The 288,358-nt window shown below is 40.6% G+C and overlaps 7 protein-coding genes across 23 annotated transcripts; 3 read left to right on the top strand and 4 right to left on the bottom strand.

The window, feature by feature from the left end:
- The first annotated feature begins 60,946 nt into the window (after window positions 1-60,946).
- unc5a (unc-5 netrin receptor A) lies at window positions 60,947-194,271 on the top strand. Of its 4 annotated transcripts, none has more exons than XM_038699996.1 (16): window positions 60,947-61,522; window positions 129,327-129,542; window positions 152,289-152,432; window positions 154,030-154,133; window positions 155,407-155,587; window positions 158,727-158,894; window positions 165,462-165,626; window positions 172,087-172,317; window positions 173,030-173,329; window positions 176,036-176,123; window positions 176,593-176,761; window positions 178,864-179,097; window positions 185,912-186,061; window positions 187,892-188,056; window positions 188,181-188,359; window positions 190,510-194,271. In XM_038699996.1, exons 1-16 carry the CDS (start codon window positions 61,432-61,434, stop codon window positions 190,673-190,675), a joined length of 2,751 nt encoding a protein of 916 aa, XP_038555924.1. In that variant the 5' UTR covers window positions 60,947-61,431; the 3' UTR covers window positions 190,676-194,271. The 4 variants fall into 4 exon arrangements, with proteins under 4 accessions (XP_038555924.1, XP_038555925.1, XP_038555926.1 ...); XM_038699997.1 differs by having other exon boundaries at window positions 60,949-61,522; window positions 172,087-172,275; XM_038699998.1 differs by lacking the exon at window positions 158,727-158,894 and having other exon boundaries at window positions 60,951-61,522.
- Window positions 194,272-194,780: 509 nt separating this feature from the next.
- Window positions 194,781-226,074, bottom strand: pdlim7 (PDZ and LIM domain 7). Of its 5 annotated transcripts, XM_038700004.1 has the most exons (14): window positions 225,773-226,064; window positions 223,271-223,369; window positions 215,988-216,139; window positions 210,565-210,592; window positions 206,986-207,002; window positions 206,508-206,549; window positions 205,736-205,890; window positions 205,285-205,321; window positions 200,111-200,163; window positions 199,604-199,847; window positions 198,959-199,139; window positions 198,660-198,780; window positions 196,396-196,511; window positions 194,781-196,020 (listed from the first exon to the last, which is right to left on the bottom strand). In XM_038700004.1, the coding sequence occupies exons 1-14, from the start codon at window positions 225,797-225,799 to the stop codon at window positions 195,934-195,936; spliced, it is 1,359 nt and encodes a 452-aa protein (XP_038555932.1). In that variant the 5' UTR covers window positions 225,800-226,064; the 3' UTR covers window positions 194,781-195,933. The 5 variants fall into 5 exon arrangements, with proteins under 5 accessions (XP_038555932.1, XP_038555930.1, XP_038555931.1 ...); XM_038700002.1 differs by lacking the exons at window positions 206,508-206,549; window positions 206,986-207,002 and adding an exon at window positions 209,462-209,658 and having other exon boundaries at window positions 225,773-226,074; XM_038700003.1 differs by lacking the exons at window positions 206,508-206,549; window positions 206,986-207,002; window positions 225,773-226,064 and adding exons at window positions 209,462-209,658; window positions 224,219-224,370.
- A 2,557-nt stretch (window positions 226,075-228,631) lies between these two features.
- Window positions 228,632-232,835, top strand: cltb (clathrin, light chain B). 3 transcript variants are annotated; one of them, XM_038699353.1, is made up of 7 exons: window positions 228,632-229,067; window positions 229,713-229,759; window positions 229,979-230,096; window positions 230,343-230,454; window positions 230,887-230,907; window positions 231,357-231,410; window positions 231,751-232,835. In XM_038699353.1, the coding sequence occupies exons 1-7, from the start codon at window positions 228,905-228,907 to the stop codon at window positions 231,920-231,922; spliced, it is 687 nt and encodes a 228-aa protein (XP_038555281.1). In that variant the 5' UTR covers window positions 228,632-228,904; the 3' UTR covers window positions 231,923-232,835. The 3 variants fall into 3 exon arrangements, with proteins under 3 accessions (XP_038555281.1, XP_038555282.1, XP_038555283.1); XM_038699354.1 differs by lacking the exon at window positions 230,887-230,907; XM_038699355.1 differs by lacking the exons at window positions 230,887-230,907; window positions 231,357-231,410 and having other exon boundaries at window positions 228,637-229,067.
- A 391-nt stretch (window positions 232,836-233,226) lies between these two features.
- higd2a (HIG1 hypoxia inducible domain family, member 2A) lies at window positions 233,227-234,823 on the bottom strand. Its single transcript, XM_038699356.1, has 2 exons — window positions 234,603-234,823; window positions 233,227-233,891 (listed from the first exon to the last, which is right to left on the bottom strand). The coding sequence occupies exons 1-2, from the start codon at window positions 234,787-234,789 to the stop codon at window positions 233,725-233,727; spliced, it is 354 nt and encodes a 117-aa protein (XP_038555284.1). The 5' UTR covers window positions 234,790-234,823; the 3' UTR covers window positions 233,227-233,724.
- A 700-nt stretch (window positions 234,824-235,523) lies between these two features.
- On the bottom strand, window positions 235,524-265,174 carry ankhd1 (ankyrin repeat and KH domain containing 1). Of its 6 annotated transcripts, none has more exons than XM_038699485.1 (39): window positions 264,720-265,174; window positions 261,708-261,861; window positions 253,924-254,080; window positions 253,533-253,695; window positions 252,294-252,441; window positions 251,968-252,201; window positions 251,742-251,836; window positions 250,819-250,980; window positions 250,108-250,189; window positions 249,646-249,837; window positions 249,404-249,513; window positions 249,101-249,188; window positions 248,145-248,272; window positions 247,900-248,043; window positions 247,679-247,781; window positions 247,284-247,546; window positions 246,825-247,112; window positions 246,293-246,716; window positions 246,048-246,187; window positions 245,827-245,938; window positions 245,522-245,667; window positions 245,277-245,419; window positions 244,590-244,803; window positions 244,287-244,462; window positions 243,861-244,023; window positions 243,674-243,769; window positions 243,443-243,559; window positions 243,171-243,339; window positions 242,837-243,036; window positions 242,360-242,718; window positions 241,912-242,064; window positions 241,555-241,704; window positions 238,502-240,077; window positions 238,085-238,274; window positions 237,701-237,826; window positions 236,916-237,167; window positions 236,565-236,749; window positions 236,304-236,471; window positions 235,524-236,157 (listed from the first exon to the last, which is right to left on the bottom strand). In XM_038699485.1, exons 1-39 carry the CDS (start codon window positions 264,996-264,998, stop codon window positions 236,098-236,100), a joined length of 8,109 nt encoding a protein of 2,702 aa, XP_038555413.1. In that variant the 5' UTR covers window positions 264,999-265,174; the 3' UTR covers window positions 235,524-236,097. The 6 variants fall into 6 exon arrangements, with proteins under 6 accessions (XP_038555413.1, XP_038555414.1, XP_038555415.1 ...); XM_038699486.1 differs by having other exon boundaries at window positions 247,284-247,543; XM_038699487.1 differs by having other exon boundaries at window positions 250,819-250,974.
- A 2,530-nt stretch (window positions 265,175-267,704) lies between these two features.
- Window positions 267,705-273,461, top strand: hnrnph1 (heterogeneous nuclear ribonucleoprotein H1). Of its 2 annotated transcripts, none has more exons than XM_038699483.1 (11): window positions 267,705-267,855; window positions 268,855-268,951; window positions 269,041-269,196; window positions 269,289-269,432; window positions 270,336-270,474; window positions 271,218-271,396; window positions 271,558-271,670; window positions 271,806-271,941; window positions 272,033-272,116; window positions 272,331-272,423; window positions 272,652-273,461. In XM_038699483.1, exons 2-11 carry the CDS (start codon window positions 268,870-268,872, stop codon window positions 272,747-272,749), a joined length of 1,224 nt encoding a protein of 407 aa, XP_038555411.1. In that variant the 5' UTR covers window positions 267,705-267,855; window positions 268,855-268,869; the 3' UTR covers window positions 272,750-273,461. The 2 variants fall into 2 exon arrangements, with proteins under 2 accessions (XP_038555411.1, XP_038555412.1); XM_038699484.1 differs by having other exon boundaries at window positions 272,648-273,461.
- Window positions 273,462-273,465: 4 nt separating this feature from the next.
- On the bottom strand, window positions 273,466-279,191 carry rufy1 (RUN and FYVE domain containing 1). Of its 2 annotated transcripts, XM_038699480.1 has the most exons (17): window positions 278,816-279,190; window positions 278,329-278,508; window positions 278,125-278,242; window positions 277,933-278,034; window positions 277,647-277,770; window positions 277,472-277,533; window positions 277,210-277,345; window positions 276,955-277,056; window positions 276,751-276,867; window positions 276,456-276,623; window positions 276,273-276,370; window positions 276,070-276,189; window positions 275,161-275,290; window positions 274,658-274,752; window positions 274,506-274,554; window positions 274,324-274,401; window positions 273,466-274,233 (listed from the first exon to the last, which is right to left on the bottom strand). In XM_038699480.1, exons 1-17 carry the CDS (start codon window positions 279,150-279,152, stop codon window positions 274,090-274,092), a joined length of 2,160 nt encoding a protein of 719 aa, XP_038555408.1. In that variant the 5' UTR covers window positions 279,153-279,190; the 3' UTR covers window positions 273,466-274,089. The 2 variants fall into 2 exon arrangements, with proteins under 2 accessions (XP_038555408.1, XP_038555409.1); XM_038699481.1 differs by lacking the exons at window positions 273,466-274,233; window positions 274,324-274,401; window positions 274,506-274,554 and having other exon boundaries at window positions 274,679-274,820; window positions 278,816-279,191.
- Window positions 279,192-288,358: the final 9,167 nt, after the last annotated feature.

The following is a 288,358-nucleotide window of genomic DNA, read 5'->3' as shown; positions in this document are numbered from 1 at the left end:
CATAAAACCTCGCATCAGATAAATAAGCGGAGCCACATACCCAGGTGAAATTTTTATGAAATCCCTTCATAAGATATGTATTTGAGTATGTAGTGTGCCAGGGAGACACACTCACTCATGGCTGTTTGAGTAATGTATGCCCAAGGGACATGTGAGTACACTTCATGTGTATTCAAGGATTTAGTAAGAGCAGAATGTGATTAATCCCAGTCTGGGAAATGTCCTTATCTGAGAAACATCACAAGCAATGCAAGACGCACAATACCAAACAAATATGCCAGAAACCAATCAGCACTGTACAGCCAGCCATGTTTGTCTTCATTGTCCTGGGAACAAATGACACTTTGAACCTCTCTGTAGACATTTTTGGAAGAATAAACCCATTTCTGAAACAGTACATTGTAGTCTGATTTGTTCAAAATCCAAAATTGGTTGATGTTTTATGCAGAACATGTAATGACTCAAGATTATATCCAGTAATTGAACAGGTTGTCTACATAGTGTTTCCCAGTTGACTGTCACGCTTTTGGTTGATTTGAGAGCATAAGTAACAAGAACTCTGTAAGACAAAAACAAAAAGCATGTTGTCAGTTACATGAAAAGATCTGTTTCTTAAGGAGCCTTGATTCTGCTTTCTTCTAAGGTGTTATGAGTTCTCTCTACAGCTTAGCTTACTGTTATTAGTTGGAGAATTTTCTTAGAGAGGCTGAGACATGTGAAGGTTTTTGTCAAGGACCTACATCGTTTTATCAATAAATTTATAGTCGTCATTTGAAGGCAGCCGTTGTGTGGGATAATAAGAAGTTGGAATGCATTATATAGTTTTACTCAAGTACAGAACCGAAAATAAATATTTGTAAGAACAAGTTTCAAAAACCTTACTTCTGATAGGATCTACAGTTATTTTTTACTGATAAGGGTTCACCTTGTGTAATCACTTCATTAAAATGTTGAACTTTCCAACTTTAACATAAATTTCAGTCAGAGTACTAATATAATAATAGAGACGGACCTTATTTATATATATGTTCAAAAGTGCAGTTTTTCAAATACTGAACCAAACTAGCAGAAGAATAATTTTTTTCACTTTTGATAGTTGAAAACATTTAACATCAAAAGACTTCAATATGCAGTGTCAGGATCCTCGTTAGAGTATCTGTGCATGCTGTGTTCCTCTGGAAAGTCCTTCACCAACCCTCTTTGTGTCATATTTACACAAGACAAACGGTCTTTAACTTTTAGTGGTTTACCAAAGTGCCCTTACCAATGATACTGTTTTTGACCCAAAAAGTCCTCCAACCTACAACATAGGTCATAATATCCATCCATCCATCCATCCATCGTCAACTGCTTATCCTGTGTACAGGGTCGCGGGGAGGACGTAATATTCAACCTTTAAATACAACTTATGAGGGTATCATACAATAGTGCCCCTACCAGAGGCGTTTAACAAACCTCCAAAAATGACTCATATGAATGTATCCTACAATAGCACCTCTACCGGTGGCGTATGTCCGTGCCACCTAACACGGCAATTTCGAACTTTCCCAACCGGACCCACGTTTCAGAAATCACCTGACCTACATCACATGACATAAACACATAGATCACAGTAGTTGGGTTCAACACGCATACAATCACTAGCTAAGGTTTTGGGCACACCCTGTGAAGGTTAGGGTTAGAGACTACGTGGGGGCTGTCAACGCATTAAAGACTTGCATAGCAGCCAGCTAGATAACATACATACTAAGAGAACATGCTACATAGCTAATACGTAACTTACATTGCTTACGCAACCTACACAACCCATGTACCTTCCTGTTATGATGTGGGGACAGAGTGTACCCAAACGCAACACTCGGGATGAACTGGTTTTATTGAAGAGGAAAAGGGGTTGAGGAGACTGAGACAAGGGAGCCGGGGGCAACGGGGACCGAGGAAGTAAGGAGGCACTGGGAGGAGCCCTGAGGACGCCGTGGAAGAGGTCTGAGGGGAGAGGGCAGGGTGGCGAGCCCAGCTGACGGAACGGAGGACGGAGGTGAGTGAACCTGGAGGGGAGACAGACAGACAGACAGGGTTAGACACTGGGGAAACAGAGTACAGGGAAACAGAAATTACACCAAATACTCAGAGCTTGAGTGGTGAAGTGGCACGACGCTCAAGCAGGGGTTGACTGGAGAACCGGGGTAGAAGTACTGTCGGAGATGAGGCTGATTGCTGGCAGGTGTGGCAGGCAGAGGATATATAATTGATTATTATAATTTTTTAATTATTTATAAATTATTATAATAGCAAAATGCCAGGGCTACATTATTCCCTACCCTATGCCAATTTACAATCAAATCATAATCTTTCAAATACTCATTTCATATAGCATCCCTATAGTTTTATATAATTTGTCAGAATTTCAAACTGTTATTTTACATAAATAAAGCTGCTGAAAAGAATTTGAAAATTCATTAATTGCCATTGGATCGTGCAGCAAAACCTAATTTTTTGTTTTTATAGAACAAATATGTGACTTTTGGTCATTACTATGAATGTTTTTGTGAGTAAATAACTAGGATTAAAATTTAGCTATTCAGTTTGTTTTGCTGTGTGCACCAAATACTCTGCCCTTTGTGCTCACATAGAATGTAATTCAGCTTAATGAATATTGCTTGCTTAATTGAGTTTTAATTGTGGGCGAAGGCAAAAGCTTTAGTATTATAACAAGTAAAATCTTTCACCGCATCCTTGTGTTTATTCCAAAGAATTCAGTAAGACTAGATTTAAATTGAGTAATAAAATGTGCTATCTGCAATAACGTTAGATTAAAACACCATCTTGAACTACAAACTGTCTAAATTCACATAAGTTAGCATGGTGGTGACCTGATAGACATATAAACAATTTCAGCTTTTCTCAGCATGATGCCACATTGGCAGATGCAAAAATATAATCCATCATTGTATATGATTTATGCCTTGCTGAGTGAAAAATATACTGCTTCCAACGGTGGTAAATTTTCCTGACATCAGTCAGGGAATAATTGATTCTTCAGTCCTGAGGTGGCTGAGTCACTGGTTTGGGTTGACCTATCCATACATGGATCAAGAGCAGAGTTCATTTCCCCCTTCAACAATCATACAATCCGCAAACCCTTTGACCAAATTAACCAAACCGCAGTGCGGAATGAAAGAAGTATTTGGGGTATATATAGATATCATGGACATATTTTGCAACAAAAAACACCTTGAACACACACCATTCTTCCAGTCATGTCATTCCCTGTATTTAAAATATTAAACTTCTGCGTGTTAATCCCCCTTTTTGCTTTATTTACTGCAGAAAATTTATGATTGGCCAATTTGATATCTTGTGACATTATGAGTTTCTTCTGCAATCAAGATTTGGTAAGCAGCTGATGAGAAAAAAAAGAGAAAACGTCTCAGGTTTAGACCTTGTAAAGTCCCTGAAAAGAATATTTAGTTATTAGTCCTACACTGTATGCATTGAAGGGACTTTGTATCAGCTACCTGAAAACAATATTAAGGTAGCACAAGGGACTTCTTGTCCTGAGTTGAGCTCACCAGGCAGCGCTTCCTTTCAGACTGAATTTAAATTCTGCCTGATTCGCCTGGAGTTGATGAATACACTGACTGTATTGAATTGACTGGACAAATCCTCCCATTTCTCAACATGTGAAATCATAACATTTTTTCCAACAAGGTAGGAAGTTAACTTCGAGTGTTTCAGTGCCAATTTTGAGAATGTTTGCTCCTGATATAAAGGCTTATGCTTGAACTTGGGTTTGTGTTGCTTTATCAGGGTGTTGTCGAGAGCCGGAGATCCTAAACTCTATGGACCAAAGATCCAAATCAGTAGACTAGACTCTGTAAAGAGGTGCAGTATGAGGGACCTTAGCATATGTAGTATTAGTACATAAGATCCAATGTGTCAAACTGAAACATAAACAAACAAAAAATGCTGTTTCATAAAGCTTCTTATAGTCGCTGTATGAGTCTTTACAGAGATTTTTTTATTTACATTATAGTGAGAATGGTCAAGGAGTTGATGGATTTATCCTGCTTTAAGATTCTCTGTGAAGTGAGTGGTTGAAGACTACACACAGAAATCATCACACAGAAACTGTACATGCATGATGTCTCATATGTAGGCCGGTTGGTTTTCCACACATGACAATATAGTCTGCAGCATAAAGAAGGTCAGCGCTTGAGCTGCACTGTAAAAAAATTTCATTTTTATATCCCTGCTACGGATTGACCAACAATGGACAAACACCAAATATCTTAATAATAATAATAATAATCTTTAATTGTTTATATAATGGCAGCAGACCTGCCTTGACATTAATTAATTTTACAGCAATGTCACAGAATAGAGTACCAAATGAGTCTGTTATTCACACAGACCATATGGTACACATGATTAAAAAATCATGTGTATATCGATATATGTTTTGGTTCGGGCATGATATTTCTATAAATGCATGACAGAGACAAAGAGAGACAAGGTTACAGAGTGGGCATAATAGTGAAACGAAACTGAAACTTAATATGGTTCTTGTCTCAGATCAAGCACCTGTGACAGACACTCCTGAAATTTCACTGGTAAGATTGACTCAATCTACAAGGCTTCACTAAGATGTAAGCTGTTGTCCTACATGGTGGAAAGGACAATTTGCCAAGTCTTCATTGTGAGCCCCAGAACCAGACAGAGATTAAAGGCTCAGGAAACCTTTGCAGGTGTTCTGAGTTAAGTAGCTGATTAGAGCTCTTCTTGGGCAGACATTTTAGTATGATAGTTTATTCTAAAATTCTAGTACATGTTGAGATCCTGGAGTTCTGTAAGCCGTAATCATCAAGATTAAAACAAAAACCTTTTGAAGATATATTTTTTATTACCTGAACTTTATCATGTCCATCACAATCTCCAGGAGGCAGTCCTCTTCTGTCTGCTTTCAGTTTTGTGACTCACCCACATAACATTTTACATCTAAGATTACCTGTTATGCTGTGCTCCTATCCAACTAGACGGGGTGTAACAAACATGTACGTATCAACTTTACACTTGATTCTTGGTTGAGAAATGAGTTTTGTTTCTAACAGTAAAAAACATTTTACCCACATATGGCTTGATATTATAGGTTGTGCATCCTTCCTTAAGGCTGCCATCCTTTGCCAGAAGTTGTTTAATAAACCACATTTTGCCCAAAATGTCCATATTATGTTCATCCATATACGGACATGTAGATGAAGAGCAGAGAAGTGGATTATGTTTCAGGAGTTGTTTGAGAGGTTTAACTGAGCTCATGTCAAGTTACAAACTATTTGTGTGCAGTTTTGCAGTTACATCTAAAAGAAGATTTACTGATTACTCTGATTGCAACGTAAATAGTTTTTGAAGAGTTGAAATTATTGTTAAAATATTTAGATCAAAAGTGCTAACCTAATTAACAAAGCCAGTCTGACTGAAGTGGCTGTGGTGCACACTCTGGTCCTGGAGGTGAGTACATTTCAGAGGTTTGTCTCTCCGTCAGCTCTTCTTACACACTGCCCCGGCAGAGGGGTCCTCTATGACCCTCTTTGTCATCACCTGACACCTGACTCCACTCGCTCCGTGTCTGTCTGTCGGTCCAGCAGGTACAGTGCGACAGATTAGTATGATCAAGGTCAGACTGGGTACATTGACCTGAGTGAGTCACAGCAAAGGTGAATGGATGCACATGTTGGCCCCCTGCAGATTGATTTAATTAAGGAAATGGGTGCACATTTGCTCCTGGGGTATTATAAAGCCCAAAGGGAGCTCCAACAGGAGAGGGGAAAGGAGAACAGAAGAGAAGCCACAGGTAATCATAAGCAGAGTGTAGGGGAATTGATGAATGAGCTTTTAATCTGCATAGAAATAGCTAGGTTACAAAATTGAGCTGTGGTCTTCACGGCCCAGCCCTGATGTACGAGAGTGCTGTGGGATCCTCGTGCAACACACACCCACACTTTATTAGAATATTTTTGTCCTTCCAACACTGGCCTTATTCCCGGCCTTAATTAAATGCTCCGTTAATGACTTCCCTGTCTAAGCATTGCTTTGCTGACTTGTTTGTGCATGCATGTATGTGTGTGTGTGTGTGTGTGTGTGTGTGTGTGTTGGTTTGTAAGTAGAAAAGCCACACATTAGCTTGTTCTACACCTTTATTTCATTAACCTGCGTGTCTGTAATTGCATTGCAGATGAGTTAAGGCTGCTGAAGTCACTGTGGAGACTGTTTATATGAACCACCCAAACCATGTGATTAAAAGGAGGTGTGCAAACCTGGGAGTGCAGGGCAGAGGGAGGCTACATAATGAGATTTTTAACCCGCTAATTCAATAGTCAAAAGTAAACAGTAAGGATCTGGGGAGAGAGAAAAACGCTGGGGGCAAGGCCAGCTAGCATGGGAACATGCACACAATTACTCTTACATTAGCTATGTGCCATTATATTGCACAGCCAAAACCAACTGAGGATTAGTGCACACCACACGTTTCATTTCTTTCTGTTCCTCACAGGCCCCTCCTTTCCCTCCCACCTTGCTTTAATCCATCAACCTGACGACTAATCCTTTTGAACATTCAAAGCAAGAGCCAGGAAGGCTGCAACATGATCAATTACAGAATTTCAGCTGCTGTCTCAGTCCAATACGTCATGCAAACATTAGCAGAAACACACATTCATTTTGTTGATGCTTCTTTCCAATTTTTTCTTGCTGTCTCTTTTCAATTCATGCCAACCTCTTTCTCAGCATCAATTGCACCTTACAATTCTGCATCACAAAAACAGTCACCTGCTTAGTTTGCCAGTGGAAAAAAAATTTACTCTACAGATTCAAAGTTTACCTTGGTTTTCTGAAAACCCAATCCCAATCAAGACTGGAGTAATAACGACTCACCATGTGTTTGCCGTGATGCCGTATCTACTTGTACAAAAGGTGCTGATATATTGATTTGTCAAACACTCTGACTCTTTGCACATTCTCTCATTATGCTATCTGGTGAAGATGGGGGAGTAGGGAGGAATGCAGAGGGTGTGGGGCTCCAGAGTTAATTCCTCTGCTGTATTACCACAGTCAGACTTTTTTTCTTGCATTGTTTCTCTGTGGCCTACATAATGGCCACTGTTCTGTTGAAAAGGATCCTGAGGGGGGACTCTAATAACCCAGATAGATAGTGCTGTTACATTTCTATCTCAAGGCACTCTGTCTTTGCCTGCCAGCGCCCAGGTGCCTTACTCATAGCATTCACAGCGCTTCCTCTGCCATGTAAATAGTATCTATCACCTGGAGAACAGGTTGAAGTGTGGAGTGGAGGGGGAGGGGCTGAAAGAGCCAGACTTTTGTCAGATTGCACACAAAGATTGCACTTACGTGTTTTGTCAAATGTTAGCTGATGTGATTATTCATGTTTTGCATTGTGCAGTATGAAAATGATCCTTTAAAGATTGTGTGTGGTTGTGTGTCTGTGTGAGTGAGCGGGCTTTTGTCTGAGATCAAATGTCACACTCATCATGAAATATCATATTGATAAAAAATGGTTTGGTGTTGTCAATGGATGTACTCAAGGAGGTGAAATGGACCATGAAATGCATTAGGCCTCTGTCACTCTCCGCACTGGTCACCCATTAAATCCTTTATTTTCTCAAGAACGAAAACAGCTTACTAGATACATGCAATATCTGCTGTTCAGCCATCTTGTCCAACCACAACTGCAACCACAAAAAACAAAAATAATAAGGCCAAAACTTGGGATGGAGGTTTTCCAGTGAGAAAAATCACTCATTTGCTGGTTTTCATGGAATGTATTGCCACACATTTTTATACACAAAAAGGAAGGAAAATCATTGAAAAATTACCATTTCTCCAAACGCTTTGACATTCTTTTAGATTTGGTAAATTATGTAATATTTTAGAATAGTTCAAATTACATGATCTCATCTTATTATTAGATTAAAACTCCTCCACACATCGTTTGGCGCTGTTCCAGCACTGAAAAAAGATCTGGCTGGACCCGTTATCATTCTAGTATGGGGGGGAAATGCTGGCTTGTTTGTATTCTTTTAAACTAATCACAATCATCTTGGGTGGCACTAAGCCCAGGATGCAGCGATGGTGCCCTTGCAAAATAGTGTTGAAGATAGTGGAAGAGGAGGGGAATTCTAGCTGAAATAGTCGGTCAATGGCAGGCTTATACCCATAGCCTACTTCCTGTGAGCCAGACTAGGGTAAAAATAACACAATGCCATTCATTCAGAATGATTCAGTCCTGTTCTGCATATTTTCCTACCAGTTTTACATCCAAGTGGTTGTGAGGGGACATCTGGGCATTTTTACATTGCTGACCTGAGATTATTACTACGCTGCCAGTACAGTTATTAGCCAAATTGTATTCTTCAGGATATATTTTATCATTGATCAAACAAAATGCTCTCAGTCAACCCAAAACATAATTGAATCCCAAACCTGAATGTTTAACAAAGATATATTGTGCAGAATTAGGCAACTAAATTACCTTCAAAATTACAATCAAATTACTTGTTTATTCTCAGTTTTTAAAGTGTAACAACTCAAAATGACAATTAAATAAAATGTTTGGCCTTTCAAAAATATTCCATGGCGTCTGTCAGTTTCTTGATCTGTTCAGTATCAACTTTCGTTGAAGCAGCAACCACAGGCTCTCAAATGCTGTTCAAAGAGGTGTATTGTCTTCCCTGACTGTAAATCTCACGTTTGAGAAGGGCCCACAAGTTCTCTATAGGATTCAAGCCAGGTGAGGAAAGGGGATAGGTCATTATTTGGGCATCTTTGAGGCCCTTGCTGGCAAGCCAAGCAGTGGAGTACTTGGATGCATGTGATGGAGCATTGTCCTGCTTGAAGAAAGTATCTTCCAGAAACTGGCAGTAGGTAGGACCCCTCCTCCACGTTGCTGGAGCCTGAGTTGAAGTGGTGCCCTGTGTCCATCAGTGATCCCACCACGGGCCCGTCCATCTGGTCAATCAAGTGTCACTCTCATTTCATTTGTCCATAAAACCTTTCAAAAATCTGTCTTCAGCTATTTATTTTCCCAATTTTGACTCTTCAACTTGTGAATCTTATTCAGTGGTGGTCGTGTTTCAGCTTTCCTGACCTTGAGCATGTCTCTGAGCACTTGGCAGGTAGGTTGCAGTTCTGTAATATGGTGGCACCAGAGGATAATGGGTTCCTGGTAGCTTCACATTTATTTCTCCTCAAGTCTTTTGCAGTTATATTGGACCTTATCTTCTCCATGTGCAAAAGTTTAGCTATTTCAAGAGTGTTGCATCCGTCTGAATGGCATTTTACAATTTTTGACTTGTCAGTGTCAGTTAAATCTCTTTTTTGGCCCATTTTACCTGAAGTAATGAAGCTGCCTTATAATCACGCACACCTTGAAATAAGTTGTCATTTACTCACCCTCATTACACAAATACATGATTAACTCCAATGAGCATTCATGTTTATATAGTTTGGAGTTGGAAAATGTGCATAGAGATAATTATTCATTCAGAATACTTAATTGCCTAAAAATTGTGCACACAGTGTACATGCAGTGGCAGACAAGGAATCTATTGCATACATTCATTTTAGCGTGTTTTTGGGTGTAAGTATTTGTAAGAAATCACAGCAGGTGAAAAGTTGATCCAGTTGATTGCTATAGTAATGACAATTTAAGGTCTGACGCATGCCAGGTGCATGCAAGGATTAATTAAACTAGAGAAGGGTCTTTGTTTCAGTATGGAAGATATTCTTCAGTATATGAATGTACAGGTGCACACAAGCTGCAAATTCCCGGATCCCGTAGGTATTCTTCCTGTAAAACGGGACCAGATTTTAGCAAGAATTTATGGGGGAAAAAAAACCTTTGATAGATAAGCATCCAGATGTATGATAGAGACAGATAAGCCACCACAAACTGATTTTTCAAATAGATTATTCACACACGTCTAAATCTAAAATAGTTTTTATTGACCGTTCCTGTCATGTTGCTTGACACAGCTTGGAAAGAAAAGAGAAGAGTCAAGTCAAGCTCCTAGTTTGATGAACTGCTGCTTTTTCTGATCTAATCCTATTATAAAGTCCCATTAAAGAAATGTAACTATACCATATATGGGCAGAGATGAGATGGGTTTCAGCCGCAATCTGTCGAGGCTGCCTCTGGTGTACAATTACAACCAAAGGACCTCTGCTGCTTTGGCAGATGATAGAAGGTGACCTGATTAACCTGCAAATTGACATGAAGCATCAGGAGTCTGCCTTAGCATGCCCCCTTATATAATCTAGGGGTTAATTAAGCACTTAACACATTAAATTGAATGTGGAACCAGTGTAAAAGGATATTGACCAGGAGGGGAGACAAATAGCTCCTCACAAAGGAAAAATAGAAAACTGATGGTTGCATCAAATTCATTAAATTAGACTGATCTTCAAAGCAGATTGTATCTCAAACTCCAGGTGGACCCCAAAAGACACAATGCTTTTGATTTTGTCGATACCTTTAAACAGGTTTTCAAGGCCTCCCATAGCCATTACTGAGCAGATGAGGGTTTCTTTTCTGTTACTTTGGTGTGAGTAATAGTTGAAAATGATGAAACTCTGGGGGCTTTGTCTGGCCTGGCATGACGGATGACTCTGCTGTGAAAATAGGGCATTGTCCCCTACTATCATTTATTATGAGTGTTGGCCAGGTTTGATGGAGGGAGCCAGGCAGTTGGGAGCGTAGATCATTCATCCAGAATGAGGGGCTGTACCAGGTGGAGATCTGCTCTTACGCCAACAGCAAAGGAACTCCTGCAAACTTGGTTCGAGCACAACTCGAGTAACATGCACAGTGACGTTCATCTGGGCAGACTGTAAGAAAGCAACAGTCATGCTGGGCTGGACAAAAATAACTCACTATTGAATTCAATACAAGGAAAAGCTCATGAGAGCTGCATATGCATTTTATTTGGTGTTTTACTGTTGAAAAATGTCTCTGCCAGTGTGGCAGAATGTCGCACCTCCACAGAGCAGGAAACAAAAAGCTGCAACCATAAACTGCAGATTTGTGACGCTCATGTGCTGTTAGCTTCAAATTGTGAAGCTAACATATGAGCTAGAGCATGGATTTATAGTTAGGCACACTGATCTGCCATGGGAACATGTTAGCTGACTGATTGAGTGAAAGAGGGCAAGGTACTCTGTCTCGGATGTCACTCGAGGGTACATTCTGCTAATGTATCCAGCTGTCTATCTCTTAACATATCTCAGAGGAAGAATGGTACTCGGTTAGAGCAATTGCACTGTACCTATCATCAATCAGATTTTCCACAGCTGACACTGGCCACATATTCACAAATATTAACAAATCCACAATAAAGTTCCTCAACCACATAAGCAAACAAAAGAAGGAAACCAACCACAAGGTACTTTTATAGCTCATGCCAGTGTTCAGGTACGCAGCAAGGAAAAAGAGAAAAAATCTGAATCTATTTTTTAGGTTCAGACAGTATGCCATCTGCAGTGCACCTTAATATTTTATTAGGCTGCATGTTTAATGCACAAATCTTGAAATCTGAGCATTTCTGTCAGTAAAACAATAACCCAGCCATTTGTGATTACATGGAGCCACTCAAGCTGCCTGAACAATGCTGAAACTTTCGAAAGCCTTTGCACATAACCTGCTGAAGGAGCACAATCCCTGGCAAGCTACAGTAACTTCAGAAAACTCTTTGAATCTGGTTACAAACAAATAACCGGTAATGATGGATCGACTGAGCGAGGCAGCCAATTAATTGTAATTAACGCAATCAAAGTGCTCAAAATAGCTAATGATAACTGTGTGAGGTCTGCATATTTGCATGAAAGTCTGATCGTGCACGTGTGAACATGCACAGATATTTGTATGCATGCATTTTGCATGTGCGTGTGAGGAGAGGGCACTTAAAGTTCCCAAACACCTTTTCTAATAAATCCCTTTTTATCCACAGACTATCTATTGCCTCTCATTTATATGCCTCTCCCAGCCAGACGAGCTTGTTTACTTTAATTCAGCAATGGTGCAGTAAGCACTTTGTTACTGGGTAGTGGTGATGGATAGCCACAGTGACGGACATTTATTAGCATGGCTTTTAGATAGGCCCATGAGTGCTGCTCTTGACAGAAATAATCCTTGTCAATAGGAAAGATGCTGCCCTCGTTGTGCCAACACCGCTGCTCTACGCTCAAACATCTCCCCGACCTTACACTCTGCACCCAGTAGTGACAGTTTGGCTCACGCACATCTACTCCAAGACAAAAACAAAATGCTGCTTTTCATTGATGAGGCTGTCATCAACAGAGAACAACACATTCATTATTCAAACCAGGCATGGGCAGAAGTGAGATGGGAACAAACTTGTCAAAAAGAAGGTTGCTTAGACATGAAAAGCCTTTTAGAAACAATTTCCAATCAAAAGATATGTAGATTTTTACCCAAAAGAAGATATTTTGGAAGATCTTAAAAAAAATACAAAAAAATAACAATTAAAAAAAAATTAATTTACTTACTCAATAATAAAGTTACACCAAAATTTTTTTGATAACTCTGTTTCTCTCTCCCCACAAAAATACAAATCACTAGTTACCTCCTCTGTAACCAGGCCAAGACTGACCTCACAGGCCCAAAGCTGCCACTTTTAAAGACAGTAGCTCCTCCCACTAGGCTTAACCATTATTTATACAATATAATAAACAGATTTTACTAACTCCAGAAAAGGATTCATATCTATTACACTTCAACATATTTTCAACAATAATTATATCCTTCTCCACAAACATTTTCCTTCCACTGAAACAGTTATTTACATCACAAATTATTACAACCAAAAACCATAATTTTGCAGTTCACATGACCATGAAAGCACACGAGAACATGCTATTTAAAAGACGGAAATGTGAGTATGTGCGTGTGTGTGCGCGCGTGTGTATGTGTGTGGCCCGCACTCACTGACGGAGCCGCTCCGTCACATCATCCCCCTCCTCCTGGATTTTGGCGATGTGCGGCAACCGTTAAGGTAATCTGCTACCACATTGGCCTGGCCTGACCTATGTCGGATGGTGAACCTGAATGGCTGGAGTGAAAGGTACCATCGAGTAAGGCGGCTATTGTGGTCCTTCACTAAGTTGATCCAAGTGAGAGCTCGGTGGTCCGTTTCCAGGTCAAAATCCCGTCCTAGCAGGTAGTAACGTAGGCTCTCCAGTGCCCACTTAATGGCCAAGCCCTCTTTTTCCACCGTAGAATACCGAGTCTCACGTGGCTGCAGTTTTCGGCTCAGGTACAGAATGGGATGTTCATTGCCAGGGTCTCCGTGGGCTAAAACTGCTCCAAGGCCGACTGCGGATGCATCCACCTGTACCAGAAATCTTCTGTTGAAATTTGGGCTCTTGAGGACAGGGGAAGAGCACAGGCAGGCTTTCAGTGTGCTGAAGGCGGTTTCACAGTCATCTGTCCAGGTCACTGGGTTCCTCTGGTCCTTTCTGGTAAAGGCAGTGAGGGTGCGGCAATAGTTGCAAACTGAGGCACAAATCGCCTGTACCAGCCCACCAAACCCATGAAGGACCGTACCTCCTTCTTGGTGCGGGGACGAGGGCAGTTCTGGATAACTTCTACTTTATCCACTTGTGGACGCACCTCACCTCACCCTAGTTGGTAACCCAGGTACCATGTCTCCTGCCGTGCCCACTTACATTTGGAGGGGTTAAGCATCAACCCCGCCGTCTTTCCATTACTAGTGACAGATGTTGGACATCAGATCACCACGTCATCGAGGTAAGCTGTGCTACAGTAGTCACAACCCTGAAGGACCCTGTCCATCAACCTCTGGAAGGTGGCTGGTGCTCTGTGCAGTCCAAATGGCATCACAGTGAATTGGAAAAGTCCAGCCGGTGTTTGGAACGCATCGATTCTTGGCATCGGGTAGGCGTCAAACTCTGAGATGGCATTGAGCTTCCTGAAATCAATGCAGATGCGGAGAGAGCCATCCTTCTTGAAGACGATGACCACTGGGCTGCACCACTCTGAGTTAGAAGACTCACTCACTCCAAGCTTCAACATCTCCTCTACCTCCTGCTGTAGTTTTTCCACTAGATGTTGTGGCACACGATAGGGACGTTGGCGGGTCATCCATCCTTTAGGCGAACAACATGCTCAACCAGGGTGGTTCTCCCAGGACTGGCAGCAAAGAGGGAAGGAGTCTTCTGGAAGACTTGGAGGAGCTGTGCGGCTTGCTCTGGTGCCAGATGAGCGAGAAGGGGAGGAGCAGTTGCAGTGACAGGTTCCAGTCCAAACTCCTCTTCCACTTCCATGTCCACCTCCCTCACCATCAGAGATTGCTCTGGAATTGGACACTCTTTCCACTCTTTCAGTAAGTTTACATGGTAGGTCTGTTTGGGTTTCTTCTTATCGGGGTGATGGACCTCTTAAGTGACCAGACCCATCTTGCGGAGGATGATGTATGGCCCTTGCCATTTTGCCAAGAGTTTGCTGTTGGAAGAAGGGAGAAGCAACAGGACTTTTTGGCCAGGCTGGAACTCACATTGCCGCGCCTGTTGGTCATACCAGATCTTCTGGCTTTTCTGGGCCGCACGCAGGTTGACCTCTGCCTCCTCGCGGTATCTTGCTAGCCGATCCCTCATCTCTAACACAAACTGCACCACCCCTCTGTCACTTGAAGTGGTGGATGGGGCCTCCCAGCCCTTGCGGAGCAGATCCAATGGTCCCTGCACATCCCAGCCATATAGCAGCTCAAATGGGGAGAACCCTGTAGACGCCTGGGGAACTTCACGGTAGGCAAAGAGCAGAAACGGCAACCAATGGTCCCAATCCTTGCCAGTGTCATCCACAAACTTCTGCAGCATCCTCACCTATACACATCTTTCAAACATAGCTCTGTTAAACACTTTTTGATGTTAAATGAAACAGAAATTACATATATTAAATAATCAAAAACATGCAAGTCTGTAAATCAGACTGCTTTACTTTATCTTTTCTTATCTATAGAATTATTCTGTCCACTTTTATCAACAATCACATTATTTTATCTGTTAAGCTCTATAGAATTTTGATGATAACCCTGCACACAATCCATTAAGCTGTGAGAATAACAAATGCCGATAAGGCAGTTTTCATTGTTGGATTATCTCCAAGTTTTGTTCTCATGCAAGAACCAGCTTTTTTTAACCAAATCAAGTGGGTGAGTTCGATTTTAAAAAGCGGCAATCAGCTCAAAGGAAACATTTATTCATCAGATGATTCTATTCCACATGTCCTCACTTCAAAATCAACTTTATTTTGCACAGTCTCCCTCAGTGTTCCTTGAATCTTAAAGAGAAAAAGTCTCACGCAAGTGTTAATGCCTTTGAGAAATGAGTCTCATTGTCAGATAACAGCTTTATTTCATGCCTTCATGCTCTCTGATAAGATGTACTGTGGGTCACACAATATGCATTTATAGCTGCAAGCCATCAGGGTTGAGTGCATGGCATGTATCTGTCCATAAAAGAGGTCAGCTCCCAGTGTGTCATGTTACATTGATCTTCACCCATGTCATTAGCTGAAAACAATAGATCATCCAAAAGATCAAAAGACTGATGGAATCAATTTATCTGGTGATGAGACTTTAAAGAACATAGTAATGTCATTCCATTTTGCCATACCTCTTATGTTGTTCTAATAGAAATATTAGCAATGCATGGCTAAATGAATCTAAAATTGGGTAAACATTTCTCCCAAGCACCAAAATCCTCTTGGACCACCAGTGCCACTCATGGACTAATTAGTCTTCTTCCAGGCCATCTTCAGGGTTTGGCGTACGAGAGCTCAGAGGAGAAGCAGCCAGAAACAGCCGGGCAAGATTGCCGCTGGGCATGTGGGGAGGCACACACTGAAAGCACATTGTTAAAAAGTAATTATCTTCTCATATAAACCCAAAGTATGAAATTATGAGGAGATCCCAAATCAAGGAGAGTGTGTAATGCAGGAAAAACATGCTAAATATAAGACATTATGCTAAAATCAGCCTAATAATACACAAAATTTGCAACAAACTGAGATGTTGTGCAAATTTCATTTGATGCAAAGGGGACTTGTAGGGGTGCTATGCGGTATTAAAGGTTAAAGGGCAATTAAAATGAATTTACCTTGACAAAAAGTAATTTAGACATCAGGTTGATAAATGAGCGCAGACTGATTAAGGTAATTAACCAGATATGTTAATTTTCAGTTATCTCTGGGTTGGTTTAAGGAATCAATGATTCCCACGAGCGAAGCTGCAGGTCTTGTCTGCCAATCTAGATGTCCAGAGACCTTGTGTAACCAAAGGTGCTGCACCACCATTAGAATAGGAATGTACTACATTAAATTACACATACCTTCGCCTTTTGCAACCTGGGGTATTGGCTGAGGATTTCAACAGACTGCTAACAACACCATTAAAGAAGAAGGGTTATCCTTAGGGTCTCATATGCCAGATTATTAAGGTGCTTCTAAAACTGGGCAGTAACCATATTTTTTTTTATTCACATAACATTTTTAAGGGACCAATCAAACAATGCAGGATAATGATCATCTCTGGTTGACAGGGCATTGTGTATTCACTCCAAGACCTTTATTTTTCAAATTTAGAGGTGTTTAAATGACATGAACCTGCACTGCACTTTTACATATTAACAAAAAGGATGTTCTAACTGTTGATTGCAGATGAGTACAAAGCCGCAATGATCTGCGTTGTATGTATTTTATCCTTCATCCACTGATTTATAAGCTTTAGCATGAGTAAAACTAGCTGGGAGAAAGGCTAATAAAGCAAGGAGACAGTATGCAGGGCAGTTTCAGGAGCGATGGGAGTCCATTATAATGCCTCTGCAGAGCTCTAACAGGTAACACTAGCAGCCATGTGTCAGGTGCTACTGAATCAAAGTTTCTGGATACCCTAATTATAACATTTTTCCTGACATAAGGGCCACATACCATTGCCATGGTGTTGCTATGGATGCAACACCATGGCAATGGTATCCTTAGCTGCCATAGAAGCTTGAAAAGCACAAGTCCAGGAGCTGCAGTGCACAACTGACATTTCATGATGCACTAAAGCCATACACTAAAGTCACAATGGCCACAGCCTAATTGAAAATCTATGACACAAGCCTGGACACAGAACTGCTGAAATCCTGAAATCCCAATCTATTGGATTTTTTTTCCTGCCGTGGATCAGTCACAACCCTATAATTTTAAAACTCCATCCTTCCTGCCTGCTTAGAATGTTTGAGGACCCGTGATTGATCGTATTTGATGGAGTGTGTGCTAAAAGCAACCTTGTGCGTGCATAACCACTTGGATTCTTTGAGCCACGAGATCCAAGGACAGTTAACATCACAATCACCAATGAAAGCAAGAAGAGAAATCTAAACAATGCGTCACTCCTTTATCACTCTATAGATTTCTGTCTCTTCTGATGTAATCCAGTCTGTGTGGATGTTCCCTGAACTCTTCTTTCATCTCACTCAAACACACACTGTCACACCTTGAAAGGGCAGAATGGAGCACTGAAAGAATCAAACATGACTGGCTAGTAAAATAGTGAAACCTTGTTCCATAAATAAATTTTTTGTATCTTTTTTGATTTGTTTTAGATTTTGTGGTTTTGTTTTATTCATAATGTTTACTCATAGAATAGTTCTCCACTCAGCTTTTGACCATAACCTCACAAGACTTTGTCTCATTATGCGTGACATTTATTTATCTTCTTAGAGGCAAAATGACAGGAAAGAAAACTGGTAAATGTGTTAAATATGATGTGGGAGAGAAAGGAAGTTAAAGTAATTCTACCCTGAGGTTAGTTTTGTAAGGACATGTTTACAAAAATTTTCACTCACAAACTCCTTTATGAACACCTATATGTACATATCAGCCAAATTATCTAAAATGTAATAGGCTATACAAATTTTATTTACTATGTCATAATGTATATTATGATACAGACGCTTAGTTTGCATAGAAAGCCACAGCACGAGGAGCAAGGATTTATTTGTTACGTGTGGGTGGTGTGGTGTGGGGACAGAGAGGACCCAAACACAGCACTCAGAGGGAAGGAGGTTTATTGAGAGGAAAAAGGGGTAGAGGGACTGGAGTGGAGGGAGAGGTGGATGCCGGGGAAACACAGGCACGAGGAACCAAGGAGACTGGGGACCAGGGAGCCAGGGAACACTGGGGCCGAGGAAGCGAGAGGCGAGGGAGAACAGGGAGGACGCCGTGGGGGAAGCCCGAGGAGGAGAGGACCGGTGGATGAGCCCAGCCGACTGAACGGAGGACGAGGGTGAGTGTACCTGGGAGGGAAACAGACAGAGAGACAGGGTTAGAGATCACGGAGACAAAGCACAGGGAAAATGTAAGAAAACAAGAAACACGAGAGCCTGAACGTGGAGGTGGCACCGAGTATGGAGCAACGACAATCAAGCAAGAGTGGTGTGGAGAACCGGGGTTGAAATACAGGCAGGGATGAGGTTGACTACTGGCAGGTGTGGCAGGCTGACGAGGTGGCTGATGAGGTGCAGGTGCGGGTCGTTGGCTGGGCTCAGGAGCAGAGGGAGAGAGAGCACACAGGGGAGAAAACACAGGGAGGCAGGCAGGGAACAGAAAACCAAGGAAAAAGCAGAATAACTGATAAAAAGGAGAGAAAAAAACAGGACACTCACTGTCAGCCAGGCTGCTACCACAACATTATTAAAAAATAGAAATGTATATGTAGGATTAAATATGTAATGTAAAGATATATGCAGGTACTGCACATAATGTGATGCATATTTGAAATTAAAATTCTCAATAGGTACTCAAGTTATTATTCTTGTTACCCATGTTAGCGGTGTAGCCCAGGGGATGGCCATGTCAGTCACTCAGTCCACCACTTTTGTCAAGATTGAACTATCAATTATTGAAATTTTGCACAGACCAAGCGGGAAGCTTCCGGTCAGCAAACTGATGCGAACGCGGAAGTCCCTTAAACCTGCATTCTATTGAACGGCCAGCAGGAGGCGTCTCTTGTGGTTGCAAAAAGAAGTCTGGCTCCAATAGAAATAATTGCAAAATGACCCTACTTCTCACCTGATTTATTACCTCAGTAAACACATTCATAATGAGTTAATGGTATCAATCGCTAATTTCAAGTCTTCTTCAATACAACATGATGTTCATTTAGTAAATTATGGTCCCATTTAGAGGAAAATAGACCATATAGCAGAGTATGCTTCATGGCTCGATTATCTATGATTGTAAATTTATTAGGAGTCGGCTGTTCACTTTCTCAGGTGAGTACATTTAGTTTTAAGACTTTTGTTCGCTAGACAACATTTTCAGCGCTGTTAAAATTACAGTTAAACGTGAATTACAGACCTAGCTAAGCAAGCTAGCTAGCTCCACACACGGCCATTAGCTCCACCATCTCATCCAATTGTAGTCACATTTGGTTGCTGGTTGCAAAAATTCAACATGGTGGTTGGTTTATATTCATTCCTTTAGCTGATGTTTTTTTCCAAAGCAACCTACAATTGTTATATAAGTCAGAAGGACACATTGGCAGATGTGTCACACTGGGGAATTGAACCTGGGGCTCTCACACCAACACCACTGTTCCATCACCAGCCCCAAGCTACTGACTTTTGTGATTTCTTGACTTTTCCTCTCATGCCACCCGCAGGTCAACGATAGTCCCATAAACCATAACTATGTAGAGCCTATTAGAAAAATTTAACATGCTAACACGCTAAACTAAGACAGTGAACATGGTAAACATGATACTTAACGCTTTTTTCTCATTCTTAGGGGCTGAGGATGGCCAGACGGACCTCTCTGCTAACTTGCTACAATCTGTTTCCCGGCACAGGTTCCACCCTTGCCTTGCTTTGGGGAGCGGTGAAGGTGCAGTAGATGAGGCACATGCCTTTGGTGTGAGAGAACTGGGTTCAATCCCCCACTGTGATCTATCTACCAATGTGTCCCTGAGCAAGACACTTAACTCCTGGTTGCTCCAGAGGTGTGTGACCTCTGACATGAATAGCAAGTCACTTTGGATAAATGCGTCAGCTAAATGAATAAATGTTTCTGGACATGCTGTTTTAGTTGATAGTTATTATTTCTTGCACATTACATCGCCCTCACACACATTTTCCATGCATCCATCATCCTGACCTGACTGAAACCACTGATGTTCATACCCCATACTTGTTCACCTTTACTTTGGCACCAGCCTTAATTTGGTTAATTTTGGTTTAAATAAACATATTTTAACTTCTACCATGGTTTGTCTCCCTTTGGTTGTGGCCTTTTGAGCCAGGTCATAACAACTCTTGTTAGCGGCAAGATTAAATATACGGTAAATGGAAATATGTAAGTGGGTAGTGAGTCTAGACTCGAGACTCGTCTGCATGAAAACCATGACGAAAAAATTTCAACTTGATTTTCAATCTGCTCTCACATACACAGTCCGTTTGTACTGCTAACGGTCAGTCAGTAAGTACATTGGCTGTTCAGGGCAAATAAACAGACTGTCCAAACAGACCAGCTGTCAAATTTATGTGAATGATGCAAGTCAAAAGTGCTCTGCTAATATTTTTAACAAATATTCATCTTGTGAAAAATGTGTACTGTTATGTTTTTCCCAAAACTACTTTTCATAACAGCTGCTGTTTTGGCTCCTAAAATACCACTAATGATACAAGAAATGTAAATCACAAATCCCATGGTACAAAAATGCAATTAACCTTTGTAAAAAGAAATAGTATGAGTAAGAAAAGATGCAGATGTTTTAAAAGAAAAAACACTCAAATAATATGTCTGTTCAAAAAAAACTGTTAAAAAAAGTTGTTAATTAATGGTAAGGTAAATTATATTCCACCTCTGATAAATAATTTTTTATTACCAAGTTATTACAGTTCCTTATCACTACTTCACATCAGGCTTTGAAGCAGTGGCCCCACAGAGCTTGTTTTAATCTTATTAATCTTGTTTTGTATTTGAAATGAACAGATCGATGCAGCTGCCCTCATTGAGAGATACTGTATCTCAACATGTTCAAGAGCATCTTTATCTTGCCGTTCCTCTCAGGCATGAAACCGCACAGTTACAATATAAGATCAAATGTTAACATGTACACCTACACAGGTCTAAAACTTCGATGCTTACAAATCCTGAAAGGAAAGTGAAATTATCTCCGTGCACAGAGAGACGGAGCAGGGGATCAAATGCGCTGCTCTCCTGTGCTGTGTACAGATAACAGAGCAGGCCTACAGCATCTGCAACACACAGCACTCTGATAAGATTTCAGTGTGATTACCTCCTATCAGTCACTGATGATCAGCTGTTTGGACTGTCCAAGCAGACAAAACACATATCATAATCATTTCTGAATTCCCTGGCTCCTCACAACATCTTACATTTTGCAGAACAACTTGCTGCTTTATGGGCGATGAAATTGCTGCTGTTGCATCAGTTATGTTGACTTGCTTGGCTAGCAAAGACACTTGCAGGTTTATAATACTGCACTTATTCAGCTGAGTAGATTAATTTATACATGGATTCCTGTGAAGAAATGCTGAATGGTGAAAAATAACAGATTTAATACAGCATGAGGTGGTTACCTTGCAGAGGTGCATTTGCCACTTTCTTTCAATCAATAGTAATGCAAAAGGGGTATTCAAACATTGATCATAACAAGTGCATTGTTAAACATAAATGGTCGCACATACATGCACAGCATTTCTAGGAGGAATCTTATCCAGAAGCACATTATCATTTGACCCAATTGGAGTGTTTTTCTGACCTACTTATTGGGTTGATCCTCCAGGGTTTGGCCTTTTTGCACTTGTTAAGTGTGTACAATGGCATATTCCTTTGATGTGCAAGTATCGATTGTACTGATACAAGACTCTCGGCTGACCTATAGCATATTGATTTGAAAAAGCTGTCTGCATTCTGCCTCGTCTCCAAGTTGATAAAAACTCAATTTGCAATGAGCTCGCAGAATAAAACTGACGCTCAGAGATGCATATGGAAAATAATCATCGGAAACATTGAACATCAGACATGACCAGAATGTTTAGACTCTTAATGGACTGTCATCTGTTATTTTCAGTATGGCATCACTGCTGTTGATTACCCCCTCCACCCCCAGTTTGAAGGCCATTCCTGATAGGGTTTATAGTAATATGTTGGGTTTAAACCTGCCTGTTCATTCAGAGGTCATTAGGTCGTTTCACATCAGCAGGTAATGGAGTTCACAGGGTTCATCTGAGCTGTGTTCTCACAGCCTGAGGGGCCCTGAGTGAGTCTGTACCGTCTGCAACCAGCAGCCAAAAACATCCTCACAGCTTGGTGGTTTGACAATAAGTAGGACAAGTGCTGGGTGAAACTCAATTGTTTATGCACATGTGGAAGGACCACGTGGGCCTGGGCACGCTGTTTGCTGGTGCCAAAGTTCAGCATATGCTTAAAATCTGCTTCTCCTGAAAGCTGGTGTGACAAAATGATTAGATTCAAAAGGCACATTTATGGACACTGTAAAGCATGTTTGACCTGTTAGAATAACATTCATTTCAATTCAATATTATTTATATAGCGCCAAATCAATAACAATGGTTACGTCATTGCACTTGTCATACAGAACAAGACCATACTCACTGGTATTATTTACACAGGCAAAAAATTATCATTTACACAGGCAAAGAAAAAAAAAACTTTTAGCAGGTAGAAACCTTGAACAGAACTATGGCTCAAGGTGGGCGGCCATCTGCCTCGACCAGTTGAGAAGGGGGGGGGCTCAATCGAATACAATATCCACACAGAAATATAAAAAACAGTAAAGGTAGTAGTGGTATAGTAAGAAAATCATAGTAGTACTAATAATGATAACAATATTAATGATAATAAATATTGGACTAATAATAATTGGGTGTCAAGCAGGAACATGGGGGGCAGCAGTCGGCCCTCAACCACAAATCCAGACCCCATAGCTCCGGAGCCAGACACACCTTCAGAAAGATGTTTTGTGAAAAGAAATCTGTGCAGACTGCATTAGGAATGATCATTTAAATATGAGCTATCCTCAAAAACTCAGTTTTACTACTATCTTTAAAAATAAAGTAAAATAGATTTAAGCAGACGGCATGCACTTTCAAGTGTATGGAGCACAGTGGGGAGTGGGCATTCAGGGTCCAAATTAGAACCTGATGAGAGATTATAATGATGCCGCTCCATGGTTCAGTCCCCATCCAGAGGGGCCAAATATCCAATTAAAACAGTCTATCACTTGGTCTCTCTCTCTCTCTCTCTATCTCTCTCTCTCTCTCTCTCCCGGAACCCTGCATCTAAATTCAATTCAAGATAATACCTCTGGAGAAACGTCTAACAACAACCCACCAAATGTCAACTCTGCTCTATAATTGTCATTTTACTAGATGTGATCCATCATACTGCGCGTTTGATATCACAAATAACACCTTTAACTTTACACTATACCGTATGGTCATTCAGGGACAGGGTGGTGTTTAATCACAGGTAATTCCAATTTTTGTTGCGCTCCATTAACTCAACTCAAACAGCGATTGTAATTTGATGCTAATTGCTACTCCATCGGCCATTACCAAATGTGTGTATGTAATTCACGACATGAAAGGTTGCAGTATCAAACAAAGGCTGAATCTACAACTGACAGGCGGGAAAGGGCAGCTGAGCTAAGCTGATTGGTGGTACAATAAGAGTGAGAGCTATACTTTATTACCTGACCTTTTGCAGCTTGCTTTCATGCCCTCTCTCCTCTGTCAGTATCACTGATCAGCTGCACAGCTGTGTACAGGCCAGGTCCTGCAGCCAGTTCCAAATGATCTCAACACACTATCTGTCTCTATAATATTCCCAACCCCACGTCCTGCCTTTTCATCTTCACACTAAGATAATGCGTTAGATGTGGCAGAGCAGTCGATCAGTGGACACTTCCTTTCATGAATATACTGTAGCTTTCACTGTATGTGCTGCAGCAGCAAAACAGGGAAGGGCAGTGTTGCACTTGCAGTATTTTGCTAGCTCATGATCATGGACAGGTGTGTCACAGTGGAAAGAATCCAAGTTTTAATATTTATCGAAATCAATATGATTAGGTCGCCACTCATGATGTCTAATGTGAATGATTCTTGAATGAGTAATTGGCTTCAGCTATTCTATATGAGCCACATTCACATGTTATTTGCCCTCACATTAATCATTCTACTCCTCTGTCCTGTGGGTTAAGATCAGTTTAACCCATGTTTTACACGCTTTAACTATACCTGACATGGTATTGTTTGATGATTAGTCTGCAAAATTTGAAATTAAATTGCATAGCCTTGCCCTTTAATGATGCACTGTGCCTTCAAGTTGGATGAAACCATCTTCAAGCAGATTTACTTCTGAGCTGGAAGAAAAACCTGAGGAACCTAAAAGAGAAACCCGATAGAACGGAAAGCTGAAAGTCTGTTTTTTTCCCCCATCTGAAAATGGCACAAAATCACCTGCTGAAGTCAATTAACATAACCCTGACATGCACCAACACAACACAGCGATACAAACAGCAAATTTAAATTTAGGGAACCTGCAGGCATTCAGATAAAGCTGGTGTCAGAAGCAGCACAATTTACCTGCAAATAGAAAAAGTATGGATAAAGACATCCATGTGAGACTTTTTCTTACTTTTGGTAAGGGAGAGGCTGATCTTTATTCAAAATAATTTGAAATATGTCTTCTAGAGAATAACTTCAGCAATACATTTCTCCAAAACTTTTTGGGTACATCATATTTTGTGTGGTTGGAAGAAGATAGATATAAAAGTAGTGTTGATAAAATGACACCAAATAACATCATGACATGGCAATATTCACTGTAAATATACCAAATATTTGAATGATGTCTGATGATAATTAGGCTCTCTTTTTTCTATAAATAATTGCCCAGTCTGAGCAATTCATCTCTCCTCTTGGTAAGACCTGTAATGGCTGCCATCACACTTAAATGGCTAGCTGGACAGCAGAAGAGGCCACCTTTCAAGACTCGATGGCAGCCGTACGGCCCTCTCTGTGTTTTCATTGTGTGCACCCACTGTTATAACACCAGAGTGCAGGTAATAGGGAGCCATTGTGTCCTTGGGAGGTCCGTGGAATTCGAGTTGCCGCAGCTCTTATTCGATTGTGGGCACCAAACTGGCTCTTGTTGGGTTGCAGAAATTAACAGATATTTGTGATTTTATCTATCCTCTCTGACAAGGAAATTAGCCTGTGCGGTAGTCTTGATTTACACTTTTGACCAACCTCTTTGAGCCTAATTTGTCTTCAAAAGTATTCATATCCCTGATCTGTTCAGAGCGCTGCCTCTAGGACTTGTCAGATCATCTAACCTAATTGATTCATACCATGTTGGAGGGAAGGAGAAATGTAGCTATAGTCAAACGTCAAACAACATTAGCCTTTAGTGTAGTCAGCCAAATGTACTTAGGGCCTCTTTATCTATTTATTCTCTTTAAAATGTGTGAATAGAGGATTTGGATATAGAACCTCCTGAACCCTCTTGTCACAAAAGCAAAAGATTAAACGCTGTCTAAACAAATTAAGATGCCCTGCTGTATAATTGCAATTTAAGGGGGAAGGTCCACAGTATAGCGCATCTGGGCAGTGATGTTAAAATCCTCTGGCCAGTTTTCTGCTCATATAAAAAGGAGCCAAACATTGCCTTGTCACTGTAAAAAAGACCCTAAATGAGGCACTCTAGAAAGGTCACAAAATCATAGGCGCATGGCCTTGCGGGGCTGAGTTTTCTTACATTATCCTCTTTGACAAGTGTTGCTGTCCCATGGGTAACACTTCATGGCATGATAAAGTAACTAAGCAGATTTGCTGTGTGCCTGACTGTCCTGTCCAGCAGACTGTGTGAAAAGCCTCTATGTGACATGTGCTCCCTGTTGGGGCCAAGAGGGAAGGCTGTGGATTCACCATGAATTCATGTTTGCACACATGAGCAATGTCAGGAACAGAGGCGGGATCCTATATAACCGCTGCGGCTGCTGCTGCTGCTTCCTTTGTTGTCAGAAAGCACTTGATTGCTGGTGGTTGTTCCTCTCCGTTTCATATTGTACTGCTAATCATGAAGACATGGGCTGGGTTGTTAACATTAAGAATAACAGAGATACAAACGCACACAAGCAGACACACATCACACTTCACTCCGAACCTGCAGACTGACTGAACCTGTTAAATCTGTAATGCTGCTGTAGTGTGAAATCCTTAAAGCTCCTCTTCTGGTGATTTTCTATATCATCAGTTGAAGTGAAGGGGAGAGCTTTCTCTTGCATTAATAAAACCATCTCAAAACCTCAAACTGAAAAGGGCATTGTATGATGCAAAGGTTGTTTTTCTTACCCTAAACTGGTGATAAACTATTCTAGTCGGGCATTATTGTGCTCGTGCTTTACATTTCTATTATCATTGTAATATTGCTACCAAAAGTGTAGATTTTTATTATTTCTTATATTTACATACATTGCTATCAAATGTATGACAAAATATGGTGACAATGGTAATCCATAATAATGGTAGTCTGACACGAAAATTTTAAATCCTATGTAAATTACTGTATCATTGATCCTCTAACCATATTTAGACTGATTGGAACCATGACGACCTGTCATCACAATAGTACCTGATACATCATCGTAATACTGTTTTAAACCATTATTACTAAAAAAAACAACAACACTGCTTTATTGCCTTTTTCTTTACTGTTTTGACTGACGAATTACACATTGTCACATGCAAATTCACATGTATAATTCATATTTTCTTAAAAATATGCAGAGGAAATGACACCCTTGTTTGCAACAAACTGTCTGCCATTCTCCTCTGCATCTCTTTCAATTAACCCCACAAAAGATCCTTGTGCAACTGTTGCAATTGATTATCATGTAATTTATCTGATTAATTAAATTACATGATAAAAGTTTGTCTGTAATATAAATAAAGTACAATAAAAATTGTACTGCTTCATCGGTATCACATCTAAATTATTGTGAAGAGATAGATTTAAAGCAAATGCATCACAACCTTGTTACTGAAGGACAAACTGTGTAAACGCTACAGAGCATAAGGTTAAAGTGAAGTGTGTTCGGTGCTTTTTGCACCTTTTTTGTGTTGTGAACACAACTTTAGTGCCTGAAAACCCGCTCATATAGACTTTAAATGTTGGGACCTTTATCAAACCTGAAGGGTAATGCTGATGTTATCCAGGTTTGGATGCACTGGATGGAAAAGGAAGGTGACTAAAGTGGTGGAAGAGCAGTAGCAGCAGCAGCTGAGCAGGGGAAGAAGTGACCTGAACTTTAACAGGATGGAGCCAATTCCCTGAGGAGTAAACATTCAGTAAAAGCTGAGCAGCCCATATCTGTGGAGTAAATGGGCAGTAGAGTGGAGCATGTTCCTCCCTAACAGGGCCAAGGTACACTGCCAGGGGAGCTAAACTCATAATTCCCTTTCGCTGTTGCTTGACTCATCAGCGAGTACACTGGCAACTTTTTGCCAGAAAATAAGGCCACGACTTGGACAGGGATATCTATTATCAAGAATGTAACATCACATTAACATGAGAATAGAGAGTACTTTAGCTCTGGCAACCAGGTTCAGTGAAATTACCAAAGTGTACAAGTGAAAATTGACTTAAATAATGTTATATCCATTTCATGTCACTTGTGTGTTGCAGCTAGAGCCCATTCACTGGTAAGTTATATACTTACATTCATTACTAACTTGGTATAGCTTTTATTGTTTACACTTTCTGATGTTACAAATGCATTTGCTCCGCTGAAGCTAAAATAAACTTTTTATTGAGCAACTTTTATATTCAATATTAAACCCCTTTCTTAGGTGCGCACTGGGGAGCTGCCGTATTGTTGCTGTTGTTGTTATCTGACATATGCTTGCGTTATTGCCTTGTGTTAATTCTTCTAAAGAGTGTGAATATAAAGCTATACACCTCTTGATAATTGCAGTCCTCTCAGGGAAGCTGAGGGCAGCCATCTGTGAATGGATGAAGAAATAATAGCATGGTTAAGAGCTGCTTGGGGGAACCAAACACATTTATTTGTGTGAAGTGCCATGTTTTGAAAGCCAGAAATGAATCAGGGACCCTTTCTTATGTGTGCATCTATTTGACTTTCTGGCAACAAGATGAAGCAGGTGCGACGTTTTCTTTAAAAATAGCAGTTCATCTATTTCAGAGGATTAAATACAGTCAGTGAGAGCAGCAGGATTTGATGCTCTCTGTGTGTAATGACGAAACTGTCCACAGTTGCAGGGTGCGGGGGTGTCTCTGTTTTGGAGCAGAATATCAACCTGCCTTCTACGTGACACTCTGACAGTACCAATCCCACCTTATCTGTCCTCTTTTCCTTTGCCTCTCCCCCCACTTACCCTTTTTTTGTCCACATACCTTCCCCTTCCATCACCCTTGTCTGTGCTGTTTCAAAACCCTGCTGCGATAAGCGTGCTGAATTAAAATGATTTCTTTTTAATTACTTTCCGTATTAAATGCAATCCGAAGCGCATGCATTATATATGTATATTTCACTCCACTCTGTATGAGGATTAAACCGTTGTGGGTGAACCTTGCCTGAGGGCAAAATACACAAATGCAATTAAATTCATTTCAATGGGAAAAAAAAATACTTTTTTCTCACACTAGACAGTTTTGGAGAAAGTTTTTTTTTTCCAATGAAAACAATCCTGTCCTCTACGTGAGGATGTGAAGTTCATTATTTTACAAATAATGAGTAGAAAAACAGTATTCGATTTAATTAGGGTGAAGCTTGTTTTGTACCTGTGCTTATAAGTGTCCTAAAAAGGATATCAGGCAGCTGAGAATAGCTATAAACTGTACTGTGATTGCTTCAGTTACTGCAGCAGCATATGGAAACATTTGGCCATCTTGTTGCATATTTCATTTTATGACAAATTAGCATGCAGGTCTGTTTCTCTGTTTCCTCTGAGGAATGAGCCGACTGTGGTACTTAACAAGAATCACCTGTATGGCTTACAGTGTTCACTACACTGTATCGAGCTCATTCTGTGTGCTGAATGTCTGTTGCTGAATTACATGTCCTTAATATCCCTAAAGCACAGATCAATAATTTCCCTTTGGCTGTCAAGAGACTGGCAGACAAATAGATGTGAAAGTAAATGGAACAGAGATCAATTACAGCCGGCAGATCTTATATCTGTTGAGAGGTCAGTAAGCTAGCCTACACACACCTGCCACTCCAGGCCCACGCTACCTTGCTGGAGCTGGAGCTGCACATCAAAGGCGCTCTACTTGAACCTCAACCCAAGAGACATTTGTGTCTTTCAAAACCTGAAGGGAAGAGAGTCAATCCACACATGGGGACCTTGATGACCCACACAGCATAACATGAATTTATCCTCCCCTCTCTGTCATGCTCTGTTTAGAGTGCAAAGACACAAAGAGAACCTGATGTATATGGATTTTCTTTTAACGGTAATAAGACTGTCAGGGGGGCTGTACAGCTTGTGTGAGGATTTGGAGCTGCAGACAGCGGTAATTGAAAGTGACAACGGGTTGAGCACAATGAATGTGGATGACGGCAATCATAACCCCAATAATCATCACAGCAGCACTGCATGCGCACAAAGTTGTTAGGTAAACAAAATTACCCGGCTGACACCTACCATCTTATTTCCCCATCCTCATTCATTGTCTGAGCTTTCCTGGCATCGGGGCCCTGAGCCCTTGGTGGCACCCCGGTGGCACCCAAAGAGCTAGGTGCAGGGATCTTGCATGTTTTGGAGCCCCTTTGTCTTCAAACCCATCTGGCCAGCCGTGCCTCTCAGGTCTATGGTACAGTAGTTACAGTAGGGTTCGTTCAGTAAACATTATGCATATTTACTTAAACTGGGAAAAAAAGTTTCACTTGTTTTCAAAGTGAGTGAAAGATGATAAACAGAGCACCTGTCTAAAGGCAGCATCACATGTCAAAAAAGGTGACAGAAATTGGCATTTATTATAAGTGCAGTAATTATGTCTGCCATTTGTTTTACCGGTTTGAAGAAATCCTGGATAACGTGCTTTGTGCTTTCCAGAGGAGCTACTTTATTATGTTTACATTTTTTGTTTGATTTCTTTTTGTTTGTGCTGTTTTGTTTGACCTTGGAATTATTGGGTTATATTTGTGATCTGAGAGGTTTTGAGATTTATACCAGGTGGGTTTAACTTTCTAATTCTGAAAGCTCATTTTCCAGTATATTTACAAGCCTCTATCTGCTAAGGCTTTGTGAAATCAATAATTTTCTTGAAAAGAAAAAAAACAGTCACACACACAAAATGATTTTGGGCGATGTCTTTTGGGGGAAGACAAGACATTTGGTCAGTGGTCACTGACTTGAACTTGATCTTGAGCTGATAATACAGTATTAACACATTTTAACACATTTTAATCACAATGTAATTCTAAACAATAAAAAGAACTTTAAAAACGTTCTCTCTTCTTCCCTTTGCCGATGTCTCTCTGTCTGTTGATCTTCTTTTCAGTGCTCTTCTAGTCTTGTTTCTATTTTTTTGCTTGGGAAAGGTGGATCATAACTGGGTCTGAGCTATGAATGTACTCACTATCATCAGTGTATGTCAGCTGCAGAACACAGGTTACAAGTTCATTTTTTGCATAACAAACGTTAGCATGAGCTGTGTATCTTAATTAACATGAGCAAGTCAGCTGTCTAGCATGGTAGCATGGTAAAAATCAGCTTTTCAACACATTCAAACTAAATCAATCAGATTTAAAAACTTAAGGCTGGGCCACTTTCCATGATCTTTTCATAACCTTCAAGCCCAGTCACAGAGCAGAAAGGCCGCACATTAATGAGGCAGAATTTGATTGGTTCTCTTGTGAGCGTTGTGAACCCTGACCGGCACATTATAGAGCCATGTGTGCGAATTACACCTTTTCTCTTGTAAATTTAACACTCTTTGTTTCAAATCTTAAGATCATAATTTCAAGTCTAAATAAACCTACACAAAATGTAACATTTAGAAGATCATGAATGTATGTTTGTTATGCATTGTCATCTGGTTGCATTAATGTTTGTAATTATAGTTGTTACATATTGGTTCACTTGAAGCAAATGCAGTACCATTTCTAAAGAGACTTTTTACACCAATTAATTCATGTGAAGAGGTGTCAGTCACGCCTGCCTACCATTATGTCAAATATACACACTGCGCTTAGAAGAAGAAAACAATCTTTTTTTTCTGTATTTCACTTTCAATTAATTTCTCGTTTTCATGAAGTCACAACCTAATTGCATGTGAGTCAGAGCAAACATCTGTCCTCATCATTTTCAATAAGTGCAAGCTGTCAGGCATGTAATCAGAAAATCATGTGCTGTCAGTCATATTCCATTACAGTCAGTGCAGCTCAATTTTTGTCAAGATGTGGGTTTTTGAACGTTTGATGCTGATTTCCTTGTTTGAGCAGATGGAAAAACTTCCTGACTTCTGTGTCTAATATCACCAGCTGCTAATGTCTTTGTATCAATGTCAAGAAAAGGTACCAAGTAAATATATTTTTTTTACTGCTATCTCTGTTTTGGATTTCTTTTTATTCGGTCTTTAGTTTTTGTTTTTCTAAAAGTCCACAAGAAACAGTTGTTAATTTTACTCTGATTAGCAACAGTGCTCAGCAGGAAACAAAGTTAGCAGCCTCACAGCTTGGTGCTGGTAGATGAAAGAGGTGGTCAAGTGTTATTATGGCTGCAGTGTACTCAAAGGGATGCAATGGATGGCCACTCTAGGGTCAGCTCTGCTCACTCTGCCCTGGGGGAGAAATCTCCTGCTGAAGGATCATCTGCTTTCATATTGGGATGGTTGTAGAGATTCTGCCTTTTGCTTCACACGCACACCAAAAACATGGAGGACGGCGTGCACAGACACGTGTAAACACTGCACAGCTTTGCACAAGCATTCATGTAATTATTATATGTGCATGTGCGTACGCATGAAGTCTTTACAGTGGAAATTCTTGACATAGTGAAGACATTACTCTGTTTTTTCAGTGCACCCAGATGTAAATGAATGCATAGAAAAACCTATACAAACATTTATATTCAACAAATCATACTGCAATGCATTTAAACCACATCATGGCTGAAGTGCATTATGCAGAGAAAGTAAAATTCTGAAGAAATGTGTCAGTTTTCAAATTTCCATTCAGCAAAGTTGACCGCAGGGCAAATATCAAGCCATTTAGTAATCCCAGGTTATTCTAGTTTCTTACCTCTGTGGTAGGTGACAAGCTTCCAGCCCCCAAACACCCCCTCTCCGGTTCTTTCTGGCTCTCATTAGCCGGAGCAGGGGTGTAGACAAATGGTGAGAAATGAAATGGATATGCTTTAAAGTCTCCGTAATGGGTTCATGCAATGCCATGAACACAGCTAATTAAGGTCAGGGGAGTTCTCATCACAGGCAGTCCTACGGTTGTGTATGTTTTTATCAAGGGCATTTATTATGCAGCTCTGATGAGGGCTGGGCTGCAACGCTTCACCAGAGTGAAGAGAAGGGTGTCGCCCCCTGTATGTCCAAAATAATTATCTGCCTACAGTTTTACCAATTTTCTCCAAATGTTGATTAGGCTTTCCTAGGTCAGTCAAACACCAACAATGCATGATTAAATGTCTGCATTGTCACATGTATTTTCTACAATAAGTCCAGGTTGATTATGCAAATCAGGACCTGGACAAGGATGCAGATTGTACAGAATGGCAGCAATTGTCCCCAGATAACCTGGGAGCTCATCTGTAATGTGTGTTTGTACAGGCAAAGTCATTGGCTGTAATTAGTTTAACAAATGGCTCACTGGTCATTTAGGAAAATGCTCCCTTAAAATGCTTAATAGTGTGGTGACTAACAGCCCACACTGGCAAATATTAGACCGCACATCTATAATTTCTGCCTTAATCACAGATAGATGAGACCTAGGACATTACTGCACAGGCATTAAAAAATTGGACTCATCTCAACATTGCCGTCATATAATAAATGTTCCAAAAGTTTGCACTTAAAAAACAGGAGAGGTTAATGTCGTTGCTATAGATATTATTATTGAAATAATAATAAATACTTGCTGACGGCACAATAACCACACTGAACTGCATCTCTTAAAAGTTGCAGTTAACGGTAGTGGTGTGTCCAAATGAAATGCAGTAAAGAAATCCTTTGCACATAATTTGCACATAAACCATAATAATTGTACATTCACACCTAACTGAAGATTGGTACACACTTGGCCGCAGGTCAGATGTACTAAATGTTTTTACATCAAATCACAAATCTTTACATTTGTGGAATGAATCTTTGTGAATACAGTTTACTGTAATCCGTTGTCATCTTTATTTCAGAGATGACTGGAGAAAGTGGGATGTTTGATGGGGTTTTTGATTATTTTTTTAATGGCCATGCAGTTGTGTTCTAAGTAGGAAGTTCTGTTAACCATTTACATAATTTAAGCAACCCACCTGTGAGTTGGCATAAGGTCTTTACAACTAAGTAAGGTGTGAATTGATACAAAGCGTGAAAGGAATGTACTTTTACCCACTTTCATGGTGAGAGCTGGATGAGAAGATCAATACCACACATCTTTGTGGGCAAATATGTTGTTGGAGCTTGTCGTCAGTCAGTTGGCTAAGTTTTACACTACGCAATTTTTGTACCGATTAAATGAGCATGAAATAATGTGTTGATTAGTGAGCTTTAGACTGTGTTACTTTTGGACAAAGCCAGGCTAGCTGTCTCCAGTCTTTGTATTAAGCTAACTAGCTGCTGACTGCTTCACGCTTACCTTGCAGCTGGGAAACCGGTTTCAATCTTCTAATCTAACACTGCATGTGGAAAATGAAATTACACATTTTCCAAAATGTCGAACTAACTTTAACTTTGATGCTATTTTGATTGCATTATACATAATTAGTCATCTTATCTATTTATACTAACACTAACTCTATGTAAATAGGTAGCCGAAGTACAAAGGGAGGCCACTGAGCAGGATAGAGCGTTTCATTAATCACATCACTAAGTATTCTTAATTATTTCATGGTTTGTTGTTTAAAAGCAGATAAAAATAAAACAAAACATCACATCCTCCTTCTAGATTTGGTCTAAAACTTCACTTCTGTTATTACCCATGTCATGTTTAACATTCTGATTATCACAGATATAAATTTTTGATAGCTTTCAGTCTCCTGGTGATAAGTATCAGAGTGACTTATTTTCATGCTCACAATCAACGATCCTATTACTGTCTAATCTCACGCTCTAAGAAGCAAAGCTAGATGAAGATCTGGGAGATTTTCACTTCCAGACTGTTTTCAAATCAACCATTAAGATCTGCGTCTTCGGCAATCCTTTGAATGTCATTCACTTGTGATTTTTAACGATCTCCTCAGAGGTAGCACAGCAGGAAGAGCATGGGCTCTGTGTGTGCATTAGGTAATTCTGAGTCAGTCATGTGCAGTGCTTAAAGAAGTGATAATAAGGGAAATACAGTCAGCACTCATATGTCAGGCAGTATGGTAACTGGTGTTTAGTAGATTCACATACCAGGAAGTAGCTTAGTTTTTTTCTTTCTGAACCGACTGAGTCAACACATGAATTAAATATTTTGCTTAGCAATTCTCTTGGTTACAACACTCTGCTGCCACAGCATTTTAAGGCCCCTCTTTTTGTTAGAAAGGTGAGGTTCTTAAAGTCAGCAGAGATTCACACACTCTGAGCACTTAGAAAGCACATTTGCTCTCCAATGGGATTTGAATTAATCTGACAAGTGTCCATTGATGCAAGGTTATTTTTTTTTAATGAATCATTTGCTCACATCACAGTCAGCTGCTGGCTTTTTCATTTTTGTAAAAATAGAAATCCAGTATATTATTCAACATCTTTAGCAGCACATTTTACTATTTTTCCCCACCAAATGTCCATCTAAGGCAGTGGTTCTCACCGTTTTTCTGCCACGCCCACCTTTAGAAGCCAAAAAAAGTTCTAGCCCCCCAACTCGACTGAAAACAAAAGATTCAGGTTAGCAAAATAGCCTTGCTTGCATCAGAGAGCTTTTCTGTTGTTTATGCCACCACAGGAATCACATTCATGCAACTTTAGGTCTGCTCTGTCCATGCCTCCCCCTGTGGCCCTGTGTTACAACCTGAGAGACAGCGAGTGACTCAGCCAGCTGATGCACTTAACGTTGGCTGCATGGTAGGTTAAATCTTGTTCATTTTTATTTGTAGTTTATGTTCCATCTGTATTTGTTATTTTTGTTTGTGTAATTTATAACTGATAACATCGTAAGATCTTGATTGGATTAATCCTGTTATGTCATATTTAAACGTTTTTGGTTTTGTTAGAAACTGCTTTGGCCACATTATTTAAACTAAACATTCATGCCAATAAAGCATACTGTACTGAACTGAACTGAACTGATAATTAGTGAAACCAACATTTCTGTCTAAAATTCATATTTTTGAGATGTGCATGGAAACTGTGCCTAAGAATGTTCACGAGTTTACAAATATCTGTTTGCAAATGTCATCCTGCTTGATAAGTGACCTAATACTGAATGGTTGATACATAGCTGAAAGTGTGGTAGCAGGAGAAGGAACATAACCTGATGTATCAGAAGGAGCACACATTTGATGAAGTGGGCACCCTGTATCTCTAGGATCCACAAAAAATGCTTTAGACAAAAATTTGGGATTCCCTCTTTATTAAAATATTAAACCACAAATCAGCCTTTAGTTCATTTTCAGCGGAGGAGTGAAGTAACAGTAAGGTCCTGGGATCTGTAGGGTTCAGCTATGCCACACAGCTGTTCATGTTTGCAATACTGTATGATATAACACGATTAATAAGGAGTTCAATTTGTGATTTGTGCTTTGACAGACCTGCTGTGCTTTGAAGCCTTTGTGGCGATAAAAAGGTGAACAGACAGGGTGGAATCAGTTCTTGAAAATGTACAGGAACCCAGCAGTACGAGATTAAATAGATGGAGGCCCACACAGATAATGCAAAAATAAACTTTATTCTAACAGCATATGGTAGAAAATAGCCAAAAGGAAAAGAGCAGGAGAGTAAACAAAAGATAAGAAACAAGCTAGTATCCCTCTTAAAATCATTTCCATCCACAGTGGGTGTGTAAAGAAACATTTTTGCATCAATTTGAGGTTTTAACCAACAGCATTGATCTGAGACAATGGGGGAACATTTAAAATCAATCAATACCAAATTAAGCAAATAAAGGTGTTTCTTTTAATTGAAAAACTGGTATAGACTGCTTTAGAAAAAAACGTCAAGTCTTCTAACAAATGTTGCCTCCCCTTTCTAAAAACAAAGACTCAAAATAGAAGGAGAGTGGATTGGTTTGGACATCATGGCCCAACAACTAGTAACAGTTGTTTCACAATAAATCATGAATATATAGTGACTGGGCTACAGCATAACATCAGTGTAAAGAGACCTTGGATAAATAATTCCACATGCAACATGCGTGTGAGTAGGATCACAGGAATCATGTGAACAAGAGTTACAGTTCTCATTCAAGTATAACAAAGGCAGTGTCTTGATTTGGATTGAAGTGTGGATTTTGAATATTGTATTAAACTTGTTGGTTGTCTTTACCAATTCATATCTACTGCTCCAGATCACAACTCTAATAACGTTTCAAAGTAAATGACAACAGAACAGGATGGATTTGTTTTAATGATCCCCGTATGTAAATGACCCTTTTCACATCTTCGCGTCTCATCTCTTTGTATTTCCCGCACACCCGGTGCTCGTCAGTGGCAATGACCATGAGACTTCCTGTAGTGAGGAAAATTCTGGGCATGTTTAGGAACTCCACTGTCAGTGTTGAAAGGTGTCTTACCAGGGGGGCTTTCTAATTAAACTGGTGCCTAAACCAAGGCTGTGGGACACAGTGCATCTGCTATGCAAAGTGGTTAGAAATCCTCCAGCTGCCCATCTGTAAAACTTTTCATCTGGCCTCCATCGAAAGGAGGAGGTTTGGGAAAATGCCTTTATTTTTCATAATCCCACCCCACTCTCTCTCTCTCTCTCTCCCCCACCTTATCCATATTTCATGAAGAGCTCTGGAGGTATGAAATTGTCTGAAACTAATCCACTACTGGATATTTAGTCCCAGATTAAAATCACTCGCTTCACTGACTCATAATTCTGTTCCTATTGATTGCCTGGGTCCAAATATAAGTCAAGGATGTACAGAACATTTTTCCCGGGACTCTGAAATTGTATCAGCGCTGCTTCTCTGCACTGAATCCAAACTGCACGTGGTTTTTTAGGCTCATGTTTATAGTGGCAAGACATTATAAACATGTTGTAACCCCTGAAAGCACAAAAGCCACATCTGCACACCAAAGCATGCTTTAAACATAATTCAAACAAACCTGAAAACAACCCCTGATGATCTACATAGACAGCTAGAGATACTTTAGAGAGTCTTCACTGTTGTGTAAAGATGGCAAGGGGATCTGTGACATGTCAGCGACACTTAGGGGCAGATCAATCCATTGTTGCCTGAGGTAAAAGTGCAGGCTTTATCCCGCTAGTCTGAAAAAGGGGCCCAGCTGTCAACAATGCAAAATAACACAAAGGGCCTCAGATCCTTCATTAATTGTAATATATATTTATATAAAAGGCACACATAATGATATATTGTAGTGAATAAATACCACATATGCTCACAATGCAGTATGTGCAGTATTGTAGTTTAAAATTCATCATCAGGCATTTCTCATGTGTTGCAATACAAGCTGACAACAGCATCAGTGTCAGCAAAGTGTCTGTCTAGTTCTGACATCCCTGCCCTGTCTGTGGCATTCAGCCCGAAGCCCTTAATACAGGTCAGATCATGATCACAGAACATGTCACACAGGGAAGCAGTGTGGTCAGTGATGTGTTTTGAATAGTTTTTGGACAACCATGGATGTTTAGAGGAATTAGCTATTTCAGTCTTTGGATTGATAGACATCACTTATTAGCTGGAGCAATTCATAGTTGGTTTGGGTCTTTTCATGGGATTTGTTGACAATAAGAACAATAAAGAACATCGTCAGCCATGAGGATTGCAAAGGCTACCATGGCAAAACTGTTAGCTTAATAGCTAGTACCATGATATTTTAGATTAGTAAAGGTTTCAGTTGACCATAGCATTGTTGTGGTCAAGAAACCTTTAAAGTCAAATTCATAAGGGAAGAACTCCTGCTGAGGAAAAAAAAAAAATTCATATCAATAATAAGCAAACAGCTTTCCAACAGCTGAAATGTGTTTATTGACTGTCGTGTGTTTGTAGTCTGTTTAAACCAGTTTCATTTCATTGTGGGTTAGTGATAATTGATCATTATAATTTACGGTAAAATTCCTTTTGTTATGGTGTGAAAGTGGCTGTAAAGTGATGCACACAGGTGTGAATATGATAGAGGTGGGATTATTATATTATAGCATTCATAGTAATATTCAAGTCATAGTTCAGCCTATACTCCCCATGCATGCTGGTGTTACTGAGATGTCATTGATAAACATCTCTCTTCAGTTTTGAATGTTTTCATGATGTTTGAGTGGAGCTGGCTGGAGAAATAACAGGAGGGCCCACTCAAGGCAAGTTGTGGGGGTGGGGGCCTCTTCAGATTCGCCTTGGTGCTGTTTTCCTGCAGGGTGCTCTCCAACATGCCATCCATGAGACTTAGTTGTCACAAAGCTAAGGATGGAGATGTGTTGATGCATGCCTGCCAGAAAATCACAGCCCAAATACTCAGTGCCAAAAGCCACACAGGCATGGCAGGTGAGAAACTGAATGAAACTCCAAAACTCTGCAGGAGAGAGAGGGGGTGAGGGAGTAATAAGCACCAGTCTGAGTCACTGTTTGGTGTCGGAGGGATGTTAAAAAAAAAAAGTCTGATTTATAAAAACTAGATGTTGCAAGGAAACACAGGAATAATCATTTAAAAAGCTATATGTAATAAATACAATATTAGACATTCTGGATAACATTTAAATGTAACGAGTGCAATTAATGTACTTCAAGAGACAAGCCAACAACAACTAGCAGCTTATCTTTGTCTTCAAGGAAAAAGGGAAGCACTTCCATGTGCACTTGATTAATTATGGAAATAAGGATTTGTTTGTTGTCTCTGACTCTTTGGTACAATAATCTAGCTGCAAATTGATTTTCAGCAGACGCTAGCTAGAGTATCATGTCTGGTATAGTACAAGCCCTCTTGTCTCCAAAGAATATTCCATCTATGAAGAGTCAGGCAAGTAAACAAAGGAACAGGTGGTTGGCTGCAAAAGAGGCAAAGGAATAATACCACGTCCACAGTACATGGACCCTTGTCTGTTTGTTGTTCTGAGCTTCCAAGCTGCTTCTGACTGCGAGCATGGGCCTAATGATGGTGTTTAGTCATCTCCTGAACTTCAAAAACATCCGGAAACTGTGCTTTTACTGTGGTCACAAATTGTGTTTTAGCTTTCCTGTTTTCCATCATCACCACAATCAGCTTCATGGTCACTCTGCAGCTGCAGATCTAAAACCCTCTCACAGAGGACAACACCCATCTAAAATGTTTAAAGGAATAGTTTTGAGAAATACCAGCGTTCTTGCCTTGAGTCAGATGAGAAGATCAATACCACTCTCACATCTGTCTGTAAGATATAAAGTTAGAGCTGGAAGACAGTTAGCTTAGCTCAAAGACTGGAGTAAACTACTAAACTATAAAACAATAACTTGTTGTTTTTACAGTTTGGTTTTTGTTTGAACTAAACAAATCATATAAAACTTTGGTTTGGCTGATAGGGGGGGGGGGGTTGTTTTTTACCTTCAGAAAGGGAAAGAACATAAAACTTTTTCCTTCCCACTGTCGCCAAGTGCTTGCTCATAGTGGGAATTGTTGGGTCTCTCTAAATAATATAACAAAGAGTACAATTTTTTTTATGAATTGGCATTATATGAATACAATTGAACTAAACTGAATGCTAACAGGTTCACCATATCAACTGAAATGGCGATAATATCAATGCTGCTTTCACAGCTTGTATCAGTTGCCCCGAAGTGTCCAAACAATTAGTTAATGCATTAAAACACAATGTGAAGCCATAGTGTATTGATATCCTCTGTGGTAATCTATCATAATTCAAACTTCACCTCAGTCACAAGCCAATGAGGATCCATTTACTGTAGATACATACTCTGAGTGTGCTGCTGCTGTAATGATGATACTTAAGCAACACAACAACTGTAAATCAAGACAGAAACGTAACTTGCTTCTTATATTGGGTCAGGTTTGTGGGTCAACCATTTTATAACTCACAGCAAAACACATCTGAGCCAAAACTCATCTTATTTTCTGGCAAGCCCCTTCACTTTATGTTCAATCATTGCAAATATAAAGCATAGCACACTTGATTAGCCTGAGAAGCATTACAGTGTATTTCTTGGCTGAAGTCATCTAGCAATGACCAGGCCCGGCTGTAAAATCCCAAAGATTCCAGAGGCTCCAAGCTGCTGCAGCACACACATTCAGATTAGAAAGCAAATACCTTGCTGTATGTTCTTGTTGATTCCTTAAAGAAGGATGATTTTAATGAGCCCCCCAGTGATGGTTTCCAGTCCCAAGGCCCTACTGAAAAGGGATCTGGATATTTTTGAGGCCAATCATTTTACCATTATATTGGAAATTCCCCAGACGGTTGTGACTCTTCCTGAACCCATACTTCGCTGAAAACATAACACTTCCCTTGCCACCAGATTTCTAGGGGAAACGCTCATCTGAATTTGAAAAATTGCGTCTTTTGAGAACAGAATTCCCATGTGGGGGGAGCTTGCCCTGGAATTCAGATTTATCAGGACAGGTTCTACTCCGAATCCAGCTCGTATCAAAGAGGGAGCGAGAATCATTTGCGAAAGAGAGAGAAGATGAGACGATACCATGGAGTTGTGAAATACCTCTAAAGTCTCACAAAATGTAAAACAGATAGAAGACTGAAACAAGGTCAAAAACCTCTCAGAAAAATCTATTTAGCCTTCAAAGACTTGACGAAAATGGCAATATGCTGTTCTATTCATGAAGTACTTCAACAACACAGAGTAAACAATTGTTTTTGACATTGACTTTGCCACACTTTTGTTTCTTTTACACATTGTCAGCCACATTAAAAACAGAAAAATACACAATAAACCATTGTTACCTAGGAGCTAACCAGAAAATTTTGGTTGTCTTTGCTGATTTACATATCTTTCACATTCCTTTGATCAGCGTTTCTTTGGATGCAAAAAATAATGCATGACCATGGAAATTTACCAAGACAGGACTTACAAGGAGTTAGGTTGAAGTTTTTTTAAAAGGTCATCCTGACTTATGTTGCCTCAGGTTTGTGTGAATTTGAATTTTAGACAGACCTGATGTTCATATTTTTACCAAGTGTGTATGCATAGGGAATCCCCCGATGGCAGCAGTTTAAAGTCTAAAGTACTTTTACACAGTAGCGTTTTCTCCCAGAAGCCAAGGGAAGCCAGGCCTCCTCTGTTTTACCAGACTCTATTTATCATTTCAATAAAAACACAATTTTTATAGTTTTGATAGCTGTTGCTGTCATCTCTGATCTCAATTCGCCATTTCTCAGTATTTTAGTGAAACAGCGCCCTCTAAAAGTAATGGGTTGGATGTGTGGTGAAACACTATATTGCACCATCGTAGTCTGACTACGCGGGGAGGCCAGGCAGAGTTGGCATCACTTTGTGAAAAAAAAAAAAAATAGATGAGCCGCTGTCTGGCTTCACACCAATCAAATCACAGTATGTGATCAATGTCATTCGGGTGAAATAACGGGAGCTGTTAGCAACTTCAGGTGGTGCAGTGGAGGTTGAGATTTGGAGTTTTTAGTTATAATAAATACTACCACTACAGCAGCAATTTAAGATTAAATCTGACAGAAGACCAACGCCAAAACTGGAGCTGCGCCTGGAGAGGAAAAAGGGGTTTCGGACGTTCAATGAGGAAAACTATATCCGTAAAGAGTGGCTAAAGTTGGCTGGTAGCGCCAAACTTCGACTGATGTTGCGGAGGGACGTAAAAGCCAATGGGAAATTCTGTAACTTGGTTATTGACCACTTTGCCACCATGAACGACAGGAGAATGGCCTTCCTTTTCAAATAGTGTGAGTGAAATGTCACCTCCTTCTCTCTCTGAACTTAACTGAACTGCAGCTATTTGTGCAATTTTTGATGTGGTTATATTGTTTGTTTTGCTTTGCCTGCCTGGATTTAACTGCTGAATGAATAGTCAGTTGAAGTAACCTTATTGTTTTTTACTGCGTTTGTGTACGCATAGATAATGAGCTCCACAGACAGCACCTGCCACAGGGCACTGGGCCAGGTTAGGCTACCTCAATAATTGTTTTTACTCTGTTGGTCTGCTACTCGGTTTTTAGTCTTAAGTGATGTTGTGTTATGAACATTTGGCCAAGCATTAAGAAGTATGTAGGCCTATTTGATACATGCACCACTGCTACTATGCAAATGTCTTCAGTCATCTTCTGATTGAGCTTGTGAATGCTTCTTTTATTCTTAACCTGCGCAAAAAGCAGCCAGCTATGTATGCTATTTGGGGTGGGAGAGAGTGACTGAGTGAGTGAGAGAGAGAGAGCGTACGTCTCTTAAATGCGACTTTCAGCATGTGTACTGATAACAGATAGTGCTGCATCTTTAAAGTATTATTCAATTTTGTGTAAAATTATACCCTGCACTGTACTAGCACAATGCATTAGATAACTGTCCTCCAAAAAGGACATCCCCTCTCACTTGGCTTCCCTAAATATTTAACCCCCCCCACGCCACTGCTTTTACATATAACTACAGGGCTGGCCCTGGCCAGTTTGCTGCCCTAGGCAAGATTTCACCTGATGCCCCTGGATTTTTGTTCATAAACTTACACATAAACAAACTGCACAGGTTTGTCTTGTTTTTTTTTGAAAATATTTTGGAAACACAAACACACAACGTATTATAGATACAATATAAATATGTATTATATTATATTATGTTATTGCAGAAAAACTATATTACAGAAACCTTGCTTTCAGCATATGTAACATTCCAAAAATTATAAATAAGACCATTGCACAAAAAATAAATAACTATACACAAACTTGAATGCACTATGCAAAATGTTTAGCAAATGTTCTACAGCCTTACTCGCCTTGCCTTTCTAGCCGCAGCCGACAGCTGTTGTGAGACCACATGATTTATGCTAATGACTGAAAGTCCACTGAGACGTTCTTGAGCCATTGTAGATCTCAGGTAGTTTTTAATCAGTTTGAGCTTAGAGAAGCTCCTTTCAGCAGCAGCGACTGTCACAGGTAGAGTGGCAGAGATTCTCAGAGCGACCCACATATTGGGGAAAATTTCCATCAGCTTCTTCTCCTGCAGGAAAGTCTGGAGCTCAATGTTTGTCATAACTTTTGATGTCAGCTGTGGAAAGTTTTGCATTTCTAATACAAGTTTCAATTCAATTTAGCGAACGTTACAGGCATCGTGATCGTCGAACTAACTTAATGCAACACAGATAAACTGATCACACATCATTACCTACCTCGGTCTTTTTCGCGTTTTTCTTCCTCTTCTCTTCTTTTTTTCTTCCCTGGGCACCAGATGGTTTCGGTCTTTTTGACATAATGACAACTTATCAGTGTCAGTGAATTCGGCCATCCGTCACTCACACACACAGGTAAAGGGTTTTTTTTCAGCAGGGCGGGGGCGATGGAGATTGGTGCGTCACTCAGTCGGACCGGGGGATTCAGGATTCCCCCCGGATTCACGATCGCTTTTTTTAATCCATAATATTTAAGTTGTATTAGTAATAAAAAAATTATAAAAAAATTAATTTGGGCGCTCGGGCGCCCCAAGGGGTGGGCGGCGCCCTTAGCATTTGCCTATTCCGCCTATGCCCAGGGCCGGCCCTGTATAACTACTTTAATATGTACAGTTCAACAGTTTGTGTTATGATTTTAAATGAATTCTAATGAGTTTGACTATGGGCAGAAAACATGTGAAACGTTTGAAGCTAAAAAAATCCTCTTCCTGTTTTGCGTGAGGAACAGTGAAAGTGCCTGATGTTTTTGAGTTGAAAGGACTCATTTTCATTGCTTTTGCATTGTGTTCAGCTATTGGTTGTGCTGGCCCCTGTTGATGTGTATAAGCTGTGCTCAACAGTTTAGCAATTGTTGAGCACAATTCCTTTATATGATGGTGAAACCTAGGAGTGAAAACAGTGGAATGAAAAGATTTGTTTTATGCTTAAGCACCTAAAGCACTGTTCCATTTGCCTTAAGTTTATTTTGAGTGTTGATGGTGCAGTTTCCTTGTTTGCCAACTGACCTAGGATAGCAGCCTGTATAAGCATTGAATTTATGCTTGTGTTAAAGCCAATGTGTGTTTTCATTATGATTGCATTGGATCTGCAGCTCACTCACCTAGGCCAGTTGTCAGACACAAACCCACTCACGTCTTTGTTTGTCTGATTTGTGTGTTCGTCACGATTGGCCAGGCAGTGGAAAGCAGATATCACAGAATGTTGTGGAATCTTTCGTCCAGATGGCCAATCCAACCCTGGCTGAAATATTTTCTAGTACAGCAAGAGTGCATTTAATAGCAGAAACATTAAACCGCAGGACATCAACATAATTATTTTCTATTTTTCTATGATGTTTGATCATAAAGAGAAAGGAACTTTTGATAGTTAACACCCCTGTTAGCCCAGAATTTAAATCTTAGCTTGAGGCTTACTAAAGCCATGGATAAAAGCAATGGATGAATGTTTGATGTCCAAAAACAATCTTAACAATTCATGTGCTGTAAGAGAGACAATGTTAACCTTGAGATGCGAACCTTCAGTTCTTTAATGTAAGCCCAGGGTTAACTCTGGGCTTTCTAGAGCCAAGGTTTGGGTTAGCCCATGGCTAAGAGATGCAAGAGTCAAGAGCCTCAGACCTAGAGATCAATCTAATGGACATATGAGCTTTCTGAGATTTTGCTGTGGATTTGTTGCTTGTCTCTCGTACTTAAACTAGAAGTCAGAGAAGAGAAGATCCGGCCCTCCACCAAAATTATTGATGTCTGCAATAATCCCTAATAGGGTTACATCAGAACAAAATATATTTCATAAATCCATCATTGCTAACTGTATAAATATAAGGTCCAAGTAAAGTTTTAATTTGTCATCTGATTTCGGTTATCAGTACCTTTTATTGTGGAGAAATTCATGCAAATCCAACCTTAGCTTCATTCTTCACTGTTTAACAGATCAGACTGTGGACAGCTCCTGGTGCTTACTAGATGAGTACCACCTGAATAATTTAACAACTTTATTAAATAAAACAATACACACACAAACACAGTTTTAATTATATGGCATTATTTCACCATAGAGACACCTGCAACAATACTGTGCTTTTCTAACAGTCACAGAAACCTGGCTTTGTCAAACACAGATAAGACAGGCATATACTTTACTGTTCATTCTTCTTTAAAACTTCTGTTTTCATGTTCTACTTCTCACTTTTCAGAAGGACATGCTGTTTTATTTTCAATGCTGGCTTTGACTGTAGCCAAGCTTAACATTAGACCTGATGAATCGATCACAGAGATCATGTCTGATCCCTCCACATCTGCCAGAGCGTCAATGTGATGGCTATATTACAGTGATGGCTATATCTAAGCTGGACAGGTGCAGAACCCAGGACTGCTGAAGCCTTAATGTCAAGAATTGTTTTTTAAATTAATTAAAAGAATATTAAGTAAAAATAAAGAATTATGTGGAAATATAATATAAAGACATGCCAATATCAATAGTCTTAGAACAGCAACAGCATTATATAGAAAGACTGGTATTTGTCTTAATACATTTAATAATAATAATAATAATAATAATAATAATATAATATCTTTATGTGTATAGCACTTAAGCACCCCTTGCCACAATATAGGTAACAAAGTGCTTTACAGCATTCAATGTAAAATATAAACAAGATGAATAAAAATGTGTATTACAGACAGTGGTGTTCAAACAAGTCAATGTACAACTAAAGGAAAAATACATTACACATTACATGGTGGTTTGAATTCAATGTATAAAACATTAACAAGTCAATATAAAATAATGGAAAACAAAATACACTTTAGAGGCCTTGTTGTATAAATAAACAAAGGCTCTGTCTCCGTTGGTTTTTAGCCTAGACCTTGGAATAGTTAGAAAAGCCCTACCAGAGGATCTCAGTCTGCGTCCTGGCTCATAGGGGGATAAAAGCTCAGAGATACATGAATGTGCCAACCCATGTCTGGCCACATTTAAGAATTTTAAAATCAATCCTAAAAGGTAGGCTAAAAGTCGAGGTAGGAGGAGATAAAAGCATGGGTGAGTTTCTCCAGATCTGTGGCTGAAATAAAAGACTGCATCATAGGAATGTATACTGAACTTTTATTTTAAAGTGGTCATCTTATGCTCATTTATCAGGTTCATAATTTTATTTTGGGGTTGTACCAGAACAGGTTTACATAGTTTCAAAAAACACCATATTTTTGTCATACTGCACATTGCTGCAGCAACTCTTTTCATGCTGTGTGTTGAAGGTTCAGTTTTAGCTGCCGAGTGAGGCATCTCACTTCTATTAGATCTTTGTTGGGAGTTGCACATGCACAGTACCTAGGTAAGGACAGTGGTGATCCAAAAGGTAGCGGGCAGACGTCTTGACATTAATGTGTGTACAGATAGGTTACGTAAGTAAAGGCTGGACTACAATCGAGCTGTTTTCAGGCAGTTCAGGAGCAGTGTTTACTGTGGGAGATGGTAACTCCTTTTGGGGTGGACTTTGGGCTTTTTCACTTTGCAAACATATTACATGCACAAAAAAGAGACAAAAAAGGAAAGGGAAAAAGCCAAAAAGCCAAAAAGCACAATATTACCTTATGAAGACATGCTACGAGATTAGCTGGACTGCAATAAGAATGAATAACCTAAAACAGAAAATGTGCACCTAACTTCTTCTAATTGATGATATCCCTTTATTAATTTATTTATGTTATAATAAACAGGTTAGAAAAAACGTGATTACAGCAGGTTATTTAAAAACCAGGCGAACACTGACAGATTACTAGCAAACACCCAACTGTGCTAAGCCACAATATGAGTGGAGATGTCCCCTAAAACAGCCTGTCTAGCTTAATGGAGTTTTTTTTGTTTGTTTTATTAGGGACCGTAGTGCTTGTATGTTGGTATTTTACACAGCAATAAAGCTAATGTTTTGTTTAATTTAGCAAAATACCTAAATGTAAAATGGTGATGTGTAGTTATACAATTAAAATAATTAAATGTTAACTAGCAATAACCTGCAGGCCTTGAACAGTAGCTAAACAAGGTGGTTGCTAAGTGACACACTGTAAGTAATGCTCAGACTCTTTCAGGCAGTGCAGCACTATTTAAATTAGCTGCTGCGTGATGTATGACAGGTGCTAAAACAGAACTATCCTATTATACACACTGTGTGGCACTGCTATTCCTGGCTGCTTTGGGGTTAACAAGGTTAATGCAGGACGTGGTGTCTTGTGTCTTGAAGGGAAAATTAGTTTTTCTGCTGAAATATCACACAAAGAGCTGAAAGATCGAGCAATACTCCTCTGACCAGCTTTACCTGATTCTGAATACCAAGATTAGCATAATAAGGTTATTTATTGTAAAGTTGTCTCACTTGCAATGAGTAAAACAAATCCTTTAATGTGAGACATCATATTGTGAATTAAAAAAAGCAGTTTACCTCGGGAACTCAGTGAGGTGTGCATAACAACCAGCTGATGGATGCCTGCCTTTACAGATGTCCTTAAAAAGCTAACCTGAGTTTGTACTAATGGCACCACGGTCTGATGAATACATATCCTATAATAGAATGTGTGTGTGCGTGTGTTTGTGTGTGTGTGTGTATGTGAGAGATCACATGGCTCATGAGAAATCCTCCATAGGGATAGGTTCCAGCAGATCGGGCTGCCGTTAGGGAAAGCGCTGCCACATCCAAGAATTTAGTTCTGAGCCTCGATTTCCTCTCCGGGCTTGCGGTGGTGTTTGTTTTTCCTAAACATTGTTTACTTTCTGGGGTGTGTGTGTGTGTGTGCACTTGTGTTTATATTAGTTTTTCACAGATCTGACACTAAAACCGGGTGCCTGGCAGTAATAAAAATTAAATCCCTGTCGGCTCCCATTCCATAAAAAATTGATTATCCTCACAGTGGCTAACTGACAAGGTCTGTGTCGGGTCTTTTTATTTCAGGTAATGTTTGCAATGACATAACTGACAGTACCTACTATAAACAGTATGAATACCAATGCCAATACCACTACAATAATTTATGACATACAGCACAGTAATTAATGCAATTTAAAATCATACTATTTCAGTCAAATCCATGCTGTCGGCCAATCAGTTAAAGCCAATTAAGCCGAGGTCAAAAGGCCATTTAAGGTTAATTATGTATGCAGCTGCCAAGCAAGTCGTGCCCAGCTCTGTTTATTCACTTTTTTAAATATTTGTTTTTCAAAGACTAGCCTCCTTCCCTGCACTTAATGTGACTTTCTTCTTTGGCCTCATCAGCAAATATGAAAAAAATCAGCCCCGCTGGGTATGAAGTAGGTCAAACTCTTAGTAGTTAATTTGGGCTTGGCTCCGACGGGCTTGAAACAGCACTTATTTTTCTGTTCACTTAACTCCCCCTCTCTGGATAATAGATGACGCTGTCCAAAGCCCTTAATCTTATAAGTTTGCAATATTCCAAACTTATATTTTCTGAAAGCTATAATTTCATGCTCTTGGTTAATGTGAAGAGCAATTATTTGTACTGTGTTATATGATAAAAACACTTTATTCTATGCGTCATTAACTCTAGATGGTGTAATCTGGGATATAAAATGGTGTGTCAGACACTGAGGGTATCCAGTGTTGTCACTGCCATTACACATGCGGTGTTGATGTTGTTTCCAACCCGTCCTGCTGCGTGTGCAGCACATGTCACTCACTTGTCACGGCATTTCAGACTCAATATCCAATCACCTCCACCACAAGGATACTTCAATCATATCTGGCTGTCTGACACTCTACCAACTTCATTCAGTGTATGCTATTTGCAATGCATGATAAGGGAGAGTAAGACACTGGACTTGCACTATGCAAATGTTAAGGGACAAGTTAAATCGTTTTTTAAAAGCTTACAACGACCCACTCCACTCCTGCTGCATACTGCTCTCTGCCTATTACAGGACTTGATACTCCATCAACATGGCTGGTTGATAATGGTAAGAGAAGGAAAAATTCAATTTTTTTGTGTCACGATATACTTGACAAAAACATTGTATGTCTTTCAAAGTCAGATTTTTAATGATTCCCATGTGGTGCTCCAACAGGAACAACAAATCTTTCTATGTATATCGTGCCCAACATGCAAACTTAATAAGAAAATACATTAAATAACATTTCCTCAAAATGTGCTTTAATTTAAACTAAGCTGCTAATTTATCCCAATACCGAACTGTCTGCACATGTTTACTTTAGCTGTAATTTTAACATACAAGTTGTGTGGGGTTGCATATTTAAACATTTTGAACCAAAGAGTTGTTTTGTAAATGACTATCTGTATATCTGCACATGGCATGAAACAGTAAAGTATGTCTACTACCTAACTTCTAATCAAGTTAGGTGATAACACAACACTAAGTTTACTTTTCATTTAAATAGAGCACATCAAAATAATTTGATTTATTTGGGTTAAATAAGGAACTTTAATTTGATTGTTGTAAAGGTAATTACAGTTATAGGATACTGTTCAGTAAAACTAATTTGACTTAAGAGGAAAGATTATTTGCTTCATAAATATAATTTTTTATTGGGCATTCATACATTTCATTGTGTAGTTGCCATCTGTATAGTCACTCACAGAACAGTCTGAAAATTCAGAAGCTAATATAGTTCATGTTTTTTAATGCTTTTTCTCCAAAACATATTTCTTGATAAAATATGAAAAATAGAATCACTGTGAGTCCCAAAAATTAAAAGTCTCACAGGCGACAGCCTTTAAGGTGATAGATTATCTCACTCAAAGATGAATCAGAGATAAGAAAAAGGCTAGAACCTGAGATGAGCCTGAGGCTATGAACAAAAATAATGATATTACAGACCAAACATACTATTTCTGACAGTCATGTTGGGTTTTCTACTGTGAGCGGTTGACTGACAATTTGTGTAACACTATTTTGATTGTCTAATATTGCTATTATGCGTTTAAGTAAACATTAAACCCCAGATGTATGTTTTTCTGCTGATTATGTAACTATAAAGCTGAACATAAAAACCCTGTTTTTGAGTGTTACCACAACTTAACCCTGATTTTTAGTACCAGTTATTAAAAATGAACACATTACACATTTTAATGTATTAATATTCACACTGTGATAACACAACATAACACAGGATGTGTCAATCAGTGATTACGCATATAATGCACATAGTACCTTTTCACACAAGATGCAAACTTTTGTACCAAATAGTGTTTTCAGTATCATCCATAGTAATCATTGTCAAATGCAGCATGCACAATAAAGATTGAATCAACTCTAAAATGTGTCACTTACTTTAAAGTCTGAACAGCATTGATGTGATTTATGAGATCCAAAGTTAATGCAGGCAACTGGAATGCCACACAGATGGGCTGTAACTTAGACACTAAGTGGCATGCATTGGTTTTAATAGACTGAGAACTGTCTCTGACAGTTGAATACTTTGATTTAGAGCCTATTACTGCTCCAGGTCTCAGGTGTTGCTTTGCTCACAGTCAACATTACTGGGGACGAATTAGACCTTTATTTCTTTTTTTACTGTGACATCAAGGATGATGCGTACAAACATCTATCTGGTGAAGGTGAAGTATTTCCTCTGCCTATTTTCCATAGTGGAACACCCTGTGTGTATTGTAATGCCCATACCATGGAACAATGGGAAACAGCCTCTGGTAAGATTAATTAACCAGTGAGTTAACTAGTGTAACACATAAGTGACATGTAAAAACTGTGCTGTTGCTATGGTTATCTGCAGTTTGATATTACTTGCGTACTGATTTAGATCAGTGGTTACACAACTTAATTTACATATCTGGAAGAGAAACAATATTAGAAACATGAATATTAGGTTAGTGTTTGCTACTGCTTTAGAGATCAGTTGTAATGCATAAAGCCATTAACAGTAATCAGAAAAGGGTAATAAAAATGTCCAAATATCTATTTACAATTACTTTATAGTGTGTTAGAAACCATTTATTTCTTGTTTAAATGATGAGTAAACTGGTAAGTTAGTTAAAGCATTACCAACAAATCAAGTGTCACGCTGGAGGAGGATAAGCAGCACCATCCACAAAATGGCAACCCAAAGGTCATTCTTATAAATGGCTTATGTAACATTAGTAAATGATTTAAGCTCAAAGCTACAGGTTATTTCTTACAAAGGGTCAGAAAGCAGTACAGAAGCACAATGTATCCCATTATTACAATTTCAAGTTCAAGAACAATTTCAAGATAAGTTTTCATTTGCACCAAGAATTCTGGCAATGAAATTGCTGCAGCACCGTGCTTTTTAAAATGTGAAGAAAAAAAACATATAGATGAAATGTAAATTATGTAAATAAATTGGTGTGGATACACACCAAGTGAAGCTTTATAAAGCTGTTTTTTTGCATTGTATTTCACTGTACAGGGATTTCTATTCTTCTGTCTTTCTTGTGTACATGTTTGCATACACAGTTCTTCTTAATTAGCTTCACATTGTGGCTGGATGTCCTCATAACACTGCACCACCATGTAGACTTTAAACACACTCACACAGACACATACTCTTTTTTTGTCTTTGTCTTGCCCACATTTGCTCATACGCAGAATAAAATGCCACTGTAGCTTTTGTCCTGATATGTCATCCCCTCATAAATTCCCCAGTCCTATAAAGGGGTGCAGAGCAGAGGCATGAGGGAGAAAAATGAACTCCATCAGGGAACTGGATAAAATTTCTCTGACACATACAACCTTGGTACAGTAAGAAAATCTCTGTATCCTGCTGACATGTGATCTTCTGAATCTATTCAGGACAGGTTGTCTCACTGAACTCTAAACAAGTCCTTTCAAGCTGCATCATTCATCAATTTCAACCCTGTTTGTGGGCTACAGATGATACCCCACAAGCTCAATAGCTGGCAGACGTTTAACAATATGTCACACGGGCATTCTCAGACAACCCACACTTAAGGCTTTTACTAATCCAACGCTTCAGGTGTTGACAACATGAAATGCTTAAGGCGTTGAGCAAAGCTCATCACATACTATTGTTAGCATGACAGCCCTTTATCATTATCTATTGCAGGTGAGCTTTGCAGTCATTATCATTCCTGGCTAGAATGTAACTCTGCCAGCAAAGGCACACATTTTATTTATTTATTTTATTTTTTTTAGCTAAATCTGTCTTTGTTTGTGATGATGGTACAGTACCGCCAAAGCACTTTCTGCTGATGGAGAGGTTCAGCAGATAAATGATGAAAGGGATTTTCTGAGAACCGCTGTTATGGTTCTTTGAACTATTTTTACTGCCTTATTTTCCCTGATTGCTGGGAGGTCCAACTCTTCTAAGACAACCTCTCTGCACAGCCTTATGAAAATTGTGAGGTTTGTTTACTTTTGGATGTTGATGTAGTACCGTGTAGTAATTGAAGGGCCGAATTACTTGTCCACAATTTTCAGATTCTCCGCTGTAAAACATATTTACCCTGAAACCCTGTTCTCAAAGGCATACTAAATGATTCTGATGAATGGTTCCAGTTTTATGAACAAAATGACTTGTTACAAGAACTTATGAGGCAGCAAGTGAAACAATGATTTGAGGGGGTAAGCTGTTCAGGACGTTTACCTACCCTTGGAAAAAGCAAGTAAATTTATTTTGCGTTGCATGAGAACTTGAACAATGACAAAAATATAGAATTTGCACTAAATAAAGAAAGATTTCAAGTTGTATATGTGCTGTGCATGAACAAATGTACTGTATATTGCTTTTGTTTGCCAAAATGTGCTGATCGTTATCCCACATAGGGACATTGGGGTCACTTGCTGACTGTTATGAACAATTTTAAAACTCCAATAAGAGAATTTTAAAATACATATGTGGGATTTTGGAGGGGTATAGCTACACAATGACTACTGTGAACACTAATCATATAGAAATGCATTGTATTTAACCATGCCACGTTTTATCATTTCGAAACCATGCAATTCTCATTAAATAAGGAAAAGTTATAATGAAGTGTGTTAAGTATGATTTTGAGCTGTATCATTAGGGTAAATTTTGCTGGCATTCCAGTTTCCCATCTACATTTACAAAATGTTTTATTTAGTGTCTCATTGCACTCAGCAGCAAGGAGGGGTTTGATCAATTTTATGTCTTCTATAAAACAACAATAAAAGCATCTTGGTTTCTTTCATTTCCAGTCCAAATTGACAAATTCAATTTGGACTGCAAATGAAAGATCACTTTGTCTTAATGGAGTAACTTACTTTATGAGGACATGTAAAAGATCACAAAATATTATCCATCAGCCAACTCAAGAATGTGCTTTTGAAATGACTTAATCAGTAGAACTGCCATATGTGACATGCACAGGACTCAAATGTTCAACACTGGCAGAGACTCAAGTATTTCCTTTACAGAATGAGGCCTGTAACATTGATGGCTGTTGACCTGGACCATGCAGGTAATCTCTTAAGCTGGGGTCAATGTTTCCAAATTCCATTAATATTCTAATGTGATATATTCAGTTTAAGAGTTGTGAGTGCTGCATTCAGTTTGTAACAGCTCCCAGAAACTCATTATCTCAGCTAGAAATCCACCGATGTCAATATTAAGTGGGATGTGAATTTTCAACTGGCATCTGAGTTCCCCTTCTGTGATAATACTAGGAACAGTTTCAGTGGTGTGTATATTCACATCTGGGAGCTGAGGACACAAAATGTATAAATATCTTCTTCATAATATACCCTTGTTAAAGACATGTTTTGTGTATAGATAATAGAAGAAGAAGAAGTGAGGTAAGCTCTCGTCTACCCTTCATCACTATCCTGAATCAAACTCAAGGCTGCATTTTTTGTTTTGGCTTGATCGGTAATGCAGCCATCTGTCATTTTGGCAGGTACAGAACAGGACTCATGAGTGGGGCACTCAAAAGGAATCTGTACAGAGTTAATAGCACCTGTAAAACTTGCCACATAGGACCAAAATAATCACATGGCCTCGAAAACATCCTCCATGCTGTTCTTTTTTGAAAACATGTGGTTTGTGTGTGAAAAGAGGCAATGGAGATCATTTTGTTAGGGTTGAAGAGATCATATTACTTTAATCTTTACCCTGCAGAGAGCTAAGCTAACTAAAAGATGAACATTTAATTCTCCACTGATATAAATGTAATGTTTATTTTATGTAGAGGCTTTTTTTTACATTTTCATTTAAGTCTTTCAATTATGTTACATTCATCATATTAGGGGCAATATTTTGGTACCTCCAAGTCTTTTTCTTGAGTTAAAAACATGACTTCATATTTTCTCTGTGGCGTTTCTTTTAGCCGGTGAGGTTATTTGCTGTAAATGTCACCTGGGACGCTGAGTGACAAAATAATGACAACCTTTTTTTTTTTATTTTGAGGCAGAGCAATTTCCCAGAATTGAATGAGCAGGATGTGTGCAGAGTGAACAATATGTGCACTCGCCTCCCGATTGGTCTCTGTCAATACCATTCTGACATCTCGCCGAGAATGTGTTCAGACAAATAGATTGAACGTCTCACAAACAGACGCTGAGAGGCAAAATAAAGATTTAAACGCATTCTGTACATGCGTTGTCCACTGCCCTCTGTTTATTTTGAAACTCCCTTTGGAGGAATGCAGTTTGAGGCAGAAATGGATCACACTGAGGCGATGCCAAAACATGTTGAACGGGTTTCCAAGAAATGCTGGAATATACTGTAATTACAGCATAAATCTAACTGAGAGCTTGCTCATACCTACACGCTCAGAAAGTATTAGTTAATTAAAGAGTAATTGGACTGTGTGGGTTGTGTGACAGAAAAATCCATTAACATAGTAACTGTATCTATTTACATATCAAATGTCAAAGAGAGTATTGAGTTGTGATGTGACAAATACATGTGTAGCGAAGGGCGAAAGCAGTCACCCTACCTGGATTCAAACCCGGGTCTAGAAAGTATTAAACATGCAACTTGACCACAACGCCAAAGAGCCAGGCTCACTGGCATGGCAGTCATAGCGCATATTCAACTGTAGTGACGGTACACTGTCACAACATGTCTCATTTATTTTTGTTATATGACACCTTCACCCAAGTAAAGTGGAGAGAATGATCACTGAAGGTCATTAATGTGAACCAACGTTATTTATATTTACACCATCTGTTTTCATCTGTTCGCACCATTCATTTTTTTACAAGTGTTATTTTTAGTAGTGTAATCTATCTATCTGTCTTGTATAAAATGACATTCTCCCCAGATATATTTTGAGAGTGGAACATGAAGGAAGGCGTGTTTGTGCATCTCTGGTGTTAATTAAATGGTTCACTGGATTTGAAAATGAATTTAAAAAGTGACACCCTGGATTTTTAGAAATGTGTAAAATGTTACAAAATGATTACTGGTGTGAACAGAGAATACATTACCAGATGGTTATCAGCAATCTTAAGATTTCTCTGTAAAACTGACATATTTGCAATACCTAAAGACATCTAGCATTTATGTTTATCAGTCTACTCCAGGGTAAGTTACTAATTTTCATAGCATCATAGCATGTTTTATATAGAAAATTTTAATGTTTAAGGCAACAAGCAACTGTGGGTGTAATGTAGTGGGGTAAAAAGTAAATGTTTTGCCTCTGGAATGTGGTAAAGTATAAAGTAGTTTAAAATTAAAGTACAAGTACATCAAAAATATGCTTAAGTACTGTAGATAAGTTAATGTACTTTGTTACTTACTTTCCATTGCTGGTAATGGCAGATAGTACATCTCTCTAGGTAATAAAAAATATCTATACAATGGTTGCTGATTGGATGGTTGATTGGAAATTAGTAAAATGCATGTTATGATTATTAAACAATAAGAAATTATTATGGGACTTTCTATGGAACAGTCCTGGAAATGCTTAGTTTTCAGCCAAGAATCCATGTGCAGCATTGTGATTGATTGATTTTTTTTTTTTTTTTAAAGATTGATCTTTAGTTTTACATTTCAGGTAACATTTTCCCTGGGCTGATATATGGTATTTTGAAATGAAGCTCCTCAAATGGTAAGTGTGGCTAGCCTAAAGTATGTGTTACTCCTACGCTGTCAGATCCTGCAGTGGTAGACTCCTATCGCAGTCTCAGAGCAGCACTGGGAAAGACTGACACAAAAGCAGGGAGTCATAAAACATTCAACATCATTCAAAGTCTCCTCTCCCATGCACGCTTAGACAATGTGACATTCAAAACAACAAGAGAACGTCAGTCCAGGAAGCATATTTCAGGAAACCTTTTTTTGTTGAGAATAATGAAATGTAGAGGCTGGAAAAAAAACTTGTGGGAACAAATCTTTCAGCTTGGCACGTTTTACTGTCAACCATTCTCTGGTATCAAATGGCATATTCATGTTTTGAAGTTGGTTCCAATAAAGTCATAATATTATTCTTTGTCTGGCCTACAGGATGTTGAATTAATAAGAAATCATTCAAAGAGGGCAAAGAATGCAGATTCTGATTTTATACTGAGCAAATCACACCCAATTTAGATGTGATTTGATACCTAAAGAGTTCTTCATTCTTTGAGCTTCCTTTACATTCAAAATGGTAAACAAAATGTATTCCTTGTGCAAATGCATCTTTTCATCATTAAAGCCCGCATGGAAACGTGTCATTCGTGGAGTTCATTTCTCTTCTTTATTTTATTGTTTTATGAGGTCTTTAAAATGTAAGTGCCCCTTTTTCTTCCCCCTCACCTATTAGAGCACACAGCTGTGAGGCAATTCTGTGAGAGAGAAAAAAAAATCAGGTTACCATGTGTTGAACTCTTTAAGCACTAAGCAGCGGGTTTGATGAATTACAAGTCAGTTAGTCCATTTTGCTGACAGAATGCAAATTTATTTATGATCCTGAGACTGGAAGAAAATGAAATCATCATATATTCCCGAACACTCAAGCAGTGCTTTAGATTAGGGGAATGTATTTGGGATGGAAACACATTCCATGAATAAATTGTTTGAATTCCCTTTTGGAAAAAAAAATAAAAAATTCTTGGAGGACTACACTCAAATATTGCCTGGGCTTCTTTCAACAATCAAGCTCTTGAGCTTACAAAGAATGTGAGGAATCTGCATGAAATAAAATCTTAATTTAAGGGTACGACAGGACACCCTTTCTTGCTCCAAGTCAGGAGAGTTGTACTTTGAATCAAACACACGAAATCAACTTTAATTTTTAGAGTGTCTGCTTTTGATTTATAGTCATGGAATAAAATGCTGCCCATTTCATATGATTTGGTGGTTATCCCATTTTACATTTTCATCAAATCACATTCTCGGGCCATATCTGTAAAATTGAGAAATCATCAGAGCTGAAGCAGTGGGATATTGGAAGTTCAGCTTCATCAGCAGTCTGTGCTGCTAAAATGAGAGACCTTCAGTGGGATCCCCCACCCCCACCCTCAGCGTGCGTGCGCGTGCGCGCACACACACACACCACGCGCACACACACACTCAGCTATTTGTCTTACTATGTTTGTGGGGACATCTAATTGACATAGACATAATGCATTCCCTAGCTCTTACCCTAACCTTAACCACCACAACTACATGCCAAACCTTAAGCCTTTCCCTAACCCCAGTCCTAACCTAATTCTAACCTGAGCCCTTAAACCCTCAAACAGCCCTTTAAACTTGTGGGATCCAGCATTTTGGTCCCCACAAAGCTGGTCAGTCCCCATTGTTATAGTATATTAAAAAAACAAACACACACACATGCACACCCCTTAACTTTATACCTCTCTATTTTTTAAACTCTCCATCTCTCACTCTGACTGATTTGGTTTTGCTCCTCACTCAACTGCATAAGATGTGGTGAGATCACACCAGGACTATTTTATCTCCACTCGTGTGACATCATTTAATTAAACAAAGTCACAGCTACGCATAGCATTTCCAGATCATAACATTTTTACTAGTGAGAGCTATGGGTACAATGATCTGGAGTAAAACCCCATGTGTATTAATAATGTAATGATGATGATTTTATAGTTGGCTTTTATAGTACTTACAGGGCAGTCCAGTCCAGTACTGTATAAAAAAATATATATGTGTATATATGTACGTATATATATATGTATGTATATTCAGTGTCATTTCACAGAGAGTGGATGACATAGGTTCCCTATCCATCATAATCTATAATAGAGAGTGGAGGACCCACTGGAGATGTAAAGTAATACCCACTCTTCCAACATTACAGTGATTTCGTTTTTGCTTCTAATTAATTTTCTAACTCCATATCAATAATATTTAATTAAATTGATATACTATTGATCATCATAAAGTAAATTTGCATAGCAATTAATGGCTAAAATGCTGTGGCATGCAAATCTGAACCTCAATTTCAATCTCATTGGACTGCATCCTTATAAGTGGTTTGCATTGTAATATGCAATCCGCTGATGGCTTATTAAGATCTTTACAGTCATTTAATCTGAGACTTTGGTCAATTATATCTCTCTGGAGTAGCATTGCAGTTTAATTTGATATAAACAAAACAGTAGCCTGTGAAGCTGTGGTCATGATGGAAGTTGATACACCCACTTTCTCGCTCTCACTCTCTCTCTCTCTCTCTCCACAAGTCTGTGCTGGAACACAGACAGTCAGGGCCTGCACTGCATCCTCCTCAAGGGACCTTGTGTGTTGTTTGTAAACAATAAATAATATTAATTTCATGCTGGACACCTTTGTTGGATCGATGCTTATCGACCAGGCGAATCAGTTGTCTTTATAGGTTGCACATGTCGCAAGCATAATTGCGCAGTTTATGGAAGGACTCAGGAACAACAAACACAGTAACAATCTGTAACATACAAATGAGTCTCCTGTTTTCTTAATACTTAACAGTCACTGAGGCTTGTCTCTTTGGATCAAAGCTGCTGTGAATAATTTAAGATGATACAAGAGAAATGGTGGTTCTGTCTTGGGTTCGTGATTGATTGCAGGAGAACAAGCTGCTTCAAGTCTCAGGATATTGTAACTCAAGCCAATGACGGAGAGAAAATTAATTACAACACCACAAATCAATGAACAACTGAATGTGTCAGCTCCCCAAAGAGCTGTGATTGTTCATTGTAGTCTGATTGAGGGAGCAAAAGGGGGCCGGATGCTGGACCCCGAGAAATCAGTGGAAGAAGAGGTTGTGCCCTACTTTGACTCAGCAGACACATCACAGCAAGAAAAAACAACAATAATTCCTTTAAAACTTCCCTCCCTGTAAGAGGATAATATAAGTGACTATGTATACATATTCTCAGATCCTCATTAGAAATGCATGTAGCTAGAGCTGTTTTCAGAAAACAAAAAAAGAAAAGAAATGCACATACTGTGACTGGAAGAGACACGCTCCGGCTTGCACTGCCTGATAGGACACAGAGCAGATTAGCAGAATGAGGGAGATCATTACGTGCAACCTCACAAGTGACCAGGGCTGAGTCATTCTCTTGCATTTAGCTGCTGTGCATCCGCCCTTTTTTTCTTACCCCCTCACATTCACAGTGCCCATCAGGATTTGATCGTAAAACTGTATGGCTGTGGGGATGAACGTTTCTGCATGTATGCGTGTGTCTGTGCTTTGTACTGTCATTCTGACTGTGACTATGACCTTTAGCAAGGGATGCTGGATGGAGAGAAGGCTTAATGAGTTTGTATAATAGCTGAGCTCTATCTGAGGAATCATCCATCTACATGAGCCCCATAATTAGCTGGTAAGAGAGTGGTCCAGTTCTGTGCTTCCACTTATTATTCTGCTGACTAGTATGTGGGAGTGGAGAAATGGATAAACAAAGACACAACCCCCCCCTCTGAAGTGTATTAATAATCTGCTGTCAATTGTAAAAAGGCATGGCTGAACAGTCTGAAAATCACCCCACTGACACCTCCAGAAAATGAGGAAGAGCTATCTGGAACATAAGTCACATCCTGGTCTGGGTTTGCTGACAGGTGTACACTCTCATGGGAGCGCTAATCCTCATGCTTCTTCATCTGTGCTCTGGCCGTCACTGGTGTACTGCAGTAGACACACAAAACCTCAAGACAAAGCAGAGGCACATTTAACTGAAACTCAATGACATGCAGATGTGATCTGTGTGGATTTGTATGCAAAGCAGGGATCCTCTCATACAGGACTGAATGTCATATCCATCATTTTCATGTGAGGCAGAAAATATGAAATACACACTTGCAAGAATACGATGGAATAATTTCCATTCTGTTGTGCATGGCCAATATGAGCTTAGTTATGCTTATTCAGTATGTAAATGTTTGCCTAAGAAAAAGATATAACAGTAGGGAGCGCTGAGGACGCTCCATTCCCGGCGAGCACGCAGAATCCGTTCCTGGTTTTGCTGCTCCGCTCATCGCAGCGTATACCTTCCCAGACTCTCTCAACACTCCAGCATTGCTGTGCAAGCAGATGTTTCCTCTCCGGTGCCAATTCTTACAATTTTCGCATTTGGAGAAGGTGTTCTTTCGCGCGAAAGGCTGCAAAGTGACAAGAAGCAAGAGAAACTGCCCCCCTCCTCGGCTTACTGAGAGGGCAGAGTTGTGAGCGGAGTGCGGCTTTGGAGTAATACAGTAGCCTACAGAGAACCCGCGGCGGCGAGCAAGGGAGCAGCTTATTCACCACACCTGTGATGCGTTGTTCAGAGCAACGAGGACGCACGACCGGGATGCTGATGGCCACAGTACGGCAGAAGGATATGTGTTGAGGAAAAGACTTGGGCGTTGTGAAAAAGGCGTTAAGTGCTACAGAGGACACTCTTCGGACCTTAAAAAGCCCAGCGTGCCAGTGTTTCTCCTCTGCTCCCTGCCTTTTGAAACTTAGGCGATAAAAAAACACGAAGATGCCCTTACTTCGGGGCCCCTTTGTCCGCTGTTGGTTCAGCGCTACGCTCCTTGTGCTCTGGCTCGTCTTCGCTGGCTTTACCTGCACTGGTGAGTTTCAGTATATCATTTGTGCTTTTGAGCAATTGTAGCCTACTCGTAAACATTTTTTTGCCAGGGGAAAGCACTGTAAGTGCTTTGAAAAGGGGCTGCACGTGCAAGTTTGCTGGCGTTTTTTCTTTGACGAAATGTAGCCGCGCATGACACGAGCACGTTATTGTTCCACAATTTGCTAGCACTAACGCTCACCAATTAGCCTGCACCTTCAAGGTTACACAGGAGAGAGTATGTTGGCTCAGACATGTCTACCAAGGTTAAAACTTGACACAAATGTCAACTATCATTGTCCAGCTTTCTGATATTGCTAATATATCTATCTCAAGCAGCGCCGTGATGTATATTATCCCCAACGTCATGAGTGTAAGGGGAAGTTCGGGCTTCACCTGCTTGAATGGACTGCGAACAAACATGCACTTCAAGAGATGTTTTAACAGACGGGCCGTGGACAATAAAAAGGCAGTGCTCAGTAACACTGCGCTCCTTTCATTCTGTCACATAAACAACCATGACTGCGAGTCTAATTCCAATATAAGAAGAACATCACCTCGCTAATCATTTTGTTATTAAATCTTTGAGCTGCACAAGAGCGGAGTGGGCAAACCGTATATTCAGAGGCTGTATTCATCCATCTAACCGGGTGCTCTGCTGGCTGCAAACAGGATCATTCAACTCCACGTTTCTCTCCGGCCAGGACTCATTCCTGCTGCATTTGCAGTATGGTGACAGCTTTACGGAGTTGGTAGACGACCTACTCGCACTGATGAGTTACATTTTATGATGTAGCCTCTTGGCTAGACACTGCCGATTGCATGCAAATGTGCTTTGATGTGCTAAACAATCATCAACAGTGGGGTGAACTGAAGTGCCCTGACCGGAGAAACGTTTCCCTCAGCAGCTACAAATAAGCCATTTGTGAGATAGATTGTCAGATTTCCTTTTAACTCAATTAGATTTTTCATTTCAAAGATCAAATAGCCTTATAATAAGAGTATGTAACAACTAGCCTACTTGTGCAGATGACATTTTAATTTTCATGACAGTCAACATAACAAATCGAGTGCAGCTGGCCGCTGACCCTTAATATTACAGGTTACTGCATAGTGCACAATCAAGCCAGTTGTATCTGTGATCTGACCAATGCATGTTGCCCATAATGCACCAGTGCAGTTGATGGCCTGTTTTCTTTACTACTACTTTTTTTTTAAATACTCATTCTCCCTGATGTTAAATATCATCTTCGCAATGCCACACAGCTGGAAGCTGCTGGTGAGTATCCAAAACACAAGAATTACACACATCATTTGCCTTGTGCTTGTTTCCAAACTGTTAACCTTGCTTTGGACAGAAGGCAAACATGTTAAAGTTGGTGTAATTGTGTCTCTTGCTTCAGGATACTGTGATGATGAATTGAGAGGGCTTTTCTCTTGCATTAATTAGTGTATAATTATGAATATATTAGGATTAAATAAACAATCATGCTCCAGGGACCTCATATATCAAGCTACATAAGTAGCAGTGCGGTGGTATTTACAAGTCATTTTATGATGCATGTTGAAACTGATGTATTTTGATTGGGTTGCTGGGTTATATGGGTATAGTGGTAGTTCAGTGATTACCTAAATTCCCATAGGTGTGATACTGTTTCGTTTTGTTTTGTTTGCTCTGTGATAGACTGAAGCTCTGTCCGGGGTGTTTCACTGCCTTTCACTCAATGCATGCTGGGATAGGTTCCCAGCCCTTCTGTGACCCTGAATAGCAATGAGCCAGTTCTTAAAAATAGATGAATTTAGGGGTATAGGTAAAATCGTTTTATTATTTTCTGTCTTATTTATCATATTTCTAGGCAGACCCCACTCCCTGTTTCAGTCTGTCACTCAGTATCATATATTAGGTCAATACAAGCATCCTTATAAGCTCTCATCACAGTTTACAGGCTACTTTTATAGGACAGAGTGAGTTCCAGAAATGGATCGGAAGGTAATTTGGTAGCCAATTCTTTCTACATCAGGGCTGGGACAGTCTCTGCTGAGATCAGTCGAGCTATCCTCTGTAGAAAGGCAAGGTGCTGACTTGGCATTCGTCTGTATCAAAAGCCGACTTGTCTTTTTTGCAGGGAAACATAACTCAGTCAGTAATAAAGGTAGGCCTGTCAATCTAGATTTGTGCTAGCCAAGCACTTTCCCTTTCACTGTGTTGTGAATGATCTGACGGGCCGGACAGAGGTATCCTTTCAGCCTCAGGAACAAAGAACTGTACTGCTTTGCCTGTATGTCCACACCACTTGATGTTTTCAGTATGCGAAGTGTGTGCCTGCCTGTGTGTGTGTGTGTGTGTGTGTGTGTGTGTGTGTGTGTGTGAGATAGAAAGAGGATGTTTCCACAAGGATTTGCATACATGCATTTCTGCTGCGTGTGTTAGGTGTATGTCTGCAGATTATTTCAACTCCTGTTGCCTCTGTTGTTTCCCGTTTATTTAAGCTTGCCTTTTAGTCTATTGCCAGTTGTTAGTCCCTTGTGACTTCCTCAAGGAAAGATTATCAAAAGCCAGCAATCCATGCAGAGAGAATAAAAATCCTGGATTTGTCTTTGTTTTTCCCTCTGCCCAATGAGAGCGTTGCCAAGCAATTGTTGTCTGGTTCAGCGAGGGAGCATGGGATTTGGTATCCGGCACCTTGTACTTGTGTGAGCAGTCACCTCAGAGCAATTTCCACGGGGTGTAAACCTTGTGATGATGCAAGGAGATGGCCATTAAATGACAACAAGCAGAAATCTATTGCATAATACAGTAATTTGCGAGTTCCCATTTCTTAGTACAGTAATATAAGAGATTCTTTTGCCAGACTTCTCATCATTCTAATGTGACTCATCCCAGAGTTGTCTTTCTCACAGCCAGTTTTGTCTCTCCTCATTGACTCACTAAAGAATGAGATAAGGAGAGTAAAAACTGAAATTAACATAATTTATTGGGGGAAATTGCCTTCTGGTCAAAGGAATTTAAAACCACTTCGTTTCTGTCCCATAGCTAATGCATGGCAAATGATCATCTCTATGTATTTGCAGGGATATGGTCTTTTACAGGGAAGGGATAATTTGCAACCAGAAAGAGTTTTTGTTCCCGCTAGTCATGGGAGATGTATTCAAATGACACAGACAACGGGAAGACTTGTGCACTGGGGGAGGGAAATTTTATATAAAATTATTTATTTTCTCAACTGCTGATACTCACCCAGTAAATTAGCATGATGTAAAAATGCGGAATATATCATGCAAGGAGGCAATTACACTTTAGAAAAAAAAACCTTTAAATGATTTCACTCCTCAGGAGTACAAATGCTTGTTATGAATTTTATGCTGCCTAGTGAATTTGAATTGGACAAAATCACAGTGAAAAAGTGAGTTGGAATTGCGTATTTGCAGGACAGAGCTGATCAAATGTATTGCATTTCCATCATGTTAATTTGTCTGAAAGGAAGAATGCAGACGGAATGAATGACTCTTCTGCCTGTCCAGGTCTTGCAAAATTTCTTCAGTTTGAGTTACTGTGATTAATGGAGGCAGAGATAATAGTTCAGCATAAATGAATAAAAGGTAAACAGTGCATGTCAACACAGGTCAGCTTTAAACAATGGAGCAGCACGCTCCATTTGGTGACAAATGCCCAGGCACCTTATCTTTCAGAACGCTATGTCCCTGTGCTTATCATTTGCAAACGGCAATCTTGAGGAGCAAAGGAAGGACACAGCCTTAGCCGAGGACACGTGGAGGATGAACCTTGCAGAGGGAGGAGTTAGGTGTTATTTTCTGCAGTCTGTGCACAGTCCCTGCAAAGGCACTACATCTCTGTCAAACTCTGCCCTTTTGTTTCAATTACCCCATTTCTATGATTCAGGTCTATGTGAGAGCGCTTAGGGGTTGAAGTTGGGCTGTTTCCCTCCTGAAATGCAGTCCACCCTAGTCACTATCTGTGTTCTATCTAGGTAGCATAAAATTGACCTTTCACCTCTGATATGTGGGATGAGAATACCCTATATTTCAATGGGAACCTTTACCGTACTTCATGGAAAGCCACAGTATGTAGCATTGCATCAGCAGTTGGGAGATTGCTCTCAGTCTAGGCTGTTGTGTTTCTGTTGCTGCTAACAATCCAGTGCCCGCACTCACCCCCACATATCCAAGGGCCACCAATGGGAAGTCGGCTTGTTGAGTTGAGCAGTGAGTCTTTCCCTGGAGGGTCTAATCAAATGTTCTTTTCCCAGGTTAATCTCTCTCCTACACTCTCATGGAGATAAAGAACATGCCATTTTGACCTTGAACCTTGGATGCCACTGTATTCTCTTGCTGGGAGAACACAGCGGCATCACCTCAGCAAATATAGGGACACGTGAAGGTTGATGTTAGTCACAATAGAAGATACTAATGCTGTCAGAAGGAACTTGGCTGTAGATTCCTTCCCCAGAATCTTTTGGCCAACATTTGTTTATGAGAAAACGGATATGGTTTGACAGTGTTGGTGTGTGCTAGCCTTTAGATGTAGTATTTGCGTGAAAAGGCTATACATTTATTTTGGAGAGGGTAATGTTTGTTTTTTTGTACACATGATGTGCGGTGTGACTGCTCACTTTGTACAGTGAGAATAGTAGTGTGTTAAGAGACATTTCCACATACTCCCTGTTCTCCAAGTGATCAATACTCTTCTGCAAATGGTTAATTGGCCATCAGTCACTGTCAGAGGAAGCGCTTAGAAACCCAGAGGTGTCTTGGTGCAGCTCATAATAAGAGAGTGTCCAGTCCTCTGGGTCCTCTTCTGGCCTTTACTTCAGGCCAGGTGGTGGCTGGGGAAAGCAGATCTGAATGCAATATGGAGAGCCATAGATTAATAGTTCTTTAAGGCCACCAGGGAGCGATGTGAAAGCCACTTCCAGTTCATCATACAGTGGACTAGATTGAAAGTCTGCACAGGGTGTGGTGGGAAAGAAACTTTGAAACGGTGTGAGGGCCAATTGATGTGATTTGATTGTACTGGTTTACGGTCATTATGTAAAATTTTTATTTTTTTGTTCATTAAAAATCTTTTGGCTGCACAAATCTAATTGCAATGTCGCCGTGCGATTACATAACCGCAAAAAGTGTGTGATTTAATAAAACAGAAAAAGTGTTTAAGACACTCTCTTCTGTTTGTGCGCTGCAGTCTGCTCGTTATCTCCGCCCACACCGGGCTCTCGCCTGTGCCCCTAAAAACAGATAAGCCTACATGCAATGAGAAAAATGATTTATGTGCAGTGTGCCAGTAACTTTTAAGACAACAACCTACCATAACCCCCCTCCCCGTCCCGACGCTAATCGTTCAAAACATATTCGGACTCGCCGCCGGTGCTCCGGTCACTCTGTGACAGAGACAGAGAGACATAGTCAGCAGCTGAAGCGGTCAGACAGAAGAAAACTGGGAGAAGATAAGGAAGATTTAGGTTTGGCTCGCTGGCCATTTAACGTTGGCTGTATCGGTTCTTTTGTTGTTCAACATGTTCAACTTTTCACTTCATCAACCGACCAATCACAGCCTGGAAGGGGCATGACATTAAAAAAAGTTTGTGCTACAGCAAATCATTAAATGTTGAACTATTGACAAGTTAGGACTTTGCATTAACAAATTAGAAACCTATGTAGAGCATTTTTCTTGCACAAGGCTTAAAAAAATAAAAACAACCCACAGAAATGAAACTGCTGTAACTGGATTTAATATTCAACTAGTGGTAAAGAATACTATTATATGATATTCTAATGAATGCAGTAAATTATTGTTATACTATGAACTACACATTATGCTCTTTATTTAATACACTTGTGTACAGTTTTATCTCCAGGTTGTGGATAGAAAACTCTGCATTAGACAGATGTATATTGAGTCGGTGCCAGTGTCCCAATATGTGCTGCTTCTAGCCGCCTCCTCCTGAGAGCAACACGCTCCCCTTGTTCTGTTTTACATCTGTTTTACTAATTATTGATTAATTTTGTTCAAGTTCAGAAATACACAATTCAAAATGTCAGTATTTCGTGCATTCCTTGATAATTAAGCAAGTAGACTCATAGCCATTATAATTGCAATCGCAATATTGTTCACAGTAATCGCAAGATGACTTTTCTCTAAATCGTGCAGCCCTATTGTATACATTCAACATTTTCTTGTAATATAACTTTATATTACAAGAAAATGTTGAATGTATACAATAGGGCTGCGCTGCACGTTAGAATTCATTAGAATTTTCACAGAAAAACCCTTTTCAGCCTGTTGTCAAAGTTACAAGATAATGACACTTTTGTCCGCTTCTTCAACCTTGACAAGAAAACACACCTCCAACCAAATGTATGGCTCATTGTTATGCTTACCCCTATTTAGCAGGCATCCAAAATACATAATTAGAAATCACCTAAGGCTACCCAGACAGCCCTGCTGGCGCTTGATTGGCAAGGGTATCTGAGAGAGGTCTGGCTCTGCCTGAGCCAAAATTTGTCATCTTGAAGTGATTTTGTTGACAAGACAGGAGGCACAGTGACCTTTCCTAATTATGTGTATGTGTCCAGGCACTGACGCCTTAGGCAAGCAATTCAACTGAGTCAACAGAGCGCTGACTCCCAGAGCACATTCAAGCCCATGCAGCATGTTGTGTGATGTAAGGTTAGAGTATGCTGTGTTTAGCAGCAAGCTTGTTAATAATTCAGTATTGATATAACATTACTAATGTCATTTGTGTAACCTTTTGCTTTAAGATATGTAAAGAAACACACTGAAAGAGCTGGTCAGATCAGGCGCCTTTATTTCGTTGGCTTGTTCTTCCACTTCTACCTGAAATCATCACCAAAAATCATTCTGTTATGCTATGTAAGTTGATTCCCACAAAATATGAACCATTTATCATCCAACCTAAATGTGTAGCAGCGAGAGAACAGCTTCTCTGATCTATGTAGGTCCCTCTGTTATTGTTTTTCCCAAACAAACCATTTCCCGATGTGAAATGAGGTCTGAACATTACAGATTCAAAGCTTAAAGCTAAGCAGCAGATTTTCTTGGCAAGGCCATCAGGAACACGAGGCTCACGGAAAACACATTCAAGTCCTTACTCGAATCGAATTAATCATGACAACACAGCTACCAGTGAGGCTAGACACTCCCTTTTTTTTTTTTTTTTTACAGCATGCCTTGCACTTGATTATGTCTTCTATGGATTTAAATGTCCACTGACGATGCATTCATGTTGAATCAAAGTGTTTTCATACCTGCAGTTTCTTGTCACCAGTGCTTGAATTTCAAAAGACGATTACAGAGCAGCTCTGCTCTGGCATTGTTTTTGTTAATTACCCACTGATTTAAAATCCTGTGTCACAGGCTGTGTGTGTGTGTGTGTGTGTGTGTATATATATATATATAAATGTCAATATGTGTCAATGATTACAATATAACCTCTGTAAGTTGTAATCTTTTAGATGCCACGCTGTCACAAATGGTGAATCTGAGCACTCTCATCTGTGCCATCAAAACATAACAAGCAAAAAGAGGTTGGTGGAGGAGGACCCGACAATGATTGCCTGGCCAATCGAGCCATTTAAAGCAGCTTTTTCGTGTTTTGTTCAAAAACCTTAGACCATACAGCCCTCGTAAACATGTCTTCCTCCTTCTGGTTTTCAGTGGGCTGCATTTGTTGTGTGAAGTGTTGGTCTACTGTAAGAACTATTTACTGTATTATTAAGATACCCAGATTGGATTTGTTCAGTTAAAAGTTGGAAGGCAGCTAGATCCAATATGTACCATTCTTTTGGACAAAACATCTTGCCATAATCCACTTTAAAAATTGACAGTAGTGAATGTTTGATCAAGCCTAGGGGAGTAACTGTTGGAATAAAAAAAGATGAAACTAAGTGCGTCTCTGTGAATTGCTGGTATGTTCAGTTGTCCAGTGGCCTGTGATTATGTGATGCTGTAGCAATGTAGCAACATTTTCTGATAAATCAACACTGGTTTCACTAACCAAACACAGTTTAAGATCTTAAATATGATTTTTTTTAAAAATCAACCTGGGGGAAAATGACAAAGTGAACTAACTAATTTAAAAAAACCCTGCAGGCTATTTTAGGCAGTCAACTCGAGTAAACAAGAAAACAAACAGGACAGTGCCACTCCCACTGATCTATCTTTAGTGTATATTTGTTTGTGTACAGTAAGTATTACTATGTGTGTATAGTTTTTTACTAGTCCACTTAGCTTTTACCCAGAACTTTCATCTGTGTCTCATGGTCTTCAACAGTGGATGGAGATGGCTCTATTTTTATTAGGTGACCCAACTGTGTAATTTTTTGTCACATTATAACAGTTAATCTTATTTGGGTGGGTGATTGTAATTGTGTCTCAAGGGTGGTTTTTGGCCGCTGGATGTGAATAATTTATATCTTGTGTGTGTAACTTCCAAAATGCAAGGTTGTAACTGTCAGCATTACAGGCTGATCTTGTGGTGATGGCAGACATGAAGCATTGCTCATTAAGAAAGACGTTCACATGGAAACTTGGAAACTCGGTTATTTTTAATTAAACATCTACAGTCTTGTACACAGAATTTTTATATACCTTTCATTAGTTCACAACAGGTCCTGGGTTAAGTCTGCTGGGTGCAGCCAGTTGACGGATATATACTGACATCAGCATGAAATTTGGTGTGGGTGGATAGAAGATATATTGCAGTTCTTGTTAGTGTTCAAGCTTCCTCTGTCAAAAAGACAGTATGATGTCATCATACTGCAGTGCTTCCACTCTGGCCTACCAGATGCTACTTGCTTAATTGGGCACTGAATAATGTGTATTTGCTGGTATGCTCTTTATAGACTTGAAAGTGCTTTTACAGATTATTGATTGTAATTTTGCCGTTGCTTCTTTTGGGAGTTGGCACCAGTCAGCTCATTCAGTAAAAACAACAAAGCTCAGTTCAATTTGTTCATTTAATTAATTTGCCTAACATGCAGTTAGGGCGGGCAGACATCTGGTGACCAATAAACAACAATATAAGGAGTTATTTGGTCGATGTGGCTGTCATTTAATGAATGTTGAGTTGGTGTCCAATTTCAAGCAGTGATTGAATGTACGCTGGCCTCTGACTGTGCTCTGTTCATACAATATTGTACAATATTGCTCCTCTAATGATTCAATCCATCCCTTTTCAGTTACTCTAGAAAAGTTTTACTACCAATTCAAAACATCCCATCAATAATTAACTGAAGACATTATAGAGGATTATTCATCTCAATTATTCCATATTTGACAATATAATTGGAGGTGGAAAGTGAATTGGGATGTACCAGGTGTGACTCAAGATACAAGGGCCCATAGATTTGGTTTTAAATATCCTGATAAATCCGTAGACTTATCTTAGCCTACAATTAGACATTTCTGATGTGCGCAGCATGTCTGGGCATGTGCACATGCCTTGAACAAGTCCTGTTGTATGTGGGGATCACAGCTTCATTCCAAGAGTGGTCACAAATGTCACCAACTGTCCATCTTCACCTGATCGGATGGTGTTGTTTGTAATCATGAATACTGAGCAGCATTGAAAGTCACTCTAGGTAAGCGTGTCTGCCAAATGTTGTAACTGTAATTGTGATGACAATAGCCAATGGAGTTTACAGGGATTGGTGTCAAGATGTGAAATCTGTGCTCCTGATGTTAGTGACATGTCAAGAGTCAGCAGCATACAGTAGGTTTTTCCATTTTATCACATGCAGCTACATGAAACTGCATAAGACGCTGTCCTTGCTTATAAAAATGTTATGTAAACATGTATAACTGACAGTTTGGATTATAGAGTTTCAATATCAAAGGTCTTCTATTGTGTCCCCAGCTGTACTGTAATCAAACAGGAAAATACCAGCCTTATTCTGTGTAGTCAGAAACCTTAAACCAGATCACATCTTTGTTATCATAAAATCCTGTGGTTGGTTCATTTGCTTTCACACTACAAGCGAACCACAACAGAGTTCGTTTGAAAGCATACCAAGACCTCCTTGAAGAGGTGGTCTCGGTATGCCTTCAAATGAAGTCCATAAAACTTTTGTGAAAGCAATACTACAGTATACTATATGCTAATAAGCCCAGAATTATTACTATACATGTCCTGTTTATACGTTATAATAGGCTATGCAGTCGATCTGTGGTCTAACACTAATCACGCTTTTAATAAATTATTACTTCATGAGCTCTCTGCGATACAGATCAGAAGCATTAAAGTGCTGCATAAACGCTTGTTTGGTCCGCTTTTGGTCCGCTTTTGGTGCGCATCAGAGTGTGATTGCTGCATTCACACCTGCCCAAACGAACTGCACCAAGGGGGAAAACAAACTCTAGTGCGATTTAACCGAACTAAATGAGGCAGGTGTGAAAGCACCCTAAGAAATACCAGATGTTGACTTTTGTGTGGATAATTATCCGCCTTAAGAATTAATATAAGTGTGTTCTCTTCTGGATGTTAAATCCTTTTGTCTGCACTATTATCATATATTGTTTTTGTTGCTTCTAATATGACAATTGGATTTCCAGCTTGACTCTCACTGAGATTGTTGGTGACCTGCGTCTCTAGTCCAGTCTTTGTGGCACCAGGGGGCTCCACTGGGCCAGACTTATGTGGTGGCATGGGGAGGGAGGGAGGGAGGACCGGGTCCCCTTAATCTCTACCAGACATGACAACTTTATAAAGGCACATTAATCCACAATGAACAGGCTCTCTCTGGAGGGTTTGGGGGGAGCGGAGCAAGCAATGTCTGACTTACATTTTGCTGCACCCTCCTGAGGGTGTGAGGAAGGTGATCCCTCTGCTTATTTCAATATTAGTATTTAATGAGAAACGGTGAAGCAAATAAATAACAACGCAAGAGAAAATAGTTAAAGAAGGAGGGGGGAGTGTGTGAAAAATGTGTGTTTTTCCTTTTCACTTTATTTTGGTCGATCCGAATAGGCCAACCTTGCTGGTCCGTTCTAGGATCACCCACTCCCACTCGGCTATCAACACATCCACCTACTCTTACCTGTAATTATAACACATAAACGGTACTCTACATCTCTCACTGTTTACATTTATTTAAACCACTGATGCCCTGAATGTATGTATAACTCATGTCTGCACTGTTTATATTTCACTGATTCAGTAAATATGCACAATATATCTTGTGTGTGTATTTGTGTGTACAAAATCACCTCACACTTGGCACTAAACAAAAACAACGATACTATGTGTTAGACTTTGTCTATGACTGAGTAACCTTTTCAATTGTTGCGGCTGTTCTCAAGTGTGGTTATGAATCATCATATTTTCTATCTTTCACAAGTTCCCAGAGTCAGACATCAGACCTTGTCCCTGATTTACCCCCGTAACGTGTGATGGAAGTACTGTGAGCATTGCGAGATTGGACAGTCCGTACTTAGCTATTTAAATTCATATTTCTGGTTTTCAAATTACCCGACTGAAAACTTGGACAGATTGGTTTCAGGCTGAATCATCACAAAGCCAAATGCAGTTTGGCTTATTTTCTAATTTCTTGGTCTGCAACATACACTGCATATGGCTTTGCTCTGCCATTTTCGCGAAAGTAATGATTAAATAATAACTTAACTCTGGCTGAGTCAGATTGTTGTTGAAAATGTCATTGTTAAACTTTTTCCCTTAGATATTTTTTATTTATTTTCCTGTAAAAATGCTACACTGTGAAATCCTAAGCTTCTACACACAAGTAATCATTTTAAGAAGATAATTTGCTACACGAAAAAGGTATTTTATCTTTGTGCACTCTGCTACAGAAGTCTTCATGTCCCTGTCCAGATTTGAAAGAATGGATTTGTCCCACTCCTGTTCAAAGGATCAAGATAAAATTGTGAAACAAACCAATCCCATGTATTTAAAAACAAAAACAAAAAACAAACACAAAAACGAAAAAGGACTTCCTTACTTGGATAACATTTCTAAGATCTCACAAAGGCACTTTTTTCTTTCGTTGGCAGCCTTCAGCATTACTTTTATCAAGATTGTCTTACCTTTCAGATTCTATTGTATTAATCAACGGAATACCTTAGCTCTCTTCACTCATTAGAGGAGGCTGCGAAGCTGACAGAAGATCAGTTGGAAATATGATTTTTGTCTACTCTTCCATTTCAGCTTTATCCCTGTAAAGTTACAACTCATACTTGAAATAGTCAGTAAACCACCATTTCCAGCATTGAGCTAAGTAGACACACATTGGTTGATTCATGTGTTGACTTTTTTTCCCAACGTAAACTCAAGCATTATCTGTGCCCATCCTCTGTAACAGGCTGCCATTTTGTGTTAAGCCAGCACTGATGCATAGAGCCTCCACAGCCTGGTGGAAATGGCCAGTGCCTAAAGCAAACAGCAGGGCCCAAGGTCCCACAAGTATGAAGCAGCCAAGTAAACCCATTAACTGCCTATAGAGTCGTTTGTGGTGTTCTCTCCACACGACATTGTCCACAAATGAACCACAAGCTGATTTACTGTTTGTTTGGCCATGTGAGATAACCACACTTCACTCAATCTATGTCTACGGGAAATAAAATTTGTTCACATGATTTAACATTTGTGATGGAAGCAGCAGAAAAAAGTTGAAGACTCTGCAGTTGTACTTAATTGATAGTGTAAAATGTGTTGTATATTATAAAGTAATGCTGGTAAATCACAGCATAAGCATTTCACTTGGAAGATATAATTTGACAAGTCTGCAGCATTTCATTTTGGGGCACTGAGGCATGATACTTTCTTACTCTGAATTCTTCTATCCCCTCTTAACATATGATGCCCAACTGTACAAATTATTTGAATCGCCAGAAGGTGTTTGATTTATGCTGAGTCTAAGTTATCAGCTCCAAACAGGCCATGTAGCTTCTCTCTTATCATCCTACCCAGCCGCTTGCAGAATTTCTGCATGTTTTTTGAGCTCAGCCCTAAATGTGATGACAATAGTCATGAACAGAACACAAAGACAAAAACTGCCACTTGCAGCAAAATGAGAGCCTCCCACTCTCGCCTGATTTTTGTGTCGGATTCTCCTGCAGTATGTTTGACAAGAAGGGCTGGCAGCTTTACTCGGTGGCACAACTCAGGCTGTCGTGGGTGCTGCCCACCCCGACCCCTGTCATACAATTAGCTTTCTGCTTTTCAGATAGCTAGAACAAAGGTGAACTTGGGGAAGCTGAGGCTGTGTGCAGTCAGTGGAGGGGTGTGTGTGACACGCTGATCACTCTAGGGCACTTTCTTGACCAGAGGAGTCATTGGCTGTCACTAAACATCACTGTCTCCCTCCCCACTAATGGCATCTCCAGATTGCGCTGTGAGGAACAAAGGCTGGTTGTATGAGATACTGAAGGGAAAAAAATAGAGCGACCCCATTTGGGCTGCAGGCTGGTTTGTGACAGTGGCTTTAGACCTATAGAAGTGTCATGACAGATATGAACCAAGGAACAATTATAGGGTGATGTGCTTGAAGCTAAGCTGGCGGTTTCTCTAACATTGAGGAAAAAAGTGTCAAATGAATAGCACAGCAAACACACACACACTCTCACACAGTATATTCACATGCATAGCACTTTTCAATGTATTAGGGTGTTATATCTATTAACAATAAAGGCGGATATCAAAAGTTACGCTTTCCCTTTTCTGTGTTATATTCACAAGGTTAAATCTGAAAGGTGAGCATGTTAACAAAACAAAACCGTATGCAGAGTAGAAACAAAATTGTTATGAAGAATAATTTGTAATTTTCCTGTGGCTATGGAAATCAATACATTCATTTGGGTGAGCTGAATAGTTTTCCTGATAATCACTTTGTTCAGAATACATTTTTATTATATGCAAATTTGCATTATCCTGCCAGTAATCAATCTAAAATGCCAATTTTTTGTATTGCTGCCAACAGTAAAATATGAGTTAAACAGCAGGAGTGTATTGGCTTGATCTTAATTCAATCTTAGTTGCTGTCACAGAGTCACTGGGAGGCAAACTAAATGTGTTTAACAACAGATAGCGTATTTTTCTGGTATGGGCACTAAATACGTCAAGACAGTGATGAAGCATAGTGGCGTTTTGTACATCTGCAGTTGCTAATTATGAATTAACAAACTAAAACGTAATCAAAAAAGGCTTTATGTTATCTCTGTGGACCCCTGTCTTTTTGCTAGCAATACTAAGAATTATTATTGGCTGGTGGATCCAAAGCTAATTGAATTAAAAGTTTATTTGCCAAAATTGTTTCATTAGTGTTCATTCTGAGAATTATAAACACAACATATAGCCCCAAACCAACAGGAGAAAAGTGATTGACAGTAATGCAGCGTTTCAGCTGTCAGTCTCTGCAGAAAGTTGTCAAACTCTGTGTTCTACTGCCTTGAGTAAAGTATCACTGTTTTTTGGGGGTTTTATTCCAAAAGGCGTTCTTTGGTGTAGTTCCTCTATTATTATTTTTATTCCTTTATTATGCCTCTGATTTTGAGTGGTAATGTAATTTTTCCACATTGGCAATTCAAGTCTTTAGGAATATTGTGTGCAAGGTCAGAATGTTGAATGTGCCATGTTTCTGCAAAGCATTGCAGGAGTACAACACTTGGCATCAGCATTGTCACACTAAATCTCACTAAATGTTTCCATGACACTCTGCATCAAAACATGGATCTGGATAAGCAAGCCCTCCCAGTGTCAAGAAATGGTTATGTTTTCTGGGCTCATGCTGACAGAATTAAAAGTAATTTAATGATTTCATTATATCTTAACAAAGAAAAGTACTGCAAGATATGAAACCCAAGCCCTTTTATTTTATTTTTTGTTTTAAAGGTGTAGTATTATCCCTGTTTCCTAGGTCACAGCATGTATACTGGTCCATGTGTTTAAGTTTCCCTACGGAAGCTACAGAGTCCCTCAGGTTTAGCTGTAATACCCTGGTTAATTCCCCTGCATGTCAGGTTATTGCCATCAAAGCTCCTGTGTCAGTTTATCCTCAATTCTGGCTTATTTTTCTTTCATTTTTACTGATGGCTTTATTGCTCTGGGTTACCATCATAGGTCTCATCTGCACTGTGTCTTGCAAGTGTCCATTTATTGTTCCATCATGGGTTTGTGTGTATACAGTCTCAGTTAAGATGTAAATGCCTCCGCCAAAACAAAAAAGTTTTCATTCCTCTCTGTATTTGTCAGTTCAAAGTTGTGTTCATGATATGTTCATAGAAACAGAAGTGTTCACACAGTCCCCACCCACACACCCACACATTTTATTATTCACCATGAACAGTTGGTAGCGCAGCGGTAGAAATTGAGGTTTCTGAGTTAAGATTTTCACCCCAGTTGGCAGAGTTTGTCATGGAGTTTGTGGGTTTAAATGGCAACTGATGCTCAGTTAAACATCTCCATTTATATTTTCCACAATGCGAAGACTGAAATCCCTGAGAAATGTGTGTTTCTTTAAAAAACATTAGGAATTAATAATTTGTCAAAGGTTATGATACATGACTCAAATAATTTAACTTTGATCTTGATTAGTGGCAACTGGAACAAAATAACAGCACAGTGGTTATTTACACTAACTTCTTAACTGCCCTCTATATAGACGCTGGTGATAACAGAAAGGAGCAGGCATCACTGATATGACTTCATTAAATAAACCCCTGACCCTTGAGATGCTGGGTTGATCTTTTTTCTAAAGTCCCTTTACTTCACCAGAGAATGAGATCCAATGCAGAGATTGGGGCTCTGCTATCTCCCTATCTTTAATTTAGAAATGCAGGAAGACTGCACTTGGGTAAGATGGTTATCCACGCTCACTGTCTGTCCTGTCACTTCATGCATGTTAGCTCTCCAAAAGCCTCCTTTGGGACCACATTACTGGATGTGTTCCAGTATTTTAAAATAGTTTTCTTTGTCTGTCTTTCCCAAATGACTACAGATAGGAGTGATGATGTCAGAGATAATTTCTAAAGATTTCCATCTTGATGCATCTGAGGCCTCTGAGACCAGAAATTGGAAGGCTAACTAACCACGAGAACAGTTTCAGGATTGTGTGGGGGGGGGGGGGGGGGGCTTTTTCTCAGAGAGCTGCATGTTTGCATTGCAGCAAAGGGGCAGCCAGTAGCAGCTCCCCTGTAGCTGCATCTTGATCAAGGACACTTCTGCAGGGGTGTTGGTAGATCAAAGCAGAGATGGTCTCTCTAAACACAAGGCCTCGCCTGCCTCCAGAATTATGTAGGTGGATTAAGAGGGGGAGGTGCTCCTCATTCTGGGTGACAGTTAATGTTAGTTTGAACAGATTAAAATGCTGTAGGTCAGAGCAAAAATGCATTTCACGACATATTTGACATCTGCCGGAAATCCCACATTATCTTATCAAGGCATGAAATTACTCATTTAATAATGATTCATTAGCCTTTTCTTAATGAGGATGAATATGTTTTTTAAAAAGTTGTTTTTTTCTGTTTCTGCAGAAGGCTCTGTCTGTAGCTTTAGTTAATACAAGGTCCTCCTGTCATGATGGATCACTGACGATGATGTCTCCAGGGGTTTCATCTTTGCTCTTTACATTTGCCTGCCAAACAATTGAAAGGCAGAGAAAACAGTGCAATTTGTCTGAAAGGAAGCGACTCGGATCGATAGGATTTTCATTACAGTTATGTTTTCATACCGCGGTAGAGGCAGGGTGCGGAGCTCTGATGAATGATACATTAACGTTCCCATCCTCTCTCCCTCCTGTGTCAGTCCTCGGCTCCTGAGTCCTGTCACTACGATGATGCGGGAGCGCCGGGATGAGTTTGTGCGCCGGGACCTGATTCTCCTCAATGCCACGTCCCCAGTCAACAGCTGTCAGTTTTGTCATTTTAGATTTCAGGCAGTGTCGTGGCTTTGCAGGGGGGAAATACCAGAAGGCACGATCTTTCTCAGAGCTGCACTTTCTTGAATTATCCCTCACTTTGTTGTCCCAGTTTGAGAGGTGGAGTTAAGCAGCGTACCTGTGGCATATGTGACTGTAGTGTTCAAATAAAGCGAGTTGCCCTCTTGCCACTAAAAGTATTCATATTCATTATACACTTTGTAAGCTATAAGGATATGGCCAGAAGAATGTGGACATTCCTCTCCATATATGTGTACATATTTTTCGCTTGGGGTCTGTTTTTTCTCAGTTTTGTCCATGCCCCTTAGTTCCAACTAAGTAAATATTAATGCTACAGCATACTGTAATACTTTAGACCAATGGTCCCCAACCTTTTTGTATTGGACCTAGTAAATACAGTAAAGCAATGCGCAAAAAAATCATTTTGTGGAGCAGAATTATTATTTTTTCTTTCTTCATGTTCTTAATGCTCTTGCGACCCCTGAGATTTACGTGGCAACCGTTTGTAAGGTCTCAGCCCCCAGGTTGGGAATCAATGCATTATAACAACTTTGCTGCAACAGTTTGGATTGGCCCTTTCCTGTTTTGTGACATGCATGAAGCGAAGTGAGAAGAAATGGTTTTCTGAGTTTGTTTGAAGAACTTTACTGGCCTGCAGTCCTGCACAGAACCTAGAACCTTGTTCACCTTTAGGATGACCTGGAATACCAACTGCGAGTCAGTGTTGGACGTCACCAATGCTCTTATGGCTGAATCCTTGCAGCCAGGTTCCAAAATATTGATATGATTTTGGTATGATATGTTCAGCAAACACTCTTGGCCATGTGTTGTGTTTGACTCTGTCTATTAGTACTAAGGGGAGAGGCCGTGGCAGGCTGCAGTTTGTCCTTGTTGGGTCCCCACTCATTACCTACATTCATTTGCTAACTACTACATCATCACATTAATATGAGCATACAGTCTCTGTCACAGCAGACAGGCTTTAAAATGAGACACTGGAGAGGATATCGTGGTAACTCGCACACCACACAGGAAATGTTGATCAGCACCCATGACAGCTGAAGGTGTAGGTGTAAACTGCGACAGCTCTGTTTCTGAATCCAATAAACCTCCCTGTGATACAGCTGTGACAGGTCAGCCAGATAATGCAACATAAAGGGCAAAACAAATCGGGCTTACTCACCGGGTGCCTATTGCTCATTATGCCCTTGGCAATCACAAAACAAATGACCACAGGCCTGCAGGTGCAACCGATTCACTCTCTTGGCATATAGTCATTGACATTATCATCATTTATCATGTGTGGTGTGGCAACCTAATATATCGGTTAGTGTTTGGTGTTTGTGTTATGTATGCACATCTCAAAACATGGGGAAATTGCACTCACCCTCACATGTCAGTTTATGGACCAACACACTGGTTTTGTTGCTGTCGATGCTAGCAAGCAGCAGCTGTGAAAAATTCTTGTTGCTGTGCATCTGTGCAACACTTGTGTTTTAGGTTTAATTGTAATTTATTATTATTTTTCTGCAGCTGTATGTGTTTATCTATCTAGTGATTAACAATAAAGCTTTGAGCGTGTACTTTTCTGACAAAAACTGAAGTGGGCTAATTAGGTTGTATTTTTCCACAAAACATTAGGCAGACATGATCGACCACTGAACTGCTTCAAAATCTGTTTGTCATTGGAGTGTTTCAGTTCTGATCTAATAAATTAGTGGAATCAGAGAATAATTTCAAACAACCACTAGTCTCACTCATACTAAAACTAATGTCTGAGTTTAACTATAAATACAATAAAAAGGGAAAATTTCAGCGATGTGCAAAAGTGCTGGGGAGGAAGTGCATGCTTAGACTAAAGTAGGGTTCGGTATTGAGAACCTGTTCAGAATTGGAGCCAGTTCCAGATGTTATAAAAACACACATTTGTCAAGAAGCATTCCTTTTGTTACCCTTATTGATTTCTGAAAGTGAAGTTGGACCCACTGAGCTTCCATCTACATTACTGGTTACACAATCCTCAACGTGCATGTACAGTATAGTTCTAAAGATGGCTTATGCTTCTGACATATATTGCTTTCTATTCTTCCTCAATTGATAAATGGAAAAAATGAATTAAGTTGAACGGACTCTTTTGGGGAAAATATGGCTTCAGTCTCAACCAGACAAAGGATCAAGTGACGGACTTTGAGTTTGACTCTACCACCCTCCATCATTTTGCTGTTTGGAGCTAGAAGACCAAAATTTAGGCAAAGGGGCGACACAACCAGGGTGAAGCTGAGGTAGCAACAAAAACCACGGCCATGTGTGTTTGCATTGTTGCAGCTGCCGCAATTTCTTACTTGAGTTCCTGAGTCGCGTTAGCTAGAGCAATCGGTCATCTATCAACATGTCATGATGTAAAAAGGTTGGAAAAACGATCGTTTTTCTTTTCACTAATATCAGTGTGGTGAAAATCTAAAGATATTTATCATGACTAGAGCTGCAACAATTAGTCGATTGTTGTAAAAATAATTTACCATTATTTTTGATTAATAATTTTATTGTTAATGTCATTCTGCATTTCCAGCATCTGTATTGTTGGACATCACTGACCATCCGCAGAAAACAGCACTGGTATATTTTTATATATAAAGCCTGCTAGGTAAACTTCCAGCTTACCTCTGTACCCTCCTCTGTCTCAATTCTGCTAGTTACCAGCTACGCTCCTCCAAGTGCTTTTCAATGTACCCAGGGTTTTGACAGATCTGTTCATGGAATAATTTGCAAAAAGATCTTAAACTATAAACATGTAGATCAATTGATAAATTTAAGAGCATCCTAAAGAATGTGGTGAAGGAGACATGTGGTTGTTTTTCTTGAGAGGCCATTGTGTTTGAATAGTTTTTTGTGTGTGTTTGTTTTTGTGAATTTTGTCATGATTGTATGTAGCATATTAATATGTTGTGTTTATGTATGGCTGCTACCTTGGCCAGGTCTCTCTTGTAAAAATTTTTGATCTCAATGAGACTTCCTGGTAAAATAAATAAAAAAAATTGTGTGGATTGGATGCATTTTTGTCTTGCTGTATATGATGGTAAACTAAATGTTTTGGACTTTGTTTGGACAAAACAAGTAATTCAAACACCTCACTTTGGCTTTCAGGAAATGGTGATGAGTGATTTTCCCTATTTTGGTCCATTTCATGGACCAAATTGAAAAAACTAATCAACATATGAATCAGTAATTAAAATAATTGTTAGTTCCCGCCTTAATCTGACAACAGCAATGTCTTGCATACCATCTTGCCAGTAAACATCTGCTGGCAGGAGTGCATTATAACAGAGCAGTTTCCTACATAATACAATTTAGCCAAAAGGGGTTCCTCTGAGGTAATCTGTTGACATGGGAAAATATGAGCTGTTAAAAACTCAACCAGCTCTCATCTTCAATGATTGGTCAAAATGGAGGAACTGTGCTTAAAGTGTTGTGATCCTCCATTGTCTTCTAAATGGCATCCTGCTCTTGTAGTTCACAAGTGATAGACAGTTCTGCTGCAGCGATCTTTCATTACTCCCCTCATCCAAAGACAGGTGAAGCAGGAAACTGATGGAAACACACTTTTGTCATTACTGTCTTGTCGTGCAGCCTCTGCTCATTGCTGGTAGGACATGAACCGAACTCTTATGAGATGTGAGTTTGTTTAGTTTATAATACTCTCGCAGGTTGTGTCCTTCTCTTGAGTTAATTTATCAAATAGTTTGATGAATCCTAAACTTTTATGATTCTTTTTGTTGTTTCTTGCCCCTAAACCCATATAGCACTGGGTACTGCAACTGAAGGTGTGTTGTAGAACAAGTGTCCTTACCACTAAAAACACACACTCACAGTGTTCTTGATAAATCCTGAAAGCAACAATTTCCTGCCGTGGAATAGATTACGCCAGAGTACAGTATGCTAGCATTTAATCTGTGATGATTTATGATTTGTGTTTATTTCCATTGAAGTCCAGTTTTCTTATCATGGTTGTTGCAGTTTCCTGATAAGTCTAACTTCTGAATTTCCTTTTAATTGCCCTCGTCAGTTATTTATTTACCTTTATTGTGGTGACTCATGTTATCCTCACTGAAGTTAAATGGCAATAAGAGGCATATCCACATCTACAAGGATCTGGGGCAAAACTCATTTTTCAGAGGGGTTACAGGGTTTATTTTGCTTTCACAATCTTATCCTCGGCTCTGTGACTGTTTTCTCTCTTGACCTTATTTGAATTCTGAGATAAGCATCCCTCCAGCAAAATTGGACCAAATTAGTCTTTTATCTGATGTGTTTTAAGGGAATGCTTTGTCACCATGCCTGTCTGCTGAATGCAGGCTTGTATAATGTAGATGTGCTCAACTGCTGCCTTGTCTGATTTGCCCAAATTCGTTTTAGTGGATGTCTATGCTTATTCAGGTCACACAAGTGAACTGACCTCAGTCGGAATGCCTTTAACGTTTTATCACATCTAACAAGAGAAGCGCCAACAAATCTGTTTTGGTTGAAAGGGATTCCAACACATTACGATGTGAAAACAAACAGTAGGATTTGTTGAGAAGTGTGTAAATGCTTTGTACACTCTGGCATTACATTATCTAATTTATCCAAATCTGTAAGGGATTTGTTTTTTCTTCGGCTGCATAAAATATTCAGAAGCTAGAAATGTATTGGAATTATGAGCTGATGCTCAGTAGGAATGACTTGCAGTACATATCATTTACATTCTCTCAGATGCACAAATAGGGAATTTCATAGCAATTATGCACATAATCATAATATATTTTGACATTGCCATCTCTCATTATCAGAGTCGTGATCAGTTTTCTTCAGATTAAATTAGTTCATGAGGTGCATATTTCATAATTAAAGACTTCTATCCAGTCTGCCATAAAATGAATGGCAATAATCAATATGAGATGTAAGTAAAAGTGAATTGATGTTGGGTATTCTATAATTTTGAAAGAGACAAGTGGGTTGAAAATCATAATGCTGCATGAAAATTCAGGCTGTACGACAGGTTATACTTTTCATAAGCCGAATAAATAGTCAATTGATTAGATGTTCAAAAGAAAATTACAGCAAGAAAATAACAACTGATTATGTCCTTTTTCAAATGACAATTATTTGCTAGTTTAAGTTGTCAGGATTTCTGTATTTCTTTATCTTAAGTGATACTAAATTGAATATCTTCAGGTTTCAAAATGTTGGTTGGAAAATTCAAGTTTGGTTTTAGGAAACTGTAATAATTTTTCACTATTCTGACTTTTTTGTTAGATCATTTGGTAAATTGACAAAATAATGGCAGATTAACCCTAGTTTTAACCCATTGTAAGTCACTAGGCATTATTAGCTCCAGTGTTACATACTGGTCCTAATGTAAGATTAGTAGATTTATTTTTATTTGAAGTTTGAATCGAATATGACATCACTCCACTGGCAATTGGCCTGCAACGCTGGTGTGAGAAGAGCGCGAGTCAAGCCGCCACCTTGTGCCAAGCACTTTCCGAGTTATCTGGTGCTGAGGCATGGAATGAGCAGATAAAACAATTCTAAAGGGGAAATGATTCTGTCCATAATCAGATTTATTTACGCAGCCCACTGAGGAAGATTGATGTCTTATCTGTGGCTGTGGATTTCAATTCTCTATGCTACGATGGAGATAAACAATCAGTCTGCTGTCTCCAGAGCTTGTTTAATTGTGTGTGTGCGTGCGTGCGTACGTACGTGCACAGACGTGTGTGCCTATTAGCATGTTTTGTCTATCAGCATGTTTTTGACAACCGAGACAGTGATGTTTCAGAATAAAGTCACTGTTTCTCTCTGTCCCCAGCTTCCTCCATGACTATTTTTCATGGCTGTTAAATGCCAGACATATGCTCTTACATCTTTGTGACTAGCAATTGAAAAGTGGAGCTCAAGCAGAGATCAAACCACCGCTGTTGCCCCTGTCTTGCTGAGAGACATGTTTTCTCCGTTCTTGTGAGTGTGAAAGGAGTGAGCCACCATTTTGACTAGTGAGGCTGTTGTAAGTCAAAATCCATGTTGTACTTTCCTTACAGTTTTCAGTGTAGTTTTATTCACTATCTTGAGCTTGTGTTCCTGTTTTGTTCAGCGAAATGTTAAAATGTTTGGCCTATACAGTAACTAAGTGATCTGCTAATATGATTTGTCAGTGAACAACAGTGGAACACTGTATATGTGTTCACTAAGGGATGAAGAACTCATTACCGGTATGTAGGCCTATTATTCATGTAGCACATTATGTTAATGACTTAGTGTGCCAGGGATATGGACTATTCTAGTGTTTTACTATCATCTAGTGATCTGGTGTATTGATACTGAAGTTCAGGGTAGTTTCCATGGGAGCCACTATATTTGATGGCAGTGGCTATGGTCTATTGCATTGGGACATACTAGGTTGTATTGGGAATTAGGAGGGGAAAGCTCTCCACTTCTTAAAATAGGCCAGTCAATGAAGAGAAGAGGTGTGAAAACAGAAACTTGGCATTACCTGCGCAGACTGTTGCTCAGAAGCTAACAAATTGTGCAAGTGCACCTTTTTACTTTCTCTCATTCAAAGCAAAAATGTTGATAGACAGCTCTCACACTTTTCTTATAAAAGATTGTGTGACTTGTTATCAAGTTGAATTCTTATTCGTGAGGAATAAACTGCAACAGAGTGGTAAGCGAGATCTAAGGAAGATTGTCTCCCCCAACCCCAACCCCCCCACACCTCTTAGACAGCTCGTCTTATTATCTCCTGAAATGGCAAGGTTACAGTACCTACAGGTGCAGAGGAAGGTGAGTGTGTTAGCTTTTTATCTTTAAACCAGTCAACCTTAACAGAGAAGCACAGCCACTGAAGTCACATCAGACTTGGCGAGGAATAAACATTCTCTTATGTACAAGTTTTGCAATTCAGCTGAGCTACTTAGATGAGGAAATGAGAGAATGTTGAAATATATTAGGTGTGTTTAATGGACCTGGAGAAATACTGGGAAAAACAACCTTGGTTACCTCTGGCATTAATATAAAATTTATGAGAAGGATTTAGGCCGATCTCCTGCAGAGCCTTGAGAAGACGTTGCTTTGTCAGTCAGCACACGTTTAGCATAAATCTCTCACTTCTCCTTTTTGTGCAGCCACCTTGAATCTCCCAGCATTCACTCTTTCCGGCTGCTGTACTATGGTTGAATTGTCTCCATTTTCTTTTCTGTTGAGCAATTTACGTCTGTGTATGTCAGTGTTTTTAACTCTTTACCTTGTTTTACCTTGTTTATTTTTGATTCACAGTCTTGTGATGTAATTTGCCTGGTGTGGATGTTAACAGAATACCAATTAATTGATCAGCTTTTATGTTGTCATTTTGTTTGACACCTTTTTCAGATTTCTAAAAAGCAGTGAATTCTGCTTTGCCATACTTGGTAAACATGTGTGATTGTTAAGGATTTAAAAAATCGCCCATTTCGATATAGATTTATTCATTTCATACCATTGCTGGTATTAATGCTTGTGTTGCTTTTTTCTTGGTTTTCCTGGTTCAAAATAAGGCAGAGCTGGTACCATCCTGATCACGTGCACAGACATGCATGTGTACTTTGTCTTCAACTCTCAAGCAAACACTTTTTACATGCAATTATAAGATCGAAGAAAATTACAATTATCACGTTAAAGTATATTTTATTAAAAAGACATATCTGCTTGTGTGTTAATTTACACAGTTAACAATCAGCAAGTTGTTTTAAAATCAAATAACAATTTAATGTTGGGGCCTCTTGCAGTGTAGTTGATTTGAATTCCTGTATATTAAATATTCATCTGCAGTTTTATATATCTGATATTTGTTGTCACATGAAATGGTTAAGCTATGAAGAACTGAAGAAATATTATTTACACACGTAGAGCCCCTCTAGTTATTGAAGCGTTTGTATTTGAAGAGATCCAATCTTACACTTTTTTTACAAGATCCTTTTTAGAAGATACCCTCAGAATCGGCTTTAATGCTAAATAAAGTTAAGAAAGATAAAGCAAGTACTGCAGGTCAAGAATCATAAATTAAAAATGGAAAACTGACAATAAGATAGAAAATGTTAAAGAATATGTACAATATGGCTGTCATTTAAATTGCAGTTTGTGCCGGATGTGCAAAATATTTTCAGTATGAGTATACTGTACTACAAACAGGGGATATGGGAGAATGCAATAATTAAGTTTCAAACATCAATTTAAGACGTGGCTTAAAGCAAATCAGACTTGTAACTAGCACTTTACATAATCTTATCAATGACCTTGATCAATAACTTGTTGCGTTGAGTAGCAAATTCTACTTAACTATCATGTTCATCAGATCTCTGTCCTCCAAACCTGCATGTGAGTAATTTGAGGTGGTGGCAAATTTGCCCCAGACTCCCTTAAAGAGTTTTGTGAATTGTTGAGTTAGGGGAATCTTTATTAACACTGTGAAACACTGTCTACTACAAATTTGTTATTATTTTCCCGTCTTACAAATTCTGCGTACTTGCTCTGTTTGGGACTGTGAGCTGCACTTTATCGGAGGTGCTGAAGTTAATGTGTGTGGATTTATGGTGAAATTTCTGCCTGATCAGAAGTGTTTCCACTTAGTTTCAAATTCTACCCCATTGTCTTATCCAGTTCTGTGTCTGTCAGACGGTGTAAAAGGGATACTACCATATAAGCAGAGCAATAACGTAATGCACAGCAGAGTAAAATAACAAAGTAAATGTCGTGGTAAAAATTGTTTGAATTCTTATTAAATGAGGATGTTAGCCTCGTAATAGTAGGCTACAACTTTTTTCTTGACATGTCAGATAACACAGATTGCCTGTGTGGGATAGATTTTGAACGTGCAGAAAGTTTTGAACATGAGCAGAAAACCTGCTGAAACAGAGGAGCTATTAAGTACAGGAGTTTATAAATGAATTAAAATGAATTAATTTATCATTGAGGTGAAAAGGTGCCACATGCACGTTTAAAGAATTTACTTCCGCCAACCAAAAGACACTAAAGATCATGTGTGTTGATTCTGCAAGGATTTTATTAAATGAAGAAAGGTGATCTACAGGAGAGAACATATTGAAAAGCGATACTGAATGTCTGAAAGCCTAAGGGCATTATATTTGTATTGTTTCACTTTAATAACGACATTTCCACCATAAATTGAGGTAGAAAGGCAGAAATTGACCAGAATGCAGGAAAAAGTCTTTAATGCACAAAATATTCTGTGGGAGGACCCCCACACCCCTCACTTAATGAGTGTCCCCTCCACTGCTAAAAAACCAAACCCTATGCTCTTGCATTTCAACAACAAAATTACCCCATAAATTCACTGGAATGCAAGAAAAGAGTCTCTGGGTTGACACTGTTTCGGGTGGGTCACATCCCCAGCTACCAGGTTAGGTTTGGTCTCCCCTTTTTAGGCTACGATGTGGAGGCTGATCACACTTATTCATAATTGACTGTGATTACTGACTTGGCTTTTCATCTGTAGGTTACATTTTTTAAAATTGTGTTTTGCTGCTGAACTTTTTAAACAAAATTCCTGAGGATTGATGACCCCGACCCCCTGCATTGGCTAATGTCACAGGCTCTTTAGGGTTGGCCACGAGGGGCGCTAGGGCTGGGTGATATGGCCAAAAATGTTATCACGAGGAAAAACATTTCAAATCATTCTATATCGATTATTATCACGGCCAGATGGTTAATTGTGTGGTTAAACTATACTTTATGGTCAGATTGTGACAAACAGTGGATCACTTCACATATCTGAGGTAGAACATTCAAAACAATTATGAAAAACGTTTTTCAAAAAACATGATACGTACTTTTTTCAGTTCCTTTTCCTGAACAAAATAAACATCTTAATAGAAAATTAAGCGCTAATCCATTTGTGATTCTAATGAATTAAATCAAACATTTATTGATGATATATTGAACATTTGTTATGTTATTATTATTATTTAGGAAAATTATATTGTGAAAATTATCATTGTTTTATTGCCCAGCCCTAGGGGGAGCCAATCTAAAATCTCACCGAGAGCTTCAATACTGTCAGGGCTGGCCCTGTGCAAATGTAATACAATAGGTTATTGCTTTTTTGCATTAAAATATTGTCAGTTTGGCCCAGTTGTTTACAGTACTGGCAATAAGCTACTCTGTCATTAGATAAATGATTTTTCCTTGTTAAGAGCAGATCAGATGCATAATTTCTTAGTCTAAATATCTGTTTGGTCCATGACAGGACTTGATGTCCAACATCATGTAGCTACAGGAGAAACATTCATTATTTTGTAATGGAGTATTTATTAGGCCTCGAGCACGAACTGTGCGGGTTTCGAGCATGGGCTACAGAGCAGCCCCCAGACAAAGTTGCACCTACGTATATGAAATTTCTGTGGTACGTGTATCATGTCCAGACATACAGAAATTCCTCTTGGAGCCATTGCATAAACCTAACAGGAAGTCGGTCATTTTAGATTTAATGGTCTTTTTTGGCGATTTACAGACTTTGTACTTCAACACACTCCTCCTAGGGATTTAGTCCGATCAACTTCAAATTTCCGCTGTGCAACCTAACCCCGTTGAAGATTAAAAGTTATTGCCAGTCAACCAGTTTGCCCGTGGCGTGCTGTCAAAAATCAATGATTCGCCATGAAACAGGACGTTGTTGTAACTTCAGTCTACATGCTCACATCTGTACCAAATTTGGAATGTAGTATAAAAGTCCCGCCCTAAACACATCCACATGCCAATATTCACTCAAAGTCACAGCACCACATGCTGGCAACAGGAAGTGACAGGTTTTGTGCTGTAATGTACTACTCCTAGCAGATTGGACATATCAACTACAAACCTGTCCCAGAAACCCCATAACGCATTGATTAACTTTACTGTACATGCTCAGATCTGTACCAAACTTGACATGTTTCAGAAGAGTCCCGCCCCAAACACATATGCATGTTCAGTTATACTTGTAGTGCAGAGTGCTATGTAGCGCCACAAAGGGGACACAGAAAGTGATGATTAACACCTTTGTGCAGTGTCCGAAGCGCGTTGCAAGTTCACAGCCACACCGGCAGAACTCTGGTTGGACATTTGATAAACTGTCTGTGTTTGGGGAGTTCATGGCTGAGATTACCTTTGTTAAAGTCACCGAGGACAATAACTTAGGAGCCTGGGTTTGTCTGCTCCACACACAGTATCTGGTTGGTGAGCATGTACTGTGCCTCCTGCACGTTGGCCTGCGGTGGAATGTAAACACTGAGCTAGTGTTTACAATGACAGCTGGAGGCGGGGCACAATTTGAAGGAGGTGGCCATCTTGTAGTTTTCTGTGCAGGAAAAACCCCACATATTATTAATGACACGTCAGAGATTTGACTTATTGATTGCGCCTCATTTGCATTCATATGAAGGTGGTAATGAATTGAGCCATTTTCCTTAGTACAATAGTTAGGCTATCTGCCGGTTAATAGGAGTGACCTTTTTACAGGTGAGGTAGCTGTCGTCTGTCTTTCTGTGATTCATGAATTTTTTGAATGGACTCTAATGAGCAGCATATTTCAATCAGCTTAAGGATCAGGAGCAGGGCCCTTCTCCTCCTCCTGTTGCTTTTGATGGTAATGGAAATTATCAAGCAAAAATGGGATGATACATTTCTTTTTCCACAAAAAACACCTTTTCAGCTATCAAAGAGGAGTTTTTCATTGTTATTACCTTCAGTGACCTCCGAGCTGAAGGAAGGCCTTCACATGTGCTGCTGGTTTTTCATAATTTCCTTTGCCAGAAATGTAAAAGTTCCACTCTTATACATTTATTATTTTTCTTTGAGTCTCTGCATGTTTTATGTTTTAAGTAAGAATCAGTAAGAATCAGTTAAAGCACAGCTGTTGGGTACATAACATTAGAGAACTAGCTAGAGACAGCTAGATTTTTAAAAGTATCCAACCAAAAAAATCCCACCCCCTCTCTGCAGGCCTCCCTCCAAAGCCACTTCCGCCAAACACATTTGCAGTGCACAGGCAGAGTGCGCGCAAGTTCAGCCAATCATTTCATTCAGTGTGTGTACAATGATTGGCTGTGCTTATTACAGTCCTGCGACAGCCACAGATATTTTGATTGCTGTCGGGATATAAAGAGAATTTGGTAACACTTTCTATGAACGTCATCGCTATAATGACTTATGCATATATTTATAACACGATATAATGCGTCCATAAGACATTAAATCAAAATGTCATAATACGTTATGAACTTTGCTATAGCGCCTAATGCATGTTTGTAAGTGATTATAACAACTGTTATAATGTTTTATAGACGCATTATATCGTGTTATAGATATATGAATAAGTCATTATAGTGATGACCTTCATAGAAAGTGTTACCAAGAATTTCAACAAATATAACAAAAAATGCTTCTGAAAGAAATTGCTTTAAGCCTTGAGCAACATCAGAGGTTTGTGGTCCACAAATTAAGCCATGAGCGAAATGGAGATTATACTATATAGACTGTAATTGTAACATTCCATTCATAATATTCCTGTTTATTCAGTCTTGACCCGAGATGATCAACAACACCATTGATGAAGCACAATTCAACCAGAGAATCTGACAAGTAAATCAGTAGAATAGCACTGTAGAAAAGTATTGATTTATCGCTACAGCTTGTCTCTCCTCTGGTCATTCAAGTTTTTGAAACGACATATCAGAGAGGCCGAACGTGTGAGAATAAATGATACTATACTAAAATAGAAAACTATGTAATCACACTGAGTTCAGTGTGCTATTTATAATTTAGTGTAACTTAGTGTATACAGACAACACTTTTACTCCCTAGTAGTCATAAACAGATCATCCTACTCACTTTATCACCAGCAGTTCATATTATCTAGAGCACAAAATGGCTGCTGTCTGAGGTTTTGTTTGCACGCTGCCTGTGCTGTATGTAATTGCGCTCAATAAGGTTGTAAATCCAGCCTCGTAAATCAGAGACCCTCCCATGGTTATGAATATGAACTAGCTCGGCCTCTGTGCACAAACATTTACCCGGGTCTTGTGGACTATGATGCTCCTGTCCCACAGAGACAAACCAGCGATCAGGACCCTCAGTGGGGTTGCTCTGAGCTGCTGAAACTGGTTCAAGGGTTTGAGCTATTATTAGGACATGGTATGCTAAATGGATTTGCTTTGGGCTCTCAAATGACCACTCACACCTACTAATCCTAGTGTTTAGCTAAAATGTTTTTATTATCAGGCAGGGTGATATTAACTAAATTAAGAAACCTAATCATTCAGACAGTACTCTTCTGTAAAATATTTCACAAAAAGTAAAAAAAAAAAAAATGGATTAACCACTTTTAAGGCTGTTTTCCAGTCAATTGGCTCAACAGCAATAATTAAGAGCAAAACCACTTTTAATATGTGAACTGTTATTTACAGGGCTGTTAATGCGTTATCGCATTAATTAATTCACTAAGACAATTATTTTATCTCACGTAAACATGGCTTTTATTTTTATTATTATGAAAGTCCCTCTTATTCCCTCCAGTTGATTTCCTATTTAGTAAACAGTAATAGATTCTGGAAACTCACAAACAGCGACGATCAGTCTCTCTTTCAATGATTTTGTGCTCTGCGTCGTGTACAAAAAGTTCAAGACAATTCAGCGACACTTCACCTCACTCTAATAGGGAAACTTGCCACTGAACATAGACTGTTTATGCTGCTCCCTGATAAAAGATACCTGCTGATACCTGTTTAGAAAAAAAACAAACAAGAAAGCTGGACTGGTGACTTTTTAACAAGTTAGATAAAAGGTAATGCCCTGGCAGTGGCAAATAGCTTTGGTTTAATATTTGATTTGATTACATTAATGTTTAAGTTAAGATTTACAAGAAATATATTATTGCTACTGTGTGAAGGGAATACTGCTGGTAAAACGCACCTTATTGGTTTAAAGTGTTTGTAAACCACATGTTATTGCACTTCTGTCTGTATAGCAGTACATTTAAATTTCAACTACTTTAGAATACATTATTAAATTTTGCGCATAACAATGCAAGAAAATCATGCCCTTAATCATGATTAAAAATGTTTATCGTTGCCCAGCGCTACTTATTTAATATGCATGCATTGATAATATCAACTCAAAATGTTTACCATCTCCTATAATATTTTTTTATTTAATTAGACAAATTGCAGTCAGTCAGAAAGCAAATAGTTTTATTCTGAAGCAATTAACTTGTGTTTTATGCCAAGCAAGAGCCTTTCTATTGCGCTGAGGATTGGTTTCCTAATGCCTCTTAATGCACATAGGTCAACCACGTAAAAAAAAAAAAATAATAATAATAATCATAAATCAAAATTGCCCAACATATATCTTATGTTCAGGTCCTCGGGTAATTCTGTGCATCATAATCTTTTCATAGCTGCACTTCCGCCTGAGGGATGGTGCCTCGAGAAGTTGTATCATCCTGTTTTGTAGAATTCACTGCAGGATTTACAGCTCCTGTTAGCAGTTCACCTCCCTGGTTTGCAAGCGATGGCTTTACTGTATATTCAACACGATTATTGATGAAGTCTTTACCGGAGTGGAGAGACTTGCATGGGGAAAAAAATAAAGTGTCGCCTCAAAATATAATGCAATAGAATAGTAAGGTGTTGGGCTTCAAGTAATGATTTCATTATTTATCAGATTGTCATTTTTTTAAATTAATTAATCATACTTAAATGTTTGACCTTTGGAGTTTTCTAAAGCCCAAGGTGATTTCATCAATTGTTTGTCATACCAACACACTAAAACATAAAAGATATTCAGTTTAACAACACATAAGACAAAGAAAAGTAGCAATTGCTGTATTATTTCCGTCATCCATTAATCTGAGGATTATTTCTTGATTAAGTGTTTAAACATAGTGAAAAGTCAATCAAAATGTGCTAGTTTTTTTTTACTACCAATAGTCAAAAACCCAAATTCAATTTACAATGATGTAAAACAGACAAACGCAGGAAGTCATTACATCGGACAAGCTGAAACCAGAGGCATTGACTTAATTTATCGAATAAATAGTTGCAGATTATTTGTCTGTTTATCCACTAATTGAATAATTGTTTCTAGTAAGATGCCTCCTATTTCGTCCAACTGGTGGCTGTCTTATTTTCACCTTAACTGTACACAAGAGCACGATACAAAGGCGTACTGCCTCTGCGAGTGAATCCACAGATTGCACCGATTTAATTGAAATGAATTGAAAACGATCAGAAATGTTGTTGTTGTTATAAATGCTGGTGTGATTGATTCTATAGTGTCATTGTTGTCTTGGACTGAACCTACTGACAGACTCGGTGACTGAAAGACTAACGACATGGACAAGACTGATGTCCTTAGATCTTGCTGAAGCTGATGATGAGCTAAAATCAAAGTCAGTAGGTGAATATTCATGCCATCCTGGTTTCTCCATGGAACCTCCTAAATCCTCAAGAGATAGAGCAACGCAGTTCTTGAAAAGGTTAAACTTTGTTGCGCAGCTCCAGCCTTCCAAGAATCTTATCAAATAGAGCATGAACATAATAAATTGAGTCTTGCCAAGGGGGGAAAAAGCAAGAGGGACCTTTCTGTATTAGTGAAAAAGTAATTTCTATAATTCACAAGTTAAAGTTTCTGGAGGTTAAAGTGAGTGAAATAAGACTGACTTGACTTTTTTTCTGCAAATTTCATGGAAGAGTAGTCAGAAAACTCACAATCATTGTCAGCCCACGAAATAACCATCTGTTCAATCTAATAGCTGTGTTGGAAAGCAGGCTAGGTGAAAACAACACATAAAGCAGGGTTATCCCTCCTAAGACTGTTTCAGTTCAGACAGTCCCCAGTGTTCACCTGTTTCTTGAGGATTTGAGGAGAAAATTGTTTCTGGTTTAACATAATTTGAGTTGTTCAGCAAGATGTATATATTACAGTATTTTTACAATAACTTCATGTAAAACTTGCCCACTGCCTTATCTTAGGAAAATCAACCAAAAACCCCTATTTAGATAAACATGGTAATACTAAATTCATGGTTGGGTGACATGTGACATTTTACGTTACAAACAAGAGAAAATGGCATGTCAAATTTGTCCTTTTTGTGATTAACAACATGGTCTGTTTCATATCATTTTATGATTCAGTTCTCCAGATACAAGCATCAACCTCTTCCAAGTCCATATCTTTTAACAAAATAAGGTGTTTAGGCTCCACAAAAAAAGCTCTTCATACTGATGTCAGCTTCAAATGTTGAAAAGAAAGCAAACTTTTGAGATGCTATTTATGAACTATGTTCCTCCCACATGAATATCCCGCAAAGTTCTGTCACAGGCAGATTAAAGACATTGATTCACAACGGATGAGAAGGGTAAAAAATAAATGCATCACATAATATTAAGTCAGAGGTGGCGCAAGAGTCATTGCGCAGGAGCATATTTGCTTTGTTGTTGAGTTTTACTCAATTGGCCCAATCTGTCCCCCTACAGATGGCTCGAGCAGAGGTTTGCTCGGGTGAATGGGTGCACAGGGCAGGTGGATTCAATCAAGCCGTCTAATGGAATGTAAATCTAAAAGGCACCAGGACCCAGGGATCATATCCTGCATTTAGTCATGCCCTTTGCATGGTGGCTAAGTGCAGGTGCACATCAGATGACACCCCAGTGACACAGGGTGAGATTATCTGCATGCAGAATTGAACAATCAAGCCAGAGAAACTAGAGTGAGGTGAGATCATAGTCGGGATCATTCAAAGCTGGTGTCAGCTGGTGCATGAAAACCAACCACTGCTACTATAGTGTGCCACAGTAGCACTGTGGGTTCTTCGTTATTGTTCTTTGAGGTGAAATGTAATTATCCTCTCTTTGGCATGGAGGCTTCAAGTGATCCAGAGGTGGAAGTAAGCCAGCTCAATGTGGATCAGACACACCAGCCCCAAGGAGGCCTTTGCCGACTTCAGCCTTTATGTGCTACTGAATATTCCTGCCCACTTCAATACCCCAGGGTTGTATCTGTTTATCCTGCAATGCTGATAGGACTGCATTGGAGGGAGGGAGTGCAAGACAGAATGGAGGCCTCTCTGATGTTGAAATGTCTTCTCTGAAATGTCTACATTTAAGTTGCTGTATCTGTGGCACAGAGCACCTAATGTGGCATGGATGGAGTGCTTAGCTGCATAGCTAAGCACACACATCAAGTGGGGTAAAAGGCGGAAGCTGAGCCTACAAGACATTTACAAGATAAATATTACATTCTAGACAAGAACTCTGCATTCCTAAGACGTATGCAGCACAGAATGTTTTCGTAGTGGCATTTCTGTCAGAAGAATGCCGGGGTCGTTATGCATTTCCACAACCACGCTGACACGAGTTGTCCTGTTTCTGGAAGAAGAAGATTTGCTCTATCGGAGATCTTTAGTTCTGACTAAATCTCACCCACAATGAAGTGATAGACATTGTTACTCAACGACATGCTTCTATGGATTTTTTTAACTCTCCTGCAAACTATACTGTGTATTCATCCTCACTTGTACAGTACTAAATTTGTTGTGTAAAAATTGGCTTTACAGTATGTTTATAAAATCACAATTTTGAAATTGGATCTACTGGGGAAAACAAGAATGGGGGATTTTTCACTGTCAGTCTGCTGTGATTGCAATGATTTCTCCAGCTAGCCATTTTGACTGAAGACATATTTAAATATTTAAAAGGCTGTTTGGTATGCAAAACCAACCCTTTAGACTTTTGGTTTAAATATGTAATTCTTTACCATCCATCTCAATAACTGACAGGATTTAATGAACAAATCTAAACCAAAGATCAGTGATAACCACTCAATCCTACCTTGAAAACTGTTAAGATTAATCTAGAATTAGCAGACACTAGTTGCTGAGAACAGACACCTGTTATCATGTGCGATGGCTTTTCTCATTTGCAAATGAAAACTTCTGCAAAAATAACCTTTCCATAAAATGTATTCTTCTGTGTACATAAGATTTCACACACTTAAAGTTATAATTGATTATTATTGAAACGGGTTGAGCTTCAATTGAGAGCAGTAAAAGGACTAATCCATATTTTCAGCCCTTCTAGTGAGAGTTTAAGGCTCAGAGGATATTGGTGTTAATTGCTTACTTCCTTGCTCAATCAGTTTACATCAAACTTGGTTAGGTTTAGAGGCCTCCAGAGGCCACTAGTGGGGTTTGAGACTTTGGGCCAGGTTTAATGAGACTTTTGGGCCTGTTTTTTGTGCGTCTGCAGGGGTGGCATCTCTCTTCATTGCATGAAAGGGAGACGGCATAGGAGTAAAGGTCGATTATGTAGTCCACTGGATATACTGAGGTCACGCAATTTGCGATTGTTTTGCAAAGGAGGCGTAAAGATAGAGCCGATGGGATTACAAGAGATTGTAGTTCGAAAACACACGTGCATTATATTTTCTTTCTAAAATTTCTCTGTAAATCTTCTAATCTGTTAATATTGTAATTAAGTACAATAAGGTTCAATAAAAATGGAAAAAGTCATCCAAAAAGAAATGGCTCTGTTGGAGTAATTGCTATCATAATGAGTTGATCAGGGTTTCATAGAAGGCCTCTTGGTAAAAGGTAGTTACTCAGTAGCGTTGATATCAAAAAGAACACTTTGCTTCCTTGCATTACCACCACACAGGTGGCAGAACTAACAATAATGTATCTTCATGCTTGTGCTTTTGTCCTCATATGCTAGTACAGTACATGAGAAACTGATACAGGGGCCGGCTCATCAAAACATTGCTCTACAGCGCCTCTACTGGTCAAACAGTGTTCCTTTAAAGTTTTGAGGTCATTCCGGAAAATTAAGATTGGAAATCAGGCTTTGATGGCAGCTGTAATGTTTTAGACTGAACACCTCCCTCTTAAGCAAATTTTTTATCTTTAGTTAAGTGTGCCGTCACTCACTACTATATGTCAATTAATTCGAGTGTCCACAAACGACCTTGGCCAGCATCCAGCCTCTTAGCTGTCCAGTCTAAGCTGGAATCACGCCAGACTACTGTGCTTGTTGTCCAACCAAAACCAGGCACAGCGTCAGGTAAGCCAGTCCAGTGTGTACAGTCTGAGAGCCACAGGCTACCGAAAGCCTATGCTAATGTCCATATGTTCAGCTGTGGACTCCCCTGGACGCAGAGCTGCTACTCACTCACGTCATTCAGTGACCATCAAAACTTAGCAGGGCCTATTGTGACTGTGACACCACTCTGCAGGATATGCGTGCCCATTATTACAAGGTATTTAGACTCATGTTCATGACTTGAAATTTATATCTTTAGTCAAGTAATTTAAGTATGTGATAGTACATTTACTGTACAATCAGTAACTGACCTCCCACAAGTTGTTTTTTGTTTCACTCACCAAACCGATTTTTCTCATTTGCACATACTTGCCATCCCGGAGTAATCAAACCCCTCAGTCTTCACTCAAGAGCCTAAATTTTAGAGAAGTTAATTGCATGTGTGTAGTAGTCTATGTTAAATGCATTCTGAAGACTAAAGATAATGAGGTCCAATGAAAATGTGGTGTGTAATTTGCAGTTTATTCACTGTGCCATGAAAAGGCATGGATAATTAAAGCATGAATATCTGGTCCCACAGCTGCCTTATCCACTTTGATTGTCATTTACTTCTGATGTTGCATGTTTTTGACTTTATCGTAAATGTTCTAAATGGAGGATTCTTCTATTTACGTTATTAGTGAATTGTATTTTTGTTTTTAAAGGACAAAAGCTGAGACTGTTCATCTCCTAAGCCTCCTAGATTTTGCTACTGTTCAGTGGCCAGGCTAATAGTTATATTGTAGCTCGATTGATTGCTCTTTGGCTGATTGCTGATATACTATGATTTGATACATTTGTGAGTGTTTCATGTTCCAAGTTATTTCCCTGAATGCCTTCTCTTGGTCTTAATACAACTTTGATGCAGATGCAATTAATGACTTGCCAGTTTCTGGCACAATGAATTTGGAAAGCCAACAAACCTGAATGTCCTCTGAAATGCAAAGTCTGTTTCGTGATGAGCATTGTGTGTAATTACTCATAAAAGCTATTCAGTTACCTTAATGGTTGTAAATATACTCCTGTTTGTGTGTGTGGGTATGTATATATGCAAAATCACATATGTGAAGCCTGCCACAGGTTGGGTATTGTTGAATAGCCCTCAAAGGAAAAGATTTCATTTATTGGGGAAAGAGCCACATTCCTCTGCTCACATATGGCTTCTCTGTACATATTACTCCCAGTGGCCCAATCAAACTAGGTTTGCACATTCAGACGGTGCCCAGAAACAAACATTGTGAAGCTGTTGATCACAGAACCACGCGCTGATATTCAGTTTTTCCTTCATACCAAGCTTATTCCCTCTGTACTTCACTCAGCTGGTGTCTATAAAGATCACAAACACACCCACGCAGTGCCCATCCTCAGGTGATAAATGCCTATCATTGATCTCCATCGTATTGTAACTCCGGGCCCACTGGAGCTGATCCCTCACTGTTATTCTTACAGCAGCAGCCATATGGTTAGCACTTAGCGCCACCTGCCTTTGGTGCTAACCAGGGGAGATGGGGAATATGATGCTGGGGTGTGGGGGGGGGGATTGGCAGGTTCGGCTGCCATGAGAGCAGGAAATCACAAAGTCTCCAAACTGACTTAATGGACTTCCTCTGGTTGGCTGAATAAGAATGGATGCTGTACCACAAGTGGGCTTTGGCTGGAACAGAAGCCTTTCAGCAGTGAAACTCAGGTCTGCGGCAACATTAGCAAGGTTATGTTTTTCTCTGTGCCTCTGTGTAATTCTGCTCAACACTACTATTATTTAGTGTACCTTTGGCTCTCATTTATCCCATCTTTGCCCCTAGCCCCGTGAATAGCAAACAATTATAATACCCTTAAAGTACTGTATAAACACAGAGCACTTAAAAATGAATCATACTTATTTGCACTTCAGCTTCTTAGCATACAATTATTTCTACCAAAGTGCCATCTGGTATAAAAGTCATCTCTTATCTTGGCATATTAAATCATCACTTACAACAGGTGTATTTTTATTTCTTATTTCTAAAAACATCACAACAGAATCCTTATCTCAAAAAGACATCAGTCAGCAGGAGATGCGTTGAAAGTGTTTCTCCTCTGCTTTTATTATGTAATCAGATAAGCTTACAGTATAGAGGCACGCATTGCCATATCTTAAAATCATCCTATTGTTTTTCTCGCTGTTTAAATGAAGATAAATCTTACTGCCAGTATGTGAATTTTGCTGCAGAATGGGGATATTTACTCTTATGTTTGCTTTACATTTAAGAATCTACTCTCTAACTCCTATTGTGTACACTTCCATTATCAGACTCTGTTATCTTTACAATACCTGTCTCTCTTGGTTTCTTGGCTGTATTAGAGCTGGATTTTGACCCCTGCAACTGTGTCGCATCCCGAAACATTAGCTTAATCAATACTGGAGACAGCAAAGCTGTCTGTCAACAGACAATACCACTTCTGATGCATTAGTGTGTGTCATCTCCTTCATTGGTTATCAGCACCATATTGACAAATCACAACTGAAAAGACAATACTGAATGTCAACTGCTTCCCAGCATACATATGAAGAGCGTTTCTCATGAAGGGTTGATGTTACAACGGTAACATTCGGTTATTAATGCAACGATTCCAGGACAATCTCTGCTTTATTCAGTTAGATAATGTTTAATATCATTCAAATAAGTATCTCTGGAATCTCACAGCTGCAATGTGTGTTATGCAGGACAACGCTCAATAGTCTGCAGCAGTAATGAGCAGAGACTCCTGGCCTCCTAATTGCTTGCTGGGCCTCTGCATGGCTCATCAGAGAGGGGCTTAATTGGCCATCACTATCCAGGCAAGCATGAGGCTAAGGCTAGTCCTGTTTCTGCCTGCTCGCTTTTACCAAGATGCTTGCAGAATAAGTAAGCAGCTCCATTCATTCTGCATTGCTGCCACTAATGAACACAGTTTAGCCCGGAGGTCTTAATTATTGTGTCGCACTCCATCTTGGTCTTACTGTGTTTGGTGTGTTTGTAACCGCAGTTTGCTGGTGTTGTTCCAGTGTTTGGTCTTTTTTCTTACTGTTAAGCATCAACGTAATGAAGTGCTTCCCGGTTTTGGTATTGGGGTCTCCAGTGCAAAGCTGACTCGCTGGGAGATAAGTGTCTTCAGCTGCTGGCAATCAATTTATTTGCCCTCTAATGTTGAATACGTGTGTGGAATGAATATTGAAAGAGATGGAAAGATGGAAGAGGGAAAGGGAGTTGAAATTGCTGTCTGTGTATTCCTATTCTCTCTGAGAAATGATCCTTTCAAAGGGACTATGAAACTCTTCATGGACCATTATGCTATCCTGAAAAATACAATCACACATGAACACGGAGATGGTTTTGGAGCCTATTTCAAAAGACACAGAGTTAATGTCTAAACATTGACAAAGAAATTACATGATTTTTTTCATTTCCACACTTGAGCAATTATGCATTATTAGTTTTTTACTCCGTCCCGATAAGCCAGATATCATAGGCTGTATAAGACTGTGCATTTCTGATTACATGAAAATATGGACTGTGTGTTTCACACCAAACAAATACATTATGTTTAGAGGTGAAAGACATTCCTGAACCTGTCCTTGGAAAAGTTGCCACAACCCTGAAAGAAAAAAGACACCCACACATAATGCAGTATTGATTGGTGCTTAAATCAGTTTGATAACAGCTTTGTCAAATCAGCTCTTTTAACAATCAGATTAGAGCTTTTAGTACAATCGATCGGGGAGGGATTTCAAATCTACAAGATGACAGTTGCAGAGAAGCAGAGTCAGGCCACCCGTGAAAAGGATCTAAGCCTGCATCCACTGTTCACAATCACTTTTCTTATACAGGGTTACTACTAAAAAGAAAGACAATCCAAAGGCAATTGCTGGAACAGAAGGAATACAGCGAGGAATGATAACCAGCCTTGTGACGTGAACCTCTGTACAGCAATAGCTGCTCGGGTAACAAACGCCAAAGATTCTTTACAGTAAATCACGCAGATGTGGCAGCCTCATCTGCACATATCAGAAGATAACAGCAACATTATTTTAGTGAATGTGCTCCTGGACAATAGAGGACATGCAACAGAGATCAACTTGTCAGTTCACCTCTTGTCTCCCAGAACAATACCATGATATCGATTCTTGCAGCTGAATCTGAATTAATGTCATGCAGTGTGACATCCAGATGAAACAAATGCCACCTGAAATGCCACGTACAGTAAATAAGGACAAACCCACAGCGGCCAAATTGTTATAAAATTAAACACACTCAGCTGAGGTTACCACCATTAATACTTAAAACACAAGGTGTTATGGTGTTGCATCCAATATTTCAACATGCTGGGTTAGTATGCATCTGGGATAAATTAAAAGTGGCTTTATGAGTCACCACTTTAGTTGGCGAAATGGAGCTAGAGAATGGAGGTATTCACTGGTAATTGCTGGTATTCTCTACATTCAGTGTTGAAAGGTACTCTCTTGAGCTATAACTCTGGTTGCCAAGTCAGCGAGAGGCGACTGTGAGACTGCGCTAGCTTCTCTCTTGGGCTTCTTAATTGGCTTTGTTATTGCAGACCTGTGCAGGGTGAAGGCAACGAGGGAGAATCTTGGCTTTGGTTTATAAGATACAGAGCTTTCGACTGTGACCCTCCTCCCAGGGGCAGTGTGTTCACAGCTGCTCTCTCTGGAGAAGGTGACCTGGCTTTGGATCCCTCTCTGTGCTTCTCCCAGCGGACCACCCTCCCACCCATCCTCTGCCGCCCTTCCCGTTCACTCTTCTCCTCTCAGAGGTCATTTTCTACACCATTATGAAGTTTTCTCCTCCCCTCCCTTTCTCTCTGCACCCATCCGTTTGGCCCAGCAGGGAGTCACTAATTCTCTCCGCTCTGCAAATTTCCACACTTTTCCGGCGTGGGATGCCAACACCTCTTCAGTGCCTCACTCTGGCATCACCACCCCTCCTACCAACGCGTGCACTCATGCATATAAGACACAATTCTCAACACCAGCTCAACCCCACACTCACTGGGCTTATAGAAGTGAGAGAGAGAACAGGTGTGCCATACGTGACAGTCATAACACAAAAATTTATTTTTTGGGGTCCTGCCACTGAGGCATTTGACGTATTCACTAAGAGTGATGTTCACTGACCAGATCTTTTGAACAGCCTTTTCAGAAGCTTAAGAATTAACAAATCTCTGCGAATGATGAGGGAGCATGTATCAGTGCATGTGTGTGTATGGAGTGTAAAAGAGAGAAGAAGCACAAAGCAAATGGTTTACTATGTTGAGGAAAAGCAATAACATGTGCAATCAACTCCCTATTGTATTGTCTTGATCCGTTTTCTGTGACAGCTTATGATCATGAAGCTTTCATTTTGCTGTGTATCACTGTACGTCCCTTGTGAATGACACATACAGTATGTAGGCATAAAAAGATAAACCAAATAAAATACATTTTTAATACAACTTTGCAATGACATGGACTTCTAAAGAGCTTTCAAGTAGACATTAGTGTCACATGTAGTGACTAGATATTAGTAGAAAACTGTTTTTGAGCTGTGACAGCTAAGGCTGTCTCGCTCTCTGTAAACACAGCTTTGGAGTCCATTTGTGGAATTAAAGTTGGAAATTAGCTTTCCTAGAACAGACCAAGAGAGGGGTGTTAGTAACAAGATGGTCATTTCAACATATATTAAGGCTTCTTGTTGGCGGTATTAAGAGATCTTGATGTCTTGTTCAGAGTTTAAGCTACCCTGCATAATATGTACACTGCTCAAAAAAATAAAGGGAACACTAAAATAACACATCCTAGATCAGAATGAATGAAATAATCTCATTAAATACTCCTTTCTTTACATAGCTGAATGTACTGACAACAAAATCACACAAAAATTATCAGTGGAAATCAAATGTATCAACCCATGGAGGTCTGGATTTGGAGTCACACTCAAAATCAAAGTGGAAAACCACACTACAGGCCGATCCAACTTTGATGTAATGTCCTTTAAAACAAGTCAAAATGAGGCTCAGTAGTGTGTGTGGCCTCCACATGCCTGTATGAACTCCCTACAACGCCTGGGCATGCTCCTGATGAGGTGGTGGATGGTCTCCTGAGGGATCTCCTCCCAGACCTGGACTAAAGCATCCGCCAACTCCTGGACAGTCTGTGGTACAACGTGGCGTTGGTGGATGGAGCAAGACATGATGTCCCAGATGTGCTCAATTGGATTCAGGTCTGGGGAACGGGCGGGCCAGTCCATAGCATCAATGCCTTCCTCTTGCAGGAACTGCTGACACACTCCAGCCACATAAGGTCTAGCATTGTCTTGCATTAGGAGGAACCCGGGGCCAACCGCACCAGCATATGGTCTCACAAGGAGTCTGAGGATCTCATCTCGGTACCTAATGGCAGTCAGGCTACCTCTGGCGAGCACATGGAGGGCTGTGCAGCCCCCCAAAGAAATGCCACCCCACACCATTACTGACCCACCGCCAAACCGGTCATGCTGGAGGATGTTGCAGGCAGCAGAACGTTCTCCACGGCGTCTCCAGACTCTGTCACGTTTGTCACATGTGCTCAGTGTGAACCTGCTTTCTTCTGTGAAGAGCACAGGGCGCCAGTGGTAAATTTGCCAGTCTTGGTGTTCTCTGGCAAATGCCAAACGTCCTGCACGGTGTTGGGCTGTAAGCACAACCCCCACCTGTGGACGTCGGGCCTTCATACCACCCTCATGGAGTCTGTTTCTGACCGTTTGAGCAGACACATGCACATTTGTGGCCTGCTGGAGGTCATTTTGCAGGGCTCTGGCAGTGCTGCTCCTGCTCCTCCTTGCACAAAGGCGGAGGTAGCGGTCCTGCTGCTGGGTTGTTGCCCTCCTACGGCCTCCTCCACGTCTCCTGATGTACTGGCCTGTCTCCTGGTAGCGCCTCCATGCTCTGGACACTACGCTGACAGTCACAGCAAACCTTGTTGCCACAGCTCGCATTGGTGTGCCATCCTGGATGAGCTGCACTACCTGAGCCACTTGTGTGGGTTGTAGACTCTGTCTCATGCTACCACTAGAGTGAAAGCACCGCCAGCATTCAAAAGTGACCAAAACATCAGCCAGGAAGCATAGGAACTGAGAAGTGGTCTGTGGTCACCACCTGCAGAATCACTAGGCTAATTGCCTATAATTTCCACCTGTTGTCTATTCCATTTGCACAACAGCATGTGAAATTGATTGTCAATCAGTGTTGCTTCCTAAGTGGACAGTTTGATTTCACAGGAGTGTGATTGACTTGGAGTTACATTGTGTTGTTTAAGTGTTCCCTTTATTTTTTTGAGCAGTGTAGTTCCCCAAAATGAGAAACGCTAAATTACTCCCCACAGATAAACATGTTAATAAAATGTTTGAGGATGTAGATAACAAAAAGTACTCAAAATGTAAAATTGAACTGAAAACTCCCCATAAACCCACAAATAGTTTTTACATTTCTGTTTGTGTATGGATTAAGCAAACCACCTAAAATCTATATAAAATAACTATAAATAATTACACAATATAGAGATCCTAAGTCGCTCGCTTCTGCTTCCGCCCCATGGGACCTTATACTGTAGTGAGACAACTTATTTTTTTTTTTTTATTCTGTTTGAACTGTGCCCTAAACTCCACATATGTGATGTCAATTTATAAGATAATTGTGTCCGTCAAGAAAGTCGCAGTTTGTCGTAAAACTGTAAAGTAACGTTTAGTTTTTGGTAAAAAAAAAAAAAAACATTCAATGAACTACATCTTTCATCTTGCACAATATGCGTCTTATGTTTGGTTGCTACTAGCTAGGTAATTTAGCTATGTTCCACGCAGAAATGTATTTCACCGGATGTGTTTAATCGGTTTAATCCAACGACTCTTGGTCCTTTTTATCACATCATCTTCTCATGTAAGTTCTTTGACGGTTAGCTTCAGTAACGTTAGCTTCACTCATTGAGAGAAAAAGTTGTGACGTCACATAAGCGTCTTAACTATGGCTGTTGCGGTGAAGTAGTTTGCCCCCACGGTAACAAGTCAATTTACAGAGCGCATGCACGCACGCACGCGCACACACAGACACACCTTGGTGTGGAGCAGAATGGGCTGTCCACAACTAACCACTGCACTGTAGTAACATAACAAAATTTCCACAGAAAGCAAAATGAAAAACCGCTGCAGGCATCTGACACTCTACGCTCATTAGTTAGTGAGCTTCAAATAAGGCTTACCGCTCAGTTTCTCGCAACTGTTCCTCAGGATTACAACGTTGGTCCAACATCGCCAAGTGTGCTAGACACATTAGTCACACAATATGCTAACGCCAAGTTAGCTTAACTTTAAAACAAACAGTTAAACAACACAAAACACAGCAACATTTACAGCTTCCAAGTTTGAGGACCGGTAACGTACAGCCCATGGCGATCCGTCCTTGAACCGTTACAGAGCTCGTTACTGTTGTAGAACTTTTGAAGCACTAATTTGTTTATTTAACACGCCCTGAAGTGTAAAGTATGAACATTGCGGTGCTTGCCATCCTCCGCAGTAGGCTTGACCAATTGCGTGGTATTTAAATTTTACGGTTATCGCGACAGCCCTATTCTCAAAAAACTCCACAAAATAACATAAGTTTGTTTCCCAAAATGTCAGACTATTCCATTAAAATACTGCCACAACGCATTTGAATTTAAACTTTGAAAATATTTTGCTTCAGCTTCAACTGCTTGTAACACAAGGTTTGAAAACCAGACTAACCCAAAAGAAAACCTGTACAAAAACTGAAGTAACGCTTCTCACTAAAGTCGCTGTAAGTCACAAGTGGTATAAGCTATAATTACTGTACATGCTGGTGACGATAAATCCAAAATGATGGGCACTGAAAGTATGGCTGCAAATGGATGTCTGCGCTGATATCCTGCCTCCAGTGAATACTACTGATGTGCTTCAACCATCACATCTGCAGAGTCTGAATACAGCTAGATTTTGGCTGAAAGGCGTCACTTTTCAGCTGTTTAGGGCTCTTGTTGCAAGCTGATATAGAATCAGGACCCCTTTCACAAGGTCTTAGTTGTTCATTTGGTTGAGTTTTGGTACAAGTTTACAAGCTGGTGTGGTTACAAAATAGACTATAGACATTTATATACTGAAGTGTTTCAAGCCTTTGGTTATGCCATTGTTTACTGTCAAGTGTACCAAGTGAATGTGCGATGTTTCACGAAACATCGCACATTCACTCCATCTAATTCCTAAAACGTATCCTTTTCCCTTTTTATATCTCCTGTGTGCTTTCTGTAGGTAACATTAAGAAAATCCTTTGTTAATTAGGTTCCTGTGCTAGTGTTCCCTTTTGTTCTCGATTTCTGCACTGGCTCCCTCCTGCCACACCAGTGAAACCAACCACAGAGGTGAAAGCAATCATCTGAAAAGCACTCACTGAGGCCAGAAACTTGATCATGTTTCAACTAGAACATATTCATTACAAATGCTGCATATGTCTTCATTAATGAGTTGGAAAATGGAAAGCAATCAAATCTCTGCAACATATGGAAAGAGGAGGTAGGACTGATTAGCTGAGTATAGGACATGACGAGGATGGTGGTGGAGCGGTAAGGGGGTTGTTCTGGTAGAGGGAGAGCACTGGTTTAAGGCCATGAAGCCTCTGTCCTGTGTTAATCATGACCTCACATTAGCACATTGTAATTCACCTTCATGGTGTCTACAGAACAAGAGAAGCTTTTCCATTAGATGTGCGTACCAGCAGACAAGCAACAAAAGGCCTGTTGAATAGTTTTCAGAATCCCACCAAAAATTCCTTTAAATTTCTCGAGCAGTGCTCCAAGCGGTTATGGAATGCAACACTCTTATCCAAAGAATAGCCTTTGTGCCTGGTCTATTGTATGAGGCTAATATTTAGAGCAGGCCAGCCTAAAAATCAATATCCACTGTCACCAGAAGAATAACATGTCTTTATTGAATATGCCAAATAGAGCAGGGCCAGAAAACAATTTGAGCCCTATTGTTCCTTTAGAAGGACTTATCAGTGTGATTGGTGTAAGGTTTTAATATTTGACTTCTTAAACAGAGACATTGTGTTATGTTTGGTTGAACATGTATGTGAAGTGAATCTGTTTTATTGGCCAAGTATGTGTACTCGTACAAGGAATGACACAGTTTTAAGTTGCTCTCAGTCTACTTGCACACACAAACATATGAAGGGGTATGTGTATTATTTATATTAAATATATTGTAAACAAATACAAAAAGTGCAGTGAGGTGTGTATGATTTATTTTATTCTAAGTTTAAGTTTGTTTTATAATATATTTGGTTAAAACGGGAATTAAGATACAATAATGCAAAACTCAGACTTTGACTTTGTGCAAATTATCTACCTTAATACCTTTTTTAAATGGTAGCATGAGCATTTCATTGCTGGCTTTCTTCCCCAATGGATCTTACATTTTTAAAATCCTGCACTGTAGCCTTAAAGTTACATTTTGCATCATTAATTAAATCTTGTTTAATTACACTTGTTGCATTCTACATAAAGAGCAATTGCTGAGAGAGACAGTCAAATTTTAAGTGTTGTTGACATACGGCACCAAACCATGGTTTGGTAATTCACTCAAATGAGAAATTAAATATTTCCCTTTTCTTTATGGGAATCTCCTTCATATATTTGTTTTGCAGAAAGTAAATTGGTGTGCATATCAGCTCCCAGCTGTGTTGTTGTCCATGTCTGTTGTTGAAATCGCAGCAGGGGACACCATCAACATCATGGTACTAATTTGATTTATGGCATGGTGTATGCAAATGCATTGTTTGAAGGGGGTGTATTTCTCAACAAAAAACACACAAATGCTGCAGGAATAAATATACTTTGCTTTTTGAAAACAACTCAGGATGATTAAGCATTTTAGTACTAGAAATGTGCTTTATGAACACGGTACTCACTCCATCAGACAGCTTTAAAACACTGTTTTACTTCCCTAATGCTGTAGACAGTAGGTATGACCGTTCTAGCCTCCAGTAATCACGTCTATAGGGAAGGAGGTTAGTATGCAGAACATGTGAAGACTGATTGCATTCTTATGCAGTGAAGCACATTAGCCAGCCTTTGCCTTCCCCTAAGAAGGTATTCATATCCCTGTTTTGATTGTTAAATTCATGTCAGGGTTTTGTTTTTTCCACAAAGCTGGGGCCATTTACTCTCAATAAGATTCCATTTTTCCTACGGCTGAAGCCGCACAGAAAGCTGTGTAGCCTCAAGGCACAACAGCCGCCTCCTACATCAGACGCTTGTGGGCGTATCCATCGTTTTGTCAATCTAAATACAGATATTTATTCTTGCTTTAGTACTGCTGCTGTTGCCTAACTCTGGTATACATATATTTTTGCAGTCGTTTATCTTCAGAGATTTTACTGTTGAATGTGTTTTTACTGTAGGTTGACCACATTTTCCACAAAAGTTAGAGGGTTGGTGCACAAGCTGCATTTGAACCAAGTTTTATTCCAGCAGTAAAGTAATCAATAATATGTCAGCTAAGTGCATCCTTGCAGTTTAATAATAGTGTGATTTTTGCATTAAATTATTTTCAATTGGTATTCTCCACAAAAGTCAACATCGAATTTCTGGGTCTTGCATTTTTAATGATACATGGCTTTAATGTATAGTCAAAGTGGAGCAGAGGAGCCAGTCTTTTGAACTTTTAAAGAATTAATTATCTTTTTCTCTGACATTACACATTTATTGTTCTTAATAGGTTAGTGTGCAGTGGAGCTTGTTGACGCCTATATTGTTGCTGAAACAAACATCTAATATTTGTAGCTTGTATGTAGATCATTAGCCAGTATGAAGTATTATGTGATGTAAAGTACAAACATAAAGTAGGTGCAATTGAATTAGTCATAAACTCTTCTTATCTCACACATACTGACCTTTTTTTTTTTTTTTATAGGTTACCCAAAAGAGGAAAGGAATTACTTTTGTCCTACTTTTAGTTTCCATGCAAGAATAATCTCACAAGTCTTATTTGAACATATAAATAGGGGTGCATTGATTGAAACAGAATAAACATGAGAACCTGAAGTTTTGAATTATATTATTTAGCACACAGTTTGCCATATTTTTCAGACTAGATTTATAATCAGTAATAAAGCTGTGCAATTACAATACATATATCTAGCAGGCTTCATGTTTGCAGAAATAGGAACTAATATTTAAAAGAGAATTTCAACAATGGATCTCAAATATTTCTGTACCACGCTGCAAGTTCACAGCTCTTCATAGAAATTGAATGATAAGGAAGCAATGTCACATACCGTACTGTAACTAAACCACACCTGGTGAAGCTTCTCACTAGGACTTTTGTTGCTTTGGTCACTTTAGCCACTTTTTTTCCTTTTTATCATCAAAACGTTTTTAACATTTAAATGATGCACATGCCATTGATGGTGGCACAGGAGGGTTTCATGTGAAGTATAGGGAAGGCGAGTTGTTGCGCGTTTTATTTGGCACGTTGACTTTGTAGCAGGAAAAGATTGCAGCATGAAAGTACAATCCCTGAGTGAGTGTACCAATACAAAGGTGTTCTTAGTTCTCGGCTGTCGATACTGTCGTGCTCAGCTGAAAGATAAGTTCCTTTCATGATGGAGTTGCATGCTCTGTGCTCCTCCGCTCACTGGGCGGTGGGGCTGTTTCAGGACAGAGTCGGTGAGTAATACCGCATGCTGGCTCTCATTGCAGCCGATTACTTATCTATTGATTGAAGCCAGCGTTGTGCAGATGGATGCCTTTGGAGTGTGACAAGTGCTTTAACAACCCCAGAGCCTAATGCTCCTTAATGTCACTCTGGGTCCATGTTAAATAATGTCCCATCTCTAAGTCACCAGGATTCACTCACAGTCAATCCCAGCAACGGAAAAGGAATCCATCTTGATTGGTTGTCTTCAGGCCAAAAGATCTATGGCCGCAATTACATGTAGCCACTCTTCGCTGCAGCTGGTGAGATGTAATAAATAGCATTAAGGGCTGTGAAAATCCTTTAAATACACTTTCCCCCTTCTCTTCCTGCTTGACAGTTAGAAAGAGCAATGAATTCCCTGCAATCGTTGGAAGCAGCCTGTGAGGAGCAGAACGCTGTTTCTACTGCTTATCACTTTCACTTAAGCTTCTCGGGAGATTCAGTCACACATGCACTTAGATGTGTACACACACACACACACACACACACACATGCACTCTCTCACACTCACACACACATGCACTCTCTCACACTCACACACACATGCACTCTCTCACACTCACACACTCACTCACTCACTCACTCCATAACACTGTGCCAGCCTTTTTTTGTTCATACCAGGCAGGGGATAAACCATAGTGCATTGCAGCACCCGGGTTTTTGTCCTGTTGACGGCTTCTTTCGCATGAAAATATACCTTGAGACAGCGGAGTGCTTCACTTGCTGATGTACTCCTGCATTTGGACATTTGAACCAAGTGTTTTCTTTGCTTCTTTCCTGTCAGGTTCTGGCACGGGTCTCTGCAGCTTCCTAACAAGTAGCCTCAGGCCAGCCAAGTCAATCAGTTGTATTACTTCAAAATGTTAAAGGCTGACACAGCCGGATGAATCTTTAAGATGAGTCATGACTCATCTAAAACGTCGTGCATTAGTATGTTTTTAAATCAAGTAGTAAAGCAGCCTGAAATTAACTGGCAAGCCCAATATTATGTTAGCAATAGCCATTATTGACAGTTGCACAGTTTGCACCAACAGTTTATTCTACAGATGTCGCCTGGACATAATCGTCAAAGGCTGGACAACCATGCTGCCTGCAGATTTTTAGTGTTTTCTATATTATACCTCGAAGCTGACCTTTCTTTCTTCCCAATGCTTTACATAGATGAATGAAAACAAACCTTGTGACGAAGCAGAAGCAGACATCCGGACATTTCACAGGATTGAGCGGCCTAACACCCGTTATTATCTTGAATGCTTTAACCTCAGAAAACATTTCAGTACCAACGGCATCCACACCCACAACATGGAGGTTTCTTCCGCCTTAATCTTTATCTCTCTCTGTCAGCAGCACCACAGTCAGACCCCTTATTCTCAAGTCTGCAGTTTCTGTCATTGCTTAATGTGTTTTCCTCACTAATGTCTGTAATTTGACATCTGACAAAAATGTTTTGAGTAATTGGAGTTCTTGACAAAATGATTTAGCCATTTGGAATGCACATGTAACTTCAATAGGTATACATTGTCCCTTAAAAACATGTTTTCTTTTCACCAAACTGTCACTGTATTTTAATAATTGTTAGCGCAGTGTGAGGTGTTTATTTCGCAATGAAGATGTCAAATCTGTCGCTGTGAAAAAAGGCAAAGAGTCTACAATGTCTGAAATGGATTTGCGCTGTTACCCCTTTTATTAAATCTTCTAATTCAAGCACCATTAATTTTCAAACAATTCTTACAGGGATTCAAAGAGGTAGGATATTTTTTTAATCAAACATCAAAGCGGCTCATTTTCATAGAGCAACCCTTTGGCATAGAACCCACAACAGGATCTATGTGTTGGTTCAGGATATTATTGCTTTCTTGTGTCGTTTTTATTTTTGGCAAGATTACAATTTCTTTTAAACTCTTTCTTGCACATTTTTTCTCATTCGAGGGTGCTTTCCATTTGCACTTTACCAGAGTGCAGGAACAGACTCCCTCTGAGAGTGACTGGTCTTCACTTAACCACAAGCTTGAAAATAGCTGGACACCATGGCCTGTCTATAAAAGAATGCGGTGATAACTGAATATCCTGCTGAACTAGACCATTTGCCATCTCCACGTCTCCATTTACCATAGATTCGTCTTGATGATTTCCTACTGAAAATCAATGATTCACTCACTTTCAGAATAGCGGCTCCTCTGATGGTGTTGGCTAGGTTCTCCCAGTGGCAATGATTTCAATCAAGAGGCGTGTGGATTCTCGTGCCTTTCACAATAGAATGGAACACTCTGTAATAAATTGGACAAATAAGTAATTTCTGTGTAGAAGATGGATTTAAATTGATTCATGTTGTGACCTCTCGACACATGCATACACATGCTGTCTGCACACGGATGTACAAACACCATACATGCACACGCGTTTACTCACAGCCTCTGCGGGTGCAATCACTGGCAACATTTTCCTTTCTGCTTACATTAGTTCTGAATACCTGTGGCTGAGGCTGTCTGCAACCGTGTAAGGTGGTATAATACTAAAGGCTGTTCATACATACATGCAGGCACTTAACAATGTTGACCTTTATCAACTTCAGGCTTGCATTTTCAATTCTTGCAGCTTAAAGCATCAGAAGCAGAGAAATGAAAGGAGGGAAAAACACGGCAACCTTCAGAGACTGTAGGAGAAGGTGGGCTGTGTAAAAGCTGCTGTAAATCTGCCAAAGATGTTGGAATGCTTTTCTGCAACGGTGAACTGTTTTACTTGAAATGATTCATCCCAGTAGAAAAGTAATGTCATTTACTATTTACCAAATGTTCAGATATCATATTATTCCACATAAAATGTTATTGTAATGAAATTATAACCGTTATTATCAAAATACCTTAGGCCGCTGTTTTGGTATATTCATTTGTTCATTATCATTTCATTGTAATGAGCCTACATTATATTTACGCATATTTAAGAAATGCCAGAGTCTCCTCAAAACACCTCTCTGTTACATGTCAGCATGACCTGTGTGTCAGAAACCATTGGTATTGTTTTTAAGTCAGTGGTCTGACATGTTTGTTTAAGGGGCAAATCTGTACAATTAATTTGACAGCTAAAGGATGCCATGTAATGGTGCTTTAATCCTGTAAAACCACTGCGAAGTGCTGACAATTTTAATCCCATATTACCATTCAAATAAGAATGTGTTATCCTGCAGGACTAATCTTCAATCGTAACCAACAACATGTCGTGCATGTGTGTCTAATAGCTAAAGCCTGGATGTGTCTTGATTGGACTGCTGCTTGCTCCCTGCTGAGATGACAGAAATCTTACAATATGAGTAGCAAAGACATGTGAATGTGGACAAGGATTAGTAGTAAGTGGCCCTGAACTGTTGAATAAACTTACTATAAGAACCAAAGGGAACTCTATATCATTCTGTGTTATAGGCAAAATGGGAGCCAGCCATGACTCCAATTTTTACCAAATAGGTTATGCAGTCTTATCAGTGGATCTAAGCCTGTAGTCTTTGGCTGTGCAGAAATCTTGTTGCAGGCCTGTACATTTATTTATTTATTTATTTTTATTAATAGAGGACTTGCTGCTCCTAGCCAGGTGGAAGCAGAGCAGTAATAAATGTGGCCCAATATATCATCCGCAGCACATTACAGGGAAGCTGGGGGTGATTATTCATGCCGGCAGGGGCATGAACAGACCTTTCAGGGGTTCATGGGCTCAAACTTTGAAAAGGGCGTCTCCCTCATCTTTCTCAACAGGGTAGGTAGTGTCTCCCCATGTCTCTGATGTTGTTGGCTCAGCTTATCTTGTGAAATCCACAAGATCAGAATTGGATGGTGGGTAAGGAGGACTTTTTTTGTTTGTGTTTTCAGCTGATTACTTGATGACTCTGGATTGGTTTTCCCATGTATTTATCAAGGCCCTTTGTTTGTTTTCTTACTGTAATCATCATTGAATTCTTTAACCTTAATCATCAGTGTCAAACACAGCAGCATGCAATTTGTAGTGTTTACATTGCATTGTTAACTCTTAAGACTGCGATCGTCCAGACCATTGTATTAAGCCTCACTGTATCGTAAATCCTGGAATTAACTTCTCAGACGGGTGTAATCAAGACTGCAATTACCGTACTTGCAGTGAATCAACTTTTTCCCCATCAGCCACATTCTTGGACTCAATTAAAGCCAGCACTTCTACAGTCATTTAGTCGGGGCCCCGGGAAATTATGGTATTGTGAATAGCGGGACGTGGGGTGAAGGTAGATGGGGCGTTTTGTTTGGAGCAACCTGTTTACTGCCCGTTTGTGGCTATCAGGGCACACACAGAGACAGATGAGGCACAACAGCTGGCCCTAATGCGTGTTGGGTAGGATCAGCCCGGCCCAGTCACAGCACATCAATAGACCCATACGTTAGCTGACAGGGAGAGCACTAAACTGTGCTCGTCTAGCAGGTGTCATGGGCCTGGGCCCCGGCACAGGTGATAGTAAAATAGGCAATCTGTCTTTCCACTCGAGGGGTATAGGAGTGGTGTTGGGGGGACATCAGAACTCTGATCCTTCACAAAAGAAAAAACAAAAGGGCTGTTTTACACAATGACAAACATTCATAACCTTGACCAGCAGCACTTCCTTCAAATAAGTGCAGGGACCAGCCAGGTGTTTGCTGGGCTGATGTTCAGCCTCGGGCTCAGGCTGGATGTGTCACTTATGAGCAGTCCTCATGTTATATAGATACTGGGTATTGAAGAATTCTACTCAAATCTGAAAAAAGTCCAATATAAATGGATTAACAGTTCCATTACTCAAGCCTGTCTGTTACTAATATATTTAGTCCCATGGACCATTTAGGTTAAAAGCAGATGACCTTCTATATTGTTACAACGGGCTATAATTTGATCAAAATTGAATAAGAGGGTTTTTTGTTGTAAGCATTATATGGAGCAACTTTTGAAAGCTCCATAACAAGTGCCACTGATTTGTAATTAGTTCAAGAAAAAATGGAACCGGTTAAGTAGGTAGGAAAAAATTAATCATTACATTATTTAAATTTTCTAAAAGTGTCTTTAAACAGATAATTAAATCCTCTAATGTGCTTATTTTCCAACTACAGGTTACTAATATCTTCAAAATGACTAGTTCAGGAATTATAATAATGACAATAGTATGCATACTTGCACTGTTTTAATGGCGTAGTAGATATAACGCTCTTGCCATTTACCCTGGAAACTAAATTTATGCAGCTCAGACAAGATAATAACCACAGTACATTTATTTCAAATGTGGATTTAATTACAGAACTAAAGCTGTAAAGTATTGACTAGATAATTCAACTATTTTTTTTTTTTTATCTGTGAGGTTTCATCATTAGATTTGGGGGGAAAAAACGCCTCTGATACTACAGTGTAAGAACAGTGAATGCAATCAGCTTTTATCTGCTGAGACACGGTGACAAGCGCTTTAACTAATCAGTCATTTGTCCAGAGGATCCTAGAAATTGTGAAAATAACATGACAGTGTTGTCTGTGAAACATAATTCTGTCTGAAATATCTTTATTTTCCACTTGGTTGTTTCCTGCTCCTCCTTTGTATTATAGCAATGTGGTGGCTCATATTTATTTAGCTTGGAACAGATTTATTTAACTCGGATGAGTTTATTGTAGATCAAAATAATTTCACATCATCCCCAAAACAAAGAGTTTGAGCTGCTCTACGTAGGGCAGAGTTAGTAGACTCCTCTGTGCCAGGTGTAATCTGTTCAGACATTTCTTTTTAGCGTGCACAATAAATCACTTCATTTGCACTCTTTCAGTTAATTTGCACTCACTGGAGTTTGGCAGCAGTGCTGTAGCCCTGAGGTACAGCCCGTCCCTGGCATTGTTGTTGTTGTTTTAGGTTGTTGCTGTTTTTGTTCCCTATTTAGATAGTTAGTGCTTAACTACTTGTTTTAGCTTATTGTTCCTTTTTATTGGTTAATTGGTTGTTCTGTTGTCCATTGTTGGTCTGTTCTTTAAATGTTTTGCCATGTTGCAAGCTAATTCCTATATGGAACAGCAATGAAACAAACCCATTTTGACGTTGTTTATTAGTGTAGCATAGAGAGCTAGCAGTTTTTCCCTACTTCTACTCTTTGAGCTAAGCTAAGTTAAATATAGTTTATCTTTTCTTTAACTAGATACAGAGAGATGAAATTAACATTGATCTAGTCATCTAATTCTTACATACCACAAGAAAAAGCATATATTTCATTCCTTAATTTGCTTAAAAAAATGTTGTCTATAAAAAAGCTCCTTGGCATTAATGTTGACCCAGAATATTTCTGTCCTCGTTTCCTCACTTAAATCAAGCCTTCATTCCGGCTCCACTGGGAAAGACTGGTCTGCCCACAATTTCTCTAATGTGTGGGAGGTAGGCGGTCACCTGGAAGCCAAACAATTTCCTGCTCTATAGGAGGAATTGGCCCATTATTTAGACAGAGATTATCTTAAAGTGAAATAAGGCCTCATGCTACATTTAGTATGACCAGCATTTCCGCCTTTTCAAATTCTGAATGGTTATTAAAACCAAATTCTCTGGTAGGTTCCTTCGTACATGGCCGATCAGGGTAGTCCTGCCTTGCATTTCAAAGCAGTTCCCAACAAATCCTTGAATACCACTCCATTATCCAAATGACATTCAAATGCTCTCAGGGTGAGCCTATAGTTTGAGACTCCCATTTTCCTGGTAGTTTTACAGTCAAACAAGAAAAGCCCTAATTGCAGTTAGTCACTTTGACTATACCACATCCAAGAAAAGAACAAGGTGACATGCTGACTCACTTTATAAAAAATTTTCCTTTTAATTTAGATAATGATCTTTCTTGCCGTTAATGCACTTTCCACTATTCTTCACAGCTCTATATGCATTGGTCGACAGCCCTGATAAGATGTCTCCACCACACTCATAGCTTGAATTCTGTTGGTATATTTTCCTGGTGCAAAGTACCGCTTTTCAGATATTTATTGCCAGTCACCTAATGCTTTGCTATTGTTCATGCACATTATTGGGTTGGATGTGGAAGCCATTTCTGTCTCTGTAATGTAGAGCATGGCCATCAAGCCTCTTTATGGATTTGGAAAGGCAAAGAGGAGGCAAAACCCAGAGCTGCAATTGTCGCCATTGTTGAGGGAACTCAGGAGAAAGGTCTACTGTGCTCAACATGTACGCTATAATAACAAAGCAAACATGCTGAATGTGTCCTCCTCAGTGTTCACAATAGTGTATTCACAATAAATGGAGGCACAACTCTCAATGGGAGGATCTCAAGGACAGCTTGAAGATTTTATGTATTGTGCATAAGGCTGTAACCCCTTTGCAGATGTGAGTGGCTGACCATTGTGTTGTTAAATTTAATTTCCCTATGCGTCAGATGAGCTCACTGCAGCTTCACCTCTGTGTTACAACTGTGCTGAAGACTTTGTTGTACTGTGTTACTATTATTGTGACTTGAAAACACATTTACAACTCATATGAGAGTACAGAACTGCTAATCATCCAGAAAAAGATGGGTCGATTTTCTTGACTGTAGCAGAAAGACGAAGCCTATGGATCAGATGTAACTGTGGGCGGCATCATTGTCACCTCCTTTACACTGGTGCAGGGCCAATGCATGTGACAGAGTCACTCTTTCTAGCCACTTTGGCGGCTGCCATTTATAGGGCTGCCCCCTAAAAGTCGATGATTCGACTCATTAGCCAAGAAGACCCCCAGTTGACTCGCAGTCAAATCAATGCACTTTATCCCCTTTTTTCCTTTCTTTTTTCTTCTTCTTTTTTTCTTTTGGTGCTTCATTGTACACAGCAACAGCATGGCAGGCTGTAAATTTACAGAGTCTCAAAATGACCACAAACCAACAAACTAACTGTGGAGGAAGCGGAGAAAAGTGATAGAAATGGAGGGCAGCGCGACCACAGACAGTGCATCTCCAGTCTGTTGGCTGCTCCGAAACTATCTGGTCCGGTGATGACTGTCAGACATCAGACTGTCATCGCTGTCAGCAGCCCGGCAGGAGAGACGCTCCATGGTGTGCTGGGATTATATAACTGAACTATGAGCAGGGCCGTGTGGAAATCTCATGTTTTTTACATCACAGATGACAAAGATAGGCATTAAAGTCTTACAGGTGAAACATGAAACTCATGTAGGCTTTTATAAATAAAATTTTTAAAAGGAGCAAATAGTATACCACTGGTAAGCAAAACAGTTTATGACAAGCCATGCACTGGTGTGTTTGTAGTTGGTCCATTTCTACTAAATGTTTGAAATGTTAATACAACCTGCCAGTTTTAAAGTAAACAATTTTCAATTTCACTATCTTTAAAAAAAAACACTTTGAATTCTTACATATCACAATAAGAATCCCTTTTTAATAAATCTAATAAAATTAGATAGCGTAGAAAATAAGAAGCGCGAAGAAATACCTCCTGCACAACGAGAGCACCTTGTTATCAGACGGTGCATATATTGAGCCCTTATTTACAGTGAGGTGTTATTAGCTGTCCTGCCTCATCACATAATCTGTCAGAAGATCATCAGTTGCTGTTGCGGCCCAGGAGGAAGATCTTTGTGCTGTTTATCTGCCTCAGACACACACAGCCTCTGTTGTATTACTAGAGTACTAGTAATTTTAATGGACCGGCATTTTGCGAGTTTTTGTTTATTTGAGTATATCCATTGTTTGAGACTTTACACTTTCATTATTTATTATTATTTCATTATTTTTCAGGATAGTTATTGTAGTTTTGTAGTGTAATTTCTGGTTACTTTTACATACAACGTATATGAAAACACCAAATATGATGCCTTGCTAGAGTTTTAAACTACCCATCAGTATATGAACACCATGAGGATCAGCTACACGGTAATATCAATAATTTTTCTAATAATAATTTTCTTACTGTCAACAATGCCCAAAAAAAGACTCAAACCAACAATAAATTTATCCAACTAACACGTATTGCCTTCTTTATTCAAAGCCATGATACTCTAGCTTGTTCCTCTGTACTACTAAGCTCCATTGTTGTCAAAAACACATGAACGAGCCACAGTGATGCACTGGTTGACATGCTCCTTCATTACCATGAACACACATTCTGCAGTTTGTTTAGAGTCAATCCCACATACACTGTCCTAAAGGAAAGGAAATACTCGCGCGTGTGAATCCGCGGCTGAAAATATTCTCCAACCTATACAATATTTATTCGTATTTGAGTGTTGTTAGCATGAAACTACCATGCCTGCAAATTATTTAGCCTTTTTAGAACATTTATGTATTTTGTATTATGTATTTAAAGATTTAGTAGGAGCAAATGGCCTTGTAAGGAAAAGGAAGTCAGAGGATATTGAGAGGCAGACTAATACATTGTTGGATTTTGATGAATTGTTTACAATAACCACATTACAGAATATCGTTAGCCTTATCCTTTAAATACTGCTCCCACCACTGGGAAATAAACGGTATATCTGGGACTCAATTCAATTGCTTCTCCTGCTAATCACAATTCCTCATTGTCTTTAATTTCCCTCCAGATTTTCTGCTTTAAAACATCATAAACCCATCGACATGCTATTCATCCTTAAACACTTTTTAGTATCTCTTAAAAGGATTTTATTTTATTTTCTCAAGAGAAAGTGTTAGGAGTCTGTGACAGGTGTGGGGAAATACATTGTGTAGGCATCAGGAGTCACAGCCTAAAGTAGCTTAAAGCCTATAACATTACATCTGATCTGCAGGGTTAAGGCAGAACAAGCACTGTGCTCAAGTGTGGTACCGTCACTTCCTCTTCCCTCCTTTATATCAACTTTACTGTTGTTAAAGCAAAAGAAATTAGACCTTTTGTGGGAGAAAAAAACAAGAAGCAACATCCGCTCCATTTTAGGAAGAGGTTATTTTATTTGGGTCTCTTGACCAGCTGGTCCGCCTCTTATCCTCTTACTATTTTTTTAAGACTTTTTTGCCGTTTACTTTGATTTCATCTCACTGAAGTCTACAGTGAATGCACATTGGCTTGCATCATCGTTATTATTCATTTATTGGCGTGCAGGGTTGTATGTTCCAAGGGTACTATTTAATTTTCACCACTCTTAATGTACATCACTAGGTGAAGAGTCATGTACATAATCATGGTAATCAGGGGTGAAAACCAATGCACAGATAAAAGGCCAAGTAACATGAGTCATTTTCAAGTGAGGAGGCTAAGCTGTTTAACCAGCTGCCATATCTATCTAGGATTTTGACATTATCCGGATCAATGTTTTTGTTTTTTTTGTTTGTTTTTTGCAGTAGCTGGTGTGAATGTTACATGTGGCTGCTGCCACACACCCGGGGCGTAGTTTTATTCACCAAAGTTATTGCTTCATATGTAATTTAACTTCCTTAAATTGGCTAAGGAAACTCAAATTCATTTTTTGAGGTGGATTAACCTGAAATGGAGGAGGAAGGTTTTTTTGAGTAATGAAAGATGTGCTTCTTCCAAAACCGATTTGTATTCATGCATTGCGAAATCACAGATGCCTGTGTGTCTTTGCTTTTGGTTGTGATGTCAGGAGGACTTGAAGGAGCTGGGGGGAAAAAATGGAGAGAATAATCAGAAAGCTGTTCAGGTTGAAATGAGTTTCCCCCTCTGCTCGCTGCTTCTGTCTTCGACTGATACCCTAAACACACGGGGAGTTCAGATGTGCTTTAGTTTGCTTTGGAGGAAAAGTCATCAGATAACCAGCTCTGTCTCTTATTTCTAGACAGGTTCACACTTATCTACATAATTCCCAGTTATATTGCTCTTTCAGGTCCGGAGCCTCTGGATCCAAGTCTTTGCCGCTTGTGAACATGTGACATGTGGTAAACGCGTTTGTCTTTTGATAATTCTGCTGCCACGTGTCCGCATTTATCACAGTTGCAGCATTCATTATTTTCGACACATTCATGGATTAAACAGGCTGGAGTTGGCATCTGATGTTAGTTTCTGGAATATGCAAGATGTCAAAAACGAAAGATGTTCCAAATACATTTCACATATGTATTTGTGTTTTCATGGCTCACTAAGTGAGCAAAATCTATTTTTAGCCACACTAGCTGAACATTACTAGGGATGGCAACGGTTGGTTGGTCTAGCACTTTGGCACAGATGGAAATGGCTACTATTGGATGGATTGCCATTAAGTTTTGGAGAGACATTCATGGTGTCCTCTTGTGCCATCAGTCATCATAATTTGGTTTATAACCTTTAAAACTAATAACAGTCCCATCAATCTCAACTGTACCTTGTGTTTAGTGCTAATTAGCAAATATTAGCATGCTGACTAAGATGGTTAATATGGCAAACTGTAGACTCTGAGGCCCCAGTTACATCTGGTATTAGCATGTGATCTCTATCTGGATATATTATAATCCAATACACTGCCCTTTTCATTTAAACCCGGTGTTGTTAAGAATTTTTCTTTTTCACAATTTTGCCCATTTTGTGATCACATCTCAACATAGAAATTAATTAGTTGTGGCTAACAGTCTTATTTACAACATGACACATTAGAGGTCAAGGAAAGCAAGAGGGGTTTTTGAAAGGGAATACATGCTAACTATTGTTAATACTTGTAGCTTTGGTCATGCTTACTTAAGCTAGCTGAAAGAGACAGAGTTAAGTGGCCTCTCAACTTGCTGGGCAGATTTTTTACCCTTAAGATCATGCTGTAGAGATTGCATTTAATCACAATACAAGGCAGGCCATCACATTCACAATGTGTACTGCGCACATAACATGTGTTTTTTCCTTATCCAGTTGTGATCCTTTTCTGAATATCCCATGTTAATGCCAGATGTAAATGGGTTGTTGGTTTAAAAAAAAAGTTGTTTAATGCAACTGTATGGTCATATTTTCAACCAGTGAGATTTCCCCTCTGTACCTGCGGTTCCCTTATCTTCACACTGTCCTGTTAGTGAGCCCAGTCGTAGTGTGTCACCGCTACGGTATATGCTGGTGGCTTGTTAAATTGGAAAGTTGGTGCTGGCATTGTGTTACAGTAATTAGAGTTGAACAGGTGATGCTTTATCTCTGCCTTGTTATGGATCATATCTTCGTGTTGTGTTCTAATTCTCTGTCTGAATCTGAGGAGCCTCCATGCTCTGTCACACTAATTAGATAGCGCGAGTCATCCCCCATTTCTTTCTACCCGGATCTTTGCTGGGAGGAGGGTAAATGAACAGACGAAGAGGAAGGAGTTAGCAGGTTGACGTGGTTGACAAGTGTCACAGGGGTGCTCACATTTACAACAGTTTGTGTTTGGAGCAGACTGAAGAACTTTAGTGGAGCTTCTAGCGATGTCAGCAGTTAAATAGTCTCTATTTGCTGTTTTGTCATTTTGCCAAATTGAACCTGTTTCGGGACGGTCCCTGAACTGGTAGTGTATTTTCTGTGCGAACGTTTGGCATATTGTGGTCTGCGTGGCCAGCTGAAAGAGAACATGTTTTATCTAATTGTAAAGCTCTCAAAGTAACAGTGTTTGTAAAATGAGAAATGGTGTCTGGAGCGAGTTTCATTTCAGCTCTGAATTGCAATTTGTAGTGTTCTGTTCAGTTTTTCTAGCATCATAAACAATATAGATTACCAGCAATCCTGACATTCCATTATTTTAAGGTTTAAGGCTCTTCATCATTATGGCGGTCTGCCTCACTTTCTGCAGTTCGAATTGTTCCACAGTTGTAAAATGCAGTGTGTGAAACCTTATATTTTAGCTGTAGGCATATCCTGTAATTAAAGGATTAACTTGGTAATCTAAATAGTCTCTTGTCTTTTCCTTCCTCCCATTATTTCCTAACATCCATTTCAAAGATTTAAGAATGCCTCCTTTCCCTCTCTGTCTGCGTTTCTGTTTCTTCCCGTGCCTGCGCTAAGTTCTGTAATCGACTTGCTTCTGGATAACCTCGTTTCCGGGTAAACGTAAGGGGACGACAAATCCATAAGCATGAGCGTGACCTGGATAGCAAAGACTGCGACTGCTCCTCTTGACAGTTCAGGATGTCTTCAGTTCCTTTGAGGATTGCATGTCGTTATTAAGTCAAAATGTGTTTAAATCTCTGTGACTCTTTTGAAAAACAACATGCACTGAACCGCCAAACAGGTGAAGCTTTGAAGAATCAGAGGCATTTAAATCCTGAGTTTTGCAACAGCTAAAATTAACTAAATCTATCAAGTGTTGCTCTTGTCTGCACAGGCTTTGAATTTCTCAAAAATATTATTTAGCCTGTTGAGAAGAATTCATTTTAAGGACATCTGAATAGGGATTTTGTTGTTGCTTTTCAGTTGAATATTTTGCTTGGTTGAAGTGACCCTTATACACGCAAGGTACATTAAATAGCTATGTTTTACAAAGCAAGATGTTATGCAACTATTTGAATGATTTCTACTCTGACTAATATGCTGTTTTGATGACCAGAAATTATTTTTAAACGCAAGGAACACATTTCTAACTAATAATGCAACTTGATCTTTCCTTTGCTCTGGGTTTGAAGTATGTATTTTCAGTTTAAACTAAGCTCTTCATCTCTTGAGGAGATTCTATTCAATATGGGGCCATGATGAAAAGTGCATTTCTTCATAAAGCAGATAAACGCTGTCATACTTAATTTGGAATGCCCTAAAATTTGTAATGAAAGAGGACAGCGTTTATGTAACTTGAGTAAAATACCCAAGTTAGTCTGAAAGAATTATGCAGTGCAGGATACAGAGATACTTGGTAAGTCACAGCTAGTGATTAAACCACTGTTTTAGAAAGCTGATTGTCTGTCTGAGAGGCTGATTCAGCCATGAAACTGGATTGTCCGTGGAAACATCTAGAAGGGGAACAAAGCATCAGCTGTGGCACTTGAGTGATGGATATGAATATTTCTTCCAATCTGGAGACTCTTAGTCTTCCACACAGTGTTAATGATGCTTCTAAGAATAGGAACATGGTTTCTGAATCACAGATCTGACTGTGTAACAGAAACATAAATGTGTCTCGTGTTCGCACTGTCTCTGTTATGTACACAAAGTTGGGCACCCAGCTGTTGATCTTGTTAAACATCACTTTCAGCCATTTATTCACACACATTTGCACACACACGCACATCTGCACAGACCAATGTTCTCACACACTTGCACACAGTTCTCAAAATGTCAGCCCTTTTGCGTTGACAGGAACTTAAAATGGTCTCATCGGTTTCAAGGCAAATATGCCTTTCAAGACGGCGTTGAAAGGCGAGCGGAGCGAAGCTGTCGGGGAGTGTCGGTGCTGGTGGCAAAGGTAGACTGCACAAAGTTGCTTCCCTGCTTGGACCCTCCTGCTGAGGTGTTGCTTCAAGTAGATGACAGGATAAATTAATAAATAAAAATCAACAAACCAGAATAAGCAGATGTGTGAGCGCCTGTTCAAAGGTGTAAGGCTCATTAATAGTGTTGGTGTGCACCACATTTACACAACTAACAGCACCAACTTTTTCTTTTGTTGACAAACTCTTTAACATCACTCAAGAAAAACAATCCAACAGCATTTAATCATTCAAGTTGCTGTCTGTTAGAGTAGAGATGATTTATGCCACTAGCTTTTGATGGCAATTAAGTTTAGGTTGCTATGGGTGCCATCTCTCCTACATGTTTAATGTATCTGAGCTGTTTGAGTATATTTTCACTGCCAGTGATTGATTGTTTTCCAGACCCACCTTAATAACCAGGGATATTCTGTGGTATCTGAATGTGTTGGTGTTTTAGCATTTTTTGTGTAAACCTGCATTTCTCTGCATCTCTCATTGATTGAGAGCCAAGCTGTTTGCGAGCAGCTTTTTCCTTTTATGCATGCTTGCGGCTACATTTTGCATACGTGCGCATGTTTTTTTTTTCGTTTGGTTTTTTTAGCTTCGTTTGTGTGTTTCAGCTCTATGCATGTGTAAAGTATATAGAATAGTGCATATATGTGTGTTTGACATAGAGTGTGTGAGGTTGAAGGAGTGCTTGTTGAAGCATGGTTGTCTTATTGAAAAATGTATTCTAACTCCCAGACATGTGAAGGAGTAAATATTTGTCATCTGGGGACAAACATACATCAGTCAGCCGTGCTCCAGATTATATATGGTGGTGGATGGAGCTTTTTTTCTTATACACCCTTTTCTGTGTCTTTCCCTTTGTTTGATCACTCACAACGTTAATGTTGTCAGAAGTTTATTCAAAGCATTTCTAACTGTACATAAACAATGCTGCTGTTCCAAGAACCCTAATGCACATACATTATATTTAGAGTGATTACTAAATAAAGATACTCTGTGGTATAAAAACATCCAGAAAGCCACTAGAGCAAACCAAAGCACTCTGACGAAAAACATCAACCAACAAAGTGGCTGTGACAAATTTGATCTTGGCTTTGTTGTTTATGGCAGCTAAACATGAAATGGTTTAATATTCTGGATAGTAATTTTAATTGAATTAATTTCAGAGGACATTGTAGGGCGCTGATGGTGTCATAAAACATTTGTTATAGCTGCTGTTCATCACTGTGATGTAAATTATGCCCAGTGATTGCTCAATGATGCTTTCCTTTGGGGACATGACGTTGTAAAAAAGAAAAAAAAAATGTAATTGGCTCCAAAGGGCACATGATGTGTTGGTGCCATGAGCGAGATACACAAAAGAGGGTTATTTTCTCTCCAGCTATGGTTTTTCTCCCTGCTAACATCCTCATACCGTGGTGCATTCGGCAATTCTGTTCTCCAAGTAGATAATAGGGAGTGAAATTTTAAAAAATAAATGCTTATTTCACAAATGGCGATAACACAAGTCGACAAGTACGTGGCCTGCTGACACAAGCAGACGAGGAGTGAGGATGAGTACGAGCAACTTAGATTTCTAGAGAACTTAAGATTTGTGTCTATACAAAAAACATACCTACTGCTGGAGAGTGATACAGTAAGAGACATTAAAGTAAAAATCATTATGAAATATTGAAGATGGATGGTAACAAGAGGTTTAGAAAGCTGCAACACTTGTGAAAATCGAAACTTGTATGTTTCTTAAAATGCAGTGGTGTGTGCATATATAGTTACAGCGGTTACAGGAATAAAACGTCTTATTTTATTTAAATATATATTATTTTAACTGTACCATAACCATCTCGTCATGTCCTCCTCTTGTGGACGTGCTCGGTCCCTGACTTTGGAGTTGATGTGGTCAGCTGGACACATGAGACATGAGGTCTGTGCGCAGCAGGAATTATACCCTGGACATCATGGCTCAGCACACTGACACCTGGTGCACCGTTGTTGTGTTTGTGTGTATGTGTGTGCTGTTGTGCATGTGTTTTAGGTCAGTTGAATTGTCTCTCGAGAGAATAACAGCTGCAGAAAAATATCGGGTCACAACCCGAAAGAAAAATTATGAAAAAGACTGAAACGGTGCAGGGATGCAATATGTAATGGTTACTGAGCCCTAGCAACACATCCAGCATGTTGTATCAATTAAATCCTCTTCATTGGCCGAATGATCAACTAGGGAGACATTTAGCATCCTGTGTTTGTTGTTTGTGTGTGTACTAAATGATCTGGCAATGGACTCTGATGCATTTGATAATGAATGGCGGCTCCAACCAATCGCATTCAGCGGACTGCAGTGCCCATTGTGCTGCTGTACGTCTGTTTGATTTGTGCATTGACCTGCAAGAAGTCTGTCAAGTAGCTGATACTCCCCGCGTGCGTGCACGTGTGTGTGTGTGTGTGTGTGTGCGCGCATTGACTTTGAAGTACACTGTGTCGTGACAATAATCTAAGCCAATTTACTACGCATCAGCCCTCCATTATGGGTTTGATATAAAGCTAGTGCGTGACAAGAATGTCCTCCCATAAAATGACAATTTACTTCTCTAAAGAAATTACGTGTTTAACCTCATTAACTTAAAGTGCATGTACTAAAATGGAAGACTAACCCCCCACCCCTTGTGACACACACACAAGCGCACCTACACACAAAGTGGAAACATCATCAAAAGTTGAGGGTTCATGTTGAATGTGACCCCTGCAAATGAGAAGCCAGCGGCGAGTTAACAACATCAGGAGCTCATCAAGCAGTTCTTGCGACTCGTCCGCATCTCAGGTGGCTTCAGTTTCACTCTGTGTTTCAACATCATCTGTCCTCTGTGAGATGATTAACCTGCCAGGTGTGAGGTGAGTCTCGCCCACTGTTTTAGTGAGCTGTCGTCTTCAGTCAGCGGGGAGTACAGAGGGTCAGCCCGGCCGGCTAATGGCCTTGGTCACAAAGCTGGAAGCCAGCCCATTAGAAGAAGCTGCCTTCATTAGGACCAACACACTTTCAAACAACCTGACCTACTGATCCCACGCTGTTTATTAGCAAAGTTTTGGCTCTCGGTTAGAGCAATTATACTCACTATTCATGATGAACTGTGGCCTTTTCTCAACACAACGAAACGAGAAACACACACCACACTCATACATAGTAAATAACGTCAGGTGGTTGAGTTGTCCTGAATAGGCAGCTGCCATATTAATAACATTTTCTCCTCTGCAAATGCATTGCAATAAGAAAATGTGCTTGGAAAATGGGAAAAAGGCAAAGTGTCAGCAAGTGATCTATGTCGTTCATTGGACACAGAACATTTAGTTTTCATTAAGAGTTAAACATGTACACGAAACATTAATGGGGTTCAGCGGCAGCAGCAGTGGCATGCTTCACTGTATCTCATCCTGATAAATTAGAAACTCAGCACACTGGGGTAAAAGAGAAAAAGAAAAAGAGAGAAATTTAATATAATGTGTAGTGGGGGAGTAACTGACAACTGATAATGTCTATCCAAAGATTAGTGTTTATGACGCAACATAATATTATCCCTGACATGGGCATCGGCAAGCTGCAAGGATGAACGAAGGCTGCGTGAGGGAGGAGAGGAAGAGAGGAGAGAAAGGTCAGCACGAGTGTTGCCGTTTCATTATGAGAGATGTGGACTCCCATCCTCTCCTGCTGCACAGGGAGTGATGGAGATGGTTGTTAATGCCCGGACTGTCAGCCATATTGGATTCAGGGCAGTAAATTAATATTACACTCCTTTTTAAAGGGGTTTTATTTTGGGATTTACTGGTCTCCCCTGAGTGTCGGCGGTGTAAAGAGGTTATTTCCCTCTTTCTACTCTGTTCTGTGTCCTCTCGCTATCCTCTCGCACAAGGCTAATATGTTTAGAAAGAGAGAAACTGTGTTCACGGTGGAAAGATGTGTTTGCTTTAGGCTCCATTGTGTCATTCAGCGTCTGTGTTGAACATTTTTCAGTGAGCGTCAAAGTTTGCTGTAAATCGTAGTGTAGTCCCCCCCTCAAGGACTACTCCAGTATCTTCACACAGTGGAGACACATTTTCCTTCATCCACATCCCCATATGTCATCAGATTCTGGAGGAATAAAACGACATCTACTATATTTGGAAAGTGATTTTAAGTTAACTGGCTGTCTAGCTGTCAGTCATGTCTAACCTCCGTGGCTCGCCTTGTCTTGCTTAATGTTGGTAGAGTTAGAGTCCCGGTTGAAGAGCCGTATAACACAATGTGAAGTGGCCTACTGGCTGAGACAGGATTTATGGTGGCCGGTCCATCAGCGGTGATGTTAAAGGGCTATGATTAAGAGCTGGAGTAAAGACATGGACTCCGCTATTCCTCCGACCCAGCCAAGAGCACACAAGGCCAAGCTCTGTCACTGCCAACTCTTCTCCATACCGCTCTGTCGCTCTTTTTCACTCTGTCTGTCCATCTGTCTCTGTCGTCTTCTGCCTCTTTCGTATGCATATGTATGAGTCGCAATTCACCAAGGACACTGAATCTCTGCATTAGATATTTGGTGTCTGCTGCATTTTCGTGGGAAAGGTTCAGCTCCTGCCTCGTGACAACTTGAAAACATGAAAGTGTTTTTATTTGGCATCCCCATAAAAATCCCTGCTTCTTTTATTCTCTACAGGTTCCGAGCATGTCGCCACAGCAACACTTCCTGCCGCCTTCTCTGACCTGTTACCTCACTTCCTGGTGGAGCCAGAGGACGAGTACATTGTGAAGAACAAGCCGGTGACACTGACCTGCCGCTCCACCCCTGCCACGCAGATCTACTTCAAGTGCAACGGCGAGTGGGTTCACCAGGATGACCACATGATTGACCGGACAGTTGACCCAGCATCAGGTACATGCAAAACAAACTGAAATACATTTATTTTAATTTGGGCTCAAACGGAGGTCCTTCCAGGCACTTTTCCAGCTGAGATGAGCAGTGTTTTCACCTGCTTTTGGATGTTGTTTGTTGCGGATGTGTGACATGTGCAACTCCATAGTTGCATTATATAAAGTGTTTGCATGCTGAAAGTACGGTTTGCAATTTGCCAGTGATTACCGTGCCCCATCATGCTCTTGGCTCATCCTCCAGCCTATTTAGCCTGCCAGTCTCATAATAAGCACATTGGTTTCAGTCTCTGAAATCTTCCCGATCACCTTGGAGACCTGTTTGTTTTTCTGTCTGTTGTGCTGCAATCCCCCGCCTCCGCCATCAGTGTCATAAACATGTATGACACTGATGTGGTGTGATTCAGCAGCGATCTGCAAATTCAAACCGCCCATTCACAGCCTGACAACTGATTGGGACTGAGAAATGTGGAAATGACAGGTTTTTCTAAAGAGCTGGAACACACACGCATGCACACACACACACACACGCGCAAATAAAATAAAAGACTCAGATCTATAGCCATAACGAACACATGCATAAAAAAGACAACACCGGAGAACTACAGTTTCTATTCACATGCACACAAAAACACAAAGGGAAGGTTACTACAGTGCATGTAAATGCGTTCTCTGATTAACCTGGTGATTTAAGATGTAAACACAGATTCTATGATACATGTGTTATTTTTATGTAGCTCGCACTGGGAGACATTGTGGAGTCAGCTGCTTAACTTTGATACGGTGAACAAGAATTATGTTTTGTCAATAGCAAGTTTTGTCAAGAACACGATGTGTCCCATAAACTGCAACTGATTTTATGGGAACATCACATTAACAATGCAACGGTGCTCTGCCAACATTTAATGATGATGGACCATTTGCCATGTGGTTATTAACCATTATAGTCAGCATTTATTTGTCTGTGAAACAAATCTGTCATGCCGGGTGCCATGAACCCCTGCAGCAGCGAGGGGCTCTGTCTTTAGAAAACGTGTGAGTTCCAAAGCCGCCTCAAAGCCCTCCACATCACTCTGTTCCCGCTGCCTTTGATGATGAATGTGCATTTATGGGGGACACGTGGTTGTCCAGAGGTATGGCCGCTCCAAGGTACCCACATCGATCTCTCAAACACTTGCTGTTTAATGTCAGCACTGCCTTGAGGAGTTTACTGATGGCTCCCTCTAATCCCCCTTTCTTCAAGAAACATGTGAGGCGCACACATCCAACTGCGGTACAGCTGTGTGTGTGTGTGTGTGTTGTACATGCTTGTCAGGCTGTCCTCTCACCCTGGTCGTCAGTCACATCGGACTCTAAACTCGTACCTGTTGCCAAGCAACCAGGACTTCTGTCACATCAGAAGCTGCTAGATATCAACGTCATACCTCAAGGAGGGAGCACTGAGGAATTTGGAGACATACCAGAGTTGACAAAAATTGATTGACAATTTATACCCAGTGTAACAGTGAAAAATCACCTTCTCAAAATAGCCCATTTCTCTAAAAGGAAGTTTGAGAAATGTCCTACCTGACTCAGAGTGGTTGTCCCCCCCCCCCCTTTGCACTGGGAGAAATCCGTGCTTGTTTCCTCCATTAACAAAGACAGAGATGTAAATACTCTGCACCCATGTGACCAGCCTACAACAGTCAAAGCTCCTGAGATTTCAGCCTTAGTTTCATTGGCTGGCGTGTTCAGACTGATTTGGGATTCTCATCAAGAATCCTCTTTCCTTTGTTATGTAAATTAAATTCGAGTGGTGGATTGAGTTAATGCTCTTAATTCCAAGAAAAAGTAATGAAAATGGCGCATGGACACATCAGTCAAGAGTCACTGCTGGAGATGGTGTGCACATTTGTTCTGCTGTTCTCTGTTCAACATGATAATCTTTCTTTCACTCTTTGATGGATGCGTGGCCCATCAACAATGAAGCACACATACTGTTTGATTAGGCATAAAGAGGCTGTTATAATATTGGTATATAATATTCATATAGTCTTATGTAATGTAAACATTCTGTTGTATTGGACTATTGGATTGCCACTGCGCGTGTCTGTATTGTTTCCTTAATGAAGACGAAACATTCTTGCTGTTCACTCCACAAGTGTTTCCGAGTTTGTCTAATTGCTTTTGAAAAGTTGTTTGTTAACCACCAATAAAACGTCAGTGGGAAAAAAGTGTTAATGAGTATTTATTTATATTCAACCTTTTAATTAATTGGGAAAGCCTCATTAAGATTAAAAGTCTCTAATTTTTACATTCTGGCTAAGATAAGCTGCAATAACAAGTTACAGACAAACAACGTAAAACAGATAACCCAGAATATGCCACAAAATTAACAGAAATACAATTATAAAAGCATGAATAACTTTTCTAATACAACCATGGAAAAGATTTCATCCCCAAAAAACCCCCGACAGCTTAAATCAAGCCAAGAGCTAAAACCATAAAAATAACTAGGACCAGTACAAAACAGTAACTGAGACGAACACATTCTAAAACACCCCACAGAACAGCCAGTTTGTGCAGCCATGATTTGAATACACAGAAAGTGTCCAAATTTAGCAATTTTAGATCTACAGTAACTGCAGAAGGTTTCGGGCAGAGGGAGCAGCAGCATACAGAAAAGCTCATTTACCCACTTCAAGGTGCCCACAGTTTCAAAGGTAAAGATGAATCACAGCCTTAGGAATATGACAAAGATGAAAGCAATTAATTAGTGTTACAGCTCTAAATCTATTGACTAGAATAAAAACTCTCGTTTTTCTTCAAATGCTGAGCGGTTGGATGATAACGTGAGACGATGAAAATTTGTCTACTGGATTGTTTATACCAAACTCCCCTTAACACATCACTAAGCAGGACTCCTATATGGCAATATTAGATTTTATTTTGTAATTTATTTGCAAGTGCCTTAAATTTGTTGGGTAATTCACTGGTTTGTTGTCTAGAAATATCACAGCATATTTTGATACCACAATATAAAATACTTTGATATTTATTGACAATTGTATCCATATTACCTACTCCAAGCTACAAAGTAAGAGTAACAAGATTAGTCCCTTTGCATTTAAAGTATGAATAGTGCAATATGATTTTTCCTGCTTATAATCGAACAGCGATACGGTAATACTAGGGATGATTTTTATTTGACTTATAACAAATGCTACATCTGATAAATTCATTTTGAGACTTTTCTGTCCCAAAAGTTGAAAGTCAAACTAGACTGCCTGTTTCCGAATGCACACCTGATCACCAATGCACTTGAAGCAACCTTTCGTCTGCTGCTGTTATATCTGCACTGCCAATGTCGAGGGATTCCCACAATCCTAATAACTTCTGTGCATGTTTTCATTGCTAAAGGATATCGAATAGAAAAACAAACTGATCAAAGAGAGCGGAAACCACAATTGATAATCTCTACACCGTCACGCGGCAGAACCAAATTCAAGTCATATCAGAAATGTGGAGATTTAACTGGTCTTGCTCAGCACAGCAGATGCAATATTGAGCAAACTCCATCCATGTTCACTCCCAGCAGACTCAAGCAAACGTCAAAGTAACTGGAAGGGTTTAAATGAATAACTGATCCAGGTCTGAAGTCCAGACATGTTTCCGTCAGACTGCTCAGTATTCAAGCTGAGGAGGTGGAAAACAGGACAGGTGGATTACCATCTACAGCAGACGTGACCTCTGCTCTCATCAGACAGGTCTGTTTATTGCAACTGATTCAGTACAGGAAAGACAAAAGAGCTGCTCCAGCTGACTGTGTCCACTGCACAGTTATTGTGAGAGAAACTGACATCCCTTTGTATTCTGTGAACGCTTTGGAGCCCCTCCCATGCACACCAGTAGCTCTACACACACACACACACACACACACACACACACACAGCCACTTGTCTCAAAAGCTCCTCTGAACATGGATAAGGAAAGAGATGTCACAATTTGTCCTTCCTCTCCTGGTATCAATGTCCGATATCGATCCATCCCCAAGTCTATCGGTTCTCATTACCTGTCCTCAGTAACTTATCTCAATTGTTATGGCTGTGACTGCTTCCAAAGCAGCCGGCCAGCTCTGTGTCTTTCCCAGGCCGTCCTTTATAGAAGTGCAGAAACGGAGACGCCTGGCCAGTGCTAATAAAGAAATATCCCCTCCGAACAAATCAACGCTGACAGTGTGTTTGCATAGATTAGGAGATTCTCCCACTCTATGATTTCTCATCAGACACATGAGGAAGAGAAGGGAGATTGGCATTTGAGCAGAGGATTGTTGTATGGGCCAAACTGATTTGATTGTGTTTGCATTTCATCTGCCAGCATTGATGGAAACAATTTTGATCGTCGCATCACATTGTCACCCCTGCAGCAAACCCTCTCAGGTGGAAAATACATGCATTTCATATTCCTATTTCAATAAAACTCAGCAACTGCCTTATAAAGATGCGGGGAGATTATATTTTCTCCGTTGATTGAAGCGGATGTCGACAAGGCTCCTACAATGAAAACTGAAGATGATGGAGGAAATAATCAGACGCTACACATTTGCCTTGTACTTTATGAAGAAGAACTTTTCAGTTTTTCCAGTTGATACTGGAATCATACATACTACACAATATTAATAAACTCTTTCATATACCTTTTTTACTACTCCACGCATCATTTCAAATTCCTATAAGGGAATATAACCCCTTCCTATAACCCCCAGATTTATCAGGAACAGATCCTGTCCTTTGTCAATCCTTTGTCTAAATACTGGGTGTGACGTAGTCAGTTAATCTTTTAAAACCATCTATCACTTTCTGATTCTAACTAATAATATGTTATGGCACCACAGGGCTAACCCCTGCGTTGGCAAAGCAGCAAGGATTAATTTGTAATAAAATATGTATTTTCTGATTGACTAGATCCTGGATTGTAATGTGATGACATATTTAATATCTGATCCAAGGGGGAGATAAGCTTGGCTTTGCTGAAATGATCTGTAACCTTTATTTTAATACCTCAATACTTATCCATGGTATTATAGCAGCCAATCACCTTACTCGTACCAACTTCCACCCACTTCCCTCCCTCTCTTGCATTTTTCCCCCTTCTCTTTCTCTGTCCTGTATAGTTCAACAACATGGATGCAGATAAATACCTTTACAGGAGGTCCCTTAACATGGATGACATTTAGTTAAACGTGAAAACAGCATGCTGTCATTTTGTTGTTGTCAAAATTCGGGTGAATTCAGGGCAGAGTCCTAATTGCTCTGGAGCGGCACAACAGTGATTAAGCATGATCTTTAATGGAATATTGAAGAACAGTCCTGCTGCAATTTAAGCACAACCTGATAGGCCTGCGAGCCAGGATCTAATGAACAGAAGGAAATAAGAGAATCATGGGGGAAGAGGACAATATAGTCCTAAATGAACAAAATGGTCTTGTACCACCTGTTAAACATCGATCAGTAGCCAAGGTGACTAATTGATAATGCATTATTAGCTGCTTCCCCATAATGGGTCTTGTATTTCATCCTGTCCTTGATTGTGGGATAGAAGGGGAAGGATTTGGCGATGAAGCACAGAAAAACAGATGGCAAGGTGAATTGTTCCCGTGACACATCTGCCAGCGTGTTCTATTAGGCTTCTCAGGCAGGTCAGCACAGTGTCTGCGTCCGTGTGTGTGTGTGTGTGTGTGTGTGTGTGTGTGTGTGTGTGTTTTGTGTGTGTGGGGGCAGACCTTTCTCTCACAGCAACACACCTCGGAGTGAGAAGGGAGTCAAAGTGGATTTAATTGAAGCCTGTGTTTGTCTGGCCTTGAGACAATTCAAAGTGTGTTTGGAGCAGTGGGAGTAAAGTGAGGCTGGCAGAATTAAAAACGAACCAGCTGTGCTGATTGATCTTACCAATAGACTCATACAAAGGCCACACTTCTTTGTGTAAGTTGTATTTTTATTTGGAAATTTGGCGTACGTTCGGGTCTGTTCGTAGTTAGTCTTGACATGCAGAAATAATGAATTTCAAAATTAACTGCAATTAGTAGAACAAAATTGAATGATAATTACCATTTGTCAAACAACAACGCTGGCGTTCCAATCTCCCACGCGCACAGCCTTTGTCCTCCCACCAAAACATATCCCGCATCAGCCTTTGCTTTCTCTAAAGTAATTTTGAATTTGTCAGTCTCACAAAAGCTGTGCCCTTGCTGGAAGTTGGAATTCATTCAGTAGTCTTTGTGGTTCTTTCTCTCACAACAGTTCAAGTTATTTATTTACACTGTCCGGTAAAGACAGGCATTTGATCAATACAGTCCTTCAAGCCTGCATTTGTAGTTTGTTTGTGCAGTGCACATAATAACTTGTGCAGCAAAAGCATTTAAAAGCATTTTTATTATTTTAAAATAATTATAAATCGCTGGTCCCTTTCTACTACATAGTGTACGGAAGTTTAGCATTGAAGGAGGAAGAATCATACATTTTCCAAATGCAAAATCAAAAGCATTTTCTACTACATTTCCAAAGGCAGACAGTAGTCTGTGGACCTTTTGTGGAAAGCTGCTTGGTCTTCAGAGAAATATTTGCTCGGCTCCGTCTAACCGTAGTTCTAAGCTTTCCGTGCCCTAAGCGAGACATCTGAATAAAATGTAGTCTGTATGCTCCAATGAAATGCAGTGCATGCATTACTCAGGCCACTTGTACTGCCCTTGTGCTGAGCAAATAGAGGCCAGAGTTGCAAATGTGCTTGGATTCCACAATGTGCCTCAAAATGTGCCTTTTTAACACAGTGGGATTCAGAATGGAGCAGAGAAGAGCCGGTAAACTTCCTCCCTGCCTTGCTATTTTGATTACAGCCAATGAACTTTGATATTTTTCTCATTTTCCGTTTGTTACGGTAATAATAATAATTTTATCTTTCAACTTACCTCCACCTTGCTTGGAAATGAAAGAAGTATTATTCTGACAGAAGAAGAAAGAGTGGGAGTTTGTGGTGTCAGTCAACAGCTGCTCTGCTCAAATTCGTTTAAAAATAGTGGAGCTGGGAGGTATAGTGAGGGAGCTGACAGCTAAATACTCCATGGAGATTTTTGATAGGCGGAGGAACTCAGTGGCTGACAGTTAATGCTTTGTGTGTTTGGCCCTAAGGAGACTTTCAGTATACGTATTTTACGCACTCCTCAAACAAACATCAACGCACCGTTCTCCTCCTTTTAAAATAGAAGCTTCAGGGTGTCCTGGGTATGGGATAGTGGTAGCGTAGTGAAGACTATTTTATGGATGAGGGAAGAAGAATGGCTTCAATCTCCTCATGAAGTGCTGTGTAAAGTATGAAAAGGGGCACAGAAAATTTTCTCTGGTAGCATCATAAATAAGAGGTGAGTTGCAGGTGTGGTGCTGCTTTTATAACCAAAGGCATCTAATCCTGTGTTGCCTCAATTGAATATTCAGGATTTTCTACACAGTCTCCACTAAGCTTACGGTAGATGGACTGCATATATGCAGCCTGCTGGACTATGGGTCAGGTGGGTGATGGAGTGGAAAACAAGCAGGCAAATGTGTTCTACCTCATGTTTCAGGAAATAAAAATCCAAGTCAATTATCAGCATGCCTACCCACATATAGCACTTCTGGATTTAGTTTCATGTGGTCAGAGTGACCACAAACACACAAAGGAAAATGCAGACGCCAAGCCATACCTGTTTTGAGGCAACCTCTTCATCAGAGCGGGTGTTCAATGAGGCATTTTGACAACAACAAGAGCAGCAGTTCTGGTCTGGGAGCCATCAGGAAGCAGTCTTGAGGATTTTATGCAATTCCAATAAATAATTCATTCATTGACATTGTTTTAGAGAGAGTTTGTTTTCTGAAGAAGTTTGTTTTATTTTTTTCTTCTGTCTTTTAAGAAATCTCAAAGCAAAATTAAAGGTCAGTCACAGGGCAGATATTTACTTTCCAGTATTCAACCACAAGAGAATTTGAAAATAAAAAAATAAAAAGCTGTGTTTAGGAAACAAGTATTGACATCTTTTTAGTGTCAGCTGAGTATTTGCCTTCTGTTATAGTCGCCTCTAAGCTAGTTTGAGTGAGTGAGAAATTGAATTGAGTCACTTCAAGTAAAAATGACAAATGTTCATTGGTTAGTTTCTCAAAGAAGATGAATTGCTGCTTTTCTTTCTTATGAGAGTATACTGAATATCCTATGGTTTTGGCATATTGGTTGGATATAAAAAAGCAATGTAAATGTGTCATCTTGGGTTCAAGGGAAAAAAAAAAAAAAGTCAAAAATAAATGTCAGATTAATTGGACCAGGAACTGAACTCAGAACCTTTTGTGATTTTTGCAAATCTTGGGATTATCATATCTCTTGTCTTTTTATAATCACATTTTTAAATCATCACACAAACTATGCACAAAAAGTATGTGTCTTGGCAATAAATCTTAACCGAGGTCTGCTGTATCGTAAGCTGTAGAGTGCCGCTCGTTAAGCGAATGAGTGGCTAGTTAGCTGTTGGCTGCTATGAGCTAACCCAGCTCAACACGTGCCGTCGGATAGTGCACGTCAGGCTCGGAAACCCAGAGAAGGAGCCCAGATTGCGCTCTGAGCTACTGGAAACACTCAGAGTTCCTCTAGCAACGCTGGATAACGCTGGATAACCCCAGGCTCGTTGGCTAACCCCATCGCTCTTCTGCCCAGTTTGTAAGGCCGATGGACTGGTAACTTTTCACTGTTGGACCACACATCTCAAAAATGTACTGCTTATTGACTGTTATGGCTTTCTGCTCCAGTTGGGGTGAAGGACTGTTAAACACTTCCCAGCAACTAAACAGACCAGCCAAGTTTTTTTATTTTAATTTTTTCTCATTGTGATATTCTGCCAGCTTATGTTATGAGTGAGGTGCACAGTAATTCATCACTCTGATGAATCAAGTTAAAGGTGCTAATAAGTAGCTGTTGTTTTTTTTTTTTGCTGGGTGAACTGAATTACTGTATTGTCCAAACTGAAACTGTAAAAAGCCTTGTTTGAGGAAAAATAGTGTAAACACTTTCATTGTTTAAGTTTACATTTACTTTAGTTTCTTTTTATTAAAATCAGAAGGTACTTATTTTCATTCCAGATTCGTTTTCAAGTGTGATTATTATTTAAGTAATATCATGGTTTAGAGTGACTGCTAACGCACCACCTTAAGTTTCATTTCTGCAATACAACTAGCAATATTAATAACTACTAAGTAGTTGGAAACCAAGAACTCAGAGCCCCTCTACAATATAGTGAGTGTAGATGGGTTACAATTGGAAAACCTGATTATTTCCCTTTTAAATGGCGCCACATTGGTAAGGAACCTGCATGTGGGATGAGCAGCAGAGCTTAGTATGTGGGTTGCACCCTTTAAATGAAAAATTTGCCAAATCTTCTCTGACACTGCCTAACAGCTTTTCTTTGCTTGTTTTAAGCTTCTGGTACTCCCAGGTGCTGACAGTCAGGTATGGTCCCTGCTACAGTGGTCAGTTGGTTTCTGATCCAAGAACCGTCATGCCACATTTGGCTGATCTGGATAGGGCCCATGCAATAAAACAACTTCAAGCTGGTGTTCCGCAATACCAAGTTGTGGCATTCTTCGGAGTGAGCCCTAGTACCATATGCAAACTTAAGGCCAAGTTACATATAACGGGGGATGTCAGAGAGAGGCCGCAAAGTGGGTGTCCCAAGAAGTCTGCACCCCAAGAAGACCGTTTCCTCTTCCTGTCAGAACTTCGGAACCATAGGCAGGCTTCTACTGTTTCTACAGTCACAGTTTGCAGGATTCTGGATCCTGTTTCTGGATTCTGGTCTCATAGGGGTACCAGGAGCCATGACAGCCCTTCACTGTCAGGCACGTTTGCACTGGTGTCTGCAACACGTGCACTGGAACCTGAACATGTGGAGGAATGTTATGTTCAGCGATGAGTCCAGATTCTGCCTAGGGCACTTGGATCACTCTGTGTGGAGAAGATGCGGAGAGGGCTTTGCTGATTGCTGCATCTTTTGGTGGAGGCAGTGTGATGGTGTGGTGTTGCATCTCCCTCACTGAAAAAACAAGGCTTGTCATCATTGGAGGCAGTCTCAATGCAGACAGATATTGAGATGAAATTCTGCAACCAGTGGCAATCCCATATCTCCACAGTGAGGGACCAAACTCTATACTCCAAGATGACAACGCTTGCCCCCACTGAGCGAGGCTTATCAGAGAGTACCTCCAGAACTTTGGAGTGGAGAGGATGAAATGGCCTGGCAGCAGTTGTGACCTCAACCCCATTGAACACTTGTGGGATCAGCTTGGGCGTGCTGTTCGTGCCAGAGTGACCAACACAAACATGTTGGCTGACTTGCGACAAATGCTGGTTCAAGAATGGGATGCTGTTTGGCATTATCAGAGAAGATTTGGCAAATTTTTCATTTAAAGGGCGCAACCCACATACTCAGCTCTGCTGCTCATCCCACAAATGCAGGTTCCTTACCAATGTGCCGCTATTTAAAATGGAAATAAACAGACTTTCCAATAGCAAGATTTATTGCCAAGAAGCATTGTTACAACAAAGAAATAATCTACCAAACACAAATTTACTTATTGTCGTAGTTTATTTGGTTTTCTCCCTTTTAAGCAAGTTTATAATCTCTGCTTAATCTGTGCATATTATTCCAACACCAGCTCCAAACATCTGGTGCAAACACCTGGTATCAAACCAAGCTCAAACTCGGGGGTCCGCTCTGCACTTTCACTTCACTTTCAGCATCAGGTTATTTATAAAGTCCACAATTCTCTGTCTTGCATCTGCTGTATTAATAATTAATACAGTCACATTTGAACAAAGAAATTAATATTTAAAGGCTCAATCTGTGTTCAGTCTGCAGCACTTCATCCCCCAGTGCACGTCACATTATAGTTGATTCTAAACTCACCAACATGGTCCATGTTGGAAGGAGGACCGTGTATATTCAACATCATGTGACCACTGGGGCAAGTAGAGGATTTAAACAGATTACAGATTGAGGCTGTGAACATTTTCCATTATTCTTTTTAGATCTTGCTATTTCTGACATTCAAGATGATGAGAGAGAGAGAGAGAGAGAGAGAGAGAGAGAGAGAGAGAGAGAGATCCATATCCACTTGTGTGTAATGGTTGGTGTCTAAGAAGTGACGGTATTACTTTCTTGCACTTTGTCTGAGATGCTCAACAGTTCTGTATGTAGTGTACATCGCAGCACAGTGTTGACACTGACACCAAAGGGTTTCTCGTGATGCTTAAAGTGATTTTCATGCCAGCTCAGCCATGAGATTACAAATTGTCCCCGTATCAGAACTCTTTAAAAAGACAAAGCAGCCTGCCGTTGATTTTTCCAGATCAACCTTGGTTATAGCCCTTTTTTCTGCAATACTTTAAGTGCTAAACTATGTGAATTTTTATCAAAGGCAGTAACTTGAATGTGAAGTGAAACTGAAAGGTACTTTATAAAATATTCTTAAATCCTGCAAGATCCTTGTATTTTTCACTCTTTTGTTTGAATTCATATTTTCAATTAATCACTGAAGTATGAAGTGCAAGAAATCTAATCAATCAGGGGATTTTTCCTACCTGGCACAAGGTGTTAAGAATAACACCAAATATTAACACATCATGAACTATTGGAGTTGTTAGTTAGAAATTGGTTTATGTAAAAATGCCGTATTGATTAAGATAAATGCCAGTTTTAATGAAATATAGAACATGTAGTTTGGAGAGCTAATTTGTGCTAATTAAAACATTCATGCATACAAACAGTAGCTTCATTTAGCAGAAGTTACAATTTGATTCATTATTCACAAATAGTGAATGTTATTATAAGAACAAATGTGAATTTTAGTATATGAAAGTACTGCAAAAATGTAGAAAATATTTGTAGAATATACGAAAGACTTTCGTATCCTCTATGTTCCCCCAGGCTGTTTGCTGAATGCTGTTTGTTGTTGTGCTGAATATTTACATTCGCCCACACACCTTCATTGGATTACCAAAAACCTCTGCCTTCCAACTGAGACAACACTGCCGGCCAAAGGCCCAAGAGGGACCAGCCGATCTTTAGGAGGCGGGGGGAAAACCCTAATGCAATTTGTATGGCATGGAGCACTCGGCAACCAGATGGGAGCCAGGCTGACTTACCTGAAGCAGTTTTCCTTATTTACTTCAGCGCCCAAGGCCATGTCAGACAAGGGGGAGAGAAACATGTTAGCCCGAGCAAATTATCAGGGCTTTCATGTGGGTTACGTTCTATCAGATCCTCCTACTCTGCAGAATGTAATGGAAGCAGAAGCAAAGTGCTCAGGGCCTTCACCTCCGACGTGTTCTCATTCGAGGTAGGACAAGGTGTGTGTGGGAGATAAAGGAGCAGGTCCCAGTCACTCCCAGCGTGAAGACTGTGGCATATAGAACATTCTGCTCTTGCCAGTCATCAGGGTCAGGATATTGGATGGAGAGTAATTACAACAAGGGTACTTTAGTAAGGGCACTGTGGTAAATCACAGCCCTGCCTCTTTGTGTGTGTGTGCTATTAAAGAAAGGTTAGACAAACTAATTATGGAAGGACATTGTAAATAGGAAAATCCATTGCTTTGAATTAATGTCCATTTGATGTAATCAGTTGTGGCTTTTCTATGGTGGCTGGTGACCAGATATAAATGTGAAATAAATAAATGCAAACCTAATTTTACTGTCTGGCATCTGATGTCTGCGCTCATTGACATGGAAAAGCTATTCTGAAGTTTTGTGCATCAATTCATTAGCACGTTCCAAACCTGTGAACACCTGTGCAACTAAAAACACAATATGAGCGTCATGTATGTACACTGCACGGCGCATTGTTGTGAGATCCTGTGTGCACTTGGTGTGATGTTGTCAGTGATAAATATGGCAGTGAAACTTTTTGCAGAGTGAATATCTCACTCTCCTGGGGAGAGTAATTATTCATTATTACTACTGAGCTCAAAAGATTTAAAACCCAAAATAATATCCCCTCACATATTGCTGTGTACATCTAAGGTCGGAATAAACTTTACCAAATGGTAGAGAAGACCTTTTAAGGGTTGAGCGCATTTTGAGTTGTGGTATCTTGCTTAAAAAGAAATTATTCTCAACCATGCAGGAACTTAAACCTGCATTCTCTCTTACTGCCAGCAGGGGGCGAGTCCACTGGTTGCAAAAAGAAGTCCGGCTCCATTAGAATTAATGGTAAAATGTTGCTACTTCTCAGCTGATTTATTACCTCCAGTAAACACTTTCAGAATGAGGTTATTGTCTCAGTTGCTAGTTTCAAGTCTTCTTCAACACAACATGATGTTCATTTAGTAAATTATGGGCCTATTTAGGGGGAAGTATACGATAATGCAGCATATGCTTTAGGGCGGGACTACCTTGTGATTGATATGTCGCTACCATGGTGACATCAATCAGGATAGAGGTAACTTATATCCGCTGCTCTGTGTACATTTTTTTTTATGGCTGTCAGCAGGAGAGCATGTCATATCTGAGTCTTTTAGTATGTTTTGTTTTAAAAGTAAATTGCTTTGTTAACCTTTTAATTTGTATAGGCTAATTTTAACTGCGATTACATTTTAGTTTGTTTATATCCAGGATGTATTGATTAAACTGTTGTCCAATCCAGAATAACATAACTTAAAAGTCTTTGGTTTTGTTGTAACACTGATAAATTAATTTTGGAGGGAGGGACAGTAAAAACTGTCTTCAGGCCAATAAGTTTCAAACCCACTGGCCCAAATGGGGTCAGTTGCAAAAGAGTTTAACGTTGAGCTATGATAAAACATCCCATAAAACATCCCCAGGGTGCATTGCAGTTTTCAGAACTAAACCTTCACTATTGGTATCCTGTGTCCTGTTTTTATGGTTGAGGTTTCATTGTTTGTTTTGTGTAAAAACCTGTGTGATGACTTTAGACTTTTTTTTATGTACTCTACCAATCAGTAGAGATGTCCATTAATTGTATTAAAGTATTTTTATATTTAGTTTTTTTTATTGTAAAGTGTCAATATGATAAATAATTGTAAATAACTAACATTATTCCGTTACATATTTGTTGAAATAATATCAGTATGATTTATCTGACTTTAATGTTATCTGAATTAATTTACACTATATTATATTAGGGTAATGACAAGGGTGATACTGCTAATACTGGTAATAATTATTCAACAGAGCTAAGTTTAATTACAATAACAGATGGGAAATGACTCCCTAATGCTGATCACACGTATACACACACATATACACATACATTTTTGTTTTTATTTGTGTGCTTGCTTCATGGTTATGTTTTAAGTAAAATATTTTATTTTGCAGATTTTACACAGTGCACTTGCAAATAAATATATTCTAAATAAAAAAAGATCCATGTACCTTTTAATGGTCTTTTTATCTTTATCGGTAGTTGCTCGTAATTTAACAAATACTTTTTTCTTGGTGGGACCATCAACTGGTTCAAAAGACCTACACTTCCAGTCACTTAGTAACAGAAGCAGAATTTCAAAACAGGCATGTTAGTCCATGACTTTCATCATTTTTTCTTCTGTCCTGCACCATTTACTCTTCTCACTCCAGTCTCCTTGGAGTGGCATTGGACTGAAACTAGTCGGATTGATTGGAGCGCTACCTGCTCTCCTGTTTGTCAGCCATGAATAATCTGTAACGACATTTAGAGCATCAGCAGGGGCCTTGCAGAGTGCATTCATTGTGGAAAATGGAGAGCTCAATCAAAAGAAGCTCTTGAAAAGCTGGTCATAACCGGAGGCAGAGCCTTGACCCAGAACGCTGTCCCACTGACTTGAGTCGCAACCTCACCAACATCCCTGAATGGGAGCCCTGACTGCTGTGTTCCCGGTGATCTCTGGGCTTCTGTTTGCCTCCCCCTCCCCCTCCCTCTCCTGTTCCCATCTCTCTTGCCATTTAATAGAGCCATGCTTCACTCAGAAGGCCACGTTATCCTTGTTAGGAGACAGACGCTTATGGCGCCACCTGCCATTTTCAGCTCTCCACGTCCGGTAGCATGGGCCACCCATCACCACACTACTTTACATGGTAATGAAACTCTGAAGACTTCATGATAAAGCAGTTACGTCCTTGGCTCTGTGACCTGAGGTTAACTTTGGATTATTTACATGTGGAAATACTTTACTGGTTGTTATGTCTGTGTTTTTAGACTGATTTCAACAGGCTGTTTAGCTCCAAAGTTGTGTTCTGACAGTCTGGCTGGGTGTCAGGATTTCTTTCATGTAGAGACGGTAAAGTAATTGGTCTGAGGTAAGGCGCATTGTTGGTTCCTTGAAAAGAAGCTCTGGACGCTCGTGGTGCTGGTGATGACACTGATGCCATCTGGTACAAAAGAGAACCGCAGGAGGAAATGAAACACTTATAGCATGCTTTTGACTAGTTGCCAGGATGTGCAGACAGTTCATTCTTAAAAGCGTTCATCTGTGATGTCTCCCCTCAACCATTGTGAACTCTCTCCCTTGAAATGGTGCATTCCCCTGATGTAGAGTCACCCAACCCTAATCCTCCTATATCCACTGATGAATCCCAGCCACACACACAGTAGGGATACCGCCTAATTGAATTTCCCTGGTTTCAATGAACACACACTCAAGACCTGCAAGTTCCAGTCCTTGCCTTTGATAAGCAAATGACCCCTATGGAATTGAGGTCACAGCCTGCGAAAACAAGAGTGAGGGAGAGAAAAATAAAGTCCCGCACTCAGACAACCCCAATATCGACTCACCCAGGATTGAGTCCAATGATGTTTACCCTGTGTGTGTTCAGCCCCTGTTGGCTCAAGGGGGAAATAACGTTGTCTTTGCTACAGATTACAATAAAGCACAATATAGTAAATATTGGTGTGTCGGGGGGGGGGGTGTTTTTGTGTGTGTGTGTTTTTGTGTGAGTGTGTGTGTGCCAGTGCATCTAGTAATAGCGTGTATTGTACTTCATTGCCTGAAGACTTTGCAACAAGCTCCATCATACAAAAATAAGGTCAGATTATTCATGAGCTCAGCCACTCTGCATCTCTTCCAGTCTTTTTTATTCCTTCCGTTTCATTTGTTGAAGTCTTGAGGCAGAACAATGTGTTTGCTTTGGTGTCTCTGAGCCTGAGCCCAGAGTCCACAAGCTCGGGTGCTTTTACGGATTCTCCATTTAGATACGAGCTCTGTGTTCTCTCTGACTTCAACACAGATTGAACACAGGTTCAGATGAATTTTCATTGGGAAAATTCATCTGAACCCTGAACTTATTTGTAGACTTACCTTTATTTATTTTTTGCCTTAGGTTTTGCCTCTCAGGCAACATAGTGATTAACCTATCTAATTACTGGAGGTTGTTTGGACTGTATGCAGCCTGTACGCAGGCACTACTGAAAATTGCTTCAAAGAGCACTGCCTCCTTCCATGCGTGTTTTTTCAGGTTAAAAACAAATTGTTTTTTATTTATGGTTAATGTTCTCCAAAGAAGACATTGGAATCAGAGGACATTGGGCAATGCTCTTTATACGTTAGATGAAAATACTACATTACTTATCATGAAGTATTAGCTCTCTATCAAGGAAACTAAAGATGACTTTAACTGAGGTTAGGGCATTGATAAATCATCCAAACCAAAAAAGGAACCAAAAATGACTGTGACTGACAAGCTGCCTAAAATCAATTTTACTCCAACATGTTACCAAAGTTTTTGTGACCTTGTTCCACAGGAGGCAAATAGGATTTAGTAAATGATAGTAGTAGTAGTAGTAATAATGCAGCAGGTGACAATGCATACCTTTTGTTTACATTGCGTAAAAGTAGCAGTTAACATAACTTTTCATTTTAATGTGTCCTCCCCACGTCTGAAACCCAACCAAAGCACTTGAAGGATGTAATCACAGGTTTTTCTGATCACAATATAATTTCAATTGTTAGAAATTTATCCACAACCCGTCTACATTTCTTCTGCAATGTTCCGCATAAATAACACTAAGAGACCAGTCAACACCTTTTTTATAAAAGAGGTAGACCAGTCTGAGGCTCCTGAAGTTTTTAGGCAGTTACAGCAATCTAAGGCCAAGGATAACTTTGGCTTGGATACCCCTTTAATGAAAATAGTTCTCTCCTCTTAATGCCAGTTATGCCATGTGGTCAACTTATCCATTAGAGTTATTGAATATCCTCAGTATTGTAAAACAGCTATTATAACTCCAGTCCTTTAGTCTGGAACATCTGACCAGGTCTTGAATTATAGACCAATTTCAATTTTACCTGCACTCTCAAAGGGTCTCGAAAAAACAGTTGCCAAACAACTTGTTGATTGCCTTGAAAGTAATCATCTCCTTCACCCCAAACAATTGGGGTTTAGACCACGGTACTCAACAGAGTTGTCAAACTGTTACCTCACTGAAATGATAAAACAGTCATTAGATGAAGGCAGTGTAGTGGGAGCAGAATTTCTGGACTTGGAAAAAAAGCCTTTGATACAGTAAACGACAAAATCCTTTTAAATAAATTGCAAAACTGTAACTTCACATGATGATGATCTTGAACAGAATCTAACTGATCTAACATGTAGCATGTCCATATTGACATATTGCTCATACATTTAAACATTAATATTTGTATTAACGATCTAAGCAGCTTAGAGGCAGCTAAAAGCGTGCCACCCGGCGGGGTTTCAGAGGTTTTATACATCCAAAGAACTTCTATAAACACCAGACCAGGAGACCTGCGTTTATTTTGCCAAAATGTGTTCCCACACCAGGCCAGTAAACAGGGTAGGTGGCTATTTGGGACTCTGTTATTAATTGAAGATTTACGGTATTTTAGTCTCATAGATACATGAAGGCAGAACCTTCCATAAAGTGTAAGTAAAAAGAAAAGAAATGGTAGGTAACACTAAGAACCTGATAATTAATTCATTGTTAATAAGTAGTTCCTGAATATATGAGTTACAGATGATGATGGAGAATTACTAGAGAACAGACTGGGAGATATTGTATTAATAATCATTACATAATGATTAGTTCATAATATCATACTTGACATACTGACCACTTTCTCCATGAGTAGTTTCTGATTAACTCTGAATCAGCCTCTGAGTTTATTAGCTCATTAGTAACTCTTTTTGAAGTAATGTGGGGGGGTACACAGTGGCTGATTCAGAGTTAATCAGGAATGACCCATGAAGAGAGTGGTCAGTTTGTCAGTTCAGAGATATTTATTAGCTAATCGTTACCTAACAATTTGTTAATGTATGTGGACTATTGCCAGTTGAACGTTATAGAATCTGTAGCATGAATGTTCACATATAGTTTAAAAATCAGTTTAGTATGTGACACAGCAGGTCATTTGAGGATAGAGACCTTTTGATTAAACTAGGTTGTTTGAAAAGAAAAGACCAACCACAATAGAAGGAAACTTCAAATGAGTCATTAGAAGTTGCAAGAACCAGTTGACCGGGAAAGGATCACAGATAGGCAAAATAATCCGGGAAGTGTACGCAGTCAGTAAGTGGACCCTGTTTCACTGAGAATGTTCCTGGCAGGAAACCAGGATTGAGAATAACAGGAAGGAGCATTAAGAGTTGCCAAAATCATTTTGTTGATTATGGACAACGGGTAAAGCTGTGTTTTTACCTAATAAGGATTTAGTTACTGCGCAATTTGTCCATCCTCTCGAATCATCCTGACAGGTGAAAATGCCCTTTAAACAAGACTAAATTCTTTAATGGATATGCCTCCCCCGCCCCCGACCTTTTGAAGAATATTTAATATCTGAAGTCATTTTTAATCTGGAACAGAAGTGTTTTGTCCTAGCATTTTATTTGATCCCTTTATAAATATTTCACCTTTTCTTATTCTGTAAATAAATATCATTTAATAATTTGTAATCAGTCTAATCGATTATTACTTTCTCTGAGGGGAAACTAAAAAGTCACATTTGGTCTCTCTATCTGTTCTCTAGAAACTTTCCATTATCATCTACTAGTGGTTCTCCAACTTTTCTGTCAAGCCCCCCTTTAGAATCCAAAAAAGTTCATGCCCCCCCATTCCAGCAAAAGTGGATTTAATTTTTATCAATCATTAACAATATAATAAATTATATAAAATATATTAAATATAAAATATAGGCGACTGAAATAAACAAGATTCAAGTTTTGTTTGTCACCACATGAATCATATTCATGCAAATTTAGGTCCACCCAACATCCACACCCCCCCTGAAGTTGCTCTACGTCCTATCCAGAGGGGGCCAGTCCCCCAGTTTAAGAAACCACTGAACTAAGTAGTCCTCGATTCTGAGATATTTAGGAGCTACTTAATATCAGGTCATTCCTGATTGGTACCTCACTCTTTCCTGAGTAACTACTTACAATTTTTTGTACCGTATTGTAAAGTGTCACAGCATGGCTTGTTAAGAAATCCTTTAAAATCACTCTGTCCAGCACAAACATTGTAGTGACCACTTTAAAAGGATCCTAGGAAAAGGACCCCTTTATTGATATCGTTATGACTGTATGTAAATGTGTCTGTGTGCAAGCATGCATAATTATGTCTGTCAGTCCCACTTCATTGCGGTGTAATGTTACAACAGTTGGAGATGTGTATTTTCCAAATATTATGGTAGCAGAGTAAGTTGCCCCATTGCACTCCAATAAAAATAAACTCACCAGGGTTCCAGCTGTAAGCCCAGAATTCATACAGTGTCAATCACATAATCGCCCTTTCAAATTTTTAGAGTAATTTCACTGAGGTTTGGGATATGAGCTCATTTATAAATGGGCTGCAGATCAAACCGACAGCTGGGGGAATCGTGTCATGTTTTAATTATCATTTAACAGGAATGTTAAGTGTATGCTCAGTACCATGCAAGAAAGGAAGTGTAAATTTCCTCTTACTCTTTTTAGTTCCCAACACCTTAGAGGCAGCTGAGTGTACTATTATAAATCGATATTGATATAAGTGTCATATTCTACAAAGACACAACTTCCTATGAATTGATAGTGTATGCCGTATCAGTCATTTGTGAGTGATACAGCCATCCTCCATATAGAATAGACATTGGAAAACAACAGTAAATAGCAGCCTGTCCAATCATTATTAACTGCTTTAAAATTACAGTCCTATTTTGTTCACAAAGTGATGAGATTATTTTGTCCTACTTATTAATTGAAGTGAAATTGGACAGAGTGACTCACAGCAGTGTTACTGGAAGGTGTCAGACACAGAAAGCAGGTAATTATGAAGACAGGAGGAGATAAGGAAACAGAATGCAATTACCCTGGCAAGCAGAGCTTCAAATTGCTCCTCTTAGGATTTCTCACCTCAGGTTGCTATTGTTCATGCTTTGCATCTCTATACTGATCTTGATTCCTTTCACCCTCTAGCTCAAAGAAGAAGGAAGGTTTGCATTAATCAAGTGAATTTCTACTGTAAGTAGAGCCATACAAAAACACGGCTTATTGCCAAATTTCAACTATACTTTCTCAAATCATTTTACGCACATAAAGTGCTGTGAGCTCAGTCTAAATCAGGGCCATCAAATGTTTTCAAGGCTGTTAACAGTTTCACAGAATTTAGTTTCGTTCAACTTTTAGGTTTAAGGGCACGGTTCAGATAGATTTTCCCTGTCTTTGTCCGCCATACTACAACTGCACTATTGTTGCAGTCATGTCCCCATATATAACATGCATTGCCTGTTTTTAAGGATTTTATTAATGACTAACACATAAAAGCAGATATACACATAAGAAAATGTATATAAATTTAAAAATTCCCTCTCCCAAATCCCCTCCCTAGTGTACAAGAGATAAATTGCACATTGCTGCTTGTACTGTAAAATAAAATTATATGTAACCATGAAAAAATAAAATATACAAAATGTAATTGCAAGAATAAACATTGTCCTGCGGTTGCATATGTAGAGAATTCGAACGTTGTTTCTGTTGTATAAGGTACGTGTTTTTATTTCTTTAAGAAAGCCAAATACTTCCATGCTGCTGTTTTTGAAGGAAAAAGGACAGTTTCTTCTGCTCCATTTGCTCAAACTCTGTAGTGCCCATTTTGTTCCTTTAGCCATTTGTTTTAGCATTTAGGTGCTCTCTCAGTCTGTGTCTCACACTCTCACTCTCACCACACACACACATATTTGACAGAAGATCTCAAATTGAGAGAGAGAAAATTCCTCAATCTAGTCTTTTTAATCAAAATGCCAATATGAACAGACAAGCACATTTTCTCCTTTTTGAATTAGCTGGGAGTAGTAAAGTATGTACAAGAGCATGTTGGTGAAATCTTGCACACAGCACGGGGTGTTGTTGATGCTCAGAGTGGCGCTTCAGGGCTGGATTCACTGCACATGTACTCACATTTACTGTGACTGTATATAGCAAAATGTACTCCATTTAGGCTCCAATACACGGGGGGTCTACCAGTGACCCTCAGCTTCTCACCGTGTGACTGCCGGCAATGGAGCCAGTAAGCTTCCCTCCCCGACAGTTCATGTCTTTGCTGGGCCAGCCTACAGATCCATGCACTTTGGCTCAAATTGTTTACTAAAAATTCATTTTTGATCTGGTACTCTATATCAGTGGAAGTGCTTTTTGTAATTGCTGTATAGGTTTGATGGCCTGATAGGTGCCACTTAGTCAAGCTTCAGTTAGTAGCTGGAAATGATCATTGCAGACAGATCAAGTATGTGAGGGGAGTGCAAGAGTGTCCCCAAGTGCTTTTATGTAAATGGAAGTTGAAGAGCGGCTCTTCGTCGAGACTTAAATATACACTACTGTAAATGCTACTCTGTCTTTGTCAGGGATGTGTCCTCTGTTAACTGTTGTTTGTTCATATGAAAGGTTCAACACACCTCTCTCCAGAAGACCCCAGAGAGAAAAGGTGAGGTGGAGGGAGAGCTGGAAGCTGTAAGAAAATGTGGCAATCTCTTCATCAGAGTACAGAGAAAGTAGGACACATCGTAGGGATCAAGGTCGTAGCTCAATATATAAAAAATACCTCTGGATTACACAGGTCCCACATAAGAGGTTGAAGGAAAATGAAATGAATGATTGCTTCTCAAATATCAAAAATAAGACAGGACTCAGACAACATTATATTGTTTGGACGATTTGGCAGAATGGATTTTGTCCCAGTTTTGCTTTGTTTAGAGAAGGGTTGTCTTTACTTTCTTATTGAAAGGAACTGAAGCTATTTTTGCCCAGCGTTACAGCAGCATCACTAATATGAACACTGTTGTGGAAATTCATAGATCCCCCCCCACCATGGATTTAATAATAGAGAAGCAGGTCGTACTGAGTATTTTTGTTTTAGAGTGTTTGTTTAGCGCTTCCGTGTTCCTTCCCAATTGTTGCTGTTTTAACGCCCTCCAAATTACACCAAGGATAGCTGTGAGGCTCTCTTCTCATTTTCCTCAGTTAACAAGCACTCTGTTTATATATGATTATGCTTCTCTGCTTGTTTATTCTGCCTGGCTTTTTGAAATTACTTTGCCGATTTAGTTCAAGGTACAAAATGCACTAAAGGATTCACTTTGGCTCATTTGTTTTCTTTCTGTGGAGAAATATTTATGGTCATGTCAGCCATCGCTGCCGTCAAACTAGCTGATGGGGATAAACCTGTGCTCGTTCAACTCCCCTGTTTAGTATTTTGACGCTTATTCCTGTGTTTTCTTTGCAGCACTGCCAGTCATGCAGGTGACAATTGAGATTACCAGACAGCAGGTGGAGAAGATCTTTGGTCTTGACGAGTACTGGTGTCAGTGTGTCGCCTGGAGCACCACCGGAACCCAGAAGAGCCAAAAGGCGTACATCAGGATTGCTTGTGAGTGCATCATCTGTGTTATTACAAATGTAAATGGTGCTTCTATATTATATGTCAGTTTGTAACTGAGAGGACACTAGCACATTTTTTTCACATTTGGTGGTTGGGGAGGGACTAACTTTCAATCAACAATTAGCCCAGAGGCAATTATGATCTGATGCATCACAGTGTATTACTGTGATTACAGTTTAGTTAAATCATTATCCTGTGATTCTGCTTATAAGAAGAAAATATCTGACCCTGGCAGGCAGAAATGAAGAGTAATACATCTGCTTGAAGGCAGTATTTAAAAAAAAAAAAAGACATTTTTTAGTATTCATGAGCGTATCTTTCACTGGATACAGTACATCAGCAATGATCCCTATGAAAGTAACTGGAATAAAAACAGATTTGAAATTTATTGCTGTGCAGCAATCATAAATCTGTCTAGGGAACACAGACACATCCCTCGCTGCAGCCTCCAAAGCTTTATTAGAAGAAGCTATTTTACATTTGAGTATTTTAAAGCATTCTGCCTATTAATTCCCACATAAATATGCATTATTCCAGACAGAGCCCAACGTAGCACCCTCTCCAAACAACCAGACGTTTTGAAAACACACATTCATTATCCAACCTTGTTTGAGAGCTCAACAAAGTCAGTTTGATGTAAGATAAGGACACACACGCTTCAATAATGATGTGTGTGCATGCACGCACTGGTTCACATTCACTGTATTTTCATGCACAGACATAGACACTTGCATACTTGCATCTTAAGTTTCCTCCAGTCCCATTTTATCAGCTTTAATTAAATTGAATGTCGTGAAAGTCTCCGCTTGTCTTAACATTTATCTCAGTATGATTGGTCAGGACAGGCTGAACATCTGTTTAAAGGAATTCAACGGTGGCCCACAGCCGCACCCCTTAGCCCCTCACAATACAATAACACATCCTGAGTCAAAACCCGGGGTGAACGCATCAAATTTGTGCCAACCTGCCAGCTATCGGTGGCCTGTCTTGCTCGTCGGATACAAACAGCCTTGCACTTATTTCCCCTTGTAAGAAATCAGCATTGCCAGTTTTACCTGCGTAATTGACAGCTTGGGCTTATGGACAAATATATAGCAGGACTCTGTGCAACAGTAAGAGTATTCAATGAGACGTAATGTGAAGCTCCATGCGGTCAGCCAGGCTTGCAGGAGCTCTTGTCCAGGCGCCTCAGGGCTTTGTTTTCGTGTGGCTGCTCCAAGCCCTCATACAGATGGAAGCTGGAGGCTGCCGGATGCTGGAGAGAGGAGAGTGGGTGGGAGGGGAGGAGTGAGGGGTAATGCAATTGCTTTTGCTTGATGCCGGGCCCCTCTGGCAGCAGACAAGCATCTCTGAACCAGCCAGGCAGCTTGTAATAAGCAAGATGGCTGGTGCCACCGATCCTCGTGTGGCTTAGGGGCCAACTGGAGTGCGACAGGCTCAGCAAGGCCATGGGTGGATATTTCAAGAGTGGAATATTTTTAAACATCATCAGGCCAGGTTTTGTGGATAGAAGTATATCATTCAAACCTCACAAGCTCTTACAAATATCCTAATTGGTTGTTTCTCCCTGTCTTTTTTTCCTCAGACCTGAGAAAGAACTTTGAGGAGGAGCCGCAGGGTAAAGAGGTGGCATTGGACCAGGAGGTGTTACTGCGCTGCCATCCCCCCGAGGGAGTGCCACAAGCCGAGGTGAGACACAGATACAGAAGATATTTATAGGCCCACATATAGCATCCATTTACCCTTTCCTCACCAGGAGGACAAAGAGCAAAAAGTTGCTTAGGATCAGCTCCCCGGCATGTCTCCCTGCTCCACCAGGGAACAGATAACCCTGTACGGATAAATTACACCTCTAATTATTCCCCTATATTGATTTATTATCACTCTTACATCTCAGAGAAGCCGTATATATCACGTTGTCTCGTCACATCACTCAGGATAGGCTTGGAAGCTTCACTCTCCATTTGGCATCTCTAAAGGCCTATCCATAATTAATGGGTCTATTTTCCTCACTCTCTCTCAATCTCATTCTCTATCTCTCTGCCATCTCATGTACTATGTCTCTCATACACTCTCGTCCTGCTCAAGTCTCTCTCTCTCTCTCTCTCTCTCTCTCTCTCTCTCTCTCTCTCTCTCTTTCTTTTACTGTGTTCACGTCTCTTGTGGTGCGTGTCTGTGTTTAGAGGACCAGACTGGGGCCAGCTGTTTCACCTCGTCTGCTGCATCCTCCCAGTCCCAGATAGGCACTAACTGCTTTAATAACAACACAAGAGGAGGTTAGGCCAGCCACTCAGACAGCCCAGAGACCAGGAGCAGCAGACTAGCCAATCACAGCTCGACAGTGTAGGGAGAAATAGGAAGGAAGGTGCCAACTGCAGTTCAAAAGAAAAGAACATCAGAGCAGAAGTCACCACAGGAGAAAACGGGGATAGCGCACAAGAGGAAGAAAGCCCAATTATTCGCGGCATTGCAACTGGCAGTAATACTGACAACAATGCTGCCATACCGTAGATACACTCAAGACGAGATGAGGTCAAGTGAGAGCAAGAAAACAAGCAAGCCAATCTGATAGTACACCAAAAAAAGGAATGACATCATTTTTGGCTTCTGCAAGAGAGCGCAGAAACTACACAAAGCATGATTGGTTTCACTCACAGATCACCAGCAGTTACAGAGGTCTCCAGCAGCTACAAAATAAAAGCTTCATTTCCCACACAAAACGAGAAGACATATTAAAATTAGAATGGTGTATAGATAAATTAATTCCATCTCAACATCAGTATCACACCAGGTTACATTCTTTTTGGCAGTTTGATTGCATCAAAAACAGAAATACCTCGCCGCTTTTCCTGTCCATGTATCTCTAATACACAGCATATCTGGTCACTGTAAAACTGCATGGGAGGGGGGAACGGTTTCTGTTCAGTTGCAGTGAATTTTGACAGCTGAAACATTTTTTCAGGTGGAGTGGCAGAGAAACGAGGATGTTGTCAACCCAGCAAGTGACCCCAATTTTTTCATCACGGCCGACCATAATCTCGTCATCAAAAAAGCGCGGCTGGCGGACACAGGCAACTACACGTGTGTGGCCAAAAACATTGTCGCTCGCCGCAAAAGCACCTCTGCCACGGTCCTAGTCTATGGTAGGTGAAACTTCCTTCAACAGGTGTCAAAGCTGTGTACACGGTAGCCATTGAGAGGTCTGAGCTCAGATGATCCCAAGCTTCAACATATACAAACCATACAAACATAAAAACAGCTCTAATGAATCATGCTTGCATGTTGCTTCCGTTATCCCACATTTCCACATTAACCTTTGCCTGTCCTCATACATGGAAGATACCTGGGTGTACTACTTGTGGTGTTAATGATATATTCAGATTCTACAGTGTAGTTTTAAGAATAACCGTATGCAGTGTTGCACAAATGTGACCTATATATAGTATCAACTTGCGTAGGTCAGCTCTATTTTTCAGTAATAGTAGTAATAGATTACATAAATAACTACATGAAGACATAGTAGTGGATCTGCACATTAATTAGCACAACTTAAAATGTTATTGGCAGCCATTCTGCCAAAGCTGGCAGTCTCTAATCGCGGGGCTGCCATCCTTCTCCTCCTCTGTAGTGAATCCAATATGAGAAGAGAAATTGAATTAAGTGCAAACTGTAAATAATGTCTTGGCTTGATAAGCAGACTGATCTTTATTAAAATGCAGAGAAGCAGCATATTTTCTATCACAGAGGGTTCCTTGGGTACTGGCACGCCTAAAGTTTTGCATACGTTACAGCTTTACTTAAATCTCAGCTACATGCATACAAGAGGTGGAAATCACGTGGGAATGCATCATGAAAGCAACTTTGTGTATGAGAAATGCATAATCTGGTGCAAATTCTGCCACAGGTTCTGTTTTTGTTGAGGCTGCCAGAAAAAGACGATGCTGCGATGTGTGATGAGAGTTCATGTGTATTATCTGACGTGTCAGTATTGCACAAATATAAAGCACTATGTAGAAACATGCATACCTCTTTGCAGAATTTGTTCTGCTGTAAAATTATTTTAATGATTCTATCTATTTAATGATCTATACATTATTTTTATTTCACAAGGGATGCACTGTATGCATATTCCTTGTGAAATCAACATCTCAGTGGGAATAACTTCATCAAAATATAATCTTATGCAGTTCCCACATTAGTTTCCCTTTTCGGCTAACAAAAGCGCTCAATGAAATCTCAATGGATTTTAGGGTGTAGGATGAATTCAAATTCAGAAAACATGGACATGAAAAAAATTTTGCCATATAAAGAAATACACGTCTATAGAGTAGAGAGGTTAACTAGAGTGAGAAAACGCCTGCATGTATTACATTTGATTTGTACTGTATTTTTAAAAAAACATTGTTGTAATATGTAAAAATTTAATGGATGATAACAGAGATCAAGTATTTAAGAGTAAGAGTATTTAAGATCATAACTAAACAATTAATTAGTTATTAATTTCCTTTTAGGCTAATTTAAAAAAAAAAAAAACATTGTGCAGACCCTGGAGGACGTTTGAGTAGTGCTTGTATCGCTGCAAATGTACTTGAAAATTGAGGCATGTGCGATTTCATGGTGAATGGTAACATGTCAACTTGGAGCATGCTGTCAAAATAAACATTATCATACACTCTTCCAAGCCCCCAGCATAAAACTAAAGAAGTGCAATTGTTCTTACTGTTGATTATAATTGATTAGCTTGTTGTTGAAAGACTTGCTCTGCAGATGGAGAAATGTAAAGTTGAAATGACTGTGGAGGCAAGAGCATTCCCACTTTATTGTTTGCCTTTCTTGTATTGTCAAACAATAATTTTCACTCTCAGACCAGCCAAATTGTGAACAAATTGCTGGGGGCCTGCATGTGCAATTGTATTTCTTCCCATCACTCTATGTGCTTGACAAGATGAGAAATGTTACTACCATTGTAATATTAATTGAGGTTAAATCACAGAAGAAGTGGCCTTGTTTATATAAAAAAAAAAAAAAAAAAGACATGTCCCTGCTGTTCACTTACAATGCTCTATAGCAGAAAATAAAAATTAATTTACCTGAGAGGATCACAGTCCACCTGATCTAGCTAGCTGTAGCAAGTCATAATAAACGCTACTTTTCAAAGGGGGTTCAACAGGGGGCCAGAGATGCATTTTAACAAGGCCTGGCTGGTGTGACTGCACTCTGTGCTAAGAGGTAATCAGGGGCCGAGTTGCCTGGCAATTTACCTCACCGCGGCGGGCAATCAATCGCATAGAGAGGGCAAGGAAATGATTCAGCCACGACAAGCACAGGAGAGAGTTAGGGGGAAATTAGGAAGGGAGTATGTACAGAGAAGGAACGGCAATGCTGTTCAAGTCAATAAATCAGGAATCTCTGTATCTTGTAAGCTGTGGCAAACACAGGAGATACAGGAAGGACCTGACTAGGATTAACCCAGCGTGATGTGATGTAATCAACTGCCATGATCGAGGGATAGGGAAGCAATTATGTGCCAATAGACTGTTAAGGTTCAGAACATAGGCACTGATTCAGCAAGTGGCTGAGTTTTTTGAAAATATTCTTTAAATTATACAGTGGTGTTCCCTACAATTCAAAGAGTACTTGAGTTTGAAGAATGGCATGTAATGATGAAAATAATCTTTATTTATAGAGAATTTTTCAAAAGCCATGTTACAAAGTGCTTCACATTTAAAGTCATGTAATGGTGTGCAATCAGTGGTGGATGTGCTGTGAAGGACGCATTCTGAATTACTGGAACAGCCATGATATATTTATTTTTCAGTAGTGTGTTGGCATTTCCAAGGATTAGGTGTCGTTTTTTAATGCATTTATGACCATAGACATTTTGCTTTAAATGGCATTTCTTCTATAATGTCTTGCGTTACCTTGGTAAAATTTGGAGGGGTATTGAAAATGTCCACTAGTTATTTTGCAGCAACTGTCTTCCTCAGAGATAAGGTCAAAGATGGCAAATTGTCAGGTTATTTTCTGCTCTCTATTGAAGCCATTTTGTTTTCACTGCAGTTGGCTGTAATTCCAACTCGGACGCAGGAAGCAGCCCCCTTTGCTCTTGCTCTTCCAAGAGTGTAACAGCAGTCTCGATTATTCTAGCGCAGCAAACACCTCTTTTCCTTAGTGCATGTCGGGTAATCCTGGCTGCTCTGTCCCTTCATCCATCCAACCCTCCCTCCCTCCCTCCAACCTTCCCCCTCCCTCACCCCTCCACCCCCGGTGCTGGTCTGACAGTTAACGGCGGCTGGTCCACGTGGACCACCTGGTCGTCCTGCAGTGCTGTGTGTGGGCGTGGCTGGCAGAAGAGGAGTCGGAGCTGCACCAACCCCACGCCACTGAATGGAGGCACATCCTGTGAGGGGCAGAACGTCCAGAAAAGTGCCTGCGTGGCCACCTGTCCAGGTAACTCCCAGGCAACCCTGTTTGTCCTGTGGCGCTTGGCTTCCTGTGGCTTCCCTTTTGCATTTTTTTGCATCTAGAAGTCATCAATTCATCTTTATTTTGGATGCCTTTTGTACCAGCACCCAGGTCCTTTCTTAGATGCTTCTGTTGTTTCCTGCAATTAGACCGTTTCACACAGAAATTTTGGAGCCTAATAGTCTTCACAGTGAGACCTCATTCTGAAAGTGATTAATTATTATCCGTCTTTGTTCACATATCTCTTTATCTTCTGCTCTGACGCAGAACCTGCTTTTATTTTAGAGACCCGTCTGCTTTAAGAGACATGGTACCAGCCATGGCATTGTGTCAGACCAGCTAGTACATTTGTTATTGTTTGCTGTTCAAGCTATGTAGTAAATATGGGCAATAAAAAGCTGAATTATGGCGGACTGTGTGCCATGTTTTCGTGTGAGAAGTTGAGGGCGTTTCATTTGCCTGCCCGTCCTCCCTTGTGAGAGTGTCGGAGAGGCAGAGAGTGTCCTGCCTGATACTGAGCAACACATATCGATCTCTGGTAGCCTGAGATGGAAGTCAAGCTGCTTCATTTGCAGTCCCACATTAGTTCCCTAACAGAGGGAGAGATAGCAAGGGTGGGAGAGCAAGAGAGGAAGAAGGAGGTGTAAGGTGAAAGCAGGGATAGAGACAGATGGAATCAGAGACAGTGTAAGGAAGAAACAACAAAGCCCTGAGTGACTGAGAAAAACAGAAGAAATGGAGAAAGCCTGAGCGTGTACGAGAGCTGGCTGTTTGGATGCCAGCAGATCAGTTTGTGGACGTATAGCTGGGGCTCTGCAGCCATGCTGACCGCAGGAGAAATCTCCCACGCTCGGTAAACAGCAGAGAGGGAAATCCAACACCCCTGGCAGTGGCAGCCTCTCCCTGCCTAAAACAGAGGTTATCTTCCTCAGTGGATCAGGGCGTTGGGTAACACATCTCCCATGTAAAGACATCACTAAATGTCAAGCGTGAGTGTAAGTAACATGGCCCGCTGGAATAAAGCTGGAGGAGGAAGACAAAGGAAACACCGAAATGCATGACGCTCCATCAGGACGCTATCTGGATGGATTTGGAATTATTAGCGCTGGAGCAACGAGTAATGGAATTAGAGGGGTGTCCAGGGATGCTTGACATTCCTCCAAAGCAAAGCAGCATACTGACCTCCATGAGCTTAAAGAGATTAATGTCAGTCCAAGCTGCTATTGTTAGACCAAACCCCGCCCTCCTCTATTTTTCTCTAGCCCCACAAGGAGAAAGTGTGTAATTTCAACCCTTAGGGTGCTGTGACAGAAATTGCATTGTGCCCTGTGAACAACAGTTTGCAGAGACTTTGGGAGAGAAAAACTGCTACTCTTTTTTTCTCTTGATGAGAGACGTTACAGCGATGTGACCCGGCTCACACCTCTATCAGTCCTGTTGTTTGGCAACAGAGGGTAGTCTCTGCCTCCTTTTCTCACTCGTTACCTGTCTCAGACAGATCATCAGTGGCACAGACGGCCCCAGATGTCGGATTCCGGAGAGGGTTCCTCTCAAGGCCGTAGTTCACCACGCCAGAGCCTGGGGATGATGGGCTGTTGTTTCCAATCACAACTGACACCACGGCTCTGTTGTGTACTCACAGACATGCCTCTGATGTCCCCCAAGATGAACTGACTGCTCCCATCATTTGTCACCCAGCACACAAACAGCCCCAGCAAAGACAACCCCCAAATACATCTGAATCATCACTTTGATTAATCAAATACACGATTAACACGTGTGAATCATCAGCCTGAATAAATGAATAGATGCTCTCATATAAGAGTCATGTTCAGCAAGGAAGAACCAGCCTTGCAGAGCGCATCATTACATACTGGATAACAACTTTAATTATCACTGTGCTTATAGCCTTCACAGGTCTAATCCTCTAAATGCACAGTTGATGGTGATTTGAGCCCATATCAGAAGTAGCAGACTTAAGAAGAATGAATTACATGGGGAGATGTAATGCTGCAGATAGACATCATGTTATTTATTTAGACTCGGCTGACATTTGGATTCAGAAGTAGTGTTCTTTACTTTTTTTAATTCAGCCTTGAGAGGCATTTTTCCTCTACAGTGCCTTTTGGCCAGAGGAGCTGCATTTTATAAATTGCATGATTTAATGCTGGTCTTGTTTTCAGGAGTTCATTAATTATCTAGACTAAGATTCTTTGTTGATTATTAGCTCTCTAGTGCATTTTCTCTCTCAGCGTTTCATCTCTGAAATGGGTTACAGAAAAATGTTTTTTTTTTACTGCTTATTCTTTGTAATTTGCAGTTTCTGTTTTGTCTAAAATTGATGGCCTCACAGATTTGCTGAACTGCTCCTTTGGGGATAAAGAGATGTTGTCAACTGATTGAATGTTCGCTGGAAACAAATCTATTTAAATTTGGAACCAACAACATGCAATGGCTATAATTTGTCTCTGCATTGCCCAGATACGTCTATATATATTTCTTGTTGAAATGCCGATGGCCATGTGTTGTTCCACATTTAAAAAAGTAGCATGATTCCTTCAGAGCAGTGCTTAGCTACAGCCACAGAGCACATTTTCATACACATGTTTCATATGGGCTTCCACAGACAACTGCCTGCAGTAACAGAACTCTCCACATGTCTATTCACAGGGCTCTTGTATCTAAATGTGAGCGCCCACCTCATCAGGAAGCCAGAGAGGCTCATCTGTATTTTTGTCTAAGTCTCCAAAGTGTTTAATGAGAGTTGGCCGAGGCCTATGTGGCAGATCAGATGTGCTCCATGCTGGGAAAGACACAGGGAGCTATGGAGGAGGAGGAGGAGGCGGCGGCTGAGGCTAAAGCCTGGGGCTCAGAGCAGAGCAGATCAACACTTGAGACAGCCAGTAGCCAAACTATGCAAGAGCTTATCTCCATTTCTTTTTCCTCTCTCTGCCTTTTCCTTTCTCTTTGTCTCGATCTCATCATATCCCGCTGAAGTATCCCACATAAATCTGTAGTCCATCCCCTCACCCTTTCATCGACTCTGCCCCTACGCTGCCTTGTGGTCAGAGCAGACAGCCATGGCAAAATGTCACATTTCCAACAAAGACATGCTACCCGAGCCAACAGCAAATAGTTAGTCCCCAGTTTTGGAAGTGATACAAGACACCTGTCTCACACAGATTAATGGAACTGTTGCTGATCTGTTAGAGAACAGCAAACAACCTGAAGAGATTTCTAACTTGTGTGAATTATTTAAATATTGTACTGATCCCTCAGGCTTGCCAGAGGAGTCATGAGAATTCCACTAGATGGAAAGTAAACAGACTCGGGGCTGGTGTATTTGTGCATGCGTACTTGTAAGTGTGTGTTTCTGTGCATGTACATGTTGTACACATGCAAGTTAGCACCCATATGTCTACTGTATGCACTGCGGGCAAAGGTCTAATATTACTTTGGAATTAAACTTTCACATGTCTTTGGATATTATCAGAGATTGTTCTGGAGACTCCATATTTTATCCAAGGAATAAATAAAGGCTGCGGCTAATAAATGTGACAGAAAAACACATTAGTTCACTGCGAAAAGACGGTGGCCATCTGGTGACAGCCTTGCATCAGCACCGTTTTTAATCAGTCTGTGCCATTTGTTTTGGCTCACACTCTCATGTCTCATTCTGTCTCATTTTGGTTTGTTGTAATGGTTTAGTTAACATAAGGGAGTAGACACAGCTTTTATTCAGTTATTGATTACATACTAAATCATAACCACCAACAAAAATGATATTTCTAACTATATAAAATGTGTCATAAATACAGAATAATTTGGTTATTAATCTCTGTTGCATCACCTACTTCACTGGCTAAGCTATCAACCCACCCCCACATGTGGTTTTCTGTGGCTTTTGAACACTGGGATTAGGGGTGGTTACAGTGCACACATGTGTGCTGACAGGACAGTGGGAGCAGAGGGGCGACCTGCTGGTCTCAGTGGTACTTGTCTACCTCCTCGTGTTCCCCTCAAGGACACAGGAAACCATAGGTGTCCGATGATCTCGGACTGTGTCTGTCAGCAGCCATTGTCATTTTGAACAGCAAAGCCTCAAACAGGCCCACCTACCGACCTGTGAAGAATGGTCGGGTGCCTTTTGCTTCTCCCCTTGACAACATGTCCAAATGGGGGCTTGCCACTGGGCTATTGTATTACTGTCCCTCCTCAGAGACCTGCCTGACCTAAAACCTGTGGTGCTGCATGATTGAAAATCAGCTGTGGTGCCTTTTGCAGTAGCGCTAACAATCTCTTTCTGGGGATTTGATAAAGAAAACTGTGGCTGTGGATAACAATTCTCATATGTGGATTCTAAAATAGTGAAAGGATGAGGTTTGGATCTGATTTCAGCCTAAAAAAAAATCAAGGGAAGTGTCAATTTTCTTGCTTCACTGCATTTACTGTAACCACTTACTATTTTCCCACTTCCTTGTACGCTGTCCAAACATTTCTTTGGTCTCTGCTCATGTGGAAAGCCTCTTCTGAAATATTTGCAACATGTGTTCAGAGTCAGACAGGCCATCAAGAACTGTTTATGCATCTTCATCTTTCTTTGATTTTCCTCAGCCTTGGGTCGCAGTGCTTGTGTCTCATCCACATTTTCATGAGCAGCATGCACCCTGTTTCCACTCCAATCTCCATGTTTGAAAATGTTATTTGCATGGCCATTAGTCTTGATTTGTGGTGGGTAAGAGAAGTAGAATTTCATCCCCTCATCAGGGCAGATGTGGATCTCATCTCTTTATTTCGCAGTGGTGTGGATAAACTGAGGGGCGACATAATATATTCATTAGGATGTAATTCGCTATTCAATCATTCTCATTCCCAGCCTGGATAATGAGCCCACTGGCCCACGGATGGGTCCACTCAATGCCAAACAAGGACAATTATCTGATTGGTTCTGCTCTCTCTGCCAAATGGATCTGACTGCAAAGAGGCCCAAGCTGTGTCAGCATCCCACCACACACACTCACACTCACATTCTGTAGCAATCATTTGAGGACACAAACGGACAAACATGCAGACTTGTGCGGGAGCAGGGTCTAATTCACACACCTGTGCCTCTGGCCTAGTACGCTTACAGCGCCTCTTAGCTCATGTGGGGGACTCGCTCTAAAACCAAATAACATCATTACTTGGTACAGTTATGCAATAATAGGTATCCCATCATGAGTAACATATCACTTATTTTTATTAACCAAAGGCTCTGATCTGAAGTGGGTCAGACCTGTTTTCTTGGGGTCATACCCCCTGCACTCTTTATTGCCAGGATTAATGAGCACTAAGGTTTCCTTGCCCTTAGGTCGGTCAAGAGCAGGTTACTGCTGTAAAGCTGTGTGTGTGTGTGTGTGTGTGTGTGTGTGTGTGTGTGTGTGTACATGAGAGCAGCTCTGGTGATTCTTGTCTGGTCCCCTTCACCCTTACATTTTGGAGAGAGAGAGTGCGAGCGAGACAGTGGTGTCTTTTCCCCATGAGAGCTCATTACTGCTCTTTTTCCCATTAGCTCTATGGTAACCTTCTCCAGACATGGTGCTGTGTCGCTGTCAATATCACTCCCAGTCCCCCCCACCCAACGATGCCAAATTACCCCCACCTTTGCAAAATGGCCTCCCTCTCTGCATGTGGTTTCCTACAGCAGGGCCTGCTCCAAACTATTACCAGCCCATATCTATTTGTTTCATTTTGCTGGTGCTGATGGTGGTGTGTTTGAAGTCATGCTAGACAGAAATAGGCTGCAGGTGTAATGCACATTAGTTTCTCTTCACAGTAATGCCACCTGTATAGTGTCTTGCAATATGCAGCAGGCAATGCTCATGTTGCTATAGTAATGGCTTATTTTGACAAAGAAATCAAACCATGGATTTGTTTCTTCTCAGAATTGTCCATTTTTTTTAGGGGCATTTTTAAATAGCGATGTTTGTGTGTGCATGTATGTTTGACAGTAGACTAGAAGGTCAATTTCCCTGTGCAGATTTAGGTTTTTGACAGCTGGGATTATCAGGTCACAGCACCTTCCACAGTACCCTCGTACCAGTGGGGTTTAGCTCAGTTGCATCTGATTTCCATGTTCCAAATAAACAAAGAAAGCAGAATAGAGACAATATGGCTCTCCTCAGGTGTTTTACACGCTTTGGTTTCCATGTGTGTCTGCTGGATTTGAGTGTGTGCAAGTGGATTTGCATGTCTTTTTATAATGCTTTTCTGAGCAGGTTTCCATTTTAGAGCGAGTAGATTTGCACAGGATGGCAACAGAGTAATGTACCAGTTCTCATCTCACACGAAAATACACCACTGCTTTTACACCGCTGTTGCATCTGAACTTCACCGTGTAGAGTTTTAACATTTCACACTGTTTGCAAAAAGGAGTTATAGTTTGTTTTATTGAAACTGTTTAGCATGTTTCCGATTAATTTTTTTTTTTTTACGTTTGAAGCGAATCAGTGTATTTACTGCTATGTTTGTGCTCACATGTGTTTTTTTTTATTTTTTATTGTGTGTTCGCAGTGGACGGAGGTTGGAGCGAGTGGAGCAAGTGGTCTGCGTGTGGTGCAGACTGTTCGATGTGGAGGAGCAGGGAGTGCACCCAGCCCTCACCTGGCACCGGGGGCAAAGACTGCCAGGGGCTTGACCTTCAGTCTCTCAACTGTACCAGCGAGCAATGCCCGCAGAGTAAGTGCACAACCCCCCACATACTGCAAACTACACTCTCAACCATTCAACTCAGTGAAACAATATAAAAGATACAGTACAAGGGTATGGTTTAACCACTTTTCTGCAACAGGATCAGTAACATGGAGATTAGTTATATATTTGCTTATTATACTGAGCTGATGAGTGTCAGATAGGGATGGGGAATCGATACCCGGTTCAAAAAGGACCTGGTTCCAAACTTTCTCAAAACCAATTAGGTCCGAGCTTATTGATACTGCTAACGAGACCAGCGGGTTCTATAATGTAACGTGATGTCTTAAGAGTCAAATCGGATTTAACTTGAAACGCAATGGATAAGAAAACTAATTTTGTTTAGTGATGGCACCTAAACGTGGTATTAAATGGGCCCGGGACTGCCTCTGCTGCTCTCTGTCGGCTCCTACACACGCACGCGCGCGCGCGCGCGCACACACACACACACACACACACACACACACACACACACACACACACACACACCGCCCAGCAGAGAGAGACGCCACTCCGTCGCGGTGGAGACGGTGAAGTTAAGCTACCTCCACACTACTCGTGTTGCCAACAGCTACGCTCGTTTCTGTAAATGCGTGCAATAAAACCTTTGCCAGTAAAAAGACATAGGGTACGTAGGGTAAACATGTAGAAAGGGTTCATTTAAACTGCTCTGTCCTCAGTGTGTCATCTTGTATGTTTTATACAAGCACAGCTAGCGTTAGCTTGGCATTAGCCAAATGTTACAAACAAGCTAAATAGAAAGCTGATTGTCTGGAGCATAGACTGGTCTGTAGTCTTAAAATTTGGCACATTGTTGTAAACTCAGCTGCTGGCTGAGACAAACCAGCTGCTCCTCCTTCTACCTGGTAACATTACCTACAGGCAGTGAATAACAGCAGAGAGGAGGAGGAAGAGGAGGGACTGATGCAGTCTTTGTAGAGTTTTTTTATTCTTTCTAAACATCACTCAGTATTGTGATGTCTGATATTGAGTTTATTTGCTGTTGTAAACATTAATGTTGCTGCTCTAGAAACAACATTTGTATTTAAAATATTAAATTCTAATCCTGTAATTAATTTAAAAACAACCAGGCAGTTAATATGTAGACATCAATATTTGTTTATTTATCACAAGTCATATGTCATCTCAATATATAACAATGTTATTGCACATGAAATGTTTTCCACATATCTTGCTGGCCCTATCTCATGCCCGCTGGGTCTCTTCTTACCAAATAACTGTCACCAAATAATAGTAAATAGATAGTGGTATCGATATCAGTAAAAATTTACGATCCCCATCCCTAGTGTCAGATGACATTTCAGTCTTACAACCTTCATCAAACACATCAACTAGATCACAAACAATACATGGAGAACAGATGTACAGGATTAGCATCAATTAGCCCCTGAACTACCTGGCAGGTAGAAAAGATTGGGAGGGAAAGGCTTTTCCCTTCATGCTTTTTGGCAAGAGGAGTGAGTGTCCTTCTCTTTTTATCAGGTCAGATAAATATTTTATGCCACCTCATGGCTTTGGCTTTCTGTGATAGATGTTGAGTACACCTTAGAAAAGATTCATAAAGGAAAGATGTCCATCTCATAAGATTCTAGTACTGACAGTAGGATTGTCTGTGGACCATTGCTCATCTCCACCTGTGTGACCTTTTTAAACGATGGGCTCTAATAAACCCTGGTATGACACCCGCTGCTAAGATAATACACAATCTTTTCACCTGCGTCAATGCTATGATGCTCCCTGACCTCTTAATAAAGCTGAGAATTAAATCATCTCTCTTCTGATTTAAAACACAAGCTGCCAGTGAAAGTGCCATGGGTCAAATCGTCCGTGAAGACACACATGGCCACCGTGCATGTGTGCTGTAGGTCATTTGCAGCGTGAATTTGTGTTTATGCTGTGCATTTAGAAAGCTACAAAGCCAATTGGTATTTCATTTTTCATGTAAAGCAGCCAGTACTTTGTTGTCACTATCTGTTTGTCATTAATAGGGCACGTGTACAAAGCTTGTAGAACTGGCAGCTGAATGGAAAGTGGCACCACAGGGTCCACTGCTGACCAGATGGACAGGAAGGGAGAGCTCTGTTGCTCCCTACAGATATCAAAGACAGAAAGAAATTGCAGCTTCTCATCCAGAAATGATGTGTTTCAGGGTGGCGTCTCATAGAGAAAATGTTATAAATAGTGCACTCTTTGGCTTATCTGCATGGTAAACACTGAGTTTTAATGGGGATTCAGTAGACATGGGCCAGTGAATTAACACAGTGAATTATGTATTTTGCACTTATTGACATGATCAAAAAGACCGATGCACGGAGAGTGGGGGGGATAGGGGTACTTTATGTGAATGTTGCATGTGTTTGCACTACGTTAAGTGTCAGTGTGTGTGTATGCATGTGCGTATGTCAGCCGTTAGCTGGGTTTGGCTGGAGCAGTGAACCAGGGAGCTCAGTCGGCCCATCATCAAAGGTCAGCAGCTCCTCCCCAGAGAGGCAAGATATATACACAAATATGCCAGTCATTGTTTCTCTCACACACACACAACCACGCACACACACAGAGTCGTTCAGTATTTACACTGACAGTGCAGAGCGGAGCTCTGGCCTCTGAAGAATGCCTGTCCCAATCTGTTCCCAACAGATGTGTTTCCATAGACAACGGCTGTGTGAAGTATTATAATAAGCAAAATAGCAAGATGGTTTTGGCTTGTCAGCAACTCCCGTACTTCAACCATGTCTGCAGGCTATTAGCTGAGATGGAAAACTTCCCCCTGAAACAAAAGACACCCCTCTCTTCTCCAGTGTAATCGAACAATACAACTGCAGAGTGAGCCGTAGTTACTCTGCCACAAAAGATGTCCTCTGTTTGAGGACCTCACAAACATCTTTAATCTCCCTCATTAAGCCTGAAATGGCATGCATTAGATGATGTTATTGTTTTGGGTATTGCATATATGAGAATCAATGTGCGGCAGCAAGCTTTGTGTTATAGCTCTAAAATAAACAGATCTGACCCAGGCGAGATCATTTTCATACAGCAAACAAGTGAAGCCCAAGATGGAGCTACGCAAAATCTGTGCAGGGAAATTATAAATACGCTGGCAGTGTGCCAGAGCCAAAATGGCAGACAGGTGTTAGAGGGCACAAAAATTATAGTGGGAAAAATAATACTGCTCATATTCTCAGGCACAGGAAATTAGAAAAACATAAAAACAATTATTTGCCTTAATGTCTATTGAAGGTAATGAGCTTAATTTGCAGCAGCATCCCGGTTTGGGGGTGTCACAAATGATTGTGCAAATACCATCAAACTATTAATCTGTTTTTGAATTTGGGGGCTAATTTGCTGGCGAAGCAGCTGATGTTTTTGTCATGGGTTTGTTTGTCAAAGTGGGGTCACAGGCTGCGTGAAAAACGGCTAAACATTTATTTTAGGCCATATTTCACCGGGACCCGCTGAGGGATGGGACGACTGTATTGTGGAGATAGTAATGGTCACGTTCACTTTGAGAGTTTTAGTAGCCATATTTCCCTGACCTTAAGAACTCCAGTGTTATTCATCTTCAGGCGAGTGACTAGGATTGGCCATGGGATGAAATATACTCTTAGGTCTCTTGATAAATGCCCAGGGAAGAGGCGCAGGAGGCTGCAAAGCTTTTATTTATCAATGCAGGAGCGAGAATGGAGCAGGTAGAGTTGAAAACTATCAGGTACGGACATTGTGCTGACTGCCAATGCAGCAAGGGGTCCACACTTTCACAAGAGCCAGGTACATCGCCTCGGAGGAGATGAATTATAAGTCTATACTGGCCCATCTTAAGTCAGAAACTGATCCCTAACCAGCCAGCCCTGGAGCGAGTCTGAGGAGTTGAACTGAGAACTTCAGGAGAGGTGAACAAACAGATTGGCCCGGGGTCATCTCTGAAAACAGCTCATCACATTCACAGATTATCCGCAGGCGGGTGTCAATCATGAAGAGAGGTCACACACAAAGAGAATCAAAACTTCTTTGCCAGCAATTACATCAAGTGGAAATGAACGATTGAGTGACAGGCCGCAGAGAGGAAGAGAGGTAAATTGGTAAGAGTGTGTATGGAAAAAGCAGGGGAGAGAGGGCATGCTAGAGGGGGGCTAAAGTAAAGCCCATCCAATTATAAAACCTGATTAGCTATGTCAATTAAAGCGTGATGGATGTCCTTTCAATTATTGGCTGGCATCATGAAAATCAATGAGCGGGTCCAGGAGGAGCTGAGAGCAGTTGCTGGTCAGGGTTGTAGTGAGTATCAGGATGGTTTCGCTGTGACACCTGGTGGGTCAGATAAAACTTCACTCAATGATGCTCTGATAAGCCACCAGAGATTACACACAGAATAGAGGGGGAGAGAGAGTTGTCTGATTGACTGACTTTATTGTCTGGGTGCAAGAATGGTGTGTGCAGGGGGAAAAGGAGTGGAGATGCTAGATCTTTACATCTGAGGTTAGCTAGGTGCCTTTGGTTTACCCTTAGAAAGTAAACAGCAACAGGCCAATCTAAGGCTATGTTTATCCAATCAGGAGAACCCAGTTGGTCTGTCTCCTTGCTGACGGGTGTTGTTTTGTCGTTAGTCAGACTGCACATCTCTCTGTAGACCGCAGCACTAGAAGTCCAAATATCGCAGCCTCGTCTGGCCTTTGATTCACCAAGACAATTGGATTTGGGAACTTTAATGAGAGGTTCAGCCATAGTCTCTTCCCCCTTTTGTGAAGCTCACTGTGGAAGGTGGAAGGTTTAACCATGCTGCTTACAGTTAAGCACCTCTATGCTTCCCTGAGGACAGACAAGACAGTAGGCGAGAGACACAGTCAGGTAAATGGACAGGATGAGAGGTACAGGAGCGGTGTATGTTGCCTATAAGACTGTTAATACCGTAAGTAAGTTGTGTGCAGATGTGCGACGTGCTGTCAAGAACAAAACACACGATCTTGTGTTTATCTTCAGCCAGTCATACACAATTGATTACATGTCAAAGAGATCTCTGGCATTACAGCGGGCCGCCATGGAGCTTGGCTGCATATAATCCCGCTACTTAAGGTATCAGATTGTACTGAGATAATCACCCATGAAATAGATTCTGACATTTCTCTTAAAGACTTGGGTGTGTCGGGCGGCTTTGTCCCAAGTAATGGATTTTTCAAGACAAAAGGAGAAGGCAAGGACAAACGGATGAAAAGAGATGAATAGAGATGAGTGTGAGACATGGAGAGAAATTTGACTGTTAGCACTCTGCTAATTTAATTGTACCATTCTCATGTCACAGATTTACTAACACCAATTAAAACCTGTCAAATCTGTGTTTCCAAGGTTGAGCACAGTTCCTGTCGAGCAGTAGGATTACACAGTGGTGTAAAAACACCATGATGGTCTGGAGAAATTCATCAAAATATGTTGCATCTAAGGTTAATCAGGTCGATTTTTGACACAAACCTTTTGGGTGCGTTATTGCTGCTCATTGCTGTAATGCAAATCACACATGCTGTCAATCACAGGCACATTCTGTCTCCCTTTTAATTCTTGTTTTCATTCTTGGACGTTTGCTCTTCTCTTCCTGCTTCTGTTCTCCTTTTGTTGTCAACTCGACGCACGGCAGCCTGCAGCACTTTAACCTTCCATCCCTCAAAGCCGCAGTGCTCAACGTGTCCCCTCCTTGACTGTGTTCAGTTGACAGCGCTACGCCCCTGTGGCTCCGAGGGACAAAGGCCCTAGGAGCATCCTCCACCTCCGCCACCAAATTCCCCCAGCCCGGGGAGACAGCCGTAGCAAATCCCATTCTCTTGCAAAGCACACACACACAAAACACATGCACACAAATACACGCACACATTGATGTTTGTCTGGGCTTAGCTGTCATCTTCATACTGTACTTTTGGGAGAAAGACGCTGTTGTGCTTTTGAGAGAGAGACATTTAATAAGAGGTGCTAGAATTTCATAAGCAAATCCTTCATTTTTCCACTGGCTCTCTCGGGGTGTTGTGTGCTAAGAGAAAAAGAGAAAAGAACAGGGGAGAGAAAGAACATGCTAGCATAAGATATATTTATCCAGTGCAGAAATGAAGTAAGGTAACACTGGAAACCTGCTACAGAAACTGGTTCTTTCTCTGTTTCGACTGTTCAATGTCATTGAAGCTTTTGACTGTTTAAAGTACTCAAGATGCATATATAATGTTTACTCATGTTGGCTCTCTTAACTCTGCAACAGTCAGGGACAGGGTCAAGAAGGATTCGGTGGCAAGCATTGAGTGTGGAACTGATTTCAGGCTTTTAAACACAAATCCTTAAGTGAGACCTTCAAATGGAAGATACTAAAAGCACACGTTTGTATTGTCATTCAACACCTGAGGAAGTTTTTCAAACGTCTTTTCTGTTGTTCTGTTCTGTTGTCCTCCCAATTCAGCTGTGAGCGGGGCCGAGGACGTGGCACTCTATGTGGGCATGGTGGCAGTGGCTCTGTGTCTGACTCTGCTGCTCATTGTGGTGGTCCTGGTCTACCGGCGCAAGAAGGAGGGCCTGGATGCCGACGTGGCGGACTCCTCCATCCTCACCACTGGCTTCCAGCCCATGGGCATCAAGCCCAGCAAGCCAGGTGTGTGGGCACCGCGGCCACGCAGGCCTCCCCTCCACAGCAGTAGGACACTGTTCTTTGTTCTACCCTCCTCTGTGCGTCCGTCGGCCCGTCTGTCTGCCCACCATGACCGTGCTGCACTCATCTACATGTACCACTGCTCCTGTGTTTGTTTGTGGTTGTGGAGGTGGTGTGAATGTGTTCACAGTGGTTTGTAGTCCAAGCAAGATGTTGTGTGTGTGTGTGTGTGTGTGTGGTGCACGAGCTGTTTATTTGCCTGTCTGAGACATTATGTTTCTCCACCACCTCATTGTCAGGAAATGTACCCACTCTGTTTACTGCCTGTATGGAGCCTCTGAGGTTTACCAGCAAGTAATAGAAATACAACTGTCTGAGCTGGATGGAGATGGGGAACTGGGTTGCAGTGCCTGTGATTCACTGTGAAAAAAGCCTTTATACATTCAGGGTGCTAAGCTGTATCTGAGTTCTGTTTGGAATTGATTGTGTGGTTGCTAAAGAGACAGACAGAGATAGAGAGAGGGGAGGGGAATAGACTGGCTTTGGGTAGAATTTGTGTTTGTGTATTGTCAAGAGTGTGTGCCTGTGAGTCTGCTGTTTATTGCACCATGTGTCTTTTCTTGTTTGTTTCAGTTTTCTGTGTGTGTTGCGGCAGCAACAGCTTTAGAGAGTGTGAGGTCTGTCTCTGTGATGTACGAAACCACCCTGCCTGCCACTCATGGAGATTTACACGCTTTCATTTTTATTATTCAAACAGAGAATTCCCATTTGCTCACCATCCAGCCTGATCTAACTACCACCACCACCAGTTACCAAGGCACCCTACGTTCTCGCCACGATGCCACTGGGAAATTTTCAATGACCAATGGGCCTCTGCTGGACCCGCTTCCCAACGGCTCGCACACTCTGCACAACGGCAAGCTTAACTCAGACCCTGCTGAGTTTGTGAGCAGGCTGTCCACTCAGAGCTACTTTAAAACGCTGCCCCGCGATGTAGCTAACACCTCCTATGGGACCTTCAATTTCCTCGGTGGGAGGCTGACGATCCCAAACACAGGTGGGTTCTTTACGTTTTAGGTTCATGTTGGTTTCTAAGGGGCCTTTCACGTCTGTAGTTCGGTTCACCTTCTATGGTGGTCCCAAAGAGAAGGGATCATAGATTATGAGCATTGTAAATCAAGACTGGAAACTGCACTTGCATATCATAAATAGACAAAAAGTGACAGAAACAGGCATTTTCTACTGTTATATTATGTAAATGGTTAATGTGTGGTTGCTACGTTTCACTTGTTTTTAATGTGAAACTGCTAAAATGCACATTGTATGACACAAAAATCTCTCCTTATGTGATGATGCGCCTACATGTTATGGTTACTAAATGGTCTTAATAAATACAGCGATTTCATACAGATCAGGACATTTTTTTTAATAGATGGATTTAATAGTAGTTTGGATTATTATCTCATAATAAGTCACACCTACTATCAATACAAAACTCTTTTTGGTTCTGTTTCTACCTGTCCAACATTTTATGATACTTGGGGTTTAGTTGCAGTTTCAACTAATATGCCCATATAAAAATTTTGTGTTCGCTCTTTGTGACCAAAAATGACAGTCCTCAAAACTGTCCAATCAATGAGTTATCTGTTAGTTCATAAGTCTTGCCAAAGGGCAACAGATTATTTATAGGTCTGGACCAGTTTACTGCTTCCTACTGTAATTTGTAAATGGGATTTATGAAAACTCTTGAGATGAGATATCAATGACTAAAAACTCTTATAATACCAAAGTTGTAAATTAAGAGCACAGTCATTTTCATTTAGGTATTGTTTCAGTAGACACAGCATTGTTAAGTCTGTGTCTGTGTACACATCCTCTGTAGGACCTTCTGTTTGCTGCCATACTTAAAACAAGAGAAGTTCTATCTAAACAATGTAACATCTGCTACTAAATGTGGAAATACGGTGGAAACAAATCGATTTTTATTTGTATTGCACAGGACATACATTGTCATTGCTTTTACATAAAAAAAGAACATTTACACAAACTTTATTACACCTGCTTTAATGACACAATGCCTCTGACTGGATATTAACAAGCAGAATTTATCAGTAACAGCTGAGTCCCATAAACGTCTCACCGTCTCATTGAAACCGACCCAGACCATTCAGCCTTTAAATCTTGTGCATGTGGTTTTCCTAATAGGTTTGCACCGGGATAACAGAAATTAAAAGTGTTTCAGTGCTTCATACAAAACAGCTTAATGCACAGGCTGTATTTTCTGTCTGTGAGACAGTTTATAGTTAGAAAGCACAAGAGACTCCATAAAATGCATGAAGGGCTTGTTTTAGCTGGGTGATTAATAAGAAGTTTGCTTGTTTATCTAAAAAGTGCCTAATTCAAAGATTAAATTGTACAAAAAAGCAAGGTATTTGCCATCAGTATCTCAAATGCATGATTGAGTAAAATGTTTTGTCAATATCCTACATCTACACTGCACAGCTTGAACAGTTGAAATAAAATGAATAGCTATAAAAGAATAAGTGTGTGCCAAATACATTCTACTCCTGGATTCCCGGAATAAAACCTAGAACAAATTTTTCCAATTAGGTCCCCTCGCTTATGAAAGAGCTGGTTGAATTGGTAGCCGATGTCCACAAGTGTCAGTTGTGTGCTAGGAGCATGGACAAAGGAATAGAGATAGTCCATTAAAGATTAGTATGATAGAATATATAAAAAGCCCACCATCATTAGTCTCCTGTTTTGCTTCCCCTCTTCACATTAGCGGAGTACAGAGATTATATAATTACACTGGAAGACAGTAACTTGGCTTATTGTAGGCTGTCCAGATTAGCCAATGACAGTGCCAACACTCCAGTATTTTGTGGGAGAAAAGGTCTTTTTTTGCGTGTTTTCCTTGCCATCACACTCTATCTGTCTCTTTTCTCTGTCTCTCCTCTGCTCTCTTACAGATATTTTATGCATGGATTAACTCAAAGCCATGTAGACTATACCACGCATTGGCACCCATCTTCTCATTGGGACACACACAAGAAAAAAAACCATCAGTACTCGCATGCATTCACTCAGAGGAATATACTGTCATTTAGCACAGTTTCAGAGCAGGCACATGGAAGACATGGTTTATAGATTCAGACAAGGCTGTGAGTATTCAGGCACCTTCGCCTTATTCAAACAGAAGCTTTCATGATGAACAGACCCAGTTTACAATCCAGAGACTGTTAAGAATTGTGTCACATAGTCACTGTTTGCGCTACATTTTAAAAAGGATTCTAAGAGGATGATTTTGGCATGAGAATCACAATACAAATGCCACAACACTCAAGCTACCTCAATAGCTCTCTCTATTCTCCAAGGTGCATTCCTACACTCTCCTGGGGAAGTGTAATTTTCCTGGAGTAGTCTGTTTCATGGTCTCAATTATCTACTTGGTGGCAGACGGAGGACATTTAAACTGCGATGCAGTGTGCGCTTTTGTCTTAGCTAATTGTTGACCATGGGGACGCGTGCCTCCTCAGTTGCCAGTGCAGAGATTTGCATCTACTGTACCTGACGGAGGCTGCCTCTGACCTTCAGAATAGATTTGTTTTTTGTTTTTGCAGCCATACAGTTTTGTTGAGTGGGCCGCCTTCCTTTGTGAGATAACAAAAGCGTTGTTCAGTCAGAACAAATGAGCCTGTCCCTCTCCTCCTTACCAACCCCCCTCCCTCACTCTCTCTCCCTTTGTTGTTATTTGCATTAGGAATCAGTCTGCTCATTCCTCCCGAGGCCATCCCCAGAGGAAAGATCTATGAGATTTATCTCACTGTTCAGAGGAAGGAAGACTTAAGGTGGGTCTCTTTAACACTGCCTAACTGGCAGTCTTCCCTGGATGCCACTAGGCTGTTTGTTTTGATGCTCTACTGTTCCATTAGGAAAGGCTTAAGAGTCTGTGCCAGTACTTGTGGAGGAGGGATGTAAATAAATAACGTAGCCTTTTACCAAGACATGCACTGTTTAAGTTAAATTAATTGTTTGGTAAACACTGTTTATTTGGCTTGCTGCATTCAGTCTCAGAAGGCACCGTCATTGTAGCATGTTGTGACAGTGTTATGTTATTACTCAGCCATCACAACTAGGGCCAGCTAGGCAGTGAGTCCAGCAGGCTTTCATTATTCTCTGTTACAGCTGCTAGATCATTTGCAGAGGTGACAGGACCATATCCTGCTTACAAGAGACCTGTAAATTCTCACTATTAACTTGACGAGTAAAAGCACTACATCTCGATTCATTCCCCCCCCTTTCCTCTCCATGGTGTAGGTTACCCCTGGCTGGTTGCCAGACCCTGCTCAGCCCCGTTGTGAGTTGTGGCCCTCCCGGGGTGGTCCTGAGCCGGCCAGTTATCCTCAGCATGGACCACTGCTCTGACGCATGCCTCGATAACTGGGCCGTCCGCCTCAAGAAGCAGAACTATGAGGGCGCTTGGGAGGTGAGACAGCACTATAACTCCAGCACAAATCCTCCATAGAAGGACAAAGTTGCCACCCATTGAATTTTCTGAACTCACTGAGAGCTTTCTTTTGAAAAAGTACAAACTTGCTCAGCAGTGACTTGAAACTCACATAGGAAAGCACTCAGTGCTGTATAGCAGAGGTAGTTCTGGCCCAGCACTCGTCCACTCCATAGGGTTTAAATTATATTGACCATCAGGTGTTTTCTCGTTGGGCTGGAACAAAAGCCTGGAAGCACCGGCTCTCTCTAGCTCAAGAGTTGCTAGGCAACATGTGTCTCAAAACAGAAATTCTCTAAGCAAATTACTGATCCTCAAAGTACTCTTCTGAGTGCTCCTTGACCATTTTTGACCACTGCTTCCAATTACAGAGCTCCCTCCTCATTTTTCTAACCATGAAATTTGAAAGTAACCAGAACTGCCAGACTCCAGTAGGATAGAGCTGAGAAGAACGTTTGGTGTCCACTCACACACGCAGACACACACACACATGCAAACAATGGTTTGAGGCAGTATACCCATCTCAACAATCCAGAGAGATTGGAAAGGGTGCTGGTGGGCTTTGGAGTGTTACTAGGTCTTCTTTCATGTTCGATATTGTGCATAAATTATTCAGCCTCCCCGTGTGTGGCGGCGGTGGGGTGTCTGTGGGATGGATTGGCCTGTCTGAGGCAGAGGTTAGACCAGCACTTTTAATCATCAGCCGGACCAAATATAGCCCAGCGGCCTGACTACGTGGCCACCAAAGGAAAAAGTGGCAGGTGAACGAGAGGATGAGAGTAGAAACAACCAGAGAGAGAAGGAAAATAAAATAAGGGAGACAAAGAGGGAAAGGCAAAGTGGACAGGCAGGTAATGTAGATGTAGAGGAATGATTAGACAGAGTGGGAGATTGGAAATGTGGCTCAGGAAAGAAGAGAAAAGACATAAAGAGATGGTGAAAATGGACACTTAGAAGGAGTAAGAGAAATGAATTGCCCGTTGAGTGAGCGCTCAGTGGCGTAATAGAGCCACCTCACTCTCTGCTCCAATTCGAAGAAATTTTAAGATGATGAAAAAGTGAGACTCCATTGTGGTTGCATAGCAAATGAGTTGTGTCAATACTAATTCTATTGATGTAGATGGTGTCTGGTTGAATCGATCCTAGAGGGGCTTGCCGGGCATTTGGCAGGCAGAATGCTCTCTTCAGCTTGATTGGCTAATGAGAAGAGTCAGTCAACTGGCATGATGGGATTTTAGAGAAAATGTTGTCACCTTGGGTCCAATTTGTCCCCATCAAATTAGCCCGGAGAGCAGTGGAATTATCTCATAAAACTATCCGGTAGTGTGATGGGATAGGCTATTTTCACAACTCTGTCATCTTTATTAGAGATGCAGTTGTGATACAGCACTAAGAAAGCGAGAAAAATCCAATGTTTAACTTTGTCCTTTTTTTTTTCCTTGGCAAATTAAAGCACCAATTAATTATTGTGATGCCTGTTGGCATTTTTTCACAACACTCCTCTCCATCAGGCAACAGTGTTGCTTTGCAGATAAATTGGCAAATTGTTTTCACCTTTCTTAACAAATCTTAAAGGCTGAAGGAATTTCCGGGAATCCCAATAATCGGATATTTACTGCACCTCCACAGTCTTTTCTTTCTCCTAAACCATCTATTCTTGCCAGGAATCTATTCGAGTCTCCTTTCATGTCAATTGAGTACCTTGTTCATGCATTATTAAGTAAATTGATGGTGTTCTATAGGACGTGTCTTTGTATGAGGGAATGTGTCTTTATGTCAGTATGGGTGTAAGTGTACTGGAGTGAAGAGAGAATTTAATTTTTTTTTCCCTCTGATCTAAACTGTTAGATACTTATGTAACATTAGCTTAAAGGCCTTTAGCTTAAATGTTAATTTATCACACTGAAGGAGGGACAGAGTTGGGGGCCTTGCTCCAAACTACTTTCCTAACACCCATTTACAAACAACCATACAGACATCAGGGACCCAGGCAAACACATTACCCATCCCTCCTACATAAATTGGGTGCTTGACCTTCCATTCACACCTTGTGTTTTTTTTCTCCACCTCACCTCCTCCAGGACGTCCTGCTGATGGGGGAGGAGCTGGTGTCGGAGCCCTATTACTGCCAGCTCGAGGCGGAGACGTGCCGGCTTTTCTCGGAGCAGCTGGGTACTCTCGCCCTGGTGGGAGAGTCCCTGCACATGGGTGCTGCCAAGCGCCTGAGGCTGGTGCTCTTCTCTGATGCGTACTGCTCCACACTGGAGTACAACATCAGGGTCTACTGCATGGACGACACACAGGACGTCTTCAAGGTAAATTGTGACAAAATGTACCGCTGCCTGTTATTTTGTTTTGACGGGCTGGGATTGGAGCGAGCGGTTTTGCATCAGCTGAATGATAGGTAGGCTATTATGTGTAATAATAGCATTGTCGGTCACATTGGAAGGTTAGTAGAAATCAGCGCAGACATGTAGGAGTTAGGCATAGCCATGGTAAATTGAACAATATTGCAGGCCTGATTACACCATGTGCAGTTCAAGGGTGTATGATTTGTAGAGCTGATGTTCCCTCCTGAGTCTTTTGAAACCATGCATATGTCCAGGTTAATCATGGTATACAGTACAATTTGAGTGTGTTTTTGTGTTATGCCAGAGATGTTTTATTCCTTTCATGCTGTCAGTGGTTCTGCTTGGCTGCTGTGGGCCAAGAAGTTTCCCATCACTTTGTTCAACAGCATATTTCGCTTCTCTTTTTTGCTCTCCACGCGGACAGAGTATAATCAAGCACTAATGCCTTCCTCCCTCCCCCGAGGACTGCCTCTGAGTAGCCTGTTAAGATTTCATTTGCATGGTTAATTAGTAAATTAAAAGGAGAGCCTGCCCCAATCCTTTCCCAGCAACCCCTGTGCTCTCTCTCTCTTTCTCTCCACACCTCTCTTCCTCTCTCCAAGCTGTTCTTCTTGGTCTGACGCCACCCACAGCCACAAGTGCCACTTTCCGCTCGAGTCCACTTTGGCCCACTGTAATGGCTGACCCCCTTGTGGAGTGGCTCGCCATGGGCACAATCTATGGATGGCTGTGGGATATAAGCAATGGAAGGTGGGGGGGGGGCTCTGTCTGAAATTAGCATTCTCACATTCAGGGAGCTGAAGATGAGATGAGAACTGTGCACAATCTCTAGCTGTGGGGTGGGAATTACTGAAAACTCTCCTACCTTACATCTGTCTTTTTGTGGGTCAATTCTACTCCTGCTGCTATCTTTCTTAGTTCCTGACAGCTATTGCATGACAGCAGGCTCAGGGAAATAGCTGGCTGACATTCAGCTGTGTTCTAATGTAGAAATAAATGTAAAATGTAGCATACAGGAGCAGATGCAGTCCTTCAGAGCAGAAAGATATGACCCCTTTTTTGTTTACTTGCTATCAAAGCAGTTATAATGATAGGGCTCTCTCTATATATATTCAGATCATCAGGTGACCTGGTGGTGTTTTGCTGCAGTGTGACTCTTGAAATGACCTTGTGTGTCCTGTGCTGGATGCAGGAAGGCTGCTGGTGCACAAAAACTCTTACTCTCTCACTCTGGCTAGCTCTTGTTCTGCTATTCTCCCGCTCTCTTAGCCAGGAAAAGGACATCTGAGCTTGTTGACTCCAGCACTTGTGCTGCCATACTCTGCGGCTCCCTCGACGCCCTTGAGTGCATTAGCTCCACGTCTCTCACAAAACCTGGTCCTGTGGTAAGCCACGGTGTCTCTAGGGTTTTGTAGTTTTTAGTGAGTGATTTAGAATGTGGCCCACACTGTTTAGTAATCTCGACTTCACACTGCTCTTGATGCTATTATAGAGGGAGCAGTTCATTTAGCAAGTACATTAACCACTTTAAGTGGAGATTAAACTTCCCTGGAGAGGTTCAGCCTAATCACTAATCACTATCTTTAAAATGCACCATTTATGATTAGACTTTCACTATGGCTACCATTAGTGTTAATTGTAGTGTGTAGCAGTAGGTGATACAGTGGAGTGGCACAGCAGCATTTTTTTGTCTGTGTTGATGTACAGTACTCTTTCAGCACATCTGAATCTTTGACAGCATTTGCAGCCTGCTAAGGTACTGCTCTTCGTTTTTCAGACAAGAAGTCAACTTTGTGTGCATTAAACAGGTTGTACTTTTGATGGGAGATGAAAGGAAAAAAAATGAAAAGGTATTTCTCTGCATTTTCTGTTGGCTGTTCAGTGGTAGGAAGAACTGTGGAAACCAAAAGCGATTCTGAGGTTTTCTCTCCAGTCCCCTTGCTGGCTGTCAGTCTGCTCTGACAAGCCTCCATCAGAGAGAATGACATGCACACACACCCACAAACGCATGCGCACACTCATGCATGCTGTACCATGCAATCTCTTTATCTCGCAATTACAGCAGATTAGAACCAATGTTATTGTCTTTGATCCTAAGTGTGCGGGGGCTCTGGGGAAACGGTGACATTTCCGTCTGATGCTTGCCGTATGTTAGCATGGCTCTGCCGGGACCAATTAAGTTAATATTTAATGTGTGTCCCACCCTTGATGGGCCCAGCCAAGGCTGGCACAGCAGCAGAGGAGACATGATCGGCGTTTGGTAGCGCCCTCACTGTGCACTCGGTTGTTCCCAGCAAGACCTGTGGGAGAGCATCACTGATGTTCTGCCATCCCACAACTGATTGAAACACCTGTAGTGAAGCAAGCCTCCAACTCCGTACAGAGATAGACCACCAACGCCAACATCTAATTAAACTGGAAGGGTGCCGACAAAGGTGTCTTTTTAGGATTGGAATATGCTGCAGTTAGTTTTTTATATTTAGCTGTGATATTCAGAATCTGTCAGCTTTTGGTATGAAGGACAAAATCATCAGTATGTTTTCTACCATGCATAACCCACGTTTGAATAGTGGAACAATAACAAAATATCCTGGTGTTTATTGATAACTAAATGTTCTTCCTTTACGCCCACATGTCTGTGTTTTGTAAGGCAGTGGTGTTGTACAGTTAAAAAAAACATGTAGAATGATTTATAAACCACCCACTTTCTGTCAGATTTATTTTCTACAGAGGTTGAAGCACAAGTCATGTTTTTTGTATTGGGCGGTAGACTTTTTGAAGGGCCACCTTAAATACTAAAACAGTAAATTTTGTTTTGAATAACAGCATGGGATTTATTTTGCCATGTTTGCAGTGGCCCTATGGATAGCAGTGTAGGTCGGTCTACCACTTTGGTCCAGACCAAAATATCAACAACTATACATTCCGGTTGCACCATCATCAGTTCAAAAAAGAACATAATGAGTTAACTCCCTTTGTACTCTCAGTATTGTATTTCAGACTACAGCATTTATGTTTTCATCAATATTCATGTAATGAGCCCAAAACATTCAGCTTTTTGTCTCTTGATTGTAAAAATCTATGTTCCAGTGTTAAATGTGTGTTTAATTGATGTCTTAACTGGTTAAATAGTGGCTCCTGGATTCTTTTGTACCGTGTTCGACCTCAAGCTATTATTCTTATTCTCATTTGCGTTTAAAAGGGCTCGTTAAGTGTTTATGTGCTCCTTCCACTATGACGTTTTCTTGCTAACTCCTGAGCAGCAAGCTACATTTGGGCAGAAACTTTTTGCTCTTATGTATCAGAGGAGAGAAAACGAGCATGTACAAACTGTAATACAAACAGATTTTCTGATCCCTCCATCAGAATAGTTACTGGCAAAGACTTCTAGGAAAGAAAAAATCCAGAAGAGCATAGCCCAGTAATTGCTGGCATTAAGTTAAAGACGACAGTCAGCTTTATCACTGAGCCCAGCTGAGAAATTGTTTCCATATTATATTTCTGTGTTCCTGTGTGCTGTTTTCTCCCATCCTGCTCGGTGATTTATCAGGCAGAATGTGCATCTTTTCCCTAGCAAACACAGTCCCCATTTATAACTGAGCAGACAAGTCCCTTCTATTTGTAGTTATTAATCAGAGTTGACTGTAGCGGGCACGGCCACTGGAGCTCAGACTGATAGACTCTCAGTCAGAGAGGAAAAGCCTGTCACATCCTGCTGACAAATACACAGATTTATGGAGCCCACATAGCCAGGCAACTCTCTATAAACAAATGCATTTGCCTGAAAAGAGCAGCTCTGTAAATGGATCGTCGCTATGAATGCACATTTTTAAACACAAGGACATATTATATTGCTAAGAGTGGAGGGGTGAGGACGAGTTTGAGGATATTAAAGCCTGTGTATCTCTGTATGACTAATTAACTAATCAAACGCTAGTTATAATCCACTCCAAGCCATAGATATATATATATATATATGTATGCCTCTGTTAATACTTTGATTTGTTTAGACCATGTTTCTGTCCTCCATCCGATGGCTGGATGTTGTTTTTGTTGCAAGAGAGAGTTTGGTGCAGCCACTAACCTCTTTCTGTCAGCACCATCCCGAAGAGATTAGCTGTATGAGTGTCTCTTGTTTCCCAGTGGATCCCGGCCCCAGTCCATCACAGTCCCAGCTCTGGTCCAAGCTGAGAGGATGAGGGGATGGGTGAGGAGTGGGGTGGGAGAAGAGTGAGGGTGGGAAGAGGGTTGAAGTCATAGAAAACTGTGGCCATGATTGCAGTAATCCTGTTATCTCTCCTGCTAAAGCTGGCCACTCTAGTGACCTGGAGACACAAATGTTAAGCTGCCTCTGTCTCTCTTCTCTCTTGCTCCTGCTCTTTTCACTCCTCCCTGCTCTATCTCACTCTCTTTAGCCAGCCTCATTGAATGTCAGGGGGTGGTCTTGGCTCTGCCTGACTCTAAATTCACAGTCTTCACACACACCACAGGCTTTCTCGAATTCCGTCACAACAAAAGGGGTTTTTCTCCTGCAGTACTTGAACTTCTCGCCCATCTCATGCATCTTAATGTTTCCACAGTGGTACAGGGTCAGGGTGTCTTAAGAAAAAACTGCTAGTCTTATCTAAGCACAATTCAGCTCTGAGTTGATGATTAATATGCGATTTGATAAACTAATTCAAAACCTTGCATTGTTTTCTCCCAGAACAAGTAAATAATATGGTCAAATTTAGCTTCTCATCTATTAGCTCGCTCACGCTGTCATTTGTTAACAGGATAATGGGGCGTAAAGCGGGCCATTATTCTCACAGCCCAGAACATATGCTGAAAACCTGCACAAAACACACACTCTAATACACACATTCAGGCACATATAAACAATACACAAGCGAGACAGTGTCATTTGAAAGCAAGGACATGTGCACACTTTAAAGTGTCTCATCCCATGTTTTGTATTTTCCCTCAGCTCAGTGTCTCTGTCAGGAAGCAGGGGTGCCATGTCCTAGACCCTGTTTGATTATAATCCTGCCATGTCAGCCTTGAACCTAAAGCAGACCAGTTAGTATTCATTCTAGTAGCTATGTGTTGATAATAAGATAATTGGCATTCTGCACTCTCTCTCTTACTAGCATGCCTATAGATCTGCTGCTATAGGTCAAAGTCCTGATCAAAGTCCACCAGCCCCAATTTGCAATGCTAATCACCCCCAACAAATAATTGTGCTTAAGAACTGTGTTAAATGAACCTCTCTGGAAGCCCTCATAATGTGCCTTTTGTCTGTGTAAGAGACATAATAGCAGAGGGCTTTTAATTCTGTGGAGAATGCGCTGCCCCCTGTTATTAACTCATTAGACCTCGACGCTTTGATTCAGAGCCATTGTCTGACCTTCCTACTCTGAGTAAGTGGGCTGGGTAACATAACAAGGCTCTGGCGTAGCAGTACAGTGAGGGAAATATTCCAGCTAGCCACATACTATCAGATCATTGTACATCTTTAATGTTCTGGGACATTTGGGTGAAAGGAATAATCCAATGTATATGCAGGAATCGAGATGGATAATCAGAGGGGGCATAATATTCCTGTTAACAAGAAGATAAGCACCAAGCAAACATGGAAATTAACAATGAGCTGAGCAAACATGGAATTTTAATTCTTGGGCTGAACCGAAACGTGCTCATTTAGTAAAGGAGAGAGCACATCAAATAACAAAAGCAGGTAGAGATTCCAAATGGATAATTAACAGCTTCCTTTCCATTATAATTGGAATCAGTCCAGCCCATTCCTGGGAAAGAGGGCAGAAAATTGAATCAGTGTTGTGCAGATAGAAATTACTGTCATTCTCCACCTTAATTAGATGTCTTTGCTGAAATCATACCATAGGCAACAATGCTGGCATGCAGCACTCAACATATGGCCACTATCTACTCGCACATCTCCCACTTGGGGCCGTTGTCTTTGAGATGCGTCTCCTAGACTCCGAGGTTCATTCTGGCTGCCTTTTGCCATCTTGTTTGCCTCCTCAGACAGATTAAAAGAACATGTCTTATTTCTGAGGTCTTTTCTCACTACTAATTTCAGAGGCTTGTTTTTCTCCGTTGTAATATGCTCCTCTGTTTGGAGTGATCGCCATCCAAAGTAAGAGAGAGACTCACTCAGCACAAACCATCCAGCTCAAAACGAATTGATAGATCAGAGGGAAATGCTGCAGATATTATCATCCCATTCCAGATGGTCATTTGGATGGCAACAAATGGTCCACTGAGCAAGTCCCACAGAGATTAAAATATTAAGCATGCATTTACAAATCTTTCTTGGCACGAAAACAAAAATGAAATTAAGGAGATTCACCATGCGAGAACAATGAGCAGTTGACTAATGGCTGGTCCACTTACTTCATCACAGTCCAGGTAGCTAGTAGGCCGGGATGGTAGCAGTATTTGCATGCTAATGCAGTTGCTGAAAGCTGGGCGCACACAAGCTGAGGCAGGGGATCAACCTTGTGGTGACATTAAAGCGCTGTGGAGAAGAGTCGATCCAGCCTGCTGCGGCCGCATTCAGCGGCACTGTCTTCCTTTCCTAAGATGTACTGTGCCCCTGCCTCACGCTCCGTGCTGTTTGTACGTGTGTTCATCTGCACGAGTCACAATGTTTGTATGTTCCCACCATTATCCATGTCTTTTTATTATTATTTAGATTTTTCCACTTACCTCTGTGATTGTGATGGTAAATGTGTTTCCTCTGAGCGATTCCTCTCCCTGCCCCTCTCTCTTTCATCAGGAGGTCATGCAGATGGAGCGGCAGCTCGGGGGTCGGCTGATTGACGAGCCTCACGTCCTGCTTTTCAAAGACAGCTACCACAACCTGCGCCTGTCCATCCATGACATGCCCCAGGCGCACTGGAGGAGCAAACTGCTAGCCGGCTACCAGGTGTGTTGGCCGGCCCTGGGAGGGCTGCAGGGGCCAGGGAGTCACACCAGATCAGAGAGGGAGCACGGAGATGTAATATAAGTGCCTGGCTGAAACTGTCAGATTTGTGTGTCAGCAGTTATAGGGCTTTGTAATGTGTTTTTTCACTCAATTTAAAATCCAGTTGTCTCGAGTTATTTTAAATAGTCACTCAGAGAAATTAAAGAAGAATGTACGAGTATGTGTCGCCAAAAGCGATGTTACTGAGTAATCAAAAGTTCTTCAGGAGCACCTATTTATTGTTAATGAGGGTTCACGGTCTAGTCATCTCTTTGGAAAGTTATTTTAATTTTAGTTGGCTTGGAGTTTTAATTGAGTATGTTTTGCTTTGGCTTCAGTTGATGACTTTAAAGATTCACACAAAGGAGTGTTTTTCAGTCTGTTACTGCAGGACTCCTCTGTTCAATAACCTTTCTGTTCATGACACTGTTTGCAACTTTAAGTCATTTATTGGAGTCGAGAGAACACTTGTGTGTGCACCCTTGTCCGTAGAGTGTGCATGTTTATGTCCGGTTGTGCTTCTGCATGAGGTGCATACATGTGCAAATTGGAGCTGGATTGTATGCGCTAACCCAGAGCTGCAAACTGATTGATTATCCTAGCTGCCGCTCTCTCAAAGGGAGCTCAAATGAAATATAGAGCAGTATGTAAATATCTGGAGCTTCTTGGAACCTCTCCACCTCTACTGCACTCCCCACACCTGCGTGGCCCACTGCACTGCAGCCCAGCAACAGAGACACAAGGGCTGTTCAAAGAGGACTAGAAAATGTTCTGGCTGTAACTATGTAAGCACTGAGCACCAGGTCCCCGAAGAGAACACAGGCTACGCCAAGCAAGCAGCGGCAGCAACAATGCACCCAGAACAGAGGCTTATTCCTCTGGACTGCGCCTGTTCATTTGGAAGTGTTATCCTCCTCTCAGCAGTGCGGTCAAAAAAGGCCTTTAGTGTCCCTGTGGCCCCGTGAACACTTTTGTGCGTTTCACCCGGCCCCTCCGTCATCTGTCTGCCTGGGTAACAGTGCCCTCGTTTGGTTAGCAGTGTGTACTGCAGCCCACACTTCAGCCTCAAGCTGAGTTCTTGTCAGCTGTTGAACCAAGGGTGAAGTGAGGAGTTAGCGTGCCCTGTTTTTTTTTTTTTGGTTTGTTTTTTTTTACCTCACTGCTTCTCCTGGGATATGCAAATGAGGCATGAATATGGAGCAACAGTGAGAAAGATGTAGAAATGATTAGCCTTGAATACATTCTATCAAACACTCCCTAGTAACTGTTTGCTAGACAGAAGCTGGTGCTGTACAGCAGTGCTAATCAAAGCTGTTATGCATTCATTTAGATCTCCATGTCACATGTTGTGTTTTAGATTTAAAGTAGAGCTGTGATGTTTCAGCTTGGTTACTATCAGCATCATTTGTAGCTCTGCGGAGAAATGCACATGCAGTACGTACCTGCAAAGAGAGGCTGAATCAAGAGAGAAATATTTGCTAAATGAAAAATGTTTCTCATGCCAGAGATACAGATATGGTGTGTTGTGCTTCTGTAATCATTTCAGGCAGTCAGACAGCTATTAACTGACATAATTTCCCTTTAACTCACCTGAATGTTGTCAGTCTGCTGCCTCAGATATATTTAGTCATTTTCACCTAAGGAATGACAGCTTATGTCAGTGTAATTGATGATGATCTCAGTGTATTCTAGGCAGGCGGTCCAGTTATGCTGCATTTCAGACATGCGGTTCTGACTGTGCCGCTGCGCTGCCGTTTGTGCGTGCTGCGTGTTTTGTTTTTTTTCCTGCAGGAGATCCCGTTCTACCACATCTGGAACGGTTCCCAGCGGTACCTACACTGCACGTTCACTCTGGAGCGGCTCAGTCTCAGCACCTGTGAGCTCACCTGCCAGCTGTGTGTGTGGCAGGTGGAGGGGGAGGGACAGAGCTTTAGCCTTGACTTTAACATTGCCAAGGTAACGTTAAGCATAACTACTCGCTTTGAACCTGCAACTGATTAAGCATTTGGCGTTTTCAGTAGTCATAAATGAATTGTTTTTATACTGTGTTGAAGAAAAGGTTTGTTTTCATTCCTACTAGGACACCCGAGCTGTGGACTCTGAGTTTCTGTTAATGGACAATAACGCCACAGCTCTGGCAGGGCCCAGCGCCTTTCAGATCCCGTACCTCATCAGGCAGAAGATCTGCAGCAGCCTAGATGCCCCCTGTCCCAACGGAGCCGACTGGAGAATGCTAGCACAAAGACTTAAACTTGAGAGGTAAATACCAACTGCACAATCCCGTAATACCTTATCTGATCACTGATTGTCGGAGCGCGCCGGAAAAGTCAGCTTACACAAAGGCTCTTAAGAAAGAGCCTGATTTATCAAACCCCTTGAGAATAGAGTCTGCGGGGGCAGTATATGTACAATACTCGAATATAGCATGTTTAAAATAATGAACATGCAATCCCACTAATTGTGATACTAATGTAGAGGTTAACATGTAACTCAGAATTCCAGTAATTGCACACCGGAATTGCACAAAAGTGCTTCACCACAGAAGAGTGTTTTTCCTAAAGTTAAGGTAAACAAGGTTCTGCTTAAGCAAACTAATCCTCCTTTGACACAGCTAACATTATAGGATTAATGTGGACTTGATGGATACAGCTATCATTTCTGCAAGAAAACACGACCCTGTTCTTCCCTTTTTTTTTCTCCTCTGGAACAGGTAAGCAGCTTAACATCTACAGCTAAACTTGTACCTGCTACGTTCTGCTTAACAGTTGTAATTGGAAAGGTAGCAAGCTAGCTGTCCATCAGCAGCGAATAGAGATGGAGTAGGTTTGGATCTGTGCCGACATCAAACAGTTTGTTCTCACAGTTACTGTACTTTATCACTGGAGTACCTGTAACAGAAAGGAGCCAGGCATTGATCCCCTATCCTCCAATTTAATTTCTACCCCGTAATGAAATCAAATGGGTACACTTAATTTGTCCAATCAAACTTTATTTACCCCAATTAATCACAAATTGAATTGATGCACTACAGGTTTAATTAGCAATGTTTTGCTCAACATAATCAATTCTCATTTAGGCCTGAGGAAGGAACAACCGCTCTGTTGTTTGATCCGTCCTTAACAACGTGTTTTCCTGAGAAGGCAGCAGCTCCTTGGCATTCTGTCATGCTGTATTTCTGTGTTTGTTTCTCTGTGTGTGTGTAAAGTGTTCAGACCGAGCGGAACGGGACCGATCAATAAAACTTAAAATGCCAAGAACCTTGTATTTGATCTTTCTCTCCAAAGACTGTGCAAACGGCTGCGTCTGAGCCATACAAGATAAGCTCGTGTTTCACATAGCCAGGTGAATAAGCAGGGCTGACACTTCGGACACTAAGCTCTGTCTTTTTTATCTGAATAATGACACAGAGGTTTGTTCCCAGAGAATTCTTTTGACCAACGCTTTCTCTTTGTCGTGTTCTCCCGACGCCAAGGGGAAGGCTGTGTGCGCTATAAAATCCAATTGACTCAAAATAGCAGAGTGACACTGTTTTCTCAGTGCTTGTGTACTGTCAATGCAACCGCGTGTTTGTAGTCAATCACAGACTGCTTCACTAAGCAAACAGAAGATACGAGGAAGTAATGGATTCTGTCTGACCTTTGTCAAGGTGAAAAGGACTTGGGGGTGTTTTTTGGGCTTCTTTTCTCACCCCCTCCCACCCGGTAAAAAGCACTCACACAGACCAACATTCCCTTTGTATAAAGAGTTTACGCTGTTCTTTTTATTTTTATTTTTTTTGATGCCATGTGCTCTACATAACAGTTAAGGCCCCAGACATTTGGAGAACAGAAAAAGGCCATTAAATCAAACAAGCATCTTCAGGTACTGCAGGGATCAGGTCCCACTCAACATCAAATATACAGCTGGCTGGGGCCACTGCTTTGTTGTCATTGATTGGGTTTGATCGTAAAGGTTCTGCTCCTAAAATGGAAAAGGTCACTTCTGACTTAACTGTGAAAGTCCATATAGGATTTACAATATGGGATTTAGAGCCAATTTCAACATCAAATAAAGAGGAATGAGGCTTATGCTGTTGAGCTTCAAATGAAAATTGCCAGATTCTGTATTTGATGGCAGTTTTAAGAGCTAGGCTGTGTTCTTATACCTTTTATCATTTTTTTACTTAGTGCTCCACAACAGCATATCAGGATGTAGCAATATAACACACAATAAAACTTGACATTGACAGAGTTACAAGAAGCAGTAGTGCAATAAAATATTGTCTGAAAAGGTTTTCCTAAGACTCCGTTGGTGCAGAGCAAATGCAACACTGCCCGTTGTGATTTGTGCACATCGCTTGATTTAATAAAAACATCTCATTGGTCGCTCACTGTTGTTTTTGTGTTCTTCTCCTCTGCTCCTCTCTGCAGACACATGAGTTTCTTTGCATCCAAAGCGAGCCCAACCTCTGTGATCCTGGACCTGTGGGAGGCACAACATTTCCACAGCGGCAACATCAACCAGCTGGCCACGGTCATGGCCGACATTGGCAAACAGGAAGCCATGATATTCCTGGTCTCTGATGGCGAGTGCTAACCCAGAAAAGGGGGAGAGACTGGTGCAGAGGAAGAGATCAGAACACGACAACACACACACACAAAAAAACCCAACAGTAACTGCAGCCATCGAAGAGCAGAGCTGTCCCAATGTCCCTCTTCACTTCAGAAGATAGTAAAGGGTTTATGTAAGACTGAGTCCCTATTTCCCATCGAACAGTAAAACCCTTTTAATGACGGAGCAAACGAGGGACCAGTGGAGTTTGGGTGTGTGCGGCGGAAATGTATTCATGAACTCAGTACAGAAAATACCCTTTATTTTCCATCAGTGATTAAGTTAAATTAGTCCACACCCTGGTTCTACTTTAAAGATAACATTAAATTAACTTCATGTCTTTTATATGAATAGGCCAGTTATGACTAATAAGGAGCGATATGCAAACGTAATGCCCAATACTGCAAATTCAATGAATCATTTTTGGACTTGGATTAAACAAAATGATGGATGACATATTAAATATTAGATAAAAAGGGATGTGACAAAATGTGCCGGTAACTTTGGGTTAAACAGGCGACATATGCAATTGGCACGTTCATTATATGGCATTATGACTTAGATGCTGAACACAGTTCATCTCATATGCGTCATTTCTTAACACACACACACACACGGCTTGTAGCACATCCTGGACTTGCAGGTTTAAAAATAGATTGTATGTCAAGAAGCCCCAAAAACTCCGTCTCATCTTGTTTGTGTTTTTTAGTCCAGCCGGTATCACTACTGTGAATGTAACATCTTGACATCTTGATCCAGCGAGACGCTTCACAGCTTTCCTGCTTCTAAATCAATATGTGGGGTTTGTTTTGTTTTTTTAACTTTTCTGAGGGGGGTTGAGTAATATCTTCACTAAAAGGCATATTTCAGAAGCCATTCCTATTTAAAGCCTGTGATTTTGATCCGTCCAGTTTGTCACGTCTTTCATTACCCCAATTGTTCATTGTGGCGTTTTTCTATTTCAAATTCCACAGCTAATGAAGGAGCCATAGGGCTGAAAGGCGTTCCAGCTGCATATATGTGAACTATGAATGTCGTCAAAACTCATTTCTAAAATGACATTTTCCCCCTGATTACATTCATTCTGTGGCAGAGGATGTTAAACATAAAAGCATGGCCAAAAGGGTTCTTTTCCCATATGAATAATATACAGCACTTTCCAACAACAAATTCTTCAAAATTGTCACCAGATTTCTCACGTTGAAAGGGTCATCGTGCATGTGTGTATAATTCATAAAGCAATGTTAGTGGGAATTCTATATTTGCTGTGTGGCAAACAGTATTTCCACATCAGAGAAACGCCCGTCTCAGAGAAAGTTAAGAGTGGCTTATTCCTAATGTCACGCCTTCGCTCAAAAGATGCTTAGAAAACGTTTTCCCCATTTCATTTCTAGCCAGGATGGCAAAAATGATCTAGCAGATGCAACAAACTATGAACTGCAACTACGCAGTGGCTTATCATATCTATATCTTTGCATTAATTTACAGTGTTCTTTATTTTTTATTAATGGATCTGTGAGGTCAGGCAACATAAATACACAGTATCTTTAAAGCCCACTGGTTCAGTAATTATCCTTTGGAAAGGTGTGAGCAATCCTAAATTAGCCATAGTTCTCTCTCAGTCTGCCTCAGGGTTGCATGTGAAGTTGTCTGTTAAAGTTGTAAAGAGAGCCCTTTTCATTAAACCCCTTCTTATACAAACTAACACAGCCCATCCTACCAGCTCCTGTGGCTTCAACCTTTAACACGAACTGGAGCCTCTTTTATGATTGTCAGATATTAGAATGTACATTTGTTTCCGGGGGGTGGGGGAGTATTTCTTTACTTTGTTTCTTTTACCCTTTTTTAAGTCTTAGACGTTACCTTGTTTTGTGTGGTATCTCAGCACCTGGTAGCTCTTCAGCCTCTTTTTCATCCCACACGCCTCCTCCTGCCCAACATGTTTTTACAAACCCCTGTCCTATTTGATGTAGAGATGCCATGGAATAACATGTTACCTTTTTTATTATTAGAAACCCTTGGATTAAGCCCCTTTCAAACAAAATGGCGATATCAACTTAAATAAATCTTTTCATGTTGAAATGGATCATCGCCACATGTAATATGTAAATACTTTTTCTATACCAGCCATGTGCTGTCACTTTGCATACTGTATATCAGCAAAATTGGTAACCAAAGTTTTATGAATATCAGTTGAGGCCACTACATCCTCATATTGTATCCATTCAATATTGTTTCAGCATTGTTTTACTTGCAACTAGTATAGAATAAGTCAGAGTTGCTGTCTCTTCTAAACTGTGGATTTAAAGTCCAAATAATTTCTTTGTCCAATTTCCTCGCTTTTGTCTTTGAGGCAAGTTAATGCTGTCTGTTCAAGCAGTAATGTCAGTTTATTTTATCACTTTGTAAAGAAATGTAAATTATATTTTAATATGAAGCCAAAAAAAGACACTTAACTGGCGCAGCATTTGTCAAGTCTAAACCGTGACGTGTTTGCCTATATACTGTTCTTTGGCGATCTAGCAGTGAAGACTTTTTGCAGTGTTAAGGGTTTAGAGACTGTTTTACAGGAAGTTTCTATACATATTTTGTTTGTCCTTACTCTGCATATGTCTACCTGATTATTGCTCTAACTGTAAGCATTTAAGTACAAGGTGGAAATAGTCACTAACGCTTAGTGAATCACAACACTGGGACTATGCGGGGGCTAATCGGAGAAAGAGGCCATCAGTTCTTGGTCACCGAAAAGCCAGTGTGAACACAGCACGCTTAGATGAGCCATGGCAGTTGTACAGTCAGACTGCGTGCAAAATTTTTATCACCTGTCATTGTCTTGGATGTGTTGTCTAAGCACATTTCAGTAATGTAATTCACCAGCCACCAGGATGTTCAGCATCCATCTTCACATCTTTCTTGTCCAACAAATCTGCAATTAGTGTGCGTTTGTGTGATGAATACTGTCCCCTTCATGGTGAAATCTGGGCCTGCTCGTTCTTTGTAAGACTCGTGTCAGTAACATACATGCTTTGTTCAAAGGTTTGTAAGTTTACCCAATGAGTTATGAGGGAAAAATTGTTGCATCTTATAACTGTACTTTTTGTGTCACTCATTACTATTCAGTGTCAAGGACGTGTGTGTGTGTGTGTGTGTGTACCTCCCTGTCACTCTGACTGAACAGTTTTCTTTCTGAACTAAGAACAATAGACTTCTGTACTTGTGAATGGTTTTTCTATTTAGTTCCTTGCCTTTCTGCAAGTCAAAAATGCTGTATTTATTACATGCCACAGCGCTTATGCAATTGTATAATCCTTTTGTTGTTTTTTTTTAACCTTTTGTGTTACTTATCGTTAATGTAAATTGTCGTCAAACCTTTTGTGGCAATGGGAAAACTCCTAAGGGAGATTTTCTGTACTTTTTGGACAATGATATGGATTTGTGGGTAGAATTTTGGAAATTCGTTTCTAAGTGCTTTCAAGTATTTACTTGGCCTTATGTATATATATATCTATGACATTTCAGAAAGGTATGTATAGTAATTCAACCTGAAATTGTTGTAAATAAATTATATATTGTTAAATCAAGGACTGGATCTTTTTACTTGGAACATTAACTTGAGTTGCTTATCAATTTATTTTCAAAAATACAAATAATAAATAGTCGGCCAACCAGCCCCTAAAGTTCACTAAATAACGTTATATCACGCTGGTTGTTTACTCTATTCATGAACAAATGTAAAAGAAACTTTGATTCTGAAGGTAGTTAACCGTATTAGTAGTTTTAGTTTATTCATCCAACCTGTCTGTGCAGCATCTCTGCTGAAACCACACTTTATTGATGTATTTAATGTGCTCCCATGAACTGTTGGACAAAGTGTGGTCTGAAGAGCCCACATTTGGTTTGATGAATAACTTATTTTTAAGAGTTTCTCCTAACTCAACCAGTTAGGAGCTTAAACATTACAAACATTAACATTTGCAGTAAAAGAATACTCATAAATTTAATGGTGGCATGGCTATTGTAGAATTCTTGCTTTCTACATTGAAAAAATAGATTCACTAGGGTCTCTGTTACAGCAGCATAGCCGTTTGTGTAAAGTTTAAATTTTTTAATGAGTGAACCAAGGGAAAAAAGCATCAGAAAGTTCATTGTCCTGTTGTTGGGGAAAGCAAAGAGCCAAAATATCAGTCAAATCTTACAGATGGGTTCACCTTAAACACTTCATCCCCGTAATCTTCCCCAGCGTGTGGCATTACTAATTATTTTTATTTGAAACATCCAGCAGCTATAAAAACACTGACAGGCCCATTCTGAAGCAATATAAATACATATTCAAGCCTAGCATGAAACAATCACATCATAGTAACATGAGACAAATCACCATATGTATTTATTTCTTACATTAAAATATCCAATAAATGATCATGTCAAAGCTCTGACAAATCTCCTTACCGTGCAAGAGTGAAGCTTTTAAAAATAATGGCACTTTCTCTGTCACCCATGTGTGACTATTAAAACTGGTTCAATTAAGGATTATTATGACTCAGAATTACAGTTATTAACTGCAGTATGTGCTCTGATTTTCCAGAGAGCCACAGTGAAAAGTAAAGCAGATAGTGCTTCTGTAGAGAGGTGCAGGAGTCTAGTCAGGCAGAAATGGGACACCCCCTGTTATGCTTGACTGGACCCCCATTACGTTAATAGGCACTGCAGTAAGAGACAGTGAGTGGACCAGGGTCCTGAATGGGGCCACCACTTCTGCACACTTAGTACGGTGGTATATCATTACTGCACTATGTGAGATTATTAGAGGCTAAATGGGTCCTCCAACTTGAAAGATACTGACTTGATCTTACTTCAGACTGAACAAGGAGGAGATGAGTAGAGCTGTGAGAATTTCTCCCTAACAGCTACAATTAAATCTAGCTGCATTTTTAATATCCATTCTAAAAATTACTTAAAGTCAACAGGTTAGTGACGACGTGAAGTAATTCATTGACTACCTCCAGTTATAAAATACAGCATTATTATTACAGGCAGTAACATCTGAATTGAAGAAACAGTACATGAAGCTAACATTGAGCCTCAAATATAGAAACAAAAAAACAAAAAAAGAGTTAACTATGTGTGTGGTTGGCAAAGAAGAGATGTAGAGTGTGTTTGAGTGGGCCGGAGGGGGGAGTGGGTAAAAGAGGAGGGGGAGAGAGTGAGATGCATTCCTTCCTCTGAAGATGAAGCTCGCTCTCTCACACTGGAGCAAAGGCATGGCCTTTGCACAGGGGCTTATCCTTCTTCGAGTAGAACGTCTTCCCCTCCAGGTTGATTTGGCAGAGCTTTAAAGATGAAAGGAGACAGACAGAGAGAGAGAGACAGAGAGAGCGAGAGAGAGAGAGAGAGAGATTGGGAAACCAGGGCAGAGTAGATATCAGACCCTAACATTGGCAATGTGAATTGACACAGTTTTCTACCGGCCAGAGCAGGCACATGTTGTTTGCTGAACTGCATTTACTTTCAGTTTTCGTCACAGAATGAAACGGAGATGGAGAGAGTGATAGACTGCAGGTGACAGCGTAAAAGGGAAGAGAAAGAGGGGAAAGCTCGAGGTCCAGAGATGGAGGCAGATTTTTCAGGTGGCATTGTGCAGGGACAGCCAGAAGAGATGGGGGCAAAGAGCCCCACAGGGAGCTATATCGATCATAATGACTTACAGCACAGACGAAGCACGTGTCATGCCAGCTGTAGCCCAAGGCCTCCAGAAACCGATCCCCGGCATCAATCTTAAAGTCACAGCCATGGCATTTGGTGCCAAACATCTTCTCATAGTCTGGACAGAGAAAGAGAGAGAGGTGTTGGAGGAGAGGGGGTGAGCAGCAGCGATATGTGATAACCATCAGAATAAAATAACAAAAAATTCTAAAGAGCTTTTATCATCCTCCAAATCAGGTCAAGCATCTTCCATGACAATATGTAAACATCACTTAACCTTTATAGGATGTTCTGGAGCACAGTGTGTGAAATAGGTTTCCACCTCTTTCATCTTTTAAAGAACTGGAGGTTTTTACTTCTGAAGAGGAGTCATATCCCTCACGCACACACACACACACACACACACACACACACACACACACACACACACACACACGCACACCCTTAAGTACTAGAATAACAGCAATAAAGATGGATGAAGCAGTTTTGAAGCCAAATATTGGCTCTCCTCATAGGGCATTTGATACTTTGCTGTTTAGGTTATTTTGTCCACCCACTGTACGTTAGTACCTTTCCAGAGCGAAAGGCAGGGATTAGGATGAGGCGAAATTGCTCCAGATACTTAACTGGATTTGCCAGTCTCTTTCATCACAAGGACTCTGGGGAAAGTGTCAGGTTATAATGCTGCTTCTCAAGAGTGAGTGGGTGAGAGCCACACAATCCCTGAAAGATGCTGAGGCAGCACAATGTTTATCAGCACTAAAGGCATTATTCAGAGTATGAGTACTCAGGTTCTGGCTTCACCTCTGATAAAGCAGCGACCCACATCGGAGCCTTAGTAGTGAGAGAGAGAGAGAGAAGCACGCCGACCCGCTAAATCATTTACAGCATAATAGAAGAGCATACACCATTCATAAAATCCAATAGAGAAATGTATGAAGTAAACTGGAGCTAAATAGATTACAGCAGATGAAAACATCACACTTTATGATTGACTATGGTACGCGCCAAGAGATTCATGATGTAGGCCCATGCCAAACCCCACAGCAATAATACAACAAAACTGGAGAGGGGACGCCCTGCAGTGAGCTATATTTTTTCAAATGAAACAACTTTATCACGAAATGCACTCCACAAGACCTCTGAATCACCCAGTGGCTGCTTTTCTCTGTTTTTGTTGCCCAGCTTCTGTTATGTACCCTGAATTGGACTGCACTTAGCCATGGCATCCATTTAAAGTTAAAAGATATGACATCTTTCATCAAATAAGCTCATTCACAGACTTAATGCTGTGTGGCAGGATGTCAGTTCCCCCTTAGTTCGTTCTTGGACTTGTGGCCGAGTGCAGATTTACGATAAATATGTAAGGCCTCATCCATGTGTGAAGTTACAGGGGGTCTTACATGGGTTGAGATGTTCTCCAGTTGGCACCTGAACTAATTGATCTGCACACTGAGGATTTTGAGCATGCTTCCCCCACCCGCCCAGTGTTTCATATTTTCTGCTGAAGCATTACCTTTAAATACTGCCTGCCTTTAATTCAAGTTTACAGTTAAATGTTCTGTTAAAGCTAGGTTTTCTGTGTGTGCCACAGCCTGCTCAGCCAGGGTGGCTTCTGCTGCTAACTACCAATTAATTTTTCTAGAAACCACATTAATATGATGTTTCCCTTGGTTTTCAGCACAGGATTTTTCACCATGGAGATGCCTTCGTCTCTTTTATGAAGCCTCAGCCTCTTGAGTAAAAGGACATTCAAACTAAACATTCAGTGAGGACCGAGATAAGGTTACTGTTTATCTGAACATAACTAATTACAATACGCTGATGTCTTTATTATTACTGCTTAAAGTACTGTTTTCCACCAGATACACATGATGGGAGCATTTTGTTCGGAAAGGACACTTTAAACGAACCGATTAATGACATTGTAAAGCAATGGCGGGCACACATTAACACACATTTATCTTAATTTAATTTACAAGTACTGCATTACACCGCAGATGGCCTTGCTGGAATAATTATCATGAAGCGTGAAAGTAGCAGGTTTGGATGCAAATAACGTATGTTTATTTGTCAAAAATGGAATCGAGTCCTTAATACACCACAGCGTTGAACTACTTTGTACTGTTCCAGAATTTCCCAAAAGAGCTAACCATTACTTTTAAGATAGTTTTCTATCATTTTCTGTATTTGCTTCCAATTGTCATAAAAAGGAGAGGCAATGTTTCTATTTAGAATGATCAAGTTAGGGAGTTCAAGTTCCCACCTTTCTCACAGTAGGGTTCGCCCTCCTCCATGTAAAAGGCTTGGTTCCTGATGGGAGTCTTGCAGGCTGCACACTTGAAACACTGTACATGGTAGGTCATCTTCAGGGCATGCATGATTTCCTGATAAAGGGAGAAAAGGTGGTAAAATGTTTTATTTTCAGCCCAGCTGGTGTTGCTGAAGCACAGTGGAGACTACCTGCACGTATTCTTATACAGAGAAATCACAAAATACTACCTTAGAATGAGCAAGTGTCTCTCCTGGTTTTGATTTTGCTCAGCACAGTAGTGCAGTTCTTACCCCTGTGATCTTCTTTTTGCACTTGGCGCAGTTAGGAGCATATCGATTATCATGGCACTTGGTACAGTAGACCGACCCCCTCTCCTCGAAGAAGCCCCCCTCTTCCAGGACTGCCTTACACTGTGAACATGTGAACTCCTCCGGGTGCCAAGAACGTCCCAGCGCCACCAGGTACCGACCCCTGGAAAACACAAACACACCAACAACAGATCAGAGGCATTATTAAAACCTGCTACTTCATTTTCTACTTTAACACTTCCATAGAAATGTCAGCTCCCTTTGTGACATGTGAAAAAGAAATACTGGAGACATGTTTTTAGTTCTACTGGGAGCTATGTACCTCTTCCGTTTGCTTGCAAGAGTGACCAGAATAAGAACTAAGGTTTCTCGGTTATCTGTGAAATGAGATTTAAATTATTTCAAAGTCAGCATAATACTCGTCTCAAGTGATAACAAGATGTCTCCAAACTGTGTTAATTATGCTGACTGGCTTGGTTTGCTGCAGACATACAGTCTGTCATCGTGTACATTCACTGTCTTAAATCATTTCTCTGACAGGAGTTTCAAAGGAGCAAACATTTTTGTGTATTTTATTCTGGTAAAATTAACCAATCTGTCACCCTAGATGTGGCAGGGCGGTCTTACCTTATGATTTTGTTACATGCGCCACATAGCGGGGTTCTCCCGCTGTCTTCGGGTGCCTGCTGCGCTGCCTGCAGGATAGAGCTGCGGTTCTGCATAGGTGTCGGCTGGACCGGTTGCTGGTGCTGGGTCAGGACAGTGCTGGTCTTGTCTGGGCGAAAGCGGTCTGCGAAATTAGCGTCAGTGACCCACGGTGGTCGACTGGAAGGACCTGAACGGCCAGCTGCTGCAGGTGCAGTCTTGGATTCTACGCCAGGGGGGAAAAAAGTGATTTGTTATGGAATTACAGCACTTAGATAAACTTGGCTGTGACTTTGAATAATTTCACAACGGGGAGAGGGACACTTATGTAATATTCACGCTCACACCAGATGTAGGTTGTGACAGTTCTGTGTGTCGTGTTGTTGCTGCTGATGCTCATGTATTGACACTTAATAAGAGTCTATTAGCACAACCTCTTCTGGATGCTACTGGGGTTCTTTTTACGCATCAGCAGGAGCAGAAACTCACCATCTGGTTTATCTGCTGCCTGGGCCTTGGCAGGTGAGGGAGTTGGCTCAAGGCTGTGGGGAGAAAATGACTAATTAGAAAAGTCACACACACACACACACACACACACACACACACACACACACCTCTCAGTAACCATGGTTACTATTCAATGAATGTCATGTTTGGATATGAGCAGCCATGGCTTTCTCCATTACACTGTGACACAGATTACCTTCTGTGTGAATCATCATAAGCACCATGATTATTAATATTAATCAGTATCAACAGGACAGCACAGGTTTCTCACCTGTTTTGGTGAGACAAGCTGGTTAAGTGTCGTAGAACAATGAAATACACTGTTATAGACTTAATTGAATGGCAGGACATTTCACATGATTACTCAAGCTGTTGTGAGGAAAAGAAAGAAAAAAAAAAAAAAAAAATCAAGCATGTAATTCAAATCAATGCTAACGAACGGATACCATAAAGACTCTTGAAGCCCCGAACATCTCAGATTGATTGACGTCACTCACAGGCAAAGTTAGTGAACGAGAAACTGTCAGATTTGGATGTGGAAGAGTTTCGCTTCAAGCCTGCATGTGCAGTAGTGTTGAAATAAAGAGTTGTTTCTACATTTCAAAGTTGTGTTACCCGCAGCAAGCGTCACTATATTCAGAAAGTCTTCAAACCATAACTGAGACGGAAAAACAACTTCTGAGCCAAGACATAGAGCTCTGGAGACGTCTCATCTTGGGAAAAAAATATAACACCGCCTTAGGCAGCTATCATGTTTACATCATCAACCATGCCATCTACAATACACTAATGAAAGATGATGAAATCATTTCTCATTTGCAAAGAAAAAGAAAATGTGAAATGAATTACCCTGAAACAGCTTTCTTCTATAGCATCGCCTGTATCAGGTTAAGTCTGCCTATCATTTATATCCCTTATGTAGCCAAACAACTAAAACACAAGAAGTTACAGAGGCAGGAGAAGTTACACTTACAGCTGGGAGCTATCTAGCAAGAACAATAAAAAGAGTCTGCTATTTTCCAAACAGCATACTCTGAATAATAAAGGACATTAAATCCCTTTGCAATAGAAAGAAGATGGCTTGCAGGGCTGGTGACAGACAGGAAGTTAAGTCTTTCTAAATTAAGGAAGGTAAGACGCCCCCCCCACCAAGAGATTTTTGGAGAAAAACTACAGCAAAACAGATTGAAAGGAAGAGAGGAGGCTGGATGAGATGGATTTCCAGCAGTAAGGTCAAACAAAGGACAAAACTGGTTTCAGCCTGCTTGACACACAGACCCTGGGTCAGCTGCCTTTCAACCCACACATCGGCACGCCTGCCTTCTGGGACTTCACCTTATCAACTCACAAAAAACAACATCATCCAGGTCAACACAGCAGCCCCAGCTACACTCCCTTGCCATGCTGCCCTACATGACAACAAGGCCAGCGGCGCTGACTTCTCACACACTGAGAGGTCTGTGTGGCTGCACCTCACTCTGGTGAAGGTTGCAGGTGCAAATTGGAGAACATCCTCTACAGCAGCTTATTCCCACCTGGAGAAGCCTGGATTATGTTTTCTTGACATTTTCACTGCCTTCATCCTCCTCCCCCTTCTGCTCAGAGAGGCGCTCAGCGTGATGCAGGTGCACAATTCCTGCATCACAGACTGTGCAGACAGGAGGGCTTTTTCTGCCTGCGACATAGAGCTTTGGACATGCTGCAGAGCAGCACCCCATGGAACGTCTCCTTGACATTTCCTGTTCACTCTTTACACCTCAGAATTTTTAGGGTGTGTTTTTTTGGCTTCCTCTCCCGTGGGATGCATCGACCTGAGCAATGAGGAAAGCAGAGGAGTTTGTAGACAGCTCAACATGCGGCAAAGAAAGGAGCCATTGTTGATTTTAGATGGAGCAAGAAGCCGCTGACATGCGTCACCCTCTACAGCGAGGAGTTAAAAGTGATTCAGCTCTGCAAAAACCTGAATGTGACAGCTGACAAAATGTCAAACAATGGTGGCACACGTCTGAGAGGTCACAGAGAGGCACTGCTTTTCCACTCAGGTCTTTTAACGTATAAAACGAGCACCTCCTTTCATCCCTCGTCCCTTATTTACAAGGCACGTGTCAAGAAAAATACAATTTTGCAATTCATGTGTAGTATTTTTCACTTTTTATATGAACTATTACCCATTATTTCCCCAATGTGTTTCCTGTTATCTGCTGATATTCTTCACATGGTTTTCATGGTTGACTCCTCTTAACTTGACAAATCTGACATTAAGTGTGTGATGAGGCCGTCTGGCTGCTGTCTGGACACGTTTGTTGCCTTTATTTTTGGTTTTCTGTGTATGAAATAAAACCATTTCCCTATTTTAATGTAACCAGCTTATTTCTTTAAAATAGCAGCTATCTAGTTTCCTGCTGCCATGAAATGCATCATTTCTTCAAACTATGTAAAGCTGAGCACTTTACATGTTTTTATCACAAACCATTAGACAATATTACCTAGCAACCATCAAATTTTTCACCTGGCCACCTAAAGACAGCAGTACATTTTGTACCTTCCGTGGACCTTTTTACCTAAACATTATTTCTTTTAAAACATCTTCATCAGGATAATATACAAGGTAGATTTATTTATCATTTTACAATGCAGGGGTGTATAACAAGATTAAGTTGTAGTTCCCTTGATGCTACTCACACAAAGCAAATGTTATATACAACGATTATATACACAGTAGATGGGTGGATCAATAATAAGTCACAGAAATAAAAGAATTTTACATGGTGCAGTGCTGAGGATGAATTTAGGATTCTCACAGCCAGGAGGAAGTTGAGCAGTAGGTTGTTCTCTGTGCACCACTCTGCAAGATTGTTGAGACTTCGTATTGGGAGGAAATCATCGTTGTTTGAATTCTTGCTGATGAGGCTGATGTCCGCAAGCATCACAACAGAGGTCTCTCTATGACGGGGGGTTGCAGTCGTGGGTGTACAGTATGAACAATGTATGCCTAACCATCAAAAATACTGCTACTGAAATGTCATTTTTAAAAGTCGTTAATGCAACTTGCCATTAGATCTTTTTCCTCTGAGGGAAGGCCACCATACTGCAGTAATTACTCTTCTGAACTCTAAATAAGACTATGTAGGTCTTTTTTTTTTTTTTTTTTTTTACAGAGCTTTAAATACTTTATTTCAGACAACACACAAAAGGGCTGCATTTCCTCAGTGTGCACCTCTGCACTTTGATTGTGTATTACTTCATGCGTGCCCATATGTTGTTTTTCTGCCTGAATGCACAGGCACAAAAGTAAACCTTGATCCCTGAATCTGTGAGGAGGCACCCCATTAATTCAGAACTGCATAAATACTCCCTGAAACCCCTGTATCTACATACCTGGTGTACTGAAGAAAATGGTTAAGTGAAGACAGTGTTATGACTAAAGAAAGAGAAGGAGGAGAAGTTGGATATCAAGAGATGTATCCTTTTAAGCCTGAGTACTGAGTGAACAAGAGGAAAAACACAGAAGAAAGGACAGAGAAGCGAGAGTTGCTTTTTTTCCAAATGTTTTATATTTTTGATGACAGCAGAAAAAAAAACAAAAGTACAGCTTTGTCTTCATTTTCTTTCTTAATGGTTGGAGAAGCCTACGAGATGAGAGGATCAGAAATGAAAACTCTAAAAAGGATGAAGGACTCAATAAATGGGAACAGGCAGAGAGAGAGTGAGAGAGAGACAGAGATCAAAGGAGGGTCTGAACTTCACAATCAAAAGAAGAATAATGAACAGAAAGGCGCTTCCCACTGCTGAGACCCCCCCCCTTCCCACCAGTTTACTCCAAGTAACAGTGTGAAATGGAAAATAGGTCTACAGACACAGTGGTCCACAGTGTTGTCAACAATCAAGTCAGAAATTCAGAGGGAGATCTTACACTTGGGCTCAGTATGCAAGGTTCCACTTTGGGCTTTGTCATCTAGGCTATGTTCCTTCTATTTTTGGTTTGCTTTTCTTTTTTTTTTTTTTTTCTTCCCCTAAACTTCTTTTTCACCCCATCTGTGTCTGAAAGGTGAATTTGTTAACTGCCATTGGGACGGTCGGCTATCTTCGTCGTCTTTGTCACGTAGTCGTTGCGGTGTGGCTATCGCTAGCAGGCTCTGGCTGGGCTCTGCGTCCCATGGCGTCTAGGATGTCGCCGAGGATTTGATATTGAGGGAGCGAGCAGACCTGTCGTGGTGCCAATCCCTCAGACGGGCATAGCGGGGACTCTGAATCTCAGTGAGGAACTTTTCCCTGACGGCAAGCAAGACAGATATGAAACAGAGATAGACAGGAAGGAAATAGATTGTAGGGGAGAGAGTAAATAAAAAAAGAAGCAGCAAGAGTGCAGAAAGTAAAGTGCACAAAAAGAAGAAAAAAGTAGCAGAGAAATGAAAAAAAATGACACCGCATTGACAGAATAAGGATATGAAATTAAAGGGAAAATTTTAAAGTTGGGAGATAGATTTATTGACTTTATTGCCAAAAGTTAGATGAGAGGAATGGGAATGACTATCAAATCTGCTTAGCTTAGTACAAAGACTGTAAACGTTTAGCCTGGCTCTGTCACGTCTGAAGCTCACCAATAAACAGGTTAAATCTAGTCTATTTAACCGTATAGAAAGCAAAGTGTAAAAAAAGACACATTGTTTTCAAGGAGGGTTGTGTGTGGTATTGTCTCTCTGCTGGTTGCCTGGAAACCTCACGGTGATAACAATACTGCAGGCTGTTAATGCGCCCATCTGATAAATAGTCTGGTGCAGGAAGGTGCACGTAGTCTGATTTTAATACCTTTGGCCAAAGCCAGGCTAGCGATTTCCCCTGTTTCCAGTCTTTATGCTAAGCTAAACTGCTGGCAAATAAGCTGCAGTACAGACATGAGAACAGTAACGCTCTTCCCATCTATCTCACAGCAAGATAGCGTATTTCTTCAATGCTGAATAATTCTTGTGCCGTAAAGCAAATTCCTGTTCTAATAATATAAAGGATGTTGAAATCACACCACACATGCCAACACAGAAAAATCCAACAACAACATAACTGAAGGTAGATTTTAAATAAAATAAAAATTGTCCAACTCAAGCCTCCACGCACAAACACAGAAACTTACGACCGAGAAGGCGGATCAAAGTTTTTACCTGGACCGCTTCATGTTTTCATCATCTGGGTCCTGCACTGAGATCCAGGAGAGACACACATCAGCATGCCTTACTGATAAGTCAAACCGCTGATAACATGATACACAATGCGTTCTAGTGAATGCTGCTGTTCCTACACAGCCTCTCTGGTAATAAACATGTCGATGTGAAGTCAATTTGTCAGACCGGTTACAGAAGAAAAATAGGTGTCGCTGAAGACAGTTGCCACCTGACAGTTGAGGCCCCCTATCCACAGCTGAAAAATAGACACCCCTGTTATCCACCTTCCTGTGTCACTCACTCTGCTGTCTCTCTGTGATCAGATCACAACTATTCAATCAGAGGCCTCCCCCTACAACTCATCTTGACTACCGGAGAAGCTCACCCCCACCAACCCATTAGTCTCTCTGTTGCCTCACTACTACTGAGCAAGCCAGGTCTCCCGACTTACTGAAGTCGGTGCCTGTGATCTGGGCCAGGATGCGGAAGGAGCGGGACTGGGTGGTGCCGGTGCGGGGCTGCCAGTCCTCAGTGTCCTGGATCAGCCTCTTCTTGCTGCGGTCATTGGGGATAAAACAGGGCATGTTCTCCACCCTGAGGCCGTGCCTGCGCGCGCGCACGCACACACACACACGCACACACACACGCACACACACACCCAGCAGCAGCACACAGCAGACGTAGTTAACACAATCCCATCTAATGACTACCCACTCAAACCAATCCAGCTAATCAGGTGACCTTGAAAACAGAGGACATCCTGATCATCCTGAGATCATGCAATACTTAATGCTCAGCATCACGGCAAGCTAATGGATACCCACTACTAAGATTTCTCATGGGTACACTGTAGACTCTCATAAATGGACAATACCACATTAGAGATCACATTTATAAGAGAAAAGCTGGCAAACTACAGTACCTGGCCTTGTTTGTGAAAGCATTTTAAAACATATTATAGCTTTTATTTTGATGAACTACACAAAAAATGCTTTTCATTTCAAACATTCAATAGGGTCGCAGGTCAACAGCAGCATGCATCCATCATAAAGCAAGTAGTGGACGATAGATGAATGGTCACTAATGAATTGCAATCTTTGGGTTTACAATAGAGAGACACAGCAATGTTTGAATCTAACAAGGAGCATCAGCTCTTTTCTCCTGTCATATCTAGCCTGGCCTACTAAAGCTGACAAACCAGCCTGCATGCAGCTGCCCCTTACTTGGAGTGTTGGTACAAATCATCATAGTAAGTTGCTTCACCCCTGTAGAACAGACCAAATATCAAATGAAGACAAACTGTATGAGGTTAAGGGGTTGCAAGATAACCTGGAGGTCATGAGATGGTTAACAGGATAGAAAAACAAAAAAAACTGTTCTAATAAAACAGATCTAGACTTTTCTCTAATCGTTGTCTTGTTTCTTGTAACTTGTTGGGTCACTTTAAGTTAAGTTATTCAAAGTTAAATTATTCAAAATATAACAAAAAAATATAAAAAATTAGAATCAAGGAATTGGTCACAACCAGTAAATACAGTATACGCAACCAATCAGCGGCTGCAAGATGCAAATGATTTAAGAGGTCACAAGACAAAAAAGGTTGGGAACTCAATGATTATGAGTGTGAATGACAATTTAAAAAAGGCAAAAAAGCACACATTTTGTGCTAGACTGTGAATGCAAAAAGAAATATATACTAACTTGTCAAGAGTTTCCATCTGCAGCGTAAAAAGAAAAGAGGAAAACAGAAAATGAGAGAAAGGTCAGAGTTCAGCTTTGAGTTAAACAGAAGGAAAACCAGAACAACCAGACCAAAAATACTGCAGGATGTGGAAAACATGCAAGAGGTGACGTGAGGCATGCAGTTATTGTCAACAGGCTCTGTAAGACAAAGACGGCATTGTTGGACAAATCATCTATTGTCAGCCTGACCCAAAATGACTCTGTAGATTTGGCACAAAACAATTATATGACTAACCCTGCTCTAATCCTTGCGCACAAATCCTCTTCAGAGTTATGGAAATGGATGTAGCATGTGCCAAAAAAACATTACCTAATTTGTCTTTGCAACTACTCTTTTTTCCTTTTTTTTTTTTTAAGTTCTGATACCCCTGTCAACAGAGCTAAATGCCACAGCAATGATGCATGATGATGTCAAAGTACGTTCTGTACAAACAAAAACTGTTTGAATAGGACAGGCCTAGACACATTAGACGTATTCAGTTTGCATCGAACCGTTTGCTGTCTGGAGAAATCCAACAAGGTCTTTATCTAAAGTGGACCGACAGTTATGATCAGGTTCTATTCTTCTCAAAGATCTGCGCTTCGTCCCTCTGCAGAGAAACTGCACAACCATGTGAGCCCCCCCTAGAACAATGGTTCTCAAACTTTTTTCCCCCCACATCAAGGACCTATAAACTGACACAAATTAGACCACGAACCCCCATTTGATAGGAGTTTTGCTGTTAGATGTTTTATTACAGAAAGTGCATAAAACAAACCAAACTAAACCAAAATAGTCATCCATTCTGTCATTGTCTTACATTGTGACGGAATTAGAGTGAAAAAAAAAAAAAAAAAAATCAAAGATTGCCCTTTGTTGCTGGGGACCCCGTGGAGCCCCCTCAAGCACCCCCGGGACCCTACTTTGAGAACGGCTGCTCTAGAGTTAGCAAGTATGGCTGGTTTAATACCCCTGCACCAGGGCAGTAAAAGCTGCACGAGAACTCAGCTCACAATTTATGAGTGAGGCTAAATACAGCAACATACCACATTTCACCAACGGCTGCAGTCCGACCATTACCATCAACCAAATTACAGGAACCAGGCTGGCCAAGACCATTTCATGCAATACTGCCACTTTCAGGATCATTTAAAATACGTTTTGATCCATTCCTGGGATCCTTGTAAAATCTGGAGAATACTGACCTTTATTTTATGTAATTATAGCAGTATACAGTTTGGTCATGGGAACGTTAACTTCATTTCAACACACAGCAGCTCCAAAGCTCAAAAAAAAAAACCAAAAAAAAAAAAAAACGCAGCTTTGAAACCAAGTTGCTGTTTTGTTTTTACATAGCTATAATCATTTTAATTAAGCACGTTAACAGCTAATGAGGAGGCCTCCATCTTAGTTCATATATTTTGTTAAAGAGTTAAAAAGATGGACCAAGATCAAGACTTTCCATCACTACTACTGTGATTTGACAAATAACTACCTGCATAGGCCTCTGGTTTCTCCAGTATGGTAAATGCGGAGAGAATCATGGAATTTAAAAACAAATGGATGTTTCTGGTGACATCACTACCGAAGTAAGTCATTTTTAAGCATAATGCAAATAGACAGATGTAATTAATTGTATTATTGGGAGGTATGACTTTCGACTAATGTAGTAAGTGACAAACGAAATGGCTTCTAAAAGCTGAGAAGTACAATTTAGTCTAAAGTTTAGTGCAGAGCAGGTTCCATTTCTTTCCAGCATACTACTGACTGCAATTATTATTTGTATCTTCCATCTCCAGTCAATAACCCATCTGGGGAAATAGCAAATAAGTTCTCAAAAGGTGGATTGTTTTGCAAGAAACGATACATTCCTCACAGTTTGTCTGTTATATTTTCTGTAAAACAGCCTTTGTCATCTGATAAATTCCCCTATAGAGGTCTTTTAGCTGAAGGAAGCCAGCTTAAATTGCATATGTCAGCTAAAAATTCCCTCCTATGCTAACAAAGTGTTTGCTTTCATCTGTATGATAAAAGCAGACACCATCAGGTCTGTTTAGACAAAAGGCTGACAACAAGCTCTTACTTTTTCCCTAAATTATTCTATAGTAAGAGTTTATCATGACAATATATAACGGCAGCTTCTTACTGCTGGTGTGTTTAGCAATAGCGAAAGTTTATACTCTTGTTTGTTAAATTATTGGCAGACAGTAGAGTAATTAAGTACATCTCAGCAGTGAGTCAGCACACATTTGTTAGGTTTATCCTTTCTTAAATGTTTCCTAAAGTTGTGACAGAATTTGGAATAAAATACAATTCTTCACATAATGCAATTTGGAAATCCTGAAGGAGATTTTCTCTTTAGTGTAAAACCAGAGTAATGACACATCAAAATACCATTAAAACCACATTAGTCATATTGTGGTTCCAGAGGTAATAGTTTATTTATACACCTACCCGTTCTGTGGCTGCTGCATGCTGGCACGGCCCTGTGAGGGTGCTGTGTTAAGTTTAGGGGAGTAGGCCACGGGTTTAATAGCAGGTCCTGAGTTTGCACTACCACCACCTGCTGTAAATGGCCTCGCCATCTTGTTAATAGTTGTGCTGGGGGCAAAGGAGTACTTTGGCTGAACAGAAGTCGAAGCAAGAGAGTCCTGTGAGGGTGTGGGAGAGGGAGACGATGCAGCACAGCGCACAACATGCCGTTAGACAATTTTGACACACAGTAAAAGTTCCGTCTGCTGTTGCACAATCCCGAGCTTTATGCTAAGAAAGCTTCCAGCGCGGCCCAATACTTTCTCATAGAAAATGATTACTCCGGGCTGCAGAAGCAGCTCTGTCAAAGCCTGCTGGCTTTTCTCTGCACACGGAAGAAGTGCTTAAGAAGTGTGAACATAGCCATTTCATTTGTGTTGGCAGTCTGCCACAGACTGGCCAAAGTAATCTGCTACTGCTGGTAAAATGAAAATGCTCCAAGTGAGAAATTGTCATATTTGACTGACATGTCTCACTAATGAGATTTCTCACTGAGCATTATGCACAGACTGCAAAAGAACGCAGACTAAAATGGAACATTGAGTTTGTGAAAGTATTATGTTCCTGCTGCTTTACTAAAAACGGCGTGCAGCACAAAGCAGTTCATGACACCACTGTACAATTCAAACTGTAATCAGCTGGGCAAGTACCTCTTAAGGGGTTTGACAGTGAAACTAAATGTATCAGTATAACTCTAGTATCAGGGATTGTGCAAGGCATCACAAAATAAACCACAGGAAATTCCAAAAGCAATATTCACTCCAACACTCCATCCAGCAAATAACTCATTTAGCGACTCGATGATGCTTTGCTAATGTACAGTGCATGGACTCTGTGAAAGCTTGACAGGTGAATCAGATGGCTTTAAACACAAAGTGACATAACACACAGTTAAAGCCAATTGTGAGCAACGATTAAAAGGAAGTTTCAAATCCAATCAATGTCACTGTGGTCCAGAGCATGCCAAAGCATCCAAGTGTACATACAGAGGTAAGCTCAATGTTTCAGACAAATATTAGTCTTACCTTCTGGTCACTACCTGCTTTGAAAGCTCTGTGAAAAGAAAAGACAATGACAGTTATTAATGGTTATTTATAATAAACTCAGTCACAAAGTTACAATAATGAGTACTGTAATTCCTATATCACAAAAGTCTGCAATGATTCAGTCAAAAGACAAGTTGTGTTTGAGACAGCCTCCCTAACAGAATGCTTCTACTGTATGTTTTCTCCCCTCCCGAAATAATGTTTTGTTTTATACATTTTTTTTTAACAAAAATCTATTATTCAAACTGAAGTTATTACAACTAATATTAAACTATTCCTGAAACAATACTACAGAATGATGTTCTGCTTGTATTATGCATTAAATACAATTTTATTACAATGACAAAATCCCCCCGGGTGGGGCTTATTGTTGTAGTTTTGGCCATCTTTCCCACTGGTATTAAATAATAATAAGTGGGATTAATAGAATACAAGAGAATGCACTCAAAATATTATAATTATCCAATGCTTCATAAAACTACATGAGCACACATGCACGACTGAACCAAGAAGTAGCCCTGGAAATGATACTGTTGAATTCAGGATGTTTCCAACTAACAGTTTGGTTAATCTTCCTTTGTTTTCATATCTAAACATGTGGTTAAAATGATTGGGTAACACTGGACTTGTTTGTTTGTGTTTTCTCCACGGACTCCACTGTGATGTTGTCTCAAGCAGAGTCCCTTTACATCCCAACAATTTAGCTAATCACCAAAAGATGGTACAGAAATGATGGGAAAGCGTTCTCTCTGTGGTGGCATTTTAAAACACCAAAACCTGACTATTTTCCACTTAAATCTTTGGTCTGTCTGTGGATTCACCCACTAAGCTAGGAATACTGCAAATGCCACAGTGATGTAGACTTCTTAACTCTAATCCCAGGATTCACATTACTGCAGTGCCTTTGCTGACTGGAGAAACACAGCAGACTGCTCATTAAAATATCTTCACGCATTAAACATGGAGGCACATCGCTTTACATTAACATACTAACTAACTTACTAAACATAAACCACTACTACCATCCCCTGACCAACGTTTGCCTGATACAAAGCCAAAATAAGTTTACGCAAGAATGAACCAGACCTGCAGTCACCCTCACTGTTTCAGGCTACAATCTCACACACACACACACACACACACACACACACGGCAGCGCTTCCTGGGACGAAAAGAAATGTGAAACTGCTCATGTCACTGCCTGTTCAACCATTGAGCAAGACACAAGGAGAACAGGGCTAGATACAGAGAGGGGAGCAAAGGGAAGGCATACTGACATGTCTCTGCATGTCACACTTCTGGGAACTATCTATGTGGAATTTACAGTGCTTCAGATCACCTTAGCCCACCATTTGATGAGTCACCCAAAAAATAAATTTTAGGCAATATAAGGAATGTGTATGATCACTGCTACGTACTTTTTTTTTTTCACAAACTGGACTTCAGTGAACGAATATGGACATGATTAAGTCACAGTTTCATGGAATAATTTAGTTTGCTTGGACTAGGTTTGACCTGTGCTGAAACTGAACACACTATGAGATCATTTCCTGCCTCATTTCACGGGTCACTTACTTTAGCTGTTGCATGCTTGGCTTTCAAGCTGATGTTAGATAAAGTCAGAAAAAAAAAAAAAAAAGAAAATCTCCCATGATACTGTAATGAACTTTGCACACAGCACCAACATACTCCAACCACAACCCTCTAGACCAATCACTGAAAGTGAGGATTGAAATATGGACCTTTACTGTCCCTGTAAATGCAACATGATGTGCTTTCTTTGAAGATGAAAAAAATAAAAATCTATTGCCCATATTTTTCTGATTCCACTCCCTATAAAAAAGGCTGTGGATAAAGCCTAAAACCTTACCATAAAAAAGACAGGAGATGATCATTGGTGTTGAACAAAATGAGGCACTAAACCAAACAACAGAACATATCTCATCACTGTGCAGCTGTCCTCCTCTCTTGACATAAAAGAAACTGTGGATGGCAGCCAAGATACCAATAAATAAAACTGACAATTGCTCTTCTTCGAGAAGTGTTTCAGGAAAACAATATATTCTGGTCTTACAATATAATAACAATAGGAGAGGGTGAGATGAAGAGAGAGACTGGAGATTCATGGGAAGGGAGTCATGGGTAATATAAAAAAAAAAAAAAAAAGGAGTGGAAGAACATGAAATATTTACAATAGCTGGACCCCACAAGGAGATGAGAAATAGAGGAGGCGAAGCACAGAATACAGGAAAAGTTTGGCTCGTGTTAAGTCAACATGCCTGCTTATTACATGTCTATCACATTACACCACTCCTATGATAGAACACTGAAAAAAGAAAACTATTCTTTTATTAAATACACGTGTGACTTACATTTTAATATGCACAGTAACAATGTTTTCTGCCATTAATTGTCTGTTTAAATGTCACACACAAATCCACACTTAGTTTTGATATGCAATACCCATTAACACATCACAGCCTCACATCAACACAATGATTTCATCTTCCTTCACAAGAAAAAACATTTTCAAACCCCTGAAAGGAATTAAACAGACCTACAGCAAACTTTCAGGGGGGGCACATCTGGCTCATGTATGATGACTGACCCTCAACCATCCTTCAGCAGAGTGCATGGCGTCACTGTTCTTGATTCTTATCCCCTCACCATAAAGGCTAACACGATTCTCCATCTCCTTTCTAATTCTTCTTTCCTTTTCTCTCTGGAACAGACTCTGTTCTGTTCTGAATCTACTGCTCTCCCTCACACTCCTTTGAAAACATTTAGTAGGTCGAAGTGTAGTGTGACCCATGTCTGCAGGGGGTGAAAAATGTATGCAACATCAGCAATGTGTCTTGTTGGCTGTATGGAACAGAGGAATTGCAGCTCTTTGCTAGAATATACAGTAACTCTTGTCTCTGGGCATATTAATGCATGTTACACCCCACTTCAAAAATCTGCCTTTGATCCCCTCAAGTTTAACATTCTCTGAAGTCTGGTCTTACCCCACCCACTTTTCCCTCTCGTCTTATCCATCTTTCCCCTATTGTTCCGTCTCTTCTGTCTGGTGCTTTACTGTTATCTCATCTTTCTCAAGCTATTCTATTCAAACTAAATTGATAAACTAGCTGGATGATAGCTCCTTTACTTTATTTTGTGATTCAGCAGAACCCATAATGTCTCAATATTGATGTCAATGCCACCATCATCTGTTGTTTTCAACATTCGCTTTGTATTAGGGCTGCAACTAATGACTATTTTCACAATAGAATAATATGCAGAATATTTAAAGTATGAAAAATGCCCTTTTAATTTCCCCCATGCCAAAGGGGTGTCTTAAAATGTCTTGTTCAACTACTAAAAAGTCCAAAAACCAAAGCGTATTATCATGTATGACAAAGAAAATCACCATATTTGAGAAGCTGGAACCAGCTAATGTTTGGCAGGGACACATGAACTGGCAGACCCACTGGATTTAGTGATGTGTACAGAGACATCTACTGTATGCTGTGAGAGGAGCCAGGCATATGTTCAAAAATATGCAGCAAATATCCACCATGATCTCTAAATCTGAAACTATTAGTTTATGTTCTGGCTCTTTTCTTCTGGAAAGTCAAATGACCCGTGGCTGTTCTGACACTCAACAAAAGTGAACAGAGAAGGTTTGTCAGAATTTAACAGCAGAGTCTCTTGGCAGGCTACAACAAGATGAACTAGATGTAAAAATCGCTGTATTGCAGCTGTAATCACAACCTCTTTACCTATGAGTATCTCAAAATCAAAAAGAGTCCCATGACAGCAGCAAGGCTCATCTTTTTTTACTTAACAAGTCAGTATCTTCTCTTCTGAAGGCTTAACGTTAAATGGTTACATTCCACCTTTATTTAGGGAGGGAAAACTTCTTTTATAATTAAGCTCCTGATGATACATTTTGGCTTGTACTCTACAGAGATGCTTTATCAGTCAGGGATTTCTGGCAGGAGTTATGCGAGTAGGTATAAATGCTGAAGGCTAATTAAAATAGGGCTAAAGAAAAAAAAAAAAAACAACAAGGTGTTTTAATCTGAAGAAAGAGTTTCTCTGATTTCATTACAAAGCTAAGGCATAGTGTAAGGCCCCCATGGCTCCTCTGAAAATAGTTTATTTCAGCCAAACAAAGGAGAGTGTGTCCGCCTGACAGCCTTTGGCATGCGAATCTGCTGCTAAGTCCCGACTACTCAAACCCTTGCTTCTTTAGGATGATAAGGACAGACTTTTACTGAAACACTAAGCCAGGAACAATACAGATTGCATGGCCCTCCAATACTGCGCAATCCTCTTACCTTGCATTTAGATTTGAATCAGCATCAAAATATATATATATTGATTGGTGATAATGCTGAATTTTGGACACCTAAATCCTGTGTATGAATATTTGCTTTGTAGAAGGTTCAACTGTGCAAAATTCAGACTCATAACCACTACGTTATAGTCACTTAAATCTCTCATCTTGCTGTTACACTACCTATGAGCAAAATTTATTCATATTTTGCAGGATCACTCTGGGTTCATATGGCCACCTGTCCTGTGAATGTGGCTCCCAGTGCACAATGTATTCAGTAGGTTCGGCAATGTTTAAGTTAGGCCATGCCAGGAAGACACAAATTTGTCAAAAAACAGTGTGGGATAACCACAAAAAAATAATAATAAAGATAGACCACCTAAATATGCTATGCACAGTACAGATTCTGAGAAGACTGGATAAAATGAGTAGAAGGACTAATTATACAGCAGTTTGCAAAACCTTGAAATCTATGTAGGTGGAACTTGGCACACCTTTATGCAAAGATACGAGTTGGACCAGGTAAATAATTTCTTCTATGCCTCACAGTTCAGCAGTGATGAGCAAAAGCATAAAGTGCTTTATAAATGACCATATGGTAGTGCGATCAGTACCCAACAACTAGTTTGTTTTTGGCTCATGGACTAACTTTTCACCAAACTCCACGGAAATCTGTTCAGTTGTTTTTGAAATATCCTGCTAATTACTGTAACAGACAAAGAAAAAAATAGGACTGAAAACCTCCCCAGCAGAAATTGTTATTTTTTTGACAGCATGTACTAGTGGGGTAAGTCACTAGTTATGACTTACAAGGGAAATGAAATTCAAGTCCAAGTATAAACCTAAAACTAGTTTGAGCCTTAGGGAGAAATGAGTGTGTGTGAAGATAACTTTAATACCAATGTGTTTTGCAACTATTGGTCATATAGAGACACATTTCAAGGACATTATGGTATTTTATCTCTCCAAAAGGAGGATGTGTGTTTTGTGGTGATTTATGCTGCTGTGTTTGACCGAGATAAAATGGAGGGCGAGCGATCGGGTAGTGTTTTGTTGCATCATGCATTGCCAGATGACTTACTTGCTGAGGGTGAGGGTGAGGGAGTCTGTTGCTCCTCTGATCTTGTTTTGTGCTTCAACATGGGTCATGTCCTCTGCATTGAAGTTATCGATGGACACCACCCAGTCTCCTACCCCTACGCCGGCCTGAGCTGCCTTCCCGCCCGGGGTCAGCTGGAGAAAAGAGAACACAGGGCCAGAAACCAGGTACATGAGGACAGGGTTTTTAAAAAAAACAAAAACGTATAAACGTGTTAAAAAGGGATTATCCCAGTCAGCAAGGCATGTGTAAAAACATGAACAGATAAAAGAAATAAGAAAGAAAACATTTTCAACCATGAAAGTACTTACAATACATTATCTCCTATTATCTCACAGCAAAGCAAAGTAAAATGCAGGAAACACTCAAAAAGTCACGTTCAGTTGACAGTTAGCTGAAACGTTAACAACACTTAATGATCAACTCAGGGAGTCCGTTTGTCTGGGTCTGACAAACCAGCCCGAGAGGTTTCACTCAACACTATCGGGAACAGTCATTATAGGTCATCATGATGTCAGTCATCAGCATATGATTTACTGCAAATGTGACTTTAAGAGCATGTAAGGACCTCTTGCCTCTTGAAAGCTGCAGACAGGGACCATATGTTACAAATAGTCACCAGTTACTGGAACAACCCATCTAATTTTCCCATCCATTCAGGTAAGTCACTGAGCCGTTTCACCGACAAAAGAATGACATCATTCTCTCGGTGTGTCACACAGACATACTGAGTCAGAGCAAAGGGCTGGAGTCTTGTTACAAACAGGAAGAACTTGACATAGTCTATATAGGTAGTAATGGTTTTCTACATGTGCACAGACTACACTGTCTACTGTGTATATCAGTGGTTCTAGACGACATGGCTGAGATGCCAAATCATGTTTAGTAAGGGCTTAGTCAGCTTGCCCATGCGGCTTAATGAAACTCGAGACTTGTGTCAAATTCTCAGATAACCAGAGTACAAAGTGTTCAGCATCAGATAAGTGAGCGAGTGCCAGGATATCTGGCAAAAAAAACCCTATTAGGATTACTCTCTGATGTCATGGATCCCTGCAAATGTTAGCTCATCAAAAGCTCAGAGGACTCAGCAGTACGATCAATAGTTTTCTGCCATGTTCAGCTAAGCTATCACACTTGCTGCTTTGATTCTGCACATTAAACATAAACACCTATGTGAGCAGGGAGGTAATATGCTCTGTAAACCTATGACAGCTCAGGCTGGAAAAACTACTCCGCAGCCCACAAAGACAACGAAGTTAAAGCCTGCCTTGGATCAAAACACAGCAAAGCTAAAAATAGTAAGAGATGTGTTCCTCAGAGGCAATCCATGCTACACTTATTTTATAGCCAAGTTCAAACATCACTTTAATTGCCTCTGATTTGCACTCACTGGAAGCAATTAGAGGGGTTAAGAAAGAAAGCATTTCTCCAGTTTAGAAAGAACTTAAGAGAGTTTTAAATCTTACACTGGGGAGAAACTACTATGACATGGCCACAAGTGAAAAGGGGCACAGCTTGGCATAATGTCTCTGAGGTCACTACGGAGAGCAGCAGCCTCCTCCTTCCTGTTATACTGGACAGCAAAACTTGAGCACCATGTCATTTTACCAAAATAAAACAATGATTTTGTTAGTGTTTAACAACATATCCGATGATCCTTAGCCACACAGAAGCTTAAAGCCTTAATGCAGCTGCAGTTGTTTAACTAATTGAAAAGGGAGGTGTTAAAATGTTACTGGCAAGTAGAGCAACAGATACCTATGTAGCATAGAACATGAAACAGAAAACCCCATAATTATGTCCCATTTTTGCAGAAAGATAAAAAAAAAAAAAAAGCTCTTTAAGAGAATTACACTGCGCAACAAAGCTATTGCAAGCTGACTCTGAAGTGGGGTGGGACTTCTGGAAAGAGTCAAAGTTACTGTATTTTGGATCAAATACCATGGGAAATACAGACAGGTGAAGAATTAAAGGAAAACTCTGTATGGAAACATTTGCATTCCTTTGCCTCTTGAGTTGCTCATTTATTCAGAGCACAAGGGGGTCACTTAACGGTTTGATGAACATGAAAATTATGAAAATCATTTGGTATGCAGTCACCAGATCTCAACTAAATTGAACACCTATGGGAGATTTTGGAACAATGTGTTAGACAGACAAAAGAAGAAATGAGTGAATATATTTTTGAAGAGTGGTGTTCACACCTCCAGCAGAGTTTCAGAGGCTTGAAGAATCTAGACCAAGGAGATCTGAAGCTGTTCTGGAGGCTCACTTTACTCAAGACTTTTTATGTTGGCTTTGCCACCCATCTGTATGCACTTTACAAATCATCAAAGGTTTACCTATATTGCCAACCTCTAAATGTAAAGGTGAGGGGGAAAAAAAAAAAAAGAAGAGAAAGATATGAAGCCATAAAGCCTGTAGATTGTATGTGTACATGTGTGTCTGCGTGAGCCGAGTTACTGATGGACACAGACACCTGTGCTCCTGGCTCAGGTTCAGTGTGCAGCTGCTCCCTCACTTGAGAAGGCAGCAGTTAAAGTTGCTGCGCTCAGACCTTTGGTTAGTAGGGGGTGGACAGAAACCCAATACCCTCCCCACAAGAAGTTTGTCAATACGCGAAGGACAGTGGAAAACATGTTCCTGAATGCAACACACTGCACATCACAACAACCAGAGAGGGCCTATAACACAACGATGGCTTTTTGATCTGACACACAACAAACGAGAAGAAGCATCCTGTCATATATAATTTTGTGCAAATAGGAGTGTATCTCACTTCACACTAATGGTATGACGTCTGTGCAACTGAAGGTATTCACAACTACAGGGTTTGCCTAACAGTTACTAGCAGGTTTTAAGGCTTTTTGGCAGAGCTCTGCAGCAGAGCTGTTTTGGTATGCTATTGAATTTCAAAGCAGTAGCCAACCTTTCAAAATGCAACGTCTTGAATTCACTTTTGAAGTGCTTCCCTTGACTGACCCTACAGGTGAGCCAGGGCCTCATACTCGCTCCAGACTGGCTACTCTTGTTTTGGGTTAAACTAATAATGCAGTAAAGTTTATCTACAACTGTAGATATACTGGCCTTGTAATTCGGCACCAGCTCACTTTTATTCTTTCCACAGCTATTTGAAGGCCAAGAGACAGTCTGTCCTTACATCACTCACAGCACAGCTGATGCAAAGCCATAAATATCCCTCTGGGAAATGGAAAACCAAACCTGCAAGTATGTGGTCCCCCTGTAATGACTGCAGTGGAACACCTAACACTAACTCACCTTAAAAACTCTGCTGCACCGATCATAGTATAAGACATTCACATTCAACTAGCCACACAGGAAATGCTCCCTGCATGCAATTTATCAGTAAGTACTGAATTATTAATTCACCGCTCTAACAAGGACTCTTTCCCTGAGTGTGTGTGTGTGTGTGTGTGTGTGTGTGTGTGTGTGTGTGTGTGTCGGGGGGGGGGGGGGTAAGAGCATACAAGTGATATAGCAACAGATGGTCAGACAAACAGGTCAGAGAAACAGGAATAGAGGATTCAATGACGCATCCAGCTGTGGTGGTGCAGAGACATTAACAAATCTCCATAACTCGATTATTGACATGACATCATCTGTAATTTCCTCCGAACATTTAATTTCAGCGGTGTGGCATGTGTTTGGCGATAGAAACCAGATGGTGCTCACGAAGCTCAGTTATGGTATCATAATGTTTATGGTCTGGGGCAGATATATGGACAAGCTCCTCTGAGGAGTTGTAAGGCTGCCCCAGAATGGGGTAATGAAACAGTGTTAATGCCTTTCTTGTTGAAAGAGGATGTTAGGGCAGACATGCAGAGAGAGATATAATTTTACCTCTGTCTTCTCAAGGTCATGGAGGTCTAGAGAAATTAAAAAAAAAATAAAAAAAAGGGAGGCACCAAAGGGTGGTAAGGAAAGGGCAAAGAAACTGTAAGCAGTTTCTGGCGGCAGGACCCCGCCTGCAGGACGTTTAACCCATGTTTGACCCATACATGAGACGGCTGTTGGCGATAATCCTTTAGCGTTCACGGAGACTCAAGCCAACAACTGTAGATCCAGAGACACTGCCAAGACCATAGAATTACAGGGCAACCACATAAAGTTTCATTTTCTCTGGTCAAATCATTGGTTAAAGAGGTACTGATTTTACTAGTCAAGGTTAGTCTGAAAACATTTGTATAATGTCTCCTGTGACTTGGGAGGCGCTTTGAGAAGTGTGACAAAATAAGCCTGATGATACCATCAGGGAAAGACGCTATCGAGCTGCATTATGGTAAATGTAAGATCCAGTGGTTTTGGAGCTTGACACATCCTAGGGACCAATGTTGACTTTTTCTTTTTTTTTTTCAAATCCGTCTCTTGCAAGTCCCCAGACTATGGAAGTGTGATACCAAATCGTTGGAGTCCCCCTTTAAATACCATCTGAATGCCAATAACATTAAATTCCCAACCCGAACAGAAAAGTCAATTCACCAGTGCCAAGCAGCATTCAACATATGTTCGTCCCAGGCTGGGAGGAGGGTCAAAAAGCCAGGTCTACTGACACATAAAGCTGCACCTGGTATCACTGGGTCAATTTAAAGGGGTATATTGACATTTCAGTTAAGCAGAGAAATGCTTGTTTTCTCATTATTTTCCTGTATTTGTCCTTAATGGGATGGTGGGAATAAAGATTTCACTGGTTATTATCTACTAACACAAGGCTAAGAAAACATAAAAAGTGGTATATTGACTTTACAAAGAGTCAAATAAAAAAGGTACATATTTTCTCAGTTGATGAATGGGTGTGTCATATCATGCTAAGGTCAAAAACTTATTTTTCCTTTCACAGTTTGTCTTGGCATGGTCTCCGTTCCTCTGATCTCACTGGGAAAGTATTCCAGTGAGATTGAAGGAGTCCATCATATGCATGAGAAAAGTGAGCATGGAAGACATCTTAGACACAGAAAGGAGACAAGAGGATTGTCTGGTGGCAGCGACAGGGTGGCTATGAGAAAAATCCCACGAATGCTGAAAAAGCATAGCTTTTCAGGCTCACAGGAAGAGAAGGAAGGAAACCTATATACCAACACACATACACACAAACACGAAGTAACACATCTTTCCAAATCAAAACAAAGATTATCAGACTCCCCATTCACAGTACAACAAATTAAAGGGTTAAAGATGAAATACAAAGTTATTGATGTCACAATCTGCCATACCTTAAATGAAATAATAACCACAAGCTCTAAGCAAACCCGGTCTCAACAACACTAATTGTCATCAAATATTTGCAAAATACACTATTGATCATTCAGGAGTTATCACTTGCGATCTTTAAGCTGTGCAGCATTTTACTGAGCCCTTTTTTCTGTCACTCCACATGTTCTTCATTGTGTAATCGCTTTTAACCGACTGTCTGGGTTGAGCTCCTTATCTCATCAGCTACAAGCCAGTAAGGAAAGACCACACACTAAATTCATCCAAAGTAAGCCCACTGAGTGCAGGCCTGACTTTTCTTCCTGTTACTATGGGATATGCTATATCTTTGAGCTTTTAATTCCTATGTTGGGTTGTTTTCATCCTCAGCGACATTGTGATTCACAGTCCAGTGTTTTATGACAATAGCAGGGAGAGCCAACTGTCCCTGAGAGCTAAACAGAGAAAAATGTCACATCTTTACAAACTCTGTACCCCGAGGCCTGGTGGACCGCTGGAACAAGCCACAAAGATATTAGCCACGGACCAGACGTTAAGGCTCCAATCTTAGCAGTACTGTTTTTTTCAGAATGGGAGCCATTATCAATTTTACACCAAGCTGCCTAGACAGACCTGGGTCTAACAAAATGTATCAAAATTGGCAGGTAAAGGCTTTGCAATGCAGAAAATGAAGGTGTCAGTCTGGAAATAATCAGCATGCGTAATGTACCTGAATTGCAGAAAAACTGGTCTCCTGCACTGGCTGATTAGTCATGATAATTAAACTACAACTACTGACACACCCACTGACATTCACCCTACAGAACACCTTGCCCGTCTAGACTAAAATTCAACTAACAATTCAAAAAGTCAACTCCTATACCCCACCAAAAATCCCTGTTTTGTTTAGGGCCATTCGTCAAATGAGGTTTTTACATCCGTTTGGTCTTTTATGGGTAGAAGGAAATGTTTCTTGTCATGAATCCAAGGGGAACATTGTGTTTCTGACTGTGCTGCCTGCCAGAGAGCTGGGCAGATACAAGACACGTACTGACAAGGCTGGTGATAACTGCTGCCCTCACCACAGGATTACGTCAACTCTGCACACAACTCAATTCAATGCTACAACACACTGTGGACTCGATAGGCTATACTAATCAAAGCAACATAAAATAGTGCAACATTTGTTTGCATCTTAATGTTATATTATAGCTGTGACTTTTTGGCAACTACAAAGAAAGAAAGAATTGAAATTGTTTCAAAGACTATGTGGGGTAAACTTGTGAGGCAAAGGCCTGACCAAATATACTTACTTAATAACAGTCCCAGTAATCTCTAAAATGGGAAACCGCAACCACTGAACAGGATTGATAATTTAAAGAATTTAAAATCAGTCTAACATTTATAGATCACCCCCAACCTCTAAGGGAGCAATATAACAACGTCAATGGCGAATGAGTGCATAACAGAATGCTAGATCGGTGTGTGCAATAGCTGCCAGCAATGCTGGAATGATTGTGTGTGTGCGTATGTGCGCGTGGCTGCAAGTGAGAGTCTGTGTGTTTGTGAGGCAAAGAGGGACTGCACTTATAAGGCCTGGAAAGAGGTTGCTGCTCTCTTCAATAGCAACAGTAGTTTATAGAGTATTTGAAAATTCAATCAGTGAAGAAGTAGTGACCTAATATGGCGAGTACAAAGCAAGTCCTTGTGACAAATTAATACTATTAAAGGCACTGGATGTTAAGACTGACCGGTTATGAGTTAGTACATACTGTAATGAAAAAATAAAAAAATAAAAAAATTGTGCGTGATATGAAAATGAACACCAGTCTGCAAAAGATGATTCAGGTAGGGTCATTATGAGGGGAGCAAGACTACAAAACAGCAACATAATCTTGTAAATATGCAAAGATTTTTATATAAAAGCTTGGAGGGACATAAATTACTTTAAAAACGATAATTCTCTGTGCAAATCTTCAAGAAGAATGCAAAGACTTCAATGACAGATACAGAGTACACAGTGCAAAAACTGACTCCAATAATAAACAGTTTCTTACCCTTGATACGGTGAGGGGCATGCTGAAGTCCTTGCCACCCTGCAGCCTGAAGCCCCAAGGCGCTGGGCCGCTGAGGGTTACAGAGTATACGTTCATAGCCTTGGGGGAGACAAAGAAGGTCTTAATTAGTCAGAAAGCCTGGAAAAGGTTTGAGAGGCCCCACGTCCTATCCAAGCAGCTTAGCTGCTGGCTGTCTGATTGTTCCCAACACACAATTCATACAGATACTGATACTCCAGTGGTTTTCTTTCAGAGTTTATGATGTTAAATCTTGGAAAAGTTCAGTTTTAAGAATAACCATGTTTTATTAATTCAGCGAATTTGTCTTTTGGGAGAAAGAATAAATGCATTTATTTTAATTAGGCTATTTACATTACTTACAAGACACTGGGACACAATGTTCCTACATCAACACACAAACTAAGGGGTTGATATCACGTGCGACATAATCAAGAGTGTAACAAAAGTATACTAAAAAGCAAACGAGTATCACAGAAAACATCAGCATCATAAATCAACTGGACAAGAAGAAAAGCAGCTACATTCAACAGTTTCTCTCTTTTGTGAGAATAGCATCTCACTGTATTCAATTACTAAGTAAACCATTAAAGTGAACTAAAACAATATACTAGCCAACAACACACAAACATTTTTGAATATTTTAAACAATATTAACTGTGAAACCATGAAAACAGTGTCAAACATCTTCATCAGAGCCAATCACTGATATTTAAAGGCAAGTCTCTAAATAACTAAGCCACTTTAAGATCCAAAGGCAACTTGAGATGTAAGGCTATAAGTCACTTGCTTTTCATTGCGAGTTACATCTGTACCACTGCCCTCTGTCTGCACCCCTAACACAGCTCCCTCACTCCTCCTCAACCCTGCCAGGTGTCATTGCACTTCATGACAGACAGCTAGCTAGAAGACGCCAGAATGCAAACCTACCTCGTTCTCAAGGGCCGGCCGATAGCCCCAACCTGGGAGAAAGCTAGAGAGTCAGTAAGCTAGGGCAAGCAGATTCTCCCTCTGTTGGCAAACCCTACCCCCGACACTGTCTGTGACACAGTCAAGCCCTAGCCTCTCCTCACTCCTCAGAGGCTATATAAGGAATGTAAAACTACACCAAACTATTTCAGCCCAACACCCACATGAGTCAGGGGGGGCGGGGTAGAGGAGGACGGAGAGAGGCAACGTCAACTACCCCTATGTTCTGGCAAAAGCCTCCTACATAAACATCAATGGGGTTTTTTTTGTTTGTTTAAAGTGTACTTGAGAAGCGGCAGACGGCCGCAACTGAAGTATAAAATTCTACATTCCTTCTGGAGGGCAAGAAGTGCAGTACAACCAAACCAGCAATTATATTTCAACATCAAGTTCTTAAAGCAACAGAGGAGCTCACTTTATAGTAAAAATTAAATCAAGTGTGCTCATAGATTATCTTTCTTTTTGAAGCAATATGGTCCAGGTCTGCTTAAAGGCAACCAACCAAGCCCCCAAATAATCACCTCCATACCCGCAAAACCTGCTAATTTAATGGAAATCATTTTAAGAGTGTTCATTTGTATCCATGTATTGTGTTTGTGCACTAGTGCAAGACTGTCTACACACATTAAATTAAAATTACCAAAACTTGCATTTGTTTACTGTCACTTTTCTCATATTATACCTCCTACAGAGAAGTCAAGCAGCCAAGGAAATTAATTACAAGATAAACTGCTTGAGACAACAAATGGAAAGAGCCATAGCAGCAACAGGTAAATGGGGTTACATATTCCCTGTGATAGCTGAAAATGGATTATTTAGTTGGTTTTAAAACAGATAAAAATAAGACAGTGGAAGAACCACATGAATTTCAATGCATTTCAGTTACAGACCACCTTCTGAATTAAACCATTGGAGAAATGATCAAAGCAAATAAATCTGCCTGTGGTACTAATACAAGTGACTGGTCCCTGTTTATGGTATTGCTATTTATAATCTCCTATGGTGTCACTACAGTAGTTCTACAGGTACATGTACTTTTAATGTGAGTGTTGTAAATATCCTCAACTACACGGAATTATACACCAATTTCTCTTCTTTTGGCTAACAGGATACGCAATTACGAGCATATATATATATATATATATATATATATATATATATATATATATATATATATATATATATATATCACTGTCCAAGACAGTCATTCGCAACATGTAATTAAAAGCTCCATTCTGAACACTACAGAGTAATTAAGTTAGAAACACCACCGCAGTGCAGACTTTCAACTAAACCTTAACTTTCATAAAAGAAGTTAGCGAGATTGGACACGAAAACTGGATAACCTCTGCAGACCGACGGTGGTTCAGAGCAGCTAGCCAAAACCATAAAGTGCACAGCGAGGAGCACAACATAGCCACCATACAACTTCCACTGTGAGAAAAGTTGGCTTTCAAAAGTTACACCACACGCGACGGAAGGTATTTAGATGTCAAGACAAATGAATTAGCTTACCTCTTGGCCCCCCTGTTCTCCAGACATCACGAGTCAGTCTGCTACTGGTGAGAAAAAACAAACAAACAAACCAGTCAGTCGGTAAGCAGGCTAACTTTTCGGACTTCCTTAAAGCGGACGTCAGGAAGCCTCCGTGGATCCCCTTGGTGAGCAGCAGATCATTCCCTCAAATTCTTTTTAGCAGGACTCGACTGAAACGTCAGAAGTCACATGGGCCGCTGCTTCATTTCACACTCCGGCTGTGAACCAGGAGAGGCCGTGCTTTAGGCTTTACCAGACATCTCAGCTGCTAGTGCTGCTCAACATCAATCACAATCGCTGTAATCCCACTGAAAAAAACTAATCTTTGTCGACAGCACACCATTGCACAGATCAAACAAATAATATATAATCTCATATATAGGCTATATTGTTATTTTTCAAGAATAACTGGACTTTTAACAGACAGTTTGACAGGCCAACAAAGTGTTCAGTAGTAACCCATCACTATTTAATATTGATTAATAAATGGCCACAGGTGTGTGCAATCAACTAAAGATTAGGCAAATCATAAATAAGAAATGTTTACCTCTAAAGATCTCTCTGATTTGCAAATATAATTTTTAATCCACTACTACATGTATATGACAGCTATAGTTGCAGTTTACTTATTCATATTTTACATACAGAACATATAACGAGCTTTAAAGTATGATGTATTGTTATGGAATAAGTATATTTGCTTTCTAGATGTATGTAGCTGATAAGCAGTGGAGAACAGTAGAATTTTAACATGTTTTACATTTTCCTTAATAACTCACAGACTACTTGAGCTATACTAGTCATCTTTTGATACAAGAAATATATATGTGCACTAATTAATAATACATATTTTCATTTATAAGAACAAGACTATAATATTTAATTAAATGCAAGAAGTCAGAGTGTTTGTTACTGGGGGAAATTGTAACATTGAAAAATAAGTCATATTAACTCACTGTATCTCAAGTAAAAGCCTACCTCTAAGTATTTACTTTACTGCTAATCATGTTACTTAAGAGTTTTTTTTGTCAGGCATCCTCTACTAAGTTCTCTGTTCTAACTTCATAAAATTGCTTTTTACAACTGAACTAGTCATTCTCTTTGGTTTTGCTGGGTCTTATACAATCAACTTCTTTAAATCCACTATACAGACTCTCTGACAATGAAAGGAACTTTACTTTTACAGACTTAGGCCTATATAATATTCACATTTTCTGTTAAACACATTTAAAACACACATTATTTTATACAAAGAATGTTGGCCTATGTTAATTGGTGATTTGTTTATACTAGAACTAATCCATTTCTTTTAATTCACCCTTTTTAATGTAATTTTACATTTATATTTAGTGAAATGTGATAATTTATATTTATTAATAACAAAAGTATGTCAAAACAGACAAACAAGCTGCTTACATTGGGCCATGTGGCCAATGTTCCAGCATGATTAAATCTTGTATGCCCACTAGCCACAACTATATCAGCATAGTTTGTTAGTGTTAATTGTTAATCAATAACCTAGAGATAAAATGTATGTAAGTTTAAATTTGCAGTCATATAATCTTTAGACACCAGAAGAAAAATACTGTACCTCCAAAGTTACTTTCATACCTCAAAATCAATATTTTGTTAAAAACATCTGTTAAGGTGAACTGATCCTGCTCCTTTTCCACAGGCAGAGGCAGGATCCTATTGAGCATGTGCAGAGTCATCACTCTAGTTTAGTTCTGATTTTGAAAATTGAATGTGTTATAATTGCCCCCTGTTACAATCGTGTTACCCCCCGGGTAACTTTTTGAATGCAATACTTCTATTTGTAAAAGTTGCCTGTTACTTTGAAGATTAAAATTTTTTCAAAAGGGGTTTAAAAATATATATATTGGAATAAACCAAATAGTACATAATAAATCTTAAAAAATAGTTCCACCTCGATAAGCAACATTATACCAATGCTGGATACCGCTTTCTAAAAGGACATCATTTATGAATGTTGAAGTTGTAACAAACGTGTTTTTTTTTATATATTTAAATTTAAACTATTTAAACTCTTTTTGATTACTCATGGGTTATTAGTAGGAACAACTTAAAGGTTGCCAAAGTAAAAAAAAACATTTGGCTAGTTTGTCTTTCTTTACAAGGAAGAAGGAAGAAACACTCAAATGTTTTCTTACTATTTTTTCATGGTGTTATAGTTTTAAGAATCTGAGAATCTTCAATACTGTTGATGGATAGTCTATAGATATATAGCGCCTTGTTTGTCCTCTATTTCTCGATATCACTGGAACTCTGGCACACACACATTTTCGAGTGGCCTTTTATTGTGGCCAGGCTAAGGCACACCTGTGCAATACCCATGCTGTCTGATCAGCATCTTGATTTGCCACACCTGTGAGGTGGATGGATTATCTTGGCAAAGAAGAATGAGTGTTTATAATTTTGTTAAGTATATAATTGTTACATTATTTGGATAATAAACACACAAAAAACAGCTCTGTCTAATTCTGACCCACCTCAGTCATGCTGCTGCCACACTTCCCCTCCACCTGCTATTGTGCTCCTCTACAGGAGAGACCTTCCGTGTGACTACTTTATATTAGGACTGTGGGATTATAATACAGGCCTAGCCCAATTTTCCATATTATAATTGCGATTTAATAGATCTGCTGTTAATATATATTTTTGTTTAGGCTTGTTATTTTAATGAATGTGACACTAAAAATCAGTAGTGTGACTTTTGATCAAATGCATCTCAAGGCCTACTGACACTATGCAGCAGATGACCGGCAGATGGAGACAAACCATAAGAAAAGGGATTGGTACCCTCAGGGTGCTGCCCTGCTCCATCATCAGGCTGTACAAGTGAAGAAATCATGAATCATCAGTGAGGGCCTTACAGTCAAAACGCAGATTTTTTTTATTACAGACGATTTATTTGTTATGCGTTATTGTTCACAGTACAACTACTTCTACTCTACTTTGAATAGCTGATATTCCACTGAAATATTTAATTTGGTATTAACGTTGCAGTTGAACTGGTCGCCTAATTTTTGGGTCACGTTAGCTAGCTAATCCTACCGAGCTCAGTTAAACTTCGAAACACTTTTGTGAAAGATGGCTGACAACGGAGCACACCCGGCCGAAGAGGACCCAGCTGCAGCTTTCCTGGCTCAACAGGAGAGTGAGATAGCGGGGATAGAGAACGACGGCGAAGGGTTCGGGGCGCTGGAAGGAGCGGGCGGCCACCAGCCGTCTCCGCCGCAGTCGGTCAACTATGGCAAGTTTGTGACTGAGCTAATGTGAGCTTCGGCTGGCAAGCAAACAGAGCTAATAATTCAAATAATTAAAAGCTAGCTAATATGTGACTGATAGTAGTTAGCAAACAATGGCCATATTCCTATATGTTAACAACTGCATCGCTAGTATGTTGTGTTAGGTATGCATCAGTTAACTTAGCTTAGTCTAGTGGACAGTTAGCATTATAGCTTAACTTAGCTAACTGACGGTAGTGCGTTTGTTTGTACACTGACAACATCCGTTAGTAAACGTTAGTAATCACACAACAAAACCTCCTAACGTTTGGACGTTATACTAACACTGCTTACGAGCAAGCATGTATAACGTTAACGTTATATAGTAACGCTAACTTTATACTTAAATAACGTCAGGAGTAAATGAGCTAAATAATGTTAGCTAACGTTCACTGTTCGTTAACACCTTTCCGGAAAAACCTGTCCTGTCAATTGACAAAGCTGCACTGACAGCTCCTGTGTCCAAACAGGTGCTGCTGCATTTCTGAGGTCTGAGCCTATAGGAACAAAATGCCATTGTAACATTTAGTAGTGACAAGGAAGTGTAACGTAAGCTAAATTAAAAACTGCCTATCTTAACATTAAACTTTGTTTTCTTATATAAATGTCAGACGGTTTCGAACAGGAGCTTGCCGCGGTGAATGGGGATATGTTTCAGGTGAGCATTACACATATCTGTAGCCTGTTTCTTAAATTATATTATTATTAATTAGTCCATCCCTTTGTATGTGTGGTTGAGTTTTATTCTGAACACCATCAAATCATTTCATTGACTTTCCCTTTATTTTTTGTATTGGCATTCCTGTATTTTACAATGTGATAGATTTACCATCTACCCAGTATTTGAATCAAATAACTGTTTTCTGTTTTCCAAAAGGAGTCCAATGGCCCAACAGATAACTACGCAGCGATCGCCCAGGTGGATATTCAGAGGCAAGAGCCAGAGAGTTTACGCAAGTGGAGGGAAGAGCAGAAGACTCGCCTTGAGGCGTTAGGTGAGCTAAGATGTTGTCATTGGGGAATGAATCATACTGTGAAATGCACATCCTACTTTACAGCTGTACTGAGCCACTGTGATGGTGTCATTTTGTTGTGTATCTTTTTGCAGTTTACCTTTTAAGACAGATGATGCAACATATCTAAATTTGTCACACAGACCTACTAATAAGTCAGTTCTTTAGCTCAAATTTCTTTTGAGGAATCTCTGACTAGGTTGTTCTCTGTTGTTACATCCTAACAAGACTCCGCATCCAAGGCAGCAGAGGCTGAGTGGAGAGAGAAAGCCAAAAAGGAGCTGGAGGACTGGCATGTACACCAGCATGAGCAGATGGAGAAGAACAAGGCCAACAACAGGTTAGTGTCTGACATGTCCCCTGTTAGCATGCAGAGAAGTAACAGTTGGTTTATCATTATGATGTGACGATGCTTTAATCACCACACTGACCTGTAGCGACATACACACTATATCAGCAATGCTTTATCACATTATGTGGACTTGAAGATATTTTGTAAACTGAATGTTTAATGAGTGATATAGAAAATTGAAGCACTTGTGTTGGACTTACTGCACCAAGGGATCAAATGTTTGAATGATTGGTGTGGTGTAACCGTTTCATGTCTAAAAGTATATAAAGTGTTGCTTATAACAGAAATTCTGTGTATTATTTAAAGATTGTTATTTTAGCCTGGTTGCAGTCAATGGTGTATGTTAACTCTTATAAAAATATCGCAGCCTCTCCTTTTCTTGACCAAGCTAATCCATTCTTCTCTCACACTTTCCAACAGACTCTGTCCAAGTCTGGCACGGTATCACACTGCATCTGGGGCTCTAGTCTTAGCCGGTTTCTTACATTGTGTCTGTGAAAGCGCTGAGAGACAATCCTCTGATGAGATATTAGTCTACAGCTGTGTGTCCGGTTAGAATGCCTGGAAAACAAAACAGGAAGCCAGCTAGCTAGAAGGAATGCAAACACCAGGGAGCAAATGTCACAGTTTCCGCCACAGCCCAGCACCCAAGCAGTCTGTAGCTGCCTGGATTGCTTCACTAGTCCAAGCTTGGTTATTGGAAACAGTGCACCAGAAATATTCAGTCCTTAGACCATTTAAATCTTTTTATTTCCACCTCATTAGAACTGTTTCTCAGTCTCTTACATAATCCTTTTAATGCAAACCCTAACATTTCTCTGCTTGTTGTTTGACACTGTTTTCCTTTCTCCTTCTTTTTTCCTGCTTTCTTGGCCTTGCCTGCGTACTAGGATTGCTGACAAGGCTTTCTACAAACAGCCCAACTCTGATGTTATAGGCTTTGTGTAGGTTTAGAATTCTTATGCTTTTATGCTACCCCAGAAAAAGCAGTTGTGGATTTTCACCTGATGCATGCCTAAACACTAAATTTTGTTTTTGAAGGCTAACTTGGTATTTCTTGCATTCATATGTGAGGTTATATAATAAATATATTAAACTTATTGTGATTAGTATAAAGAAATGCATGACGTCATTGTGAATCTTTTACGCAGGTGCTATTCATGTAATTGAACTGTGTGGTTGAGCACCGTGTTTGCCTCGGATGGGTTTTGCTGTTATGGGAACTGTTCTGAAATCCCTCTAATATTAATATGTCTTTTTTTGTGGTCTCCCTCCCAACTGTAGAGCATCAGAGGAGGCGTTCCTGGCAGAGAGCGATGGCGACAGCCCAGGATCTGAATGGGAAAGAGTAGCCCGTCTCTGTGACTTCAATCCGAAAACCAACAAACAGGCAAAGGATGTTTCACGAATGCGTTCTGTCCTCATCTCTCTCAAACAGACACCTCTAGTTCGCTAGAGGAGGTCACGGGGAGAGTTTTGTTCTTAAAACATTGCCTTTCAGTTTTAACCTCACGCTGCATCAGAAGAGTTTCTATTCCCTTTTCCATAAAATTCCTGGTATGTTTATAATCTTTGAAAACTTCCCGCCTTTCTTGATGCCTATATATTGAAATAATATACTTGACCCCACTCTCATGTGAGAAGATGAAGGCCTGCTCTAGTGTTACGACATCCTTTAGCTGGTCAGTTTTATCACTGCTATACTTAAGAAAATACTGTTACTTTAAGTTAAACATATTACTTCCCCTTTAACTTATTAGGTCAACTTTATTGCATGCCTCTGCCAATATTTTGGATGCACAGTTTTTTTGTTTTATAAATTAGCATTTTGGTTTATATCAAACACTTAATTAAGCATATTAGATTGTAACCACGTATGCCTCTCATCTATGTAGAATTCTAAATACAGCTTTTGTTAACATTTGTTGTATTATATCCCTAATTACCATATGTAACGTAGCTAGCATATTTTTCTCTTTCAAATGCATATGCTTGTGGCCTTTTTGATGTAGCGCTTAATCCAGTTTGAGTATTTAGCCAGATGGATTTCCTCTTCAATTGGGCAAGATTTAAGAAAAATAAAAATTCACAACCAAAGATTTCATCTAAATTTTTAAGATTTCACATGATCAGCAGCTCGTGCAAGTTCTCATTTCACTGATTTTCTCAGCAGACATGTTATGCTCCCATGTTTTTGTTACACCAATGTGTTCGATTTTTTAAAAACAACAATCAATAAGGTGTCAATATCAACGGTAATGTCTGCACATTGTTTCACATGTTGCCTATTCGGACATAATGAATATTGAAATAAGTGAATGTTAAAAGGGAACTGAAAAATAAAGACAATGGAGTTTGATCACTTTACAGTTATTTGTCCTCAAGTATTTCGCAGCTAAGCCTGCCATCACAATGCCCTGGAGATGATCACCTGTATCCCAGTTTGCCCAGTTCATGTGTGAGGAGCTGAAATTGTGTGGCCCTGTCAGTGCCAACTTCCACCCTTGCATACTCAGATGCAGCCTGTTGAAGGCCGTGCCACTTTGTGTTTGAGGGACACTTTTTAGGGTTCAGTCTATGTGAAAAGTGCCCTGATGTCTGTTATGATTTGGCGCAACTGAAATGATCAAGGATCTTCAAGTGAAAGTCTGTTGTGTTTAAGGTGGACATTGGTGGACTGGGCCCATCTTGTGTCTAAAACCCTCCCATTTAGATCTACTCACCCAGGCCAATTAATATAAAAACTCTGTTCACATTTCATTTCCCCGCAGATTTTTTTAATTTTTAAATAAAGGTTGTATACAGAGTAGAGGTCTACAGTTCTGTGTGTGATGCTTTATCTCAAATACACACAGGGACACCAGATTCAACTTAAAATTTCTATCAGAGGACAGGTGTTCTCTGTATATTATTTCAATGACAATACACAGAAACATTTGAAATATAACCTTCCAGAAGAGCAACGAGCACAAAGCATATGTTTTATATTTATCATCATTTTGCCTCAAGTGTCTTAGAGCGCAATAAATTTAAAAATAATTTATCATGCTTTGTCTGATAAGGAGCTGATTATACTTTGTTGTTGCAAAACATTCATCACCGTGAGCATTTCACAGTGGTCAAACAACAATAGTGTTGGCCTTAACATAGGTATCACACAAAAACACATTAAGTTCACTCCGTAAAATCAGTCCACTGTTAAGTTTGCCCCGCTCTGAATCCCGAGCTGAATGGCAGAGCTATGGGATTGGTCCGTCTTTATTGCTTGGGGTTCAGCCCTGTGGCAAAGACACCAACAACAATGGCAACTACAGTGAAGCCCTGAGCAAAGATACGCCCCCTCATCAACAGCTGGGACTGTCTGGTTTTCCCTTGATGGAAGGCACGGAGACCATACATCAGCGCTCCTGCTGTTCCCACACAACCTGGAGAAAGCAAAGCAGAACTTATAAACAGGATGTGACAGAACAATGCAGGTACTGGACGGGTTGACTATCCAAGAAGAAGGTAAAAGGTGGTGAGAAAATACTCTTTAATGTCATATAACGTTAACATTGCAGCCTTGTCCTTTGGTACAACGAGTATATTCAGACACCTATTGGCTATCAGGGTCACATTTATTAAAACAAAGGACACCAAAGGGGTTACAACCTTGTAACTTGAAACCTACAGTGCATTATGAAAATAACTACAATACTAAGAGTGAGAAAGTGTATTTTTGAGATTTGGGTTACCTGAACCTTGAAATAGTATATCAAGGGCATCGCGGCTCCTCAGGGTTTCATATTAAAGGCGAGGTCAAACTACACAAAAACTGATTTGACTCGGCTTCGACTAAAGTTGAATCATTCGTTAACGAGACTCACACGACTACAAGTTTTTTCTGGCGGTGACAAACAAACTTACAGCTAGGTTAGCTACTTTTCTCTCATGTTAGCTTACGTAAATTACTATTGACCTCACGATAAGAGTGTGTTAGAGCTTTAAATTATAACCTTTTATACGGTCTATGATGCTAACGCGGAATTAGATGTTTATTTGACCACACGGTAGGAGAAAAGACTACATGTAACGTTACTGCACTTCTGTCAGTGTCACTTGGCCCTGCAGTGAGTTACCCTGCTTGTGTAACTCACCTAATGGGACGAACGGGTTCTCCTTGGTTTTTCTAATAAATTTATCTTTGAAGGTCTCATCTTTGATCTTCGGCAGAGGGTTGAAGCCTTCGATGACCGGGGGCTGAGAAAAGTCAAATGGTACTGGTCCTGACCGCAGTGTTTCAGGTGTTTGCTCAGGGACCGTTGGTGTTGCTGTCGCCGCCATGCTTACCTTGTTATAAAAACTCAGGAACTGAAGAACTACACTTCCGGTTACACTTTGCCCTCATCCTTCACAATAAAACGACATTGTTTAAAACATCATGAATGAAAGGAGTGTCAGTGGCGTTCCCCTCCTGCCGTCTGCCATGTTTGCATTGTCAACATTACACACGCACTCTTCGAAGAGAAATGTTAAAAATGTCAATGTCCATTTAAGTTCTACACATAAACAATATGGTTCGCATTAATGCAAGAGGGCTGGCGATACAGCCTAAAAAAAAATGTGAATGATAGACTGTAGCTTACAGGATCACATAATCATTGTACAATAATACAAATTAGATATTATGTTCCAAGGAATTAACCAATCTATGATGTCCTAGGACCACATTCTGTTTAATGATTAAATGCTTGCCAGACAGGGAGATTACTGATAGTTCTTACCACTAAGCGGCAGTACTGGGTAAAGTTCAGTGTTACACAACCATCATTTAATATCAAATAGATAAGTGGTGATGTTGTATTTTGGGTTGGAAACATGCAGTTTTATGGTGTTAGGTCAGATTCCATTGGGCATGACAATGAAGCCCTTCCAGCTAGCTCAATTCTAACTTAAAAGCTAAAACTAAACTACAAAACTAAACACATATCTTGAAATGACTACCAAAGTCTTGATGTCTGTTAAAGTCCATCCATGAAAATAAGTAAAGAACAATGTTACATAAAACAGCACACAAATACTTTTCAATCTTTTTATTGAATATTAAGGTAAATATTTCACATTAATACAGGCTACATAAAGTAGAGCCACTATACGACATGAAATTTACTCTCATTTTAACCCTTTTTAGTATGTAAACAATTATACATGTATTTACCACTCTAAAAGGTTCTGATTTCTCTTTAGGTAATCATCATCTAGTTCTGGGCCAAGTTTAAATAGCTACTTCATGTTGAGCCCCCTGCAGCCCAAGAACGGCATATGTGGGTTTAAGTCAAAATCGCTAAACTACGCAGAGAATGGATCCTGTTGAACAGGTGATCGCGCATGTTTGTTTGCATCATCAGGACACTGATAACAGCCCTCGCCCAATTTCCCCTTTACTTGTTTGAGATAGGCACATCAAAGAATGGCGTCAAGAGAACTTCCAATTCTTCAACCTCTGCTCCACACTCTCAGGTCTCTACAAAAGTTAACATGTTGTAAGGTTTTCTTTTTTTTCGTTTGTCTCATTCGGTCATATTCGTCAGTTGGTTTTTCATGTTTGCGCTGTGGGTCATGCTGTGTGCGTTTGATTGCTGTGGACGCGGTCTAGTTGACGTGGTTCAGGTGCACATTGCCCACATGAGGTGCCCAGGTACCAGGCCACACCTGAAGAGAGAGGGGACCAATAAGTGGTATATGTTAAAACAAATGTAGTCAAACATTTTATCAGACTAATGGCAGAAACACAAGCCTAACAGTTTGACTCTAAACATGTGAGGTGACAGCATGGGTATAATAAAAGAGGACAATACCTGCTGTTGTGGGTCAGAGTTATCTGCATTATTTGGGACCACTTTGATAATGGGGCTCCATGCGGGGTCACCAGCGTGCAAACCATTGTACATGGGTCCCCCTGGCCCCTCTGCCATGGGAGGATGAGGGGGCAGCATGGTTCCTCCATACATTGACATAGGCATCCCCTGAACAGACAAAAAGTAAAAGTTCTTAGTAAAAGATGTGTCTGGAAGAGAAACTGGGGTTAAATCATCTACAGTGTGGTGGCTTTGTGTTACCTTTGGGAAGTCCATGTAACTGTTGGGCAAATGCTGAGGCTGGTGGTAGTTGTTGGCAGGGTTTGCGATGCCTGTGTCATCCTGCTCCATGGGCTGGTGTTGAGAGAAAGCCGACTGCTCTGCCTGCAGCTGAGGGTGCATCATGTGGCTGCTCATCAGAGGCTGGGACCAACCAGACATGGCCTCTGTAACAAGACACACAGGGGTTTAGCATAATTAATGGATATAAGTTACTAGTGCACAGTAACTGAGATTTAAATATCCATTTGTGTTTAAATGACACAAATAGAATTAAGACAACGGGGAGAATGTACTAACAAAATAAAAAGGAAAAACATAATTTGCTCTTACCCGAAGCACTGCCAACCCCGAACGACCAAATGCCTCCCTGTCCAACAGATGCTGTGTAGCTGGTGGTGAGGAGAGGTGGGTTGACAGAACCCGTCTGCCTGATCCTGGCCAGCCGCTCTGTGCCAATGGGTGGGGGGACCTTCCGGTCCTGCTGCGAGGAGCTGCCTGGCTTAGGCTGGGGAGGAGGGGCCACAGCTGAGGTGGAAAGGGCAGAAGATGACACCGTAGAGGGAGGTGGGACAGGAGATTCACCTGGTGGAGAAGAGACAGTAAAGGAGGAAATTGTTAGGAGCAGTTCAGATGTACGCATTCGAAAGTGTAAAAACATCAACAAAAAACTAAATAAAAATTGTAATAATCCAGTGAAAATTTCATGAATTTAAAGCTGGGGTAGGCAATTTATTTTTATTTCAGAGGCATTTTTTATTATTTGTTAAAATTCTCTTTACATAACAAAGATTCGGTATCCGTGGCTGTTGCAGGACTTTTATAAGCATGGACTGTCTACCTGCGCACTCTGCCCGTGCACATGAAAATATGTTTTCAGGGAGTGGCAGTGAAGGGAGATCTGAAGGGAGGGGGTGGGATTTTTTTTGGGTTGGATACTTTGAAAATGTAGCAATCTTTTGCTAGTTTCTCTGTTACCTACCCCAGCTTTAAAAAGGCTTACAGATAAAAACATACCAATATAAAAAGAGCAGTCAAATAACTGCTTGTCTAAATAGATAGTTCAAGGCAGAAATGTTATAAGAAAATCACAACGAAAAAGAGCGTGAGCCTAGTACCTGATGTGGATGCACTCCATGGGTGAGGGGAAAAGTGCTGTCTGCTGAATGAGGGTGTGCCAACCCCTGTGTGACCGTGCAGATACACAGGGCTGCCAGACATACTGGTGGCATAGCTGGTCAACGCTGTGGGTGTGACAATTAAAGAAACAGCTCATCAATGAGCTCATGAAAAATAGTACCACAACTTCCCCTTACTAAGAAATATAAGGCCTTATTTTAAGACATGTTTCTACTATGCTACCTTTTCTCACATATATATTTTTCATTATATTTGGGTGCATATATACTGTTGCTATCCCATTCTGATGCTGTTTTAGTTAGGTTCCTATTTAAAAAGGTTCCTCTTCTTAATCTATAAAGTCAAATAAAAAAAACGCATACCGATGGGGCTGTTGACCATCCTCTGTGAGGCAGAGCGGTAACCAGGGGCTTTAGAGCTGTCTGGAGGAGGTGGGGGCATCATATTCTCCATCTGGCTCATGCTCATGTAGGCTGGTGGGGCTGAGTAAGACTGCTCTGGAGGTGATCGAGTTGGCAGATGGCATGCACCCCAAACCTGATTGTTTCCAACCTGCAAGGCAAGCACAATTGATAACAAAATTAGAATTATTAGGTGCACGGCTGATCTTATGTAACAGCAAGGAGGGGAAAAAAAGAAAAGTAACCATGATATTTGTACTGTTTAGTTAAATCCCTTTATTGCCCCCGTGTCATGTGAAGCCACTGCATAAGAACAGCCAAAAGTAAAAGAAAGATGTCTAGAGTAAAGTTTAAATTCTAAGTGTTACTTCAACTCACCTGGCTATTGTTATCGAAAATGCTGCTGAAGTTGAAGAGGCCTGCAGGACCGAAGTTGGGGGGTATCTGCTGAGGCTTGCCTGCATTGGCCACGTGCTGCATCTGGGAACCGTTCATCATCCCCAGATTAGCAGAGACCTGAAGGGAGCCGGGAGCCTGAGCTTGAGCTTGGGTCTGGGCTTGTGGAGGCAAATTTGTGGGCTGGGACGTCTGGTTTTGGTTCTGTTTTGGGGGTTCTTGCTGAGCATTGAACGGCACAAATTGCGGTTGCTGCTGTTGTGTCTGTTGCTGCTGCTGTTGTTGCTGCTGCTGCTGCTCAGGAAGGGAATAGTAAGGCCCTGGTGGCTGCATACGATGAGAGACTCTGGGGGCAGGGGCTGAGAAGTGGGGTACAGTGTTGTTCGGGTGTGCAACATTGTGTGAGAGGACAGGAGCAGGTGCTGAAGAGAGGTGGGAGCTGTGCTGTGGGTTGAGGAGGGGTGGTGTCGCCTCTGAGGATGGTACAGAGGAGGGAGGGGGAGGTAACTGCTGTCGCGGCTCTGGCTTGGGAGGTAAAACCATGGGGGAAGTGAAACCCACAGAGTTGATGCTCTCACTGACAGAAACAGGCTGGTTCTCTACAGGTAGAGAGGGCCTGTCTTTTCCAGGAGGGGCAACAGAACTGGGCTCTGTTTTAATTGGCTGGATGGCAGGTTGTGAGATAGGTCCGACTGACTGCTGAGGGGCATTAGCGGGAGCTGTAGTGGAACTGTGATGTGCAGGAGAACCTGTGCCTCGTACTGCATTGCTGCCACTAGTAGAAGTGGCGACAACAGACACAGGGATGACACCAGCAGGCTTGGAGTCAGGGGCGAAGAGCTGTTTTCTGACCGAGGAAGGAGTGGGGATGCTCGGCTGGGGATTGTAAGGGGTAGGATTAGGGGTATGAGGCGAGGCTGCAGCTGAAGATGTGTTAGGTGCACTGGTGGTGGCGGTGTTGGTGGTCGTGACCGAGGCTCCTGAGCTGGCTGTGTTGCTGTGCTCAGTATGGGTCGAGTTGGGTCGAGCCTGGCCTCCAGTGCTGTTGGTCCCTCCGTTGTGTTTGGGGGAGCTGTTAGCACTGCCGGGACTCACAGGACGCACAGGGAAGGGTCCCCAGGTGCTGGCAGCAGGAGAAAAGGTGCCACCAAACTGGGCCATGGGTAGGCGAGGGTGTCTGATCTGGTGCATGGTCTGAGCAGCCAGTAGAGCCAGCTGAGGGTGGGCGTATGCCAAGGGCAAAGACACAGGGAAAGGCTGTCTGACGTTTGATGACAGCCCCTTCCCAATCTTTCCCCCGGCCTGAGAGGAGGATGAAGACGAGGATGAAGAGGGCTGGAACGAGACACCGGTGGAGGTGACCAACGAGCTCAGGGCCTTTGGCCCAGTGGATGAACCGCTGGTGACTCCTGTGGTACTGGGGAAGGAAGCTGAGGTTGTTTTAGAGCCTGGGGCTCTGATGTGATTCCTGGGGATCAGATCTTCAAGCTCTTTGGCTGGGTCTTGGATTAGAGCATTGATCAGTTGGACTGCATACCTTGTAGACTCTGTGCCACCTCTGAAACAACAAAGCGCACTTTATTCAGGCCATGTTCTTGTGTTATAAAAGGTATAGCAAAAAATTGATGGCATAATTTAGTCTGGTTTTGTGATAGATCAGAGCATTTATGCAAGTATGGTCCCTTTTGTGGTCTTCAGTTTTGATCAGATATCACAGCACAGTTAATTGCTTTGAATTAACCAAAAAACAGTTTCTTCAATGGTCTGCAGTACAAGCATGTGTGTAAATGTGTAAAGTCCATCACTGCTGCCTCATTGTTTTCATGCAATCAGCCTTCTTATTTTTGTTTATTGTACAAGCAATGTGCAGGTTTACTGTTTTCACAACAATAGTGGACCAGGATGCAGGCACCACATCCTCCAAGGGTTACAGACATTTTTATTGGTGACAATAGTCTGAGTGGAATCTAACTGGCCAACATTTGATTTAAGTCTCTGCTGCTCCTGTGGATCTCAGTCTACTTTCTATATGAAACTTTTTCTCTCTATATTCAAGAGAAAGGATTGTTTGTGCAATAACCCTGTCAGGTGTAGTGTTGACCAATGAAATGCGGACGTGTTTGCTGTGCTTCTTAAAGCGTCCTGTACGAGTGGTTACTCTTTAACCAGTTTCATCTACTCCCGCCCTCCATGGCTTTATTGTGTACTTCCCTTGCTTTCTGTAACGTTGGCAAAATGTCATCTTCAAGACCACTAAAGTCAAGGACCTCCAGTAAGTGTTTTATCTTAATTGTGATATTACTTACTTCAAATTGAATTGATAGAACTTATATTTGGACACAAGAATACATCCATGATAATATTAGCTTAGTCTTTTACATTATCAGAAAACTGTTAAGCAACAGTTGGCAGTGTTTTGTTTTGAAAACAAGGGGAGTATATATTTCATAAAGCTGTTGAGGGCAGGAGTGGCTGAACCAGGTTAAAGAATAACCACCCATACAGGACGCTCTAAGAAGTAAAGTGAACAACAGGGTTCATTTAATTGGTCAATACTACACCTGAAATTTTAATGGTTAAGGAACAGAAATGATGGAGCACAGGAAGTCTGTGCAAGCAACAATATATCTGAGTTCAAGCACACGGTTGGAGCGCTAGCAGGGGCTGTTTGAGTGCAAAGGCAGGGTTTTTGAAGCAAAGCACTACAAAATCTGAACTTGAATCAATAAATCATACTCTCAAATCAAAGAAATGATGAATAAATGCAATTTTGTACTAAACCATACAAGCCTAAGGGTGCTGATCATTAGAAAAAGATCAACAGAAAATTAAACTTTCCTGAATTGTACTTACATCAAACCCAGTTTTCCCATATTTTATATCTTAAACTAGCTTGGACTGTTGTATTGTGGGACTGGTCCAGTAGGAATGAATTACATCATCCAGAAGAGGATCACATGCTTAATGCATCTAACCAACTGTTATTCTCCAGCTGCAGTAGTGTTTACAGTCCACCAGAGGACATCATTTTTTACCTTATGGTGATCATCCTCTCCCCATTCTTGTCCTTCTGTTTATCTACGTCAATGTGAGCTCCTGTCACGTCCTGAATGGCTGTGATGTTGCAGCCTCCTCGGCCCATGATCCGAGACACAACAGAGGCTGGCACAGACAGCTTCTTTGATCTTCAAAAGAAGCAGTAAAATTTCATTATTTTTGAGTCTACACCTGCAGATGGTAACACCACTGCCTGTAATTCACATTAACTGATACTCGCAAACAGTATCAAGTTTCTTTCTCTTACAAACGTGTGCACCTCAAGTAAAAACTGGAAATGTCAATCAAAACCCTGCGGCTGCATGTAAACAGATCAAATTAAATAAACCACTGACCTCCTGACCACCTCCTTCCAACCTTCTTCTCTTTTCTGGCCTCTCTTGGGGCTTGTGAGGCTGAGTTTACTGTTGGGTGAGGTGACGGGAAGAGCCATGGTCTTGAATGGAGAGGGCAAGGAGTTTGAGGTGGAGTCGTTCATGTCCGGAGCTCTGTGAAAAAATGTGCAAAGCTCAGGTTCGATTGGATCACAATAATGAAGATCTAATATGTTATTTGTAACGTTGGTTGAGACTTGAGATAAGTTATAGGTTTATGTGAGAATGTAAGTCTGCAATTGAACAATACTCACAGTAAGTAGTTCGCACATAAAAATAGCATTTTAAAATCGTTCTCCCTAGATGAGTGCGCACGCACACACACACACACACACACACACACACACACACACACACACACAAGCTACATGTCAGATGATAAATGTGCTCTGCTCCATCAGAGACTCACTTTTGTGTTGGTTTTGAGATGGAGACTGTGACCTTGTTGTCCAACTTGCCGTCAGTCTGCGGCTGAGGAAAGTGTCTCTTTTCTGGGCCGCGCAGGAGGGCCTGGGACTGGGCTGCTCCTGAGGAGGGGGCTGAGGAAGAGGAGGAGGAGGAAGAGGAGGAGTAGGAGGAGGCGGAGGAGGTCAGGTCAGGGAGGTAGTTGAGCTCCTGACTCTTGCCCCCGCTGCTGCTGCTCTCACTGGCACAGTCGGTGCTATCCAAGGGGTCAGAATCGCTGTTGCCACCTGCCACTCCCCCACCCCCACCCCGTGGCTCACCGTGGATCTTGTTCTTGTCAGCCTTGTGCTGTGCTAGTGCAACCTAGAGGGAAGACACACACACACACACACAGATATCAGTCAGTCAGATATTAGTCAACAAAGAACATTATGAATCAGCAAAGACAAACATAACTACTGATAAAAGCTGTAGTGCTCACCTGCGGATCCTGTAATATGATGGGTTCGTTGGGCGAAGAGTCCTTGGTCTTGTTCTTTTTGTTCTTGCGATTGGTGCTTGGGGTAGTGGCCACACTTGCTCGCTTCTTACCAAATGCTGTAGTGAAAGTGGTGGAGGTGGCAGATATACCAATGGTGGTGGTGGTGGTTGCACTTGGAGGCTCAATAGGAACCTCTGTTTCTGAGGTGGATAAAAATCAGATAGGAACAGTTACCAACCACTTTCATCTTGTACTTTATAATGCAATATAAAAGTATTAGAAAACACCAGCTCTGCAGTCTCCTCACTTGCAGCAAAAGTCATAAAAAAGTTACCGTCAGCTGAATCCTCCTTTTGCTCCTGCATCTCAGAGAACTCCTCCTTTGTTTTCTGCCCCTCCTCTTCCTCCTGCTTCCTCTTCTGCTCCTCCTTCTTCTTCTTGCGTTTCTCCTTACGCTTCTCACGTTTAGCAGCCAGGGCCTGCTTCTTGCTCTCCTCTCTTGACTGTAAAACAACACAGAGCCAAATTAAAGAACGCGTTTGTCCTCATCCAGTGTATTTAGAATGTGAGAACCTCCCAAAGCACAGCCATGGGGTCTGTCATTACCTTCTCCAAGTCTAGCTCCTTGAGGAGAATGCTCGCATTCTTGTTGGCCTCGGCCGCCTGCTGGTCTTTAGCTTTGACAATGGTCTCCATGCACTGGTGGCACTTCTTCAACAGCTCCTGTAACAACAGGAAACCAACAGCTGGAGTTACAGCTTTGCTAACATCTTCATCAGTTTTGTCAAGTCCAACAGAAGTAGAAGACTAAATACTGAAAAGAGAATCAACACCTACCTTGTCAGCGATGGTGGCGATATATCTCATGCACTCAATATCTGATGGGAATTGGTTGACTTCCTTCACAAGATACTGCACCACCTTCACATGACCCTAAGATATTAAAGTAAAATGGTTAGTAACCAGCGGCTTGCTAAAGTGTAGGGTGACATACTAACAATCATGGGTTTGGTCAACTCTGCACCTTGCGAAAAGCAGCCATGAGTGGGGTTATCTTGCGGTTGTCGGCTGCATCCACATCAGCGCTGGCATGCACCAAGAGCTGGACCACGTCAAAATGACCGCCATTTGCCGCCAGCCAGAGAGGAGTGTTCCCTTTCTTGTTTCGTACATCGATATGGGCGCCCCTGCAAAGACCGGAAGAAGAGTTGCCTTAAGGAGTTACACAAAGGTATTGAAGCTAAAATACTTCTGCTACTTGTAGTTGCAATGAAAACAGCAGAAGGGGGCTTTGTTCTTGAATAGTCTGTGCCAGCTCAATGTCCTACACAATGTCAAACAACTCACCTGCAGGATCGTTATGACCTAATTCACTCAACAACAGAAGCGACTGAGGATCGTCTCATTATGAGAAAACTACAACATGGACTGAAAGACCAAGAGCACTCACCTGTTGATAAGCAGCTCACAAAACTTGTAGTGGCCCTTGTCTGCAGCAATGGTGAGGGCAGTGTCTCGGGATGAGGGAACAGGGGGAGCGTTGACATCAGCACCTTTATCCAGCAGTACTCGGCCCACCTCTGCATAACCTCCCGAGGCTGCCTCCATCAGAGGAGTAAGGCCAGTCTGCATGAAGTGAGAAGTCACTTTAGCAAGATGGTCTCAGCCAGTGTAGCCCTAAAATATTTACTAATTATTTTATTACGTCTGGACTGTGTGTGTCTTGGGGATCCAGAAGATCCGGAATCCTCACCTTAGCACGATGCTCTACATTGGCCTTGCGATCTAGCAGAAGACTGACCACCTCGGCCCGCCCCTGGAAGCAGGCTAGGGTCAGAGCTGTGTTTCTGTTGGTCTCAATCTGGGCGTTGATGTCTGAGCCCATATCTAGCAACAGCTTCACTGCTGGTACGTGACCATTCATAGCCGCCAGCATCAGAGGAGAGATTCCCAGCTTACTGCCAGTCCTGGTGAGAAAGTTAATAAATAAATTGTTAAGAGACAAGAAACTAAAGTGAAACTGTTTAATGGTCAAGGAGGAAACCACAACAGGCACCACGGCGTATTCCTCTTTTGCTGCAATTTAGCAACTTATCATGTATTTTCACTTTTTGAAGAGCAGCATTTATCAGCAAGTAGCAGCTTCTATGAAGCTTTGGTTATGAAGTTACTGTCTTACTGTTTCCTTACTCCTCATTTCTAACAAAGGTAATGACTATGTTATTACTTTTGGGTGCGGCTAAAACCCTATGGCACATTTTTACAGAGATTTTGTATTTGTTTGGCATCGCGTGGCTTAAGAAACTCTGGTGTCTGCAAATGACATCCTCATTCACTTTCAGGAATTAAAACAATTAAGGAACTAGTGGACCTAGTATGGGTGGACATGTTTCACTGATGCCAAGGAACCAAAGTGAATGATGAGGTTCTTGTTGCTCACCTGGAGTTAATCTCAGCTCCAGCATTGAGGAGTATCTTGATGATGTTGACGTAACCCCCAGAAGCAGCCAGGCTAAGAGGCGTGTAGTCGGAAACATTGCGGTGTTCCTTATTGGCTCCCCGAAGCAGCAGCAACTCAACCACCTGATTAACACAAATAACGGTGACGCGGCATAGTTGAAGCCAGGAAAATGTTAAACAGAAATGTCACTATTGTGAATATAAACTGAAAAACAATGCGTTTACCTCTTGGCGTCCCCCAGAGCAGGCCAGGGAGAGGGGCGTGTCTTTGGTTCTCTCTGATTGAGCCTCAATGTCACCCCCTTTGTCCAGGAGCACTTCCACCACTCCTACGTGGCCAGCAGTGGCAGCTAGGATCAGAGGAGTAAATCCTGCGGAGAAAAGAGTATATAAACTCTATATGAGTTTTTGGTTACTTAGTATATGAAACGCCTATTATGAATTAAAAATCCAATTCATACCATCCCATAGTTCATAATACCATTACCTAAAGTCCTTTTCATGCCCAGTATATCAACACACATTCATACCTTTTTTGTCCCGGTGCTCAATGTTGGCTCCCCGTGCAATGAGGACAGACACAAGCTCTTCATGTCCTCCTGCACACGCCAGCGTCAGTGCTGTGTCATGGTTACTCTCCGTCTGTGGGGAAAGCAACTTCTCTTAACAGGGTAGAAAACTTATACATACATGTACTGACTTGCATTGTCGTCTCCAAAATATGCCGTGTCAAATTGGCCTTGTGTCTTACATGTGCATCTATGTCAACAGAGGGGTAGAGGGGCAGGACTGAAGGGGGCGAGGCGATGTTTGCGGGCATCTGTGTGGGTGGCTGGGACAGGGGTGTGGGTGAGGTTGTAGTGTTCAGCATGGGTACACGGCTGCTCACAGCTGCAATAGAGGAAAAAAGGCAAAAAGTTATACAAACAAACAGATGAGGATTTAGCAGACTCTTTCATCTAATGAGAGTCAACTACAAAAAAGATCTGCACTTACCAGCCATGATGTCATCCAGCGTGTCTGTGAGCGTCTGTGCAGGTGTAGCTACCATGAGACCATCTGGGGCCTGCTGAGGTATCATTCCTGGGCCTAACCCAGCCAACTGTTGACCCTGCTGCTGTTGGCCCGGCATCTGCTGCCCCACCAGTACCCTCTGCAGCTCTGGGCTGGTGCTTCCTGGGTAGTCTGCAGGGTTGTAGTCTGGCAGGGGCTGAATGGGGACAAAGGCAGTCTGAAGAGGCGGAGGAGGAGGCTGAGGCTGGGGCTGGGCCTGCGGTGAAGGGGGCAGAGGAGGCTGCTGTGGCAGCTGTGTTCCATCCCTGCAGAAGATTGTGCCCACCCGAGGAAGCTTGGGGTAATCGTCCTCTTCTGCATCTGCCTCATCCTCTGAACCCTCCTCTTCGTCGTCGTCTTCCTCTTCCTGAAAATGTAAGAAAACACCGTTAAGTCTCTAGAGAAATGAGCAGCATTAGAGGAGTCAGAACCAACATCATAATAATAAAAAAAACAAATTAACTGAGAGTTGCACCTCTTCCCCTTCCTCTCCCAGCTGCTCCTCTTGCTCCCCATCTTTGTTGGCCTCTTCATCCGTGTCAGAGCTGGTGTGTCCTAGGGCACCTGGTGTGGGGGGAAGGAGCCCTGGACCAGATGCCGTACTTCCGGGACCCGGGCCTGGACCCTGACTCTGTCCGGCCTCCTGCTCCTCTTTTAAACCCTTCGCCTCCATGTACTCTTTGGTGAACTGTTGCTGTGTTTTCAGCTGCAGCTGGCGCTCCACCTTCTGCAGCTCCTTCAAGATTTTCTTCTTCTTCTGCACCTGAGTGGGCAACAGCCACATCATTGTTTGACTAACCTGACACGATGCAGTGCATGCAAAATAACATTTAAGTGTGGATTTGGTTGTAAGGTAATATCCAATTTCCTTAAAATACGGAAAAGAAGATTTAAAATTAGGTCAGATCTTGGATCAGTGGATGATGAATTATACCTGCTCTTCTCGGCTCTTCTTCAGCTCCTCAATCTTGTCTTTGGTGAGCGGCTCCCCCTGAATGAGCTCTAGTGACTGAAGCTGGGCCTTCTCAATAGCGCTGATTCTCTGGCCCAGTTCGTTCAGCTTTCCCTCCGTCTCCTCCACAATGCACTCGAGAGGCTGGCATAAGTGGAAGGGCGGCAGAGGCTCTGCTTCAGGCCCCCGGCCAACTGAGTTGGGAACACCGGGCTGAAGGGCTGCCTGTCTCTGTTTGGACACTGCTGGATTTGAACAAAAGGTATCAAAGACGTTTAGGATTAGGATGGGTTAACAATAAAATACCATAAAGCTGGGGAGAACAGCTACAGGGCTTAGTGAAGTCGACAACTCCATTTCATGGGTACACTGATTACCTTTGCTGGAGACGGGTGGGGGGGTTGCGATATTTGAGGGGGCACGGTCGGGCTCCTGAGGGGGCACTACCATGGCGAGAGCTTGGAATGGGACACGAGGAACCTGTTCCGGCAGAAGACACGTTAGTTTTAAGCAATCTAAACAACGATTAGACTTGCCGCTTATGAAAATAAATATTCCCCAGAGAAACATTAATATAGTTATTTACTGATGTATTTACCTGAGAGGCATCTTGCGAGGGGGGAGTGAGCTGGGAGAGGTCAGGGGCTGGGACAGACAGGATGTTATTGGGGTAATCCAACAGGTAGGACACCACATTGGTGTGGCCACCCTTAGCAGCTTCTATCAACATGGTTGAACCATCCTACAATATAAAAATTAAAAAAAACACACACACATGGTTATTACACATATTTGGACAAGAATAAATACTGGACTAATCTATATCCAGAGCGTGTGCAGTACTTTGAGTCTGTGTGTTGGATCCGCCCCGTGTGCCAGCAGCAGCTCCACCACAGCCAGATGTCCTCCAGCACAGGCCAGAGACACCACTGTGTGATCATTATTGGCTGTAGCTCTGTTCACATTAGCACCTGGACAAGAGAAGATGATGAGTAAACACATGAACTCACTATGTATGAGATATGAGTCTTATTCTATTAACAAAGGCAATCTCCTCAGGCCTCTAACTTAAATTAATTAGGGACAAATTATTTATACAAACAAGACACGTTCCTTCATTAGCATGGGTCAGCCAATAAAACATGTTTTTTAAGAATACATTAGTGAGTAAATTTACCAATAAGTACTGTACTAACAAACAATTATTAATTCCTCTAGTACTGGTGTCACATAACTTAAAACTAATAAGTGCATTAATGCAATTGGAGACAAATCCCTTTTCCTTAAACCTTACAGCACTTTCATATTGATCAGACTGAGCAAAAATCCTTCCAGGATGAAGCATCTTCCAGTCAAATTGGTCAAATCAAAAACCAATTTTTACCTGTAATGAATTGCTTATTATTTCACTGCCTCTGTCTGGATTGGAAAGCTGCTTCACATATTTCCCCTCACTATGTTATAAACAATGTAGTCAAATTTGACCACAATCCAAAATAACATAAAGGGAAACTGCAGTGACCAAGAATTGCATCACTGAAAGTTCAACAAAGACAACCAAGTAATTTGTTGAAGCTGTATAAAAACATATGGATTAAGTCCAGGTACCAGATTCAGGAGGTTCTGAGTTTTACTCATCAAGGCAGAAAACAGCTTAAAATGGCCACTTTTAAGCATGTGTCAACGTGACCTTTCAAAAATAATAAGTCACTTTTTAGTGAATGTAAGCAAACACGAATAACCGTTTCCAAAAAAGTACGTTTAACTTGATTAATCTGAACAGCTAGTTAATAACGCACCTTTGCTGATAAGGAACTGCACTGTACAGAGATGTCCTGCCCTTGCTGCCTTCATCAAGGGCGTCCGTCCCCCCTCAGACTCGTGTTCCTGTAATACAAAGATGTGTTTTGTTAAAGCTTAGTTTAGTCCAGAAATTTAACAAGAGTTGTGAGTTATATACATCCAGAAAAATTTCATTCAACAAAAAAATGCTGCTGTAGTTCTAAAATCGACAAGCCTTCCTATGCCTTTTCGAAACCTCAAAAAAACAAAAACAAAGGGCCAATCATAAGTGACCAAGAGCATTTAAAAGCATTGCGTACCAAGTTGGCTCCAGCCTGCAGCAGCACATCCGCCACATCAGTGTGTCCGTTCTCACACGCATACGTCAATGCTGTGTCACCCGTTGCCGTGGTGGCATGAACGTTTGCCCCTGAATGACAAAACCAAGAGATTAGGATTCTAAAACAGAGATATAACTACTACATTTTTAAATTCAGCTAAGAATACTCTGTCTCTTTATTCTCTTAGACCTGCAGCTCCAGGCCTTCTTCCTCTTGCTCACCTGCAGCCAGTAGGTATTTGACCAACTCCAGATGGCCTTCCTGTGCAGCCTCCATTAGAGGTGTGGAGCAGCCCAACTCAATGTCGGCGCCCGCCTTGATGAGGAAGTCGGCCACTTCCAAGAAGCCCCCACAGCATGCTAGAGTCAAAGCCGTCTCCTGGGTCTCCTCTGTCTGGGCATTGATGTTAGCACCTGGACAACAGAACAAGAACATTTAGTGATAAGTAATTTGGTTTCATAAAATACAAAACATACACGCTTTAATAAATCTAAATATTTCAATCATGCCAAAATCATTTCACAGATTACACTGTTGATTATCTTATTGCTTGTAAAATGTAGACAAATACAAAGAGATCGCTGATCATGGTCAAGCAAATCCAAACAAGTGTGCACTGTTCACTGGACTGGCATTTGATATTAAGTTTCCATTTCCCAGATGCAGGAGCAGTGCTTGGTTACCTTGAGCCAGCAGCAGTGCTACCATCTCCTCATGGCCTTCTCTAGCTGCCTCCATCAGAGGTGTGTAGCCCTCATCATTAACCTTGACAAAAAACAGAAAAGTCAGCAGATAAGACGACATATGGGCAAGAATGTCTCACAGCAAGATTACTACCAATAGATTTCAGCTCCTCTTTTGTGTCAGCGTACGCTCACTGAGGAAGGAGAATTTCAACTGTCCAGTCATTTGACGCTGGCACAGTAGCCGACACCTTTACATAAAATGTGTGGTGGTAGAGGAGATGCCACGAACCTGAAGTAATGAGGTTTGGCCTGTACTCATGTGATCTAGTCTTCTATCTTGCTTCCAGCTGAGTGTGCTTTAATATTTAAATATTGTTACCTTTAGTTTTTAAGATAGTTGCAGTAGGTTTCCTAACTGTAAATTAAAAGTCAATAAATTAAATTCCCATTTCGGAAACACTTAAAATGTTCTATCTATATTTTAAGACTCTGGCAGGTATAGCATTCAGTACAATGTTGGCCAATAGTAGCGGGGAAGTATAAAAAGTTTAAGGCTATTCTCTCCCGCAGGATGCGTGAAATCAAAAACTGGTGTCCATCAACAAAATTCATATTTATAGACACCGCTCCAGAGGGACAACTGGACCCTCTTCTGAATGTTATGGCCTTTCCCTGTGTTGGTAGTTAGGGGCCTGTCTCTTCACACACCTCCTCTAAGTTGGCTCCTCTCTCTATGAGCAAGGCTGCCAGCTCCACGTGTCCTCCACAGGCTGCGAGGGTAAGAGGCGATTCGAAGGAATCGGCTGGCATGTTGACCTGCGCGCCGCTGTCCAACAGCAGCCGTGCCACCTCCACATGGCCGTCCTGGGACAGCGAGACACACAGAGAATGTAGAGATAAGCACCTGAATAAATATATATGTGGGATCACTTTTCAGTTAAGCTAATACTGCAAAAGTCAGAGTCTTGGTTCGTCACAATTCACTTTCAAAACAGGGTGCAATAATTACATTACAAAATAATTCCTGTTGACTCTTAATGAGTCAATATTTTGTTTCCATACTTTTTCTTGCTGTACTGCTACATTCACCATAGTGTAATCGTTAATGTCCATCACAGTTTATGGAAGAATAACCCAATCTAACCATGTTCCCATAATTTTTTGTTCAATTTAACTTAAAAAAAAAGGCACATCCCTTCTGCAATCATGTGAGTGGACTACCCAACAAGAAAAACACCATAAAACTCTTAACTAGAGCTGATGGTTGAAATCAGCCTGTGCTTATTTAGTGAAACTCTTTCCCCCCCCACTTAGTACATGACTGTGTACTGTGCTGAGAGAGCAAGTTAAAATGTTTCAGAGGGAGGAAGATGGAAAAGAAATTGTTATTGAAAAAGTAGTTAAAAATGTCATCAACTCAATTTTACTAAAACAAATGTTTTATTTGTTTCTATTCAATTTATATAGGACCGAAACATAGCAGAGGTTATCTCAGGGCACTTTTCTTATAGACCATACTCTTCATAACATTAAACAAAAGACATTTGAAACTAATGTACAAACAAATACAGAACAAGTAGCCTGACACTGGAAAGAAAACACTTAGGTAATGGTTTGGGTCAGATGCTCACCATGCACGCCTCCATCAGTGCTGTGTGCATCTCATCTGTTTTATGCTCCTGGTCTGCTCCAGCCTCCAACAGAAAACGCACCATATCCAGGTGACCTGCGTAGAACAAACAAACATTTATTTTCTAAACCTTTTATCACTGTTAAAGTATTAGTAAAAATCATGTTAATGGCACAAAAACTAAAGAATTCAATTCAACAGGACAGACACTGCGTTTGAGTTTTGACCTTTGTAGCAGGCGAGTGTGAGAGCACTCTCTTTGAACTCGTTGGAGTGTGTGTTGATTCCAGCGCCATACTCCAAGAGTACCCTGGCCACCTCGACATGGCCAGCACTGGCCGCCTCCATGAGAGGTGTGTGCCCGTTCTCGTTGTGGTCCTCAATGTTAGCACCCTCTTTCAGCAGCACCTTTACCACATCCACAAAGCCACCGGCACATGCGTACGTCAAAGCTGTGTTGCCTGGAAGACAAGAGAGAGAGATTAGTCTGGCTGTACAACACAGAGAGTAAAGGGAAGGAATCATAATTGTAAAGAAATGAGGAGGTCTTTACCTGTGGACGATTGTGCATTAACATCTGCCCCGTGGACCAGAAGTAGTTTGACTATGTCAACATAACCTCCGCTGGCAGCAGCCATGAGCGGCGTTATGTCCCCCTTGATGCCCCGGTCCTCCACATTGGCATGCATGGCCAACAAAACCTATGGATGAAAGATGAAACCATAACGTTAAGAAGCGCAGATGGAGGCTTGTCACCAATGGCAAATCTTCTCACAACAATCAACCAGTGATACCATCATGATTTTACATTTGCTTTAGGGCTGAAACGATTCATCGATTAAATCGATAAAATCGATTCATAAAATGCTTAGACACAAATTCTTTGCATCGATGCTTCGTTTAATCCATGTAACTGTACAACACAGTGTTTCGCAGGGACATTTATTACTGTCGCACATTGCGTTTACGCTGTGAACACGACATGAATATGATGGAGCTTTTTGCAAAGTGGGGGAAGAGAGAGAAAATAGCGAGGGACAAAAAAGAAAGTGTCCAAAGTATGTGATTATTTCAAGCTAAAGAAAACAACAACTCTGTAATGTTACCGCCCGTCCACCGTAAAATTAAACTTCTGTCGCCTCGGCAACAGCACGACGGCAGCTGAACAAAAAGCCCCGGTGTTCTGCCAGCGGACCACAGACAAGGTAACAGTAACAGCAACTTTAGCATTTAACTGAAATCATGACTGATTGTTGAGTTGAAGGCTAGAACGCAGTTCTCAGCTGAAAATGTACACACGTGTGTTTGTTGTTCTCCTTTTTCGGCCGAGAGTTGTAACCTCAAAGTCATGAGTTAACTGGGTGTCTGAGCTGCATCTATTAACTCCCCTGCAGCTCTCTCTGTAGCTCAGACAATCCCTGCTACCTGCGTGTACTAATCCATCCTTTCACCCATATTCTTTGTCTTTATAATTGCCATCTTTATAGTAACAAACAACAGCTGTTTCTTGTGCAGGATCGCTCATTTCCCGTTTCTTCTTGATAAGAGTGGTTTGGAAACCAGCGTCGGGTGCCATAGCTGTTGTCAGCTCCTATAGTGTGTGTGACCCCCTGTCACCGATCAGTCAAGTAGTGTGAATCGAAGCTTCGAATACTAAAATCATCGTTAGCTGCAGCCCTAATTTGCTTTGCAGAAATGTTACTTCAGTGTACAAATACTACATACTGCAAACATGTACATCACAATTGTGCTTAAATCACATCCCAAACCAATCCTTTTTTTCCCCACATACCTGTGCAAGTTCATAGTAGCCAGCCGAGCAGGCGAGGCACAACAGGCTCTCCCCTTCCTCCGTGTGTTCGTTGACGCTCCGTCCCTCATCCAGTAATTTGCGCACAGCGTTGACATCCCCATCTGAGCACGCCTCCGCTAAACTACGGCTGAAAATAACCAGACTGCTACAATTACTGCCACTGTGACAGGTGAACACACATACGCCTCACAATTACACCATCACTTCCGTGGAGCAAACACGCACACATATGCATACATACTGTATAGTCCAACTCAAATTCGACAGAAGAGAGACTTTATTAGGGGTATATTAATTAATTTATTACTACATGAAACTGTGTACAAGTTAAACTGGCATATGCCAGTGTCAGTATGGGCGAGATACATACTTATCGGCTTGGCCGGCGTTGAGTGTGTTTTCAGCTCTCATACGAGTCAGGGCTGCTGCAGCTTCGTCCAGGGCACAACTCACAGATGACGTCAGTCGCCGTAGCACCTCAGGGTCTGCAAAAGCTTTACCATCGGCAGTGGACAGTTTACCGATGCCTGCCGAACACCAAAAGGGCAAAGGTGCAAGGGCAAGGCAAACCACAGGGGAGCACAACCACACCAGATGAAGAAGCAAGTCCAGTCCAGCCAATCCAGCCAATCCAATCCAGGGTTAGTAGCAGCAGACACCAAGAGGGGGGAAAAAAATAAAAAAATAAAACACCACACACACACAGAGAAAACACAGAAAACACACACACACACACAAGCATTTGTTAATATGGCTTAATTATCTTTTTCACTACTTTCAATATACCATCTATGACAAACTAACAGTCCATTTTCTCACTCATACGTGGCCATTGAAGTAAACAGAAAATATTAAACGGCGAAATGTAAGATGGCACATGGTGCAACGTTATGTTACAATGACGACAGCGGTGCAGAAATTACTTTTCACATTGGGCAATGAAGAAAACTACTAAGAGAAACATGTTCCTCGTGTTGATAATGCTGATATATCAGGCTTCTGTGGGGACAAAAAGTCAAAAGGATTTGCGGTGCCGTCTTGACAAGGCGCTCCGATGATTTCGCTTCAAGTGTTCATGTACAGCAGTTTTGCTGCTGTGAAAAGCCACTTCCAATTTACAGAGCACCACACTTTTGGGTCACTGTTGAAAAACTCACAAACTTCAGATGGTCATAAAAGAGGGTTTTTTCTTTTTCTGCAGCTTCTTCTCCGAGGGAATCCCTGCTTAGATCAGGTGCAACGACGCACGTTAGGCAAATCGGCGTATTTTCATAATCAATTACACCGATGAATCGCCCCAACCATAATTCCTACTTATAATTTTACCAATGACTGGGTCAAATGGTAAGTTACAAAACAATGTCCACTGGGCTACTATGGAAATGTCCAGGCAAGGACAGATCTGTGACCAGAACTAAAATAAATAATGATGTTAGTTCTATTGCCTAGTAGACATAGGTTCAGTCTATTAATGGTAGAAGAGAAAAAGGTCTCATCCCGTGTGAATTACAGATGGGTAAGAGGCAGTGAATGTGAGAGAAACAGAAACTGGAGACCGCGGTCAGCAAGAGAAGAGCACAGCTGGGAGAAAAACAAAATGCCATATGAGAGAAAAATGTGTTTGTCATAAAAAAAAAAAAAAAAAAGGAAAATCACTGTTTTGACTAATGACCTGAATTGAAAAATCTTTTAGATGACAGAACACGGACCATTTCCCAACCAATGGAACCATTCAAGTATTTGTGTTGAGTGAGGCAGCAAACATTTAAGGCAATGTGTGAAAATTAAGCAAGAAGAAGAAAAGAAGTGCTGGCCTAGAACTTTTTGGCCTCAACCAATCTATCAACAAGGCAGAAGTGCGCTCCAGTCCTTGTGGTCCTCCTGCCTTCTGACCACTAGGCCAATTTAGTACGGTGCTCAGACAAGGATTTTGCAATAGTCCCAAGGCAGTGGGAAACAAAGAGTTCGAGGAAGTTGGTCATTAATGTTTTACTGTATCATGTTTATCTCACTGAACCAAAACAGAGGGAACATACATCAGGGTTTGACACTATAAATATCACAGATGAAAATAAAGAAACCAACTGAGGTGATCATTTTTTTTCCTGACCCTTTTTTGGGAGGCCAATGTGTACATTTCTGAAAACAAACAAGTAATCTTCATCTATTTAGGTTTGGCTCTTTCTTCCGTGAGCAAAATGGACATTGAGCTCTCACTGAGGTCGTGACTATTTTTGTTGCGTTTCAACGGAAAGTTACTGGCTCACCACTGAGCTGCCTTAACACACTGCACCACCAACTCTTCAATCTGAAATAAACATTTTTGTTCAGGTTAGCCAATTAGAATTTCAGCTAATGTTCATTTGAGAACACAAAATTGCAAGCAAGTCAACATTTTCTGAACAAAAGCAGTTGTTTTAACCAATCAACTTGTCAATCTATAAACTAACTTTCTGATGATCAATCCAGCTGGGGGTTTTTTTTGGCCTACTAAAGCAAAGGTGTTTTCATCCATGGAATCAAGTTCACATAGGGAGGTACAGTGTTTACCCATCAGCACCTGCTCCTGCACAGCTCCCCCTAAAACTCTGACATGTTTACTGAGACAACATGTCATCCTATCAAGTTGTGCTAAAATAAAGTGTGTCTGGCAACACCGATACATTTACATGCACATGGTAGCACAATTAATGTGAACAACTAAATTATGGCGGTAGTTGTCTTCACAATTTGACATCTATTTCAATTGACATGATGTTTCATTTTCAGATTAACATCCAGGAAAGATGTACACAGTAGCCTCTAAGAAATATTGTTTTAGCTAGACAAAAATGAGAGAATTTGTTGCCTTTTTTGCCATTTCTATTCTATAGGAGCCAACTGTCATCTGTATATAGAAACAGCCCTTAGCATCCAGTTCACACTATGATCGTTGTGGCAAGTGAACACGCACACTGTAAATTGGATTACGATTACTGCAATATCAACCTCACCTTGTCTGAGATAAAGCTTGCAATACTTTATTTACATCTATCTACCATTTAAAAAAGGGAGAACTTGTTGTGTTCTGATTAAGATGTAGCAATGTTAGTGCTGGTGAGCATTGGCTAATGAGTTTCTAGTGCTTATTATAATCACTACAGTGAACACTGATGTTCATGACGTTTGAAAGCCCTGTGTTGTCGGCAGTGAGCGAAAACCCATCACCTTGTTAAAGACACGAAGTGCCTCACAACTTCACTGCAGAAATATGCAGGTCAACTGATGAATGTTAACCAGATACATGTAGGCCACACTTTTTCAGCTAACTATAGGCTCTACGGTTCAACTACAGTTCAGAGTAGGGCTCGGCGATATGGCTTATAAATAATATCTGGATATTTTTAGGCTATGCTATATTTTTCTGCACCAATTTATGGTGGAGATATATAATATAATAACGGAAACACAGAATTCGGGTGGATATAATGCAGTAAGGCTCTCAGGCATTCTGTATTTCTTTCAGATACGTTTCTCCAGTAGATCAACTTTGTGATTTAGTCTTCCCTCCTCTTTTGTGTCTTTTGTTTGGGGAAGCAACCTTTTTTAAATGTGATTGTGACACCTTTTCACCTCAATGATCAATTAATTCATTTTAATTCAGTTATAAACTCTTGGACTTTAATAGCTCCTGTGTTTTAGCAGGTTTCCTGCTCACACAACATATGCCGGTCTCGCCTCAGCTGGGCGGAGTTGATTAGTTCTGCGAGTCAACGTATCAATTATACATTTGTTTTTCACTGTGTGAGAAAATTAATGCATGACTCTCATGAGACGGATTTTAACCCGACGAGAAATCTCGTTACACCCCTATTAATAAATTAAACCTGCCCTGTGTTGTAAATTCAAGTGTCTCTCGTGCATTGCTAGCACGGTAACACTCATCGCTTGGCTGGCTTCCTCTCCTCATTTTTCTAAGGACATCTACGTGACAGGTGCTGCAATAACAGCAGCGTAACACCAAATCAGGAGTTGCATAGCGAGTGTTTGATTGTCCGAGTCGCAGAAAGTGAGGGTCAACGTGAACGGAGAAAAATATTCTGGCTGTAAATGTATGTGTTGGTTACGGTGTGTAAGTTAGACCAAGAAAAGTTTGTCGTTTCCCCAACTGCTGGAAAAGTGAAGCCTGTTTGCGCTAGCCCCTTCAGACTGTGCAGTATAGCGTTTTATGGCTCTATGTAACTTAACATTAGCTCAATTTATATAAAGTAACTGGTAGTTGTATTATTACTACCTACTTATCCAATGTTGAGAACATCAGGTACAAACTTGGTTAGCATACAGCTCTGTCCTGTACAGACTGGTTCATCCTAATTTATTTTCTGAAAAAGTGGTTGTTAGGAAAAGAAAGGACGCTGGTGACTGAAGGAGCTGACGTTAGTAAAGCTAATTTGTGATACAAACAAGTCCTTTTAAGGTAATGAGGAGACTTTTCTTTTTGGATTTTAATGTGCAAATAAAATGCACCTCAGAAGGGAGGAGGTTTCTCATGTTGCCTGTTTTTTTATATTAATGTCTACTGATAAATGTCAAAAGCTGTAAAATTAGGACACAAAAGGCAAACATGAACAATCATATCTGTAATGATTCTGAGGTCATTAACAGGGTTTTAAGGGGTGATGCCCAAAACATGTTGTGCATAAATGTAAAATCACTGTGGAGAGCATCAGAACCAACCAAATTACTTTCCCCAAATCTAATGGTTGTAGTTCCTCCCCGGTAGACTGATCTTTGGGTGTTGCTAATTTATTTTCTGCTCTAGCTTCCCAAACTATTTGTTCAGAGATATGGTGAAAATAACGGCCCAATGTCATATGTGAAATTACACACTTTTCATTTCATTGCGTCAGAACCAACAACTGTTGATATGTTCTGCAGCTTTCTACAGTCAGCAGAAATGTGTATTATGTTGCCCCGATGCTCATGGCATGTATGTGTATTCCTCGTGCATGCACTGGTAGAGCACTTTAGACCAACAATAACCAACCAATAACTGCCCTAGCTGTCAGAACTTGATGCCAATTTCTGTCACACTTATCTCATCTCTTTCTTTTCTTCTCTTTACACACACACACACACACACACACACACACACACACACACACACACACCACCACAATAAAGACGCAAATGGTGAAGTTCAGCAGGGAACACAAACTATGATGGAAGTAAGACTGATTATTACAGAGAAAATAACTTGCGGGTAAAAGCCCATTTTCACATGTATGCACACCCAGTTGCTGCAGAAAGCAACACGAACACTGCATTGTCACAAAAAAATAAAAAATAATCAATCAGGTGACCCCCAGCGGGAAGCTTCCGGTCTGAGACATGACTCCAATGCGCAAGTCCCATAAACCTGATTACTATTGCACAGCTAGCAGGGGGCGACTCTTCTGGTTGCAAAAAGAAGTCCGGCTCCATTAGAAATAATGGCAAAATGACCCTACTTCTCATCTAATTTATTACCTCAGTAAACACTTTCCTAATGAGTTTATGATCTCAATCGCTAGTTTCAGGTCTTCAATACAACATGATGTTCATTTAGAAAATGATGGTCCCATTTAGAGGAAAATAGACCATAAAACAGAGTACGCTTCAGCGCGGAATTATCTGTGATTGACAAGTCATTACCATGGTGACCTGTCAATCAGGCTAGAGTAACTCGTACCCAAGGCACTGTGTAAATTTAACCAGCGCTGTTGAAAAGGTTTATTATGAGTGTCGGCTGTTCACTTTCTCTAGTGAGTACATTTAGTTTTAATACTGCTGTTCGCTAGACAACGTTGTCAGCCCTGTTGAAATGACTTGTGAAAACACTTTGTGAACTACAGATGCACCTAGCTAAGCAAGCTAACTAGCTCCACAAACGCCCGTTTTCGCCACCGTCTCCACCAGGTACTTCCTGGTTGCAAAAAACTCAACATGGCAGTGCCCTCTCTCGGCCAAACTCGAGGCTTCAAAACGGAAGTCCACAATGAACGGTTGACGTCACGATGACTACATCCACTTCTTTTATACAGTTTATGGGTGACACAGGCCTCTGCGTATTCAGCCGTCTGAGAGAAATGTTAAGTCTAAAAGTGCACAATGACCAAGTAACTGTCATTATATGCTAAAACACTGTACCCCTATGTACTACTGAGTAGCCATTATCTAAAGTATACCTGTACAATTTAAACTCCTGTAATTCAACTGTTGAGCCATAAAGTCTACTTGTATGATGCCTATAGTATTCAGGTTTTTTGACACTGTCAGTGACCTCAGTAATAAACATATCATTGAATTTACAAATTTAACGTCAACTATAACAAAACATTATACACTTTGTGAAGATAAAAATCTATGGCAGAGCTGTTGTACCTAATAAAGTGGTCACAGAGTGTAACAGACAACTACACTATTCAGCATTGTTTTGTCCCTTTTCAGATTCAAATATTTTGTAGTTCATGTTGACTAAGTTTTACAGTTGTCTTTTGTGCACTGTACTGCCATTTTAGAAAATTTTCTCTCATTACATTACAGCTTTATTAACTACAGAATATAAGAGACCAGGCCAAGGTCAGCCAAGTATGGTTAGCAGTATCAGTAGCTTTCATTTATAATCCATGTATGTTGTTGAATTTAGGTTTGCTGAGCATTAATAGTCTCTTTCCAACAGCCTTGATAAATGAAACAGAAACCCCTAACCAACAACAAGGCAATTGCTTAATAGACATTATTCAAAGAACTGTCAAGGATTTTAACCACATCACAATATTGACCATTTGCTGAATGACACCCAATCCGATATTTACTGTATATAAAACAGCTGCACAGTACACTTTGCCTAAACTTGGCCCAGATTAAAACCAGAAGAGCTGGTTTAATTTACAAAATTATGTCTTGACAGGTGAATATCATTATACATTTTCTTAATGTAAAGTTAGTATTAAACATTACACCCTTCCTTTAATGGTTTCCTGTAATATTTCCTATGATGACCTGTTATACAATTGTTTTAATATATCCGTCAAGAGGAGAGTCAGCTTTTGTGCTAGGTTTGGACAGCCTCGCTTCATCCCCCACGAGAAAAAAAAAAAGTTCAGCAACCGGAAGTAAGCAGCAGGACAATGTCACTTTTTAGTTATTTTGGCTCTGTACCAGAGACCAGTGGATTGGAAATTAAACAATGACACAATAACTATGAGGTTAAAGTGCCATAATTCAGCTTTAATTTGAAGGTGTTTACATCCACATTAGATTAACAATGTGGGTATTGTTCATTTATAGTTAGGAAATTAACCTCAAAGTATTAAACATATCTGGTTGCAACTACTTTGCAATAAACAACTGCTTGAAGTCTCCAATCCATCAAACATCACCAGAGGCTTGGAATCTTCTGTGATGGCAGCCTGGTATTTGGCTACTTTGTTCATTCAGGGAATCAAGAGAGGTTGTCCACATTTTCCTGCCACAAACACTACACCTGAGACTCTTTTCTCTGCTAATACTACACAAAAACAATATAGGACACCTCACAAATCAATGGCAGAAACCATTAAAGGTATTATTATGATGCAGAGCTGTAACACATCTTAGGCAAACAGATAGTGTAGGTCGCCACCTATTCTGTTCCGACTAGTCAGGGAGAAAGGGCAATAGAATGAGATTAGCCATTAGCCATTCAACACGGGCTCTCTGCATGCTGTGGAGGCTCAAGCGGGTTGCAGCGTTAATCTGCCTGGTAATGTTCATAAGCCCAAACGAGGCCAGGACACCTAGCACTAATGAATTAATCTACACAGACCTACTGACACCTAGATTACAAGTTCTCAAACTAATTTATCCAAATCACTTTCAAACTACATGTTGATATGACACTTGCAGAACCGGCAGGTTCTCTTTATTGCCGTTTCAGCCTTAGGCTGTATACAAACTAAGAGCCCTCAACTTTATTTGGAATTTGAAAGGTATGGGGGGCAGAAAGATGTGGTTTTATCTTTATCACGGTTTGTTAGAGCACAAATTAAGACTGATTGGAGCACAATAGCTGTGGCCAGTGAGGTTCTGGTCAACTACAAATGAACATGTCAAGTCTTAAGATGAAGTAAGTTGACACAAAGCAAGTCATACCAGCAGCTTCCAGTAGAGCTTCAAGTCGGGCCTGTGTCTCTGGATCAACCGTCCTCAAATCGACTCCATCTGTGGCGCTGGACAAAAGCAACTCTGACGCGGTCTTCATGATGGGGTTATCCAGGTCCTCCTGGTCCAAAATGAATGACTCCACCTGGAAGAGGTACAGACAGCAGTGCATAAGAAGAAGCATTCGCCCTTTGACAGCTATTTTGATGTTAGCTTCTGGTCAGAGACTTTGACCAGTTTTTGTGAAATAATACACATAGATTAACTCATGAGAAATGACATCATTTGGACATCAATGGTTTCTTTCAACAGAGGGAAAACAAAAGGAGCACAGGGATAAGAGTCAAAGCACAGGAAGTACTACGGCCAGGAATTAAAACCCCTGTACACTTGGAGAGATTCAGCTGAGAGTCAGCTGCCCAAGTACAGCGCCACAGTCTCATACCTGAGCTCTGGCCCTGCCGGCTATAATGTATTAAAGTCTGTATTACAAACATTTTATTTTTTCAAAATAAATAAAAATCCCAAGTGAGTCAAAATAATAAACTTTACTAAAACAATATAACACAAACACAATCCAAAAATCTAACTTGTATATATTTGGTCATTTTCAAAGTAAAAGCTGGTTCAATTACTGTGTTTGAAAATGTAGTGGTTGGACTTGTTTATATCTAAAGTGGACACTGTATCCTCAGAGTAACTTCCTAGTTCTTCCATAGGTAGTTGTGGAAATCACTTAGGACTTATTTTATTACACAGATGGAATTAATCTCAATGCTAGCCTCATCTAGTGGTCTATACAGAGGCCAAATTAAGACAGACAGATTAGAGCTCTTAATTTAAACAACACTTACTGATTACATTAAACTTTGTTATGGGAAAAGGGTTTTCATCTATCAATAGGGGCATCTATTGCCCCCTATTTACAGTATTAGTGAGACAAAAAACATCAATATGTTACATATACCAATGACTGATTCACACAATTCCACACACACAAGTGACTTAATTAAAGTGTACCAAATATTGTACTGTCTTAAGAATTGTTTAAGTCAATCATTTATCCTGTACAGTAGATCAGGTATATACACATTAGCTACAGTGAGAATGACAAATACGACAAACATTACAACTAACTCGCAACCTAGCTAGAAGGTGTGATTTGAAACTAAATAAGATTTCAAATAACATAGAAATTACTGTCAACAGTTCAACAGTTTGCAAAACAACCTTTGACAAAAGTAACAATCTCTGTCTATCTCCATCCATATGCTGCAGCAGGATTTTAGGGCCTGGCACAGAGCGCAAATGTTGGGAGACTGTCAGCATTCAGCAATGTGGAGGAATTCAGCTATACGATGGGAACGCAGAGCACAACAACCCATGGGGGATGTAGTTCTACGGGAGCCTTTATAATCAACAATGGACATCAGTCTTCACTATTAATGAACTACAGTTCCCAGAGTGTTGGTATCCACAGAGCTGGATAGGCCTGGAATGGCATCTGCTTAATCCTGGGGCTCAGATTTTAGCTACTGCCCAGAGCAGCGAGTTCTCCACTGGAGTAAAACACCACAACAAACACTCACGTTCAAGGTTTTATAACAGGCTGGACGAGTGGAGAAACTCAACACAGGGGCCAGAGATGTGATTGTCAAACTTGATACTACTGCCCAGCTGATGCTCAGACAGAAACAGCCAGGCTAAATTGACATTGATATCAGCTGACATCCCTACCTGCCTAACTACCATGGCTGCAGCTTGTTTTAGAGAGACAGCCCTTTGGTCAGATATTAGTTAAGTGTAATACAGACAGCTCAACAGGTAATGTACATTGCTCAGCAGTGCCAAATCTCTCCACCGCCATAACTCCTTGATGTTAGTGTGTCTGTAAATATTGCATCACCTTTGAGATGACAATGAATATTACATTACCATGAAAATGACATTAAACAGACATTTGATAGCTTTGTGCAAATAATATTTTGCCATCTAGCAGTCTGGAAAGTTCCACTCCTGTCTGCTGCAATCTTACAATATAGTAAGCTCAATTACACAATAGTATGGCTGAGAAGCATTAATATCTTTAAACTGACAGCTCACATAAAATTAGTTTTGTTGTGACATGGCATTAGGTCTGAATGGTAACCTATTGATTATTTTGTCAAAACCCCTCTCCAAAAAGAGGTAGGTTTGTCACACTTGGATGGCATTTCCCTATGAGCAAATATAAAACATGTCTAAAGTATGTTTAGCTTAAGAGGAGCTGCTTTTACACCTGTCCCTGTGTGTGACTGCCAGCACATGGAAAGTTGGACACCTCTCAACATGAACTCTAGCTGCTCTCAATTGTGACAACGCAAAACAAGTTGACAAAGTGTTGTGAGCTATCTAAACCGACAGAGAGAAAAAACTAGACGTTTATTTGTCAACACCGACGGTTGGAAATTCGGGTAGTTCAGCTTGATGTAAACGTGTCAAAAAGTTAGCTGAGGTACGATCGAAGTTAATTTACATTATTTGGAAAAGTGACGTAATTGCACCACAACTACGACACGACAGATAGTTAGCTGGCCGTGTACGTCCGTGGGTTTACGGACATCTTCCATTTGCCGTGGCTGGAAAGCTGTTGGAAGAGCTGCAAACTTGTGATGTGTGTTGCGAGACGACAGCACCGAGCGAGGCCGTCTTCGCTTCCACCCGAACTAGGCCGTGGTCACAGCCTGCGCTGCATAAATAAAACATTTCAGCCGCTCAGCGTGAACTACTGCTTGTGTCTCACCAAACATTGTCGACATCACAACACTCCATAAGCATCTGAACTGGAAAGAGGTGTTATTAGCTTAAAGTGCTGGTTTATTTTACGTAATTTCAGCGGCCTGGGAGGGGGTGGTTGCCAACTGCGAGCTAAAGCGCTAGCTAGCAGCCAGCTCGCGCTAGGAGAGGAATGTTGCCTAGCTCTCTCGTTAGGCTTAGCTAACTAGCTTAGCTTAGCGTAGCTACCTCTGAAACCTCGTCTTCGTCGCTGCCGGATCCTGGACCCGATGAGAGGACGGCCGCGGCCGCTAGTTTGAAATCCAGTCTTTCTGCAGCAGGCCCACCTGGTTCACCGTATAAACGTACTTTCTTTCCACCTACACCAATCCCAATGCCCCCTAGTCCGACTCCTCCTGGTGTCGCTCCTACCCCCATCCCTGCCACTGGGGAGCGAGGAGTCACCGAGTCAATCTCGTCCTCGAAGCCGTCCGTCAGCATTGCCGTCCCGGCTACTGCATCCTGCATACTTATGTTCACGATACGTATGTTAGCGAGCTAGTTGTTGACTTAAACGTCCGTCCAGTCTCTTTCCTTTAGTATATTTGCGTTATTTTACTTCAGGGAATCCAGAAACTCTCCCGAAGCGAGGGTTGAGGAGGATCTCTTTCCCCCAGCCATTAACTTTCTAACAACCTAACCCGCTACGCACTGTTTCTCAGAAAGACCGCCTCTGTAGGAAATCCTATTAAATCTATTGGACTAGCAGGAAAAAGCTCTGTTTTCTATTGGTCAAAGTTAATGCCTGTCAAACACGAGACCGCAACGTCATGTTAGGTTTACCAATATCACGAGGCTGTAGAACGAACGTCAAGACATGACATGGTAGGCCAACTTAACTAGTAGCTAGCTTTACCGGTAAACTCTTAATGGGAAATCACATAAACATGGGGACTACAGTGAGAGTATATTGGCACCGAATGTAATTTGCAATCACGCATTTAATGTGATTTTAAATGACAGTGAATATCAGCTTATAACTGAACCTCACAAATTACATATGATGCAAAATATTACTTTAATGTGTTTGTGAGCACGGAAATTAGAAGAAATAAAAGGGAGATATTATTTACAATCAATAATATGAGACAAACACACAAGCAAACACAGAAAAATAAGAAAAAAACAAGGTGACCACAGGATCATAGTTACACTTCTTATTTATAATGAGCTGCTTACATATGTACATATATGCTTTGCTGCAAGTGAGTAACATGCAATCCCATGATATAATTCAACCTATTGTCTGCGCTTAGGTGACTTATATAATAGAACAAAAACACACGAGTTTCACCACTGACTTCACCCACAAAAATCAAGAACTTAATTTTCAAACCACTTTGGCGTATACACTTCCTTTGCTGAATTATCCCTGACGTCAGGCACCAGTCCATCATGAACCAAGACAACCAATTGGTCTTGGTAAAAGCTGCCTCACTCAACAAAGTTCCTAGAATGCCTTTACCCTTCATATATAATTAGTACTTATATTTATTTTTCATGTAAGGAAAGAATGTCTGTGTTAAAAGATTTCATTGATAGAACATGTTTTTGGTTGAACCCCTGCGATTATGTATTCAAACTGTTAGGTCTCATTGTAAATGTGTCTGGTTTCCTCCTGGGAAATCGGTGAAACATTTTGAAAACAAATACCCAAATTAATTATGTTGGACTTAAAACACAAGATAACAAGATAACAACACACAAGAAAGATGGCTCTCACTTTTTGCAGTAAAAGGTATCTAACTGACACATTTTTGATTATATTTATAAATATTGTTTGCGACCATCTGTGTTCCTTTTTTTCGCATTGTGTGCTTCAAATTGATACATGTACCAATATTGGAAGCTTTATTTGGATCCTTAACTTAAGTAATAAGCAGAAATATTACAAGATAATAATACTCCATAAGAACTCCCGTACTTGAAAGTTTGCTAACGTAAAAGTAAATGCGTCTTACCTTAAAATGTACCTAAGAATAAAAAGTAAATGTACTGTTAAATATAAAATGAATGAATAATTAATCATGACCAAGCACTATTTTAATTTTGTAGATGGTCCAGGCACTGCCAAATCTAACTACTCTTGCATAGCTTAATATACAAGAATGCATCATATTTGATGACTTAATGCAAAGTAACTAGTAAGCCATAAGAAAATTGTGGTACAGAAAAAACTGCAACATTTCCCGCTAAAATGTGTATTAGGAGAATATATGAAAAAAAATAAAAAATGCTCAAGTCAAGTACCAGAACTTACTAACTTATACCTAATTACATTACTTTACATTAAATGTAATTTGTTACTTTCCACGTCTGACAGATACACAAATGAAATACTGGAGATGATCTTTATTATAGTGTCCTGCCAATGGCCACTAAACAGCTTCTTTAAAGCAGGAGGAGGTAAAGTGCCTTGTTTAAGGGCACTTTTGAAGTTGAAGTTGAAGGAAGGGAAACTTCTCCTGCCCAAATCCTTAAAGAGGGTTCACACGTGACCTATATGTGGCTTGCGTTTATTACTTTTGGGCTGTCACCACGCCAGCTTCTTGGATTAGCTGGTTAAGAATGTGAGTCCTGCTTGTTCCCTTTTCCTGCCAATATTTTAAACTAGTAATCTTTCAGTCCCAGTTGTCACAAAAAAACATCAGGATCCCAACATCATATATAACTTAACTGTTACACACCATCATCATTACAAAATCTAAAACACTATTGTGTTTGGATGTTGGTTGAACTGTCTTATTAAATGGGTTTTAGTATACAGATACTGTTGGCTTTGATAAGCATCAGTGTGGCCTTGTTGTGAAACGTGGCCTCCTGTAAGGTACATATAATCTACCGTAAAACAAGATGAAGAGCATAAAGTTAGTTATTGGCCTCTGTAAACAGGTTACTTGGATTTGTAGGCCAGGAGAAGCCACCCCACTGGCGGCAACGTCATCATTTTTGGGCGTGGACGCACGCCAGTCGAAGGCGATTGGTTATTCAGCCGAGATTGCCAGGTTTGCAAAAAAGAAACCACACTTCCAGTCAATGTTGAGCTACTACAGGGAATTTAGTAAACTTGAGATTTTTGAATTTCGATACAATTCAAAACACAGCAAGATACTGATACTGGTTACAAGTAATTTAAAATATTTGGTCATGTTGAATAGCATGATTGCGTTGCCGTTTTGAATAGAGGCGATACTTAGTTAAGTGAGTCGTTTCGCACTTCCTGAAAGGGGATTGGTTGGGGGGGGGTTTGGCAACTCAGTGCTAGGTTTCAGCTTCATCACGCAGGTCTGGTCTCTCCGGCGTGTTGTATCTACGTTTGAATCAGGTAAATGGATGAATTCAGCTATCGTTTAATTTGCCTTACTAAAACGCGATGCTAAGTTTGCATACTTTCATAGCATAATATAACTGCCGGTATGTATACCAGTTTGTACTATAATATTGTTAAGTTAGCGGATGCTAGCGTTAGAGCTAGCTGCGTGTTACCGCTAATAATATGGCGCCGGCTGAGAGGGCCGCTTTTGTTCTTGTGTCTGGGTGCGGTGTTGAGCGAGCTGAAGGCCATGCACACTGTCGAAAATAAACAAAGCCTTTAATTAATGATTCATGGGTTGGCTTGTGTGAACACTTAAACGTTTATCAAAACGCTTCGACACAAGAAACATTGTCGAGTGAAAGTAACGTAACTTAGCGACACATTGTTGAGTCGCCATCGTTAGCTAGCTCGGAAGGACTCCGGGTTCGCGGTTTTTATGAAGTGGTTACGTTAAGCAGAGCTGAGGAAAGATGATCGTAATAACTGCTTGCCTTTTTATGTTTTAGACAACATTCTTTGTAGCAGGTGAAAGCCACGACATAAAGATATTTAGCTTGAGGCATATCGCATCGTTTGCGACTATGAAACAGCCTCAAGATGGCGCTGCTCAACAAAGCAGTACGTTACTATGTCTCACCAACACATTATCAGTAAATTCCACAAATGTAAGTTAGGTATATGTTTTCCCATTTGTGATGAACATCTCAGTGTTCTTGGAATTAACTGCTTATTTGCTTGTGGGGAGCCATATGTAGCAGGGAAAAAGGTGCTTGAGAATTGGAAAAGAGATGCACTTAAATACAGAATATGATTGTTGGAACACTAAATGAGTATAACTGCGCAGAAACTTGTTTTAATCGGGATAAATACAAGGCAGAAGATAGTATCCATACAGTCCACCTCTCCTGGCACCAGTGATCTCTGATTTGAATGCATTATCTATATAGTAGTTTGTGCTAATCTCTCATGCTTGATGATTAAATAATGGTGGGGCTTTTTTTCTTTCAGGGATTTTGACCAGTCATGGCTGATGAGGGATATGTAGTACGCATCAGGGGTCTCCCTTGGTCCTGCTCAGTGGATGAAGTACAGAGGTTTTTCTCAGGTATTTATATATTATACCTTTTTAAGTAAGGACGTCAGCAATTACTGTAAAGCCATCAAAAATGATTTGATAATACACTTCAAATGCAGATTGCAAAATCATCAACAATGGAGGCGGCATCCACTTCACCTACACAAGAGAGGGGCGTCCCAGCGGAGAGGCATTTGTCGAGATGGAGACAGAGGAAGACCTGAAGATTGCAGTGAAGAAGGATAGGGAAACTATGGGTCACAGATATGTAGAGGGTGTGTACAACTGCTTACATATAACTGCTCCTTTTGAATTGTCTGCACCTTTAAGCTGTGGTAGCTGATGGTCATTTGTCCTGTGATTTTAGTTTTTAAATCCAACAATGTCGAGATGGACTGGGTTATGAAGCACACTGGTCCAAACTGTCCAGAAACAGCAGGAGATGGGCTCGTCCGGCTTCGAGGCCTTCCTTTTGGCTGCAGCAAGGAGGAAATTGTACAGTTTTTCTCAGGTAAGAAAAAGCATTGCACAGTGGTTCACTCTAAAACTTCCTTAACATAGTATTGGTGATTAAAAAAAAAAATCTTTTTCTCCATCTTCCTTTTCTTGTTTCCTTTCTCCTATGGACACTTAACAATTCTTGCATCTGAAGTCAACGTGCCATTCGAAAATGATTTTTAGCTACTGAATAGAATAGTAATTATTACATTTTTGGATTGCTGATAGTGAGAAAATGATGCCAGAAAAGGAAGCAGGTTATGATTTAAATGCAAATTGTTTAGTTTAAGAGCAGGAATCTGTTATGCAAACACCCTTTCCCATCTTTGCCCATCATATCCATCTTTAGCCCATTTTCATGAACATTTTTCTTTTCTTTAATTGGGTCTGATGTTGTAAAACGGCACAGCTAAGTTTTTAAGTTGTCTGTGCCAACTGGTAATTGAATAATGATGGAATGAGTCTCACTCATCACTGATTGCAAAGTCTTTTACCCCAACATCATGTTTCTTTTTCCCATTTCCTCACACCCTTGTCTTTTAAATACCTTTGTCTTATATACACTGTACCCCAAGTGTTAGATTAGTTGCTAATGGGCGATACGGTAATTTATAACTCATATCACCCACCAGGATCTTGTTCTCTCTTCATCAACACACCAATACTAGCCTGATGTCCCAAGCAGTGCCCTTTTCCATATTCTTCCTCTATCCTCTCATTTCTATTTTATCCCCAAAATACAGTATATGTAAGTCATTGAATGGCCAGTCATTGGTTAAAAACTGAACTGGTTTGTGTGATGATGTATAGAGTTTTCCATAAGTTTTCTATCTCTCTCTTTAGAGAAAGTTCTCTCTGTGATTGGGCATGTGATTTAATATGTCCCCTGCTGGGGTTATCTGTCCTTGGGTTGAAGGGTTGGAAATCGTGCCAAATGGGATAACATTGCCGGTGGACATCCAGGGGAGGAGTACGGGGGAGGCCTTCGTGCAGTTTGCTTCACAGGATATAGCTGAAAAGGCTCTAAAGAAACACAAGGAAAGAATAGGGCACAGGTGGGGATGGTTGGTTGGTTGGCTGGATAAGTTGCTTTTCTTATGGTGTGCACCCTCAACATCTGATCCAAATGCAAAACAAACACTATAATCTTGGCAAATTTAAGCACATTTGTAATATTTACCAGACACATACAGAAATTGCCATGTTGGATCCAAATATGCCACACATTCACAGTGTTCAATGGGAAGATTAGTACTTGGGCACCATTCACAATTATGAGACGAATCCTTTATTTAGAGTACATGCTTAATTTTGAGAACAAATGGTGTCTCAACACTAAACATCAGTCCAGGTTGATAAATGGTAAGGAGTCTCCCTGGTGGTAAAATCAGAGGACCACTGTACACATGGATCTGGAGACCACTGTCACAGGTAATGCTTAGCGCGAGTTGCAGAAGGGCCGGAGCCCTCTCTGTCCCTCTAAAACCAGGACACTGGCTGTCATGGCAAGGACAAAGGACGCTCTAATAAATCAGATGTATAACTCACTTCAGGTAACCATAAGAAAAGTGCAAAAGTCAATAAGGCCCTTATCAAATTGGAAAGCTTCATTTTTGCAACTCAGTTAAGTTCTTTTTATCCACTCTATTTATAACTAGCATTAAGTACTGAAAGATATTAGTACCTATGGACTACACCACGACAGCATCTGCATAGCCCAGTTTCATCAGTTTTGAGCAAATGCAGCCTCACCTGGTCCATTCCCCATGCCCTCACTGTGGTATCTTTATGCTCTTAGGTACATTGAGATCTTCAAGAGTAGCCGTGCTGAGGTGCGGACCCATTACGAACCCCAGCGGAAGCCCATGGGCATGCAGAGACCTGGCCCCTATGACCGGCCCTCTGGTGGTCGCGGCTACAACATGATGGGCCGAGGGGGATCCTATGACAGAATGCGCCGAGGAGGCTATGGAGGAGGTGGGTGTCAAGTGGACTGAAGATGAACTGAAATTAAACTTTTAATGATATTAACCACTCACCCTATGTCCATTCATGTTAACACGGCACAATAGAATTAAGAAGATTGCGATATAAAATCCTCATAGGTCCTTGTGTTAATCTGGATTATGTATATTCAGGTGTTTCTGATGGGCGGTATGGCGATGGCGGCTCTTCCTTCCAGAGCACAACAGGCCACTGTGTCCACATGAGGGGCCTGCCATACAGAGCTACAGAGACGGACATCTACAATGTAAGTCGGAAGAACGACTGCAAAATACACGGGGAAAATTTGATTTCTGAAGTCCTCTTTAGTCTGTGCATATTGCAGGTGTTACGGTTGCATCTTACACAAATGTGTGAATTTGACCTTGTTTGGATTTCTTAGTTCTTCTCGCCGTTGAATCCAGTGCGGGTCCATATTGAGATTGGTCCAGATGGCAGGGTAACCGGGGAGGCAGATGTAGAGTTTGCAACACACGAGGATGCTGTGGCAGCCATGTCTAAAGACAAAGCCAACATGCGTGAGTTTTAAAATCAGTGATTTTACCACTTTACCCTAAGTATAGATGTTTAATAGTGATTTTAATCGTTCCCCTTCTGTCTCTGCCTCAGAGCACCGCTATGTGGAGCTGTTCTTGAACTCAACAGCAGGTGGCAGTAACGGAGCGTACGGCAGCCAGATGATGGGTGGCATGGGTGAGTATCAGTAATGGAGGTTGTGAGACGAGTGGCGTCTGTTGTTTGGATGAAAATGCTCGCACACAAGCGCAAAGTCCTTGTGTCAATGCTTGGCCATTTTCTCGGAAAAGCAGAGGCTTCTCTAAATGAGCAACGGCACACAGTGTGACGTCTACCATGTAAATACAGTGCTTTCATGTCCTGAACTGGATGTGATCTGTCCTCTCCACAGGGAACCAGTCGTCTTATAGCGGTGGCCAGCTGAGCTCAGGGTACTCTGGTGGATACAGCAGCCAGGGAAACATGGGCGGCTACAGTGACTATAGTGAGTGTCAGCTCTGTTATATTAATAGGTTTCTTTTACATCCACCCTACACTACAACTGCTCTGAACACAGTTAATGCACTAAAGTATTAATATGCATCACAGCTGTGCTCTGCACTGGGCCGATCTTGAGCCTATTTCTGCTTGAGGACTGAAATGCAGTGTTTCTTTGCCTAACTATTTGGTGAACTTCTCGGTCCTATAGTGTGTATTCTCTCTCTCTTGTTAGGTAACCAGGGCGGAATGGGAAGCAGTTACTACGGCGGCGGCGGAGGAGGAGGAAGCAGAGGCTCTATGAATGGACTGGGTGGGGGATGGGGAATGTAGGGTTTGTTTTTGTTTTTTCCTCCCTTAATTTGACATGTTTTTTTTAATTCAGCATTTTGCTGGAAGGACTGGAAACTTAAGTCTCACCTAGTGAACATAGGGTAGGGTCAGGCGAGGTTGTTTTGAAAATATTGAGGGGGGGTAGGGTTTGTAATTTTTTTTTTTTTTTTTTTTTAAAGTGGATGATCTTCAGAGAGAAGTGAGATCATCTGGCGTCAAAGAGAAGCGATGTTTGTCTTCCCCATTCCTCAGATTTGACAAATCACAGAAACCGGGCTTTAAATTACCAGAAAGTGTGCCGTTTTTTGTGTTCTCGTTCTCCAAACACCTGCCTGTTCCTCAAGATTAACTCATCATGTGCTGGTGGCTTTAACGTTAATTTCAATGTCGGAGTGCATGAACAACAAAAGAAATCAGAAAATGTCTATCTTCTGATGTTCAGTCCTTGTTTCATCTTCTACGTAGCGTTTAGCCTTTTATTTCCTGTTTAAAATGTTAATCTGAATTGAGACTTCACATGGTCAGAGCATGTTTTGTTTTCTTAAGGTGTGACTGTTGATAGGGCGTCTTGTTTTTTTTCTGGATCAGGGCTATATCAACGGCAAGTGAATTTCAAATCTGCTGACATGAAGGTTTCTACTGCTTCAAATGCTATTTGTATTTCCTGTGCACAAAGTGAATAAACTAGTCTGGAATATCTAATTGAAACAAGCATTGCAAAACAGGAGACTTTATTAATTTTATCAAATATCTAGATAAAAAACTTCACCATCCGCAAATCAAGAAAATGGCTTTGTAGCAGTTGTCACAATCCACAAAACCTCACTATACATTCTAAAATAGTTAGATTTTTTTACATTCTGCAGTCATTTACACAATTTTTCAGCTATCCAACATTGGGGCCATAGCTGCAAAAACTAAGTGCATGACAAGTTGAATATCCAGATGACGCACATGTGTTCTTTAACAGCTAGACAAAAGAAAAGCTGAACAACAATAACCTTGATGGGACCTCAATGTAATCAACATCCATGGTTTGAATTACAGAAATTACACCTTTTACAATGGTCAGTTTATCAAGTACTATTCCAGCCCTAACAAAATGTGTCTCCTCAACACACCGTCTGCATAAAGTGTATTAGCTCTTCCCATTTGAGTTAAAGGTGGCTCCTTATGTAATAGTGATGAACCAATGTTCCTGAATTTCAGGTAACTTTGGAAATGGAAAACCAAATTACATTTCCATAAGATTCTATGAAGGTAGTTCAAAATCATAGTGGATGAGTATGTGCAGTGTTAGAAAGCTCTCGAAGAAACATTTAAACTTGCTAGGTGTTTTGTCAGGAAACCGTGGAGGAGCTTCTCTGCAGCAAGAGGGCGTGGCACACATCGCACACCCGCACTGGCCGGGGGTAGGAGGGTAAGGCCAGCTCGTTACTGGAGCAACTGTTGCAGTAGATGTCTCCACAGTTTCTGCAGTGGTGCTGCAACAAACAAACACAGAAAGCTCATTGACATTGCTATGAGGATGGATGTTACAGAAGTGCAAATAATACAACAAAAAATGGGCCTGCCTTTCTGCGTGCGATTGAGAACTCCTTCTGGCATTGCTTGCACTGAGTGGCCTCATCATCTTTCAGCCAGGCGTGGCCCTGATGGGGGCAAGGAACATGCAAGATATGGTTTCTCTGGATTAACTTCTAATTTCCCAGCATCGATTATACAAGCACACAATTCCTAACTTCTTCAGATTTACCTTCAAGGCTTTGTTGACCTCCTTAAAGTCCTCCATCTTAAGTTTAGACCTTTGACAAAGATGAAAGAAACCCAAAAGCTTCATGAGATGAAATGGTATACATTAACAACTATTTTAAAAAAATAAAAAAAGACAAAATCAGTAGTACTGACTGGCTGAGATGTAGTCCCATTTCCTGTAGAGCCTGCTCCTGCTGCTCACACCTCTGCTGCAGCTGCTGCTTCTCCTGCTTCAAATCCTGCAGCTCCTGCACCATCACACCATTCACAGGAAACGAGCAGCATTATTAAGGGTTTAACACCACCTTATAAAAACCTAAATGGGACGAACAATGTTTTGCTGAGGTTTCACCAATTGAATCGCAAATATGGATATATTATGTGTAAACATTCAAACAGGAACCCCTCTTAAATTGCAGCATCTTATCCTTTGAGAATGAACCTCAAAATTAAAATGCGCAGCTATGACAAAGCACTTCTATAGCTATTTTTTTGCTATAGTTATTTTGGTGGCTGTGTCTGGTAGCTATACATATGTAAATTCACATCTGCATAGGGAATCTAGAAACCTAGACAATCCCTGTAGCTGCTACAGGTAAACAGTTTTTCATTATTTCAAAGAAGAATCCACTTCCAGAGTTGTGTGTGTCACTGACCGTGTGCAGGCCCTGGAGTTGTTGCAGCTGTGTGCGGAGCTCGATGCTGTTGTCCTGTTCCCGCTGGAGAGCTTTTTGCAGACTTTGTCTCTGTTCCCTCTCAGTGCGCAGCTCATTTTCCAAACCCAACCTGAGAACAAAGAAGAGACATCGGGATTCTTATCGCTAATTTAAGACTATGTGTGTCGGACTACACGTTGAAAATATTATTCAAAATAACTGCTATTAATAACAGATGAGGGACTCAATTTACATGAATGTCAGGTTTTTTTTGACTTGATGTATGAAGAGATATAATGGACGGTGACAACTTGTGAAGATGTCCCACATAATACCTGCATGGTTTTAAATGTATGTAAGATTGATTCACATTAAAAGCTAAGCTTATATCCTATTAACATTAAACTTTCCTGGACAAACTCCTGATACTGAATTAGTGCTGGACCCCCATTCATTATCTTTGTAAACTTATATTGTTTTAGTGTAAATAGTTGATCTTTGATACCCTTTGCAGTTGTTGCTGGTCATTAGTGCACCTTGAAATCACCTTGAAGTTTTCCCCCCTACAAAGACCACTGGTGAGAAAACCTTCTTAAGACGGTACAGCAAGTTACTAAAATGACTGATTTATCTTTCTTTCAATCCAATTTAGCTTTATTGGCATGAATGTATAACAACAATATTGGCCAAGCATCACACAAACTACATAAGAACAATCAACCCCATACATTTCATTAAACAAGTAATTAAAGCGTAAAGTAATTAAAGCGTCAGTGTGAGATATACAGATAGCGATATCTATATAGAGATTTTCCCTCTCTCTCTCCCTCCATATACACACACACACACACACACACACACACAGTTATAAATAAGAGAGGGCGAGAGATTGTATTTGTGTGTCTTAACCTTTGTGTATCCAGGTCAGTCAGTTGTTTCTGCAAAGCATCCACTTTTCCTTCCAGCTCCACCCTCAGATCTTTGTCTGACTGGTCGCTTTGTTTGCGCTCACGCTCTGAGTTCTGTAGCCTGTGACGCACAAACGACCAAGACGGAGGATATTAGTTAAAAGGAATATAATTTGAATGCACAGAAGCATGCACAATACATACCTCTGCTCTAGTTCCACCATGGCTTTCTCCATTTCATCCATCTTCTGCTCAAGCTGCACAGCCTCCGCCTGCTTTCGTTCCGCTTCTCGTTCAGAGTCCTTAAAAGTCACATGGGCTGGATAAGTTTGCGTTTTGTATAAGTGTGGCGTGCAAGAGAAAGCAGCGTTTTTGCAGTGTGTCCACCTGTGCTTTGTGAAACATCTGCAGGTTAAGAGTCTTGACTTGGTCCAGCTGGAGCCGCAGGGCTGCCAGCGTGTCCTGTTTCTCATGTGTGTCCTTCTCCAGCAGCTTCATGGCCACCTCGATCTCCTGCTTCAGGCCCACCTGGAGCTCCAGCTCGCGCTCCAGCTCCTGACATAATGCGTTGCAAACATACAAAAGGCATGAGTCAAATTCAGTTCTAGTCTAATTAGTGCAGAAAAACAAACACAAGGCACAACATCTTCTATTCTAGTGCTTTAGCCTGCTGATACCTGACCTGGCGAATGCGCTTTTCCTCTTTATACTGCTTCCAAACCACACTGTACATCTCGTCCAGGCCCTGTCGAGTCTGTTTGTATGTCTCCAGCTCCACCTGGCTGTCCTGAAGGGTTGCCTGGAAAAACAAACGCATCATACAGCGTGGGTATTTGTTTCAGATGAGGAGCGGTTTAGTTGTTGCCACTTGTATATGCTTTCAGACCTCTTCCTTTTTCTGGCTGGACTGCAAGATCAACTCATTCTCCTTTCTTAGCTGTTCATGTTCTTCCTGCAGAGAGTTGATTCTGTCTGTTGTTGCCGTCAGCTGAGGAAAAGAAAAACACATGCTCATCAGTCAGGCGAGACACATCTAGTGCACGCAGGTACCATGTTGACATTAAACAAGTTGATTGGTGCAAAATGTGTCACACACCCCCAAAAGTACAAGCACAATCACACAACAGTTCACACACGTTACCTCCTCCACAAGTTTGTTGTTGGTCTTCTCTAGAGAGTCCATCTTAGCCTGAAGGTCAGTGACTGTGCCGCTTAGATGACGATTTAACTCCTCAATGTAGTGCTTCTGATCTAATATGGCCGTCATCTTGCCATCACTAAAAGAGAGAGAATAAAACAGCCGGCTGTGCATTAGATCTGATTTGGAAATGAATGATTAGCAAAAATAAGAAGTTAAAGCAGCGTCAGTGAGCTGTTCAATCCATCTGAAAGCAGGCACTCACTCTTTTGGAGTCTCACTGGTGGCAGGGTCTTTAAGATAAAGGGAGAAGTCAATGACTCCCACCTACACGAAAACGAGAAACCCATCACTATGTATCCTGATCGACTTGTTTCTCAAGGAGAAACCCAGGTACGCCTCCTGGGATGTGCAGGCCCACTAAACCTGTCAGCACTCACCTGAGAATCAAGATCCTCCCCTTTAATACAGAGGTTAGCGTCAATCATGTTGAGGCCCACCAGCAGCCCCCCCATCACCGCCCCCTCCTCCTCCACCATCAATGCTCCTGAGTCATAAAACTCACTAGAGGGAGACACACACGGAGGGGGGTTGAAGGAGGGACATGGAGAGAAGAAGAATCATTTCGAAATTTGGGACATGAGCTGTTACGCACACAAACATGTTAACATCCTAGTATAAAATACATGCCATGTTAAGTCCACGTAACTAGTCATGGTTACTAACCTCAGGAGATCTTTGCGGTCCAGCAAAACTTTCATATAGTCAGCAACCTTCTTCTGCATGAGCGCTAAATGCAGCCAAGCCCTTGCTCTCCCCACACCGGTCCTGAAAAGAGAATAAAATGAAAGATTTAAAACCCCAATAATCACAACAGTTGTCAAGAATACTTTCCATTGTAGATTTACTGGAGCATACTTAATGCCGGGCAGGTCTCTGGCACTTATGGCAATGCTAATGGACTCTGGGCACAACTTCTCAACCAGTTCCAGAGGCCCCCATATGGATTTGTTCTGACCTATGAAGGATTTCTTGGCTGAAAAAAAAAAAGTAATAGTAGTTTCTACTTGAGAATGAGATTGGATCACTCACTTCATCTGTAACAAAAAGGTCAGCCCTCACCTTTCAGCCCATGTTTGAGGCAATGCTCCAGGACGACAAAGAACTGCTGCAGAGGAGGGTACTCCGAGTCAAGCGTCCTGCCCAGACTCAGGGAGGACTGAATTAACACTTTGATGCTCAGCTTCAGCATGCTGAGGAGGTTGGATCTTTCTATTGCCATGGGGTCTTTGGGGGGCAGAACTGTGAAAGGATGCAAGGCACAGATAAAGAGCACGGCAAATGAGATTAGTCAAAAAAACAGATGCAGGCTTGGAGGAGATGTCACGCACGGTTCTGTCTATGCAGAATAAAGTAACACAGAGAGAGAGCAGTGTGACTATCTGCGCGGTCATCGAACCATAAAATCAAGCTTTTGCTCTTAAGTCATGTGTCCTGACAGCTGACAATCCGCCCAAGAGGAAGTTGTGAGGCGATCTTAACACGGCTGCAATATTTTTACAAGTTTTTACAGTGTGAGTGCCAAAGGTTAATAAGAGTATCGGCCTACCTGGAAGCTTCTTTGGAGTGTTGTTGAGATCATTTTCGGCCTCCCTCTCAGTCGGGGAGCTCGCAACGGATCCGTGTGAGGGATTTCTCGGGGCAGCAACGTAGCTCACCCCGCTGCTAATCGTCTCCGTGGCCTTCCGAGCCAGAGACACGATGGGTGCCGACCAACTGTTCTCTGCCGTCACCGCCGGAGCAGACCTCTCCGTCCGGTCCTGTCCGTCGCTGCCGCCGGACTCGTCGTCGGCGGCGGCTCCCGACAGGCCCTCGGGCTCATGCAGCGGTTGTTTTTCTTCGCCATCCTCAACAGCTGTGTTTACTTCCCCTGCCTCGTCGGCCATGTTTGACCCCCTCCCCGCTCCCCCAGCACTCACGTGACCTGACCAGAGCAATCGCGCGCTCCGAGAATTTTCTTTAGATTTATCTTCTTCTTCTTCTTCTTCGTTTTTTTTTTTTTTTTTTGTTATTCTTCGTTTGTGTTTTATTGCATGACTGTTAAAGGTGCATACCGCCACCTACTGTACTGGAGTACGTAGCATGAACTATGTTCGTTGGGACTACTTTGAATCATCAAAAATAAATAAATAAATAGATAAACAAAAAAAAAACAACTAAATCCTATTATATATCCCTATATTTTTCAGATATTGTACAACAGCTTTCTGTGTATCTCCTGTTGTGCCTAATAAACCTTCAAGGTTCCACTTCCTTCCTGCCTGATTTATCTTTTGATTTGAGTTTTTGAAAATAACCAAATAGGGATATTACTAATAGGCGTAGAGGCATTCAACCAGGTATTATTTAATCTATATTCCTCTGATTTAGTCTTCGTTACCCAGCCAAATTACCTTTCAAAGAAGTGTACTCCCAACACTCCTGAATAACACTCTTTGCATGGTTTTCATAACTACATCCACGTAAGCAACTCCAGTATGTAAGTATGAGTTTATCTTTTCTCAGGTCTGAGGGCACTTCCCCTAACTCAACTTGGATTGCTTTAATTAGTGTTGATCTCATTGTACCTGCACAAATCCTCAATGCTTTGTTAGTAACAGTATTAGTAAATGTGTTTTAGCTGTTGCTCCATAGCAACCATAATCTATTGTTGACCTCATTAGAGCCCTGTAAATATACATTAATGATTGTTTATTTGCTCGCCAGTCTTTCCCCACTACTGCTCACATTAAATTTATGACTTTCTTGCATTTTGATTCCACATTTTCGATGTGTATTTTCCCTTTTGGTCTAACCACATACCCAGATATTTAAAATGATCTACTGTTTCTATATTGTGGCCATATAACTGTAGGTTCTGTTAGTCTATCCTCTTTCCTGATAAATATCATATGGCAAGACTTACTTGGAGGAAGCTTACAGCCCCAATTATAGACCATTGTTCTACCTTTCCTATTGCTTCCTTGATATTCCTTCTCACTCTTATTGGATCTCTTCCTCTTGTCCAGATGGCCCCATCATCTGCATACAGAGCTGACCCAATCCTTCTGTCTAGATTCATAAAAATATCATCAATCATAATATTTAATAAAACTGGACTAAAAAACCTGCCCTGTGGAATTCCATCAATAATTTTAAATTCTTCAGATACTTGTGATCCCACTTTAACTCTATACCTTCTTTCTGACAAAAAATCTAAGACCCAGTTATAAAACCCACCTCTAATTCCCATTTTGTTCAATTTAATTAGTAACCCTTCCCTCCACATGGAATCACAAGAATTTTCCAATATCAAAGCATATGCGTAGGGAGCCATTGTACGTGAGGGGGACATGTCCCCCCCACATTTCAAATCTTTGTTTTGTCCCCCTCACGATTTTGGAGATGGCTCATAGCCAGGCGGTTTGAGTGACTAGTTAATCAATCAATCACACATTCCGCATCAGACATGATTAAACGGTTGAAACGCAGACAAAAATTTGGCCTATAGAAAACATGCGTCAGAAGGCAACTGTGGTGCTGAAAAGTTAAGGGAGAAAAAAAGAGTTTGCAGTTTGCAGGTGCAGCAAAGTGCATCAATATTACGTTTATTTTGTGATGTTCTTTTTGTACCTGAAGACAGCAGTGGAGACGCCTGCTGCAGGGTGGGTAGTGACTTGTTACAAGTAAGGTAATTTTGCAAAATAAAAAAATAAAATACAAAAAGTAGCCTATTTGGCACCTTTTCACCTTCCTTTTTTAAAACTGTAGCCTACTTTTACTCTTTAGTCCAGTATTTTCTGTGGGCCAGTAATCTACTTTTAATTTCGCTACATTTTCCATTCATACCTTCATAACTTCACCAGTCTGTAATCTGCTATAGACCGAATGAGCCAGGCTGTGTGCGCGCAGTTACGCAGAAGAACGCAGGTCTCCTTTGTGGTACAGAGACGGGCGCTTATCACGGATATGAATGAGCTGGGCAAATGTAAACATTTAGAAAATCAGGCAAATATCTTTTCAGTTTAAGGCTTTATTGTTCTACTGAAATCTAGCGAGCGCACACCATGGCACTGGTGGCCGTGTTGGAAAGCAGCCTGCGTCGCTCTTTAACAAGCCGGCCGGCACCTACTTTCACTTTCCATTAACGGCGCGTTAAAAGCGTATTTAGTCTCTGCAGAGAAAACGTAAACTTCACACTGTAACATCTAAGTCTGATGATCACTACATTGATTCTGATATATTAACAGTATCCTGTTGTTGGGAAGAGCATCGCTTTCTTTATTATATTGATATTAGCCTGTTTTTTTGTTTGTTTGTGTTATTTTTTTTTACATTGGTTACTGTTTAATGGCATGTGAACAGAATGTTGCCGGTGAAACTAATCTTGGCTTTCACTCAGCAGCTACCAGGTGTTATTTATTCAGGAAACAATCATTTTTGAGATGCACAGAGAGAGAAAATATGGTGGGCTTTACGCATGACGCACAGCTTCCTCTGTATGTCGGTTTACCTGCTCCAACAACGAGCTGCTCCGTGTTACTGTCACAATAATTCTTTGCGTTGTAAAGATTATTTAGATGCTTTAGGAATAACCACATTGTTTTGGCTGCCTGTGCTACTGCAAAGCAAGGGGTTTGGTTGGCTATATGTCCATAATAAAATATAGCCTACAGGCATTAATAGTCGGCTGGGCAGCAAGCATGATATTTTTAGTGAACTTATCAATACCTTCATGGAGATTTTAAAAGAAAAATAATTATTAAACAGAAATAGCTAAAGATAATCAGCCAGCAAAGCAAATTGCATTCCCTAGAAATAACCATGTTGCAGTTTCGAACCTGATGAACAGCAGATAAAATATATTATTATACTTTTACATGAGTAGTTTTGTCATTTTTTTTCCTTTACCTTTTTATGGGAGTAATTGCACTTTTTCTTGATTAAAGATTTCGAGTACTCTACCTGCCACTGGCCAGCAGCACCAGTACTAGCGCTGACATGGTGAACATGAGACAGACAGCAGAGATAAGGTCAATAGCACAACAGAGTCAAAGCCAGCAGAGCCCAAAGCACCAGTTTATGGTAAGATTGATGATGATATGGCATATTTAGTTATCTACTCAAGGCCTCAGTTGAAGTGATTTCTTTACTTTAGGAGTGTCAAAGGGATGTTTCTAGTTTTGAAAGTGTATTTTAATGGCTCATGTAGTTATGTACTCTACTTGCATACAGTTCTCAAGAATGCAGGAATAAAGGTCTCTAAAGACTCTGAAGCCCCAACAAATACTTTGTCTGGAGAGCGGGTTGACCAGGGACAAACTCCTGGGCCACTTTTTTGCCTTGACCTTAAAATTTTGTGCCATGAGGTGTGTATGTGTCTCTGCTACGTGTCCATAAACAATGTGAAAGTAGTCAAAATGTTCACAAAGAGATGAGCATCCTGCAGTATTTTAAGAGGAAGAGGACGGAGGTCACAGGAGCAGGAGTAGAAAACTGAGGAGGACGAGCTTGTAAGTTGTATGGATAGCTACTAGACGTAGTAAATTCTAAAACTCTACGTAGTAAAAAGATTTTGTTATTCCAATGGCATGTCATCAGTTTGCTTTGAAGACAGTTCTGTGTTCACAAACATTTGTTGCAGGGAGAGTCAGGCCCAAGTGAGACGCAGGAAATATCACAGACAGCTACATCAAGTGTAACATTAGGATAACTAAATACATTTGTACTGTAGCTACATTAACAAGCAGCTGTTCCACGGTTATTATGGTATCTAGTCTGTTTTGTTCTAGTTATATTATATTCCCTCTCTCTGACCCTCTCCCTCTTTGAGTTTTCATAATCTCCCCTCTCCAGTCTATTCTCCATCTTCTGTCACCACAAAAACCCTCTTTCAGCCCACTAATAAGTCCATTCTGTTTTCAAAAGTCATTAGAAATGAGCATTTAATCAGAATCAGAATCAGAAGGAGCTTTATTGCCAAGCAGTGTTTAACACATACGAGGAATTTGTTTTGGTGATAAGGTGCTACACGTAGACAAACATACAGCTGACATAAATAAATGTAGAAATATGGAATAGACAATGCAAGTTATATATACTCATTATTTCTTTCATTTTAAACGTTTTCTCTTTCTCATTGCTTACTTTTACAACAGCATCCATTGTGGAACGCCCTTTTCTGAACCCACTTTGATATGGTGCATAGCCTATAATCCTCTATGTTCAAGTCTTTGAATAGTATATTCTCCATCAACTTGCATGGATGTGATGTTTGGGCGATAGGTCTACAATTACCAGCATCATTAGAATCTTTCCCAGGTTTATTAAATGGCAATATTAACACACACTCTTCCAGCTTTTGGGCATTTTACTGTCTTCCCATATCACATACCCCACATAACTCAGTTAATCTTCTCCTGTAGCAGTATTTTAATACCATTTAATACAATCACAAGTTCATTCAAATTAATTTCTGCATCCATACTTTCCTCACTATCTTTTTAATAAACACAGCTCTATTTTCCTTAAGAACCTTATCTTTATGGATTTCATCTAAATGATCACCACTATGCACACTAGCAAACTTCTTTCCCAACATGTTTGCCTTTTCCTTATCTGTTAGTAGGTGCGTTCGAGATGACGGCGGCTGACTTTCGCCGACTTTATAGTCTAACGTGAGCTGCAGGGTCGGGGATTAAAAACGTCGCCGTCAAGTCGGACACATTCTACCTGCGTGAGCTTACTGTGCAGGGCTGGCCCTGGCCAGTTTGCTGCCCTAGCAGGGACGTGCACAGAAATTTTGAAGGGCAGTTGCTCTGACCTGAAAAAAGGCACTAAACACAGTATCCAAAATGTATTAACAATATAAATGTCACCAAAATACATATGAGAAAAAGAGTTCCTTATATTATTGTTTATTGTTTTTTTTAATCATTATTATTTTTTATTTTTTTTCCTTTTTTTTTTTTATTTGAAAATAAATAATCTAGATTGAATTGACAGATGGGGAAAACTCGCTTCTAATAAAATATTAAATAAAAAAACGTTTAGATTTCGGAAAAAAATACAATCCTTTTTTAACCTTTTGGCTTCCCGTACATTCAGTTGCGCTTCTAGCTCGTATTCACTTCTGTTGGTACGTATCACGTATGGTAACTGGGCAAAACTACGCATGATTTGTTGTAGTATGATTGCATAAAGGAAGGAAACAGGAATTCCGGTAGGGAACAGAATCGACTGACGTGCAGGCAGCGCTGCAGCAGTGCAGCCATTTAAACAGAGTTTGCCCTTCCCCTACTGACTTTCACTTTCGGTGCCCGAATGGAAGTGAATGAGGCTTTGCGATCGCGATTATTTTTTTATGTTATTTTTTTTCTCGGAAGGGCGAGTCGGAAGGGCAACTTGAGTCAGGAAAGGCAAACGGGCAGTTGCCCGGGCAACCAGAGCAACCCCCCTGTGCACGTCCCTGTGCCCTAGGCAAGATTTCACCTGATGCCCCTGGATTTTTGTTCATAAACTTACACATAAACAAACTGCACAGGTTTGTCTTGTTTTTTTTTTGAAAATATTTTGGAAACACAAACACACAACGTATTATAGATACAATATAAATATGTATTATATTATATTATGTTATTGCAGAAAAAACTATATTACAGAAACCTTGCTTTTAGCATATGTAACATTCCAAAAATTATAAATAAGACCATTGCACAAAAAATAAATAACTATACACAAACTTGAATGCACTATGATGAAAATCATTTAGCAAATGTTCTACAGCCTTACTCGCCTTGCCTTTCTAGCCGCAGCCGACAGCTGTTGTGAGACCACATGATTTATGCTAATGACTGAAAGTCCACTGAGACGTTCTTGAGCCATTGTAGATCTCAGGTAGTTTTTAATCAGTTTGAGCTTAGAGAAGCTCCTTTCAGCAGCAGCGACTGTCACAGGTAGAGTGGCAGAGATTCTCAGAGCAACCCACATATTGGGGAAAATTTCCATCAGCTTCTTCTCCTGCAGGAAAGTCAGGAGCTCAATGTTTGTCATAACTTTTGATGTCAGATGTGGAAAGTTTTGCATTTCTAATACAAGTTTCAATTCAATTTAGCGAACGTTACAGGCATCGTGATCGTCGAACTAACTTAATGCAACACAGATAAACTGATCACACATCATTACCTACCTCGGTCTTTTTCGCGTTTTTCTTCCTCTTCTCTTCTTTTTTTTCTTCCCTGGGCACCAGATGGTTTCGGTCTTTTTGACATAATGACAACTTATCAGTGTCAGTGAATTCGGCCATCCGTCACTCACACACACAGGTAAAGGGGTTTTTTTCAGCAGGGCGGGGGCGATGGAGATTGGTGCGTCACTCAGTCGGACCGGGGGGATTCAGGATTCCCCCCGGATTCACGATCGCTTTTTTTAATCCATAATATTTAAGTTGTATTAGTAATAAAAAAAATTATAAAAAAATTAATTTGGGCGCTCGGGCGCCCCAAGGGGTGGGCGGCGCCCTTAGCATTTGCCTATTCCGCCTATGCCCAGGGCCGGCCCTGGTATTACTGTGAGCTGAGATCATTGATTGTTCTCAAGGCACTTGCGTAGAAAAATGCCGCGAGACCAGGTGCGAGTTCAGCGCAGACAAAACGTAGCAAAACGTTTTTTTCAACGGAAACGGTGGTCCCCTGAACACCCTGTTGTTTACGCAAGCGCACTGCATTTTCCTGGCTTTTTAACGCCGTTGTGTTTACAAACTTGTTGCAGTTGATTGGGTAACACATGAGCACGCCCAACAAACATGCCGTTCAATCTGAAAACGTTGCAAACCGGTGCAAAACGTTTTGAGATTTAACTCGCCCCAGGAAAAAGTGTGGTTTCAACTTGGTGCAGCCGGGAAAAAGCAACTGCGGCCGCCGAACTCGGCGCCTGCAGCCGCCGCTCCCGCGAGATTTTAATGTCGTGACATTTTGCAGTGCCGGCGAAAGTCGGACACAAATTCTAACCAGCGTGACTTAAACAGGTTCTCCACTACTGGAAACTCATATACAAACATAACTTTATTCCTCGCAGGGTCCCAATATGGAATAACAGAAGTATATTAATTAAGAGGAAATCTTTTTTCTACAGTGAATGGATGGAAAAAGGTGTCTGGTCGATTGTTCATTATTAGATAATTGTGGTAACTTCTTAAGATATGATGTCTTCGGAAATACAGTTTGATGTGCACTGAGATCTGAATTTGTAATGAATAATCTGATTTAATAGCAAAATACTTCATAAACAAATGTCGATTTCTTAAAACTTCCCCCGTCTTTAATGCCTAAATGATAATTCTGTATAAAGAATCCCTGAAATGTTGCAGAACAAAAAAAGCCCTACTTTTTCATGAATACTTATGCATCATACTCATCTCCTAGTGTCTATTGTTGTGTGTTGTGTTTTCTCTTTTTCTTTTTTATTTATTATTTTTCTTTCATTTTGTTTTCTTGGAAAATGATCAATATGGTACTCCGTGTTCAATTCATGCTGTAAGATTGACAGAATATGAATGCAATGTGCCTGAAAAAGGTAAGAAAAAGGAAAAAAACGTTAAGTCAGCGCTGCGCTCCGCATGAAGTCAAACCTATTGCCAGTTTACTGGTCTTTGGATTTATCGGTATTTCAGATACCGTGAATCTTGTAATTATTTTGGGTAAATATAAAATACATACCTGTAAGTGGAAAGGCAGTACTCCCTCTTTTACTGTATTCATATGTTCTTTTAACAACTACTTCAAGTTGCTGAAAGCCATGGTTAAAATGAACAGAAAGGTAAAAAACCTGCTCTCATCTATATCTCAATCCTTGCTTTTTAATGTCACTCATCTTGCTCTTTTGTGCTCCTCAATTCTTTTTATTTATTATATTATTGTAATTTTTTTTAAACGTCTTACTTTAATTATCTATTTACATATATTATCCTGTCTGTTTTTTAAGTTTGTAATTGTCTGCTGATATGTTCGAGTGTGCTATGGTATAATTCCACCATTGTAGATTTTTTCATTTTTTTGATTGTATACCCATTCCCTAACTTGTTTGTATATTTTGTACTTTTTCAAAAACAAAAATCTTATAGGTGCATTACTGCCACCTAGTGGAGTGGAGACACATCCCACTCATGATCCCACTGCAGCACTGACCAAAAACTGAACCAGAAAAAAAGACTCGGCCTACTACATACAAAAATAAAAAGCTAAAACTAGATAAATTGGATTGGATGTTATGTATTTTAAACTTTAAACATTTGAGATTCAATTCAGGAATTGAATAATATTATTAATTAACTGTACATATTAAGAATATCAGTATATTGGAGTAAATTGAAACACTAAATTTAGGCTGATGTTGTTTTTCAGTAATTCTTCAGATTTGTCATCCACAAACTTAAATGACAGATAGCCTAAAAGATCAATACCTGAAACCAAACATTTCAGTCTGTCTTCTACCATCTACCTGTATGTCCTCGCCAAGTACACGCAGAGCAGGTATGTTGTCGTTTTCACCACGTGGCGGCGCAGACAAGCTGTGCATTATTTGCCTGTGGAACCTTATTAATTATAGGCCCAAATAAATCCACCAGTGCAGTTTATACCGTCCAGTTATTCTTTCTTTTTCTGTAATATCGGTTATTATAGCCTATCATTAGTAATATAAATCAATATCACTCCATCCATCTATCGTCAACCACTTATCCTGCATACAGGGTCGGCTGGCTGGCTGGAGCCAATCCCAGCTGACATCGGGCGAAAGGCGGGGTACACCCAGGACAGGTCGCCAGTCCATCGCAGCAATATCACTCTAATTACTTAACTAAATTAGGCTAATTAATTTTCAATTTACTGTTTTTTTTCTATCTATCTATCTATCTATCTATCTATCTATCTATCTATCTATCATCTATCTATCTATCTATCTATCTATCTATCTATCTCGCTAGGTAGAGGTGTGTAAATTTAGAAATTAGTTATGAAAGACAAGAGCAAAGTTTGATTCATTTAGGCCTATTGATAAAATAATAATCGATTACATTTCCTCCAGCTTATAATAGCTCCTCACCAAAGTGACTAAT

The sequence above is a fragment of the Micropterus salmoides genome, unplaced genomic scaffold (genome assembly GCF_014851395.1).
Source record: "Micropterus salmoides isolate LMB-PRFRI ecotype aquatic unplaced genomic scaffold, ASM1485139v1 Ms_hic_scaffold_5, whole genome shotgun sequence".
Classification (NCBI taxonomy): domain Eukaryota; kingdom Metazoa; phylum Chordata; class Actinopteri; order Centrarchiformes; family Centrarchidae; genus Micropterus; species Micropterus salmoides.
The sequence above is the reverse complement of the archived record's forward strand: the minus strand, read 5'-3'. Positions and strand labels throughout refer to the sequence as shown.

Coding starts and splice junctions, on each gene's coding strand:
- unc5a (XM_038699996.1), top strand. CDS start 61,432: ATGCCCTTACTTCGGGGCCCCTTTGTCCGCTGTTGGTTCAGCGCTACG. Junction 154,134..155,406: donor AGGGAGTGCCACAAGCCGAG/GTGAGACACAGA, acceptor ACATTTTTTCAG/GTGGAGTGGCAGAGAAACGA. Junction 188,360..190,509: donor CAAAGACTTAAACTTGAGAG/GTAAATACCAAC, acceptor TCCTCTCTGCAG/ACACATGAGTTTCTTTGCAT.
- pdlim7 (XM_038700002.1), bottom strand. CDS start 225,799: ATGTCTGGAGAACAGGGGGGCCAAGAG. Junction 196,512..198,659: donor CGAACCCTACTGTGAGAAAG/GTGGGAACTTGA, acceptor TTCTCTGTCCAG/ACTATGAGAAGATGTTTGGC. Junction 196,021..196,395: donor ACACGTGCTTCGTCTGTGCT/GTAAGTCATTAT, acceptor TCATCTTTAAAG/CTCTGCCAAATCAACCTGGA.
- cltb (XM_038699353.1), top strand. CDS start 228,905: ATGGCTGACAACGGAGCACACCCGGCCGAAGAGGACCCAGCTGCAGCT. Junction 229,068..229,712: donor GCCGCAGTCGGTCAACTATG/GCAAGTTTGTGA, acceptor TATAAATGTCAG/ACGGTTTCGAACAGGAGCTT. Junction 231,411..231,750: donor TCTGATGTTATAGGCTTTGT/GTAGGTTTAGAA, acceptor TCCCAACTGTAG/AGCATCAGAGGAGGCGTTCC.
- higd2a (XM_038699356.1), bottom strand. CDS start 234,789: ATGGCGGCGACAGCAACACCAACGGTCCCTGAGCAAACACCTGAAACA. Junction 233,892..234,602: donor GAACCCGTTCGTCCCATTAG/GTGAGTTACACA, acceptor TGCTTTCTCCAG/GTTGTGTGGGAACAGCAGGA.
- ankhd1 (XM_038699485.1), bottom strand. CDS start 264,998: ATGCAGGATGCAGTAGCCGGGACGGCAATGCTGACGGACGGCTTCGAG. Junction 246,717..246,824: donor TGGGAGAGGAAGGGGAAGAG/GTGCAACTCTCA, acceptor TTACATTTTCAG/GAAGAGGAAGACGACGACGA. Junction 243,560..243,673: donor TCGCCACCATCGCTGACAAG/GTAGGTGTTGAT, acceptor CTGTTGTTACAG/GAGCTGTTGAAGAAGTGCCA.
- hnrnph1 (XM_038699483.1), top strand. CDS start 268,870: ATGGCTGATGAGGGATATGTAGTACGCATCAGGGGTCTCCCTTGGTCC. Junction 268,952..269,040: donor AGTACAGAGGTTTTTCTCAG/GTATTTATATAT, acceptor CTTCAAATGCAG/ATTGCAAAATCATCAACAAT. Junction 269,197..269,288: donor GGGTCACAGATATGTAGAGG/GTGTGTACAACT, acceptor CTGTGATTTTAG/TTTTTAAATCCAACAATGTC.
- rufy1 (XM_038699480.1), bottom strand. CDS start 279,152: ATGGCCGACGAGGCAGGGGAAGTAAACACAGCTGTTGAGGATGGCGAA. Junction 278,035..278,124: donor AGAGACCTGCCCGGCATTAA/GTATGCTCCAGT, acceptor TTCTCTTTTCAG/GACCGGTGTGGGGAGAGCAA. Junction 277,771..277,932: donor GACCGCAAAGATCTCCTGAG/GTTAGTAACCAT, acceptor GTCTCCCTCTAG/TGAGTTTTATGACTCAGGAG.